Consider the following 288358-nt stretch of genomic DNA (forward strand, 5'->3'; position numbering starts at 1 on the left):
TAATTCTATAATTAAAAAACAAACTTACAACCAGAATTCCTACAATCCATATCCTCCTTAAAGGGAAACTGAACCCAATTTTTTTTCGTTCATGATTCAGATAGAGCATGAAATTTTAGGCAGCTTTCTAATTTACTCCTATTATCAATTTTTATTCGTTCTCTTGCTATCTTTATTTTAAAAGCATGAATGTAAATCTTAGCAGTCAGCCCATTTTAGCTTCAACACCATGAATAGCGCTTGCTTATTGGAGGCTTACATTTACCCACCAATAAGCAAGCATAACCCAGGTTCTCAACCAAAAATGCCCTGGCTCCTGTGCATCGCATTCCTGCTTTTTAAATAAAGATACCAAAAAAGCAAAGAAAAATTGATAATAGGAGTAAATTAGAAAGTTGCTTAAAATTGCATGCTCTATCTGAATCATGAAAGAAAAAAATTGGGTTTGTGTCCCTTTAATGATCCCATCTGTCATTTATCTTCCCTGATAGAACCTCAATGTTCTTTCTCATCATCTGTTCTTTTACACTATAAGCATTGGGCTTAGTTCAGATTCTTTCTACCCTTAATAGAATCTATTATCCCAGTGATATTAACAGGTTTGTCACCCATAGCACTTTGTTTTTCTATGCTTTATTCATAAATAGATTGAAGACTTAAATCAGAAGATTTTTGATCTCCGGGGCAAGTTTAAACGTCCACCACTCCGTAGAGTGCGCTTGTCTGCAGATGCCATGATGCGTGCGTTGTTGGGCACCAAACACAAAGTCTCCATGGATCTACGTGCCAATCTCAAACAAGTCAAACAAGCCAAGAAAGATGATGCAGATAAGGTAAGTTGTGAAACGGATCTCTTATGTCTCTTTGTACCTTATCTCCCAAAAATATTAAGGGCTAGATTAGAAGTGGAATGCTAATATATAACGTGCACCGTTTATAGGCGCATGTTAAATAACCGGCCATTACAAGTGGCTGGTTAATACTACCGCAAGCTTGTGGTTGCACTTTGCGCTCAGTGAAATTAACCAGTGGTCAGAAAAAAAGTCCCCCCAAAATAAAGAGTATAGTTCCTTTTAAAAATAAAATATATGAGCATCTTTTAAAATATATATATATATATATATATATATATATATATATATATATATATATATATAACTGCACAAACGCCTTTACATTGTGGTCTATGGGGACTGTGTTATCACTTGAAATGCATATATATATGCTTATATACATATTTTATTTGTGTTAATAAACGCATAAAAAATATATGTATATATTCATATACATTATATTTTAAATATGCTGCCCATCACTGCGCCACTTACCCCCTGTGCTGCGCTAGGTTCTGTGCCATGTCTATCGGCATCAGAACAAGGCTCCCATTGGAGCCTAAGGAAGCGCGCTCTAGTGAGCGCAAAGCTTCCATGCAATGCGCATTGCGCTCAACTTTTAATACCAGCGCACATTTAGTATTGGAATTTTGCGCTCCACTCATAATCTAGGCCTAATTGCCTGTAATCTGTTTGTATCTATTCACACTTTTATTCACTAAAGCAGTGGTGGGCTCTTAGATGCCAAGGCACAAAACCTTCCCCTGTGGTTCCCAGTTTAATCACTGGAGCAGAAAAAAAAGATTGTATGTTATCCTCGAAACATAGTTTGCCTCATAAAATACAGAGAATTTATTCAGTCTACTCCCAGCAGACACTTTTTCTATGACTGATATAAGAACTAAAATTGATGAGTGGCCCTTTGAAGGATTAAGGACCAGATTATATCATATTCAGCCCTTGAGTTATATTATTTGTTTATCACAACAGTAAAGCTGGAGAGATTTATCTATATTTAACCTCTTAAGGACATATGACGGAATTTTTCTGTCATAAAACAATTGAGCAAACTGAAAGCTGTGTCCTTAAAGGGTTAAACACAGTGGACCTTCAGCAAAAACAGATTTGAACAGTATTTTCTGTCTGCAGAGACAAAAGCTGAATTGTTGCCTATGCAAGTCCACTAATTTTAGCCAATGAGTTGGAAATTTATAGGCTACAGTTAGTGGCTTGTGTGCGCAAAATGTAGCCACAGGTGTTTTTTATGAGTGATTTTACCAAATAAATCTTATTATACTCAATAAAGGATGATTCAGTAGATAAACGCTTTCAGTTAATGTTGTAAAATAGCCATATACTTCCACTTCTTAACAATTGGTTTATATTCTTCATGTTCTTTTCCCCCTAGGCATTGTTGAAATCTTTGTTTAACTTAGGGGACATATTCCTTGATATTTTGTAAATAAGGAACCTTTTTGTGCACTATTATAGGACATTCGTGAAGTAGGGGACTGGAGAAAGAACGTTGATGCCCTCAGTGGAATGGAAGGCAGGAAAAAGAAGTTTGAATCAACTGGTGCTGTCCAAGTTTAGGTGAGTTTTTGTTTTGTTGTTGCTTTATTTATAATAAAGACAAATTACATCAGCCAAGCAACCTTAAAGGGACAGTGAAGTCAAAATAAATCTTAAATGGATTGGAGAGAGAGACAAATTTTAAACAACTTTCCAATCTACTTCGATTATCAATTTTTTCTTAGTTCTCAGGGTATCCTTTGTTAAAGAGTAATCCTAGGTGAGCTTAGGAGCATGCATGTGTCTTTAGCTATCTGGCAGCAGTGTTTGCAACAATGTTTATCACAATGTTATACATAGTAGCAAACACTGCTGCCTAAGCTCCTATTAGCCTACCTATGTTTATTCTTCAACAAAGGATACAAAAAAACTAAGCAAATTTGATAATATAAGTTAATTTGAAAGTTGTTAACAATTGCATGCGCTAACTAAATCATGAAAGTCTATTTTTGACTTTTCTGTCCCTTTAAAGATACGTTCTGCTCAAAAATATGTCAGCCACATTAAAAAGTAGCATTTAAACATGTTGACATTTTTATTCCCTGATATAAAATCTGTTTTAAACTTAGATTTAAATTAATATACCAAATCAGTTGTTCACTTCCTATTAATGCTCACTCACCTAAGGGTATTTCCTACCAATGTTCAACAAGCAGGAAGCGCCTATCAATTAATAAGCATTAGTAGGAAGTGACTGTCAGCCAATGAGCAATTAGTATGAAATGGATTTGCAAAAATGCTTCTATTAAAAGTTAATACTTTAGCGGCATATGCACATATGCTGTGAGAGCCTGTGCACTAGTATTTAAATGACACATCTTCTCAGAGAGCCAGCAGTGGCTTGTATGACACAAATTAAGTCTTCACAGGAATAAAATACACCACTGCCATCTCCCTGACCTTGATTACGGGTACATGGGCCTTCACAGCACTTGTGTGTATGTTGTTAAAAAACAGTAATTACTTTTACTAGCAGCATTTCTGCTCAGGGAAGTGTATTGCAAAAATGCTTCTATTTAACATTGAAACACTCCCATGCACATTTCAATTTTTATCTTTCTATCTCTTTAAAGGAACATAGTACTGATATGCTAAATCACTTGAAAGTGATGCAGCATAACAGTAAAGATGACAAAAATATAATCTGAACCCCTGTAGCTAAAAAAGGAAGATATTTTACCTCAAAATTTCTTCAGCTCACAATAGTAAGTGCTCTGTGAAACGTTATCCTTCAGCTACTGTCCAGCTACAAGTTCGAAAAAAACAGTAGCCAGTCAGCATCAGCAGTATCATGCTTTGCTTTACTGTGATCTCATAAGATTTTACTGAAATCTTGTGAGATTTCAACATAAACTTCCTTAAACTAAGGAGGGAAATAACATGACTGTGCCTGCACATACCAGACTCACACTCCCCTGCAAGTCCTGGGACTAGCATCCTGATTGGCTGCTAAGGTTCCTTTACAATGGCATGTGGCTACTGAGGAAACTTTGAGGTAATATATCTCCCTTTTTTTACAGAGAGATATTCAGGTGATATTTTGTAGTCAGCTTTTTACAGCTATGCTGCATTAGTTTCAAGTGCTTCAACATTTGGGTATCATGTCCCTTTAAGTACGCTGTTGTATTTGTTTCAATTTTCATAAAAAATAAAGAAATAAATGCTACTCTTTCATATGGATGAATGGAATTTTTTTTGAGTTCATTGCCCCTTTAAGGCATTTCAATTGTAATCACATAAAGCAACACCCTTCCCAAACCTTGTAATTCTATTTAATATTACTAAATATTTCCAATAAAACAGATGCTTCTTTAGTTTCTAACTAATTTCTACGCTAAACAAACATGAATTACAGTAAAAGTGCATAAAGCCAAAGGGCATATAAGGAACCTTTGTCTGTTTTCAGCTTACAATTATTATCCACCAGACAATATCCCCACTGGATATGTATTCTGTGTCAATGTTTCACACACCAACCTTTCAGTCTTTGTTATTTCAGCTGTATTCCTTTACCATTGGGAAAAACACTGTTTTCACATAGGGTTTCAAGCTCTGAGACAGTTTGTTCTTATGTTTTAGAAGCAACATTTGATGGGAAGGAATTACTATGTTTATACAGTGTTAAGCTGTACGAAGGAAGTAGATGTATAGAAATATTAAGGGCAAGATTTATCAAAGTGAGAATAAGAAAATTCTCACATTTGTCGTCAAAAAAACCTCACAAATTATATCACCATATTTATGAAAGGTTATGCGCCAATAAAGTCTCAACTTTTCATATGTGCGAACAAATTGACTCATAACATTCGCAAGTCTTAAGTATATGCGAATAAATTGTCTGGAAATGCCTAATTCTTGAATTATTCTCTATTGGCATTTTAAAATGCCTGTATATATTCGCAGTTCTCATATATTTATGAAAAGTGGTGCATGTAATATTCACTGCTTTTAATCTCGCCAATTTGTAGGTTGCGAGGAGTGAAAAATAAAGAGCAATATTGTTGTTTGTCTGGAGGGAAAATGGAAATATTTCTTTTACTTGCTTTATCTAGGGTTAGAAATTGCCCACAACAAGGCGCAGATCCTGAATAATAATAAATATATTATAAAAAAGTAAAATAATTTAAGTGCAATTGAAATAAGTGTATTAAAAAGAACGAAGATGAGCTCCAAAAAACGGGCAACCTTCCTTAATGAAAGAGAGCCAAAGAAGGGGCAAAATAAAACTAACTTTAATATATAAGAAATAGCATTCTTTTAAACAATCACTTGATTAAAACAATAAACCATTTATTGGTGTCTAAAATTAAGATTGATAAATAAAGTGAAAATGACATTTTCGCAAGAAAACTAGGATCAGCCATTCGCTTGACATCGCAAAAAAGTTTTGCCCCAAAAATGTCTCTAGAATTTTGATAAATACTGGCGACATTTTTGAATTCACACATTGCGAACTATAGCGAAAATAATCGCGACTTTTTCGGCGCATTTTTTCGGGGCTTGATAAATTTTGCCCTAAATAGATGTACAGCAGAGTATTGAGTGAAATTCCAGGGTTTGAAAGTAGCTGTGTCTTTTGTCATTGTAAATGTCCAGTGTCACAAAGATAACAATGTAACTGAAGAAGAATCACTCTGTGTTATTCCCAATGACAGAACAAGCAGTTCCAGCCTATTGCCATATAGTAGCTTACTAGATGAGAGTGACCAATAGGCACTGACTTTACTTTTTATAAAATTATTTTTGATTTGTCTTTAGACTTTCCCCTTAATAACTGGTATCTTTGTTTGGTTCTGTGTGATATATACAGTTTATTAGTCTGATCTGTTAATAACTTGTTATAATGTATGTAGTTTAAATGAGTATTCCCTAGTCTGCCACACTTTTACAAACATGGATGCCATAGCAAATTCACAGTGACATACACACTCTTGGAGCCCATATTCGGTGAACCTTGAAAATCACCCTCAGCTTTAAAGGGGCATAAAACAACTCTTTTGTTTGTGTAAAAATTGTGCTTTGTCCCACAGTCCCTAGAGAAACAGAAAAGCAAAATCTCTATCCAAGGTTTCCAAAATGCTGCAAATTGCCTAAACCTGTTAATTGATTTGCAGTATTTGCAGGTTACTGGATTTGCTTTTTGGCCTTTCTAGGAAGTGTAGAACAAGCACAATTTACACAAAAGTAAGAGTTGTTTAATGCCTTAAGGTGCTAATAGGCTAGGTTATATCATCATTGGGTTATGTACTCATAATTGTATTTTTTGTGGAGACCGGCATCAATCAAATTCTCCAGAATTATTGCAACAACCCCATTACACGTTTGCTAGACATTTTTTTGATGCAAATGAAAATGCAATATTTAAACTTTTTTTTTTAGTTAAAAAAAGATAAAACAAGTGTTTATTTTTATTCTGAAGCTAACAGGAAGTGCAACTGTTCCTTAAAGGGCCAGTCAAGTCAAGTCAAAATTTAACTTTCATGATTCAGATAGGACATGCCATTTTAAGTAACTTTCCAATTTACTTTTGTCACTAAATTTGCTTTGTTCTATTGGTATTCATTGTTGAAAGCTAAACCTAGATAGGCTTATATACAGATTTCTAAGTTATTAAAGGTTGGCTCTTATCTCAGTCCATTTTGACAGTTTTTCACAGTTAGACAGTGCTAGCTCATGTGCGCCATATAAATACCATTGTGATCACTCCTGTGGAGTTATTTATGAGTTAGCACTGATTGGCTAAACTGCATGTCTGTCAAAAGAACTGAGATAAGGGAGTAGTCTGCAGAGGCTTAGATGCAAGGTTATCACAGAGGTAAAAAATATATTCATATAAAAGTGTTGGTTATGTAAAACTGGGGAATGGGTAACAAAGGGATTATCTATCTTTTTAAATACTAAAATTGTACAAGTAGACTGTTCCTTTAAAGGGCCATTAAACTGCTGGGCAAAATGACAACAGCATGGTTACTACTCAACTTCTCAACTGTATCTTTAGCATTATATGGCTATAAAATTGAACAAAGGATACTAAAGACAGAGGTAAAATTGATATTAAAGGGAAATTGGAAACCTTCTATAAACTTTACCCTGTGTCTGAATCATGAAAGTTTATTTTTGACTATCATGCCCCTTTAAGTGAAAGATGAAGAGATTCCCAGGGTGTATTTTTAGTCTGAGAAGTGAATGAAGTTAGGTATTTTAAGAGAACCCAGCATGGCATGATATAAACAGGGATAGGGAGTTGTTCACATGATGATGAGAAAAAATAGTTACCAAAGTAAATACTTAAAAAATATAAAAAGGGAAACAGTATTTCAGTTCAACCACCTTTCCAAACTAGCAGCAGCTAAACAGCCTGCCCTGCAGTAATGCAACTACAGTATGTCATGTCATACACATTCATGAGTGAGAGAGGGGATATATTGTACTATTAAAATATACAGAATCACAGTGATCAACAATTGTTGTTTTATATACAGTATTGCACCTCCTATTAACACAATTTTATGATTAGCAATAATCTTAACGGTAATCTCTGTTGTGTAAAACATTGTTCTCTAGAATTCCCATTGGCTAATCAGATAATAAACATTCGAAATGCAATAAAAAGCACAGCTAGAGGTGCAAAAGACATATTATAATCTTATCAAGAGACATGCAATATAGAAATTGTACCATTAAAAACACACACACAGTTAAGATCTTTTGAAAACTAAAGAGGAGTGGCGTATTTAGGTTTTGTGCTGCCCTAGGCACACAAAATTCTGCTGCCCCCCTCATACCCCTCAAGGTTTTAGGCCTTTTTTAGCCATAATATTTTTTGGTCAGGGAGTAACGTAAATTATTTGTTTTCATGGCATTTCTAAAGTAAATGTTCAAAAGGGCTTTCAAGACATTTGCGGAAACACAGACACACACAAACACAGACACATACACAGTCACAGGAACATACACACACAGAGTTATACACATACACATGTGCACATACACAGACATACGCATACACACACACAAACACACAGTCACAGACACATACACACAGTCACGGAAACATACACACACAGAGTTATACACACGTGCACACATACACACAAATACACACGCGTACAAACACACACAGTCACAGACACATACACACAGTCACAGAAACATACACACACAGAGTTATACACATACATTACACATGTGCACACACGCACACACAAACAAAGACACAAAAAGTTATACACATACACACGCGTCCACACACATATACACTCACAAACACACACATAGTCACAGACGCATACACACACAGAGTTATACACATTCACACATGCACACACAGACATACACAGACACGTACACACATAGATATACACATACACACGCGTACACATATACACACACAAACATACACACGGTCACAGACACATACACACACAGTCACTCACAGAAACATATACACACAGAGTTATACACATACAAACGTGCACACACACGCATACACAGACATACGCACACACATACACACGCGTACACACACATACATATACACAAAACACACACACAGTCACAGAAACATACACACATAGAGTTATACACATACACACGTGAACACACACACGTACACAGACATACACAAAAAGTTATACACACACGCGTCCACACACACTCACAAACACACACACAGTCACAGACACATACACACACAGAGTTATACACATACACACTTGCAAACACACACGTACACATACATATACTCACAGACATATACAGACACACACACACATATATCTATATTTTTCTGCAATATATATATATATATTATATATATCAGACTTGAAATCCATTCATCCATATATATATGAAACAAACAAACACAGATTTCTTGAAACAATACTTCCCCAAACAAAATACTAAGTGCCGAAAGCCAACAGAACTATAGCCAACAGCTAGCTAAATAAACAAAATGTTCAGAATTACCTCTAAACCATAAGCTCCATAGGCGATCTCTTATTATATACAAGCAAACGGAAGGATGAGGACTCACAGGAACTAATAACCAACGTGGTTTATTCAGGCAGCAAAGGTGAAGCACTGTTCAGTGTACAAGACAGTCTCTTATTATACCTACTAGAATGAAAGCTCCTTGGGGAAAATATCCCACTATATACCTATATAATACTTCTAAAATAACTTTTAGCTTCTTACAAATATAGCCACAAAAAGAGTGCTGCCCCTTTAAATCTGCCACCCTTGGCAAGTGCCTTGTTTGCCTAGGCCAAAATACACCCTGCTAAAGAGAAAGAGATCAGTTCCCCAATTTTGCAATACTAAAGTATAGGTGTGTGTATAAAACTTTGACAAATACACTTGCAAATGTACAGTACCACAGCAGATGTGGTGGCATCAGGGTAGTTTGAGGCTATAAAAAACAGGGATGCAAATAGATGACCAGGAGTGTAAATAAGTAATAGCTATCAGTTTTATACTCTACATGTACTTCTGACCCTGAAAAATTTATATATTTTAAATTTACACACATTTATACAAACCCTTTTGTATACATGTTCCTTAAAGGGACAGTGAACATCAGAATTTTTGTTGTTTAAAAAGATAGATAATCCCTTAATTACCAATTCCCCAGTTTTGCATAACCAACACAGTTATAATTATACGTTTTACCTCTGTAATTACCTTGTATCTCAGCAGACTGCCCCCTTATTTCAGTTCTTTTGACAGACCCTATGGGTGATGGGGGAAACCAGACGTGGACTCCTTGACCAGTGTGCTTAGAGGAATGTGGCTGCACCTCACTGACGAGGCCCATAGGAGGCCGAAACGATTGTCTGGGGTTGTCATGTTCCTTGTTCAGAGGAGAATTGCCTGGTATTTCGGGGCTGGACTGACCTTATTTGGCGGGATCAGACTGATATACTTCAGGAAAGTTTTCTTCTGTGAAAAGCACACTGGTCTAAAAGAGGCTGCCTCCGGGTGGTAAATCGCCATAGAACAAGCCACTGAGCTGTTGTTCGTTCCTGGTAGAGCGCTTCTCTCTTTGTATGCAAATTATTATGACCCTGGGGAAGTCTCCCTATGGGTGATGGGGGAAACCAGACGTGGACTCCTTGACCAGTGTGCTTAGAGGAATGTGGCTGCACCTCACTGACGAGGCCCATAGGAGGCCGAAACGATCATCTGGGGTTGTCATGTTCCTTGTTCAGAGGAGAATTGCCTGGTATTTCGGGGCTGGACTGACCTTGTTTGGCGGGATCAGACTGATATACTTCAGGAAAGTTTTCTTCTGTGAAAAGCACACTGGTCTAAAAGAGGCTGCCTCCGGGTGGTAAATCGCCATAGAACAAGCCACTGAGCTGTTGTTCGTTCCTGGTAGAGCGCTTCTCTCTTTGTATGCAGACTTGCATTTTAGCCAATCAGAGCTGTCTCCATGATAAATTCAAGTGCATGAGCTCAATGTTATCTATATGAAACACATGAACTAATGCCCTCTAGTGGTGAAAAACTATCAAAATGCATTTAGATTAGAGGCGGCCTTCAAGGTCTAAGAAATTAACATATGAACCTCCTAGGTTTAGCTTTCAACTAAGAATACCAAGAGAACAAAGCAAAATTGGTGATAAAAGTAAAATGGAAAGTTGTTTAAAATTACATGCCCTATCTGAATCATGAAAGTTTTTTTTGGACTTTACTGTCCCTTTAAGTTTTGTAATTGTAGTTATTATTTTTATGTCTTACTGGCGAGTTTGATGTGCGGGATGTCATATATTGGGCAGGCACCTCAGATAACTAAAGATGTAAATGTAGGGAGAAATAAGACACCTGAGAACCAGGAACTAGAAAATATAGGTGAAGTGATACTCAGAAAACATGATAACACATCTGCAACGAGGCCCTTCATAATCCTCATAAGGTCTATGACCATTAACTCATTGCTGGTTGTTTTATACCATCATTTACCATCCTTATTATTCCAGGGTAATGTTTCTCAAAAGTTTGAATAATATCATGATATAATGTTGAAAGGATTAATTTTACATAAAAAAGGAGAATATGGTACATTTTTTGCTGACCCTGTATTTTTTTTTTTTTCACTTTTTTTTTTTAGGTAAAATAAGAAGACTATGACCCTTCTTTTCAGTTGAGGAAGAAATCTTGAAAGGCCCGAAGCTTCAATATTTTTTGCACTTAAAATATTTCAGTTGTGTTTGTCAACACCTTATGGAACAATAAAGGTGGCATATTGGTCCTATGCGCTTGCTACTTGTATAAAGTTTTTATCATTAATAAAACAGGCGTTTGTAACTCATATGTATTAACTGTCATGATGGAGAAATTGAAAACAACTCAATGCATACATAGCTGTTTCTTCATGGGTCTTTTTCTGAATATCTCAAGAAGAAACAATAGGTTGTACCATTTCTGTATGTCCTCTGTGAGAAATCTTCTGTATTGTCACTAAATTACTTCCACATTGAATGATACAGAATTTAGAACAATAAATGTCATACAAATATGTTTAATTTTTTTGCTCTTCTTCAATAATTACACAGCGTATGCCCACTGCTTCCTTTTCAATACATAATCTAGGACAGTGGAACTATTTAAACATTCAAAAAATACTTTTTGCATGAAAAAAAAGGTTAAGTTAAAGCTCTTTAAATTAATTTTATCCACACACACAAAAAGATAGGTATAGGCAAACAATATTGCAATAAGAAAATGCTCTCTTTCAAATGGCTGCACAATTTATTTTTCAGTCCTAGCTTTTGTATGCTCTGAGTTAATATGTTAATAAATATAAGTTAGAAACATAGCTAAATTCATACTTTTATACTATTTAACATATATATAACCATGCTAATATTCATTTATAATTGCAAACAAGTGTTTGGAAGCTAAACAAATATATATATACAAATTATTCTGAAGTATGAGATCTTAAAGGGACATTAAACACTTTGAGATGGTAATATAAAATAATACACTGTATATATTACTTATTTTGTCCTCTTTTCCTGTAATACCATTATGAAATTGTGAGCTTTTCAGTTCCTGTTAGGAATGGAAGCACAGAACACTTTTATATTCCACACAGCCATTGGCTGCACACTCTAGTGACACTCTAGTGACCTATTTATAACTATTCCTAATTGGCCATAGCAGAGAAGGTAACCTAAGTTACAACATGGTAGCTCCCATTGTTTTATAGACACTAAAACTTTACACTTATTTTGTCAATATTAAACAGCTCATTAAACTTTAAAGAATACATCTACATGTTATTATCAGACTAATCTTTTCTTTGAATTCATCATTCTATCTAGCATTTATTTAGTGTTTAATGTCCCTTTAAATGGATGCATGCCAAAAATTCCTAATATAATAACAAGTGAAAAAATCTGTATTCAAACACATTCATCAGTTATTATCCATTAGCAACTATGTTTCACATTGCCAAGCTATATTTTGATTTATATGGAAAACCTTAGGACAAGCCCTGGAACAACCTGAGGGGAAAAACACTTTTTCTTTTAGTTTTTGTGTGACTTCCCAATCCAAGAGTAAGAAAAACAGATATACAGGTTATATTTAAAATAATTTGGACAGGTTAAAAAAAACTTAATGTTGACTATTCAAATGGATTGAATGGCATTGAGATCAAAGACAAAAAATCAGATGAGCTGTATATGAAGGTTTCTCATTGCAAAGTATTGGATTTGAATTGTGGCAAATATTCTTTAGAATTTAAATCTGAATTATCTTTTTTTCTAACCTGTTTCACACCCTCTTATTTTTTACTCTTTTTCTATATACTCCCTCTTTCTCTGCTTCTCCCAGACTCTCATGACAAATGCCATGCATGATGTAGACCAATAGCAATAAAGAGTGTGGTTGTTTTTATTGATTGACTGATTGATAGTTGGTATTATGGAAACAGAGAGATTAAAGGGAGAGTGTACTGTAACTTTGGTTTCCCCTTAACATATTTCCATTGACTTGTTATGACGTCCCCTAGAGCCTTACATAGAGCCTTAGGGAGCTCTTGTCTTTTTAACTTTCAGTAAATTAGCATTGTTTAACGTCTCACTGCAGTATGCCTGATTATCGCACTTTTATTGCTACAGAGTATTTAGGATTTAGATTAGCCTATAACATGGTGGTGTCTGGGTTGTGCCAGACTTAGTCTAATCTAGTATTTCTACCTCAGCTACGAACTGTCCCATATTGCAACACTTGCCGTTGCGGGCATAACATACGTTACAGCACGATTTCACACAGGATTTGGGGACAGTCCATTAGCTGGTATTAGACTGAATATGTTGGTAGAATGCTCAGACAGTTTGTTTGCTCATATCCGAGCATTGCCTATCACTGACGACTCCAGCGCTGACAGACATTACCAGTTTTACATATTGTGCACTAATTTGTTGCAGAAACTGATACATTGTGTTAGGCAATTGATGCTTAACCAGGTATTAATCACCACAGCAGACAGCAACTTTATATACAGATTCTATATGCCCTAGCAATTATTGTAACTTACAGTCGGCTAGATTACGAGTTTTGCAGTAAGGTAAAAAAGCAGCGTTAACAGTTCCTAACGCTGCTATTACGAGTCTTGCAGGTATAGGTGTACCGCACACTTTTTTGGCCTTACTGCAAACCTACTTATGTAAATTTCGTAAAGCCTTTTTTCTATGGGACTTCCATAGCACTGGTATTACAAATTTGTCCTGGGAGGCCAAAAAGTGAGCGGTACACCCTATACCGACAAGACTCCTAACGCATTTTAAAGTCAGTAGTTATGAGTTTTACACTACAACGCTGTAACATAAAACTCATAACTAAAGTGTTAAAAAGTACACTAACACCCATAAATTACTTATTAACCCCTAAACCGAGGCCCTCCCACATCGCAAACACTAAAATAATGATATTAACTCCTAACCTGCCGCTCCCGACATCGCCGCCACTATAATAAACATATTAACCACTAAATCGCCACACTCCCACCTTGCAAACACTAGTTAAATATTATCTACCCTAATCTGCACAACATCACCACCACCTATATATTTATGAACCCCTAATCTGCTGCCCCCAACATCGCCATCACCTACCTACATTTGTCAACCCCTAATTTGTTTGTGATTGGATCAGCCAATCCGATTGAACTTGAATCTGATTGGCTGATTCAATCAGCCAATCAGATTTTTCCTACCTTAATTCTGATTGGCTGATAGAATCAGCCAATCGGAATTCGAGGGACGCCATCTTGGATGACATCATTTAAAGGAACCTTCATTTGACGAGTAGGCGTTGTGGAAGAGGGATGGATCCGCGTCGGCTGGAAGAAGATGGCTCCGCTCCGCTCCGGATGTATGAAGATAGAAGATGCCGCTTGGATGAAGATGTCTACCGGTCTGGATGTCCTCTTCTGCCCGGATAGGATGAAGACTTCTGCCGCTCTGGATGTCCTCTTTTGGTCCATCGGTGCCCGGCTAGGTGAACATGACTCAAGGTAGGGAGATCTTCAGGGGGGGGTAGTGTTAGGTTTATTTAAGGGGGGTTTGGGTTAGAGTAGGGGTATGTGGGTTGGGGGTTGTAATGTTGGGGGGTGGTATTGTGTTTTTTTTACAGGCAAAAGAGCTGATTTCTTTGGGGCATGCCCCGCAAAAAAAAACCTTTTAAGGGCTGGTAATAGAGCTGTTAACTTTTTTAATTTAGATTAGGGTAGGGATATTTTTTTATTTTGGGGGGGCTTTGTTATTTTATTAGGGGGCTTAGAGTAGGTGTAATTAGCTTAAAATTCTTGTAATCTTTTTTTATTTTTTGTAATTTAGTGTTTGTTTTTTTGTAATTTAGTTTAGTTTATTTAATTGTAGGTAATTGTAGGTACTTGTAGTTAATTGATTTAATTTATTTATTGATAGTGTAGTGTTAGGTTTAATTGTAACTTAGGTTAGGATTTATTTTACAGGTAATTTTGTCATTATTTTAACTAGGTAGCTATTAAATAGTAAATAACTATTTAATAGCTATTGTACCTAGTTTAAATAAATACAAAGTTGACTGTAAAATAAATATAAATCCTAAAATAGCTACAATATAATTATTCGTTATATTGTAGCTATATTAGGGTTTATTTTACAGGTAAGTATTTAGCTTTAAATAGGAATACATTAGTTAATAATATTTAATTTATTTCGTTAGATTAAAATTATATTTAACTTAGGGGGGTGTTAGGGTTAGGGTTAGACTTAGCTTTAGGGGTTAATACATTTATTAGAGTAGCGGCGAGGTCCGGTCGGCAGATTAGGGGTTAATAAGTGTAGGTAAGGTAGCGGCGACATTGGGGGGGCAGATTAGGGGTTAATAAATATTATGTAGGTGTCGGCGATGTTAGGGGCAGCAGATTAGGGGTTCATAGGGATAATGTAGGTGGCGGTGGTGTGCAGTCGGCAGATTAGGGGTTAAAAATATTTATTATAGTGGCGGCGATGTGGGGGGGCCTCGGTTTAGGGGTACATAGGTAGTTTATGGGTGTTAGTGTACTTTATAGCACAGTAGTTAAGAGCTTTATAAACCGGCGTTAGCCCATAAAGCTCTTAACTACTGACTTTTTTCTGTGGCTGGAGTCGTGTCGGTAGAGGCTCTACCGCTCACTTCAGCCAAGACTCTAAATACCAGCGTTAGGCAGATCCCATTGGCGTAAGGGGATCTGCGGTATGGAAAGTCGCGGCTTGAAAGTGAGCGTTAGACCCTTTCCTGCCTGACTCTAAATACCAGCGGCCGGCCAAAACCAGTGTTAAGACCCCTTAACGCTGCTTTTGACGGCTAACGCAGAACTCTAAATCTAGCTGTTAGGGTTTATTTTTATTTTACAGGCAAGTTTGTATTTATTTTAACTAGTTAATAAATAGTTATTAACTATTTACTAACTACCTAGCTAAAATAAATACAAATTGACCTGTAAAATAAAACCTAACCTAAGTTACAATAACACCTAACACTACACTACAATTAAATAAATTCCCTACATTAAATACAATTAAATAAATTAAATAAAATTAGCTAAATTACCAAAGAAAACAAACACTAAATTACAGAAAATAAAAAACAAATTACAAGATCTTTAAACTAATTACACCTAATCTAATAGCCCTATCAAAATAAAAAAAGCCCACCAAAAAAAAAAAAACCCTAGCCTAAACTAAACTACCAATAGCCCTTAAAAGGGCCTTTTGCCCCAAAGAAATCAGCTCTTTTACCTGTAAAAAAAAAATACAAACAACCCCCCCAACAGTAAAACCCACCACCCACACAACCAACCCCCCAAATAAAAGCCTAACTAAAAAAAACCTAAGCTCCCCATTGCCCTGAAAAGGGCATTTGGATGGGCATTGCCCTTAAAAGGGCCTTTAGCTCTATTGCTGCCAAAAGCCCTAACCTAAAAAATAAACCCACCCAATACACCCTTAAAAAATCCTAACACTAACCCCCGAAGATTCACTTATCGGGAAAAGTCTTCATCCAAGCGGCAAGATGTCCTCAACGAAGCTGGCAGAAGTCATCCTCCAGACGGGCAGAAGTGGTCCTCCAGATGGGCAGAAGTGGTCCTCCAGACGGGCAGAAGTCTTCACCCAGGTGGCATCTTCAATGTTCATCCATCCGATGCAGAGCGCTCCATCTTCAAGACATCCGGCACGGAGCATCCTCTTCAATCGACGGCTTCTTCAGAATGAATGTACCTTTAAGTGACGTCATCCAAGATGGCGTCCCTTAGATTCCAATTGGCTGATAGAATTCTATCAGCCAATCGGAATTAAGGTAGAAAAAATCCTATTGGCTGATGCAATCAGCCAATAGGATTGAACTTCAATCCTATTGGCTAATCCAATCAGCCAAAGGATTGAGCTCGCATTCTATTGGCTGATTGGAACAGCCAATAGAATGCCAGCTCAATCCTATTGGGTGCTTGCATCAGCCAATAGGATTTTTGCTACACTAATTCCGATTGGCTGATAGAATTCTATCAGCCAATCAGAATCTAAGGGATGCCATCTTGGATGACGTCACTTAAAGAAACATTCATTCCGAAGAAGCCGTCGATTGAAGAGGATGCTCCGCGCCGGATGTCTTGAAGATGGAGCCGCTCCGCATCGGAAGGATGAAGATAGAAGATGCCGTGTGGATGAAGACTTCTGCCCGTCTGGAGGACCACTTCTGCCGGCTTCGTTGAGGACATCTTGGCGCTTGGATTAAGACTTCTTGTAACTATTAGTTATATTGTAGCTAGTTTAGGGTTTTATTTTATAGGTAAGTGTTTAGTTTTAAATAGGAATAATTTAGTTAATGATAATAATTTGTATTTAGATTTATTTTAATTATATTTACAGGGAGTGCAGAATTATTAGGCAAATGAGTATTTTGACCACATCATCCTCTTTATGCATGTTGTCTTACTCCAAGCTGTATAGGCTTGAAAGCCTACTACCAATTAAGCATATTAGGTGATGTGCATCTCTGTAATGAGAAGGGGTGTGGTCTAATGACATCAACACCCTATATCAGGTGTGCATAATTATTAGGCAACTTCCTTTCCTTTGGCAAAATGGGTCAAAAGAAGGACTTGACAGGCTCAGAAAAGTCAAAAATAGTGAGATATCTTGCAGAGGGATGCAGCACTCTTAAAATTGCAAAGCTTCTGAAGCGTGATCATCGAACAATCAAGCGTTTCATTCAAAATAGTCAACAGGGTCGCAAGAAGCGTGTGGAAAAACCAAGGCGCAAAATAACTGCCCATGAACTGAGAAAAGTCAAGCGTGCAGCTGCCAAGATGCCACTTGCCACCAGTTTGGCCATATTTCAGAGCTGCAACATCACTGGAGTGCCCAAAAGCACAAGGTGTGCAATACTCAGAGACATGGCCAAGGTAAGAAAGGCTGAAAGACGACCACCACTGAACAAGACACACAAGCTGAAACGTCAAGACTGGGCCAAGAAATATCTCAAGACTGATTTTTCTAAGGTTTTATGGACTGATGAAATGAGAGTGAGTCTTGATGGGCCAGATGGATGGGCCCGTGGTTGGATTGGTAAAGGGCAGAGAGCTCCAGTCCGACTCAGACGCCAGCAAGATGGAGGTGGAGTACTGGTTTGGGCTGGTATCATCAAAGATGAGCTTGTGGGGCCTTTTCGGGTTGAGGATGGAGTCAAGCTCAACTCCCAGTCCTACTGCCAGTTTCTGGAAGACACCTTCTTCAAGCAGTGGTACAGGAAGAAGTCTGCATCCTTCAAGAAAAACATGATTTTCATGCAGGACAATGCTCCATCACACGCGTCCAAGTACTCCACAGCGTGGCTGGCAAGAAAGGGTATAAAAGAAGAAAATCTAATGACATGGCCTCCTTGTTCACCTGATCTGAACCCCATTGAGAACCTGTGGTCCATCATCAAATGTGAGATTTACAAGGAGGGAAAACAGTACACCTCTCTGAACAGTGTCTGGGAGGCTGTGGTTGCTGCTGCACGCAATGTTGATGGTTAACAGATCAAAACACTGACAGAATCCATGGATGGCAGGCTTTTGAGTGTCCTTGCAAAGAAAGGTGGCTATATTGGTCACTGATTTGTTTTTGTTTTGTTTTTGAATGTCAGAAATGTATATTTGTGAATGTTGAGATGTTATATTGGTTTCACTGGTAAAAATAAATAATTGAAATGGGTATATATTTGTTTTTTGTTAAGTTGCCTAATAATTATGCACAGTAATAGTCACCTGCACACACAGATATCCCCCTAAAATAGCTATAACTAAAAACAAACTAAAAACTACTTCCAAAACTATTCAGCTTTGATATTAATGAGTTTTTTGGGTTCATTGAGAACATGGTTGTTGTTCAATAATAAAATTAGTCCTCAAAAATACAACTTGCCTAATAATTCTGCACTCCCTGTAAGTTAGGGGGTGTTAGGGTTAGGGTTAGACTTAGGTTTAGGGGTTAATCAATTTAGAATAGTGGCAGTGACATTGGGGACGGCAGATTAGGGGTTAATAAATGTAGGTAGGTTGCGGCGACATTGGGGGAGGGAGATTAAGGGTTAATAAATATAATGTAGGTGTCGGCGATGTTAGGGGCAGCAGATTAGGGGTTAATAAGTATAATGTAGGTGGTGGTGATGTCCGGAGCGGCAGATTAGGGGTTAAAAAGTATAATGCAGGTGTCAGTGATATCGGGGGTGGCAGATTAGGGGTTAATAAGTGTAAGATGTGTAAGTGTAGGGGTGTTTAGACTCGGGGTTCATGTTTATGTAAACATAAAATGGGTTTCCCCATAGGAATCAATGGGGCTGCGTTACTGAGCTTTACGCTGCTTTTTTGCAGGTGTTAGACTTTTTCTCAGCCGGCTCTCCCCATTGATGTCTATGGGGAAATCGTGCACAAGCACGTATAACCAGCCCACCGTTCACTTAAGCAGTGTTGGTATTAGAGTGTGATATGGAGCACAAGTTTGCTCTACGCTCACTTCTTGCCTGCTAACGCCGGGTTTAGAAAATCATGAGCGGTGAGAATAAACTGCACGTTAGCACTGCACAGCTCATAACGCACAACTCGTAATCTAGCCGAGTGTTTGTTAGAAAACGCTTAATTGTCCACATGACAGAGTGCATAATACTTAGGCCTAGATTTGGAGTTTGGCGGTAAAAGGGCTGTTAACGCTCCGCGGGCTTTTTTCTGGCCGCACCATAAAATTAACTCTGGTATCGAGAGTTCAAACAAATGCTGCGTTAGGCTCCAAAAAAGGAGCGTAGAGCATTTTTACCGCAAATGCAACTCTCGATACCAGAGTTGCTTACGGACGCGGCCGGCCTCAAAAACGTGCTCGTGCACGATTCCCCCATAGGAAACAATGGGGCTGTTTGAGCTGGAAAAAAACCTAACACCTGCAAAAAAGCAGCGTTCAGCTCCTAACGCAGCACTATTGTTTCCTATGGGGAAACACTTCCTACGTCTGCACCTAACACCCTAACATGTACCCCGAGTCTAAACACCCCTACCCTTACACGTATTAACCCCTAATCTGCCGCCCCCGCTATCTCTGACCCCTGCATATTTTTTTTAACCCCTAATCTGCCGCTCCGTAAACCGCCGCAACCTACGTTATCCCTATGTACCCCTAATCTGCTGCCCTAACATCGCCGACCCCTATATTATATTTATTAACCCCTAATCTGCCCCCCTCAACGTCGCCGACACCTGCCTACACTTATTAACCCCTAATCTGCCGAGCGGACCGCACCGCTACTATAATAAAGTTATTAACCCCTAATCCGCCTCACTAACCCTATCATAAATAGTATTAACCCCTAATCTGCCCTCCCTAACATCGCCGACACCTACCTTCAATTATTAACCCCTAATCTTCCGAGCGGAGCTCACCGCTATTCTAATAAATGTATTAACCCCTAACGCTAAGTCTAACCCTAACACTAACACCCCCCTAACTTAAATATAATTTACATCTAACGAAATAAATTAACTCTTATTAAATAACTTATTCCTATTTAAAACTAAATACTTACCTGTAAAATAAATCCTAATATAGCTACAATATAAATTATAATTACATTGTAGCTATTTTAGGATTAATATTTATTTTACAGGCAACTTTGTAATTATTTTAACCAGGTACAATAGCTATTAAATAGTTAAGAACTATTTAATAGTTACCTAGTTAAAATAATAACAAATTTACCTGTAAAATAAATCCTAACCTAAGTTATAATTAAACCTAACACTACCCTATCAATAAAATAATTAAATAAACTACCTACAATTACCTACAATTAACCTAACACTACACTATCAATAAATTAATTAAACACAATTCCTACAAATAAATGCAATTAAATAAACTAGCTAAAGTACAAAAAATAAAAAAGAACTAAGTTACAGAAAATAAAAAAATATTTACAAACATAAGAAAAATATTACAACAATTTTAAACTAATTACACCTACTCTAAGCCCCCTAATAAAATAACAAAGCCCCCCAAAATAAAAAATTCCCTACCCTATTCTAAATTAAAAAAGTTACAAGCTCTTTTACCTTACCAGCCCTGAACAGGGCCCTTTGCGGGGCATGCCCCAAGAATTTCAGCTCTTTTGCCTGTAAAAGAATAAATACAATACCCCCCCCAACATTACAACCCACCACCCACATACCCCTAATCTAACCCAAACCCCCCTTAAATAAACCTAACACTAAGCCCCTGAAGATCTTCCTACCTTGTCTTCACCATCCAGGTTCACCGATCCGTCCTGAAGAGCTCCTCCGATGTCCTGATCCAAGCCCAAGCGGGGGCTGAAGAGGTCCATGATCCGGTCAAAGTCTTCATCCAAGCGCGGCAGAAGAGGATCTTCCATCCGATTGAAGTCATCATCCAGGCGGCATCTTCTATGGTCTTCCATCCGGAGCGAAGCGGCAGGATCCTGAAGACCTCCAGCGCGGAACATCCATCCGGACCGACGACTGAACGACGAATGACTGTTCCTTTAAGGGACGTCATCCAAGATGGCGTCCCTCGAATTCCGATTGGCTGATAGGATTCTATTAGCCAATCGGAATTAAGGTAGGAATTTTCTGATTGGCTGATGGAATCAGCCAATCAGAATCAAGTTCAATCCGATTGGCTGATCCAATCAGCCAATCAGATTGAGCTCGCATTCTATTGGCTGTTCCGATCAGCCAATAGAATGCGAGCTCAATCTGATTGGCTGATTGGATCGGCCAATCAGATTGAACTTGATTCTGATTGGCTGATTCCATCAGCCAATCAGAAAATTCCTACCTTAATTCCGATTGGCTGATAGAATCCTATCAGCCAATCGGAATTCGAGGGACGCCATCTTGGATGACGTCCCTTAAAGGAACAGTCATTCGTCGTTCAGTCGTCGGTCCGGATGGATGTTCCGCGCTGGAGGTCTTCAGGATCCTGCCGCTTCGCTTCGGATGGAAGACCATAGAAGATGCCGCCTGGATGATGACTTCAATCGGATGGAAGATCCTCTTCTGCCGCGCTTGGATGAAGACTTTGACCGGATCATGGACCTCTTCAGCCCCCGCTTGGGCTTGGATCAGGACATCGGAGGAGCTCTTCAGGACGGATCGGTGAACCTGGATGGTGAAGACAAGGTAGGAAGATCTTCAGGGGCTTAGTGTTAGGTTTATTTAAGGGGGGTTTGGGTTAGATTAGGGGTATGTGGGTGGTGGGTTGTAATGTTGGGGGGGGGGTATTGTATTTATTCTTTTACAGGCAAAAGAGCTGAAATTCTTGGGGCATGCCCCGCAAAGGGCCCTGTTCAGGGCTGGTAAGGTAAAAGAGCTTGTAACTTTTTTAATTTAGAATAGGGTAGGGAATTTTTTATTTTGGGGGGCTTTGTTATTTTATTAGGGGGCTTAGAGTAGGTGTAATTAGTTTAAAATTGTTGTAATATTTTTCTTATGTTTGTAAATATTTTTTTATTTTCTGTAACTTAGTTCTTTTTTATTTTTTGTACTTTAGCTAGTTTATTTAATTGTATTTATTTGTAGGAATTGTATTTAATTTATTTATTGATAGTGTAGTGTTAGGTTAATTGTAGGTAATTGTAGGTAGTTTATTTAATTATTTTATTGATAGGGTAGTGTTAGGTTTAATTATAACTTAGGTTAGGATTTATTTTACAGGTAAATTTGTTATTATTTTAACTAGGTAACTATTAAATAGTTCTTAACTATTTAATAGCTATTGTACCTGGTTAAAATAATTACAAAGTTGCCTGTAAAATAAATATTAATCCTAAAATAGCTACAATATAATTATAATTTATATTGTAGCTATATTAGGGTTTATTTTACAGGTAAGTATTTAGTTTTAAATAGGAATAATTTATTTAATAAGAGTTAATTTATTTCGTTAGATGTAAATTATATTTAAGTTAGGGGGGTGTTAGTGTTAGGGTTAGACTTAGCGTTAGGGGTTAATCAAATTATTAGAATAGCGGTGAGCTCCGCTCGGCAGATTAGGGGTTAATAATTGAAGTTAGGTGTCGGCGATGTTAGGGAGGGCAGATTAGGGGTTAATACTATTTATGATAGGGTTAGTGAGGCGGATTAGGGGTTAATAACTTTATTATAGTAGCGCTCAGGTCCGCTCGGCAGATTAGGGGTTAATAAATGTAGGCAGGTGTCGGCGACATTGAGGGGGGCAGATTAGGGGTTAATAAATATAATATAGGGGTCGGCGATGTTAGGGCAGCAGATTAGGGGTACATAGGGATAACGTAGGTGGCGGCGATTTGCGGTCGGAAGATTAGGGGTTAATTATTTTAAGTAGCTGGCGGCGACGTTGTGGGGGGCAGGTTAGGGGTTAATAAATGTAATACAGGGGTCGGCGGGGTTAGGGGCAGCAGATTAGGGGTACATAAGTATAACGTAGGTGGCGGTCGGCAGATTAGGGGTTAAAAATTTTAATCGAGTGGCGGCGATGTGGGGGGAGCTCGGTTTAGGGGTACATAGGTAGTTTATGGGTGTTAGTGTACTTTAGGGTACAGTAGTTAAGAGCTTTATAAACCGGCGTTAGCCAGAAAGCTCTTAACTCCTGCTATTTTCAGGCGGCTGGAATTTTGTCGTTAGAGCTCTAACGCTCACTTCAGAAACGACTCTAAATACCGGCGTTAGAAAGATCCCATTGAAAAGATAGGCTACGCAAATGGCGTAGGGGGATCTGCGGTATGGAAAAGTCGCGGCTGAAAAGTGAGCGTTAGACCCTTTAATCACTGACTCCAAATACCAGCGGGCGGCCAAAACCAGCGTTAGGAGCCTCTAACGCTGGTTTTGACGGCTACCGCCGAACTCCAAATCTAGGCCTTTGTAATTTTAAAGAGCTTCACGCTATTTAAGGAAAATGTACGCAATACCGTATAACAAATAAGAGAATTGAGACATGACAACAGTATCTTTAGCTTAGCATATAAGGTACAGATATTACCCCAAACAATTTGTCAACCAATGATTATTCACCAGCAGCCAAAGCATTAAACTCTGTGTGTTGAGTAGGAGATTATTCCACCAGACACAATTTTATAATTCAGAATGTGGGTACATGTAAGCTCTTTTACTCTATACATGTGTTGAAGCATAACATACACACACATTTACAACCATATTAGCACTCTGAAAGTTGGAACATGCTGATGGTATCATCTCATACATGTGTGGAAGCATAACATTCACAGCCTGGCCACAATTTTCCATCTGCCTCCTGGTCTTCCGTGTGTTACCAGTAACACCAAATACATTTCACCTATAGGTGGGCTAGTGGGCAGTATTATTCCAACCATATGATTATATATAACACCCTGTTATTGGGTGCTAATGCTGTGGGGGATGTAAGCCATAGCTCCACACAAGACTGAAGACTTATAGTCTAAACTATACACCTAACTGTCTGATAATCTCACATATTCATCTGGCAGGTGGAGAACATTTGTACTTATACATACAGTCATTATTATTTTATGTTTAGCCATACCCTTTGACACCACGGATGTAGCCACAAGTGAAGACACTCGTTGACCACCTGTGTACCACATTTTATTTATAATACTGCAGAATTACTTTAGCTAGCAAGAGGGAGACAGCTTCCCATCTGCTTCCACTCAGTGGTATTTCTATAACTGTCTTAGAGTGCTATATATATGCATACTAGTTTGTGGCAATTTCTTCGTTTGTCCACTTTTTCCCTGAATTTGATGCATAAGCACCACCCCCTTTAAAATATTGATTATTGGGTATATCATACCTTCATTTAATGTAACAGCAGATAGGGGGACAGCCTTTAATAGTGACATTGTTAATTGTTTTTGGTTCATGCTTCATTATCTTACCTCTGTCTGTATACCAAAGACTAATACTTAAAGGGACATGAAACCCAATTTTTTTCTTTTATGATTCAGATAGAGCATGCAATTTTAAGCAACTTTCTAATTTACTCCACCAATCAGCAAGCACTACCCAGGGTTCTCAACCAAAAACGGGCCTGCTCTTAAACTTATATTCCTGTTCATTCAAATAAAGAGAGAGAATAAAGAAACATTCAGCTAGATTTAAAGTTTTGTCGGTAAAGACCCGTGTAGCTAACGCTGCTTTTTTTTCCAGCGCACCCTTAAGACAACGCTGGTATTTAGAGTTCTCTGAGGGGCTGCGTTAGGCTCCAAAAAGGGAGCATAGAGCATAATTTACCGCCACTTCAACTCTCAATACCAGCGTTGCTTACGGTAGCGGCTAGCTGGAAAAACGTGCTCGTGCACGATTCCCCCATAGGAAACAATTGGGCAGTTTGGGCTGAAAAAAACCTAACAGCTGCAAAAAAGCAGCGTTAAGCTCCTAACGCAGCCCCATTGTTTCCTCTGGGGAAACACTTTCTAAGTCTGCACCTAACACCCTAACATGTACCCCGAGTCTAAACACCCCTAACCTTACACTTATTAACCCCTAATCTGCCGCCCCCGCTATCGCTGACCCCTGTGTTACACTATTAACCCCTAATCTGCAGCTCCGGACACCGATGCAACCTACATTATACCTATGTACCCCTAATCTGCTGCCCCTAACATCGCCGACAACTACATAATATTTATTAACCCCTAATCTGCCCCCCCCCCCCAACGTCGCCGCTACCTTACCTACACTTATTAACCCCTAATCTGCCGACCGGACCTCGCCGCTACTATAATAAATGTATTAACCCCTAAACCGCCGCACTGCCGCCTCGCAAACCCTATAATAAACAGTATTAACCCCTAATCTGCCCTCCCTAACATCGCCGCCACCTAACTTCAAGTATTAACCCCTAATCTGCCGACCGGACCTCGCCGCTACTATAATAAATGTATTAACCCCTAAAGCTAAGTCTAACCCTTGTGTGATATTGAGATTATCAGTTGGTATGAACCATATCAACCTGTTGTTATGTGCACAATGGTAGAGTCAGGAAGTGCCTCTTGCATAGTGTGTGTGTGTGTATAGCATTCTTAATAAAGTTTACAGTTATGAAGACCTGTGCTTGATCTCCTTATATAAACTAAGATAAAACATGGTGTCAGAATAAGGAGTTCCCTGCTTCCATCTGAACTGACAAGCAAGGACTCTGAGGAATCCATTAGAAATCTTTGCAGCAAATTGAAAGTGTGAGAGTCAAGGCTCTGGCAGAGTGACTACAGCTTCTTCTCATGAACTGAGTAAGTGCATCATTGTAACTTGTACAATTGACTGATTCTAACAGCACTACAGACTTTTATATTAATACTGCATAATTCAGAACATTAAGATGGAAAAGTTAAATCCTCCACCAGAATTGAAAATGACTGGTAATATGGAAGATGCATGGCAGAGGTTTAAGCAAAGATTCCAGCTATATGTTAGAGCTATAGGAGCTCAGGAGCAAGATGATGAACAAAAGATTGCACTTTTTCTGACTGTAGCAGGATCAGCAGCAATAGATGTATACAACACCTTCACATTTACAGATGAAGAAAGGGATGTTTATCAGGTTGTTCTAGACAAATTTGAACAGTACTGTGTACCTAGAGGCAATGAAACCTATGAAAGGTATCTTTTCAGATGTAGAATGCAGAATGAAACAGAGACTATGGAGGAGTATGTAACAGACTTAAAACTAAAGAGTAGATCATGTAATTATGGAGCAATGTGTAACTCATTAATCAGAGACCAGCTAGTCATGGGCTGCAGAAATATAAGGGTTAAAGAACGCTTGCTCAGAGAGAAAGATTTAACACTGGAAAAGGCAGTAGAAATTTGTCAAAGTTCAGAGGCAGCACAGGAACAAGTGCGCACACTCTGCCACAGTACAGCAGCAACACCAGTAATGTCAGTTACAGTGGGGAAAAACAAAGTGCATCCACATTATGAAAATAAAATGAAAGGAAAAAGTTTTATCACACAAACAGCAAATTCTCAGCCTGAATCAGACTGGCTATGTACCAGATGTGGAAAGCAGCATGGCATAAGACAATGTCAGGCTTATGGGCAAATCTGCAGAAAATGTGGAAAAAGGAATCACTTTCAAAAGAAGTGTAAAGCTAAAAAAACGGTTCACATTGTTGACCAGTCAGAAAGTGAGGAATCAGAAGAATTCTTTATTGGAATACTTGACTTAACCAAAGCTACAGATAAGGAGTGGGTCATTGAAGCTATTACAAATGGCACTAATATTGCTTACAAAGTAGATACAGGTGCACAAGCTAATTTGATGCCTGAGAGCAAGTATCACCAATTGAAGAACAAACCAGAACTTCTGAAAAGCTCAGTTAAACTAAAGACATATAATGGGGTTTTTATCCCAGTGCTTGGCAAGTGCAGTGTGTTCCTGGAATATGGAAATCAAACTCATAAAATGAACATTCTGGTAGTTCCAGGAAACAAACCAGCTCTACTGGGTCTTCAAATGTGTGAAACTTTAGGACTGATTAAAAGGGTAAATGCCATTGATGGAACTAATAAAGAAGAGGACATAGAACATTTATTAACAGACTATGCTGCAGTATTTGAAGGAATAGGATGTCTTCCAATGCAACATAAAATACAACTATAAGAAGGTTCTCGTCCAGTAGTGCATGCCATGCAAAATGTTCCAGTTGCTCTAAGGGATCGTCTTAAACGGGAACTTGCCAGGATGGAGGATAAAGGTATTATAAAGAAAATCAAGACACCTACTGAATGGGTTCATTCTATGGTGTTGGTGGAAAAACCGGATGGGGGTCTCAGAATCTGTATTGATCCCAAGGAACTGAATAAAAGCATCTTAAGAGAACACTTCCATTTACCAACAAAACCAGAATTGCTTGGGGAGCTAAGTGGAGCAACTGTATTCAGTAAACTGGATGCATCCTCAGGATTTTGGCAAATTCCACTGGAGGAGGAAAGCATGAAACTCTGCACTTTTAATACTCCTTATGGGAGGTACTGTTACAAACGATTGCCCTTCGGCTTGTGTTCAGCACCAGAAGTGTTTCATAGTACCATGCAGCAACTTCTTGAACGAATACCAGGCACAACCGTATTCATTGATGATATTCTGATCTGGGGTAAAACCAAGCAAGAACATGATGAAAGGCTAAAGATGGTCTTAGATGTTGCTAAGGAAAATAATTTGAAGTTCAATAAGACAAAGTGTCAATTCAGAAAAACTTCAATTCAATATTTGGGAGAACAACTCACGGGAGGTGGTGTTTTACCAGACATGAAAAAGATTAAGGCAATTACAGAAATGCCACAGCCAGAAATAAGCAAGATATACAACGCTTACTAGGAATGGTGAATTACCTTGGCAAGTTCATACCTAATTTACCAGACAAAACTGTACTAATGCGACAACTACTCAGAAAAAACTATGCCTGAGAATGGTCAGAGAATCACCAGAAAGAATGGAAGTTTTTGAAGGACATGCTTACTACTGCACCAACTCTGCAATTCTTTGATCCAACAGCAAAAACAAAGTTGTCAACTGATGCTTCACAAAATGGATTGGGAGCAGTTCTATTTCAAAATCAAGGCTCGGGATGGATGCCTGTGGCTTATGCATCTAGGGCATTGACGGATACTGAGAAATCATATGCTCAAATTGAAAAGGAAACACTGGGACTAGTTTACGGATGTGAAAAATTTCATGTTTATTTGTATGGAAGAGTATTTTCAGCAGAAACTGATCACAAACCTTTGATTCACATCTACCAAAAGGGCTTGATAGATGCACCTCCAAGAATTCAACGTTTGTTGCTGAGACTTCAAAGGTATGACTTCACCTTGGATTTTATACCTGGCAAGGAGTTGGTGGTAGCGGATGCTCTGTCACGAGCTTACTTACCATTTAACAATGAGGACTTACAGTTGCAGAAAGAGGTGACTGTTCACGTCAATCTGATCTTGAAGACAGCCCCGTTTAGTCATGCAATGTGGGCAGCAATAGAACAGGCTACAGAAACAGATGCTCTTTTAAGTCAAGTGAAGAAAGCAGTTTCTAGTGGCAAATCTAAGACACTAATGCCATCACTGTATAGACCATACATTTCTGAAATTTCTTTGATAAAAGGGGTACTTTTGAAAGGACAAAAGATAATTGTACCAGCGAGTTTGCAAAGTCAAATACTGAAAAGACTACATGAAGGTCATTCAGGTATAGAAAAGACAAAAAGACGAGCTAGAGACATTTTGTACTGGCCAAATATGAATGAAAACATTGAGACAATGATCACTCAATGCCGGATTTGCCAAAAATTCAGACCTCAGTTACCTAAAGAGCCTATACTGGATACGGACTTCCCGTTGGCACCCTGGGAAAAGTTAGGAATGGATTTGTTTGTTTTCAAAAATCAGCATTATATCTTAGTAATGGATTACTTCTCTAATTACCCAGAGATAGCATTATTGGAAGATGAGTCAGCATGTACAGTGATCAAAAAAGTAAAAGCAATTTTGGCGAGACATGGCATTCCAAGAGTAATAATATCAGACAATGGTCCTCAATTCAATTGTAGAGAGTTTAGGGTTTTTGCCAGTACCTATGAATTTGAACATCGAACATCCAGCCTGGGATATCCACAAGCAAATGGATTAGCAGAAGCTGGAGTAAAAATAGTGAAAAACATACTTCGTAAAGCAACAGATGCAGACGAGGATCCATGTCTGGCTCTTCTTAGCTATAGAGCTACTCCTTTAAAATGTGGGAAGTCACCGGCAGAATTATTGTTTGGCAGACAGCTGGTCACACGAGTACCAGTTGTGAAACCTTGAAAAAGGTTCCCACAAAAACATGTAATAGAAACCAAATTGAAACTCAGAGAAAAAAGGAATGAATACTATGACAGAGCTGCAAAGCCTTTGGAGAATCTTCAGGTACAAACTCCTGTGCGAGTACAAGGTTCAAACAGCTGGAATACTGAAGGGACAGTTATCCAGCAATATTCTCCAAGATCGTATGTAGTTCAAACCAATGATGGGCAATGTTTACGTAGGAATCGTAGACATTTGATGGCTATTCCATCAGTTCACAACAATTCGGCAGTGAAGGAAACCTGTGAGGATACATTGAACACTCCATTGCAGCTGAAGAATGAAGATGCCAGAGAAACTTTGCAAAGCTCGACTGACTTGCCTGCCACTGATGCAATGCAAACAAGGTCAGGTCGATATATCAAAAAACCTAATCGTCTAATTGAACAATGTTAAAAGGGACTGAAGTTTTTTCACATAGACTACAGTTAAAAAAATGTATATACTTTAAGTTTTCTGTTGTTTAAAAAGAAAAGAAAAAGGGAAATGTGTGATATTGAGATTATCAGTTGGTATGAACCATATCAACCTGTTGTTATGTGCACAATGGTAGAGTCAGGAAGTGCCTCTTGCATAGTGTGTGTGTGTGTATAGCATTCTTAATAAAGTTTACAGTTATGAAGACCTGTGCTTGATCTCCTTATATAAACTAAGATAAAACAACCCTAACCCTAACACCCCCCTAAGTTAAAAATAATTTTATTCTAACGAAATAAATTAACTCTTATTAAATAAAGTATTCCTATTTAAAGCTAAATACTTACCTGTAAAATAAACCCTAATATAGCTACAATATAACGAATAATTATATTGTAGCTATTTTAGGATTTATATTTATTTTACAGGCAACTTTGTATTTATTTTAACTAGGTACAATAGCTATTAAATAGTTATTTACTATTTAATAGCTACCTAGTTAAAATAATGACAAAATTACCTGTAAAATAAATCCTAACCTAAGATACAATTAAACCTAACACTACACTATCAATAAATAAATTAAATCAAAGTAACTACAAGTACCTACAATTACCTACAATTAAATAAACTAAACTAAGTTACAAAAAAACCCACACTAAATTACAAAAAACAAAAAAAAGATTACAAGAATTTTTAGCTAATTACACCTACTCTAAGCCCCCTAATAAAATAACAAAGCCCCCCAAAATAAAAAAATTCCCTACCCTAATCTAAATTAAAAAAGTTAACAGCTCTATTACCTTACCAGCCCTTAAAAGGGCTTTTTGCGGGGCATGCCCCAAAGAAATCAGCTCTTTTGCCTGTAAAAAAAAACACAATACCACCCCCCAACATTACAACCCACCACCCACATACCCCTACTCTAACCAAAAAAAACCTTAAATAAACCTAACACTACCCCCCTGAAGATCTCCCTACCTTGAGTCGTCTTCACCCAATCGGGCCGAAGTCTTCATCCGATGGACCAAAAGAGGGCATCCGGAGTGGCAGAAGTCTTCATCCTATCCGGGCAGAAGAGGACATCCGGACCGGTAGACATCTTCATCCAAGAGGCATCTTCTATCTTCATCCATCCGGAGCGGAGCAGAGCCATCTTCTTCCAGCCGACGCGGATCCATCCTTCTGCCACGACGCCTACTCGCCGAATGAAGGTTCCTTTAAATGATGTCATCAAAGATGGCGTCCCTCGAATTCCGATTGGCTGATAGGATTCTATCAGCCAATCGGAATTAAGGTAGGAAAAATCTGATTGGCTAATTGAATCAGCCAATCAGATTCAAGTTCAATCGGATTGGCTGAGCCAATCAGCCAATCAGATTGATCTTGCATTCTATTGGCTGATCGAACAGATTAGATTAGATTACACTAGCAGACTGATGTTTCACAGTCAAAAAAGTTTTTTTTTTTTAATTTTTACACTACTGTTACAACAAATATGATTGGTGGCACTAGTTGGCAAGTGGGCCTGGCACACACGCTGGCAGGCAGTCAACTGCAATTAGATTACACTAGCAGACTGATGTTGCACAGTCGAAAAAGTTTTTTTTTTAATATTTACACTACTGTTACATCAAATATGAGTGGTGGAAGTAGTTGGCAAGTGGGCCTGGCACACACGCTGGCAGGCAGGCAACTGCAATTAGATTACACTAGCAGACTGATGTTTCACAGTCAAAAAAGTTTTTTTTTTAAATATTTACACTACTGTTACAACAAATTTGAGTGGTGGCACTAGTTGGCAAGTGGGCCTGACACACACGTTGGCAGGCAGGCAACTGCAATTAGATTACACTAGCAGACTGATGTTTCACAGTCAAAAAAGTTTTTTTAAAAATATTTACACTACTGTTACAACAGATATGAGTGGTGGCACTTAGCAAGTGGGCCTGGCACACACCCTGGCAGGCAGGCAACTGCAATTAGATTTCACTAGCAGACTGATGTTTCACAGTCAAAAAAGTTTTTTTTAAAATATTTACACTACTGTTACAACAGATATGAGTGGTGGCACTAGTTGGCAAGTGGGCCTGGCACACACGCTGGCAGGCAGGCAACTGCTATTAGATTACACTAGCAGACTGATGTTTCACAGTCAAAAAAGTTTTTTTAAAAATATTTACACTACTGTTACAACAGATATGAGTGGTGGCACTTAGCAAGTGGGCCTGGCACACACCCTGGCAGGCAGGCAACTGCAATTAGATTTCACTAGCAGACTGATGTTTCACAGTCAAAAAAGTTTTTTTTAAAATATTTACACTACTGTTACAACAGATATGAGTGGTGGCACTTAGCAAGTGGGCCTGGCACACACCCTGGCAGGCAGGCAACTGCAATTAGATTTCACTAGCAGGCTGATGTTTCACAGTCAAAAGAGTTTTTTTTTTTAAATTTAGACTACTGTTACAACAGATATGAGTGGTGGCACTGCAGGCAGGCAACTGCAATTAGATTACACTAGCAGACTGATATTTCACAGTCAAAATTACACAGGCAAAAAAATAAAATGACTGATGTTCTAGCCCTAAAAAGGGCTTTTTGGGGTGTTGTCCAAACAGCAGAGATCAGATGAGTCCTTCAGGACTGTAGTGGACACTGAATACACTAGCCTAGCTATCAATTTCCCTAAAAAAATCAGCAGCAGCTACACTGTCCCTCCTCTCACTAACAATGCAGGATCAGAATGAATCTAAAATGGCTGCTGCCCAGGAGCTGGGAGGGTCTGGGAGGGAGTGTCTGCTGCTGATTGGCTGTAATGTGTCTGCAGACTGTGAGATACAGGGTCAAAGTTTACTCAATGATGATGAATAAGGGGCGGATCAAACATCGCATATGTTCACCCGCCGCTGCGAACGTGAACAAGCAATGTTCGCCGGGAACTATTCGCCGGTGAACAATTCGCGACATCACTACTTGTAAGTGAGTGCTGGACTTTCTCTGTGTGTTGTATTGTTTGTTTTGTAATTTTCCCTATATACCTTGTACCCAGGCTAATTTGGGGATAACTGCCTGTGACTCTAGAAATAGCACAGCTTCTTGAGAGTGCTATAGCACCAAAAACTGAGCATGTTGTAGGGTCATGGGATGTGTACCCAGTCCGGTCTGAGAGTGCTGTCCCCTTCCATGTTTTGTATATATCTAGGCTGATTACATAAGTCTGTGAACCATGACTTGTTCCCAGTTTGTTTGATTAAGAGCTTGCTTTTGTGTGGCTGTATTAGGGACCCAGGTTTTGGAAGAAACCTTGACATGGTGCTTGGGCTTGTCCCATTTGGCCAAATGCGGTGACTAAAGGAAGGGAGGGGGAGGGGGGGGAGGGAAGGAGAGGAGAAGAGGTGACCAATTACATATTAAATAGGCTTATACAGTCAGCATCATACATCAAAGTAACAGAGCTCGGTTCTCCAAGATGTGAAGGAGAGGTGGTCTTTAGATTTGATGAAGAGGAGGAGACACCCGGTCCGCCCCTTGTGGAATATGGCAAGGCTCTCTGTGCATAGGGAGCTCTGAGTGTGGAAGGGTAAAGGGGGGGGGGAAGGAAGGGGGGGTTGAACGCTGGTGTTAGGTAGCACCCAAGTCTCCCACAGGCCAATTCCCCTTCAGTCTTTCTGTCAGGAGGTACGTACTGTTAGTGAAGGGTGACAATATCTGCGTGCAGATATTGGTGGTCAGGGACAATAAATAAGGCTCCCATTTTGTACAAAAAGCTTTGATTCTCCTCTCTAGATCTCCTTTAACATCAGCCTGCTCGATCAGTAGTTGTTATCGTGCAGTAGGCTAGTGAATTGTGTTATGTGTGGTGGCTTGTTCGCAATCCATTGTTTTAAGATCAGTTTTCTAGCTATTAAGATGGCGGTGTTCAAAAAGCGGTCATGAGGGGTGCTCTGTGCATGTCCCTTAAGGAAGAAGGCATCCTGGACTGTTAGAACTAATGTGGTGCCACAGATCTTTGTCAGCCAGAATTGAATCTTACCCCAGTACTGGGCTATTTTGGGACAGCTCCAGAACAGGTGCACAACGTTTGGGCTAGGTGAAGAGCATTTAAGGCAGGTGTCTAGTGTGTCTGAAGCCCACTTGGATCGCAGGTCAGGGGTAATGTAGCTTAAGTGCATGAATCTAAGGTGCATCTCTCTGTGTGACATTGCAAGGGTGCCACTAGCTGCTAGTTTAAAACTGTTCAAGATAGTGCTCACACTGACATCAATGTCGGTATGACGCTTCCATTTAGTGCTCAGGTTCTGTAGGATTTCAGCTGATTTGGCCTCCATGATTGTACCATAATTATACGAGATAGAGTGCAACCCTTGTTTAGACAGAGAACAGATAGTGTCTATCGGTGTAGTGTTCCTACCGCTAAGTCCTTCAGACAGCAACTTGTTGGCGTAGTGAGTGGCTTGGAGGTAAGCAAATGTGCTATGTCTGGGGAGGTCAAATTTATACTGTGTGTAATGTGCTAACGGAAATGGCTTGTTAGTAAGGGGATCTATTAGTTGCGAGATTGCAGTTAAGCCCCTCTCCTCCCACATGGCGAACATTCGTGTGGTCATGCCCGGGAGAAAAGTAGGGTTACCCTGTAACGGGAGATATTTAGTGATTTTACTGGAGAGGTTCCACCACCTGCACAGCCTTTTCCAGGCTCTAAGCGGGTCTTTAAATAGGATGTTGTCCTTAATTTGGGCGGTGATAGTGTTTATGGGGGTGTGAGGGAGGAATGCTAAGTGAAGTGGATGAGCTAGTGATTTCTCAAGGTTTTCATTGTTAAAGGCGGATGTGCGTGCCAGCCAGTCAAAGATTATCTTTTCCAGCGTCGCCCAGTTATACCACTCAACATTCGGGAGTTTCAATCCCCTTCTGTCAGCTGGTAGGGCTAGTTTCATTCTGCTGATTCTATGCTTCCTGGAGTTCCACACGAAGGTACCGAATGCACTAATAATATTCCCTAAGTCTTTCCTTGTTAGCAGAAAGGGGAGTAGTTGCAGAGGATACAACAGTTTGGGCATTTGCTATCATTTTAATTAGGCTCACTCGGCCCGACAGAGAGATTGGTAATTTAGCCCAGCTCTTCAGCAATGAGCAGATCTGAGCTATCACTGGTGGGATATTTAATTTATAGATTAGATTTGGGTTAACGTGTAGGCGAAGGCCTAGGTATTTAAAAGAGCCATCTGTGACCTTAAGCTTGGTAAGCAATGGTGTGGAGGATTGTGTTTTAGTGACGTATGTCAGTTCCGATTTTTCCAAGTTCACTTTGTAACCCGAGATAATTCTGAACTTTTGGAATATGGAAACTAGCTTTGGTATGGTGGTACTTGGATTTGTGACGTATAGGAGCAAATCATCGGCGTATAATGATAAGTGCACTGAGTGGGACCCTATTTTTGTTGCCGGTATCGTGTTTCTAATGTATATGGCTAGGGGTTCTATGGCCAGGTTAAATAAGAGGGGGGACAGGGGGCATCCCTGTCTAGTTCCCTGTTTAAGGGAGAGAGGCTGGGACACTTCACCATTCACTATTATTGAGGTACGTGGATTGTGGTATAGTTTTTGTATGAGACTATAGAAGTTCCCAGTGATGCCAAATTTTTCCAGGGTGGTTAAGAGATGGTCCTATTCTACTCTGTCGAACGCTTTTTCCGCATTGACAGAGAGAAGGCATGCCCCTTGAGGTGTCTCAGTGTTGTTTTGATTTTTATGTCTACCATTATTTCCCTCCTGCCAGTAGTAGTCTATAACTGCCAGTGTCTTGCGTATGTTAGCAACCGAAGAGCGGTGTTTCATGAAACCTGTCTGGTCCTTATGGATGACCGTGCCTAGCACAGCCGCTAGTCTACCTGCCAGTACAGCAGTGAAGAGCTTATACTCACTGTTCAAGAGTGCTATTGGTCTGTAGGAAGCCGGGGTCGTTGGGTCCCTATCTGGTTTCAGGATTAGGCACATGAGTGCGTCAGCAAAGTCAGCTGGGGGTGTTGCCAAGACCTGCAAGTAGGCCGTGAATGTTTGTGCCAGTAAGGGGCTGAGTTCAGTTTGCAACAATTTGTAGTATTTGATTGGCAACCTGTCAGGGCCCGGGGCTTTACCTAGTTTGGCCACTTTGATGGCTTTTAGTACTTCCAACACTTGGATTGGGGCATTAAGATGTTCCAAGTTCTCTATAATAAGGGCGGGTGGATCAACCCTTTCCCAAAAGCGGTCTTTGTCGTTTTGTGTGCATGGGTGAGCTGTGTAGAGTGCGGAGTAAAAGTTTAGAAATTCAGCTGTAATTGATTTGGTGTCTGAAAGATATACCCCTTGTGCCTGAATGGAGGGAATGACGGATTTGGGATTAGTCAGTTTGACCATTTTAGCTAATAGTTTCCCTGTCTTGTCCCCAAATCTGTAGAACTTGCCTTTTCTATGTGTTTGGAAGAGGTGATCCTGTTGAGCCAGGGCATCCTCCTTTAATTTCTTCTTCTCATAGTAAATGCATCTATGTCGGGGCGAAGGGTGGGCCAAATATTGGTTGTATGCAGTTGTGACTTCTGCGGTGGTGATGGTTTCTACCTTTTTCCGTTTGGCATTATAATGGGCGGTGAAGCTAGTAATCTGACCTCTCATAACTGCCTTAGATGCCCCCCAGTATACACCCGGGTCGTTAAAGTGCTGGATGTTGAAGTTGCGATATTCCTCCCAGTGGGTTTTTAGGTGTTGTCTGAACTCAATGTTATGATACAAGTAGGTAGGGAATCTCCAGTTCCCCTCTGTAGGAGTGCTGGGTCGAGGGCCAAGTTGCAGCCATACGGGCGCATGGTCCGATATTATTATGTCCGAGATGTCCGTTTGTGGGATCTGTGCAAGTAATTGTTTAGAGCACAAGAAGTAGTCAACGCGTGATAGTGTCCTGTGCGTTTTAGAAATGCACAAGAAGTCTCTCCTGGTCGGAGAGTTTTTCTTGTCTTTTTGTGTGCTTGTCAACCCTACAGTCCAGTGGCATTTCTTGTTTTAAGTTGAAGTCACCTCCAATCAGTAGTGACTTGTCAGCGTGCAGGGCTAGGGTGGTCTGAAGACTATGCCAGAATTGTGGTTTTAATTGGTTGGGGCGGTAGATATTGCATATAATGTATGATTGGTTTTCAAGGTGCAGGCTGGCTATAATGTATCTGCCTCCTGGGTCTACTGTGATGGGGTTAATTCGGGCTTACAGCCCCTTTCTGACCATACGGGCGCATGGTCCGATATTATTATGTCCGAGATGTCCGTTTGTGGGATCTGTGCAAGTAATTGTTTAGAGCACAAGAAGTAGTCAATGCGTGATAGTGTCCAGTGCATTTTAGAAATGCACGTGAAGTCTCTCCTGGTCGGGTGGCGTGAGCGCCATGGGTCAATGAGGTCTAGTGAAGTTTTAAAAGCAGCAAGAGTGGCTGTTTCCTTTTTTCGTTTTTTGGCATAGAGTTTTTCTTGTCAGTAGTGGCTTGTCAGCGTGCACGGCTAGGGTGGTCTGAAGACTATGCCAGAATTGTGGTTTTAATTGGTTGGGGCCGTAGATATTGCATATAATGTATGATTGGTTTTCTAGGTGCAGGCTGGCTATAATGTATCTGCCTCCCGGGTCTACTGTGATGGGGTTAATTCGGGCTGACAGCCCCTTTCTGACTAGTATTGCCACCCCTCTTTTATGACCCCAGTGGGAGTATAGTAGGCACTACCCACACATCTGCATTGTAATTTCTCATGCTCCGCTTCCGTGAGATGTGACTCTTGCAAGAGAGCAATGTCTGTGTGAAGACTCCTCAGGTGTTGCAGTATAATACTGCGTTTGGCCGGGGAGGTGATACCACCCACGTTCCAAGATACTATCTTAAGTGGGTGTGTCATAGTGTTGCGAGGCAAGAGATGAGTATAGTTGATGTCCTATGGTGGGTGCCTAGATTTTGGGTCCATGTTGTCTCAAGTCCCTAGAGTAAGAGATGGTAGGTTTGTCATAAGGCACAGTCAGTGATAAACAGGTAGGTTTGGTGGGGTAGTGAGTATGTGACTGGGGCATGCGTAGTCGAGGTGGCAGTGACTTACATTCCATGATATCCACAGTCAGGTAACTGGGCGGAATCCGGGTGCTCCTCCTGTAGGCTACTGAGATAAAAGAACACAATTGTGAGAATCTGGCAACATTACATATGACACGGGGAAAGGGGAGGGGAGCAAAAGGGGAACACCAAGAAGACAGACTCAAGGGTGGGGAGGTTAGGTAAGGCACATAGAATTGACCAAAACTTAACATCAGACCCCAGTGGGGCCCAAGTGCAAACACTCTCAAAACTGCAACAGCAGCATAAGCAAAAACTGAAACAAGTATGAACCAATACTTATACTTAGACTCAGAATCAGACAATAGTAGAGGTCCATGTGTCCCTGCATCCATTTCACCGAATGGATAGAGTAAGGAGGTGGATAGTAGCTGCATGCTTCCCTCAACCCTCGCCATTGCGAGTTTCAGCGTTGAGGTACTCCTGCAGCTGTTGCGGGTTCATGAAGAACTTAGTGCCTCCAGGCGACGTCAGTCTCAATTTAGCAGGATAGAGAAGTGAGGCTTGTCGACCCATGGAATGTAGCCTGGAGTAGAGAGGTGCAAATTATTTCCTTTTTCTAGCCACTTCGGAGGAGACGTCTTGGAAGATTAAGAGTTTGTGGCATTCGAAGAGCAGGTCATGTTGGGATCTGTACGCCTTTAAGACCGCCATCTTCTCTTAGTATCTGAGCAGTTTGAAGATAACTTGTCTAGGCCTCTGATTAGATTTGGGCCTTCTGGGTTCTGTCTTGGTTCATCTTTAGCAGTTTAGGTAGTGTATAAGCTGTGAATTCTATGAGGTCTTTGTTTTTGATCAACTCCGGGACCCCTACAATCCTCAAATTGTTACGTCGGGATCGATTCTCGAGGTCATCAAGTTTGTCCTGCAGAGTCCTCCACATCAGATATCCTTTGCTCCGCATGTTGCAGTCTAGTGGAGTATTGACGTATGAGAGATATTGGTGTTATCTTACAGCGCTATGGATGGAAAACCTATAGCTCCTGTATAAAGTGGGTCCCCAACTACCCACAGAATGGAATAATAGTTATGAAATGACTAGATAGCAGCGCCAGAAGAGGCAAGGTCTATTATGGGTTAAAGTAATATGGAAGAATATGTATAATGCTAGACCACAAGTGGAAATAACACTGTGTTAATTGTTCATATAGCACTAATACTGGATCACAAATGTGGTGATGGCACTATGTCAATGTGTGGACAAGATTCGAGATAGATGTATAGCAAAAAAACTCTTGGATTGTTTTCACAAAGGTATCACAAAAAATGTAATACATATTACATAGGTAGACATGGATCCATGTTAACATTAAAACTTATGTTATATTAAAACAATTACAGATAGAGCTGGTTAAAACAAATCATAAAATATATTGCATTATATATTAGCCTCACATATGGAATGAGTGCTACAGTGGAGGCGTATAGGCGCTAACAGATATGTACTGTTACAAATATAGAATACATACTGTGGCAAATATACAAGGAAAAAAGTACAATTGACGTTTAGTCCATGGAGTGAGTGATCTAGTTTCTGGTTCAAAAATGTTGGTGAATATTTGAAGTGATAAAAACATCTAAACATCACTTCTACATCATTTTCCATTTTTTCTGTTGTTTTTATCACTTTAAATATTCACCAACATTTTTGAACCAGAAACTAGATCACTCACTCCATGGACTAAACGTCAAATGTACTTTTTTCCTTGTATATTTGCCACAGTATGTATTCTATATTTGTAACAGTACATATCTGTTAGCGCCCATACGCCTCCACTGTAGCACACATTCCATATGTGAGGCTAATATATAATGCAATATATGTTATGATTTGTTTTAACCAGCTCTATCTGTAATTTTTTTAATATAACATAATTTTTAATGTTAACATGGATCCATGTCTACCTATGTAATATGTATTAAATTTTTTGTGATACCTCGAATCTTGTCCACACATTGACATAGTGCCATCACCACATTTGTGGTCCAGTATTAGTGCTATACGAACAATTAACACAGTGTTATTTCCACTTGTGGTCTAGCATTATACATATTCTTCCATATTACTTTAACCCATAATAGACCTTGCCTCTTCTGGCGCTCCTATCTAGTCATTTCATAAGGAGTATCTCAGTAGTAAGAGTGTCCATTCTCGCCTGCAGTGTCTCCATTTTGGGTAGGAAGAAGGCCTTTAGGTCTTGAAGTAAGTCTGGAGGCGGTTCTAAGCTAATGTCCCTTTGGACAGGGGAAGCAGGTTCTGGGTGTATTTCTGCAGCCTGCTTCTTGTTCCTATCTGATGCCTTTTGTTTGCCAGCCATGAAGGGTATGGCTTGCGATGCTGACACCTTGAAGTATTTGTCAACTTTCATTGGGGATGATGGTTTGCACAATCTCTCCGTATATAGTTGTAATTCACACTCTACAGCAGGTGTAGCAGATGCAGTCGCAATTGTGTGGAGGCTTCCTTTGTTGCTGTCCCCTATAATGGTATATAAGTGAAGTTCTTATCTCTCCTCACTCCCAGTAAAATACTTTCACAAGTGACTGACAATCAGGATCTCAGTAGTGGTGTGAGAGGGCACTGGCGTGGTCCTATGTTGTTGTTGTTTTTTTTTGCTAATTATGGCAGCAATAGTAAAGTGGCTGATGTGGTATGATGCAGCCCAAGTAACAAAACATCAGATTTTGCAAATATGAAAGGGGGGCACAATAGCGTGCAAAAAGCTGAATATGTTTGTGCTGTCCTAAAAGAGTGATTTCGGCTTTGCAGTGGTATTATGCTAGCCTAGAAAAGGTTGCACATTAGAGCATTCAGTTGTCAGAGATGGTAAGGTTACACTAAACGTTGTTTTACAATGTTACCAAACTTGTTCAAAGTTTTCCTCTCTCTCCACTCCTCTCACAGAGGTCTCTCAAGTCCCACAACTGCTTAAAACTTAGGTGTGTAGGCCCCTGGTCTGCAAAGTCTCTGATCAGCCGTGAGGATGAAGTGGCCGTTTGTTAGGGCGCTCAAAAAAGAGGAGCCACGTGTGCCCAGTATGATTTACAGTCTCAGTATGATTTACAGTCTCAGTAGCTAGGGTTACAAATTGTGGCCAATCCACACCTGCCTCCTGTTCTTTTCCCGTTACAGGGATTTTAAGTGTGGTATGTCTCTTATGAGGCAGGGAGACGCGGTCTCTAAAAAGTAAAAGTAGCTGTGTATGGGGCAAAATGGCGGCCGCAATGCAGGCCGCAGTTTAACTCGTGAGCTCAGGTGTAGTGTCTGAGGTTTGTCCCCAGCAGTAGTGTGCAGGTTCTCCTTACCGGGTGCTGCGCAGATCAGGGCTAGGGTGGGAAAAACTGGGGATGGTGCTACAATTGGGTATGTCCTTGTCCCCTATTAGCAATCTCCTCTGAGGCGCTCTCAGCCGCCAAATGCCTTACCGGTGGGGGAGTAGGTGTCGGAACTCCTCGCCTGTCAGTATCGGGCAGGTCCTGATGACACCCTACCAAGAATGGTGGCTTCTAGGGCAATTTGTGGCAGCGTTTAATGCCAATATCTGAGGCTGAGATGCGGAGCTCTTCACAATGCGTCCGCTCTCAGTGCCCGCCCACCGGAAGTCACATTACGTATATTTTACATTCCAATGTTCTTCACATAGAAGGAAATTATCTTTTTCTTTTGAAATATATATTTCTGTATATATCTGATAAAATTAATATCTATACCTATATATCTATAAGCATGTACTGTAAATACAGGTGTGTATATACTGTATATATATATATATACAGTATATATATATATATATATATATATATATATACACACACACACATATCTATTTAAAAATACAAAGAACATTTCCCCCTATATAAAGAACATTGAAATCTTAAAGAGACAGTCAACTCCAAAATGTTTCATTTTTAAAATAGATAACGTCTTTACTACCCATTCCCCAGCTTTGCACAACCAGCATTGTTATATTAATATACTTTATAAACATTCACATTTCTGCCTGTCTCTAAGCCACTACTGACAGCCTCTTATCTATATGCATTTGTATAGCTTTTCACAGCAGTTCATGTGTGCCCTATAGATTACATTGTTTACTCTCCTGTGGAGTTATTCATGAGTCAGCACTAATTCGCTAAAATGTCTGTAAATAGAACTGAGATAAGGGATCAGTCTGCAGAGGCTTAGATACAAGGTAATCACAGAGGTAAAAAGTGTATTAAAGGGACATTATACACTAGATTTTTATTTGCATAAATGTTTTGTAGAATATCCATTTATATAGCATATACAGTTTTTTGTTTTTGTTTTAAATGTATAGTTTTGCTTATTTTTAAATAACATTGGGGGGATTTTCAAACTTCTAACCAAGCCCCAAAGTTTTAGAAGTATACTGAAGTTTACCAACTCCAGCTTGCTCCTGTTTGTGTAAAGAGTCTTTTCATATACAGAAGAAGGGGGGGAGTGTCTGTTGTCTTTACTATAGAACCACTTTCAGTGGGTGTTCCAGTAACCTTTTCAACAGTATCTGTGCATATTATTCTTTTATAGTAGTGTCTATTACATGCAGATATATGAAAATTGGTGTATATTGTCCCTTTAATCTAACCATGTTGGTTATGCAAAACTGGGGAATGGGTAATAAAAGGATTGTCTATTTTTCTAAACAATAAAAATTCTGGAGTAGGCTGTCCCTTTAAATAATTACAGTAAATACACAGTAAAATATATTATTTAATATAATTATTAAATTACTATTTAGACACATATATATTAGCCCTATGCAGTAATATACATGGCCATATATGTCCCAGGACACACTTGAAAACGAGAGAAATCTCAATGTATCCTTCCTGGTAAAATATTTTATAAATAAATAAATATACTATAAACCTTTTAACCCTTATAAATAATGTTTATTAATATTTTTATGACTAATTGTTATCAGATAGTGTACATATAAGTGCAACTGTTTATTTTAATGTATATATGTTGTGTTTGGTGCAACTTTTATTTTAGCCCTAACCCTTTATGCAAGGTCTTCTGTCAAGTTAAAGGGACAGTCAACACCAGAAATGTTGTTGTTTAAAAAGTAGATAATCCCTTTATTACCCATTCCCTAGTTTTGCATAACCAACACAGTTATAATGATACACTTTTTACTTCTGTGACAACCTTGTATCTAAGCCTCTGCAAAATTCCCCCTTTTTTCAGTTCTTTTGACAGACTTGCATTTTAGACAATCAGTGCTGACTCCTAGGTAACTCCACATGCATCAGCTCAATGTTATCTATATGAAACACATGAACTAACGCCCTCTAGTGGTGAAAAACTGTCAAAATGCATTTAGATTAGAGGCGGCCTTTAAGGTAAAAGAAATTAGCATATGAAACCTTCTAGGTTTAGCTTTCAACTAAGAATACCAAGAGAACAAAAACTAAGAATACCAAGAGAACAAAGCAAAATTGGTGATAAAGTAAATTGGAAAATTGTTTAGAATTGCATGCCCTATTTGAATCATGAAAGTTTTTTTTGGACTTGACTGTCCCTTTAACTTGACGAGGGTTACATTTGTTTGCGCTCGAGCGAATGCGATTACTTTCAACATTTAATATGAACGGAAATTGATGAGAACCATATTGCTATATTGTACGCATGATAAATTTAACGCTCCACTTGTAATCTAGCCCAAAGTGTTTTATACACCACTACATATAAATGTTTTCCTCATTCTCCTGCTTATATTGTGGCAAGTACTTTTATGTTAATAATTCTTAATGACAGGTAAGTAATATGTACATAGGCCCTACCTTAAATACATAAAGAAATAGGAATGATGGATAAATGAAGACTAATGAGTACAAAGAAAAATTGAATGAGTAACTTATTTTTCTCCCATTTATATTCTTGTCAGCAGTACATATTCTGCCAAGATCTTAACTGCTGAAAGTGTAAACTAACAGGTAGGTTATTGGAAACATCTTTGCATTCTGCTTCGTTATGGGCATATTGTAACTCAACTTTTGTCGTATAAATTTTGGTTTCCATGGGATACAATAAACTAATGAACTCTCATTCTACAACTATAACAGCTACACCAGGAACATAAATATCACAAGGAAAGTGTGAATCTCAGAACTAACTCTTATGGCTTTTGAAATGCATGGAGTAGGCCCTTATTTATTAAGTAGCAGATGTACAAGGTTCCCAGCTAAGGAAACCTGTCCATCCGCCTTCAAGGCTAGTGAGATTGTAACCACTGATGTCACGCCCCTGCCTGGGATTGAACCTTAGGCTCCTGATTTGCAACCATTTACTTTGTCTTTGAGCCACTGGAGAGTTCTTGCTTCACTAACCATCTTTGAGACTAGTCTGCACTGGCCTTGCTCATTACCTCCTCCTGTCTGCCAACTGCAGGACGTTCACTCATTAGTCAGATTATAAAAGGCTGCTTCATTGTCTCCTCCCTGCCCTGACATTGTAGTTCACTTCATTTGTGCCTCTAACCTGTATCCTACAACCTGCTGTGTTGTTGATTTTCTGGCTCCTGGACCTGGCAAGTCTTCTGACCATTTTTCTGGATTTTCCCTGTGCTTTTCATAAGATCTTACTGCTTCCTGGTTTCCTGACCCCTGGCTTAAACTTGGACTTTGCTTTTGTCTTTTGCTATATAACAACGGCATTATCCTGTTTTAGTCCCCTGTGAGGGCATTCCTTCTGTCCTCTGGCCCAGTGTGGGCAGGGTCTGTACCTTGGCATGTGAGCGTACACTGGAACAGGGTCTGTACCTTGACAGGTGAGCACACACTGAAAAAGGGTCTGAGCATTGACAGGTGAGCATACACTGGAACAGGGTCTGAGCATTGACAGGTGAGTGTACACTGGAACAGGGTGTATTCCAGTGTACGCTCATCTGTCCAAGGCCCCGGTGTGAGCACTCCTGCTACACAACATCCAAGTCCTGTGGCACAGCATCCAAGTAATGTGTCTCCTGCTGTACAGCATCCAAGTCATGTGACTCCTGCTGCACAGCATCCAAGTCCCACATCCCCTGCTGCACAGCATCCATGTCCTGTGTCCAACTCCTCAGCACCGAAGTCCTTGGTACAGCTATACAGCATCCTGAGTCCAGTATTTCCAGTTCCTGTTCCTGTACTATAAACGTGTTTTCCTTGGTGTTATCATTATGCCTAAAAGGGGAACTAGCTCTATGAAACACATCCCAATGGCCTCTTTTAACTCACATGGCAAACTTAAACCAGACACCTATACCTCAGAGCTCCTAACCCCTCAATCATCCCAGATAAATCATTCCAGGATGATTTAATTCCAACAGGTTCTAAAGACATCAGCTTCTTAACTTGTGGTTGCAAGCTCACATTAGAGAGTCTGCATTACAAGGACCCCAAATCAGCTTCTGCAGCTTCATAAATGCAGCCCATAGTGTTAGAAGAGCTGTTTGGCATTAGTCAGTCTTCAGAACAAGAGCACAACTGAGCTTTACAAAGGGAGGTGCTATAATATTTTACCACTGTATCACAATGAAATCTTTTTTTTAATTTAGTGACAATGTTCTACTTGCATGATAGAGAATAACTGTGGCTCCTTTTGAATTGGTGCTATGACTAGCTAGGTAAGGCTAGGTAAGGAGATCCCAGCCACTATAACCGTAGTACTTATGACATATATTTGTTGTTTATGTTAGTATACTATTTGTTATTTGTTTGCATAAACAACATATACATTGATATTTTTATAGCAAAATTTGCAGAGTTTTGATGTTGCAGAACAATCCAGGCATATCTGACCAGCATGGTGCAATTAGTGTTCCTGAGTTTGCTATAACCTGAAATGTGACTGCACAAAGCCTCTGAATAACTGCAAAATACACATTACGGGGCCGATTTATGAAAGTGCGGACGGACATGATCCACTGTAGCGATTATGTCCGCCGTGCATCGATAAATGACGACAGCATACGCTTGTGCAATGCCATCCCCTGCAGATTTGCACTAGCAGGGGGTGTCAATCACCCCGATCGTATAGGATCAGGCGGATTGCTGTCCACTACCTCAGAGGCAGCAGACTAGTTAAGGAGCAGCAGTCTTAAGACCGCTGCTTCATAACTGCTGTTTCCGACGAGCCTGAAGGCTCGCGCGGAAACAGCTGCATCAAGCTCCATTCAGAGCTTGATGAATCGGCCCCCATGTCTCTAGTTCCACTGGACACCAACTGCTATAAACTCTATACCTTCTGGACCTCCCCCCCCCCCCGCCCTTTACTGTTAATCTTTACTTTGACTGTCCTACAGCAATAAACTTAACAATGACACCTGATTAATTAACTGTTACCATAACTCCCATATAAAATAAATAACACTAAATGCTCCTCCATGCATTAACCACTTATTGGCTGGGAAATATGATCATTTTTAATAATTATATTTAAAAAAATATTAATGAAAAGTCTGAATTTAGGAATAAATCTGTATTTTAGAATTCTGGATTTGGGAATTTGTTCCTGTATAAATATATCCTATATTTGGGGTGTCAATTTTTTAAATGTATTGGGGACTACAAGCCTAACTTTAGGTGCACATAGTTAACCTTTATTATTGTTCTCAAGTTCTCATAGTTCCATGCTTATTTTTATAATGAGCTTTATTCAGCTTTTTACTGTAAATAGCAATCCACAGAAAAAAAAGTTCTTCCACAAAAAGCTTCATGAATTATATCATCAGCTAAGAACAACACCATCATTCCTTAGATGTGAAGGTCATGAGATCATTTTAGCTGTTTATTCATTCCCCAATCATGAAAAAGCCATCCACCAGGTGCTGAAAGGTCCTTCTGTGCCATGTACATACCAGTCATTGTCCTGCAGTTGTGTGAAACACAAGACTTCACCGTCTACAAATGCCTACTGATTCTGCAAAAAAAGAAACGCTAACAAAATAACACAATATGTAGACATTAATACTGCAAATTATATCACTTCACAGCAAGGATCTGCTTTTATGTCTCAGGGTGCTAGTGTGGTCCAAATGACATTAATTAAATAACTCTTTCTTTGTTGTGATATACAGTAAGATGCCAAGTGTTGTCCCAATGTAAAGTAACCCCAGAGTTCTTATAAAAAGCTTCTGATTTCATATGTATTTAGTTTGTAACTAATGTGGTTTTGTTGTAGTCAGTGGTAACAATGGTTTGAAGATATGCCCCGTTTTCCCTTCCAAATCTTCCCCTTCAAGATCAATGTCTCTGTATTCCACGGCAACCCAAGACTCAAGTTATATTCTTAATTCAGACATTCTTACACCTAGATTTAGAGTTTTGCGTTAGAAGGGGTGCGTTAGCTACGCGTGTTTTTTTTCCCCCGCACCTTCTAAACAACGCTGGTATTCAGAGTTCTCTGAAGGGCTGCGTTAGGCTCCAAAAAGGGAGCGTACAGGCATATTTACCGCCACTTCAACTCTCAATACCAGCGTTGCTTACGGACGCGGCCAGCTTCAAAAACGTGCTCGTGCACGATTCCCCCATAGGAAACAATGGGGCAGTTTGAGCTGGAAAAAAAACTAACACCTGCAAAAAAAGCAGCGTTTAGCTCCTAACGTAGCCCCATTGTTTCCTATGTGGAAACACTTCCTAAGTCTGCACCTAACACCCTAACATGTACCCCGAGTCTAAACACCCCTAACCTTACACTTATTAACCCCTAATCTGCCGCCCCTGCTATCGCTGACCCCTGCATATTATTTTGAACCCCTAATCTGCCGCTCCGTACACCGCCGCAACCTACATTATAGCTATGTACCCCTAATCTGCTGCCCCTAACATCGCCGACCCCTATATTATATTTATTAACCCCTAATCTGCCCCCCCACGTCGCCGCTACCTACCTACACTTATTAACCCCTAATCTGCCGACCGGACCTCGCCGCCACTATAATAAATGTATTAACCCCTAAACCGCCTCACTCCCGCCGCAAAAACCCTATAATAAATTTTATTAACCCCTAATCTGCCCTCCCTAACATCTGCGACACCTAACTTCAAGTATTAACCCCTAATCTGCCGACCGGACCTCACCGCTACTCTAATAAATGTATTAACCCCTAAAGCTAAGTCTAACCCTAACCCTAACACCCCCCTAAATTAAATATAATTTTAATCTAACTAAATAAATTAACTCTTATTAACTAAAGTATTCCTATGTAAAGCTAAATACTTACCTGTAAAATAAACCCTAATATAGCTACAATATAACGAATAATTATATTGTAGCTATTTTAGGATTTATATTTATTTTACAGGCAAATTTGTATTTATTTTAACTAGGTAAATAGCTATTAAATAGTTAATAACTATTTAATAGCTACCTAATTAAAATAATGTAAAATAAATCCTAACCTAAGTAACAATTAAACCTAACACTACACTATCAATAAATTAATTAAATAAATTAACTACAATTACCTACAATTGTACAATCAGATTGATCTTGCATTCTATTGGCTGTTCCGATCAGCCAATAGAATGCAAGCTCAATCTGTTTGGCTGATTGGATCAGCCAATCGGATTGAACTTAAATCTGATTGGCTGATCCAATCAGCCAATCAGATTTTTCCTACCTTAATTCCGATTGGCTGATAGAATCCTATCAGCCAATCGGAATTCGAGGGACGCCATCTTGGATGACGTCACTTAAAGGAACCTTCATTCGTCGGGAGCCGCCGGAAAAAGAGGATGGATCCGCGTCGGCTGCTTCAAGATGGTCCCGCTTCGCGCTGAATGGATGAAGATAGAAGACGCTGCCTGGATGAACATGTCTACCGGTCCGGATGTCCTCTTCTTGCCGATAGGATGAAGACTTCGGACCCTCTTCTGGACCTCTTCTTGCTGGATAGGATGAAGACTTCGGACCCTCTTCTGGACGGATCGGTGATACCCGGCGTAGTGAAGATAAGGTAGGGAGATCTTCAGGGGCTTAGTGTTAGGTTTTTTAAGGGGGGTTTGGGTTAGATTAGGGGTATGTGTGTGGTGGGTTGTAATGTTGGGGGGGCATTGTATGTTTTTTTTAAATGCAAAAGAGCCGTTTTCTTTGGGGCATGCCCCGCAAAAGGCCCTTTTAAGGGCTGATAAGGTAAAAGAGCTGTTAACTTTTTATTTTAGAATAGGGTAGGGCATTTTTTTATTTTGGGGGGCTTTGTTATTTTTTTAGGGGGCTTAGAGTAGGTGTAATGTAGTGTTAGGTTTAATTGTAACTTAGGTTAGGATTTATTTTACAGGTAATTTTGTAATTATTTTAACTAGGTAGCTATTAAAAGTTGCCTGTAAAATAAATATAAATCCTAAAATAGCTACAATATAATTATTCGTTATATTGTAGCTATATTAGGGTTTATTTTACAGGTAAGTATTTAGCTTTAAATAGGAATACTTTAGTTAATAAGAGTTAATTTATTTCGTTAGATTTAAATTATATTTAACTTAGGGGGGCGTTAGGGTTAGGGTTAGACTTAGCTTTAGGGGTTAATACATTTATTATAGTAGCGATGAGGTCCGGTCGGCAGATTAGGGGTTAATACTTGAAGTTAGGTGTCGCAGATGTTAGGGAGGGCAGATTAGGGGTTAATAAAATTTATTATAGGGTTTTTGAGGCGGGAGTGAGGCGTTTTAGGGGTTAATACATTTATTATAGTGGCGGTGAGGTCCGGTCTGCAGATTAGGGGTTAATAAGTGTAGGTAGGTAGCGGCAACATTGGGGGGGCAGATTAGGGGTTAATAAATATTATGTAGGTGTCGGCGATGTTAGGGGCAGCAGATTAGGGGTACATAGGGATAATGTAGGTTGCGGCAGTGTGTGGTCGGCAGATTAGGGGTTAAAAAATTTAATTATAGTGGCAGCGATGTGGGGGGACCTCGGTTTAGGGGTGCATAGGTAGTTTATGGGTGTTAGTGTACTTTAGAGCACAGTAGTTAAGAGCTTTATAAACCGGCGTTAGCCCATAAAGCTCTTAACTCCTGACTTTTTTCTGTGGCTGGAGTTTTGTCGTTAGAGTTCTAACGCTCACTTCAGCCAAGACTCTAAATACCAGTGTTAGAAAGATCCCATTAAAAAGATAGGATACGCAATTGACGTAAGGGGATCTGCGGTATGGAAAAGTCGTGGCTGGAAAGTGAGCATTAGACCCTTTCCTGACTGACTCTAAATACCAGCGGGCGGCCAAAACCAGCGCTAGGACCCCTTAACGCTGGTTTGGACGGATAATGCAGAACTCTAAATCTAGGCGTTAGACTCCTATTATTTAAGTATTGAAGATATTGCGTTTTATGACCAATTGTGAGCAAAGGTATGGCTGCCTTATTACATTTGTATTTCTAAAAATTCTACTAAAAATTTCTTAAAGTTTGTTTAAAAAAACCTTAGCTAGGGTTCAAAAGACTATGAGCAAGTCAGGCAGTGGGCAAAATTTACTAAAAGTATTTTCCTGTCTCACCAGTATCTCTAGCTATTACAAGCTATTCAGCTTTGTCAGTGTCTATTTTATTTAAGGCAGCTGATTCACTAAAGATTAGGAAATCATTGAGCTTTAGTAAATTAAAGGGCCAGTTGAAGTAACCGATTGACTAAAAATTAGAAGATCATTGAGCTTTAGTAAATTAAAGGGCCAGTAGAAGTAACTCTCGGGACACACAGAGCACTGATCCAATCAGCACCACTAGTTGCTGTATAACTAACACTGCTGACTGGATCAGCAGCAGCTTTCTGTATTTTATTTGTATTATTATTATGGCCCTTTAATAACATAGAAGCTGGTGACAATACAGAAGGCTATTAGCATATATTGCCTAGTGTGTGGCCAGTGAAGAGTCTTTTTAGGGAACAGTGGGACAGAGGTCAGTATTATCTCTATATTACCCAGAAAAAGTCTGCAATGGATACTACAGTATGAGCTGTTATTGCAACACTTTTGTTGTATTGACTATTTTGCAATGATAACTTACTAAAATATCAGGCTACCTTGTCCTATACCAAATTCAAAGTCTATGTTTCAGCAATTGTGGGAAGAGTGAGACAGACAGACAGACAGACAGACAGACATATATATTATGTATATTTTAATCCCAATTAAACTAAAAGAGGTAAAACTGACGTAATGAGAATGAATTGCATGGTAAAAAGTAAAGAACAATTATTAACTCTCAAAGAATATGATTTTTGTATATTCATTGTTGTGACTAATACATAGAAAAAAACACTGAACAAAGAAAGGGGAGCAGATCTCCTTAATGATCCAAAAATATTCTGTGATATCCTGAGCTGTATATCATTTTAAGATATTTAGGGCAACAAAGATTCTATTATATTTATTTGTAGAAGCAATCCCTCTATTAGTCTCTCTCATGTTGAACAGAATAGTATTTTACCTATAAAAAAATCTCCTGCAGCATTTTAACGGGATCCTGAACCCAAATTTTTTCATTCATGATTCAGATAGAGCATGCAATTTTAAGCAACTTTCTAATTTACTCCCATTATCAATTTTTCTTTGTTCTCTTAGTATCTTTATTTGAAAAAAGCAGGAATGTAGCTTACGAACAGACCCACCTTTGTTTCAGCACCTGGGTAGTGCTTGCTGATTGGTGGCTAAATGCAGCCACCAATCAGCAAGCACTAACCAGGGTACTGAACCAAAAATGGGCCGTCTCGTAAGCTTACATTTCTGAGTTTTCAAATAAAGATACCAAGAGAACAAAGAAAAATTGATAATAGGAGTATATTAGAAAGTTGCTTAAAATGACATGCTCTATCTGAATCACAAAAGAAAACATTTGGGTTCAGTATCCCTTTAAAGAAGAATATGTAAAAGTAATGAGTGTAAAATACAGAGGTAAACATTGTAATATCAACACAAATAAAATAGCTCTGTACCCCCTGATTATTTGTAGTAATAGACCTAGATAAGAGCAGACATAGGGAAAAGATTTGTACTCTGCTGCAACCCAAAATATTCCTTTTATGATTCAGACACAATTTTAAATAATTTTCCAGTTTACTTTTTTGAAATCTAATTCTCTTCTTTTGGTAACCATTGGGAGCAGCAATGCCCTACTGGGAGCTAGCTGCTGATTAGTGACATCTTGTCATTGACTCACCCAATGTGTTCAGCTAGCTCCCTCCCAGTAGGGCATTGCTGCTCCTTTCGACAAAGGATACTAAGAGAATGAAGCACAATTTATAAAACAAGTAAATCGGAACGTTTTTAAAATGGTAAGCTCTATCTGAATCATGAAAGAAACATTTGGGGTTCATTTCCCTTTAAACCCCCATGTTTGTTTGTTTTTGTGATTCAGATAGAGTGATCAGTTTTGAAAGACAAAATCCAATTGATTTCTGTTATCAAATTGACTTCATTCTCTCTGTTAAAGAGCTAAGCTAGGTAGGTAGTATGCTCATGAAGAGAGCACTGTTTGGCAGCAGTTTTGTAAACATGTTATACATTGTGCAGACATTGATGCTATCTAGTGATCTAGTAGTGTGACACATTTTAAAAGCATTTTCTTTTCAAAACTGTTGCCATATAGTATTTCAGAAATTGGGCACGCTACATACCTAGATATGCTCTACAACAGAGAACTGAGTAAATCTGATAACAGAAGTGAATTGGAAAAGTTTAAATTGTATAAAATATTTTGGGCTTCATATCCGTTTAATACAAGTTTATGTTTCACCCTCCTGACAAAAATATCCCTTTAATACAAGTTTATGTTTCGCCCCACTGGCAAACTTTGGCGCCATCGGTTACAAAACACTTTATGACTCAGAGGTTTTGTATAAAGAATGAAACTGGTTAAATTGGTGAGAGACTTATTAAGCAAATAACATCTTGTGCCAGGGTAATGTTTGCAAACATAAGTGAAAAAAAGCAGGATAATGGCATAGCAGATATATGAGAGAAGTTAGAAGGTCATGAACAAATACAACAGATGATTGATTAATTTATTTATCAAAGGGAGTGAAAAATTCAACTTTTTACATTTTTTACAGTATCTGTTTATCATTCAAAATGTCTAAGCTTTATGTAGCTTCTCAAAATAACATACAAAGCAGCATTAAAGGGACAGTAAAGTCAAAATTAAACTTTCATGATTTAGATAGAGCCTTCAATTTTAAACAACTTTCCAATTTACTCCTATTATTTATTTTTCTTCATTCTTTTGGTATAATCAAGTAATGTTAAGTCTCTCACAGTCCATATCCTGCATAATCTAATGGTTGCAATATAAACCAACATCGTAAAGCAGGGTTCTTCAAACCACAGGTCGTAACCCATTACTGGGTCGCAACACCCTGTTTACTGGCTCGCGAGCACCGTTCCCTCTAAAAAGATAAAAGCTAATCCCTTTGTGTGCTGTAGGAGGTGCTGTTCCAGAGCTCCATTGTTTGTGAGCGTGACATATCTCTAGAGTAAATACCTATTTCTATATACAGTATATCTGTATATACCGATACCTACATATCTATTCCTATTAGGGTTGCACCGATACCATTTTTTTTAGACCGAGTACAAGTACCGATACTTTTTTTCAGGTACTCGCCGATACCAATTACCGATACTTTTTTGTCATGTGACAGTTTCCCAAGAGCAATACAGAGACACACACTCTCACACACACTCTCACACACAGACACACACTCTCACACACAGACACACACTCTCACACACAGACACACACTCTCACCTTTTTATTTTAGCTACAGTCTCCTTTTTTAGCTTGTGCCATATTTTGACATGTATGAAAAACGTATGTAACGTTTTGTAGATAACTTGCTGCCAAAAATCTTATATCACTGACACTGATATAAATATGCAATTGCATTGAATATGAAACAAGCATACGTTCGTTTAAATTAGACTGGGACTACAATTATGCCCAATTTGTGCTGTTACACAAGGTTATGCATATACTGATCATCATTATAGATCAGCTTACCTCAAACCTCCACGCGCCGTCGCTCTATCGTGCTCTCTCACTGGGTCCGCCCACCCCTGTAGCGTGTTCTCCTGAAACAATTTGTGTTAGCGTGGCAGCGTGTCTACACTAAGGGCAGAAGTAAAGGCAAAAGCTCCCTTGCGTCACATCCCTCCTTCCCTCAAAGCAGCTCCAAAAGTATCGGTAGAGGTATCGGAGCATTTTGCACGAGTACAAGTACTTGTGCAAATGCTAAGTATCGGCACCGATACCGATACTAGTATCGGTATCGGTGCATCCCTAATTCCTATATATATATATTTATAGTTATCGATATATATTTTACATGAACAGTATCATATATATAGAAAAATATATGTAATAATAAAAAATTTAAAAAAATTCTTTGTGAAGAACATAGGAATGTAAAATATGCGTTTCGCGCATTATGTTTCCTGATTTCAGTTTTAACATGGTCAGATTAGCGCATATGAAAACTAATTATTAAACATACTGTAAAAAATATAGATATATTTTATGGATTATTTAGAATATTTTACAGTATGTTCAATAAGGTTTAATAATTTCATTAATTATTTTTACTATTTTATAAAAAAAACACTGCATCTTTTTTGTTATTTGAACTGTTATCATTTTCTGCAAATAAGTTCTCTAAATGATAATGTTTTTATTTGAAATTTGAGAGAAATGTCAGTAGTCTATAGAATAAAACAAAAATGTTAATTTTACTCAAACACATACTGTACATATAAATAGTAAAACCAGTAAAATTGATCATTTTGCAATGAATCCTTAATTTTTCCCCAAGAGCTGTATATGCACTGATCTTCAAAAATCGGAGTTCCTTCTTCATCAGAAATGGGTTCCTGAATAATCTCTTTAAAGATCATAATGTAAATGGAATCCAATTTCTAATGAACCTCAAAATAAAGGAACCAATAATATTGGAATGCAGTTGAATCTAGAAAGAGCACTAAATAGAATGTCTCACAGGTGAAGTTAAAAATTGCAGCTTTTATTGAAGAATCACGACACATGTATAATGCAAGGTTTTACTTGAAATCAATAAAAAAAGACAAAATAAATATATATATAAAAAAAGCTATTTTATTCAGAGGTTCATCTGAGGTTAGACACTGTTGCAATTTTAATCTTTGAAGAAATTATTCGGGAACCAGTTTGAGATTTACTTCTTGTGAAGATCAGAACCATAATTGCCACACACCCAGGCCAACAGCACTTCAAATGTGTTGTTTGTTTTAATCATATATATATATATATATATATATATATATATATATATATATATATATATATATATATATATATATATATATATACAAAACACGGAAGGGAACTGCACTCTCATACCGGACCGGGTACACATCTCATGACCCTGCAACATGCTCAGCCCTGGGTGCCACTGGCACTCACAGGAAGCTGTGCTGTCCCCAGAGCCACAAGCAGTTAACCCCAGACAGGTCTGGGTGCAAGAACCATAGGGAAAATTACAAAACAAATACAATACACAGAGAAAACCCAGCACTCACTTACAAGCTCTCAGCTAAGAGTTAAAAGCAAAAAAGGAAAGGTTAGTCACCGCATCTGGCCAAATGGGACAAGCTCAGGTACCACGTCAAGGTCCTTTCCAATACCTGAGACCCTAAAACAGCCACACAATGCAAGCTTTCAAATCCAAACAAACTGAAAACAAGGGAAGGGTGCACAGGAATATGTAACCACCCTAGACATATACAAAACACGGAAGGGGACTGCACTCTCATACCGGACCGGGTACACATCCCATGACCCTGCAACATGCTCAGCCCTGGGTGCCACTGGCACTCACAGGAAGCTGTGCTGTCCCCAGAGCCACAAGCAGTTAACCCCAGATGTGTACCCGGTCCGGTATGAGAGTGCAGTTCCCTTCCGTGTTTTGTATATGTCTAGGGTGGTTACATATTCCTGTGCACCCTTCCCTTGTTTTCAGTTTGTTTGGATTTGAAAGCTTGCATTGTGTGGCTGTTTTAGGGTCTCAGGTATTAGAAAGGACCTTGACGTGGTACCTGAGCTTGTCCCATTTGGCCAGATGCGGTGACTAACCTTTCCATTTTTGCTTTTAAATCTTAGCTGAGAGCTTGTAAGTGAGTGCTGGGTTTTCTCTGTGTGTTATATATATATATATATATATATATATATATATATATATATATATATGTGTGTGTGTGTCGGTTTGTGTGTATATAGATAGATAGATAGATAGATAGATAGATAGATAGATAGATAGATAGATAGATAGATAGATGGATAGATAGACATTCACTAAATGTTTCTTGACTCTGGTTTTATATACTACAGCTAAATAAATAAAATAAGAACTGGGCTCAATAATATCTTAAATAATTTTGTTCTAAAAATGTTTCCAAAATTATTTTAAATAAATCCTTTGGAATGATGTTAGATCAAGAAGAAAATGATAAAACCAAAGCAGATGACAGTTACTAGGTGGTCTAGGGAATATTAAGGTAAGGGGTGGAAGGACTTCAGGGGCAGTGGTCTGAGATATGATGTGGTTAGGAGGGTGATAGAGGGGCTGCAGGTCCAGGTGCCTCACCCGAGGTCTGATGTGAATATAGACAAACAAATGACGTCAGGGCCAGATCTAAGGTTTGATGTGATAGAGGGGCTGCAGGGCCAGGTGCCTCACCTGAGGTCTGATGTGAATATAGACAAACAAATGACGTCAGGGCCAGATCTAAGGTTTGATGTGATAGAGGGGCTGCAGGTCCAGGTGCCTCACCTGAGGTCTGATGTGAATATAGACAAACAAATGACGTCAGGGCCAGATCTAAGGTTTGATGTGATAGAGGGGCTGCAGGGCCAGGTGCCTCACCTGAGGTCTGATGTGAATATAGACAAACAAATGACGTCAGGGCCAGATCTAAGGTTTGATGTGATAGAGGGGCTGCAGGTCCAGGTGCCTCACCCGAGGTCTGATGTGAATATAGACAAACAAATGACATCAGGGCCAGATCTAAGGTTTGATGTGATAGAGGGGCAGCAGGGCCAGGTGCCTCACCTGAGGTCTGATGTGAATATAGACAAACAAATGACGTCAGGGACAGATCTAAGGTTTGATGTGATAGAGGGGCAGCAGGGCTAGGTGCCTCACCTGAGGTCTGATGTGAATATAGACAAACAAATTACGTCAGGGACAGATCTAAGGTTTGATGTGATAGAGGGGCTGCAGGGCCAGGTGCCTCACCTGAGGTCTGATGTGAATATAGAAAAATGATGGCAGGGCCAGATCTAAAGTTTGATGTGATAGAGGGGCAGCAGGGCCAGGTGCCTCACCTGAGGTCTGATGTGAATATAGACAAATGATGGCAGGGCCAGATCTAAGGTTTGATGTTATAGAGGGGCAGCAGGGCCTGGGCTCTGATTTGAAGTAGATACATGGCTGACAGAAGTGTCACATGACCATGAATCTGATCTGATGGGAGAATGGAGCAGAGGGGTTGTAAGACCAGGGGATTTATCTGATGTTTTTTTTTTATTATGGTGATGATGATAGTGATTGTGGTTATAATTAAAACATATGTGTTCTCTATTATCAAACCTGTGGGCGTGGCTAGTATGCCAGATCACTTAATAGTATTACTTTGGCTCTGCACCTACAACAGGTTACGCTATCTGTACTAGATCTTCCACTAAATACACAAAATACTCTGTGTAATCCTGTTGTTTCAATTTCTTTGCAATGTCAGATTTATTAGTAATCAAATCTCTGATAATGATAGATAAGGTTAAAAACAATGCACTGATTCTTAAAAAAAAACACAGCACAGAATAATTCCGCACAGCCTACTACCCCATACTTGTAGAGCACAGACTGACAACTATCCCCATATTACCATGTTTGGTTTCACGTACAATATTACAGTTGATATATGATTACATTAGAAAGATTTGTGGGTTTGGCTGGGAGTGCGTAAATGTGGCTGTTCATGGTGGATTTACCTAATCCGTTAATATTAACAGAATCTGCTGTTGAAGCTAAATTTATCCCATCACCAACAGCTGCAGAGATTCTTGTTACAGCCTCATCCCAGAGGTTTCCAAACAATGGTATCTGGCAGAGACGTTCTGCCTTCCCTTTTTGTAACAATGCAACATACAGAACACAGACATGATTAGTACATTCTTATCAATTTTCCGTGCAGCCTCTTGGAAATGTTTATATTTTACTGGAGACCTTACAGTTCAAATAGTAGTAAAGATCAATAACATATCATGGAAAATAATTTTCTGTCAAATAAATACATGTTTAATTAATTATGTTTTAAAAGGACAGTATAGCAAAAATTAAACTTTCATTATTCAGATAGAACATGCAATTTTCAACAACCTTCCAATTTACGTCTATTATCAAACTTGTTTAGTTCCCGTAGTATCCTTTGTTAAAGAGTAAACCTAGGTAGGCTCCTAGGAGTTTAGGAGGGGCAGGTGTCTTTAGCACTCTATAGAAGCAGTAATTGCAACAATACACTGTGCTGTTATATAGTGCTAAAGACACCTGCATGCTCCTGAGCTCCTATGACCCTACCGAGGTTTTCTAAATCAGTGTTTACAATATTCTGTGTGTATATGTACATTTGTAGTGCCTTTCTTACCAGCATATTGTTTATTTTAAATTTATTTACTGGCATCGTAAATGAATGAACCCCAACATTTAAATGGGTTGAGCTTTATCTGGGCTTACCCTTGAAAGCAGTAGGTTAAATAAAAAACTGCCATATGTTTAATGTTTTAGAATTCCTGATATATATATTTTTTCTGGGGGATAATAAAACCTGTATAACCTGTTCTGAAATGTTTTCCTTAAAGGGCTGGGAAACTATGTATTTTGACTCACTGCCTATCAAAGTTATTTTATTAGGTATGGTGAATATAAAGTATACAAATGATAAAAAATATATTTTATTTATATGATAAATTTACCTGAATATCATGAAATATCTTTGTCAGCTGCACTCAACACAGCATCCTAAACTTTGTGTTGAGTCCAATTGTATTTCTCAAACGAATGAGTCATTTTGCATATTAATAACGTTGAGTGCTTGCTCCTGACTGCGCACTAGGCCGATAGTTGAGCGCATGCACAGAGCAATCCGAACACACTAAACATAACACATTACCATTTCCCTCTATATGGCAAATAATTCAGTTATATTTATTGCAGGGCAAACTGCGCAGAATCAGACTAGCAAACGTGTATACTCCCACTGACATTGGCTATGTATAATCAACCACATAGAAGAGAGTAAAGCCACAAATATTTAAATCAAAAGTTCTCATGGATCAAAGTAAAATTAATGTAAAATTAATAATATACTTCTAAAGGGAGTCCTCCTGTGATTTTTATTTTATTTTTTTGGGTTGCTTGACCCTTTAAACCTGCTCTTCTAAATATACAGAGCTTACTTGCCTATTAATGATATTGAGTTTGCCACATCAGCCAATACAGCCTCATCATAAGACAGTGGTGTCTGATTTCTGACAGTAAAGCCTGTGACCAGCTGGCCAGCCCAATTACAAAACTCATATGAAGCAGTGCTCTATCTGTCATTCCATCACTTTCTCTCACTCTGAATAACTGCACCAGGTAAGTGTTGGGGTCTTATTTGCTCACAACAATCAGACATAAAGCTTGGGCAGATGGGTCACAATTAAGCACATTGGAAGCAAACCTCAGAACATTAATGTGACATAGAGACTTATGCAAATAAATCTAAGCATCATGTTGCTTGGCAATAAGATATTTATGTGTATAATGAGGATTTTTTTATATTTTAAATGTTGATTTATTTATGTATTTATTTGAAACTGCAAAGGTTGATTTTTGTCAATCATTAAGAGGGAAATAAAAAAAGAAATTGTGTTATTATAATAAATATGATGATTTTATTTATTAAAGAATATAATTATGATAACATAATAACATAGCAATTGAGGTTGAAAAAAGACAGAAGTCTTTTGAGTTGAACCGATACAAATGTAATATACTTTCTAAAAAGCTCCAGTTGAGCTTAAATTAATTCCATTAAAAAGGTGACCCGTTTAACACAAGCAATCATATCCCTGAATTATATTTCTAGCCATAAATGTATCCAAACCATTTTTAAATGCATCTAAGGTTTTGGCATTTACTACCTCCTTTGGTACATTTCCATTTCTGAAAAGGACAGTCTAAATTAAACTTTTATGATTCAGATAGGGCATGCAATTTTAAACAACTTTCTAGTTTACTTTTATCATCAATTTTGCTTTGTTCTCTTGGTATTCTTTGTTGAAAGCTAAACCTAGGTAGGCTCATAAATTGATTTTTAAGCTGTTGAAGGCCACCTCTTTTCTCTGTACATTTTGACAGTTTTTCACAGTTACACAGTGCTTGTTCATGTGTGTCATATAGATACCATTGTGCGCACTCCCGTGGAGTTATTTATGAATCAGCACTGATTGGATAAAATGCAAGTCTGTGAAAGGAACTGAGATAAAGGGGCAGTCTGCAGAGGCTTAGATACAAGTCAATCGCAGAAGTGAAAAGTTTATTAATATAACTGTGTTGTTTATGCAAAACTGTGGAATGGGTAATAAAGGGATTATCTATATTTTTAAACAATAAACAATTTCAGGAAGACTGTCCCTGTAATATATCAAAGTAAAAACGTATGTTACAGAAGAGGAATTATTTTCGTTATAGAATTGTGAAACTGCATAGAGGGGAAATTGTTGATTTAAAGCGATAAAGCATTTTCTTGTTGTGCTAATGCTTGCATACAAATGTGTTTCAAGGGGTGTGAAAGTGAAACTTTTACTTTTCAGAAAGCGCGTACAGCTTTTAAAAAAAGCTCTATTTTTTTTTCTTAGCAAATTTACTTCATTTTCTTGGTTTCTTTGTTGCAGAGCATACCTAAGTAGGCTGAGGAGTGTGCATGTGTCTTGAGCACTATACAGCAGCAGTGTTTGCAACTTTATATACCATATACTGCTCAAGACACAAGCTCCTGTGCCTACCCCTAGCTATGCTCTTTCACATGGTATAGCAAGAAAAAGAACTGATAATAGAAATGAATTAGAACATTGAATGCTGTGTCTGAATAGTGAACGTTTATGTTTGGCTTTCATATTCTTTAGCCCCTGCCAAGGAATTGAATACACCCAGTGGTTGGCAGTTATGCACATACTGTATGTAGTTTGTGATTACATCACTGTATACGGTCATTGCCTCTCCGGTGCTGAATTTAACATTCACATAAATTACGAGTTTTGAGCGCTATAGGGAAAGTAAAGAACGCAACAAAAGTGGCGTTATTTAACCCCCTATAGCGCTGCCATTACAAGATTTAAAAAACCCAGCTTGCACGTGCGATATGAAGATTTTAAGCTGCCACTATACTAAAGTTATTAACCCCGATTCTGCCGCACCCCAACATCGCTGCAACTATATTTAAGTTATTAACCCATATTCCGGCGCTCCCCAACATCGCAGCAACTAAATACATTTATTAACCCCTAAACCTCTGGCCTCCCACATCACTACAACTAAATAAACCTATTAACCCCTAAACCGCCAGCCCCCCACATCGCAACCACCTAAATTAAACTATTAACCCCTAATCCTAACCCTAACCCTAACACCCCCTAACTTTAACATAATTAAATTAGATCTAAATTAATTTACAATTATTAACTAAATAATACCTATTTAAAACTAAATACTTACTTACCTATAAAAAAAAACTAAGCTACCTACAATATAACTAATATTTATATTGTAGCTAGCCTAGGTTTTATTTTTATTTCACAGGTAAGTTTTTATTTATTTTAACTAGGTAGACTAGTTAGTAAATAGTTATTAACTATTTACTAACTACCTAGTTAAAATAAATACAATCTTACCTGTGAAATAAAACCAAACCTGCCTTACGCTAAAACCTAACATTACAAAAAAATAAAAAAACTACCATTACAAAAAATAAAAAAACTGACCATTACAAAAAAAAAATGTATCCAAAAAAATAAAGATTATTCCTATTCTATACCATTTTAAAATAAAAAAAACACCCCCCAAAAAAAAACTAATCTAGAAAAAAGTACCAAGGGCCCTTAAAAGGGCCTTTTGTAGGGCATTGCCCTGAGTTAAACAGCGCTTTTCCTCCAAAAAATTACAATCACCCCCTAACACTATACAAACCCCCACCCCCCCCAAACTACCGAGGGCCCTTAAAAGGGCCTTTTGGGGGGGCCATTAAAAGGGCCTTTTGTAGGGCATTGCCCTAAGTTAAACAGTTCTTTTGCTTAAAAAAAACACCCCCTGAAAATATACATTACACAAAATAACAAACAAATTATCAAAAATAAAAAAAATATTCCCATTCTAATACCCATAAAAAAACACCCCAAAATAAAAAACCTAATCTAGAATAAACTACAAATGTCCCTTAAAATTGGCCTTTTGTAGGGCATTGCCCTAAAGATAGAAGCTCTTTAAGTTAAAAAAAATGACAAAGACCCACTAACATTACAAACCCCCACCCCTCCAACCCACAAAATAAAAAAAACTATTTAAAAAACCTAAGCTACCCATTGCCCTAAAAAAGGGCATTTGTTTGGGCATTGCCCTTAAAAGGGCATTTAGCTCTTTTACTGCCCAGACCCTAAACTAAAAAATAAAACTCACCCAATAAACCCTTAAAAAAGCTTAACACTAACCCCCTGACGATCCACTTACAGTTTTTGTAGTCCGACTTGAACGATCTTCATCCCGGAGTTGAAGTCTTAATCCAGGTGGCGAGAAGTCTTCATACAGGCAGCCTCTTCAATCTTCATCCCGGCGGCAAAGTCCTGATCCAAGCAGCGAGAAGTCTTCATCCAGGCGGCCTCTTCAATCTTCATCTAGGTGGCATCTTCTATCTTGATCCTGGAGGCGCGGTGCGGGTCCATCCTGAAGACATCCGGCGCGGAGCAGCCTCTTCATAAGGTCGCCGCCGTACACTGAATCTTCAATGCAAGGGACGAGATTCAATATGGCGTCCTTTGCATTCCTATTGGCTGAAAAATTTGAATCAGCCAATAGGAATTAGGGCTCCTAAAATCCTATTGGCTGGGGGGTGGAGCCTACAGCTGCTGAGGCAAGACGTGTCTTGTGGGAGCTCCTGGTTCTAGAACAGAGTTTTATGCAATATTTTATTGTTTTCCTTTATAATATTTCTCATCCTGTGGATAGGGGCCAGAAGATTGCTACAAGATTCAAGAAATTGACAATTCTGGGGGAAACTCTCTGGATTGACTTCTCTGTCTAAGTTCTGCAGCTAGGCCTCAAGGCTGTCGCATTCATAAAGTGTCTGGCAGTTTCTGGAGCCAGGGCTTTTGCATATTCCCCCCCCCCCCCACCCCTGGGAGACTGGGGTTACGAGTAGTACTATTTACTACACATCATCAATACAACTATCTGTTAATATGAGGGAGCCTGAAAATGCCATTACTAAGCAAGATATGCAACGTATCCTTCATGAACATTCTTTGAGCCTTACTAAGATTATAAATGAAGCCTGGAACAACACGGCTGCACATCAGGTGTCAGACACAGCTTTCCCTAACAGGGGTGGGGTAGCGTCGTATGCTGCAGAGAGCACTGTGAGGAACGAACCGGAAAAGGCTCTGACTACTGCAGTATATACAGCACCTGAGCGCCCGCAAGAGTCTAAGTGGACAGTTGCAACGCTGGAGCTAACTGACTGCTTCCCAGATGTCTCCATCAGCAATAGTATATTTCCCTCATCTCTTAAACATGCACTAATCACACCTATCCTCAAAAAAATGTATCTTGATCCAGCCACCCCATCCAACTACCACCTTATTTCCTTGCTCTTCCCGGAACTTCTGGAAAGGCTAGTATATATTACATTTCCCTATGTCAAACTCCCTTCTTCATTCATTGGAATCAAGATTTGTCTCTAAGACTGCAATCAATAAGGTTACTAAATGACCTACTTACAGAAAAATGTAAAGTCCATTTCTCTGTTAATCCTTCTTGATCTGTCTGCATGCTTTGATACTGTTGACCACCCTTTCTTGCTCCAAACCCTTTAGTCCCTTGGCATTTGTGCCACCAACCTTTTGTGCTTCTACTCCTACGTCTCTGACCATACCTTTAGTGTACACTTATCTGGCACATCCTCTTCCACTTTACCACTTTCTGTTGGGGTATCTCAAGGCTCTGTTCTTGGTCCCATTCTCTTTTCAGTCTGCACATAATCCTTAGTTTCCATTAAAATGTCTCATGGGTTTCAGTATCATTTGTATGCTGAGGACACCTAAATCTACTTCTCTGTACCAGACCTATCCTCCTCCATGCTAACGTGTCGCTTACTGTCTTGCAAATATTTAATCCTGGATGTCCTCCTAAATTCCATTTAGACCATTTATTCAGAGTTGACAACTATAAAAACTCATGCAATATATTGGGGTTATATGGCTTTGACTTGTTACAAAATAAGGATTTCAGTAGCTCTCATCCTATTTTTCTGATTTGAATTTGAAGAATCAAATCAGCCAATAGGAATGCAAGGGACGCCATATTTAAACGCGTACCTTTAATTCACTATTCAGTGTACAGCGGCGATTGTACAAAGAGGATCTTCAGCGCTCCATGGCTACCCGGTCACCGGTCCTGCTCCTCGCTCATCTCCGCTCCACGCCGGCTTGATCCTGGATGAAGAAGGAATAGGTCCCCAATTGGAAGAAGATGTCGGCCGCTTAGAAGAAGACTCCACCACCTGGAACAGGACCTTCTCCGCTGGACTTAAGGAACGGTGAGTACCTATTTGGGGGTTAGACTTAGGCTTTTGTTTTTTTAGATTAGGGATTTATTAGGCACTCTTAAAAGAGATGAATACCCTTTTAAGGGCAGTAAAAGAGCTGAATTCCCTTTTAAGGGCAATGCCCATACAAATGCCCCTTTAGGGGCAATGGGTAGTTTAGGATTTTTTAGTGTTAGGGTTTTTTATTTTGGGGGATTTGGTGGGTGGGGGGGTTAGTTTGTTTTTTTTTAGCCAAGAAAGTTTTTTATTTTTATTGAGGACAGCACAAGGAGTCATTATAACAGCATGATTATCATACGCAACAATTATTTACATCATACTTGGCGATATATAGCTGACGTAATGATAGTCCTCTCTTTTTTTTTTTTTTCCATCCCTTCTAGTCTGATAGGTCACTCTTGGACCTGCGGTGTTATAAATGTCCATGACAGGGGAATATTGATAACCTTAGTAAACATAACAATAACATAACATAACTACGAACAACAATATTATAGAGAACAGAGCTTGTACAGTCCCATCATTCAATTAATCTTATGTGGTTTCTAGTTGGGAGCATATAGCATAACAAGGATATAGATGACCTGAAGGTAGCCTTTTAATGAGGGGGGATAGCTATACTGCATTGGGGATGTGTGGGGGTTAACCTTGGAGGGAGGGGAGAGGGGGCCAAGGGGTTATATTTTCTAGATGGCTTTGGTTTCAGGCAAAAGCTGGACTCATTTAAAGATTTTTATCGCTCGCACAATCCATACCTCACAGTTATTACTAGCGAGTTAACAGCGGTCTTAGGGAGATATGGATACGCGAGCATACTAGCTCAAGGACAAGGAAAGATACAAACATCTAGACCCAAGGATAGAATATTACATCTGATCTAATGAGATAAGAGTTATGTTGGTATGCTCCAGAAGCTTATAGCAGCGTAACTGTTAGGGGGGTGCTATTAAGTAATCTGATTCTAAGGAGTGATTGCTTCAATGCCACCCTCAGTGTGTACAAAACCTGTTCTGCCCTTCTGTAACCCCGGCCGTGGGTCGCCCGACAGAGAATATATGTGAATTAGCTCTCTATCTCCTATTTGCTTCCTGAGGTGCAGCGAGCCAGAAATGTAGTGTTTATAAAGGATGTTAATCCCCTCAGTGACCCGTGTCCCAGTGAGATATTATAGGTATGACAAAAGGATAATGTAACAGAGGTGGTAATGTCACACATGCCCTGCTGAACATATACACTAATTTATATTAGCTAATTGAGCATGTGAGCCATAGAAGGCTGCGTACATCGTGAAACACAAGTGAACATTAAGATATCCAGCCCACAAATATATACCGCACAGCCTTAGTGGAGAGTCCAGCCTTATTCAGTCCCCAGGTATTCCCCTGTCGGCAAAGTCTGATAAGAGGGGTTTGTCCAAACCACCCATTATTTAAACAGTAAAGTACAGATCAGATCATTAAAACATGTTAGAAACATTATTATAAACAGCATAAACATTACCCCTACTGCGGAGCGCTTGGTGTTATTAGCAGAGTCCTGTCAATCAGCGCTACAGCAGTGTGTTACCGGGGAAGGATGCATTCTATTACCCCTCTCCTGTCTTCGGGATAAGTTCCTCGTTTTGAAGGTACAGGGTATCTTGCCATGAGGTAACTGAAATTGTAGATGGTGTGCCGCCCTGTTTGCCTTCACTGTTAGCTTTGCAGGTAGGAGGCTTGTCCGGTACTCGGTGTTGCTTTTTCAGGCATGGGTGAGCTCTCCCGGACCTTTGCTTTAAGACATCCTGTGCCGGTGTTGTCTGTTGATTGGCCCGGTTTTCTGATTTACGGTTCCTTGTGTTTGCGCCCCTTATGATAGGTTTTCCTTGGGTCAGTGTGTTCATATCCAGCAGCTCCATGTCTTTCCCCACCACCGATATCCAGATCTTTTGTGACCGCGGTTGCAGCTCTTTGCTGTGAGAGCTTTTGTGTGGTTTGGAGGATAAGTGGGTAACCATTGAGCTTAACGGCTCCTTCGGTGTATGTACATAGCTACTAGCATCAATATGCTCGTTGCAGGGTTTTGCCTCTAGAGAGTCTGTCTTGGGAGCTGTGTTCTCCTCTATATTCAGACGCTTCAGTAAGTAATCAAACGGAGCTCTCTCAATTAACCTGTGCATGAGGGTATCAAATTTTGTGAAAAAATCCTCAAATTGCGGCAGGCAGCTCTCTTCCGCCATGCTTGTCAAGTTGTCTATTCCTCGCTGCCAGAGTCTTAATGCTATTTGGTAGTGGAGAACGGCAGATTAGCTCGGGGACTTCTTAGTGATGTGTTTTGAAGAGGTTCAGTAAGTCAGTTTTCCTGACGGCACTGATAACCCGGCTCTACCCGGGGGGGAGGTGGATACCTATTAGTAGGCCGCCGCCTTAGGCCTTATTGTTCCAATCTGGGACCCCAGTATCTTTCAACAGCTAGAAAGATGACAAACGGGATCACAGTTAGCAGAGCTGCGACTCCCTTATAAAATATTTGCTAAGTATTGCTGCTGAGTGTTAATAATCGGCGGATTATCAAAGATTTTGCTGGAGCACTCAGAATGTGCGTCCTATCCAGTACGCTGCATGGACACGCCCCCAGGGGGGGTTAGTATTTTTTAAGGTAAAAGAGCTGTTTAATTTAGGGCAATGGCCTACAAAAGGCCCTTTTAAGGGCTATTGGTAGTTTAGTATTAGATTAGGGGTGTTTTTATTTTGTGGGGCTTTTTATTTTCATAGGGATTAGGTTTATTTTTTATATTTTTGAGCATTTGGTTTATTATTTTATGTAATGTTAGACTTTTTTATTTTATGTAATCTTAGATTAATTTAATTTTAGTTTTTTTTAGTTTTAAGTAATGTTAGCTTTTTTATTTTAATTGTAATTTAGTATTTTTAATTTAGGTAATGGGGTTAATTTAGGGGGTGATAGGTTAGGGGGCTTAGTAATTTAATTAGTTATTTGCGTTGTGGGGGTTTGGTGGATTAGGGGTTAATAGATTTTTTAGGATTATTGCGATGTGTGGGTTTGGCAGATTAGGGGTTAATAGTTTTATTAGGTTTATTGGTTTGTGGGCTAATGGCGGATTAGGGGTTAAAAGTTTTATTAGGTTTATTGTGATGTGGGTTAACGGCAGATTAGGGGTTAATACATTTATAAGGTTTATTGTGATGTGGGTTAATGGCAGATTAGGGATTAATACATTTATAAACTTTCTTGCAATGTGGGTTAAATTGCGGATAAGGGGTTAATATATGTTATTAGTTATTGCGGTGGGGGTTGGCGGTTGACAGGTAGATAGATATTGCGCATGCGTTAGGTGTTAGTTAATATTTTCAGGCAGTTACGGGAGTTACGGTGCTCACATTTTCAGCGTAAAACTTGCTGTGCCTGCCTATGTGTGGCGAGGTGAAAATGGAGTTTAATTTCTCCATTTTCACCGCGTAAGTCCTTGCGCTAAATATGTGATACCGATTTGCAACGCTGCATATGTAATCTTGCCCCTAGAGCCCAATGATCTTAAGATCTCTGGGCTGGTGAGATTTTTCAAGAATCCTCGCTAGTACTTCTATTTCTCTAGAGAGATCTAAAGCCACTTTTTACCCTTAAAACAGGATGTCTCGCTATGGGGCCTATACTGCATCTTCATATGGGGAGGAGATGCGTACATTACAAAAGTGCACAATGAAATTTCTATTTAAAAATCTTACAAAACCAATAATTGAACCATTCAAAGAAAAATATGCAGGGAAAAAATTGTATTGTTAAGGTGCCTCAAAAATAGTGACACAATTCTTCACCAATAATTGTATTTTATAAAAAAAAAGAAAAAGAAAATTGTATGTAAATTACACAGGAATAAATCATATTAAATAAACACAATGTAAATCATAATTTAAGTACACTGTATGTACAAAAATCACTTAGAAATTCGTACTTATATAAGTACTAAATACAAAACGTAATTCTTGTTTATTCGTAAAATGGGCTGAACATGGGCGTTCCATGGGTGTATTTAAAATGGTCTCTCTAATCCCAGCGTAGTTCTGTAAAGATTTCACACTACAGATCTCACAGTTTTTTTCTTGCAAGCTAAAAACAGTGTAAGAACAGAATATAGCCTGCTTAAACCAGAATAACAATCTAGAGTAATAGTATGATCCTGTCTTGGTTGCCATTTATGCTATCTAGTTTGTTTTCTTGTATGCAGTACTACAAATCTATACCTATTTTTTTTTTTACGATAAATCTTTTTATTGAAATCGCAAATATTACAGTTACATAATCAGTCAGCAAAAGGAAATTTCTTTTACAAGTATAACTCAACAACTAACACAAATAAGAACATTAGTACAAATAGAAAACAGGAGCATATGATCACAGTACATTCTGGCACAATCAATTAACACAACCAGCACCTTAGTACGGCTCAGCTTAGTGTAATTAGCATAGATCTTGTTCCCAAAGAAATATCACATCTGCAATGAAGTCCTTTTTACCAACATAAGTGTAATGGATTTTCTCCAATTCTAAAATATGATTAACTTCTCTCATCCACATCTCATATGATGGAACTATATCTTTTTTCCAAAACCTGGGTATCAGACGTCTAGCACAGTTAAGCATAATCTGCAAAAGTTTCTTCCTATATAGACATGGGATTTTTGGTATATCACCCAAAAGGACCATAGTAATTGTAAGTTTGATAGTGTTTCCTATAGTTTTCGCGAGTTTATCGTCAACAGCCTTCCAGTATGTCTGTAAGAGTGGACAGGACCACCAAGTATGGGAAAGAGTGCCAATCTCGCCGCAATGCCTCCAGCAATAGGGGGATGAGTTAGGGTAAATGCTGTGAAGACAGCGAGGTGTTAAATACCATCTTGACATTAGCTTGAAGTTCATTTCTATTAAAGTCAGTGAAAGGGAAGCCTTTTTATTTTCCCTGAAAATACGACTCCAATGAGTATCAGGTAGGTTTATGCCAAGCTCTCTTTCCCATTTACCAATAAATGCAGGTTTTTTAGAGGGAAAAGATCCCCTAAGTAATTTGTAAATTATTGAGATATGGGAGCTTTTAATAGAAGGGGACGTACACAGTGACTCAAAGGGGGTTAGGGGTCTGGTAAGGGTTGTTTTGTGTGGGCTATTGAATATGGCATGTCTGACTTGGAAATAGGGGAACCACATATGGAACGGTGGGCCTAACAATTGACCTATCTCTGCTTGTGTACGTATCAACCCGCCATGAAGGAGAATATGTGCTGGTATATTAGAAGGGGAACCTGCAATCAAAGGTGTTTGGATAGTCTGGGATTTTAAGAAAAGGGAGTTATTTAGTAGAGGGGTGAGGGGGGATATCTGCGTAGATATCAGGCTATCTCTAGTCAGTAGTTTATCCCATGTGCGAATAGTGGTTGCTATAAAATAGTTATTCCAAATCTCTAAGGGTCTCAACTTTGGTGGAGTCCAACACTGATCACCCAGGTTAATTCTACCTGCCAGGTAGGTTTCCATTTGTACCCAGGGTTTTTCAGAGGGAGAGTGTTTCCAGGCTACAATGCGTGCTAGGTGTGTCGCTCTATAATAGTTTATCAAGTTAGGTGCTCCCAGTCCACCATCTTCTCTATCTAGGAATAGCGTTTCTCTGGCCACTCTAGATCTTTTGTGCGACCAGATAAACTGGTCAAATTTTTTTTGCTGTCGTGTAAGAAATTGTGTAGGGATGTCTATTGGGAGTACTTGAAAAAGGTATAAAAATTTAGGGATAACACTCATTTTTATTGCATTTATACGTCCCATCCAAGAAAGCCGACCCTGTTTGTGCCAGGATTCCAACAATTTATTGGTTTCGTCTTGTAAAGGGGTATAATTAAGGGAGAATAGTTCTGTTTGTGTTGCTGATATGTCGATGCCTAGATACCTTATTTTCTTGGCTAGCTGGAAAGAGGTGTATGTTGTGATAAAGTGTGTTTCTTCATCATTGAGATATAGTGATAGGATCATTGACTTGTTCATATTGACTGAGAAATTAGAAACCGATCCATACTCCTCCAGCTCTCCCAATAGGGCCGGGACTGAGGTGAGGGGTGAGCGCAGGGTAAATATAACATCTATACCTATTTTTATATATACAGTATATATATATATATATTTATATAAATCAGATTAAAGAATATGCGGCTCTGCTTGAGTAAAAGTCCAACTTTTATTTGGTCAAATTAAAATATACAGCAACATCAACATCATTAGCAAGCGTCTAACAGGTTTCGGCCATGGGCCTTACTCATAGACATAAGCTTGATAGAAATACCGCCATATTTAAAAGCAACAACTGACATTCTATTGGATGCTTCCTAATTACATTAGCATATCAGCTGTAGTTGAATAGCAATATTGCAATGAAATATGTTACATATAGGGAGAGAAAGTAGAACAACATAAAGGCACTCTTCAATTTGAGCTTAAAAATACACCAGCCGAAAAAGAAGAGGAAAAATATGAGAAAAATCAATATTTGAAAAGTTTTTATTTTCTCTAAAGATACAAATGTATTACAAAGTTGAAAAAGTACAAATAGCAATTGGTCATAATGATACAAAGAAACCTACTTAACAGTCGGGTTCTTATGAATGAACCTAGGCAAGTACCGAGAAGTATCTAAAAATTAGAGAAGTTTATTCAGATGAACACACAAACCTATTGGCAAGCTGTGATATTGATTTCTGGTTAGTCAAATATGAATATATATAGCATTGTATCACAATGTATGTAAACAAAGAAAATAACAACATTACTATGCGAATAAATAAACAATCAAAGTAGAATAAAGGTAAATATGTTAGAATAGTTTAATAAAAAAGGCATTATAATAAACCAGCCAATTGTGTAAATCCACATGTAATGTGTTGAAGTTATACTATTCAGGAGTCCAAAGTTGCAATCATATTATTCCCAAAAATTATTCCCAAAAATTCATAACATTGTACAGTGAATTATAACCTTTAGGGGTACATGACTCAAGAGTAAAAATCCAATAAGCTTCCCACTTCAAGAGGATTTTATTCACGTCCCCTCCACGTGTGGGTACTCTCACCTTTTCTATGACCATCCATTTAAAGGTGGTATTAGCACTGTCATGTTGTTGAATAAAATGTTTGGCCATTTCAAACAGGGATCAGACCTTTTGATGTCAGACAAATCTTGTCTTATCCTTTCTCTGACTTCTCTAGAGGTACACCCTACATATTGCTTATTTGTGCAAGTACACCATATGACATATATAGCATTTTTAGTTCTACAATTTACACATGATTTCACATTGTATTGTTTGTCTGTGGAGAGGGATTGAAAAATATCTCCTTTCTGTATGAATGAACAAAGAATACAAGCCACATCTAAGCATACCTTTTGAATCTAGCCAGGAGTTTGTAGTTTTTTTTAGTGGGTAGAACGCTGGGTAAAATCTGGTTACCTATGGTAACCCCTCTCCTATAGGAGAATCTGCATCCTTGCTCTATTATCCTCACTAGACCATCATCAGCCCGAAGCATGGGCAAATGTTTCCGGATAATTTTACATATATCATCGTAGTCAGATGAATATTGCATAACAAAAGTTACATGTTCCGAATGATTTTGTTCATGCTCGGTTTGTTTAGATCTTGGTTTGTCCAATAATAGAGTCTTTCTCTCTAGACTGTCAACTTCTAGTTTGGCTTTACTTATTACTCCTTTTGTATATCCTCTTTGTTCCAGCCTCTTTATTAGATCATGGCTTTGAGTAGTATAGTCTGAGTTATTGGAACAATTCCTTTTTGTCCTGACAAAATTACCCTTATCAATGGAATAAGGGACTCTTTAGGGATGGTTACTTTTTCTGTGGAGTAAGGTATTCCCAGATATGGGTTTTCTAAAAATTGTAGATGCAACTCTATTACACTTAACATCACAACTAAGTCTTAAATCAAGAAAATTTATGGTAGATTTATGAGTCTCAAAGGTGAACCTCAAGCCCCATTAATTATCATTAAGATACTGGACAAACCTTTCTATAGAACGTAAATCTCCTGTCCACACCATGATCAAATCATCAATAGTGATGTCGCAAATTGTTCGCTGGCGAATAGTTCCCGGCAAACATAGCTTGTTCGCGTTCGCAGCGGCAGGCAAACATATGCGATGTTCGATCCGCCCCTATTCGTCATCATTGAGTAAACTTTGACCCTGTATCTCACAGTCTGCATACACATTTCAGCCAATCAGCAGCAGACACTCCCTCCCAGACCCTCCCAGCTCCTGGACAGCAGCCATTTTAGATTCATTCGGAAGCTGCATTGTTAGTGAGAGGAGGGACAGTGTAGCTGCTGCTGATTTCATAGGGAAATTGATAGCTAGGCTAGTGTATTCAGTGTCCACCACAGTCCTGAAGGACTCATCTGATCTCTGCTGTAAGGAAAGCACCCCAAAAAGCCCTTTTTAGGGCTAGAACATCAGTCTTTTTTTCTTTTTTCTTTTTTTTGCCTGTGTAATTTTGACTGTGAAACATCAGTCTGCTAGTATAATCTAATTGCAGTTGCCTGCCTGCAGTGCCACCACTCATATATGTTGTAACAGTAGTGTAAATTTAAAAAAAAAAAACTTTTTTGACTGTGAAACATCAGTCTGCTAGTGTAATCTAATAGCAGTTGCCTGCCTGCCAGTGTGTGTGCCAGGCCCACTTGCCAACTAGTGCCACCACTCATATCTTTTGTAACAGTAGTGTAAATTTTAAAAAAAAACTTTTTTGACTGTGAAACATCAGTCTGCTAGTGTAATCTAATTGCAGTTGCCTGCCTTCCAGCGTGTGTGCCAGGCCCACTTGCTAAGTGCCACCACTCATATCTGTTGTAACAGTAGTGTAAAAAAATTTTAAAAAAACTTTTTTGACTGTGAAACATCAGTCTGCTAGTGTAATCTAATTGCAGTTGCCTGCCTGCCAGCGTGTGTGCCAGGCCCACTTGCTAAGTGCCACCACTCATATCTGGTGTAACAGTAGTGTAAATTTTTGGGAAAAAAACTTTTTTGACTGTGAAACATCAGTCTGCTAGTGTAATCTAATTGCAGTTGCCTGCCTGCCAGCGTGTGTGCCAGGCCCACTTGCCAACTAGTGCCACCACTCATATCTGTTGTAACAGTAATGTAAAAATTTTTAAAAAAAACTTTTTTGACTGTGAAACATCAGAGGGTGTTAGTTCACGTATTTCACATAGATAACACTGTGCTCGTGCACGAGAAGTTATCTGGGAGCAGGCATTGATTGGCTAGACTGCAAGTCTGTCAAAAGAACTGAAAAAAGGGGCAGTTTGCAGAGGCTTAGATACAAGATAATCATGCAAAACTGGGAAATGGGTAATAAAAGGATTATCTATCTTTTAAAACAATAAAAATTCTGGTGTAGACTGTCCCTTTAAACGGGGAGTTTGGTCTGTCACTGTGAAGCGGACGTAACCCTTACACTACCTGATCGATACAACATCATACCTGATGTTTTAAAGCACGTTATTCCAAACTATTTAGGAATGTTAGGTGATTTATGCCCTTTATGGATTAAAACCAGACTCTGCATCAACTATGTAATTTTCCATGGGAGTTTTGCCATGGATCCCCCTCCGGCATGCCACAGTCCAGGTGTTAGTCCCCTTGAAACAACTTTTCCATCACTATTGTGGACAGAAAGAGTACCTGTTGGTTTTAAATTTCGCCTGCCTATTGAAGTCAATGGCGGTCCGCCCAGTTCGCCCGTTCGCGAACAGTTGCAAAAATTTTTAGGTTTGCGACATCACTAATCATCAATGTATAGATAGTAGCTCCTGATAAATGGAGCGCAGGGCTTATTCTCACCATAGATCATAGTTAGTTCCCACCAACCCATTACAAGGTTAGCATATGACGGGGCAAATTTTGCCCCCATGGCAGTCCCTTGCAGTTGTATATAGTATGTGCCTTTAAATTTAAAATAATTATGCGTTAGTAGGAATTGTAACACATCTAGTATGACTTGTGAGAATTCTGGACTATAATTGGTACTTGTTTCCAAAAAATATTTAATTGCCAATTTGCCCATGGTGTGTGGGATAGAGGAGTATAAAGATACAACATCAATGGTGAGCCATTGATATTCCTCTTTCCAGATAAAATTGTCAAATATCTGTAAGACATGTTTTGTATCTCTTAGGTAACTTGACAACCCATATACTAAGGGTTGTAAAATACCGTCCAGCCATTCAGACAATGGTTCACAAAGCGAGCTGATACCTGACACAATCGGTCTGCCCTTGACATGTTGAATGCTTTTGTGTACCTTAGGCAAAACATGTATTATGGGAGTGACTGGATTATCCACCAAAAGAAAATCAAAGGTTCTCTGATCTATGTAGCCTTCACTAACTCCATCATTAAGAATGGATATTAAGTCTTTTCTGAATTTGTGTACAGGGTTGTACATAAGAATTTTATATTCATTGTTGACACTTAGTTGTCTGTGAAATTCACCAGTATAGGACTTAAGGTCCCAGACAACAACACTGCCTCCTTTGTCAGCATCCTTGATCACCAAGTTGGTATTAATTTCAGTGATTTCAATGCTAATTTTTCTGATTTAGTGAGATTTTGTGTTCCATTTTGTGGTTCTTTAGAAAGTTCAATCAAATCACACTCAATACACGTTTGAAAATTTACCAAGATGTCACCCCGTGATTGTAACGGGTAGAAAAATGATCTCGGTTTAAAGCCTACGTGTGAATTAATGTCACCAACCTCCCAAGTACTCTCTCTACCCAACGCGGTTAAAGTATAGACATCTCTGATTTCAAAAAAATCAGTAAGTAAAGGTTCGTCAGTATCTTGAGCATGTGTTGTGCTATGTGTTTCAGTTTTAGTCCTACTTTCTGTTGCTGCTTGATAATGTTTTTTGGGTGTAAAAGTCTGAATGAGTCTGTTTACGTCAACCAACATCTGAAAAAGTTTGAACCTACTCTTGGTACAAATCCAAGTCCATAGCTGAGTAGTGTTAGTTCTGACCTACTTAACTGATAATTTGTTAAGTTAATAACGTTGCTGTTAAAATCACAGCCGTTATCCTTATTATTTTCTAAGGGATCTATTACAGCTATTTCATCTACTGTGGCTTGTATTTGTTCTGTCCCCTTCCTCTCCTCAGAGTATACCTTTGTTGTTGTGGTCTTATACTTTGTCCTCCTCTTTTTGTTTCCCCTCCCCCTCGTGTCACGGGGATCCTTGAGGGGAGAAGAAAAGCCTGTTCTAATAATGTGGCTTCCTCTTGATTATTGGGGGGATTAGCAGGTCCAATGACTATTTGTTGGTATTTGTTAACTTGTTCAACAGGATAGTTGTTAACTTCTCCATTAAAGCTTACTGCTTTCTGTAAATTGTCTTTGGGAGTTTTCAAAATCGATTTAGGTATTGCACCTTGTGCCTTAACCTGTTCTGTCTCTGAATTTCCCTGGTCCGAGTGTGTGGTCTTTCCTGAGTCATTGCAACTCCAAGTATCAGTATCTTTTTGCCTATTATCTTTATGCTGTTTCCATCTACGTCTAGGGTCACGTGGCCTGTTCCTTGTCTGTCTTTGCCAGACATATAAACTGTCTTGGTTGTAGTCAGTTTGGTCTCGTATGAATTTTTCATGTTTTGACTGAATAAGTTCCTTTTTTAACTGTGCTATGCTGTTTGTCAATATAATATTAAAATCCTTGTAGACGAGAAGTGCAAAAAAAATCACACCTTTATTAATAACAAAAAAAAATAATAAAAAGTCCACAAGTCAAAAAACAAGCCAGGAGTCAAAACCAGAGCTGGTAGTCAGACGAGCCGAGTCATGAGCCAAAGCGAATAGTCAGATGAGCCGGAATCAGGAACAAGAAAAACAGCAAAGTCAGGAACAAGCCGGGGATCAGGGACTAGGAAGGACGTCAGACAGCCTGGCAATACACAGGAACTCTCACAAACAGGTCTGAGACAACGCAAAGGCAAAGCATACTGAACAGAGGCCCTTTAAATAATAAGTGATGACATCACAATTCTGAGACTGCATCCTGTCTCACACAGATGATACACACCAGTCTGGCCATAAAAGGAAGTGCAGGAAATGAGCAGCATCCCCCACAATGCACCATAGTCAGCAAGAGAGGTGAGTAAAATGGCTGCCAGCAGCACATGGCAAACAAAACAGGGGAAAAACCCTGACAACCACTTCGCCCAGCTTGGATGAAGACTTCTCCCGGCTTCGTTGAGGACTTCGGCCCGGTTGGATGAAGACTTCTCCCGGTAAGGTGATCTTCAAGGGGTTCGTGTTAGGTTTTTTAAGAGGGTATTGGGTGGGTTTTAGAGTAGGGTTGGTTGTGTGGGTGGTGGGTTTTAATGTTGGGGGGATTTGTAATTTTTTTTACAGGTAAAAGAGCTGATTACTTTGGGGCAATGCCCCGCAAAAGGCCTTTTTAAGGGCTATTTGTAATTTAGTGTAGGGTAGGGCTTTTTTATTTTGGGGGGGCTTTTTTATTTTGTTAGGGGGATTAGATTAGGTGTAATTAGTTTAAAAATCTTGTAATTTGTTTATTATTTTCTGTAATTTAGTGTTTGTTTGTTTTTGTACTTTAGATAATTTTATTTAATTGTATTTAATTGTATTTAATTTAGAGAAATAATTTAATTATAGTGTAGTGTTAGGTGTAATTGTAACTTAGGTTAGGTTTTATTTTACAGGTAACTTTGTATTTATTTTAGCTAGGTAGTTATTAAATAGTTAATAACTATTTAATAACTATTCTACCTAGTTAAAATAAATACAAACTTGCCTGTAAAATAAAAATAAATCCTAAGCTAGCTACAATGTAACTATTAGTTATATTGTAGCTAGCTTAGGGTTTATTTTATAGGTAAGTATTTAGTTTTAAATAGGAATTATTTAGTTAATGATAGGAATTTTTATTTAGATTTCTTTTAATTATATTTAAGTTAGGGAGTGTTAGGGTTAGACTTAGGTTTAGGGGTTAATACATTAAGTATAGTGGCGGCGACGTTGGAGGCGGCAGATTAGGGGTTAATAAATGTAGGTAGGTGGCGGCGACATTGGGGGCGGCAGAGTAGGGGTTAATAAATATAATGTAGGGTTCGGCGAGGTTGGGGGCAGCAGATTAGGGGTTCATAAGTATATTGTAGGTGGCGGCAGTGTCCGGAGCGGCAGATTAGGGGTTAATAATTATAATATAGGTGTCGGCGATGTCAGGGGTGGCAGATTAGGGGTTAATAAGTGTAAGATTAGGGGTGTTTAGACTCGGGGTTCATGTTAGGGTGTTAGGTGTAGACATAAAATGTATTTCCCCATAGGAATCAATGGGGCTGCGTTAAGGAGCTTTACCCTGTTTTTTTGCAGGTGTTAGACTTTTTTTCAGCCAGCTCTCCCCGTTGATTCCTATGGGGAAATCGTGCACGAGCACGTTACACCAGCTCACCGCTAACGTAAGCAGCGCTGGTATTGGAGTGCGGTAATGAGCAAAATTTTGCTCAATGCTCACTTCTTGTCTGGTTTGTAAAAACCCGTAATACCAGGGCTGTCTGTAAGTGAGCGGTGAGAATAAACTGCTCGTTAGCACCGCATAGCCTCTAACGCAAGAATTGTAATCTAGGTGTTATAATGCACCACTAAATTCAGCAGAAATACTATTTTAGATCTCTTAGACCATCCATTATCTTGCAATGATCAGATTAAATGCGCTTTCCACTCACTTAGAGCAAGCTACTGATATCAGTAAATTTATATCAGCAAACTGACTATTAACTAGTCTCTGTTAGTCATGTGTTGCAAAAATGCTGTAAGGAGTGGAGGCGTAGCCCTAAAGAATAAACTCAAAGTGAAAACCCCATAATATTAATAGTTAAATGTTCAAAACAATGTATAGAAAAATTTCTACAATCGATTGCTGATGGTAAAATCTCATCTATCATGAAAGATAGTACATCTACACCTCGAGTATAGGCAGAAATGTTATTTTAGATATCTTTAGCCATCCGTTATCAAAGCATTTAGCTATTATAGTAACATGTGCAGTGCTTTAAAACTTATTGCACCATTCGTCACTAAACTGCTTGACTTAAAGTGAATGTCAATTTTTATACTAAAGTGCCCGGTTTTCAAAAATTTGATTAAAAACAGGGGCACTTTAATTCATAAAAATGTACATTTCACTACTGTTGTGAAAAAAAACTTACCTTTTAATCTTCACAGCAGCTCCAGCGTCCTCCGGTCGTTGCAAGCCATTTCTGACGACATAAATGATGGATAGGTCATCCTCCAATCAGGGCTTCTCCCCTCGGGGGAATCAGTGTCTGATTCAACCCTGTGATTGGAGGAAGCCGGATTCCTCATTTTAGACCCAGGAAGAGGCTTTGCGACGGGCGGAGGAAGGTGGAACTGCTGTGAAGATTAAAAGGTAAGTTTTTTTTCTCAACAGGAGTTTTTAATCGAATTTTAAAAAAACGGGCACTTTAGCATCAAAATTTACATTCACTTTAATAGAAGCATAGGCTTACAAGAAGTATAATGTATAGCTATGCCTAATACAAAGGTCCCCCTTAGTACTGATATACAGATCTCATGTGAACATTTAAACATAATTAATCCAGTAAACCTCAGAGAAAAGATAACCTATAAAGCATTCTTTCATATATGGCAGTGCAAATTAAGATATACGTATATGGCTATACTATGTATAGCAACAAAAGGGTAAACTGCAACAAACAGAAAATAAAAAATAATAATATCAACAGTTAGTAAACAAAAAATTCAAAATGAGTCTGCGTAGATAGGAGCATATATATATATGTGTGTGTGTGTGTATATATGTATATACAGATATATATACTGTATATATAGGAATATCTATCTAAAAATACATAGATGATTTTTCCCTATGTGAAGAACATTGAAATGTAAAATATTTACAGTACATACACAGCAAAACACATTATTAAAGGGATATGAAACACAAAAATCTTCTTTTGTGATTCAGACAGATTTAAAAAAAATTATATTATCAAATTTGCTTCGTTTCCATGACATTCTGTGTTGAGGAGATACCTAGGTAGGCACCTGGAGAACTACATGGCAGGAAATAGTGCTGCCATCTAGTATTCTTGCAAATGGATAACATTCTTGCAAAACTGCTGCGATATAGTGCTACTGAAATGTAAGCTTACGTCCCTGCTTTTCAACAAAAGATACCATAAATAAAATTTGGGTTTCAGTTGAGGGTTTGATGGACCTTTAAGAATACAACACCATTGCTTAGAGTTTGTGCCTGTCTGATTTTATTTTGTTTGAGGTTTTAATAAAGATCGAGAGCCCAATGATCTAAAGATCTCTGCTGGTGAGATTTTTTAAGAATCCTCGCTAGTACTTCTATTTCTCTGGTGGAATGATCTAAAGCCACTACATGAAAACAGGGTGTCTCGCTATGGGGCGTATACTGCATTTCCATATGGGGAGGAGATGCGTATATTACAAAAGTGCACAATAAAATTTGTATTTTAAAAATCTTACAAAGCGAATAATTGAACCATTCACACACAAAATATGCAGGAAAAGTTGTATTGTTAAGGTGCCTCAAAAATGGTAACAAAATTCTTCCCCAAAAATTGTATTTTAAAAAAAACAAAACAAAATTTGTATGTAAATTACACAGGAATAAATTGTATCATGAAAGAAAAAATTGGGGTTTCATATCCCTTTAAAGGGACAGTCAACCCAAAAAATATTTTAACTTATTTAAGTAATTAACGAGGTTTACTTTTCCTCCTCTGGCCGTTTGAAATGGCTGCCTGATCCTTCCTTCCCTGACGACACCCAAACAATTTCCAACTTCATCTGAGGGATTTGTCGATCCTGCCCGTCATCTTGTGTCACGCATGTACAGTTTTTGTCAAAGGGGGCTTTATTTGCGGCAGTCCCGTGTGCCTGATTGGTAGGAGAAGAGCTAACTACCTATTGGGAATTTGCATGCACATCGTAGAAACGCTTCCTGTATACTCCTAATTGCTTGTCCCCAATTATACACTCTCAAATTGTGCATAATTAAAGTGTACCAGCTCTAATCACATTAGCATCTTCTGTAACGGAGAGATAAGAAAGGGAATAGCTAAAGTGTATACTTGCATGTTGTATATTTGTGTATATAGCGAGCATTAGAAAGCGAGCTTCATACTCCGATGGTATCATCCGATCCTATTGCAAGCGTTGATGTCTTTTACTGGACAAACCAACTAATACAACTCTGTAGGTATTTTCTTCCTAATTTATTAGTAAGCCACAGCTCTGGCGATCTCCTTCAGTTACCGTTACACTTTAGCTGTTTCCTTTGTTATCTCTCTGTTACAGAAGATGCTTCCCAACTGTTTCTTGACTTTTCACTTCCTCGTATTCCATCACATTATTAGTTTATTCACCCATTATTAGTAAGTCTGATTGCCCTTCTGTAACAGAGAGATATCAAAGGACACAGCTAAAGTGTAACGGTAACTGAAGGAGATCGCCAGAGCTGGTACACTTTAATTATGCACAATTTGAGCGTGTATAAGTGGGGACAAGCAATTATGAGTATACAGAAGGCGTTTCTACGATGTGCATGCAAATTCCCAATAGGTAGTTAGCTCTTCTCCGACCAATCAGGCACACAGGTCCGCCACAAATAATGCCCCCTTTGACAAAAACTGCGCATGCGCGACACAAGAGGACACGCAGGATCGACAAATCCCTCAGATGAAGCTGGAAATTGTTTGGGTGACGTCAGGGAAGGAAGAATCAGGCAGCCATTTCAAACGGCCAGAGGAGAAAAAGTAAGTCTTTTTACTACCAATGTATATTTAGATCAAAATTGGGCTGTGGTTTGCTGTAAACCTCGTTTATTACTTAATTTGAATAAGTTAAAATAAATTTTGGGTTGACTGTCCCTTTAAGCATTACAATAGAATAAAAAATATTTTCTTGTTTTCAGGTATTTTTGAAAAAAGGGCTCCAAAATATATATACCTATGTATACAGTATATGTGTATACATGTGTAAATAGTCATGTGATAAGGGGGCTGTCAGAAGAGGCTTAGATTCAAGCTAATCACAGAGGTAAAAAGTATATTAATATAACAGTGTTGGTTGTGCAAAACTGGGGAATAGGTAATAAAGGGGTTATCTATCTTTTTGAACAATAAACATTTTGGAGTAGACTGTCCCTTTATGTAGTATGCAGTTTTTAAACCCTTAAAGGGACACTGAACCCAATTTTTTTCTTTTGTGATTAAGATAGAGCATGCAATTTTAAGCAACTTTCTAATTTACTCCTATTATCAATTGTTCTTCGTTCTCTTGCTATCTTTATATGAAAAAGAAGGCATCTAAGCTTTTTTCTTGGTTCAGTACTCTGGACAGCAGTTTTTGATTGGTGGATGGATTTATCCACCAATCAGCAAGGACAAGCTAGGTTGTTCACCAAAAATGGGCCGGCATCTAAACTTACATTCTTGCATTTCAAATAAAGATACCAAGAGAATAGAGAACATTTGATAATAGGAGTAAATTAGAAAGTTGCTTAAAATTTCATGCTCTTTCTGAATCACAAAAGAAAAAATTTGGGTTCAGTGTTCCTTTAAGGACCAAGGACGTATAGGGTACGTCCTACAAAAAATGTTAGTTAGTGACCAAGGACGTACCCTGTACGTTCTCAGGGGTTTCAAGCGGTGGAAGCAATCGTGATTGCTTCCAACCGCTTTCAAGGTGTTGCAGTGATGCCTCGGTATTGAGGCATCACTGTAATACCTTATTTTTTTACACCGATGCAGAGAGAGCCACTCTGTGGCCCTCTCTGCATCGGGCATTGATGTCGCCGATCGTTGGTGGGTGGGAGCAGCAGCTGGGAGGCGGGTGGGCAGCCCATCGATATTAGTGCTTCCAGATTCCGTTAGTCTACAGTTGTGCCACAGACAGTGAAAGCGGTGGGGGGGCACTTGTGCGCACGCCGAATCTTGTTTTTTGCAGCTTAAAAAATTGGTCTGACAGTGGGGATATCTGGGACATTGGGCAAGGGATCTGGGAGGGAGGTAGGATATTGAGGGGGGGTAGGTACACTACAGAAAATATGTTATTGTAATAATATTACACATTTGTTTTGGGCAAACTGGGTACTGCAGACAGCTGCCAGTACCTAAGATGGCGGCAAATAGGTAGAGGGGGGAGGGTTAGAGAGCTGTATGGGGGGATCAGGGAAATTGGGGGCTAAGAGGGGATCCAACACTGCAGAATCAATGGGGGGGGGGTTAAAAAAAAATGTAAATGTTTTTTTTTTAGTACTGGCAGACTTTCGGGCAGTACTTTATTATTATTATCGGTTATTTGTAGAGCGCCAACAGATTCCGCAGCGCACTTAAGATGGCGGTGACAATTGTGAGGTGTGGGAGGGAAGAGAGCTGTTTGAGGGGGTCAGGGAGGGTTCAGGGGGTGGGATGTGTCAGGTGGGAGGCTGATCTCTACACTAAAGCTAAAATTAACTCTACAAGCTACCTAATTAACCCCTTCAATGCTAGGCATAATACAAGTGTGGTGCGCAGCGGCATTTAGCGGCCTTCTAATTACCAAAAAGCAACTCCAAAGCCATATGTCTGCTACTTCTGAACAAAGGGGATCACAGATAAGCTGTAACTAACAACCATTCCTGCCATAATTGCACAATCTGTTTGTAAATAATTTCAGTGAGAAACCTAAAATTGTGAAAAATGTAACGATTTTTTTTATTTGATCGCATTTGGCGGGGAAATGGTGGCATGAAATATACCAAAATAGGCCTATATCAATACTTTAGGTTGTCTACCACACTACACTAAAGCTAAAATTAACCCTACAAGCTCCCTAATTAACCCCTTTACTGCTGGGCATAATACACGTGTGTGGTGCGCAGCGGCATTTAGCGGCCTTCTAATTACCAAAAAGCAATGCCAAAGCCATATAAGTCTGCTACTTCTAAACAAAGGGGATCACAGAAAAGCATTTACAAACATTTGTGCCATAATTGCACAAGCTGTTTATAAATAATTTCAGTGAGAAACCTAAAGTTTGTGAAAAAGCTTGTGAAAAAGTGAACGATTTTTTTTATTTGAGCGCATTTGGCGGTGAAATGGTGGCATGAAATATACCAAAATGGGCCTAGATCAATACTTTGGGTTGTCTACTAAAAAAATATATATACATGTCAAGGGATATTCAGGGATTCCTGACATATATCAGTGTTACAACGTAACTTTTGCTAATTTTGAAAAAAAAATGGTTTGGAAATAGCAAAGTGCTACTTGCATTTATTGCCCTATAACGTGCAAAAAAAAAGCAAAGAACATGTAAACATTGGGTATTTCTAAACTCAGGACAAAATTTAGAAACTATTTATTTTGGTTGTTTTTTGGTGGTTGTAGATGTGTAACAGATTTTGGGGGTTAAATTTAGAAAAAGTGTGTTTTTTCCATTTTTTCCATCATATTTTATCATTTTTTTATAGTAAATTATAAGATATGATGAAAATAATGGTATCTTTAGAAAGTCCATTTAATGGAGAGAAAAACGGTATATAATATGTGTGGGTACAGTAAATGAGTAAGAGGAAAATTATAGCTAAACACAAACATCGCAAAAATGTAAAAATAGCCCTGGTCCCAAACGGTCAGAAAATGGAAAAGTGATGTGGTCCTTAAGGGGTTAATACACTTTTAAATTCACTTCTGTTACCAAATGACTTTCATTTTTTGTTATCCTTTGTTGAAGAGAACACCTAGTTAGGCTCACCATCATTACTGAACAGATACAGATAATGATTTAACCATAGATTATTTTCCCCTCTTACAAGCCCATGACGAATATTAATATTAATATTTATTAATGTTTGGCATCATTGTTGCTCAAATGTGAATAGCATGCGCTGCATTTGGAGATGCCAAATAGCAAACACAGGTTATGCAGTATGTGACAATAGCAAAAGTTGGAAATCATATACTGTATATATCAAAATAAACTTGACATTTACTGCAGCTGTCAGACTCTGCAGGGGACAACACCAATGGTAACTTGAGATGTTAGGATTTTTTTTAAGGCCAAAATTCAGATTCCTCCCAAAATGATCTTTAGACAATAAATAACTGAGCTTCTGGAACCTATTGGGAATTGTTAAATATGGAAATCATGCTGTTTTTGTTGGAGCTGAGCTAAATCCATAGAGATGTAACCAGTGATCAAGGATATTCCAGTTGTGTTTTTACAATAAACTTTCCCAGTTGCTATGTGCTACATCTGGATTTCATGACTTAGAGTTTTAGAGATATACTACTATACATCAGCTATATAACGTTAAGTAAGACTGCTCACTTCCCCCCAACTTGTACATTCTATCAGTACTATTTCACCACTGTACACACACACACATTTTATATATTTATATATATATATATATATATATATATATATATATATATATATATATACACACACAACAACATTTAAAATTAGGGGTAGGTAAAATGTAAGTTTAAAATCCTCCACTACGCACAAATTATAGAGAAAATAACTTATTGTGTAGTTCATTAACAAATCTAGACAGGCCAGAAGGCTTGTTTTCCCACAGAAAACCTCTGAATTACATTGTTTCCAAGGCAGCAAAGGATTCTGGGTAAGATATGCAAATTAGGTTCACAATGACACACCTTTTTACTTCAAGTCTGCTTTTCAGCAGATTCCCCTTACACCAAAGCATCCCTGTTCACACAGTTTATAAGCTTAGCTAGGGTTAGTGAATCAGTGCACCATAAATTACCCAAGCGGGCTTTGCCCCACCTTGAACCGCCAAGGCTGAGGCAAAAAAGATAGTGAAGATGTGTGAAGTGCATCATATATATATTTGATGCAGTGACTCGATGCACTCTGAGAAGATTTATCATGTAACATTGGGCTTTACCAACAGCCACTTGGGTAATGTCAGGTTTACCCGGGTAATGCTAGGATTATCCAATTTCTAACTTTATCCGCCACATATAGATATATATATATATATATATACACATAGATAGATAGATAGATAGATAGATAGATAGAGAAACAGACAGTAGATAGATAGATAGATAGATAGATAGACATACTTACAGAGACAGACAGACAGTAGATAGATAGATAGATAGATAGATAGATAGATAGATAGATAGATAGATGGATAGATAGATAGACAGACAGATATAGACAGACAGTAGATAGATAGATAGATAGATAGATAGATACCCCAATCAGGCAAATTAGTTAAATGCCTTAATAAGATTTTACAAGATTATACACCAGTGGTTTGTATAATATACACAGCCTTGATACTAAATCCAATAGAAAGAACAAATGATTTGAAACCTCATTCTTATCAGGCCATCAGTTAATCCAACTACTGTCCTGTAGTTATTTCTTTGTCCATCTGTTCTATATTTAATGCCAAGATATTTAGCACTTTATAAAAATAGACTAGGACAAAGCCTCTGTTTAGCACAATGATGGGGGCTGCTTGATTTTACTATCAGCGTTTTGTGACCTAAAGAGGAGATATAGCTGCTCAGACGTTATTCCTGAAACAAATTTGTTGTATTATAATGATTTATTTAAAAAAACATTTAATCAAGCACAAAGGCACAGAAAGCTTAAAGGGACACTAAAAGGGACATTTAACACTAAGGGCTAGATTACAAGTGGAGCGCTAATTACAGCTTTCGCTAGAGTGGGAACTGTAAAAAAGTAAAACCTTTTCCACTCATCAGGTTGCGCTGGTATAACGTGTTGAAAGTAAAAAGTTATTGCTCCAGCACTAACGCGACAAGCACAAAAAAGACGAACTTACACGATAAACTATTCCCCCCTTGAAGTCAATGGAGAAAAAAAAAGTGGAAAATAAACACTCTGCTTGCTAGCTAACCCGATCGCCATAAGCCCCTACTCTGATAACCCCTAAACTGCCACAGTTCAAAGTGCAAAGTTCCCACTACACTATCAACCCCTAAACTGCCAGCCCCCCAATGTAAAGTAAAATACTACACTATTAACCCCTAAACCACCAGCCCCCCAAAGTAAAGTAAAACACTACACTATTAACCCCTAAACCACCAGCCCCCCAAAGTAAAGTAAAACACTACACTATTAACAACTAAACCACCAGCCCCCCAAAGTAAAGTAAAACACTACACTATTAACCCCTAAACCGCTAGCCCCTCAACACAAAATAAAACACTAGACTATTAACCCCTAAACTGCCAGCCCCAACACAAAATAACCCATTAACATCTAACTCCCCTAACCTAACACCTTTTAAGTTAACAGAAAATAGACTAACCCTACCTTTACCAAAAACAAAACTAACTACCTTTAAAATAATAAAAACTTACCTAAGAGAGTAAAAAACAACTACTCTTACCTTTAAAAAAAACATTACTAAATTAAAAAACATTACAAAAAAAAATAACAAAAGCTTAAAATTCCAAAAAAAACAACATATATTACATAATTAAATTTTTTTTTAAAAAAACACTAAACCCCGAGGTGGTACTTCTTCATTCCGTCGGCAGTTCATCTTTTTATCTTCATCCCAGCCGCGCTGGTGGCTGTCTTCATCTTCAGAGGGTCAACAAGAAGGTCCTCTTTATGCAGTCACCAGCGACACATTGAATTTTTAATGCAAGGTACCCCTTTTATATAGGGGTACCCTTGCATTCCTATTGGCTGATTTGAATTGTTCAAATTCGAATCAGCCAATAAAATGAAAGCTTTTTTTTCTTGTTTTTAAGCAATGTAATTTTTTTTTTATGGTATTTTTTTTATTTAAATAGTAAGGTTATATTAGGTTTTTAAATTTAATAGTAATGGTAGGTTTTCATTTTTATAAAAGGTAAGAGTAGATTTGTTTTTACTTTCATAGGTAAGTTTTTATTTTTTTGTGATGTGGGGGGCTGGCGGTTTAAAGGTTAATAGTGTAGAAGCTTACTTTGCGGTGGGGTGTGTGGTGGTTTAGGGGTTAATAGTGTAAAGAGATAGTTTGTGATCTGGGGGTGGTGGTTTAGGAGTTCATAGTGTAGTTTAGTGCAACTGTTTCCTATGGACAAACTCGTTACGCGACCTTTCCAGTTGCATAAAAAATTTGAGCGGTAAATGCGATTGTGTTCACGCAATCGCATTTACTTTCAACTTGTAATACGAGTACATTTTACAGATCAAAGCTACCCATAGAATATATGGGGAGCATAAATTACCGGGAGTTAGCACAAACAAATTTGCTGTAAATTTAACAGCATGCCACTTGTAATATGGATTTGTGTGTAAAGAACACTGCAATCTCGCAATCGCTTTTACCCTTCTCAGGCTGATAAAACTCCATTCGTAATCTAAGTAAATGCAAGTTTTATTAGCTGTTTAAATATTGACAAAATAAGTGTAAAGTTTTAGTGTCTATAAAACAATGGGAGCTGCCATGTTGTAACTTAGGTTTCCTTCCCTGCTGTGGCCAATTAAAGGGACACTGAACCCAATTTTTTTCTTTTATGATTCAGATAGAGCATGCAATTTTAAGCCACTTTCTAATTTATTCATATTATCAATTTTTCTTCGTTCTCTTGCTATCTTTATTTTAAAAAGAAGACACCTAAGCGTTTTTTTTTATTCAGAACTCTGGACAGCAGTTTTTTATTGGTGGATGAGTCTATCCACCAATCAGCAAGAACAACCCAGGTTGATCACCAAAAATGGGCCGGCATCTAAACTTACTTTCTTGCATTTCAAATAAAGATACCAAGAGAATGAAGAAAATTTGATAATAGGAGTAAATTAGAAAGTTGCTTAAAATGCCATGCTCTATCTAAATCACGAAAGAAAAAATATGGGTACAGTGTCCCTTTAAGGAGAGTTATAAATAGGTCATTAGATAGTGCAGCCAATAGCTGTGTGGAATATAACAGTGTCCTGCACTTCCATTTCTTACAGGAACTGAAAAGCTTACACTTTCAGAATGGAATTACAGGAAAAGGGGACAAAATAAATATTGCAAAGACAGAGGATGTAGTTTTTGAAAAACTTTCCAATTTACTTCCATTAGTAAAATATGCATTGAATGCTCTGTCGGAATCAGAAAAAAAAATTGGTTTCATGTCTCTTTGCAAATGAAGTAGGAAATGAGTTACTGTTAGTGAATTTGATGTAACTATACATGCAACCCATATTTACAAAATGTAGTACAAATACGTTTACTTAAAGGACCATTATAGTCATAAATTACATCCATTAGAGAATGTAATGTTAAGACTATTGACCCTAGACTACTGTGGGGATCAGCTGCGTTTTCCACTCAGGACCAGCAGTGCTCTGCGAGTCATGAGCCGTGTTTCTACTGTGTGTTAAAGTCAATATTAAACATTCATGATTTAGATTGAGCATGCAGCTTTAAACAACTTTCCAATTTACTAATATTATCAAACTTGCTCGCTCTCTCTTGGTATCTTTCATTGAAGAGTAAATCTATGTATTCTGATAGGATCTTAGGAGCATGCATATGTCTTAAAGGGACAGTCAACACCAGAATTTTTGTTGTTTTAAAAAAGAAAGATAATCCCTTTATTACCCATTCACCAGTTTTGCATAATCAACACTGTTATAGAAATACACTTTTTACCTCTGTGATTACCTTGTATCTAAGCCTCTGCAGACTGCCCCCTAGTTTCAGTTGTTTTGACAGACTTGCATTTTAGCCAATCAGTGCTCACTCCAGGGTAACTTTATGTGCATGAGCTCAATGTTATCTATATGAAACACATGAACTAATACCCTCTAGTGGTCAAAATGCATTCAGATTAGAGGCAGTCTTCAAGGTCTAAGAAATTAGCATATGAACTTCTTAGAATTAGCTTTCAACTAAGAATACCAAGAGAACAAAGCAAAATTGGTGATAAAAGTAAATTGGAAAGTTGTTTAAAATTACATTCCCTATTTAAATCATGAAAGTTTTTTTTTTATTTGACTGTCCCTTTAAGCATTCTATAACAACAGTATCTGCAGCTATGTATAAGGTTGCTATACACATTGTTGCAAACACTTCTGTCAGATGCCTAAAGACACGTGTATGCTCCTGAGTTCACCTCAGCAAATACATTAGAAAGTTGTTTCAAATTTCCTGCTCTATCAAATCCATTTTAAATTTAATTTTAGTTTTACTGTCCCTTTATACCCTCATATCTCTTTGCCTCTTTAAAGGGGCGTCCCAGCCAAATCTGAAATCCACATCAGTGCGTAGATAGATATTTGTGCATTTTTTTGTAACATAATTCTGATTGCATAAATGCTTTTAATAACAACTGTCACTGTTTAGATATGCCCCACCTATCAGTATTTTAAATACTGTGCCTGCCTTTTATTGTATAGATGTTGATACATGAAGCCTATTTATATATGCATCACATCATGTTCGTGCCTTTAAAAGACTCACGGAAAATAGTCAAAGTTTTTACTAAAATAATTTTTGCCAACACAAAATACTTCTATTCAAAATATAAATGCACTGATGTACATTTCAATTTTGGCTGGAATGTCCCTTTAATTGTCCTTTGATATTTCTGAATTTTAATTATATATTAAGTAGACTATAGGGGTTTCACTGCCAAGTGCTCTGAGCTGGCACTTTATAAATGAAAAACAATACAATAGCAGAGAATTAAAGTCTATTATTCCATATTAGTGGCGCAATAAATATTCCTTGTTGGTAGAGTGCACCTGCAGGGAAAAGAAGATTATTAATTTATACTGAATTAATCTAAGTGTATCTTTTTTTTATAGGTGAGATCGATACCTGACACCATGTCTGACACAGAGGAAGTGGATTATGAGTACGTTTTATGTTATAGATCTGATATTTATTTACATGTACAATTATCCAAAATAAAAATCCCTCCAGCTTTGCATTTTTGAACATTTTATTATTGTTTGTTCTTGGCAGCGTGGTTAAACACATAGCTCAATTCATTTTCTGGAGTCATTATGCATTTAATGGCTTGGCAGAGAGCCTGCTGAGAGACATTTTAACTATGTAAACAAAAGGAAAGACCAATGGCACTACTTAAGAGTTAACGTTAAACCTCAGTAGAAACCTTTTACTATGCCACAGAGATTCTGTATTTTAAATTAATATCGGGTAAGGGTGCTAGTGTATTTGAACATTTAATATTTTTAAAAGAACAAGGAGAGGCTTATTCTTTATAAGAATACACAAAATAGCGCTCAAGGTTTGTAGCTTTCAGATCCAGTGTAATAGAACAGCATGTGATAAATATACTTGTGATACTAAATTAAGACATAACTTTTATTCAATAACATAAAAATAAGGAAATAATTTAAAAAATAATTTGGAATAATTTGACCTAAGTGTGGTTTTAAATTATTTCTTAATTTTATAAGTTACTGATAAAAAGTTATGTCTTACTTTAGTATCACAAGTATATTTATCACATGCTGTCCTATTACACTTGATCTGCAAGCTACTAACCTCGAGTGATATTTTGTGTATTCTTATAAAGAATTAGCCTCTCCTTGTTCTTTTAAAAATATTTTAACTATGTATTTAACTAGGGCTGCACCAACTAATCGGTAAGATTAATTAATTGATCATAAAAATAGTTGCCAACAAATCTCATTATAGATTACGTGGTCTGGCAACTATTTTTAGGATCAATCTTACTGATTAGTTGTTGCAGCCTTATATTTAACCTCTTTGCAGGAGTTAAACACAATTGTTACCAATGAAAATTAGTGTTTTTCGACTGCTCTATTTAAAGGGATAGTCAAGTCAAAATTAAACTTTCATTATTCAGATAGCGCAGCCAATTTTAGAGGGACACTGAACCCAAATTTTTTCTTTTGTGATTCTGATACATCATGAAATTTTAAGCATCTTTCTAATTTATTCCTATTATCAAATTTTCTTAATTCTCTTGGCATCTTTATTTGAAAAGCAAGAATGTAAGTTTAGATGCCGGCCCATTTTTGGTGAACAACCTGGGTTGTTCTTGCTGATTGGTGGATAAATTCATCCACCCATAAAAAAGTGCTGTCCAGAGTTCTGAACTAATACAAAAGCTTAGATGCCTTCTTTTTCAAATAAATATAGCAAGAGAATGAAGAAAAATTGATAATAGGAGTAAATTAGAAAGTTGTTTAAAATTGCTGTTCTATCTGAATCACGAAAGAAAAAATTTGGGTTCAGTGTCCCTTTAAACAACTTTCCAAATTACTTTTATCATCAAATTTCCTTTGTTCTCTTGGTATTCTTTGTTGAAAGCTAAACCTAGGTAGGCTGCTATTTTCTAAGACCTTGAAGTAGGGTTGCCACCTCAGCCATGTTCTCCTTGACACTTATGAGTTATACATGCTGCAGGGTGTGTAGAGAGGGATATGAATAGTGCTGTTCAGTGTCACTATTTGTTTGCTGTCCAGAGTTTAAATTCATGTTCCTACCAGCACACCCTGCAGCATTTATAACTCATAAGTGTCCAGGACATGTGGACCATATAAATAACATTGTGCTCACTTCCATGGAGTTACTTATGAGTCAGCACATATTGACTAAAATGCAAGTCTGTCAAAAGAACTGAAAAAAGGGGCAGTTTGCAGAGGCTTAGATACAAGGTAATCACAGAGGTAAAAAGTATATTATTATAACTGTGTTGGTTATGCAAAACTGGGGAATAGGTAATAAAGGGATTATCTATCTTTTGAAACAATACAAATTCTGGAGTAGACTGTCCCTTTAATGCTAGCTTTGTATAATAGCATTAACACATCCCTAAATGTAAGTTAACAGCAGCAATAAGAAAAGGCTCTAATGCATTAGTACATGTATCATTGCACAATTGTGTGCCTATACCTAAGAGTTTAACCCTTCCAAATGATTAAACACATAAGTAAAATCAGCAATGGATCTGCAATAAACTACTGACCCAGAACAGAACATGCATGAACCAATCAGGGGTAGCACATGTGTGTGTGACCTTTAAGGAATCTGAGCATTACAGCATTTCCTTTATGTCCCTTTAATTGACCCTGCTGAAAAAGTCCTTTGTGACTAAATTATTATAAAACAATAACAGGCTTTATTACGTCTCTCTGAATTAGCAACACATTCATAACAGGGATTACAGCTGCCAAAGCCTTGATTACTCCAAATGTAATTAGGCTCAGTTTTGGCTTCCTCATTGTTATCGTACCCAGGATCTGCCCATTTGTTTCCTAGAGAGTTACTAAAGAAGCAACACTGCATTAACTCATAATTATAAATAAGAGGATTGTTTCTCTAAATCTTCCAGCAATACAAGTGGAAGAGAAAGGTGCTGAAAGTGTGCATCAGTGTAACAAACATTAAAGGGTCACTGAACCCAAATTTCTTTTCTTTCGTGATTCAGATAGAGCAGGCAATTTTAAGAAACGTCCTAATTTACTCCTATTATCAATTTTTCTTCGTTCTCTTGTTATCTTTATTTGAAAAATAAGGCATCTAAGCTAAGGAGCCAGACAAATTTTGGTTCAGCACACTGGACAACACTTGTTTATTGGTGGGTGAATTTATCCAACAATCAGCAAGAACAACCCAGGTTGTTCACCAAAAATGGGCTGGGATCTAAACTTACATTCTTGCTTTTCAAATAAAGTTACCAAGAGAATGAAGAAAATTTGATAATAGGAGTAAATTAGAAAGTTGCTTAAAATTGTATGCTCTCTGAATCACGAAAGAAAGAAAAAAATTGGGTTCAGTGTCCCTTTAATATACTGTACACAAATTCCCAACAAAATATGGCAGAAAAACAAACACAATCTTTATTCATTAATACAGAGCGGAATATTCAATCAGCAAATTGTTATCCTGTACGGTACAATCATATAGAGAAGCTTTATAAGTGAGACGGAAATACCTAAAGTACTGGTAATAAATAGGGGGAACCGGTCACCCACTTACAGTCCAGAAGAATTCAGTACAGGCACCACATTTAAAGGGACTTTACTACAACTAAACACGCACACATGCACGCACGTGCACACGGTGTTGTAAACGTTAAAGGAGCAGTAAGCTTTGCAAAGTACAGTAATGAATTAAAAGTGTTGGAGTCATGAAGTAATGTTACTTAAAGGGGCATGCAACTTTCTAATTTACTTCTATTATCAAGTTTTCTTCACTCTCTTGGTATCTTTTGTTTAAAAATAGAGACGTAAGCTCAGGAGAGGGCACTTGTCTGGAGCACTATATGGCAGCAGTTTTGCAGGAATGTTATTCATTTGCAAGAGCGCTAGAAGGTAGCACTGTTTCCTGCCATTTAGTGCTCCAGACACCTACCTAGGTATCTCTTAAACAAAGAACACCATGGGAGCCAAGCAAATTTTGTATTAGAAGTAAATTTAAAACTGTTTTTTAAATTGCATGTTCTGTCTGAATCGCAAAAGTGTTTCATATCCCTTTAAAGGCTTTTCAGCCATCAAGCAAGCCTGTAATAATGAGGATAAGCAGCAAATATATACAAACAATGTATATATTAGCATTTGCTGAACACTGGGCAAGGCAGATTTATGGGGCCCAGCTCCCTGATTCCCCTCCCTATGTGCGCCCTGCCCCCTGTATGGCCCACCTGTCCTGGCAGTCAGTGTTACATATATAATAACTATATATTACACCTCCTGACACCATTAACACATCTTCATAAACTAAATACATTGGGGCATATTTATCAAGCTTCGTACGGAGCTTGATGCCCCCTGTTTTCGGCGAAAAATCTAAAGATTGTTGCTCCATAATTTGTCCGCCTGCTCTTAGGCCGCGGACAGAAATCAACCCAATCGAATACGATCTGGTTGATTGCCAACCCCTGCTAGCGGCCGATTGGCTGCAAATCTGCAGGGGGCGGCATTGTACCAGCAATTCACAAGAACTACTGGTGCAATGATAAATGCCAACAGTGCCCCTGTCGCCCTGACCTAAGCCCAGTCTTCCTTTAAACTGAAATTTATTCAGAAGCCACCAAAGAAAGCATAGCATACCATGATAATAATATTATACATCACATAGAAAAGTGCTGCAATAAAGTTGTACATTGTATTTTTCTTTCTATTTTCTTACAACTTTGTTTATGCTTTAATCTTTTCTTTCTCTTTTTTTCTTCTCTTTTCTTCTGTCTGAATTCTGCATTTGTTTCCACTCACCAGGGAGCAGCAGGAGGGTAAGTCTTCAGACATTTCATATTTTTACAGTAAAATGTACAGAAAATGGATTTTAAAATAACAAATTTATTATTATTGTTGTTGAAAGTAGGTTTTGGTCCAGCTGCAGATTTTACATGTATCTAATAATTTCAAAGCATTTTTTTGTTGAACATAGCTGGACTAATTTAATCAGTTTTATAAATTATTTAACTCATAACAATAAGACACAGCAATGACATAACTCCTAACACCTAGCAGAAGAGAATTAACCTCTTGTTTGCCAGAAACAATTTATTGCTGCAGTAATTTGACCCCATTATCTTCAGAAACAAATGTAGCAGTGATTTATCAATTTGATAGTCTCCTTATCTGTTCCCGTTCACCCATATGTGGTAAACTGCCTCCTTGTAACAATGTCACAAAGGGGTAGGAGAATGCTGAACCTGGCTATTATCAATGTACAGTCAGAAATGCAAAGCGGCTGTGCCAACTCATGCCACAAACTGGAGCACAATAGAGTTGCTTGTCCGACTCTTGCTGGACCACTACTGTATATTTGCACATACCAAAAGAGAGAAGCGCTTAACCTGAAAACAAACAATAGCATAATAGCTTGCTCTATGGCGTTTTGCCACCCTAGGAGCAGCCTCTATTTGCCCAACATGTGCCTTTGACAGAGAATTTTCCTGTAGCATATCAGTCTAACCCTGACTAAACAGTGCAGTCCCGTCCGCCGTCCCAAAAAAACAGGCAATCCCTACCTGAACGAGAGAAACAGCAAAACCCCAGACGTACGTTTCGGCCTAGTGTGGGCCTCGTCAGTGAGGTGCAGTCATATCTTTCTATGCACACTGAGCAATGGGTCCACGTCTGGTTTCCCGCATCACCCTTAGAAAGACTTCCTTCGGGGTCATAATTTGCATATACAAAAAGAGAGAAGCACTCAACCTGGGAACAAACATTAGCATAAGAACTTGTTCTATGGCTAGTTACCACCCTAGGAGCAGACTCTTTTTGCTCAACATGTGCCTTTCACAGAGAAGAACTTTCGTGCAGTTTATCAGTCTGACCCTGACTAAACCGTGCAGTCCAGTCCAGAAATACCAGGCAATCCCTCTGAATGAGAGAAACAGCAAAACCCCAAATATATTTTCGGCCTAGTGTGGGCCTTATCAGTGAGGTGCAGCCATATCCTTCTAGGCACATTGAGCGACGGGTCCACGACTATATATTGTGTGTGTTTGTGTGCCTAGAACTAGATATTATAAGGCCTTCATTACGTTTTAGAGGTTTTTTGTGCCTGGGAAGAACATTTTTTAAATACACTATGTATATATATAGAGAGAGAGATGGCGCTGATCCAGTAGAGATAGAGATTCCAACTTCAAGGTTACAGAAAAAAATGCACATGAGGGACCACAATAGTGCAGTAGGCAGAGTACAAAAGTGCACTATTTGAAGTATACTTACTGGGAGCCAAATGCCATGGTATAGAAGTTTTATTCCATGAGAATAACAGCAATAAAATAGCTTTTGTTGAAGATTTATTCCACAAAAAATGTTATTAAGCTCCAAGGTTAAAATACATTTCTCAACGCGTTTCAGGATCTCAGTTGCCTTTTTCAAGAGCAAATAAACATAAAACCAGAACTTCTATTGTTCATATTGTTTTTATATTTCTGTATACAGTTTTTATTGTGTATATATACAGGTTAAATAAGGACATTAAACTGCTGGGCACAACTAAAAGAGCTACTCTCAATACTATTGTTTTTTTATCTTGTGTCAGTGGCTATCTTCAAAGCCATTCTGTTATTTTAACCTTTTACTGGTGCTTGGTGGTCAAACTCCACATCTTCATACTGTGCTCTGCCATCCTGGAGCTTAAGTTTTTTTCAGCGGCTGCATAGCTTTATTACGGAGTCCCGCCGGTGTCATAATCTAAAAAAAAAGTAAATGTGTTACCACACTCTAGTACACTGTGCTACACAATGTGTAGATTACAATTGGAGCGCAAAATATAGTTTTAGTGAAATTGATATTTGCGCTCCACTGAGTAATACCAGCGCATGTAAATGTGCACTGGTATTACAAGTTAGCCACAATGCGAATGCAAGCTCGCTTTCACATTGCTGGGAAGCATTGGGCTTACAAGAGAGCGCTTCCGTAGGCTCCAATGGGAGCCTTGTTGTCATAACGTGAGACACGGCATGAGAACTAGTGCGGCAAAGGGGGTAATTCAAGCAGCGATGGCAGCAAATTGTAAATATATATGTATATGAATATATACATATATATTTATGTGTTAATATATGTATACACACATATTAACACATAAATGTATAACATATACATACATATTTACTGGGAACACTTTTCAGTGCCGTTTATTTTATAAAAAATTTTTATAAGCATTAATTGCTACCGCAAGCTCACGGTAGCATTAAACAGCCACTTGTAATGGCTGGTTATTTATTGTGCGCCTTCAAATGGGCAAATTTGCCTATTTGTGTGCGCGCTCTAAATTAGCGCTTGACTTGTAATCTAGGCCTAAATATTCATACTTTATTTAGAATCTTCAGATATTACAACGGCATTTCTGCAAATGTAGAGAAATGTATCTGGATTAAAAGCGCCACTGTTGGATAAGATTTCATTACGGGTGCATCATCTTGAGTGAATGCTAAGAACTTGATGACTCTGTTTATTGTTTGATAAGTATTTCTGTGGGCTATAAGGGTGTAAACGTTTTCAGAAACTGCGGTTGGGAAGACGACAAGTAGAAGTGGTTTCTTATGAGCTCTAAAGTCTATAAATTTGACCTCAGACCTGGACTTTATTTTGCAGGGTGATATATTGTGTGAACAATATAATACACAGTGCTTGCTCACAATGTATTAGATCGTGAGCACGGTGTAAAAATAAACTGGGAGCGTTGGTTATTTATTTATTTTTTACACTGACAACTTTTTTTTCACAGTGACACTAGTGGGGCTCAGTACTTTATGTTGTTTATGTGACACTTTTTTATTTCTATTATGTAAATTCTAAACAATGTATAAAACAAAAAAAATGTAAAACTCATGATCTATGAATGTTCGTTACTTCTGTCAAAGGGTGCATGAATACGTGAGCTCAAAGATGGCAGCACCTAGTATGAAAATACAGACTTTCACCAACTGACATCTATAAAGATTTACAAAAACAGATCTCAAGGGAGTCGCTGATAGAGCGGATAAATAATAACATTGGGAGAAGTAACTTTTCTGTGGAAGTTGATAATAGGTGCAAAATGGAATGTTGATTAAAAATGTATGCTCTATCTGAATCATAAAAGAAAAAATGTGGGGTTTATGTCCCTTTAACGCAGTGCATGTTGTTTGTCTATCCACAAAATCATTATACTGAGCGGCATGTATATCATTACTTACTACAGCGTTACCTTTGGGGGCCCAAAAAAAAGATCTGCAACAGGGCCCTCTGTCGAGTAGGTTTGTAACTCCATAGAAATGGACAGTGAATTAGAGAAGTATTTCAAAAGTATCAAAGTATATGTTGATTATACTATTGATAATATTAAAATAATTAGATAGATGTGCATAATAAATTTATATTACAATTACAGTGCAACACTCAATCTATTCCGTGCTTTTACACCAAGTAAACAGAGAATCACGTGAATCACTGTTTACTTAAAGTGAAGGTAAACTTTGATGAATGAAAGCCCGTTTTTTAAAAATACTATTAAAAACAGGGGCACTTTCATTCATCAAAGTTTACAAAGCAGCCGTTTTGATTAAAAACTTACCTCTCTTATTTGCACAGCCAGAGCAGCTTCCCCCACCCGGAGATCCTCTCTTCACACGTCATCAATGACTAATCCAGCTTCCTCCAATCACGGCATGGCCTCAGGCAATGACTACCCTTGGGGGAAAGCTGTGATTGGAGGAAGCTGGATAAGTCATTGATGACGTTTGAAGAGAGAATCTCCATGTGAGGGAAGCTGCTCTGGCTGTGCAAAGAAGAGAGGTAAGTTTTTAATCAAAACGGTTGCTTTGTAAACTTTGATGAATGAAAGTGCCCCTGTTTTTAATAGTATTTTTAAAAAACGTGCTTTAATTCATCAAAGTTTACCTTCACTTTAAGAGCATGCGCTTTGTAACAAGTACACGGTAGGGTGCATCGAGTGATGTATGTGAATGTGCTGTCAATAACTCCGCTTAGTACAGCCAAATTATGTGACGTGTCAATAGATCAACCCACAAGTACGTCACAGAAAGGAACAATGGAGTTTCTAAGTGGGAGGACGGAAGTTATTGACAGACAGGTAATGAAATGTTTTATTTAGAAGAAAAATAAATAATTTTTACAAAAAAATATTGAGAATAGCATCTTAACAGTTATTAGAATACATACATATAAGATATATTAGTGATAGTTTACCATCACATGCAATATGCTTTAAAATGTTATCTATTAAATGCAAAGAAAAATAATGTAATGCATCCATATGGTGATTAGATTAATAAAGTTGAGGAAAAAAGCTTAAAGGGACGCTCAAGTCAAAATTAAACTTTTATGATTCAGATAGAGCAAGCAATTTTAAACAACTTTCCAATTTACTTCCATTAACAAAATGTGCTCAGTCTATTTACACTTTTTGAGTTACCAGCTCCTACTAATCATATGCAAAAATTCACAGAATATAATATATGCATTTGTGATTGGCTGATGGCTGTCACATGATACAGGGGGAGGGGAAATAGATATAACTTTGAAATTTGTTAGAAAAAAAATACTACTCATTTGAAGTTCAGTCCTAAGGGGCTGATTTACCATTGTGCGGGCAGACATGTTCCGCTGTAGCGGATCATGTCCGCAGCACATTGATAAATGCCGACAGCATACGCTGGCAGTATTTATCATTGCACAAGCATTTCTAGTGAAATGCTTGTGCAATGCTGCCCCCTGCAGATTCACAGCCAATCGGCCGCTAGCAGGAAGTGTCAATCAACCCGATCATATCCGATCGGGCTGATTGCTGTCCGCCGCCTCAGAGGTGGCGGACGAGTTAAGGAGCATCAGTCTTAAGATGGCTGATTCTTAACTCCTGTTTCCGGCGAGCCTGAAGGCTCGCACTGAAACAGCTACATATGGCTCAATACGGGGCTTGATAAATGAGCCCCTAAGTGCTATTGCATTGTCTTTTTAGTATGCATTTGCTGATTATGCAAATCTTCTATATTTACTGAGCCACACCAAAACAAGGGTTCATGATCTGAAGGTGGAGGCTATTAGGTTCAGTCACAGTAGTAATTTGCTTACACACCTCTTCGCAGAAAGGATTGTTTCATGGAATAGACTTTTAATACTGGTAGTAGGGACAAAAACTGTAAGAATGCTAGGAATTTACATAGGGCTATCCTGAAAATGAATTATGGTTACCCTTCAGTAGGAATTAAGGACAGGCACACACGCTTCTGGCTGTTATCTGCCTTCAAAATTCATTTTTTATATAAGTCTACATTGAACAAGCGTCATAAGATAAAGAAGAAATTGGAAAAATGTATTTTGCACTATAGAATTCTTTGAATTCTTGACAACTGTTTCACACTGATAACACAAATCAATGTTTGTTAAAGTCTTTAATGTTTCTTAGCTTATATCACTTACTAATTTATCAGAGTGTCTATCAAGCTGTGGCAAATTTGTGTAACAAAGCTATTGCTTGTCTTTGCTATGGAAGAAGAGAAAAACGCTAAAAGTATGCAACTAGGTAGTCTCCAAAAGTCTCCTTGTAGACCATGCATGGTTCATTCTCATTAGATCTACTGTTAGGTTCTGTGTATGCTACCAGGGATTGCACTGAAATTTGAAATGTAGATTTCAGAATGACATTCTTTCCATCTGATCTCTTATTGACAATATAACGTTCACCATTTTTTAAATTTCCTGATATTCCATTAACTTTTGTTTTGTTTTCTTTATCCCTGTAGCACAGTTTTCTTTTTTTTCCATTAATTTCTCTATTTAATAACCTGTATTTTTTTTTCCTTTTCTGACTATAAAAGATGAAGAACAGGAAGAGGAAGGTGAGATAACCCTTAATAAACATTTCATTCCTACATTCAGCCCCTTTGGAGAGAACAATATCTTCGTGGAACATGAAAACTGTGATCATATTGCTAACAATTTCTAATTTAGGTAGCGTTATCTTTCTGCCTGTATGGACACACACACCTGGATAATGTGGTTAGAAGACCATGACTTATCTTGTGTCAGTGAAAAAACAGCTCATTGCAATTATTTTTATTCTTTCATGTATTTCATTTGCGGGTTTTGTTATTTTATTTGTCCTAACAGTTTAAGTTCAGCACTTTTTATATTTTATCTTTATTTATTTTCTATAAAGTTTATCAACTACACCAGCTGCCATTTTTATATAGTGGGTCCTACAAAATAATGATCTAAAAGCTCTCTGGTCTGGTGAGTCTATCTAGGTAGCCTCATCAGCACTGTGAAGCCCCTCAAAGAATTTTAGAAAGACAAATTGTAGCTTGAGAGCTGTTTATCTAGGTATATAGGGTTATGGAAGTAAAGAAGGGACACAGACATTACAATATAAGTCTCAAAATTAAACAACAAAGATTTTGTTAGATTTCCCTCCATCCCCAATGAGTTTTTGATCATCACCAGTGATGTTTACTCTACAGGGTCTATTTTAACCCCTTAACGACCGCTACGTACCATGTACCTCACTGGTCGTTAAGGGCTTGTCTTCTAATAATAGTGTGGATTTATTCACGAGCGGCAAAACCGCACTTTTAGACCCTCCCTTCCTCCTGCAGGCTTCCAAAAATAATGCGGTCTCACCACTGGCAGATATTTAGAAAACAATGGCCCATAGAAAGGAGTTAAAGGAATATTATCTCTAAAGCAACATAAAAGTTACAAATGATGCTCCTCGGGCTGTACAATGCAGTGTAAGATGAGATATAAATATATATAAAAAAAACTGCTTTAACATTTTCTTTAATACTTAAAGGAACAGTAAAGTCAAAATTAAAGTTTCATGATTTGAATAGAGCATCCATTTTACTTCTATTTTTAACTTTGCTTTGTTCTCTTGGTATCCTTTAAACTTAGCATTTCAACAATGCATAAAATGTTTTATTATTGAAAATGAAACATTTTTGCATTATACTTGATTATTTATTTTGCTTCCTTTTGCTGTAAAATACATTTGAAAATTATAATTCCACTTTCTTCCAGGGGAGGATTGGGTTAATACTTTTAGCTGTTTTATCTGTGAGGTTTTGTTTACTCCCCTCCTACCTCATATTCTTTATACTCGCCTGCTTTTTTAAGATTGATTATTAGTTTTGCATCAACAATCATGATAGGAAAAACATTCTTTGCAATAGCAGTGGGCATACAAAGTAGTTTAGGTGTTAATATTATTGTGTATATGTAGATGTATATTTATATTTAGCTATTAGATAAATATTAAACATCAATATATGTATGTAATATACAAAAGGAATATGTGTCTGTTAATTTAAATGCAGTTTAAATACATTTTTACTGATTAAAAGGGACATGAAACAACATTTTTCTTTCATGATTCAGACAGAGCATACAGTATTAACTTCATCAAATTTGCTATGTTCTCTGCTTATTCCTTGTTGAAGAGATATCTAGATAGGTAGTGTGCACATGTTTGGAACACTGAATAACAGGAAAGAGTGCTGCCATCTAGTGCTCTTGTTAATGTATAACACTGTTGCAAAACTGTTTCCATATAGTGGTACAGACACGTTCACACTCCTGAACGTACTTTCCTGCTTTTCAACAAAGCATAACAAGAGAATGAATACCATTTTGAAATTAAAATAGAAATTGTAAATTCTATTTGAATCATGAAAGAAAAATTGTGGGGTTTATGTCCCTTTAGTTAAGCTGAATCAGTGCTAAACAAACTTAAAGGGACACTGAACCCAAATGTTTTCTTTCGTGATTCAGATAGAGCATGAAATTTTAAGCAACTTTCTAATTTACTCCTATTATCAAATTTTCTTTATTCTCTTGGTATCTTTATTTGAAATGCAAGAATGTAAGTTTAGATGCCGGTCCATTTTTTGTGAACAACCTGGGTTGTCCTTTCTGATTGGTGGATAAATTCATCCACCAAAAAAAAGTGCTGTCCAGAGGTCTGAACCAAAAAAAAAAAAGCTTAGATGCCTTCTTTTTCAAATAAAGATAGCAAGAGAACGAAGAAAAATTGAAAATAGGAGTAAATTAGAAAGTTGCTTAAAATTGAATGCTCTATCTGAATCACGAAAGTAAAAATTTTGGTTCAGTGTCACTTTAAGGTAAGAGAAGAGGGGAGGCTATATCTGTGTATTAGTTTATCATTGGTTAGCATGGGTTGTTTTGTTCTGGGGGCAGGAAAATCAGTCAAAAGAAAAAACATAAAATAATATGCTCAGTTAATAAAATAAAGCTGTGTTATTCATTGCAAAATTCTTCACAGATATGAAGGTTCATTGTTATGCAGCTTACTATTTGTGTTTAATGTCCAAGAGTAAAGGCTGTTAGGAGCATGCACGTGTTTTTGGCATTCGGTGGCAGCAGTGTTTGCAACTATGTATAACATTGTTATAAACGTTGTTGCAAACACTGCTACCAGATGGCTAAAGACACATGCATGCTCCTGAGCTCCCATAGGATACGCAAAGGAAACCAATAGAACTAACCAAAATGATAATAGAAGTGCATTGGAAAGCTGTTAAAAGCACATGCCCTTACCAATCCATTTAAGTTTAATTTTGAATTTACTGATCCTTTTTTTAATTGGAGCTAAATGCTTTGTGGCAGTTGTGTACTGTAGTATGGCGGGGCTGTACGTGTCCCTTTAATGCAATAAAGTGGTTCTAACTATAATAATTTACTGGTTTAAAGGGCCATGAAACCCAAATGTTTTCTTTCATGATTTAGAAAGAACATGCATATTTAAACAACTTTACAATTTACTTCTATTATCTAATTGGCTATAATTTGTTGAAAAGTATATCTAGATAGGCTCAGTAGCTGCTGATTGGTGGCTGCACGTAGATGCCTTTTGTGATTTGCTCACCCTTGTTCATTGCTATTTCTTCAACAAAGGATATCTAAAGAATGTAGCAAACTAAATAATAGAAGTAAATTGGAATGTTGTTTAATATTGTATTCTCCATCTGAATCATGAAATAAATATTTTGGGTTTTATGTCCCTTTAATGTTTGAATTATTAATTTTCAACAATATTCTAACAAGTATTCTGTTCAAATGCTTTAAATAAATAAGAAACGTTGAAAATGCTTTTCAAAATGCGTTTTTGGGGTTCTTATAGCCATGACAACAGGAATTCAGTGCTCAGGAAGTGAAGTAACCATATCTGTACTTAAAGGTAAATCAATACTAGCCCTTCTAATATCAGAGGCACCCATTCCAATCCATTGGAATTCCAGTCAGAAGTGCCTTGCACAGTGTTTTTTTTTCAGGGTTTTCAAATCTGATACCATCCAAGTTCATCTGGAGACTTTATCACAGGTTATACAACTGTTTTTGTGGAGCAGTAACTTGCAGGTGGACAATGGTATTTGAAAACACTTTTCTAGGAAGGGAAGATTGTAGATTGTTATTAAAGAACACTGTACAGTAAAAATGTGTTCCCGATTAAAGAGATAGCAAAGTTAAAATTAAACATGCATGATTCAGATAGAGCATGCCATTATAAGATACTTTTATATTCACTTCTATTGTCAAATTTACATTGTATCCTTTGTTGAAAAGCACATGCACATACCATCAGCAGCACCAGTTAGCTGGTAATTGGTGACTTCGCACATTTGTCTTTTGTCAATGGCTCACCTAATGTGTTAAGCTAGCTCTTAGTAGTGCATTACTACTCTGGAGATGACTATTACTATGTGCTTAATTCCTGTCTTAAGAACATGCCTATTCAAATGAGCTAAAAGTACAGAAAGAACATACATCCTTACCTTATCTCTGTTTACACAAAGGCCAATACTGAGGTACTCAAATTTTTGTTATGGGTTGTGATTTCAGTGAACAAAGCCTATTTTAAAGGGACAGTAAATTCAAAAACAAACTTCATGATTCAGAAAGCACATGCAATTTTAAACAACTTTTCAATTTACTTATTTTATCTAATTTGTTTTCTTGGTATCCTTTGTTGAAAAAAATATGTACATATCCTCAGCAGCAGCAGTAGTGCACTAATGGGAGCTAGCTGGTGATTGGTGGCTGCACATATATACCTCCTGCCATTGGCACACGCAATGTGTTCTGCTAGCTTGCTGCTCCTTTTTTATTAGCTTTTCACAACAGGAGACTGCTAGTTCATGTGAGCCGTATAGATAACATTGTGCTCACTCCCTTGGAGTTGTGCACAACACAGCACTAATTGGCTAAAATGCAAGTCAATAGATAATAAATAAATAACTATGTGATAAGGGGGCTGTCAGAAGATGCTTAGATACAAGCTAATCACAGAGGTAAAAAGTATATTAATATAACTGTGTTGGTTTTGCAGAACTGAGGAATGGGTAATAAAGGGATTATCTATCTTTTTAAACAATAACAATTTTGGAGTAGACTTTCCCTTTAACAAACAGTCTGTATCTTCACCCTGTGACATGATAATGCTCTAACTGCTTTCCATTTCTCTCTTCAACGTGTCCCATTGTTTTCACTGCTACGTGTTTTCCATTTGCTGTGTGCAGTGGCAGATGAGTCTGATCCACAGGAGGTGACAGGTATTAATGCTTTGCTTTTCTAATTATTACCATTGTGTGGGAGTCTCTGTTCCCTGGGATGAAGTAAAGCTTTACTTATGTGTCTAACATCTATGTATTTCTATACAGAACTAGTATATACAGCATCATTTACTGTATCTCATAAAGGTCAAACCTTTAGCAGAATTGTCTTTGTTCGGACGTTAAAGCCCACTTAACCCGCAACTGCTGTCTGTTTTTAATAGTAATAGAAAGGAAGTGTGTGTTTTCCCATGACATCATGCGGATCAAACTCCCTTTATTTAAAGGAACATTAAATTCAAACATTAAAGGGACATGAAACCCAAAATATTTATTTAATGATTCAGATAGAGAATAAAAATTTAAATAACATTCCAATTTACTTCTATTATCTAATTTGTTTCATTCTTTAGATATAATTTAAATATGCTGTTCAACAAAAGGATAGCGAAAGAATAAAGCAGAGTAGGTAACAGAAGGAAATTAGATAATGTAAGTAAATTGGAGAGTTGTTTAAAATTGAATGCTCTTTCTAAATCATAAAATAAATAATTTGGGTTTGAAGTCCTTTTAATGTGTTAAATTTTTGTTAATTATGTATAAAAAAAAATGTCCAATGAACTTTCAATGTTTCTTTTACATCATGTTACTGTAATTGTATGTAATCTCCTGACAGGCTGTGTAAATCCTGCAGAATACAGAACACTGACCCTACAACATTCTTGATATCTTTTAATACATTGTAGAGAATTAAAGGGACATGAAAGTTAAAATTAAACTTTTATGGTTTAGATAGAGCATGCCATTTTAAGAGACTTTTCAATTTACTTCTGTTTTTATATGTATTTTTTTATCTCTTTCCATCATTTGTTGAAAGCAAACCTAGATAAGCTCAGGAGCAACAATGCACTACTGGAACCTAGCTGGTGACTGGTGGCTACCCACATATGCCTCTTGTCATTGGCTCGCCATTAGTGCATTGCTGCTCTGGAGATGACTTAAAGGGACACTGAATCCAAATGTTTTCTTTTGTGCTTCAGATAGACCATGAAATTTTAAGCAACTTTCTAATATTCTCCTATTATCAAATTTTCTTCATTCTCTTGGTATCTTTATTTGAAATGCAAGAATGTAAGTTTAGATGCCGGCCCATTTTTGGTGAGCAACCTGGGTTGTCCTTGCTGATTGGTGGATACATTCATCCACCTATAAAAAAGTGCTGTCCAGAGTTCTTAACCAAGAAAAAAGCTTAGATGCCTTCTTTTTTAAATTAAGATAGCAAGCGAACAAAGAAAAATTGATAATAGGAGTAAATTAGAAAGTTGCTTAAAATTGCATGCTCTATCTAAATCATGAAAGAAAAAAAATTGGGTTCAGTGTCCCTTTAAGTGTGTTTAAACACTTTGCAGGGGTTAAACACACAGTTGCAAGAAAATTCTTAAAATGCTCTAACACATAGCACCATTTTCTTTTTACACTTTTGAGACCTCTTAATGTTTGTGTACCATCAATTTATATACTTGTTATGCAGTATTATGTAACTATATCCCTTGTCATTCATTAAGGCACTTGCACCTCCTGTTATAAATATTACAGTCTAATATTTTACAGAATCGGGCCAAGAATATTACAGGAAATGCCTGGAATCACAAAGAGCTGTTATACGAACTAATCCAGATTGTCATTCAGAACAGTACCACTCCTTGTTTATTATTGTTGTGAAATGCAGACCAGTATGTGCTATAACATGGAGCAAAGCAATATAAAACAGTATGATAGTGCTATGATATTCTATATTAAAGGGACATAATACTCATATGCTAAACCACTTGAAAGAGATGCAGCATAACTGTAAAAAGATGACAAGAAAATATCACCTGAGAATCTCTATGTAAACAGAAGATATTTTACCTCAAAATGTCTTCAACTCACCAGAGTAAGTGTTCTGTAAACATTTATACATCAGCTGCTGTAAAGTTGCAAGTTGGAAGCAACACAGCCAATCAGCTTTAGCAGTAATGAGATAATGCCTTGCCTTTGCTATGATCTCATTAGATTTCACTGAAATCTCATGTTATTTCATAGAACTTACTTAAACTGAATAGGAAAATAACATGACTGTGCTTGCCATGACAGATGAACAATCCCTAACTTGTCCTGGGACAAGCATCCTGACTGGCTGCTTAAAGTCTCTTTACAGTGGGGTGTGAATACTGAATGTTCTTGTGATGTTTTCTAGTCAGCTTTTTACAGCTATGCTGCATCACTTTCATGTGCTTCAACATTTGAGTAGCATGTCCCTTTATGTTATATTGTTCAAATGACTGATACACAACCTCAGAAGTGTATGTTTAGTAAGAGATATTTCATATAGTTGCTAATGATTAGTTACACATGGAAGTCATTAGCTTAACTGCATAGAATTACTTTACATGTACAACAAAGTATACTAAATCAGCTGCTCTAATAATCAGACATAGGATGTTATTACTTGCATAGGCCACAAGACGGCAATACAAATATATTTTGACACTTCCAGATGAATGAATCACTATGAGGTGACAAATATGAAAATAATGAACAAAGAAAAGAGGTTGCCGTAAAAATAGAAGACTCAGCGATACAGTAAAATAAACATAATATCAACATGTCATAGGACTGTGGGAGTTGTCTGTATTAAAGGGATATGAAAGTCAGTAATCAACTTTCATGATACAGATAGAAATTTAAGAGGCTTTTTAGTTTAATTATTTTACAAAATTTATTTTGATATCCTTTATTGAAAAACATACCTAGGTAGGCTCAGGACCAACAATGTATTAGAGGGAGCTAGCTGGTGATTGGTTGCTATACATATGCCTCTGGCTCACCAGATGTGTTCAGCAAGGCCCCAGTAGTGCATTGTTACTATGAAGCTGACTTTAACTATGTGTTTAATCCCTTTGCAGGGGTTAAGCATAGTCATAGTGCAATAACAAAATGTGCTAACACATAGAGCATTTACTTATTGTACGTTTATGTCTCCTAAAAAATGTCAGACATCAAAAGACGCACTTTGTATCAAGACTTCTTTACATTTTAGTATTAAAGATGTTTAAGCATTGCGCTGGTTAAAGAAAGGATACCACACAACTTACAAAGGAGAAAAGATCCTTCGGTCTTTTCAAATGTAATAAAGTTAAAAGGTGATAGTAAGTGCGCTAAAAAAAGCTGAAGGTATCCTTGATTGAAAAACTTGGGTATATGCAATATATGTGTTAAAAAATATCTATAGTGCAAAAATTAATCAAAATGTGATAAAAGGTTCTGCAAACCTATTTAGAAAGTGAAGAATAATATATCTTGGAGAATGTATCTATCTAGGTTATCGGTGGCAACCCTAATGGTGGCATGAGAGCATGAGGCAGCATTGCACAAGCAGCCAGTAGTGCAATGATACCTTCTCATTGATACATGGAGCCCTATGTGTGTACTGGTTATGTGTAAGAATAGGGTAATGCAGTATACATGCAGGTTCTGTGTATGAGCAGGATGAGTTAAGGCTTTGTGTGTACAACCACTCTGTAGAATGAAAAAAAAACACAATTTCCAGATTGAATTAACTAATGAAAGTACATTACATTTTAATTTACTTTGCATGAATTACTATTTAATGTCCCTTTAATGAGAGAGCTACAGCAGCTTGTCCCAAGAGAAAGTACTCAGAGGCACTACATAATTACTTGTCATGTGGGGTTGGAGCTCTCTCAGCCACTGCACTACACAGTTGGATATGGACTTTTATATGAGTCACATGTCCCTCTAAGATGCAGGTGATCACTGTAAAATGCCAATCACCTGCAACACAGGGAAAAAAAATATTTTTAGCGGGGGGCGGGGAGCCTCTATCTCTCCCCTTGTCTGTCCTAAAGGGACCTTTATCTGCCCCATTGGATACAAGGGCATTTTTATGGAGGGGATGGGGTTATTATTCCAGAGAAGAAGCTTGAGCCCCCTCATTTAAAAGAAAAAAAATTACATTTTCTTGAATAGTGTCACATTCCCCCCTAATTTCCAGATAATCATTGTAGTAATAGGAATTACTTGCCCCTTTTGTCCCCAATAAGTAACACAGTAGGCCACAAAACCACAATTTGGAAAGAGGGGAGGCATCTCTTTCCGATGACCATCTCATATCCCTGTCATTAGTTGTTGAATAGTATGTGTGATAATGTGTGAATGGAACGCACTGGATTGATGATAGATGGAGAGGAGGATGTGACTTTAATAAATTAAGATGAGAAAAAATAGGTGAAGGTTTAAGGGAGATTCTAAAACAAATATTAAATGCAGAGCATGCGATTATTTTGTTTGTGTCACCTCATATGTTTTTATCACAAGAAAAGGTTTTAAACACAGCCAATCACACTGCAGCATCTGGGCAGGATACAACCTGTGTGCCAATTAGAAGCTGCATATGCACATAGCACCTCACGTGTCTTGCTCAACAGCTGCAGTGTGTTTCAGCTCTCAAGCAGGGCTTTAGCTATGTGTTTAACCATTTTGTTGTTAGAAGGGATCTTTAATACAACAATGACATTGTCTAATAAATGAGAGCATTAAATGTTTGCATTAGGCTGTGCCAGGGAGACAGATTACTTTTATTATCCATTACACTTGTGTTTTTTTGGTTTCCAAGATCACAAAAGAAGTGAGGATGAGAGTTTCTCTGTTCTGCATGATAGGTTTATAAAGAAAGATGCATGGGTGTGTCTGCTCTGCACTATATGTGTATATAATCTGTGTACAGTGTAAAACTACTTAACCTGTTTCTTATTGCATAATTTTCTGTGTAACATAAAGAAAGGGATCGGTATATATAAGTGACATAATACTCATATGCTAAATCACTTGAAAGTGATGCAGCATAACAAAATAGCTGACATGAAAATATCACCTGAACATCTCTATGTAAAAAATGAAGATATTTTACCTTAAAATGTCTTCAGCTCACCAGAGTAAGTGCTCCGTGAACAGTTATACTTCAGCTGCTGCCCAGCTGCAAGATGAAAAAATAAAAAAACATAGCCTATCAGCAGTGCTGAGGTCATGCATTGCTTTGCTGTGATCTCATGAGATTTAAATCTTGTTTGATTTCATAGTAAATGTCCTTAAACTGAATAGGAAAATAACATGACTGTGCCTGCACATGTCAGATGCACACTCCCTTGCAAGTACTGGGGACTAGCATCCTGATTGGCTGCTTAAATTCTCTTTACAGTGGGTGTGAATACTTAGGACATTTTGAGGTAAAATATATTCCTTTTTTACAAAGAAATGTTCAGGTGATATGCACATACGAGGGCCCTGTTCACTAGTATTCAAACACAACAAAATAAATCTTAATGACATAATACACCAGCTTGGGACCAGCACATTTACTATGTGGTGTTAAGCACATAAACTTGCAGGGTCAGTAGTGCTAAAATTGCATGTTCTAACAAATTATAGTGCATAATTAAAATTGGACTAAAAGTAATGCATTTAAAATGAATGCTTTAGTTACATGGCCCTTTAAAGAACCAGTAAACACCTTGAGAATGAATATAAAATGTTTAGTTTTACATAGTAAAACAACATTGCAATATGCTTTCTTTTATTTTGAACCCGTTTCTTGTAATTTAGCTCTGGAAATTGTGGATTTTCTCATTTTCTGAACTGAAAAAGCACACTGCAGACTTTTCAAGACTAACCTTACTACATATATTTCTCTCGTTGGCTTGGAACAGATAAACTGCATATTTTATACTAATAGAATGACGGTGGCTAGCCTTGTCAGCTGCAGACTTAAAAAGCCAAGATTGGCTTCTCCAAAGATAAGTGGTGGGTGTAGTTTGGCTATTGAAAAAAATTGTAGCAAGCAAGATTGTAATTTGTTTTAAAAATGATTTAGACTTGGCTGATATGTTATTCTATAGCAATAGCTTTTAAACCTGTCCTCAGCCCTCTCAACAGACCAGGTTTTCAGGATTATCTTGGGTGAGAGCAGGTAAAATAACCATGTTTACTAATCAGCTGATTATTTCATCTGTACTCCAGTTCAGATATCCTCACAAGCTGGCCTGTTAGGGAGGGCTAAGGGCAGGTTTGAGAACCAGTGATCTATAGCAAAAATATGGAAAGGTCCTGTAATTACAAGGTATATATGACTCTGTAAAACCAGTGTACAAACAATGTTTTCTTGTTTTAATTATAGGTAAGTTATAGGTAATTTTGTATTCCTCTGTTTGCTTTATATATTAACTCAAGTTTCACAGAAACTACTCTAATGTGATTGTCATGTGTAAATGATGTATAAAATTAGTATTAATTAATGCAAATCTGCAGGCTCTGCCTATGTTTTTATTTCTTACATGAAAATGACCTGCCAATCACTTCCACCTAGCTTAAAATTGATGGTTGTTAAAGGAAATAGCATATGTCTATCAGAGGAATGTTAAACAATAAGTTTATAAATAAAGCTGTTTGTATTTGTTAAATACAGTTCTTAAACAAATTACAAAGGAATGAAGCCAAGATATATTTTTTTAATCATACTTTATTCCTCAACAGGTTATAATGTAATTTGTCTATAGTATTTTGAGAAATATATCTACATATTACATTAATCAGTGGCACTGGCTAGTAAATACATTTACTAATATTAAAGGGATGCCCAACCAAAGCTGCTTTTTTCAGCAATGTACTTGTGATACTGCACTATATATATTTAGAGAAGGATTCATCAAACTTCATTCACAGCTTCTGAGACATTGCAGTACAGGTTTGCTTGAGTATCCTGCAAACACAAATGTAAGAAACAGCATCTTCTGCTTATCCTCTCCAACACCTCTGAGTGGCAAAGATAAATCACCTCAACTCGCTCTTTTTTGGGGATTAACAAGTTTAGCTCTTGTGCGAATGGTTGCTCGAGCGCAGGAGTCAGGATTGCACAAGAGAGCTCTTTTGCAATCTTAAATTTTGTCGAGCAATTCTTCATCGCTAGTGGTAATTGCAGGCAGGTTATCGGTTTGAGAATTTGTCCTCCTACAGCTTGATGAATTTTCCCATTAGTCAGGGGTTAAACACATTGAGTTCCACAATGAGTAGAGCAAATTAATGAATTAGAGCATGTAATTTAGTCCCTGCAACTTCCCTTTAGATCCATTGTTTGGATAGATAGATAGATAGATAGATAGATAGATAATATCAGTAATTAAGCCCAGCAAAATATCTATATAAAAAATATGATTTTAAGTGTTTACATTCTCATTTGTTAGCAATTTGTGCAGTTTTATAGTCTAGGGTTAATATACTTGGAAAGCCTCTTGTGTATGTTTATCTTATCACCTTTTCTCTGGACATTTAGGGACATATATAAATGAGCTCTTGCACTGACCAAACAGTTACTGTGTAGATTGTTGCAGGGTCAAGGCTTTTTATTCTGCATGATTCTCACCAGCCTATATGGGCAAATACAAAATAAAAAAGTTTAAATTACTGGAAAAAAATGGCAAAATAAAAGTTCAAAGTTGTTTTACTACACAAAATTTAACAGTTTATGGGGAACTAAATGCTCTTTTAAAAATGTAAAGCAGAAGTTTATTATCTATTTTTGAACTCAGCTTTCATCATAATACAAGACAGTATTTTGCATCCCTAGGGTCGTTTGGTATATTAAAGAATAAAGGGGTTTATGTCTAAGGCAAAGACAGAATCCTGTGCTAATAACTGGAGATCATCTGCACATACCAGCGTTAGCTCCGTGGGAAATGAAAGTAGTCTCTTATACTTCCTAGCAAAGGGCTTGACTTCCTGTTTGCTAATATTAGATGCTAGCATGTTGCCTCTGCCTGTTATCTTTTAGTCCATGTGTTTGTGGTTACTTGTGAGTATTTTCCTTTATACTCATGGGTTCAAATATGTGTGATGAAGCTTTATTAAAAAACAAAAAACAATTATTATCAATTAAATTTTAAAGTAAATCAATTAAATCTCTACACACAGGGAAAATATATCAATTGAGCCGGTTCTGCTAGGAGATTGTGGTTTAAACAAATATTTTGCTAAAAAGTATTCAATGAGAGGCGTTATTTTATACCATGAAAGGGTCATAATAGTAGAAAATGATATCCTTCAAGTTGTTAGAGCACTACTCTGTGTTTAACATCCCAACAGTACTGCTCAGTACACTGACTGCTGGCTCCAAATGGAAACTGCTGCTGATCCAATCAGCATCAGCAATGCTAGTTGCACGACTCAGCTGTTTAACTAGCGGGGGTTAAACACATAGTAGTGCAGGGTCACTAGTCTTGTTTTGAATTGGAGTATGTAATTTTTCGACTATTTTGACCCTTTAAGAAAGCTATACTGAGGGCCCTGGCCTGCTGATAATGTCTAAAACATCTTGTCAGTATTGCAAACTACCTCAAATAATTTAATAAATGCAAATTGTAGAGATGTTTATCTAGCTATGCAGTTAGGGTTGCCACCTCAGCCATGTTTTCCTGGACACTTATACATTACACATGCTACAGGGTGTGCAGAGGGGAATATGCCTTATGCTGCTGGACAGCACAAATATTGTGACCCTGTACAGCACTATTCATGTTCCTCCCTGCACACCCTGCAGCATGTGTAACTCATAAGTGTCCAGGAAAACCTGGCCGAGGTGGCATCCCTATATGCAGTACTCTGCATGTGAAAGAGAGACACACAAATTACAATAAAAATAAACCCTAAAGGTTTTGTGCGATTTCTCTCCATGCCAGCGAGTTTTTGATCATCTAACTCTGAATGTTTGGAGGTGGTAGCATTTGGAGCAATGCAGTGATCTGTCAGTGATAAACAAACTATTCTAGCAATATACAACAGTATATACAATATATATATACAACAGTATAAATGTTTATATTTAAATTCCTTCAAAGGGACATTATACTCAAAATCCCCATAAAGGGCTAGATTACCAGTGGACTGATATTTAGCACTATAAACAAGTAAAAATGTCAGATGCACCTATATAAATTGTGATAACAATAAAACAATAGTGTTGGCAGTAATATGCCAAAATGCCTAATAGGTTAAAAGATGCATATTAATGTGCAAATAATAAGTGACATCACACAACCAGAGTAAAAATGTGATATAACCCACAAAGCTGGTACAAATAAAAATGTAACAATCGAACCAATAGTACTAATGAGTAAAACTAAAAGTCCAAAGTTGTAATGAAGTTCATATGGCTGCAAAATACTTCTTCCAAAAGTTGAAGGCAATTCAAACGAAATAAATCTGTAAAAAGGACAAAAAAGAAGAAGGCGCCAACATAGTGTGATTCAGTATTGAAAGGTGTTCACTCCCCACGCATTCATTAATCGTACTTACAAGAAGTAAGGCACTTGAGAAGTGCTACAACGGCTTTCTGGAACATTAACAGCTGTCCAGGTAGCTGCTCACTCGTAGTACAGGTGAATCCCTTGATGCAGTGGCTCTCCTGCTCGTATAAGATGTGCAAGGTCCCTGCAGCTTTTTTCTCTTGCTGTGCTTTTATCACTCGTATTGGCTGCCCTCAGGAGAAATACCCAACCAGGTGGGCTAGCAGCGGGACACCGTATAGTGTAAAAATATATATATTTGTCAGGCATAAAATATCACTCAAGCCGTGATAGAGATATAGTCTAAAAACAAATGTTTATTTAAAACATGTAAAATCACAACGCGTTTCCCGGTCTATCTCGACCGCTTCCTCAGGTTTTAAATAAACATTTGTTTTTAGACTATATCTCTATCACGGCTTGAGTGATATTTTATGCCTGACAAATATATATATTTTTACACTATACGGTGTCCCGCTGCTAGCCCACCTGGTTGGGTATTTCTCCTGAGGGCAGCCAATACGAGTGATAAAAGCACCGCAAGAGAAAAAAGCTGCAGGGACCTTGCACATCTTATACGAGCAGGAGAGCCACTGCATCAAGGGATTCACCTGTACTACGAGTGAGCAGCTACCTGGACAGCTGTTAATGTTCCAGAAAGCCGTTGTAGAACTTCTCAAGTGCCTTACTTCTTGTAAGTACGATTAATGAATGCGTGGGGAGTGAACACCTTTCAATACTGAATCACACTATGTTGGCGCCTTCTTCTTTTTTGTCCTTTTTACTGATATTTAGCACTAGACAGATGCTTTTTTGCGCGTGACAGGTAGTGCGCGCATTACAAGTTGAAAGTAGAACGTTTGCTCAAAAGACCAATGCAGGTTAACCAAAAATAATTATTTTCCCTTTTGACAACAATAGAGAGTGCAAACAGAAAAAACTAACACCAATGCCTTTTATCAAATTGTTTTAGTTAGCAGGCAAAAATACGGATTTAAACATAATCAATGCAAGAGGAGGGCACTGTTTAGTTTTTGTGTTGCCCTGGGAATCCCCAATTTCCACTCATATTTACCTCATATAGTTTTTCAAAACCAAAGACATAAAAGGGTTCTACTCCTCCATTAGACAATCAGGGATTACTGATTTGTAATAAGAGTAATAAATAAAACAAATGAGGTGCATAGAAGTGGGTAAGATATAGGGATGCCACCTTCCGGGAATGATCTGGATACTTTGGGTTTCCATTTGTGTGCCTGGGTTTGAAACTCAGTCAGACACAGACATGGACATGCAAAAAGGTGACGTACATTTGCAACACACTGCAGATGCCTACAGTTATTTCTCTCTTGCGTGTGTGTCTTTGTGTGGGAGTGTGTATGTATGTGTGTGTGAGTGTGTGTCTGTGTTTGTCAATGTCTGCGTGTGTGAGTCTGTGTGAAAGAGTAAGTACATATGAATGTGTGTGAGAGAGAATGTGTGTGCGAGTGTGTCTTTGTGTTTGGCAATGTCTTTCTGTGTGTGAAATAGTAACTATATAAGTATGTGTATGAGAGAACGAATGTGTGTGTGTGTTATGTAAGTGTGTGTTTTTATGTTTGTCATAGTCTTTCTGTGTGTGAAAGAGTAAGTGTATTTGTGTGAGAGAGTGTGTGTGAGAGCGTTAGTGTCTTTGGGGCATATTTATCAAGCTCCGTATGGAGCTTGAAGCTCTGTGTTTCTGACGAGCCTAAAGACCGCTGCTCCATAACCTGTCCGCCTGCTCTGAGGAGACAGACAGCGATCGCCAGAAATCAACCCGATCTAATACAATCGGGTTGATTGACACCCCCTGCTAGCGGCCGATTGGCCACGAATCTGCAGGGGGTGGCGTTGCACCAGTAGTTCACAAGAACTGCTGGTGCAATGCTGATTGCGGAGAGCGTAATGCTGTCCGCATTCAGCGATATCTGTCAGACATGATCCGCTGATTGGATCTTGTCGAACAGACATTTGCTAAATAGGCCCTTTTGTGTGTGTGAAAGTGTGTTAGTGACAGTGTGTGAGAGAGTGTGAGATAGAGACTGAGAGTGTCAATATCTTTATGGCAATAGTTATTTTTTATAAACAATTTTTTTAGCTATATAATCATTAATACACATACATTTGCTTATTTCAAATACAGTGTTTGCTTACAACATTAGTTCACATGACAAATTAATATTTTATATGTTTGTGCCACAGGAATTGCACAACACAATGATATAAAAATGACAATCGGTAAACTAGGAAGCTATATTAAAAGATTTTTGTCAGTAAAACCTTTTTGATGATTGAATTATATGATCAGTGAAACAGAATGTGAGCAATATAAGTTTATTTACAATTATGATGTCAAAGCATTTTCAGATGCATTGGTGGATTTTATTATGGGGAGGGCAAACCTTTTTCCCTGCAGAACTGTGCAGATGCCTGGAAACTGGGGACTTTTTCAGGGAGGTCTGTGGACTTAGTTAAAAGTGCTCTGTGGGTGGAGGGAGAGTCATAGATGCTCCAGTCGTCTAACTTGGTGGTTCATGGGTGTGGATAAGCAAAATGGGACAGGGATAGACAATTGTCATCCTTCTTTTCAGCCCAACTGCAGTGCAAAATAAAATATTGGGGTGCTTTTGCTCACACATAGGGCCACGACTGATTAAATGCAACGTATGAGTCATACTGCAAGCTTTACGGCAAAGTGATATAACAATGTACTATAAATGCTATGTAAATATGCTTAGGATGTGTACCAGACAGCATGAGCTTCTGTTAAACTGCAGCTTTTTTCCCTCTCTCTGTTCCACCTGCCTATATCATGCTATTCTGCTGTTGCTGCTACTGCTGCTACTGCTGCTGCTGCTGTAGATACCTTTGCAGAGAATCCAGCGGAGGAGGCTGAAGGTAAAAAGTTTTTCTAACAGTAACTAATCTGGATATGATTTGCAAAGAGAACATTGTTGTGATTTGCATAAGGTCAAAAGTAATACAAATGATGTTTAATAATATTGTATTTACTTCAATAAAGAATACTTTTAAATGGTGTTTGATGTACAAGAGCTGCAATCATTTGTTGTCCAGCACAGAGCACTAAAATCATTACAGGAACACAAGTCAAAATGAAACTCTTGATTTAGATAGAGCACACAATTTTAAACAACTTTCCAATTTACTTCCATTATCTAAATGTGCACACTCGTTTTTATATGAACACTTTCTGAGGCACCAGCTCCTACTGAGCATGTGCAAGAATTCACAGAATGTACATATAAGCATTTTGTAATTGGCTGATGCAGCGGTAAATAAAATGGAACTAACTTTGAAATGTGTCAGAAAGAAATCTACTACTCATTTCAAATTCAAACAAAGTACTTTTGCATTGTATTTTTACTATGCATTTGTTGATTGGTCATTTAAATAGATCTAGGAAATAAATAACTTTATATATACTTGATGATCTATCCTTTAATTTCATATTGCTGCCCATGACAGTGAAACCTTAAAACTAGTACTTAGATCCTGAAGACAAAAATGTCATATATTATCCATATCCTCTCCATGCTTAATATGCAGATCTATACACTGTGCTGAAAAGCATACTTAGGTAGGCTCAGGAGCAGAAATACACTGTTGAGATCTAGCTGCTGATTGTTGGCTGCACATGTATGCCTTTTATCATTGGCTTATCAATGATGTATTCAGCTAACTTCCAATAGTACATTGTTGTTCCTAGGTCTACTCTTCCACAAAGGATACTAAGAGAATGGAGCAAATTTGATAATATAAGCAAGTCGGAAAGATGTTTAAAAAAAAATTCTGACTGAATCATCGAAGTTTACACAGTAAACTACTGTGAATTTTCACAGTATTTTATTTTCCCTTTAAAGGGATACTAAATCCAAATTTTTTTTTACTGATTCACATAGAGCATTCAATTTTAAGCAACTTTCTAATTTACTCCTATTATGAATTTTTCTTCATTCTCTTGCTATCTTTATTTAAGAAACAGAAATGTAGCCACCAATAAGCAAGCACTATCCAGGGTGCTGAACCTAAAATGGGCCGGCTCCTAAGTTTTACATTCCTGCTTTTTAAATAAAGATAACAAGATAACAAAGAAAATGTAATAAAAGGAGTAAATTAGAAAGTTGCTTAAAATTGCATGCTCTATCTCAGACATCCTCAATCGAGGTTTTGGGACTACATTTCCCATGATGCTCAGCCAGCATATCAGATGGCTGAGCATCATGGGAAATGTAGTTCCAAAACCTCTGAAGGACCATGTTTGAGGATGTTTGCTATCTGAATCATTAAAGAAAAAAATTGGGTTTATTATCGCTTTAACCACCACAATGGTGGAATCATTTGTGGCATTTACTTAATAATGTAATTACAATAGATTAAATGGATTGCCTGTTTTTAATGCTCTTTCTTTAACAACTCATTTTGTTCATAGTTGAATAATGATCCGATGGCACTTTACTGTTTAAGTTCCATTCATTTGCAGCTTGAGCATATGTTTTCTTTATTCCATGCTTGCTATGTGCCTACCTGTCTTCCGCTCTCCCTCTGACCCTGCATTCCTGCTTCACCCTACAGAAGAATATGGCGATCACGTAGAAGAAGGTAAAGATAATATTTATTGTATCAACAGTTCAGTATTTTGTCTCAGGAGACCCACTAAAGTATATACAGTATAATATAGAAATAGCAAAGAGAACACACCATGAAAACTCAGTGTAGTATTTAAATGTCCTATGCATTGGCAGTGTCATACACACAACTGTAATCCGGTGTCCCTTAGGTAAAATAATTTAATACATTAATATGATAGTTATTTTTTACAAAACATGATGAAAGTGTGAGAATGTAGCCTTAAAAAAAATTAGTTTTCTAATTAACATTTTTAAAGGGACACTGAACACAATTTTTTTTCGTTTGTGATTCAGATAAAGCATGCAATTTTAAGCAACTTTTTAATTGGCTCCTATTATCAAATTGTCTTCATTCTCTTGGTATCTTTATTTGAAATGCAAGAATGTAAGTTTAGATGCCGGCCCATTTTTGGTGAACAAACTGGGTTGTTCTTGCTGATTGGTGGATAAATTCACCCACCAATAAACAAATGTTTTCCATGGTTCTGAACCAAAAAATAGCTTAGATGCCTTCTTTTTCAAATAAAGAAAGCAAGAGAACAAAGAAAAATTGATAATAGGTGTAAATTAGAAAGTTTCTTTAAATTGCATGCTCTATCTAAATCACAAAAGAAAAAAAAATTGGGTTCAGTGTCCCTTTAAACTTCCAAACACTTTATTGCAATCATAAGTGAACTTTTACATTTTTAACGTTTAATATGTTGAGTTGCTGTGGCATAAAGGGAGTCTCCCTAAAAGCAGACTGAAGTAAAAAAAAGTGAGTCATTGGGAACCTCATTTGCATGCCTTACCCAGAACCCTTTGCTGCATTGGAAAAAATATATCCAGAGGTTTTCAGTGGGCAAAGTAAGCCTTCTGTCTTGTCTAGATTTGTTAATGGGCTACAGCACAATTAGTTATTCTCTCTACATTTTGTGCATAGTGTGTATATATATATATATATATATATATATATATATATATATATATATATATATTGGAATATATATATTGGAAATTTAACAGTGACAAGTGAAAGTTAGTGAGTGCATATCTACAAAAACTATCTATTATATATCCATGAAAGGGCAAGGATATGTTATTCCTCTAGGGCTATAGGGACCCCAATAGTGCTTAGACTGTTACTTCTGAGAGGGTAAACGGGGTCAAATAGAGATTGGAGGGGAAAGTGAAAGTGGAGAAAAGGATAGTGTTAAGAAAGAGTGGAGAAAAAAAGAGTGTAGAGAGAAAAAGAGTGTAAAGAGAAGATATGGCCTGAGAGAGAAGGTAGGGGGTAAAAAGAGAGATTGGAGAGAGGAGGGAATGGAGAAAGATAGAGGAGAGCTGATAATTATAAAAAAATGTTCCAGGTCTGCTATGACCGCACATTAATGTCAACACTCTCTGCTTTCTCTCATTTCAACAACTTCCTTTTTATGTCCAGCTGTTGTCTTCCCCAGAACCCTTGTTGATGTTTCAAACTGCTATGCACTTATTATTTGTTAATTTATTTCTGTATGCAGAATTATTTAATTAATGGTTAAACCAAAACAGTATTAAAAAATTACTACAAATAAGGTGTTTCACATTGGCTAAACATATGAGGGGGGGGTAGTGGGTGTGGTGTGGGCAAGTAGTGGGTGGGATAAAAAGTGGCAAGTAACATTTCGGGGTGCTAGTAGCTTAGGGCTTGAAATGTGGGCCCTGTGTATATATATAGATAGATAGATAGATAGATAGATAGATAGATAGATAGATAGATAGATACAGGGACACGGCACACTCCAACAGTTCAATCACCTGGTGCTCTGCAGGAAATATGTATACATACATGATCAATGGATGTTACCCACGGCTGGCAGCCATAAATCCTGGGATATCCAAAAAAGCAGGCAGACACAGGATTTCCTCAATCGCTTTTATTCAGCAAGGAAAGGCTAATTTCCAAATGTTTCGGCTCTCGCAGGAGCCTTTCTCAATGGAAGCCAAACAGACATACAGTGAACACCCAAGACCCTCCCCTATATACCAGCATGACCTAGTATGTAAAAATCAGAAAGCAGCAACTACTCATCTTAATAATATAGGTAACACCTGTGCACTATGCTTTCAGTATGGGTGATTGCGGATGACATCATCAAACCGCATCAGCCTGAGCACGGCCAGAGAGTGGACACAAGAGACACTTACAACCAGGAAAACACCTGAACAAACGTCACATTGGTTAAACTTTCTGACCTCCTACACCCCAGTATCAAAATCTGTGGCGAATACTATTAAGAAAAATTGTATGGTGATCTCGAAGGATACAAGCCTTCCTTTCATGGACTCTCCGGCCCCACGACTGGTATACAAGAGGGCTAGCAACTTGAGGGATCTTTTGGACTTAAACGACCCCACGCACTGCTATGAGAAGCAAATGTGGCTGCCTAAGGGCAAACCTGGATGCTTTCGCTGTGGAAATTGTGTGACTTGCAATAGCCTTATTACTGGCAATACTTTTCGCCACCCACACACTAACAGGAGATTCTCTATTAAACACAGATTAACCTGCACTTCAGACTTTGTTGTGTATGCTATAATTTGCCCGTGCTCCCTGTATTATATAGGTAAGACTGTGACTACTATGGGCATCAAGGGAGTTGAGCATGTTTTGCGTAAAGAGTCTGATTTTGATTCTATTGGGATTGAGCATATATGTGAGGTTCTTAAATTTTTATTGTCACATAATTATTTTATGTTTGACAATCAATATTACATTCAAGTTTGTGGCACCACCATGGGTGCAAAATTTGCACCATCTTTTGCAAATATCTATGTAGCGTGGTGGGAGCAGCTCTATATTATTTATACACCGACAAATCCCTGGCACAATGACATTGAGCTATTTGTGCGTTATATAGATGATCTGCTCCTCATTGTTAAAAAGCCAGTTGAAGAAACTGTCTTTTTGGAATTTATGACGTTTTGTAACAAAAATGATATGGGACTAAGATTTACTGGTGAATATAATGGGGAGCAGATCAACTATTTGGACCTTACACTACAGATACTGGATAATCTTATCAGATTGTGACTAAAACATTTAGGAAACCAACGACGGGAAATACCATCTTACATGCCACTTCACAGCATCCAAGACACCTAGTAGATTCCATACCAAAATCCCAATTTCTCAGATTGAGACGTAATACTAAGTCTAATAGCATTTATGATCAACAGTCATTAGAACTTAGAGATTGGTTAGTGAGAAGGGGTTACAATTTTCACAAATTGGAAAAATGTAGAAATCAGTTTAAAGAGGTTAGAACATGTACGCAGACCAAAGTGAGGGATCACTTCAGTGATGCAATTGTGTTCACTACAGAGTTTAGCCCACAATATAATGACATTGTCAAAATTTAAAAAAAACATCTGCCTGTTTTAACTAGTGATGATGTTTTAAAAACATATGTTCAAAAATGCAAATTTGTGCCAAAAAAATCAAGAACGTTAGCACAAATGCTGTCCCCTAGTCTAGTTAAAAATAAGACAAATAATGAAATAACATGTCCAGAAATTGGTTGTCCAAAAAAGGAACGTTCAAATGTGGTGTAAGGTCATGTCATGCATGTCCTAATATTAGACAAGGCAATACATTTGCCTGTACAGTTGATAAGATGACATACAATATACATTTTTATGCCAATTGTGGTACTCGGTATGCTGTATACCTTCTTACCTGTAATCTATGTTTTTGTCAATATGTAGGTAAAACTACCCGTCATGTCAGAATGAGATTTAAAGGGACAGTAAACCTTAAAATTAATGTTATATAATTCTGCACATAGTGCAGAATTATATAACATTATATTAGCCAACCATTATTTAACATAATATTGCCTTTTTATTTTTAGCAAAAAACGCTGTTTTACAGACAGCTCTCTGGGCTCTGCTGAGCGGGTCTGTTTTTTTTCCTCAGCGCATCGGGCCAGCTGTATAGTCACAGCCCGGCCCGACCGCGCCATAAGACTAAGTGCAGCTCGCACCTGCTGTCAGACAGAGCGGGAGCGAGCTGCACTTAGTCTTATGGCACGGTCGGGCCGGGCTGTGACTATACAGCTGGCCCGATGCGCTGAGGAAAAAAAACAGACCCGCTCAGCAGAGCCCAGAGAGCGGGTCTGTAAAACAGCGTTTTTTGCTAAAAATAAAAAGGCAATATTATGTTAAATAATGGTTGGCTAATATAATGTTATATAATTCTGCACTATGTGCAGAATTATATAACATTAATTTTAAAGTTTACTGACCCTTTAATGAACATGTTAGGGATGTGAAAGATTATAACCCAGATTCTACAGTTGCCAATCATTTTAACTATCAACACTTTACAAATAAAGCAAATTTGTCACTGCAAATAATAGATGTTGCTACGACTCCTATTAGAGGTGGCAATAAAAACAAAATACTAGATAAGAAAGAGTTATACTGGATTCTAAAGCTAAATACAAGAGACCCACTAGGCATGAACAAAGAATGTGACATTAATTATTTTATAGATCAATGAAGTGCTCTACAGTTTGTTTATGATTTTTCTGCTTTTTTTGTTGTACATAGATTTTTTTGATATATAGTGCATTGTCATATAGCATATTTATATATCTATGTATTCATTATGTGTTTATTCCATAAGATTTTATAGGTATATTTGCACTTTCCATTGGCTATTGGTTATATCTTATTAATATTCAAATACTAGCAAGTTTTGTCAATTGTTATCTGCAGGGTCTTATGAAACTTTTTGTAATTATCTGTTTTAGTCTGTTCCGTGTCACTAGGGGCACATTATGTTTTTAATCCTTTTACTTCCTATTTGTCAGCAGTGAAGCAGTTAATGTGTTTGACTGTGCTGCCTATAAAAGGATATGGTTTAGACATAGACATCAGTCTATGAGTAAGCGCCACCAGAGGGTGCAAAACATGTCAGACTGTCTGTATCCCTTGTCTTGCCAGGTCTGCTAATGGACTTTTAACTTACATTAATAAACCTTTTTGAATTTTAATTTAAGGGCTTTATGTGTAGTGCCTGCCTCCAGTTTTGTGCTTGATCCTTTGTGGCCTCATCCATCGCCAATAGCTACGGCACTCCAGGTGTTTCAAACACATTTACTTCTATATGCTCCCAAAGGGGTTTATAGTTCTGGCATCAGTGGATGCGCGCTCAAGTGCTGTGGTCTTTCTTACCTAAGACTGTGACTACATTCAGGGAATGGCTGGCCAATCACAAGACAGCCATACGTCAGGCTTTGGATAAAGGACATTCAGAACAGCCGGTAGCCCGTCACTTTCTGACTGCAAGCCACCCTATCTCCTCTTTGCAAACCATGCTTATAGATCATGTACCTCATCCAAGACGTGGAGGCAATAGGGCACTGACGTTATTGCGAATGGAAGTTTGGTGGATATTCAATCTGGACACGGTTACCCCCGTGGTCTAAACACTAACATAGACTTTAGCTGCTGTTATAGGGCCTAACCTGACATGTTTGGGAGTCATCTTTTTCATTTTATTCATTCTATTTGGCATGACCCTGGGGCGCTCTGCACCCTTCCTCCTGATAAATGTGTATAGGTTAACTTACATATGAATGCTTTCACTACATGTTTCTCTGGAGTTACTCTGATGCCGTGTGGGTATAGCGGGTAACCCAGATTCTGTCGTTTTATTTACTACTAAGTGTTGTGCGATGTTGTGCTTCTGATATTCTTTTTAGGTTTCTGATAGTGTATATTTATATATGTTTAGTCACTTAATTTGGGTGATTTTTTTTGCATTTATGGTATAATATCACTCTGACAGCGGCTCTATGTTTACATGCTCCTTCTGCTGTTAGTGTAACAGCTGTGCGTATGTTTGCTGTGTCTGTCTCTATGACAACCGGCAGTGTCTATGTATGCTCAGGCTGATGCGGTTTGATGATGTCATCCGCAATCGCCCATACTGAAAGGATGGTGCACAGGTGTTACCTATAAGATTGAGATGCGTAGTTGCTGCTTTCTGATTGGTACATACTAGGTCATGCTGGTATTTAGGGGAGGGTCTTGGGTGTTCACTGTATGTCTGTTTGGCTTCCATTGAGAAAGGCTCCTGCGGGAGGCAAAACGTCTGGAAATTAGCCTTTCCTTTCTGAATAAAGGCGATTGAGTAAAACCTGTGTCTGTCTGCTTTTTTGGATATCCCAGGATTTACGGCTGCCGTGGGTAACATCCAGTGATCGTGTGTGTGTGTGTATATATATATATATATATATATATATAATGGGTAACAGATACCACACAATGTGTACAATGAGACCAATTTACATAAGATTACAACTTGCAACAGTATCTAGATACCTGTAAGTTTACAAAATAAAATTGTCTTTTTACTTGTCATGTAACAATGGGTCAGCAATGTCCTCCTTTATATTATATTATATTCAGTAAAAATAATAAAACCTGAACAAAAAAGACAGTTAATCTTTGTATAGATGAGGATTGGATCCACTTTTCTTGCAGCCTTTTTCCAAAAATATATAACCGAGTGTCCCCTGGGAGATCTCAGTGTACCTGGGTGCAGTATGTTATGGCTTCATAGACAGACAGAATATATACATTTAAATGGCCACTCACTTGGTGTTACCTCAATCGATATGAGGTAAGTGTATGACGTGGGGGCTATAAATAGCCTTCTCCTGAACCAATATCCAGCGTTGTTTCTCACTCCTCTGGAGTATCCAGTGTAAAGGTATTTCACCCCTCCGGTACAGCTCTTTATTCCTTGTTCCAGACCGAGTATTTTCCTTCCTCTATTTTCCCTTTTGTTTGTGACAGGGAGGAAGGGATAGGGGAAATATCTAGCTTGATAAAGCAGAACTGATCGATTTATAGAAAATCCAAGTTTATTACAATCCCCATTGTGAGGGGCAAATACCACACTGGTGTTTCACTAAAATACTACTGAAATCTTGTTTAAAAACACTTCACAACACACTTAAAAACGAACACGCTAAAATCAGCGTAATCTGATCTGTATAGAAAATACTGCTGCTGCAATGTGTGCTCTAGGCTTTGGGCTTGTCAGCAGAAGATAAACCGCAACTCGCCTCTATGCCTATAGTGCTACACAAGCAGAGCATGTAAATGTCGGGGGGCGGAGCCTGATGCATTTCTCGACGCTATTGGTCGCTTCTTCAGAGGATTTTAATTTCAGTTTTTTATCCCCCCCCCCCATAATTTTAATGAATTTTGGTTTAACCTTGAAAGTAGCTTTACCAATGCAGCAACCAGAAATCTATCTCCTACTGATGAGTTCCAAAAAGAACAAAACACGCTGTCTAGTGAGTGATTTCTGGTTTGCTGCAATAATCCTGTTAATAGGATCGCTGTGTTAAAACAGTATTTTGAAGCAAAAAACTGAGAATTTGCATATCTAATTTGCATATCTTACCCAGAGTTCTCTTGTGCATTGGTAACATTGTATATGAAGTATTTCTGGGAAAAAGCAAGCGGGGAATCTTGCCTAGATGTGCTAATTTCCTATGCAAATATTTACATTGATTATATATATATATATATATATATATATATATATATATACACACACACACACACAGTACAGAGCTCAAAATTTCCCCTCGCCCACTGGTGATGGGCTAGTAGAAATTGAACAGTGGCAAGTAGTGAAAGACAGTGAGTGAACGTTGAATCAATTTGCTTTCCAATACCCTAGTCAGGTTGAAAAGTAGGGGGATGTTCCTAAATATTAATTTAAAAGAATATTGTGGTGAAATAAGAAATGCTCTATTCGGCTCCTAAGATTACATTCCTGCTTTTTCAAATAAAGATTAGATACCAATAGAACAAAGACAAATTGATAATAGCAGTAAGTTAGAAAGTTGTTTAAATTTGCATGATCTATCTAAATCATAAAATAAAAAAGATGGGTTTCATATCCCTTTAAAGGGATGAACTACTCAGGGAAGAAGCTGATCATTTTTTTGTATTTATGTAACTGCAGATGCATGTTTTTTAAATTGGGCTGTGCTCTTCTACACCCACTCCCACAACCTCTGGATCATATAGCTTTTCTATAGCAAATACTGCACAAGTGACAAGATCAGTTACACTGGCAATAACAGCTATTTCAAATGACTGTCCACTTTATCAAGCTAAAGGCCACCTATGATTAGCTGTACAAGTTACTACCCATGCAAAATAAAAAAGGCAAATTGGATACTAAACAGTTTTGTTTCATGTCCCTGCCCTGATTTACACCACTTTACATCACATGAGAGGGAGATCAATGCTGTCTATATTAATGTGCCAAAGGCCAGAAAATGTATATATTTGTAATAAATGAAAGGACTTAATTTGTTATGGTTTAAAATAGAAAAATATTAATAATTACTGCAATAAAATGTTTCACAATGGCTAAACATATGGAAAGAGGGGATGGGGCAGTCTCTGTGGAGTGGGCAGGTGATTGGTGGGATCAGAAGTGGCAAGTAACTTGGTTAGTCGCTTAGGATTTTAACTTTTAAGATATATAAATATAAATATATATATATATATATATATATATATATATATATAATGATACCTTCTATAATATGTGCATCTAAAAGGGGCTTATAAAAGAAAGTTAAATACAAATATACTGTAGATTTATGCATGTTTGGTCATTTCTTTTCTGGTGAAGCCCACTAAGACAGTTGTTTACATGTCACTGTATATCAATGCACTAATTTAAATACTTAACTATCAGTATTCATGGTGCGTTCAACTACTTTGTCTAGAAAATTATCCTTTATATTTATTTTTTGTCTTTGCTAATGAATCAAATTAGTTCCAGTAAGATTATGAGTAATGACTACATACTGTATATACAGAAGCTATATCTTTCTCTCTTTCATGCTTCATGTAAACTGCCTTTCTGCTTTACAGGATCATTCAGTTTATGGCATCTCGTTGATATCTTTCTCTAGCATTTTAATGAAAGTGTTATGAAATCAAGTCAAATGCCCCTTTATTGGTGCTTCTTTGCTATTAACTCACATAAAGTGTGCTAATAATACTTTTTCTATGATGTCAGCATGTAAAAATACTGACATTAAAGATGACTGACAACCTTTATGAGTGGCACTATTTGAGTAGCGCAAAATGTGTAACGTTTCTTTTTAATGTGAACATTTAAATTACATTAAAGGGACATTACACACCTCAAGATATAAATATAAATTGTTTAATTGCATGTAATAAAATAACTTTTCAATATAAATTTATTATTTATTTTGTCCACCTTTCCTGTAATTTAATTCTGAATATTGTGGGCTTTCCAATCTATGTTTAACAGGGAAGTTCAGACACAGCTATATTCTACACAGTCATTGGTTACACAGTCTAGTAAGCCATTTATAACCATTTCTAATTGTCCTCAGCAGAAAAGTTACAATATAAGGGTGCCTACTGGTTTATGGACATTAACTTTACCCTTATTTTATCAATATTTAAATAACTAATATAATTTTTAAAAATACATCATTCAATTAATGATTTATTTAGTGTTTAATGTCCTTTTAAGATCATTCAGCTTAGTAGACCTGGTTGAATAGTTTTCAAACATATACTCAGGGCCTCTCATTGGATTTCAGGACTTCTCCTGTCAGTTATTATACTTAGTTTTTCAGGTTAGTTTATTGTGCATACTCACATCATTATGAATACACCCCCCAGGCACCCAATGTTAATTCTTGCTTCCCTTGAAAGGATATGTGCTGATGATGTGGAGAATAAGCAAAAGATGTGGAGAATCAGCCAATGAGCTGCTGCAGATTATCACTCCTTAGCCACTAATTGGCTAATATTTCCATATGCTCTTTTGGGGTTGGCACAATAGCTCGTCAGGTGACTGAGTTTGCCTATTAGCTTGACTTACATAGGGTTTAAACACATAAGTACAAGGGTTACATTTTTTATCATTATGTCCTTAAGTTAATTGAAAATATGCATTTTAATCAACCACAGTTCTATATACTCTTTACAGTGTATAACATTTTGAATCTTTGAGTGAATTAATGTGCTTAACACTTTTCCTAGAAGCAAATAAAAATGTTGAGATATTGTTCTAAATTTACCACTAAATCTATCTATTTTCATGCAACTGTTTATGATCTTTTTTTCTTTCTTTTCTTTTTTTTTTTGTTGATTTTGCTCTAATTTTAATCATTTTCTTTAATCCAGCAATACTTTATCAGTTCTAAAATCCATTATGTTTGCAAGATAAACTTACTAAAATAATACTGTATTTTATTTGTTTAAATGTTTCATTACGCTCATCTGCACATTTTTAGAATTCACCTTAATTTAGTTATTTCTGCACTTTGCGGATTTAATTTACAGCTTGTGAACTCTGTTTTGATCCCTTGGTTACTATAAATGTTTTCTGTTTTACTGTCTCGAAGAAACCTTTGATGAATTTTCATCAGCATTTATCATATGAACCAGCTCTCAAAAATAACTTGTTTTATATTTCGCTCCTTAATAACCTTTTTTTCTAGCCAAATGATGTCTTTATTATATCTGATTTCTTAATACAAAAATCTTCAGGATACACTCATGACACTTAGTACTCCAGACCAGAGCTTTTCTTTAGAAATATGGTAGGATACAACAGGCAGCAGAGAATCAGAACCAAATGTTAGGTATACAAGTGCTTAGAATTCAAATATAACCTCATTAGTCATGTGATGGAAGACAGATCTCAAAAGGTTTTCAAATTTATTTGTGTTTGGGAATGTAAAACCACCACTACATCCTATTCTTACACAACTTTAAAACTAACAGGAACATAAATTGTTTCAAAGAAGGATGTCAAACCCTTGAAAGTGAAAAATTAATCTAATTAATGATTATGGAGGGCTCATGGATTTGGTACACATCTTCTAAGAAGACCAGGACAGAGGTCTTGTATGTACAATCAGACCTGACGATCCAGAGTTCTAAAGACCACTCTGGCCTTTTAAAACTTTTCCTGAACCAACCTCATTTCCTGAATGATGTTGAAAATTTGCCAATTTTAAGGCACTCTTAGAAATGTAGCTAGTGTATTAGCTGGGTATTGCTAATTTTGGTGTGCTCCTAGCACTTCAAGTTCCTAAATGGTCTGACTTGCTGCACTGTTGCTGACTTCTGCTTACTTTTTAACCGGATCCTTTGCTGCCTGATCTGACGTTGCTGCATCTGTATTCATTTTGGGCTATGGGGGGTAGTTATCAAGCCATCAACCTCAAATACGCTGGAATTCCGCAGCGTATTTGTGGCGAGGCTGATTCGCCTTAGTTATCAAAGGCTAGAGACCGGCAAAAGTAGAATTTTGTGACGTAAGCTTTGATCCGCCGGACTCAGTCCGACACAGATCGATTCTTACGTCACTCCAGATGTTCCGCACACAAGTGTGGCACAATCTGACTACTTTTGCTAGTTATCAAAAAACTAGCAGGTACGCTCGGCACTTTTCCGGCCCAGCGTACCTGGTTTTCAACCCGCCGCCCTGGAGGCGGCGGATCCCATAGGAATCAATGGGAGTCTGACCATAGCGAAAGTTCATGTTTGCTGCTGCCAGACATCCCATTGATTCCTATGGGAAATGTCTGCACCTAACACCCTAACATGTACCCCGAGTCTAAACACCCCTAAGCTGTCCCCCCCTACACCGCCGCAACTAAATAAATTTATTACCCCCTAAACTGCCGCTCCCGGAGCCCACCGCAAGCTACTCTATACATATTAACCCCTAAACCGCCGCTCCCTGACCCCGCCGCAACTATAATAAATGTATTAACCCCTAAACCGCCGCTCCCGGACACCGCCGCAACCTACATTATACCTAGTAACCCCTATCCTGCCCCCCCTATACCGCCGCCCTCTATAATAAAGTTATTAACCCCTATCCTGCCAATCCCGCACCTCGCCGCAACTAAATAAATAGTTTAACCCCTAAACCGCCACTCCCGGACCCCGCCGCAACCTATATTAAATTTATTAACCCCTAATCTGCCCCCCCCTACACCGTCGCCACCTATAATAAATTTATTAACCCCTATCCTGCCCCCCCACACCGCCGCCACTGTAATAAATTTATTAACCCCTAAACCTAAGTCTAACACTAACCCTAACACCCCCCTAACTTAAATATTAATTAAATAAATCTAAATAATATTTCTATTATTAACTAAATTAATCCTATTTAAAACTAAATACTTACCTTTAAAATAAACCCTAATATAGCTAGAATATAAATAATAATTATATTGTAGCTATCTTAGGATTTATTTTTATTTTACAGGTAACTTTCAATTTATTTTAACTAGGTACAATAGCTATTAAATAGTTATTAACTATTTAATAGCTACCTAGCTAAAATAAAGAGAAATTTACCTGTAAAATAAAAACTAACCTAAGTTACAATTACACCTAACACTACACTATAATTAAATAAATTATTCCTATTTAAAACTAAATACTTACCTGTAAAATAAACCCTAAGATAGCTACAATGTAATTAATAATTACATTGTAGCTATTTTAGGATTTAGATTTATTTTACAGGTAACTTTGTATTTATTTTAGCTAGTTAGAATAGTTATTAAATAGTTATTAACTATTTAATAACTACCTAGCTAAAAGAAATACAAAATTACCTGTAAAATAAATCCTAACCTAAGTTACAATTAAACCTAACACTACATTATCATTAAATTAATTAAATAAATTAAATACAAATAACTACAATTAAATACAATTACATAAACTAACTAAAGTACAAAAAATAAAAAAAGCTAAGTTACAAAAAATAAAACAATAGGTTACAAACATTTAAAAAATATTACAACAATTTTAAGCTAATTACACCTAATCTAAGCCCCCTAATAAAATAACAAAGCCCCCCAAAATAAAAAAAATCCCTACCCTATTCTACATTAAAAAAGTTCAAAGCTCTTTTACCTTACCAGCCCTGAAAAGGGCCTTTTGTGGGGCATGCCCCAAAGAAAACTGCTCTTTTGCCTGTAAAAGAAAAATACAACCCCCCCAACATTAAAACCCACCACCCACATACCCCTAATCTAACCCAAACCCCCTTAAAATAACCTAACACTAATCCCCTGAAGATCATCCTACCTTGAGTCATCTTCACTCAGCCGAGCCACCGATGGAACTGAAGAGCAGATCCGGAGCGGCAGAAGTGATCCTCCAAGGGGCGCTGAAGAAGTCTTCCATCCGATGAAGTGATCCTCCAGGCGGCACTGAAGAAGTCTTACATCCGGGCGATGTCATCTTCTTTCCCGACGGACTACCGACGAATGAAGGCTCCTTTAAGGGACGTCATCCAAGATGGCGTCCCTTCAATTCCGATTGGCTGAATTAAGGTAGGAAAAATCTGATTGGCTGATTGAATCAGCCAATCAGATTGAGATTGCATTCTATTGGCTGATCGGAACAGCCAATAGAATGCGAGCTCAATCTGATTGGCTGATTCAATCAGCCAATCAGATTTTTCCTACCTTAATTCCGATTGGCTGATAGAATCCTATCAGCCAATCGGAATTGAAGGGACGCCATCTTGGATGACGTCCCTTAAAGGAGCCTTCATTCGTCGGTAGTCTGTCGGGAAAGAAGGATGTTCCGCGTCGGCGGGATGATGATGGATCCTGAAGAAAGAAGATTGAAGACCCCGCTTGGAAGATGACATCGCCCGGATAGAAGACTTCTTCAGCGCCGCTTGGAAGATGACATCGCCCGGATGGAAGACTTCTTCAGCGCCGCCTGGAGGATCACTTCATCGGATGGAAGACTTCTTCAGCACCCCTTGGAGGATCACTTCTGCCGCTCCAGATCTCCTCTTCAGTTCCATCGGTGGCTCGGCTGAGTGAAGATGACTCAAGGTAGGATGATCTTCAGGGGATTAGTGTTAGGTTATTTTAAGGGGGGTTTGGGTTAGATTAGGGGTATGTGGGTGGTGGGTTTTAATGTTGGGGGGTTGTATTTTTCTTTTACAGGCAAAAGAGCAGTTTTCTTTGGGGCATGCCCCACAAAAGGCCCTTTTAAGGGCTGGTAAGGTAAAAGAGCTTTGAACTTTTTTAATGTAGAATAGGGTAGGGAATTTTTTTATTTTGGGGGGCTTTGTTATTTTATTAGGGGGCTTAGATTAGGTGTAATTAGCTTAAAATTGTTGTAATATTTTTTAAATGTTTGTAACCTATTTTTTTATTTTTTGTAACTTAGCTTTTTTTATTTGTTGTACTTTAGTTAGTTTATGTAATTGTATTTAATTGTAGTTATTTGTATTTAATTTATTTAATTAATTTAATGATAGTGTAGTGTTAGGTTTAATTGTAACTTAGGTTAGGATTTATTTTACAGGTAATTTTGTATTTCTTTTAGCTAGGTAGTTATTAAATAGTTAATAACTATTTAATAACTATTCTAACTAGCTAAAATAAATACAAAGTTACCTGTAAAATAAATCTAAATCCTAAAATAGCTACAATGTAATTATTAATTACATTGTAGCTATCTTAGGGTTTATTTTACAGGTAAGTATTTAGTTTTAAATAGGAATAATTTATTTAATGATAGTGTAGTGTTAGGTGTAATTGTAACTTAGGTTAGTTTTTATTTTACAGGTAAATTTCTCTTTATTTTAGCTAGGTAGCTATTAAATAGTTAATAACTATTTAATAGCTATTGTACCTAGTTAAAGTAAATTGAAAGTTACCTGTAAAATAAAAATAAATCCTAATATAGCTACAATATAATTATTATTTCTATTGTAGCTATATTAGGGTTTATTTTAAAGGTAAGTATTTAGTTTTAAATAGGATTAATTTAGTTAATAATAGAAATATTATTTAGATGTATTTAATTAATATTTAAAATAGGGGGGTGTTAGGGTTAGTGTTAGACTTAGGTTTAGGGGTTAATACATTTATTACAGTGGCGGCAGTGTAGTGGGGGGCAGGATAGGGGTTAATAAATGTATTACAGGTGGCGACGATGTAGGGGGGGCAGATTAGGGGTTAATAAATTTAATATAGGTTGCGGCAGGGTCCGGGAGCGGCGGTTTAGGGGTTAAACTATTTATTTAGTTGCGGCGAGGTGCGGGATCAGCAGGATAGGGGTTAATAACTTTATTATAGAGGGCGGCGGTATAGGGGGGGCAGGATAGGGGTTACTAGGTATAATGTAGGTTGCGGCGGTGTCCGGGAGCGGCGGTTTAGGGGTTAATACATTTATAAGAGTTGCGGCGGGGTCTAGGAGCGGCGGTTTAGGGGTTAATACATTTATAAGAGTTGCGGCGGGGTCTAGGAGCGGCGGTTTAGTGGTTAGTAACTTTATTTAGTCGCGGGGGGCTCCGGGGGCGCCGGTATAGGGGGTAGAGCAGTGTAGTTTAGTGTGGGTGCTTAGGGACAGGCTAGCAATAAAGCTGTAAAAAAGCCGAAGAGCAGCGAGATCGGATGAGTGATAACTATCACAGTCCGCTGCTCATCGCCCCGTACTTGGTGCGTGGCTTTTTGACAGATTTATTGATAACTTAGGCAAATTTTTTCAGGTCCGCGGCGGCGATGGTAGGCGAGCTTAAGCGGGCGTATTGGGCCGGCGAAGGCAGGAAAGTTGACACGTTGATAACTATCCCCCTATGTATCTGATTAAGTGATATCAGCATATACAATTCCTGAAACTAAGCTTGAAAAGCCCTGATTTGCTGAACTCATGTTTCATAAGGAGAGATTGAAATGAGTATCTGCATTTGGAAAAGTACCATTACCTATTCTTTGGGGACATAATAATTACAGTTTAATATATCAGAATTGTAGCTTTGAAACAAAGATTTCTGAACTTAATTTATATCATTGCTTGGTCATCATAACATATTATGTTCTACACATGATTTGAACAGATTTTACACATAAAAGATAGTTATTACTGCTTCTATTCAGCACTCTCTGCTAAACTGGCTGCTACCATCTTTATTTCCTCCTATTTGTCATTTATAAAGTGATCTGAGTCAGGTTTTAGAGAATATTATACAACTTCAAAGCAAATATGTTGAGTGTGTCAAGGTGTTTATTGCCATGAAATATTTTATGGTTCCTAACTCTTTTTTTATCTGTTCATGCAGTGCTGTGATAGCACACCATGGTATGTAATCTGCTTACGTAATGCCAGGCCATTTATGGGAATCAGTGCAAAATTATAGTTCACTTAGTTCATTAGTCAATTTCTGGAACGGCATCAAAGTGGGCGCACCAAAAATGTATTAAAAAAACCATAAGAGCTATTACTAATGTATCTTATCTCATTATGCTGTTCATAAATCTTTTTTTTTTGTGGTGATAAAAGTAAAACTATAATATATAACAGGCCATAATCAGTTGTAACCAGGAACAGCACTAAGGCTTAGATTATACATTATTTTACTTGTAAATTGTATTCTTGCTGCATCTGAAATCCCAAAGCTTATTTTTATTTTATTTATTTATTAATTTTAAGTGATCTGAATTTAGTGCATTGCTAACAATAGTCTGGGGAAGAAAATTGTTAATTGTCTTCTTGCTGCATAAATGTATTTCCAGTTATTAAGCAAATACAGTTTCACTCTTTCATTAACACATCTTATGGTGTTGATTCAATTTATTTTTGATAAAGCCCTTGTTAGTAAAATTCAAGAAGGCAATTTAGCCTATATAGATGCATTAATTAGCATTTATTAAAGAAGAATACTGAAATGTTTTGTTAACTAAATTAACATCCCAAAGATTATATATATATTTTGTATATACAGTATGTGTATATATGTATATAATTATATATATATATATATATATATATATATATATATATATATATATATATATATACTTTATATGAAATTATTATTTTTATATACCTATGGATGCTATGGTTCCAGTGCAGAGCAAAATTAGTAAAGAAAGTGGATAGTCACTGCAATACCCATTTGTAACAATTATCATCGTTATCAATGATTTTGTATACATTTTGAATTGTCTCTTTTTTTCCATTTTAAATAATCAAATATAAGTACTTTTTATGCTTTCATATACTAAATATTTGAATGCTATACTGTATATACTGTCCAGTCTGTCAACGGGTGAAAATAGATTTGAATTTATTAAAGAAAAAAAAATCCTTTTGATTTTTGGGGAAAAAAAATTCCTAAAAACAAAAACATGCAAAAGTACATTCAGGAGGTATGTGTTTATTTACAAGAGTCATAATGATGCCTAAATGTAAACCAGTATAAACATGATAAACAATGAGAACATTTAAATCTAGTGACTTTTATTTATTTTTTTTATTATTGTTGGCCAATTTGTTTCCAGTAACATAGAATTATTAAATAGACATGTGCGCAGCGGAAAAATTAGTTTCAGACCGATGCGGATTTTTTCTAATTTCGTTTCGGATACATTCGAATGTATTCGTTTCGGCTTTATTCGGATTCGAATATATTCGGTTGTATTAATTACGTATTCGATTCGAAAGTTCGGTATTTTTTATGTTGATTCAGATGGTTCCAAGTTATACAAATGGAATTATTTCACTGTTCTATCTCACTAAATCTAACTAAATTTAATTTTTATACTGAATTGTGATTATAAAGGTATTTTTTATACTGAATTGTGATTAGTCCATGGCCATTCGAATGTAACAAATAAATCCGAACTAATTTGGATTTATTTGTTTCAAATGCATTTGGATTAGTTTAGTTTCATTGCTAGGGTAATTCGGAAATTCGATTTGAATCTCCGAATTTGTCGAGTTTGTCCGAATTTCGATTCGGAACGAAACGCATATGTCTTTTATCAAATAATTCACTTATAATAAAGACAAACATATAATATCTGTCCTACATATTAGTTAAACATTATTAATCATTGTAACCAATCATGTCTGCTGTATTTTTTCTTTCTTTCTTGCTAGGCTAATTGACAAAATATTATGATCAAACTTGAATCATTGATGTTGCATGGTACAAGCTGGCTCATTATGTACTTTAACCTTGCCTGAGGCTTGTGGTGGGGTAATTGGAGCGAATTAGGTGATGACTACTTATAAATAGGCCACACAAAAACTGGTTGGTTAGACATTGAGTATTTACATACCTATGCTGAAGTAATAATCTGACATTTTCTAGCTCAGATAATCACCTTCTTTATCTACCTTTTTTACAGAGGAAGAACGTCCAAGGCCAAAGTAAGTCATTTCTCAGCAATGTTTTCTTTCAAGCAGACATGACCCTATCTTAGCAGTGAGTCACACTCATATATTCATATTACTGTTAAGCTTTGTACTGAATATTTCAGCAATTGTTTTGGATGAGTTACCCCATATTTTGCTATAGATAATATCAGCAAATATATAAAGGTCTCTAACACAACTTCCAGAATTATATAGCAAAAGGAAAAAATAGAACCATAAAAATTATTTGCACTTAATGGAACATTAAATTCATATTTTATATATGCATTGTACATATCAGCAATTAAAGGAATATTGCAACATACCTCCCTACATCTGCTGGGGGATTTTGTAGGATGTGAGAGGTTAAAAGTTTGTGGCCACTGGTAATTAGAGGGTGGGGCTGAGCCGAAGATCTGGCGGGAATACTGGTGGCCTATGGGGATACCTCGGAATTCAATGGGTGTGTCTGGGTTTGTGAGTGTGTCTGGGTAGGGCCTGGTCGAGGCTTGTCAGTCCCTTAAAACAAGAATATAGAGGGGCTGAGCTGAAGGTGGGACATATTTCCCAAAATCTCAGGGTGGTTGCATTGTCTAATTATAACAACAAGTATCTCCATTAAAGACATTTGATGTTTTATGTTACTACCAGTTTACACAGTAATAGGTAATAATTACATTACCTGAGTTCAGAGCTGGAACCAGTTGCACAGGAAAGGAGCAGCTTTCTGTAATCAGGAACTCAGAAGGGTTATCCGGAGACAAGAAAAGGTCAAAGACAGAGATATAGTCTGAAACCAAGTTTATAAACCAAGGGATGAGATAGATGCATAAGTCAGGAAACAGTTCCAGAGTTCAGTAGTCTGTCCTATAAATGTGTATGTTAATGAAGGGGTTAAACAATAAACGTAATCCAGGAACTTTGACAAGGTCAGGGTCCAACTAACAGATCATGAACGGGAATGCTTTGTTCTTCATGGAACAATAACCAAGCACTGAATGGGAGTCTAAAAGAGCCTTTTAACACCTCCCATTCAGTCTTGGCGCAATGACAAGGCCAGAGGTCAAGTCCACAAAAAGCATATAAAGGAGCGCTAATTAGCACACAGTACCTTGATAAGAAACAAGGAGGGAGCACAGACACATCCATGGAGCTGGCCGCGCTAACCTGAAACTACTTAGCATGGCCCATGGCTCCTACAGCAGAGGATACCCCTTTTGCATCACTTCTGATCTTCCTATGCCTCTGAATAGCACAGACCCTTAGCGCCAAGGTATCCAGCAGCTCCCATTCGCAGTGGGGCTCCAATTGTACTGAGAAGCCAAGTTAAGTGCAGTGTGGCTTCATCACCTTACATAGCCCCCTCCTCAAGCGCAACCTCAGGACACAAACAGGACAAGGACAAGAACAATTTGATTGATGAAATGGTCTAACAAGCCTTAAAGCATGAACATTGGTCACCGGCTCCCATGAATTGGACCACTTGAGATGGATTAACCCCTCAAAGAAATTCCTAATAAAACGTCTATTTTTTGCAAAACCAATAAATCTCTGTACAGCCTTCTTATTTGCAAGTACTGGTCAGGATATTCTAATATCGCACACACACAAACATTAACATGCCACTTGTAATCGAACCCAAAGAGTTCCACATCAGCAGTGCAAAAATGACATGCTCCAATAATTTATCACGTCTATTTAAGTACTGAATTGCAGAAGATCTGCATAAAAATTAAACTTTTTAAAGAATTTAAAAATCACTATTTTAGTGATTTGTAAAACTGTAATGTGCTGAAAAACGACTTATAGTGCATAAGACAAGACATGCTTGTAGAAACCAATCAAAAACTGTACAGACAAGTGAACCTGCACAGAAATTCTTTTAAAGTAATGGTAAACTCCCCCCTTTGTACTAACAGATCCGGAATGTTAGCAATATTTTGTTTGGAGTTTAATTCTGTTATAATAAAAATACACTTTAACTTACTTTTTAATGTAGCACTGAAATTTAAATACCCCGTGATCCAGTCACCGACTTCAAAAGTGTTTTTTTTGTGAGGTATGGGTTTTAATTGTTCTCCAGTCAGCGCTCTAGCTATACGGGGCTCACACTATTTTATCTTTGTATCTAGAGCGCTGATTGAAGAATAGTTCAAACCGTTGGCTAACAAAAAATAATTACTTTTAAAGTGGGCAGCTGGGGTATTTAAATTTCAGTTCTAAATTAAAAAGAGATTCCTAGTTTATCTTCATTACAACTGAAAAATTAGACGCCATCTAAAATAATGTTAACATTCTGGATTTGTTTATACAAAGGGGAAAGTTTACCATCACTTTAAGAATCACAATAAAATCAAAATTTGCACTCAATCTGGGTAATGATTTACTCAGACTGACCACTCCATATGAAAACACAAAATTAAAATTCCTAGAGATAAAGTGCTATTTAATCTTTACAGAAGTTATGTGTGATTTTTTTTGTTTTGTGTGCTTAGAATTTTCCAGTATATATACATGCATCCTGATAGGGTACAATAATTAAAATTTTATATTTTCTGTACATTTGCATATTTGATATCCCCTGAATGTATACAGTATGTTTGTACAAACTTACATAATTTAGTTACAGTCACGTGTGAACCACCACAGTGTGTATTTCCCATCAGTTCTTTTTATGTTTGTTTTACACTGGATAGTCTCAAATCTCCTGCATATATGATATTTCCCTTCCAAACCCACCTACAATTTTACAGCACTCCTTCCCTTTAACTGTAATTATAGCTCTATATCACTTTGTGACTTTTAATCCTTTCCTCACATTGATAAGTATTGTTTCAGACCTGAAATAGAGAAGCTCTGAAATGGTTGTCCTTTAATAAAAAATTATTACTGCTTACTGTAATACGCTGTTATCTGAGCATCTGTATGAAACAGCCACTTACTGAGAAGTTCTATTGCATACTAAATGGCACAAGTGGTTCTCTCTGATGCTGCATAACTGTCCAGTGCATTGCCACCTACAGAACTGCACTGGCATTAAAATGAGTTTAGATATTGCTTTTCTCCTATATTTGCGCCTAAAAATGTGCACACAAATAAATGCCCCTATTTATCATTCATAAATGCGCCTAACATTAGGCAACAGGTGTGCCAAAAAAGGGTTAAATCAGATTGTTTTTGTCGTATTTCCTATAGTACATCTCATTACTTTGACTTGTTACAAATGTATCATTTATTTTCTCCTATAGTGGATTATCAATTCTCCTACAATTGCGTGCATTAAAGTTCTCCATAACTACTGCGTAGAATAGCTTTAGATATCTATTGTCTACCAGTTAGTTGTAGTAGCAATGTTAGAAAAATTAAGGGCTCAACAACATGCAAAAATAATATATAACGAAGCGCAATAACAATGTATATTGGAGTACAAAAAATATATATTGGAGTTATATTGGAGTACAAAAAATATATATTGGAGTACAAAAAAATAAATATATATTAAAGCGCAAAAATAATATCTATTGGGGCTCAAAAATAATATATAAAAAGAAGAGAAAAAATAGAATTGCAAAATAATGAAAACAGATGTATTTCCTTCTATGACTGTTTTTCAAAATGGGGCATAACCAAATCTACTAGGGGCTGTATAAATATTGCTATTGGTTCATATACCACTTACATGGCGAATAGTTGCTTATTTTCTTTGATAAATAAGGCGCAAATACTAATCCGACTGAATAAATAAATCTCCTCAGCTCACCCAAGAAGAAGCGCAAAAAAAACCAACATATTTTTATTTTTATAAATTTGAGCGCAAAGATGCGTTTTTCTAAAGGCAAGCTGCGGAGAACCCATAGGAGAATTACCCAGATAATTCACCTTGAGCTCTAAATGGGTGACCACAAATGTTTCTTTCTGGTGCTGCATATCCGTCCAGGGCATCGGCACCTACAGAACTGCACTGGCATTAAAATGGGTTTAGACACAAAAAATAAAGCTTTGTGAATTTAATTTAAATGCTTGAACCCAGAATCCCTTGCTGTGTGATGTTTTACTTTTTTTTTGAGGGGGAGGGGCGAGATAATTCTTCTGTTTGTCTAGATACATACAAATGCTGTTAGGCTATTCATTTTACTCAACCATTTCTATTTTTAAGATTGTATTGCTCAGTTTTAAACTACTATGTTGTGGCTAACAATCAACAAACTTTGTTAATTACCAGACCAATGATGCCGCAGCTTGCTCCTCCTAAAATTCCAGAGGGTGAGAGGGTCGATTTTGATGTAAGTATAGTTGCATTAATAATTTTATACATTATGGGATAGATTTATCAAGCAGCGGATGCTGCAATCTACCCCCCCGTAGTTTAAGGTTCCCCTGAAACTGAAGTTAAGAAGCAGCGGTCTTAAGACCGCTGCTCCTTAACTCGTCCGCCACCTCTGAGGTGGCAGACAGCAATCATCCCGATCAGATAGCGATTGGCCGCGAATGTGCAGGGGGCGGCATTGTGCAAGCATTTCACGAGAAATGCTTGTGCAATGATAAATGCCGACAGCGTATGCTGTCTGCATTTATCGATGTCCGCCCGCACAATGATAAATCGTCCCCTAAGGATACAAAATACCTTGTAAAGACATCATCCAAGTGTAAACATTTTATAGCAAATTAACACATTGTTTGCTGCAAATGTTTTTCAATAGCCTAACTCCACCCATCACTTGTCTTACTGTGAGGAGCCAATCCACACTTGTTGCTGAAGTAGACAAGGCTGGCTGATGTCATTACGCATTGTTTTACAGTTCATTATCTGATAACCTTTGCTGAGGACAGTTAGAGACACATATGTAGCAGGGTTGTCCTTGAGAAGTCTGCAGTTTGAATTTCCATTTATGAGACTAAGAAAACCCTTAATTTTTAGAATTAAATTACATGAAATGAGGGCGCAATAAATAAAAAATATACTGCAAAATTGTTTCACTGTGCAAAACTACACATTTTGTATTGCAATCTCAAGGTGTTTACTATCCCTTTAATACAATAAGTGAACAGTCTTACTAATTTCTAAGCAGCTACTCTGTAGAATACATCATAAAAGTGTGAAAGTGTTAAAAAGCTAAAGTACTTACAAAGGGGTTAAATTCCTAGCTAAAGTCCTGATCAGGAGTTCCATAGCATTTCTGCTCCTGAGCAGGACAAGTACAGTGAGCCTATCAGAAGCAGCATACACATGTAGCCACCAATCACTGGCAATTTTCTGCTCATTATCAGCTTGGGAGAGCTATTGACGTGGAAGCTTAAAGGGACATGAAACCAGAATTGTTTCTTCCATGATTCAGATAGATCACACAATTTTTAAACGACATTCCAATTTACTTCTATTATTGCATTCGCTTAATTTGCTTGGTATGATTTGTTGGATGAACAGCAATGCACAACTGGGAGCTAGATGATTAAATTACATAAGCCAATGACAAGAGGCATATATGGGTGGCCACCAATCAGCAGCTAGCTCCCAGTAGTGCATTGTTGCTCCTGAGCCTACCTAGGTATGTTTTCTAATTAAGGATATCCAGAGAAGGAAGCATATTAAATAATAGCAGTAAATTAGAAAGTTGTTTAAAATAGATTGCTCTATTTAAATCATGAATATTTAATTTTGATTTACTGTTCCTTTAACTATGAGTTTTACTTCTTTGCAAGAGATAAATAAGTAATTACTAAGGGACATTCAAATTATAATAACATGATCTAATAAATTAGAGTGTTTATTATCTAACTAAAATGTTCCTGTAAATTGTATTAGAACAGAAATCACTATGAGTTATTTATGTGAGTCATAAGCAACATACATCATTAGCAGCTTAGATTGCTCATTTATATGAAGAATAGTAACAAACAGCAATGGCTTGAGAAAAAAATCACAAAGCAGACATTACTTAGTTTGTTTAAAGGGACAGTCTAGTCAAAATTAAACGTTCATGATTCAGATAGGGCATGCAATTTTAAACAACTTTTCAATTTACTTTTATCATCAAATTTGCTTTGTTCTCTTGATATTCTTTTTTGAAAGCTAAACCTAGGTAGGCTCAAACTGATTTCTAAACTGTTGAAAACCGCCTCTTATCTCATTTTGACCAAGTAGACTGTCCCTTTAAGAGAGATCATTCTAATCTTTAGAACATTATACTAAGCTTTGACTATACTGCTTTATGCATAATTGTGTTTTTAAATAATGTTTGTAATGTCATAAAATAACAATAATTTTTTTACATCAATTCAATAATTCATTAACCTTTTATTAAAGGGATATTAAATACTAATGACATTTTATAAGCATAGTATTGAGGTTATTCTCCACCTCCCTCTAGGCATGAGTGCCACCATGTTGAAATTTGTCTTTCACTACATTCCAGTGCTGATGAGTTTGCACATGTGCAGCAACTCTCCATTAGATACCTGCAGTGTAACCTAGGTCCCAAAATGGCAGCCCCCATAATTAGAGTGAGGTACATGAAATGTATTTAGTGTTTAGTGTCCCTTTAAAGAAAATACCACAATAGCAGCCTTCTCTGAAAAATACTTTCACCTAGATTTAGAATTTGGCGTTAGCTGTCAAAAGCAGCGTTAAGGGGTCCTAACACTGCTTTTTACCGCCCGCTGGTATTTAGAGTCAGCCAGGAAAGGGTCTAACGCTCACTTCCCTAACGCGACTCCAGGCTACCGCAGATCCCCTTATGCCAATTGCGTATCCTATCTTTTCAATGGGATCTGCCTAACGCCAGTATTTGGAGTCTTGGGAGAAGTGAGCGGTAGACCCTCTACCGACAAGACTCCTACCGCCAAAAAAAGTCAGTAGTTAAGAGCTTTATGGGCTAACGCCAGAATATAAAGCTCTTAACTACTGTGCTACAACGTACACTAACACCCATAAACTACCTATGTACCCCTAAACCGAGGCCCCCCACATCGCCGCCACTATTTTAAAAAAAATTAACCCCTACTCCGCCGTCCGGACCTCGCCGCCACTATAATAAATGTATTAACCCCTAAACTGCCACACTCCCACCTTGCAAACACTAGAATAAATAGTATTAACCCCTAATCTGCCCTCCCTAACATCGCCGCCACCTACCTACAATTATTAACTCCTAATCTGCCACCCACACCGTCGCCGCTATTATAATAAAATTATTAACCCCTAAACCTAACTCTAACATTAACCCTAACACCCCTCTAACATAAATATAATTTAAATGAAACTAAATAATATTCCTAAAATTAACTAAATTATTCCTATTTAAAACTAAATACTTACCTATAAAATAAACCCTAATATAGCTACAATATAACTAATAATTACATTGTAGCTATTTTAGGATTTATATTTATTTTACAGGCAACTTTGTATTTATTTTAACTAGGTACAATAGCTATTAAATAGTTAATAACTATTTAATAGCTACCTAGTTAAAATAAGTACAAAATTACCTGTAAAATAAATCCTAACCTAAGTTACAAATACACTTAACACTATCATTAAACTAATTAAATAAGGCCTAGATTTGGAGTTCGGCGGTAAAAGGGCTGTTAACGCTCCGCGGGTTTTTTTCTGGCCGCACCATAAATTTAACTCTGGTATCGAGAGTTCAAACAAATGCTGCGTTAGGCTCCAAAAAAGGAGCGTAGAGCATATTTACCGCAAATGCAACTCTCGATACCAGAGTTGCTTACGGACGCGGCCGGCATCAAAAACGTGCTCGTGCACGATTCTCCCATAGGAAACAATGGGGCAGTTTGAGCTGAAAAAAAACCTAACACCTGCAAAAAAGCAGCGTTCAGCTCTTAACGCAGCCCCATTGTTTCCTATGGGGAAACACTTCCTACGTCTGCACCTAACACTCTAACATGTACCCCGAGTCTAAACACCCCTAACCTTACACTTATTAACCCCTAATCTGCCGCCCCCGCTATCGCTGACCCCTGCATTACACTTTTAACCCCTAATCTGCCGCTCCGTAAACCGCCGCCACCTACGTTATCCCTATGTACCCCTAATCTGCTGCCCTAACATCGCCGACCCCTATGTTATATTTATTAACCCCTAATCTGCCCCCCACAACGTCGCCGACACCTGCCTACACTTATTAACCCCTAATCTGCCGAGCGGACCTGAGCGCTACTATAATAAAGTTATTAACCCCTAATCCGCCTCACTAACCCTATCATAAATAGTATTAACCCCTAATCTGCCCTCCCTAACATCGCCGACACCTACCTTCAATTATTAACCCCTAATCTGCCGACCGGAGCTCACCGCTATTCTAATAAATGTATTAACCCCTAAAGCTAAGTCTAACCCTAACACTAACACCCCCCTAAGTTAAATATAATTTTTATCTAACGAAATAAATTAACTCTTATTAAATAAATGATTCCTATTTAAAGCTAAATACTTACCTGTAAAATAAATCCTAATATAGCTACAATATAAATTATAATTATATTATAGCTATTTTAGGATTAATATTTATTTTACAGGCAACTTTGTAATTATTTTAACCAGGTACAATAGCTATTAAATAGTTAAGAACTATTTAATAGTTACCTAGTTAAAATAATAACAAATTTACCTGTAAAATAAATCCTAACCTAAGATATAATTAAACCTAACACTACCCTATCAATAAAATAATTAAATAAACTACCTACAATTACCTACAATTAACCTAACACTACACTATCAATAAATTAATTAAACACAATTGCTACAAATAAATACAATTAAATAAACTATCTAAAGTACAAAAAATAAAAAAGAACTAAGTTACAGAAAATAATAAAATATTTACAAACATAAGAAAAATATTACAACAATTTTAAACTAATTACACCTACTCTAAGCCCCCTAATAAAATAACAAAGCCCCCCAAAATAAAAAATTCCCTACCCTATTCTAAAATACAAATATTACAAGCTCTTTTACCTTACCAGCCCTGAACAGGGCCCTTTGCGGGGCATGCCCCAAGAATTTCAGCTCTTTTGCCTGTAAAAAAAAACATACAATACCCCCCCCCCCAACATTACAACCCACCACCCACATACCCCTAATCTAACCCAAACCCCCCTTAAATAAACCTAACACTAATCCCCTGAAGATCTTCCTACCTTGTCTTCACCATACCAGGTTCACCGATCCGTCCTGGCTCCAAGATCTTCATCCAACCCAAGCGGGGGTTGGCGATCCATAATCCGGTGCTCCAAAGTCTTCCTCCTATCCGGCAAGAAGAGGACATCCGGACCGGCAAACATCTTCTCCAAGCGGCATCTTCTATCTTCTTCCATCCGATGACGACCGGCTCCATCTTGAAGACCTCCAGCGCGGATCCATCCTCTTCTTCCGACGACTAGACGACGAATGACGGTTCCTTTAAGGGACGTCATCCAAGATGGCGTCCCTCGAATTCCGATTGGCTGATAGGATTCTATCAGCCAATCGGAATTAAGGTAGGAATTTTCTGATTGGCTGATGGAATCAGCCAATCAGAATATAGTTCAATCCGATTGGCTGATCCAATCAGCCAATCAGATTGAGCTCGCATTCTATTGGCTGATCGGAACAGCCAATAGAATGCGAGCTCAATCTGATTGGCTGATTGGATCAGCCAATCGGATTGAACTATATTCTGATTGGCTGATTCCATCAGCCAATCAGAAAATTCCTACCTTAATTCCGATTGGCTGATAGAATCCTATCAGCCAATCGGAATTCGAGGGACGCCATCTTGGATGACGTCCCTTAAAGGAACCGTCATTCGTCGTCTAGTCGTCGGAAGAAGAGGATGGATCCGCGCTGGAGGTCTTCAAGATGGAGCCGGTCGTCATCGGATGGAAGAAGATAGAAGATGCCGCTTGGAGAAGATGTTTGCCGGTCCGGATGTCCTCTTCTTGCCGGATAGGAGGAAGACTTTGGAGCACCGGATTATGGATCGCCAACCCCCGCTTGGGTTGGATGAAGATCTTGGAGCCAGGACGGATCGGTGAACCTGGTATGGTGAAGACAAGGTAGGAAGATCTTCAGGGGATTAGTGTTAGGTTTATTTAAGGGGGGTTTGGGTTAGATTAGGGGTATGTGGGTGGTGGGTTGTAATGTTGGGGGGGGGGTATTGTATGTTTTTTTTTACAGGCAAAAGAGCTGAAATTCTTGGGGCATGCCCCGCAAAGGGCCCTGTTCAGGGCTGGTAAGGTAAAAGAGCTTGTAATATTTGTATTTTAGAATAGGGTAGGGAATTTTTTATTTTGGGGGGCTTTGTTATTTTATTAGGGGGCTTAGAGTAGGTGTAATTAGTTTAAAATTGTTGTAATATTTTTCTTATGTTTGTAAATATTTTATTATTTTCTGTAACTTAGTTCTTTTTTATTTTTTGTACTTTAGATAGTTTATTTAATTGTATTTATTTGTAGCAATTGTGTTTAATTAATTTATTGATAGTGTAGTGTTAGGTTAATTGTAGGTAATTGTAGGTAGTTTATTTAATTATTTTATTGATAGGGTAGTGTTAGGTTTAATTATATCTTAGGTTAGGATTTATTTTACAGGTAAATTTGTTATTATTTTAACTAGGTAACTATTAAATAGTTCTTAACTATTTAATAGCTATTGTACCTGGTTAAAATAATTACAAAGTTGCCTGTAAAATAAATATTAATCCTAAAATAGCTATAATATAATTATAATTTATATTGTAGCTATATTAGGATGTATTTTACAGGTAAGTATTTAGCTTTAAATAGGAATTATTTATTTAATAAGAGTTAATTTATTTCGTTAGATAAAAATTATATTTAACTTAGGGGGGTGTTAGTGTTAGGGTTAGACTTAGCTTTAGGGGTTAATACATTTATTAGAATAGCGGTGAGCTCCGGTCGGCAGATTAGGGGTTAATAATTGAAGGTAGGTGTCGGCGATGTTAGGGAGGGCAGATTAGGGGTTAATACTATTTATGATAGGGTTAGTGAGGCGGATTAGGGGTTAATAACTTTATTATAGTAGCGCTCAGGTCCGCTCGGCAGATTAGGGGTTAATAAGTGTAGGTAGGTGTCGGCGACGTTGAGGGGGGCAGATTAGGGGTTAATAAATATAACATAGGGGTCGGCGATGTTAGGGGTAGCAGATTAGGGGTACATAGGGATAACGTAGGTGGCGGCGATTTGCGGTCAGAAGATTAGGGGTTAATTATTTTAAGTAGCTTGCGGCGACGTTGTGGGGGGCAAGTTAGGGGTTAATAGATATAATACAGGGGTCGGCGGTGTTAGGGGCAGCAGATTAGGGGTACATAAGTATAACGTAGGTGGCGGTCGGCAGATTAGGGGTTAAAAATTTTAATCGAGTGGCGGCGATGTGGGGGGACCTCGGTTTAGGGGTACATAGGTAGTTTATGGGTGTTAGTGTACTTTAGGGTACAGTAGTTAAGAGCTTTATAAACCGGCGTTAGCCAGAAAGCTCTTAACTCCTGCTATTTTCAGGCGGCTGGAATCTTGTCGTTAGAGCTCTAACGCTCACTGCAGAAACGACTCTAAATACCGGCGTTAGGAAGATCCCATTGAAAAGATAGGCTACGCAAATGGCGTAGGGGGATCTGCGGTATGGAAAAGTCGCGGCTGAAAAGTGAGCGTTAGACCCTTTAATCACTGACTCCAAATACCAGCGGGCGGCCAAAACCAGCGTTAGGAGCCTCTAACGCTGGTTTTGACGGCTACCGCCGAACTCTAAATCTAGGCCTAAATTACCTACAATTAGCTAAACTAAAATACAATTAAATAAACTATTCTATAATACAAAAAAAAGCACTAAATTACAAAAAAATAAAAAAGAATTACAAGAAGTTTAAACTAATTACACCTAATCTAAGCCCCCTAATAAAATAAAAAAGCCCCCCAAAATAAAAAATGCCCTACCCTATTCTAAACTACCAAAGTAATCAGCTCTTTTACCAGCCCTTAAAAGAGCTTTTTGCAGGGCATTGCCCCAAAGTAATCAGCTCTTTTACCTGAAAATAAAAATACAATACCCCCCCAACATTACAACCCACCAACCACATATCCCTACTCTAACCCACCAAAACCCCCTTAAAAAAACGACTCGGCTGGGTGAAGACGACTCAAGGTAGGGAGATCTTCAGGGGGATAGCGATTGTTTTTTTAAGGGGGGTTTGGGTGGGTTAGAGTAGGGATATGTGGGTTGTAATGTTGGGGGGGGTATTGTATTTTTATTTTCAGGTAAAAGAGCTGATTACTTTGGGGCAATGCCCTGCAAAAAGCTCTTTTAAGGGCTGGTAAAAGAGCTGATTACTTTGGTAGTTTAGAATAGGGTAGTGAATTTTTTATTTTGGGGGGCTTTTTTATTTTATTAGGGGGCTTAGATTAGGTGTAATTAGTTTAAACTTCTTGTAATTCTTTTTTATTTTTTGTTATTTAGTGGGGGTTTTTGTATTATAGAATAGTTTATTTAATTGTATTTTAGTTTAGCTAATTGTAGGTAATTTATTTAATTAGTTTAATGATAGTGTAGTGTTAGGTGTATTTGTAACTTAGGTTAGGATTTATTTTTCAGGTAATTTTGTACTTATTTTAACTAGGTAGCTATTAAATGGTTATTAACTATTTAATAGCTATTGTACCTAGTTAAAATAAATACAAAGTTGCCTGTAAAATAAATATAACTCCTAAAATAGATAGAATGTAATTATTAGTTATACTGTAGCTATATTAGGGTTTATTTTATAGGTAAGTATTTAGTTTTAAATAGGAATAATTTAGTTAATTTTAGGAATATTATTTAGTTTCATTTAAATTATATTTATGTTAGGGGGGTGTTAGGGTTAGGGTTAGAGTTAGGTTTAGGGGTTAATAATTTTACTATAGTAGTGGTGACGGTGCGGGCGGCAGATTAGGGGTTAATAATTGTAGATAGGTGGCGGCGATGTTAGGGAGGGCAGATTAGGGGTTAATACTTTTTTCCTAGTGTTTGCGAGGCGGGAGTGCAGCGGTTTAGGGGTTAACAAATTTATTATAGTGGCGGCGAGGTCCGGTCGGCAGATTAGGGGTTAATAAGTGTAGGTAGGTTGCGACGACGTGGGGGGGGGGCAGATTAGGGGTTAATAAATATAATATAGGGGTCGGCAGTGTTAGGGGCAGCAGATTAGGGGTTCATAGGGATAATGTAGGTTGCGGCGGTGTCCGGAGCGGCAGATTAGGGGTTAATAATATAATGCAGGTGTCAGCGATAGCGGGGGTGGCAGATTAGGGGTTAATAAGTGTAAGATTAGGGGTGTTTAGACTCGGGGTTCATGTTAGGGTGTTAGGTGCAGACTTAGAGAGTGTTTCCCCATAGGAAACAATGGGGCTGCGTTAGGAGCTGAACGCTGCTTTTTTGCAGGTGTTAGGTTTTTTTCAGCCCAAACTGCCCCATTGTTTCCTTAGGGGATATCGTGCACGAGCACGTTTTCCCAGCTTACCGCTACTGTAAGCAACGCTGGTATTGAGGGTTGAAGTGGAGATAAATTATGCTCAACGCACCCTTTTTTGAGCCTAACGCAGCCCCTTAGACAACTTTAAATACCAGCGTTGTTTGAAGGGTGCGTTGGGAAAAAAACAGTCTTTACCGACAAAACTCTAAATCTAGGCCTTTATTTCTTATCATATTTTTACAATTCTAGGACATCCACAGAAAACGTATGGAGAAGGATCTTCTTGAACTCCAGACTTTAATTGATGTCCACTTTGAACAACGCAAGAAGGAAGAAGAGGAGTTAATTGGCTTAAAAGACAGAATTGTATGTATGCTTGTTGGTTGTATAATACAGTGTATAAAATGTTCTATCCTGCGATTAAATAGCATCAACTGAACATGGTAAAAAAAACAACATTATTTGCATGAAATGTTAAAAAGAAAATGATCTGTGTTTTGCACTATTGTTTTCAATGCACTACTGCACTCAGCTGAACACATCTACACATCTGGTGAGCCAATAACAAAACAGAAGCATATGTGTGTAGCCACAAATCACAAGCTAGCTCCTAGTAGTGCATTGCTGCTCCGACCTAGGTATGCTTTTCAACAAATTATACCAAAAGAATGAATTACAGGACCATAATAGTTTAATCCTTAAAAGACTCAGACTGTCACGATTGTTGTGACTCCATTGTTTCAATGGCGCAAAACTCATAAAATCATGTTTTCATCATTTATAGCGTTTGGAAAGCTCTAATTTCATTATAGAAGACGGTGCATTTTGTGGCTGTTTTGTTGTTTTTAAAACTAAATATTCATTTTTCACAATGTTCTTCTAGTAATAGACCAACATTTTGTAAAACTGAAAAACTCAATAAACTAGTATTAAAAAATGTGAAACCACCACAGTATTATCATTACAAATTAGCCATCTACAGTATCTCACAAAAGTAAGTACACCCCTCACATTTTTGTAAATATTTTATTATATCTTTTCATGTGACAACACTGAAGAAATGACACTTTGCTACAATGTAAAGTAGTGAGTGTACAGCCTGTATAACAGTGTAAATTTGCTGCCCCCTCAAAATAACTCAACACACAGCCATTAATGTCTAAACCATTGGCAACAAAAGTCAGTACACCCCTAAGTGGAAATGTCCAAATTGGGCCCAAAGTGTCAATATTTTGTTTGGCCACCATTATTTTCCAGCACTGCCTGAACCCTCTTGGGCATGAAGTTCACCAGAGCTTCACAGTTTGCCACTGGAGTCCTCTTCCGCTTCTCCATGACAACATCACCTTTACCTTCAGCTTCTTTAGCAAGGCAGTGGTCGTCTTGGAGGGGTGTTTGGGGCTGTTGGAATACTACTGCCCTGCGGCCCAGTCTCTGAAGGGAGGGGATCATTCTCTGCTTCAGTATGTCACAGTACATGTTGGCATTCATGGTTCTCTCAATGAACTGTAGCTCCCCAGTCACGACAGCACTCATGCAGGCCCAGACCATGATACCCCCACCACTATGCTTGACTGTAGGCAAGACACACTTGTCTTTGTACACCTCACCTGGTTGCCACCACATAAGCTTGACACCATCTGAACCAAATAAGTTTATCTTGGTCTTATCGGACCACAGGACATGGTTCCAGTAATCCATGTCCTTAGTCTGCTTGTCTTCAGCAAACTGTTTGCAGGCTTTCTTGTGCATCATCTTTAGAAGAGGCTTCCTTCTGGGACGACAGCCATGCAGACCAATTTGATGCAGTGTGCAGCGTATGGTCTGAGCACTGACAGACTGACCCCCACCACTTAAACCTCTGCAGCAATGCTGGCAGCACACATACATATTTCCCAAAGACAACCTCTGGATATGACGCTTAGCATGTGCACTCAACTTCTTTGGTCGACCATGGCAATGCCTGTTCTGAGTGGAACCTGTCCTGTGAAACCGCTGTATGGTCTTGCCCACCGTGCTGCAGCTCTGTTTCAGGGTCTTGGCAATCTTCTTATAGCCTAGGCCATCTTTATGTAGAGCAACACTTCTTTTTTTTCAGATTTTCAGAGAGTTCATTGCCATGAGGTGCCATGTTGAACTTAGTGACCAGTATGAGAGAGTGTGAGAGCGATAATATCAAATGTAACGCACCTGCCCCCCATTCACACCTGAGACCTTGTAACACTAACAAGTCACATGACAACGGGGAGGGAAAATGGCTAATTGGGCCAAATTTGGACATTTTCACTTAGGGGTGTGTGTTGAGTTATTTTGAGGTGACAGCAAATTTACACTGTTATACAGGCTGTACACTGACTACAATACATTGTACCAAAGTGTCATTTCTTCAGTGTTGTCACATGAAAAGATATAATAAAATATTAACAAAAATGTGAGGGGTGTACTCACTCTTGTGCAACTGTTGAAATGGTTTTTGTTATATAACTATGGTTTAGGAACACAAGAGGTTAATTTTAACATGCCAAATATTATTTTCCTTAAAACACTGTACAAAGGGGTCAATCCAAAAAACTGTAACCTAGAGCTGCCTATTGGCCATTTAACTTAAAGGGAAAGTATACATCTAAGTTATCTTAAAGTCTTACTTTATATTAAGTTGCAAATAGCCTCCTGCATTTTTTTATATCATGCAGCGAGAACAGTAAAAAAGTTATTTTGAAATGACTATTGTTTCTGCTCACTTTAAAATTGCTGCAAAGCTCTGACCACTGATGACATCACGATCTGGGCTGCATTAAAGGGACAGTCTGCACTAAAATTGTTATTGTTTAAAAAGATAGATAAAGCCTTTACTACCCATTCCCCAGCTTTGCACAACCAACATTGTTAGATTAATATACTTTATAACATTTAAACCTCTAAATTTATGCCTGTTTCTATGCCACTATAGACAGTCTCTTATCACATGCTTTTGTATTTGCTTTTCACAACAGGAGACTGCTAGTTCATGTGGGCCATATAGATAACGTGTTCACGCCCAAGGAGTTATTTAAGATTTAGCACAACACAGTACTAAATGCAAGTCAATAGATAATAAATTAAAACTCATGTGATCAGGGGGCTGTCAGAAGATACTCAGATACAAGGTAATCACAGAGGTAAAAAGTGTATTAATATAGCTGTGTTGGTTATGCAAAACTGGGGAATGGATAATAAAGGGATTATCTATCTTTCAAAACAATAAAAATTCTATTGTAGACTGTCCACTCCCTTTATTTAAATGCTTCACTATTTACAAAAGACTGGATTAAACAGACTGTGAATGCTATTCAGCAGAATGCATAGATGCAGCCCAGATTGTGATGTTATCAGTGGACAGAGCGTGGTAGCCATGGAAAAGAGAAAATAGTGATGTCGCGAATTGTTCGCCAGCGAAAAGTTCCCGGCGAACATAGCATGTTCGCGTTCGCCGCGGCGGGCGAACATATGCGATGTTCGATCCGCCCCCTATTCGTCATCATTGAGTAATACTTTGACCCTGTACCTCACAGTCAGCAGGCATATTTCAGCCAATCAGCAGCAGACCCTCCCTCCCAGACCCTCCTACCTCCTGGACAGCATCCATTTTAGATTCATTCGGAAGCTGCATTGTTAGTGAGAGGAGGGACAGTGTAGTTGCTGCTGATTTAGTAGGGAAATCTATAGCTAGGCTAGTGTATTCAGTGTCCACTACAGTCCTGAAGGACTCATCTGATCTCTTTTTTTTTTTTCCCGTGTAATCTAATTGCAGTTGCCTGCCTGCCAGCGTGTGTGTCAGGTTCACAGCGTATACTGTGCCCACTTGCCCAGTGCCACCATTCATATCTGGTGTAACAGTAGTGTAGATTTAAAAAAACAACACTTTTTTGACTGTGTTAAATAATAGCAGTCAGTTTCCTTCACACATGTGCGTTTAAGTGCCTGCCTGCCAGGGCACAGTGTCACCCCAGTGCAACTCATATCTGGTGTAATAGTAGTGTAGATTTAAAAAAAAAACAACACTTGTTTGACTGTGTTAAATAATAGCTGTCAGTTTCCTTCACACGTGTGCGTTTAAGTGCCTGCCTGCCAGGGCACAGTGTCACCCCAGTGCAACTCATATCTGGTGTAACAGTAGATTAGATTTAAAAAAAACAACACTTTTTTGACTGTGTTAAATAATAGCAGTCAGTTTCCTTCACACGTGTGCGTTTAAGTGCCTGCCTGCCAAGGCACAGTGTCACCCCAGTGCAACTCATATCTGGTGTAACAGTAGTGTAGATTTAAAAAAAAAAAAAAAAACTTTTTTGACTGTGTTAAATAATAGCAGTCAGTTTCCTTCACACGTGTGCGTTTCAGTGCCTGCCTGCCAGGGCACAGTGTCACCCCAGTGCAACTCATATCTGGTGTAACAGTAGTGTACATACCTGATGTTTTAAAGCATGTTATTCCAAACAATTTAGGAATGTTAGGTGAGTTATGCCCTTTATGGATTAAAACCAGATTCTGCATCAACTATGTAATTTTCCATGGGAGTTTTGCCATGGATCCCCCTCCGGCATGCCACAGTCCAGGTGTTAGTACCCTTGAAACAACTTTTCCATCACTATTGTGGCCAGAAAGAGTCCCTGTGGGTTTTAAAATTCGCCTGCCTATTGAAGTCTATGGCGGTTCGCCCGGTTCACCCGTTCGCGAACAGTTGTGGAAGTTCGCGTCCGCGGTTCGCAAACGCAATATTTTAGGTTCGCGACATCACTAAACATAAACAATAATAAAAAAAACAAAAAAACTTTTTTACTGTTACTGCTACATGATATAGAAAGGGGGGCAGGAGGATATGGAATCTTAACCCCCTTGAGTGCTAACGACGGCTCTGAGTCGTCGTAAAGTTTCCCTCTCGGGTGCTAACAACAGCTGAGAGCAGTCACTAGCACTCCACCACCTTCGTGGAGTTCTGGGGACCTCCACCCACTTTCACCCGGCAATCTGGCCTGTATAGTGACAGGCATCATCAGGGTTTCACGTTTTGCTCAGTGACATCACGCACAGGGGCGAAACTACAGGGGGTCCAGAGGTCGCAGGTGCAACTGGGCCCCTGATGGTGGGGGCCCAGCTTTAAAAAAAAAAAAATTATAATTTTTTTTTTTTAAATAAAAAACGTTAAAGGGCCATAATACCCAAATGTTTAAACACTTGAAAGTGATGCAGTATAACTGTAAAAAGCTGACTAGAAAATATCACCTGAACATCTCTATGTAAAAAAGAAAGATATTTTACCTCAAAAGTTCCTCAGTAGCCACCTCCCATTGTAAAGGATTTCTAAGCAGCATTTTAGTGTGTCTGTCCTGGGACATCTTAGGGGATGAGCCTTGTGAACTCTCATATTATTTCACCAATCAGGTAAAGGAAGCTTACTATGAAATCTCATGAGAGTTAAGTCAAATCTCATGAGATCACAGTAAGAGTTCATGACCTCAGCACTGCTGATGCTGATTGGCTGCTGTTCATTTCTTCATTTTTTTATTTTTTTTTACCTGCAGCTGGGAGCAGGTGAAGTATAACTTTTTACACAGAACTTGCTCTGCTGAGCTGAGGATATTGTGAGGTAAAATATCTTCCTTTTTTACATAGAGATGCTCAGGTGATATTTTCCTGTCAGCTTTTTACAGTTATACTGCATCAGTTTCAAGTGATTTAGCATATGAGTATTATGTCCCTTTAACCTACCACTGCCTGCACTGATATAATGTGAGTGTGACATGACTACAAGGGTTAGTGTTTCTGTTTTACCCATTGGTGTTTATGTGTGTGTGTGTATGGTGTGTGTGTATGTATGTGACTGTGTGTGTATTTATGCATGTATGTGTGTTTGTGTATGTTTGTGGAACCAGCAAATTACAGACCTTGTTACTACAGCATGGGGGGGGCAGGGTGTAAACAGTGTCACTATACAGTACCACTATATACAGTATGGGGGGGGTGGACCATGTCACTGACTACTGTGGTCACTTTATAAAGTACTGGGCGGGTAGGGTCAGGCCAGCAATCTCACCGGCAGATTACAGACTGTGTCACTAACTTACTATATACAGTACTGGGGGGTTAAATAGTGTCACTATATATATATATATATATATATATATATATATACAGTAATAGGGGGTCAGACCATCTCACAGACTGTGGGGACAGGGTACCTCCTTTTGCAGACATGTAATCTGATTCACATTTTGTTCTGTGTTAAATGTAAAAAAAAAAAAATGTATTAAATTCACCTTTTTTTGGAGGGGGAGGGGTGGTGGGGGGGCCCTTCTTAGATTCTTGCACCTGGGCCCTGTGGTTTCTAGTTGCACCTCTGGTCACGCACAATGACGCGATGATGTCACTGCGCAACTTTATTTAAAACAATTGTCAGTTATAAGTAGATGGGGGCATGCTGCTTAGATTCCTTTCCAATTATATAAATGGTCATGGGGGTAGAGTAAAAAATAAAAAAGTTAAAAAAAAAAATATTAAAAAAAGTGAAAACAAAAATACATGTTCTAAAAATAAACTTGTTTGTTTTTGAAAAATAAATATTGGTTTAAGTATTATAGCTAAATGATCACCGTGTTACCGCAGTGATCACCTAGCTGAGAAATGTAGCATTCCCTTTTACAATACGGACCAATATTATATTTCTAATCCCATGATCACCTGGATAATGTGGTTACAAATTAATAAATGGTAGAGGAATGCTATTTAAAAATAAAAAATAAATAATATATTTATAATCAGTCTTTAAGCGTGCGTGGAAGATGAGTAAAACACCCTCTTTACGCAGCTCTCTCCATCTTTCAAAACTTTTGTATTTTTTTGCAAAAAAAGCTTATTTTTTTGCAATGAAAATTAAATATTTTCTAGCGACAATTACTTTAAAAATATCTATTTATTTTGTAAAGAGAAATAAATAAAAATAATCAATAAATAAAATAAAAAAATCTTTCAACTTTACCGGTTTATGTCTGCAATCAGACAGCTGTAGCCACCTGGGAAATTAAGATACATTAAATAAAGTACACATTTTTGGAAAGTAAACCCTTTGGCGCATCAAATGAAGGGGGTACATGTATTGCTAGCACAAAAATAGACAATGTAATAATAAGTAGAATAAGGCTCTTTGCTAAAAAATAAAATATTTTTTATGCAAAGCACCATATTCCATTAATTTTTGCGCACCTCAATTATGTGCTAGAGAAACATGTAGCCCCTCATTTGATGCGCCAAAGGATGTACTTTCTACAAATGTGTGCTTTGTGTACCATATTTTAGTTTTCCAAGTGGCTAGAACTGTTTAACTGCCGACATGGATATCTTGAAATCGTCTAAATAAAATAACCTTTCAACTTTTATGGGTTATGAATCAGACAGCTGTAGAAACCTGGGAAACTAAGATAAATTAAATAAAGTACACATTTTTGGAAATAAACACCCCTCGCATCAGATGAGGGGCTATATTTTTTGCTAGCACAAAAATAGTCAATGTAATAATAAATGGAATATGGCTCTTTGCTTAGAATTTTTTTTTAAAGTAATGCATCTTATTCCATTAATTGCTGCGCACCCCAAATTCATGCTAGAAATACTAGAATAACTTTCTGCAAATGTACGCTTTGTGTACCATTTTAATTTCTCAGATGTCTAGAACTGTTTAATTGCTGAAAACAGTACAGTAAATAAAAATTCTAAAATGCTGTTTTTGATAATTTATCAAATTGACATGCCTGCAATAAAACAGTGGAAAAAAACAGTGAAATGTTCTTAATTTCTGCTTATTTCAGACAGGTTACCGACAAATATTTATCCACACATCTTTTGATGATAGAGATTAGAAAAATAAAATTACATACTATTATTTATTGAGTCAGGAGTAACAAAATATACTTTTTTCACATTTTACATGCTTTTGAATCTGCTGGGTCTGCTGAAAAAAAGAATATATAGTTTGTATAGTTTATTTGCACAAACTTTACTTCTAAAAGTGTTTAAATGTGAACTGCAACAAAAAGCTCAAAACCAGCTTAGCACACAGGTGGGAAATGTCTTAGCAGTCAAAGGGGATACTAAACCCATTTTTTCTTTTTCTTTCATGATTCAGGTAGAGCATGCAATTTTAAGCCACTTTCTAATTTACTCCTATTATCAATTTTTCTTTGCTCTTTTTCTAGCTATATTTGAAAAAGCAGAACTCTAAGGTTAGGAGCCAGCCCATTTTTGGTTCATCACCTGGGTAGCGCTTGCTGATTTTTGGCTACATTTAGCCACCTATCAGCAAGCGCTACTCAGGGTGCTGAACGAAAATGGGCCAGCTCCTAAGCTTACATTCCTGCTTTTCAAATAAATATACCAAGAGAACGAAGAAAAATTTATAATAGGAGTAAATTATAAAGTTACTTAAATTGCATGCTCTATCTGAATCATTAAATTAAAAAAATGTGGGTTTTTTAATATCCCTTTTAAAAAAACTTGTTTTCTATGGAAAAGTATATTGTAGCGAAAACCATTTACCAGTAAAAGCCATTGGGATTGGGATTACTTGTAAAACACATTCGGCTAGATTACAAGTCTTGCGGTATGAGTAAAAAAGCAGCTCATAACGCTGCTTTTTCACTACCGCTGGTATTACCAGCCTTGAAGGTTTAGGGGCACCGCACACTTTTTTGGCCGTATCGCAAATTAACTTACGCAATTTGCATAAAGTCTTTTTTCAATGGGACTTCCATGGTGCCGGTATTACAAGCTTTTTCTGGGAGGCCAAAAAGTGAGCGGTACAGCCAATCCCGCAAGATTCGTAACGCATTCTAAAGTCAGTAGTTATGAGTTTTACACTACAAAGCTGTAGCATAAAACTCATAAGTAAAGTGTTAAAAAGTATACTAACACCCAAAAACTACCTATTAACCCCTAAACCGAGGCCCTCCCGCATCGCAAACACTAAAATAAAATTATTAACCCCTAATCTGCCCCTCCCGACATCGCCGCCACTATAATAAACATATTAACCCCTAAACCGCCGCACTACTGCATCGCAAACACTAGTTAAATATTATTAACCCCTAATCTGCTGTCCCTAACATCGCCGCAACCTACATTAGTTATTAACCCCTAATCTGCCGCCCCTAATGTCGCCGCCACTATACTAAATTTATTAACCCCTAAACCTAAGTCTAACCCTAACCCTAACCCTAACACCCACTAACTTAAATATAATTAAAATAAATCTAAATAAAAATTACTATCATTACCTAAATTATTCCTATTTAAAACTAAATACTTACCTATAAAATAAACCCTACGCTAGCTACAATATAACTAATAGTTACATTGTATCTAGCTTAGGGTTTATTTTTATTTTACAGGCAAGTTTTGTATTTATTTTAACTAGGTAGACTAGTTAGTAAATAGTTATTAACTATTTACTAACTACCTAGCTAAAATAAATTCAAATTTACCTGTAAAATAAAACCTAACCTGAGTTACACTAACACCTAACCTTACACTACAATTAAATAAATTACCTAAATTAAATACAATTACCTAAATTACAAAAAAACAAAACACTAAATTACACAAAATAAAAAAGACATTATCAGATATTTAAACTAATTACACCTAATCTAATAGCCCTATCAAAATAAAAAAAGTCCCCCCAAAATAAAAAAAAACCTAGCCTAAACTAAACTACCAATAGCCCTTAAAAAGGCCTTTTGCGGGGCATTGACCCAAAGAAATCAGCTCTTTTACCTGTAAAAAAAAAATACAAACAATCCCCCAACAGTAAAACCCACCACCCACACAACCCCCCCCAAATAAAATCCTAACTAAAAAAACCTAAGCTCCCCATTGCCCTGAAAAGGGCATTTGGATGGGCATTGCCCTTTAAAAGAGCATTTAGCTATTTTTCTATTGCCCAAAAGCCCTAATTTAAAACTAAAACCCAACCAATAAACCCTTAAAAAAACCTAACACTAACCCCCGAAGATCCACTTACAGTTTTGAAGACCGGACATCCATCCTCAACGAAGCCGGGAGACGTCCTCAGCGAAGCGGCAAGAAGTCCTCAATGAAGCTGGGAGAGGTCTTCATCCAAGCCAGCAGAAGTAGTCCTACAGATGGGCAGAAGTCTTCATCCAGACGGCATCTTCTATCTTCATCCATCCGGTGTGGAGCAGGTCCATCTTCAAGACATCCGGCGCGGAGCATGCTCTTCAAACGAAGTCTTCTTCTCGAATGAATGTTTCTTTAAGTGACGTTATCCAAGAGGTCTTCATCCAAGCCAGCAGAAGTAGTCCTACAGATGGGCAGAAGTCTTCATCCAGACGGCATCTTCTATCTTCATCCATCCGGTGTGGAGCAGGTCCATCTTCAAGACATCCGGCGCGGAACATGCTCTTCAAACGAAGTCTTCTTCTCGAATGAATGTTTCTTTAAGTGACGTTATCCAAGATGGCATCTCTTGAATGCCGATTGGCTGATAGAATTCTATCAGACAATCGTAATTAAAGGTGAAAAAATCCTATTGGCTGATGCAATCAGCCAGTAGGATTGAGCTTCAATCCTATTGGCTGGTCCAATCCCTTAAAAAAAAATGGGCAGAAGTCTTCATCAAGACGGCATCTTCTATCTTCATCCATCTGGCACAGAGCGGGTCCATCTTCAAGACATCTGGCGCGGTTGTTTGTATTTTTTCTTACAGGTAAAAGAGCTGATTTCTTTGGGGCAATGCCCTGCAAAAGGCCCTTTTAAGGGCTATTGGTAGTTTAGTTTAGGCTAGGGTTTTTTTTTATCTTGGGGGGGCTTTTTTTATTTTGATAGGGCTATTAGATTAGGTGTAATTGGTTTTCATATCTGATCATTTCTTTTTTTATTTTATGTAATTTAGTGTTTGTTTGTTTTTGTAATTTAGTTAATTGTATTTAATTTAGGTAATTTATTTAATTGTAGTGTAAGGTTAGGTGTTAGTGTAACTCAGGTTAGGTTTTATTTTACAGGTAAATTTGTATTTATTTTAGCTAGGTAGTTAGTAAATAGTTAATAACTATTTAGTAACTATTCTACCTAGTTAAAATAAATACAAACTTGCCTGTAAAATAAAAATAAACCCTAAGCTAGATACAATGTAACTATTAGTTATATTGTAGCTATTTTAGAATTTATTTTATAGGTAAGTATTTAGTTTTAAATAGGAATTATTTAGGTAATGGTAGTAGGTTTTATTTAGATTTATTTTAATTATATTTAAGTTAGGGGGTGTTAGGGTTAGGGTTAGACTTAGGTTTAGGGGTTAATAACTTTAGTATAGTGGCGGCAACGTTGGGGGCGGCAGATTAGGGGTTAATAACTGTAATGTAGGTTGCGGCGATGTTAGGGACAGCAGATTAGGGGTTAATAATATTTAACTAGTGTTTGTGAGGCGGAAGTGCGGTGGTTTAGGGGTTAATATGTTTATTATAGTGGTGGCGATGTCCGGAGCGGCAGATTAGGGGTTAATAAATATTAATGTAGGTGTCAGCGATGTTGGGGGCAGCAGATTAGGGGTTAATAAGTGTAAGATTAGGGGTGTTTAGACTCGGGGTTCATGTTAGGGTGTTAGGTGTAAACATAAAATTTGTTTCCCCATAGGAATCAATGGGGCTGCGTTACGGAGCTTTACGCTGCTTTATTGCAGGTGTTAGACTTTTTTTCAGCCGGTTCTCCCCATTGATGTCTATGGGGAAATCGTGCACGAGCACGTATAACCAGCTCACCGCTGACTTAAGCAGCGCTGGTATTGGAGTGCGGTATGGAGCTCAATTTTGCTCTATGCTCACTTCTTGCCTGTTAACACCGGATATATGAAAACCTGTAATACCAGCGCTGTAGGTAAGTGAGCGGTTACAATAACGTGCAAGTTAGTACCTACCGCACCCCATATAACGCAAAACTCATAATCTAGCCGATTGACAATAGTGGCTTAAACCTCAATATCGAGAGCCGATATTGGGTAGATTGTGAATGAGGCCATAGTTAGGGTTAATAATACAAAAAATACATGCAGATTAGATCCTGACATTCTTGCGTTAGATATATTTAAAAAAAGAAAAGAAAATTATATATATATACACACAGATATGAATCATGTTATTATTTTACATGTAACACAATTAAAATATGTTAATATAATCAATATTCAGCAAAGGATATCTTTAAAGTATAATTTTAGTATCACTTACAGATGGTTTCACTCATCATCCTCAGTTCTAATTCTGTGTTACACCCTCAGGCAAGGGCTGTGTGCATGACTTAATTAAAATATGCAAAAAGAACATGGAGAATTTTAACAGGCAGTAATGCGTAAGTAATGATTTATTTGTATGCAGTTTGTGTGTTATATGATATATATCTTTTTAAATGATATATATTTATGTGTATATATAAATTTTTATATATATATATATATATATATATATATATATATATATATATATATATATAACACCCCTGTTAAAATGTCAGGTTTCTGTAATGTAAAAAAATGAGACAAAGATAAATAATTTTAGAACTTTGTCCACCTTTAATGTGACCTATAAACTCAATTGAAAAACAAACTGAAATCTTTTAGGAGGATGGAAGTAAAAAACTAAAATAATATGGATGCATAAGTGTGAACACCCTTTTATAACTGGGGATGTAGCTGTGCTCAGAATTAAGCAATCACATTTAAAATCATGTTAAATAGGAGTCAGTACACGACTGCCAGCATTTAAAGTGCCTCTGATTAACCCCAAATAAAGTTCAGCTGCTCTAGTAGGTCTTTCCTGACATTTTCTTAGTCACATCCTACAGCAAAAGCCATGGTCCACATAGAGCTTCCAAAGCATCAGAGGGATCTCATTGTTAAAAGGTATCAGTCAGTAGAAGGGTACAAAAGAATGTCCAAGGCATTAGATATACCATGGAACACAGTGAAGACAGTCATCATAAAGTGGATAAAATATGGTGCAACCAGGAACTGGACGTCCCTCCAAAATTCATGAAAAGATGAGAAGAAAACTGGTCTGGGAGGCTGCCAAGAGGCCTACAGCAACATAAAAGGATCTGCAAGAATATCTGGCAAGTACTGGCTGTGTGGTATATGTGACAACAATCTCCCGTATTCTTCATATGTCTGGGCTATGGGGTAGAGTGGCAAGACTAAGCCTTTTCTTACGAAGAAAAACATCCAAGGCTAAATTTTGCAAAAACACATCTGAAGTCTCCCAAAAGCATGTGGGAAAGGTGTTATGGTCTGATGAAACCAAGGTTGAACTTTTTTGCCATAATTCCAAAAGATATGTTTGGCACAAAAACAACACTGCACATCACCAAAAGAACACCATACCCACAGTGACGTATGGTGGTGGCAGCATTATGCTTTGGAGCAGTTTTTCTTCAGCTGGAACTGTGGCCTTAGTCAAGGTAGAGGGAATTATGAACAGTTCCAAATATTAGTCAATATTGGCACAAAACCTGCTAGAAAGCTGAACATGAAGAGGAACTTCATCTTTCAGCATGACAACGACCCAAAGCATACATCCAAATCAACAAAGAAATGGCTTCACCAGAAGAAGATTAAAGTTTTGGAATGGCCCAGTCAGACCCCAGACCTGAATCTGATTGAAAATCTGTGGGGTTATCTGACGAGGGCTGTGCACAGGAAATGCCCTCGCAATCTGACAGATTTGGAGTGTTTTTGTAAAGAAGAGTGGGCAAATTTTGTCAAGTCAAGATGTGCCATGCTGATAGACTCATACCCAAAAAGACTGAGTACTGTAATAAAATCAAAAGGTGCTTCAACAAAGTATTAGTTTAATAGTTTATGCAACTATATTATTTTATTATTTTATTTTTACTTCCCTCCACCTAAAAGATTTCAGTTTGTTTTTCAATTGAGTTGTACCGTTTATAGGTCACATTAAAGGTGGAAAAAGTTCTGAAATGAGTTATCTTTGTCTCATTTTTTTACATCACAGAAACCTGACATTTTAACAGGGGTGTGTAGACTTTTTATATCCACTATATACTGTATATACACTTAGAGAGAAGCGCACTCTCGGTAATGAACAACCAGCTCAATAGCTTGTTAGCCTGTTCTATGGCGATTTACCACCTGGGTGCAGCCTATTTTTAGCCCGCTAATGCTTTTCACAGACAAGAACTTTCCTGTAGTATATCAGTCTGACCCTGAATATTAAAGTCAGTCCAGCACCAAAATACCAGGCAATTCCCTTCTGAACAAGGAACACGGTTTCGTCAGTGAGGTATAGCCAGACATGGACGCCTTGCTCAGTGTAATTAGAGGAATATTGCCACATCTCACTGATGAGGTTGTGTTCCTTGTTCAGAGAGGATCATCTGGGGTTATCGTGTTCCTTGCTCTGGGGGGGCATCAGCTGGTATTTTGGTGCTGGACTGACCTTCATAGGCGGGATCAGACTGATATACTACAGGAAAATTCTTCTCTGTGAAAACATCACTGGGCTAAAAAAGGCTGCACCCAGGTGGTAAATCGCCATAGAACAAGTAATTGAGCTGGTTGTTCTTTCCTGAGAGTGTGCTTCTCTGTGTGTGTGTGTGTGTGTGTGTGTATGTGTGTGTATATATATATATATATATATATATATATATATATATATATATATATATTTATATCTTAAAAGTTATATAAAATGGAGCATGTCAAAGTATATTAAAGTCCTTTTTTAATAGATACTCTTGTGCAGAATAAACCAACATTTTTCTGCAGGAGTTACCTCTGTCAGCCAGTGAACAATAGAGCAATAGTACTCTGCTATACCCAATTATGCCCCATGACTCCACTATACACAATCATGCACTTTTCTTCAGATTTAAACAGCTTTACTTAAACTTTTTATGCAAAATAAAAAAATCACTTTAACATTTTTTAAATATATTTTTAGTGCAATTTCACTTTAAGTCTAGAAAGTTAAGTGGTATAAACATTTTGCTGAACATTTAATCTCAGAGTGTTGATACATTTAAAGCTTGCCATTTTAACAATTATGGTGTACTAACACATCTTTTAAAATAAGTTACCATACATAATGATAGATTACATTTTAATCTAAACCCCGACCAGTGCAATTAACTCATTCTGTTTATATAATGAATTTTAAATAAAGAAAAGTTAATTAAAATTTAAACCCTATTGCTTAAGCTTTCACTTGTATTTTGTTTAAAGGTGTGACTTCATGATTTTTGTGATATGATTATTTAAAGGGACATTCCAGCCAAAATTTGAATCCACATGGATGCATTTCAGTTTTGAAAAGAAGCATTTTTGTAATATACATGTATCAGCAAAAATACTTCTAATAAAAGCTATAGCTGTTCCAAAAGGGTATCTTAGTATGCACCGGGAACCAGCATTTTAAAGACAGAACTTGTTTAGAAAGCCTAAGGTGCTTGTACCATCTGGTAATGACTCAATTTGTTAATTGCTGACATGATACAAGAGCCACTGGCGATCTGAACAGCTTCAGTATTTAAAATGCTGGTGCACTGAGAATATCTAGCTATGCTTCACATGCACGTGCAGAGAAAATTTTAACACTAAAACGGTGATAACTTTTACTAGAAGCATTTTTGCCAATAGATGTACATAGCAAATATGTTACTATTCAAAGATGTAATTTATGTACGTGTATTTAAATTTTGACCGGAATTTCCCTTTAACTGTATATTTCATGTACTCACAGTAGTGAAAGCAACTCATGGGGATCTGCTAAGCTGAGGACTTTTAAATTCAGTAGAATTTCATAATCAGCAAATGCAAAATAAAAAGACAATACAATAACACTTAGGACACAATTCTCTAAATTTTCATCCATACTGTGAGGTCCCTTAAATAATTTTATAAAGGCAGCTTGAGAGCTGTTTATCTTGCAATGCAGATTCTGGATAGGGATGGGCAAATGTTGGTGAAAGTGCAATTAGTTTGGTAGAACAAATAGTCCAGTGGACATTTGTTTTAGACATTCAAATATTGATAAGAATTGGAAATCCATTAAAGTTCGGTAATCGAATGGTTTTTCTGGTTTTCAAATGTTACTTTTGTTTTCGAATGTTCATAATTAGATCGAATATCCACATTCGTTGAAATTTTGAATTTAACATTTGATTTAACAAATACTATTCAGGAGTTCAATAGTTCATGTGGTAGGTAATTTAGTAAGTTGATACATAATAGATACAAACATATTAATACAAATTTTTCTTTATATTGCATAATTTGAATATTACATTTAAAGAGAGCATAAGAAATACTATTATAAATATATTGATTCAAATGTTTCTAATTTGTAGTTTGCATAATTCAATTCAAATTATACAATATTCAAATTAAAAACATTTTAATTGAATATTACATTTAAAGATAGCATTACAGGTGAAACACGAAAAATTAGAATATCGCGCAAAAGTTCATTTATTTCCCTAATGCAACTTAAAAGGTGAAACTAATATATGAGATAGACTCATTACATGCAAAGCAAGATAGTTCAAGCCGTGATTTGCCATAATTGTGATGATTATGGTTCACAGCTCATGAAAACCCCAAATCCACAATCTCAGAAAATTAGAATATTGTGAAAAGGTGCAATATTCTAGGTTCAAAGTGTCTCACTCTAATCAGCTAATTAAGCCATAACACCTGCAAAGGGTTCCTGAGCCTTTACATTGTCTCTCAGTCTGGTTCAGTAGGAATCACAATCATGGGAAAGACTGCTGACCTGATAGTTGTTCAGAAAACCATCATTGACACCCTCCATAAGGAGGGAAAGCCTCAAAAGGTAATTGCAAAAGAAGTTGGATGTTCCCAAAGTGCTGTATCAAAGCACTTTAATAGAAAGTTATGTGGAAGGGGAAAGTGTGGAAGAAAAAGGTGCACAAGCAGCAGGGATGACTGCAGCCTGAAGACGATTGTCAGGAAAAGGCCATTCAAAAGTGTTGGATACTTTCACAAGTGCCACCTCACACAGACGGATCCTGGACATGGGCTTCAAATGTCGTATTTATCTTGTCAAGCCACTCCTGAACAACAAACAACTTCAGAAGCGTCTTACCTGGGCTAAAGAAAAACAGACCTGGTCTGTTGCTCAGTGGTCCAAAGTCCTCTTTTCTGATGAGAGCAAATTTTGCATCTCATTTGGAAACCAAGGACCCAGAGTATGGAGGAAGAATGGAGAGGCACACAATGCAAGATGCTTGAAGTCCAGTGTGAAGTTTCTACAGTCTGTGTTGATTTGGGGAGCCATGTCATCTGCTGGTGTTGGTCCACTGTGCTTTATTAAGTCCAGGGTCAACGCAGCCATTTACCAGGAGATTTTGGAGCACTTCATGCTTCCTTTCACAGACGAGCTCTATGGGGATGCTGACTTCATTTTCCATCAGGACTTGGCACCTGCCCACACTGCCAAAACCACCAAAACCTGGTTCAATGACCGTGGGATAACTGTGCTTGATTGGCCAGCAAACTCGCCTGACCTGAACCCCATAGAGAATCTATGGGGCATTGCCAAGAGAAAGATGAGAGACATGAGAACAAACAATGCAGAAGAGCTGAAGGCAGCTATTGAAGCATCCTGGTCTTCCATAACACCTCAGCAGTGCCACAGGCTGATAGCTTCCATGCCACACCGCATTGAGGCAGTAATTGCTGCAAAAGGGGCCCAAACAAAGTACTGAGTACATACAGTATGCATGCTTATACTTTTCAGAGGTCCGATATTGTTCTACAGGTATGTACAATCCTTGTTTTATTGATTGCATGTAATATTCTAATTTTCTGAGTGTGGATTTGGGGTTTTCATGAGTTGTAAGCTATAATCATCACAATTATGACAAATCACGGCTTGAACTATCTTGCTTTGCATGTAATGAGTCTATCTCATATATTAGTTTCACCTTTTAAGTTGCATTAGTGAAATAAATTAACTTTTGCACGATATTCTAATTTTTCGAGTTTCACCTGTATAATGTTAGAACGTTGTACAAATATATGAAATTCAAAATTAACAAACAAATGTGTTAAAATTTGTTTCATTTTTCGATTGTTAGTTCTGGGTGTGAAGAGGAGACACATGCTTTACAATATAATGCTAAAAAAAACTTAATGTTTTTTTGTGATTTCTCTCTCCTCTGGTGAGTTTTTCATAATCAGGCCCCCAATTTGAAAATGTTTTTATTTTTTTCTACCAAAGTTACTTAAATTTCACTACACCATGTATCATGTGACAGCCATAAATCAATCTCAAAATGCATATATGTGTAATACTGTGAACTCTTGCACATTCTCAGTGGGAGCTCGTGCTTCAGAAAGTGTGAATATAACAAGAATGTGCATATTATCATAACAGAAGTAATTTTCACTTTAGTGTCCCTTTTAGTAGGAGTAGAACTGGAAGCTCATACTAAGGTTGATGTAAAATGATTGTCAGGACCAAGCTCATGATCAAAGTAAACTCTTAATTAAAAACAACCTGAGAAAAGGCTTAATAATCTCATAGTCAGGAATGGACCTGATTGATAATAGAAGCAAGGACTTGGTAATGCTCATATTCATAAACATATCAAGAGATCTACCTGAGAGCTACAGGACAGAATTTTGGATACTTGTAGTCAGGAACTAGCAAGTGTAAGATCATCAGAACTGCAGAACAAGTTCTGGATTGGATAGTTAAAAGGGATATTAAACAATATGACATTGTAATACAAATGTTTAAGTGTCCATAGTTAAAAATATTTTCAATATACTTTAATTATATTTTGTTCCCTTTCCTTTTAACTTAAAGGGACAGTCTACTTGATTTTTGTTTATTGTTTAAAAAGATAGATAACACCTTTACTACCAATTTCCCTGCTTTGCATTATCATTTTGTTATATTAAAGGGATTTGAAACCCAAAATTTTTCATTCATAATTCAGATACAGCTAACAATTTTGAAAATGTTTCCAATTTAGTTCTATTATCAAATTTGCTTTGTTCTCACGTTATTCCTTGTTGAAGAAATATCTAGATAGATAGCATGCACATGACTGGAGCACTACACGACAGGAAATAGCCTAACCTTAAACGTTCCCTTGGTAGTTACACTCCTGGACCTGCCAAGAGAGCAGTTCTATCTCCCTTGCCACTGAAATATTCCTTTAACCAATTTATTATTTAAGCTCAACATACTTTCCTTGGTAGCATGGCTGGCAGTTTTTGATATCAAGCTGTTAGTGTTTGTGAAGGCATGGCGGACACTGGTGAACTTATCTTCACTGCACTAAAGTGTCTCACCTACCTATCTGGAGAAATTTGGCAACCTTATTGATCATCTTACCTTGGCTGAGGCTGGAAAATTATCCAGCAAAGCTGCATGTTGTGCAAGGAGCAAGCTACTACCTACCCTGATCCTTGAAGTGTTTGAGGTTATATCTACTGGAGCAATGGAAGATGAAGGTGTTGCTGAGATCTGTAAACCTACCCTTCCCACAGTATTAACCAGATCTTCTATTGCCATACCTGCCGGCATACAGGAGAAACCCCACTTGAAGGAGAGCTCTCCTGGGAAAGGACAGAGGGAGGGTTGGGCCTTCAACGAATATAGCTGCTGAAGAACTTTTTTTCCTTTAGTCCAACCAGTGTGGAGATTAGGAGTGCTGAGATCGCTACTTCTGCCATCGGAGCCACAGCAGACTGGCTCGAAGACCACATACCTGAAATAACCAGCAGAAAGAAGCCATTCTGTTTTCTTCCTGTATATATGAAGGCAAAGGCCCGTAAATTGGTAGTGAGGCAGAAGGTCAAACACTTCACATGGTGACTGAGGGCAAGCGGATTAGGAAAACCCACAAGCAAGCATGACAACATCAAATTATTTACTTGGATCTGCAGTATTGGGTGTTGAGGAATTATGAGAAGTGAATTAGCTAAGTAATTTTGCCATGGTGGTAGAAACATTTCCGTTACTTCCTAGATCCCCTTCCATAGCCTATATATCCTACCTTAATGCTGTCTTTTCGGTCACTGTAGACATTATTTTCACCTTGATGTAATCTATAAACTAATGGACACTAACAATATAAGATATAGTGAACATGCAAAATGTTTTTTGTTGTTGTTTTTGTGCTGCCTTACATGTAGGACACGTATACATTCTGGCTTCTATCTATTACTATACTCATCTCTCCTGAGTTGAAGTAAATGTTTTTACAAACAAAATTCACCAGGTAAGGGTATCATGTATACAGCAGCTTTTCATGTCGCAGCCAATAAACATATGTTAAACGCTTAAACCCTGGAGCTGTGTTCTATCCCCTTTACCCTCAGCAGAAAACAGGGAGCAAATGGCCAACAGACAATAGTATGCTTTACCTCTGTCTGCGACGTCTTTGGCGTTATTCACAATATGCATGCCTTGGTTCAGTCACCATTCGCTGACTTCACGTTGAAGATGACAGAAGGAGACCTACAGGAACAGAACCCTTACCCGGACTCTCCAAGAAGGGATGACAAATGATCCAACTCTAAGTCTGGTAACTTAAATCCATACACGAAAAGGAGGTAGAGTCTGATCAAATAAAATGAGCTTTTATTGTGCAGTTTAAAACAGGGAATACACACACAAACAGGAGCAAACAGAACTGGCGCAGCACCAACTGGCTTACGCGTTTCAGCTGTTTGCCGCAATCGAAACGCGTAAGATGGTTGGTGCTGCACCAGTTCTGTTTGGTCCTGTTTGTGTGTGCATTCCCTGTTTTAAACTGCACAATAAAAGCTCATTTTTATTCGATCAGACTCTACCTCCTTTTCGTGTATGGGTTTGCAGCTTACAGAACATAAGAAGACTATTACCTTAGGTGCATTCCGCCACCTTTTACATAAATATATACCTTTGCTTTGTGAGCTGAGAGGCTACCTATATATAGGCCCCAATTTATCAAAGTCTGGCGGACCTGATCCGACAGTGCGGATTAGGTCCGCCAGACCTCGCTGGATATGGCGAGCAATACGCTCGCCGTATTCAGCATTGCACCAGCAACGCCACCCCCTGCAGACTCGCGGCCAATGGGCCGCCAGCAGGGGGTGTCAATCAACCCGATCGTACTCAATAGGGTTGATTTCCGGTGATGTCTGTCCGCCTGCTCTGAGCAGGCGGGCAGGTTATGGAGCAGCAGTCTTTGTGACCGCTGCTTCATAACTGCTGTTTCTAGCGAGCCTGCAGGCTCGCCAGAAACACGGGGCATCAAGCCCCGTTCGGAGCTTGATAGATAGGCCCCATTTTGTTAAGCTTTATGTAAATTTCTCAGGCCGAATACAATCTAGCCTTGTACAGAAACTAAAGAGCTTCTTAAGCCTTAGTTTACCCTAGTTAAATGAATTCTAATTTTTCTAAATGTTGCTGGCACTCTCAATGTAATATACCTGTTAATGGTTATTATTATGTATATATAAATTAGTTACTTGGAAAATCCTCTTTAAAGGGACAGTCTAGTCAAAATTAAATTTTCATAATTCAGATAGAGCATGCAATTTTAAGCAATTTTTCCATTTACATTTATCATCAAATTTGCTTTGTTCTCTTGGTATTCTAATTTCTAAGCCGTTGGAGGCCGCCTCTTATCTCAGTGCATTTTGACTGTTTTTCACAGTTAGACACTGCTAGTTCATGTGTGCAATATAGATAACATTGTGTTAACTCCTTTGGAGTTATTTATGATTCAGCACTGATTGGCTAAAATGCATAACTGTCAAAAGAACTGAGATAAGGGGGCAGTCTGCAGAGGCTTAGATACAAGGTAATCACAGAGGTAAAAAGGGAATTAATATAACAGTGTGGGTTAAGAAAATGGGGAATGGGCAATAAAGGGATTATCTATCTTTTTAAACAATAACAATTTTGGAGTAGACTGTTCATATTGTTTATTTAGTCAACTTCTGTGTCTTCTCACTCTATGGAGCTGTCTGGGCATACCTTCTCTAAGAACTTATTGAGCAAAAGTTACACTTTAAGTTTGGAGCCACCCACCTGACTTTTTTTTGTTAGGTCTACTTTAAAGGGATATGAAACCCAATATTTTTCTTTCATGACTCAGATAGAGTATGCAATTTTAAACAACTTTCTAATATACTTCTATTATCAATTGTTCTTCCTTCTCTTGGTATCTTTTGTTGAAAAGCAGGGACATTTGCTTAGGAGCCAGCCCATTTCTGGAGCACTATATGGCAGCAGTTTTGCAAGAATCTTATCCATTTGCAAGAGCACTAGATGGCAGCATTATTTCCTGCTATGTAGTGCCCCAGATGCCTACCTAGATATCTCTTCAACACAGAATATCATGGGAATTAAGCAAATTTGATAATAGAAGTAAATTGTAAAAAATAAAAATTGTATGCTCTGCCTGAATCACAAAAGAAAAGGTTTGGGTTTCATATCTCTTTAATTTAATAGGACATTTAGGCGTTCCCATTAGAGTTCAACAACAGTGATTATGTACTGTATATAGGTTATATTTGATCACAATGATATAATGCACATTGCATACAGAAAGAGAAGCAATCTGCCAGGAATGAACAACAGCACAATATCTTGTTCTACGGCCTGGTTACCACCTGGGAGTAGCTTCTTTTAGCCCATTTGTGCTTTTCCCAAAGCAAAACTTTCCTGAAGTATATCTGTCTGCTCCCGCCTAACAAGATCAGTCCAACCCCGAAATATCAGGCAATTCTCCTCTGAATCAGGAAAATGGCAACTCCAGACAATAGTTTTGGCTCATAGGGCAAGGAGTCCATGGGGCCGAAACTATCAGGGTCGCCGGAAACAGCAGTTATGAAGCAGCGGTCTAAAGACCGCTGCTCCATAACTTGTCTGCCTGCTCTGAGGCTACAGACATCAATCCACCCAATCCTATACGATTGGGCTGATTGACACCCCCTGGCCGCGAATCTGCAGGGGGCGGCATTGCACAAGAACTGCTTGTGCAATGATAAATGCCGACAGCGTATGCTGTCTGCATTTATCGATGTACGGCGGATATGATACACTACATCGTATCATGTCCACTCGCACTTTAATAAATAGGCCCCCATGTCTGGTTCCCCCATCACCCTTAGGGTGACCTCTTAGCCTGTCTTACCATAGACCTGTAACCAATTCTTGCTTGCTTTTGTACATTTAGTTTGTGCACTTTTACTATCATAAGGTATGTTATTGTAACCTCAATAAAAAGAAAAATTAAAACAAAATTGCTCTAAAAATGTATGTATAGTTGATATATGATTTAAGATAATTCTTGTTTTTTTATGTTACCATAAATTGACTGCAAAAGTTGTAGCACTGGTAATGCTGTGCACTGAACTCACAGGTAGGATTTAAAATTTGCATAAGGACCCTACAATGTTTCGATCAAACAGGTGTGACTAGTTGTTTGGGTTGTCAGTTTGGGTATTAAAAAGGACCCCCTCAATGTATTAGAAATGTATTATGTGTATATTGTAACAACTTGTTAACTTATATATCCAACAACAGTTCTCTCTATTGCCCACAGGAACATCGAAGATCTGAACGAGCAGAGCAGCAGAGATACAGGACAGAAAAGGAGCGGGAGAGACAGGCCAGAATGGCTGTGAGTTACTGTACTGTTAAAGGGACCTTAAAGGGACATTCCAGCCAAATTAGAATCTCCATGGATGTATTTCAGTTTTGAATAGAAGCATTTTTGTAATATACACGTAGCAAAAGTGCTTCTAAAAAAAGCTATAGCTGTTTCAAAAGTGTATTTAAGTATGCACCGTGCACTAGCATTTTAAACACAGCACTTGCTCAGCGAGCCTAAGGTGCTTGTACTATCTGGCAATGACTCCATTTGTTAATTGCTGACATGATGCAAGCCCCACTAGCACTCTGAGCAGCTGCAATATTTAAAAAGCTGGTGTATTGAGAATATCTAGCTATGCATAATTTAAATGCACAGAAAAAAATCTAAATCATAACTTTTACTAGAAGCAGTTTTGCTAATACATGTACAACAATGCAGGGCCCTCTACCCATTTGTCTCCTATAAACACTACCATTGAATATTATAGCTATGTTTAAAGGGCTGCAAAATCTGTTGGCGCTCTACAAATAACTATTAATAATATTAATAATAATAATGTTATTTATTTATTTAATCTGCTTTTGTTGTAAAATACCTTGGAAAAGTAAGCTAATTCTACGCCCTCCAGACATGCTGGAGTTCCCCCTAACATATATGGTGACATTCACCTGAACCTGCAAAATTCTACATAGTGATTGGTTAGTTCAGAGCACAAGCTCACATCTCTCCATAATTAGCCACAGCAAAGGAGACTAGAAACATTCGGCTAGATTACAAGTTTTGCGTTATGAGCGTCTCGGTGCTAACTTGCAAGTTATTGTCACCGCTCACCTCCCTATAGCGCTGCTATTACAGGTTTTCATAAACCCGGCGTTAGCAGGCAATAAGTGAGCGTTGAGCAAAAATGAGCTCCATACCGCACTCAAATACCAGCGCTGCTGTGAGCTGGTTCTACGTGCTCGTGCACAATTTCCCCATAGACATCAATGGAAAGAGCCGGCTGAAAAAAAGCCTAACACCTGCAATAAAGCAGCGTAAAGCTCCGTAACGCAGCCCCATTGATAGTGTGCGGGAGGGCCTCGGTTTAGGGGTTAATAGGTAGTTTATGGGTGTTAGTGTACTTTGTAACACTTTAGTTATGAGTTTTATGTTACAGCTTTGTAGCGTAAAACTCATAACTACTGACTTTCAGTTTACAGTACGGATCTTGACGGTATGGGCTGTACAGCTCACTTTTTGGCCGGACAGGCAAACTTGTAATACCGGCGCTATGGAAGTCCCATTGAAAAAGGACTTTTTGAAAGCTGCGGTAGTTACATTGCGTTACGGCCAAAAAAGTGTGCGGTACAGCTGTACCTGCAAAACTCGTAATACCAGCAGTAGTGAAAAAGAGACATAACGCGGCTTTTTCACCCATAACACAAAACTCATTATCTAGCCGATTGTTTCTACCAGGCTTTTCAAGAGCATATCTTGTAATTTTTTTGCAATGCAATGCTTAATTGTTAAAGGGACACTGAACCCACATTTTTTTCTTTTGTGATTCAGATAGAGCATTAAATTGTAAGCATCTTTCTAATTTACTCCTATTATCAAATTTTCTTCATTCTCTTGGAATCTTTATTTGAAATGCAAGAATGTAAGTTTAGGTGCCGGCCCATTTTTGGTGAACAACCTGGGTTGTCCTTGCTGATTGGTGGATAAATTCATCCACCAATAAAAAAATGCTGTCCAGAGACTGAACCTAAAAAAAAGCTTAGATGCCTTATTTTTCAAATAAAGATAGCAAGAGAACGAAGTAAATTAGAAAGTTGATTAAAATTGCCTGCTCTATCTGAATCACGAAAGAAAAAAAATTTGGTTCAGTGCCCCTTTAATAAAAGATATTAGTTTAGTGTCCCTTTAAATTCCAGATTTCTAAATGTAAATGCATCTCTCCATATAAGCACCACCTACTACATATAATACACATGTTCAGTGTTTGTGTTTTACATAAAATTGATATAATTTTAGAGGAACAATACTAAACAACTAGTAATCTTCACTCTTCTGGATATTATAAGGAAGAAAAAATGAGGAAAGAGGAAGAAGAGGCGAAAAAACGTGCTGACGATGATGCCAAAAAAAAGAAAGTCTTGTCCAACATGGGGGCCCATTTTGGGGGCTACCTTGCAAAGGTAATCTATTTTCTTACTTATATTAATTATGTACTTTAAACAATAATGTAATTCCTAGATTCCAATTTTTCTGTTATTTCCTTCCTGTATTTGTTTCCCCCCCCTTGCAAAAATCACGTTTTTTTTTAATCCAGTATTTCAGTCCTGCCGTGACTCATATCACAAATTCATTACAACCTTAGATCGAAGCAAATGATAAGTATTGCAATATATTCTTATATCCAGCAAGTACAAAGAACAATATTATGCATAATATGTGGATGTATACAGCATGTGCATAACAAGCTAAGATGTTAACCCATCAATTATCAACTGAATATGCTAAAACTGTTATATATATACTGTATATAACAATCATATATCAACAGAAAAGAATATGATCTCAAGTCTTAGAGATACATTTTAAAGACAGGGAATAAAACACTCTTTTATTTTATTCAAAACCTCCTATTTATTCATACAGAGTGCTGTATTCCCTGTCCTATTCTTTTCTGTTGATATATGCTTGATTGATTTGTATATGGGTATGAACCAATAAGAAGCTATCTTGCTATATCTTTCTTCTATATAAAAAGCTTCTATATAAAAATCTATATATAAAATTTTAAACTAACACTTCATATATATATATATATATATATATATATATATATATATATATATATATAAAGTGTTAGTTTAAAATTTTATTGTATATAATAATAATAGCAATAATATTAATAGTATAGTTCATAAGTTTCCTATGGCAATTTTTATTATTTTAAGGGGCATGAAAATGCAAAAAGAAAATACTCAAATGTGTTAGAGCATTTTATTATTATACTGTTCAACATAATAAAAGTTAGCTCAAGAGCAGCAACTTAAAGGGGCGCTAAAGTCAAAATTAAAATTTAATCATTCAGATAGAGCACGCAGTTTTAAGAGACTTTTCAATGTGCTTCCATTATCAGATTGTGCACAATCGATTTATATGCCCAGTTTCTGCGGCACCAGCTCTTACTGAGCATGTGCAAGAGTTCACAGTGTATACTGTACATATATGAATCTGTGATTGGCTGATGACTGTCACATCATACAGGGGGCCAGCAAATTGAAATACATTTTGAAATAGGTCAGAATTTTTTTTACTGCTTATTTAAATTTCAGACTAAAGGGATATGAAACCCAATTGTTTTTTTTTTCTTTCGTGATTCAGATAGAGCATGCCATTTTAAACAACTTTACAATTTACTTCTATTAGCAATTTTTCTTTGTTCTCTTGGTATCTTCTGTTGAAAAGCAGGGACATAAGCTTAGGAGCCAGCCCATTTCTGGAGCACTATATGGCAGCCATTTTGCAAGAATGTTGTACATTTTCAAGAGCACTAGATGGCAGCACTATTTCCTGCCATGTAGCTAAATACATCTGGGGATAGATTACAAGTGGTGCGCTAACTGTTGCGCTCAAGCGATATTGTCTTTTTGCACGCAACGGAAAGATCGCTTTAGTTTACAAGTTGAAAGTAAACATGATCAAGAGAGCGCAATCACATTTATGTTCGGCGGGTTAGCGTGACTGAAAATTTAAGTTTAGTGGTAAGTTTTTCATCTGCACTCTATATTAAAGTCTATAGGGGAGAATAAGTTAACGCGATTGCGATATTCAAAGTCGTTTGACTAGCGTGTGTTGGTTTTCACTCATGGAAACTTTTGACTTTAACCCTTTGAGTGCTAAGCACTTTCCCACCTGGGTGCTAAGATTTTTTAATTTTTTTTTTATTTGTTTCAGACCCCCAAGACTTACACTGTTGGAAAGGTTAGGCGATTACCTTTCTAGCGGTGGGTCTTGGGGTTCTGTAGCTGCTTAGATGCCTGAGATACAGGCTTCTAAGCAGCATGCCCCCTGCTCCTATACTTAACATTGTTAAGTATAAATAAAGTTGCGCAGTGACATCCTCACGTTATTGCGCGTGACGTCACCACGCAAAACGGGAAGCCCCGGCGATGCCTGTCACTCTACAGGCACGATCGCCAGGGTAGGAGCGGGTGGGAGCCCCCAGATCTCCCTCAAGGTGGGAGAGTGCTAGTGACGGCTGTGAGCCATCATTAGCACCAGAGTGGAAAACTCTGTGACAGCTCAGAGCCGCCATTAGCACTCAAAGGGTTAAACTTGTAATATGCTCTCTACCAAACGCACGCAAAAAGCTTATTTCTAGCAAAGTTTACAGTCAAGAGAAATCACGATAATAGCGCACCACTTGTAATGTAGCTCCTGATGAGCAAGTGACAAGAGGCATATGCAAGTAACCAGCAGTCGCACTTGCTACCTACCAGTAGTGCATTACCCCTGCTCTTCAGCCTACCGAATATGCTTTTAACAAAGGATACAAAGATAACAAAGTACATTTGATAATAGAAGTCCATTTAAAAAGACTTTTAAAATTGCATGCTCTGTCATTTTAATTTTTTTTGTGTGTGTAAGGACTTTGTGTAACTATTATGTTTTTATGGTTCAAAATCAACCACAAACTAATGAAAATGACACAATGTACTGATTATGATAACTTTAAATAGATAAAAAAAATACCATTGGACTCTAAATAATTAACAATCCTTTTTTTGGTAGGCAGAGCAAAAGAGGGGAAAGAGACAGACTGGGCGTGAGATGAAACGGAAGATTCTGGCTGAGAGACACAAAACTTTAAATTTTGAGCATATGAATGAAAATCAGCTGAGGTTAGCTGTGCATGCCTATAAAACAAAATAATATTATAAATGTGGCCAGCCAATATATGAACATTGCATGATGTGTGATATAACAGAAATACTTGATAGAAACCTGGAGAAGATAGTGGTTGTAAAAAGTATAAAAGAGTATTTCAGCCAGGTAGTAGATTAGAATCAGAGAGTTCCTGTTTCTATTCCATACAGAAATGTACCTGAGACATGTAAATACAGGAAAGTGAAGTCTATGGGGTTTATTTATCATAGTGTGAGTGGACATGATACTACATATGCTGTAGGCATTTATCATTGCAAGAACTGCTGGTGCAATGCCGCCCCCTGCAGATTTGCGGCCAATCGGCCGCTAGCAGGGGGTGTCAATCAACCTGATCGTATTCAATCCGGTTGATTTCTGTCTCCGGCCTCAGAGGCAGCAGACAAGTTATGGAGCAGCAGTCTTCCTCTGCCCGCATCTCCTTCAATATTGAGCAGATCGATGACGAATCCGGATTCCTCCAGTCATTGTGTGCCTTACAAGCTGGGCGCCAAAAGGGGGCACACAATGATTGGAGGAAGTCGGATTTGTCATCGATCTGCTCAATACTGAAGGAGAGGCGGGCGGAGGATCGGCGGTAAGTTTACAGTAACAAAAAGGTATGTATTTTACAAAATAAGCGTAATTGTAAAGTTTAATGACTTAAAGTGCCCATGTTTTTAGGAGTATTTTTAAATACTGGGCTTTAAATCATTCAACTTTACAATCACTTTAAACTGAATAACATGACTGTGCCTGCACATGCCAGATGCACATTCCCTTGCAAGTCCTGGGACAAGCATCCTGACTGGCTGGATGCTTAAAGGGACAGTAAAGTCATAATGAGACAGTCACGATTTAGATAGAGGGGGGTAGTTATCAAGCCGTCTACTTTTCTGGCTTCGCTGGCCCAATACGCCCGCCTAAGCTCGCCTACCTTCGCCGCCGCGGACCTGAAAAAATACGCCTAAGTTATCAAATAAAGCTGTCAAAAAGCCGCGGGGCGATGAGCAGCGGACTGTGACAGTTATCACTCATCCAATCTCGCTGCCCTTCGGCTTTTTCCCAGCTTTATTGCTAGCCTGTCACTAAGCACTCACACTAAACTGCACTGTTCTAACCCCTATACCGGCGCCCCCGGAGCCCCCCGCAACTAAATAAAGTTACTAACCCCTAAACCGCCGCTCCTAGACCCTGCCGCAACTCTTATAAATGTATTAACCCCTAAACCGCCGCTCCTAGACCCCGCCGCAACTCTTATAAATGTATTAACCCCTAAACCGCCGCTCCCGGACACCGCTGCCACCTACATTATACCTAGTAACCCCTATCCTGCCCCCCCTATACTGTCGCCCTCTATTATAAAATTATTAACCCCTATCCTGCTGATCCCGCACCTCTCCGCAACTAAATAAATAGTTTAACCCCTAAACCGCCGCTCCATGAACCCGCCACAACCTATATTAAACCTATTAACCCCTATCCTGCCCCCCCTACACCGTCGCCACCTATAATAAATTTATTAACCCCTAATCTGCCCCCCCATACACCGTCGCCACCTATAATAAATTTATTAACCCCTATCCTGCCCCCCACTACGCCGCCGCCACTGTAATAAAATGATTAACCCCTAAACCTAAGTCTAACCCTAACCCTAACGCCCCCCTAACTTAAATATTAATTAAATAAATCTAAATAAATTAACTCTTATTAACTAAATGAATCCTATTTAAAAATAAATACTTACCTGTAAAATAAACCCTAAGATAGCTACAATGTAATTAATAATTATATTATAGCTATCTTAGGATTTATATTTATTTTACAGGTAACTTTGTATTTATTTTAGCTAGTTAGAATAGTTATTAAATAGTTATTAACTATTTAATAACTACCTAGCTAAAAGAAATACAAAATTACCTGTAAAATAAATCCTAACTTAAGTTACAATTAAACCTAATACTACACTATCATTAAATTAACTAAATAAACTACCTACAAATAACTACAATTAAATACAATTACATAAACTAACTAAAGTACAAAAAATAAAAAAAGCTAAGTTACAAAAAATAAAAAAGTAAGTTACAAACATGTTAAAAATATTACAACAATTTTAAGCTACTTACACCTAATCTAAGCCCCCTAATAAAATAACAAACCCCCCCAAAATAAAAAAAAATCCCTACCCTATTCTAAATTAAATAAATTTCAAAGCTCTTTTACCTTACCAGCCCTTAAAAGGGCCATTTGTGGGGGCATGCCCCAAAAAGTTCAGCTCTTTTGCCTGTAAAAGAAAAATACAACCCCCCCCCCAACATTAAAACCCACCACCCACATACCCCTAATCTAACCCAAACCCCCCTTACAAAAACCTAACACTAATCCCCTGAAGATCATCCTACCTTGAGTCGTCTTCACTCATCCGAGCCACCGATGGAACTGAAGAGGACATCCGGAGCGGAAGAAGTTAATCCTCCAAGCGGCGCTGAAGAAATCTTCCATCCGATGAAGTCATCATCCAGGCGGCGCTGAAGAAGTCTTCGATCCGGCCGATGTCATCTTCAAAGAGGCGCTGAAGAGGTCTTCTATCCGGGCGAAGTCATCTTCCAAGCCGGGTCTTGAATCTTCCTTCCGCCGACGCGGAACCACCTTCTTCACCGACGGACTACGACGAATGACGGCTCCTTTAAGGGACGTCATCCAAGATGGCGTCCCCTCAATTCCGATTGGCTGATAGGGTTCTATCAGCCAATCGGAATTAAGGTAGGAAAATCTGATTGGCTGATGGAATCAGCCAATCAGATTCAAGTTCAATCCGATTGGCTGATCCAATCAGCCAATCAGATTGAGCTCGCATTCTATTGGCTGATCGGATGAGTGAAGACGACTCAAGGTAGGATGATCTTCAGGGGATTAGTGTTAGGTTTTTGTAAGGGGGGTTTGGGTTAGATTAGGGGTATGTGGGTGGTGGGTTTTAATGTTGGGGGGGGTTGTATTTTTCTTTTACAGGCAAAAGAGCTGAACTTTTTGGGGCATGCCCCCACAAATGGCCCTTTTAAGGGCTGGTAAGGTAAAAGAGCTTTGAAATTTATTTAATTTAGAATAGGGTAGGGATTTTTTTTATTTTGGGGGGGTTTGTTATTTTATTAGGGGGCTTAGATTAGGTGTAAGTAGCTTAAAATTGTTGTAATATTTTTAACATGTTTGTAACTTACTTTTTTATTTTTTGTAACTTAGCTTTTTTTATTTTTTGTACTTTAGTTAGTTTATGTAATTGTATTTAATTGTAGTTATTTGTAGGTAGTTTATTTAGTTAATTTAATGATAGTGTAGTATTAGGTTTAATTGTAACTTAAGTTAGGATTTATTTTACAGGTAATTTTGTATTTCTTTTAGCTAGGTAGTTATTAAATAGTTAATAACTATTTAATAACTATTCTAACTAGCTAAAATAAATACAAAGTTACCTGTAAAATAAATATAAATCCTAAGATAGCTATAATATAATTATTAATTACATTGTAGCTATCTTAGGGTTTATTTTACAGGTAAGTATTTATTTTTAAATAGGAATAATTTATTAAAGTATAGTGTAGTGTTAGGTGTAATTGTAACTTAGGTTAGGATTTATTTCACAGGTACATTTCTCTTTATTTTAGCTAGGTAAGCTATTAAATAGTTAATAACTATTTAATAGTTATTGTACATGGTTAAAATAAATTGAAAGTTACCTGTAAAATAAATATAAATCCTAAGATAGCTATAATATAATTATTATTTATATTGTAGCTATATTAGGGTTTATTTTAAAGGTAAGTATTTAGTTTTAAATAGGATTCATTTAGTTAATAAGAGTTAATTTATTTAGATTTATTTAATTAATATTTAAGTTAGGGGGGCGTTAGGGTTAGGGTTAGACTTAGGTTTAGGGGTTAATCATTTTATTACAGTGGAGGCGGCGTAGTGGGGGGCAGGATAGGGGTTAATAAATTTATTATAGGTGGCGACGGTGTAGGGGGGGCAGATTAGGGGTTAATACATTTATTATAGGTGGCGACGGTGTAGGGGGGGCAGGATAGGGGTTAATACATTTAATATAGGCTGCGGCGGGTTCAGGGAGCGGCGGTTTAGGGGTTAATACATTTATTATAGTTGCGGTGGGCTCCGGGAGCGGCGGTTTAGGGGTTAATATGTATAGAGTAGCTTGCGGTGGGCTCCGGGAGCGGCGGTTTAGTGGGTAATAACTTTATTTAGTTGCGGCGGTGTAGGGGGGGTCAGATTAGCGGTGTTTAGACTCGGGGTACATGTTAGGGTGTTAGGTGTAGACAGCTCCCATAGGAATCAATGGGATGTCTGTCAGCAGCGAACTTGTACTTTCGCTATGGTCAGACTCCCATTGATTCCTATGGGATCCGCCACCTCCAGGGGTGGCGGTTTGAAAACCAGGTACGCTGGGCCGTAAAAGTGCCGAGCGTACCTGCTAGTTTTTTGATAACTAGCAAAAGTAGTGAGAATGTGCCGCACTTGTGTGCGGAACATCTGGAGTGACGTAAGAATCGATCTGTGTCGGACTGAGTCCGGCGGATCGAAGTTTACGTCACAAAATTCTACTTTTGCCGGTCTCGAGCCTTTGATAACTAAGGCGAATCAGCCTCGCCACAAATACGCTGCGGAATTCCAGCGTATTTGAGGTTGACGGCTTGATAACTAGGCCCCAGAGCATACAATTTTAAACAACTTTCAAATTTACTTTTATTATTTAATTTGCTTCCTTTTCTTGTTATCCTTTGCTGAAAGATTTATCTAGGAAAGCTCAGGAGCAGCAAAGAACCTAGGTTCTAGCAACCAGTAGTGCATTGCTGTTTCGAGAGATACCAAGAGAATAAAGCAAATTTGATATTACAAGTAAACTGTAAAGTTGTTTAAATTGTATGTTCTACCTAAATCATGAAAGAAACATTTTGGGTTTCCTGTCCCTTTAAAGTCTCTTTACAGTGAGCTGTGAATACTTAGGAAATTGGAGGTAAAAAATCTTTCGTTTTTCCATAGAGATGTTTAGGTGATATTTTCCAGTCAGTTTTTTACAGCTATGCTGCATCACTTTCATGTGCTTCAACATTTGTGTATCATGTCCCTTTAGTGGTCATAACTGCAGATTTGTGTTTTGTGTTGATGTTCACAGAGAGACAGCTAAAGAACTTACTGATTGGATGTATCAGCTTGAGTCTGAAAAGTTTGACCAAATGGAGAAACTGAAAACCCAGAGATATGAGGTATTTTATTACCCATCACACATTATCCATTGCAGTGAGAGCAGTACTATTGCCCTAATGCTATGTTTTTGCCTTTGCAGATCAATGTCCTTTACAACCGCATTAGTCATGCACAGAAATTGTAAGTGATATACGTTTTTCTAATCCCAATTATTTTATAATTAGTTTGTAAGCTTTGTTCTTTCAATGGGGGCCAACTAAAACACGGAAGCCAAGATCAATGTTTTAAAGGTTTTAGGGGACGCATATTTATTTGTGGATATTAAACACATGAGTAATGTACCTCCCAAAAATTTCCTGTGCTACAGGGCCAAATTTAGGTAATGTTGCAGGGTACTCTTTATTGGCTGATATCCACTTATGAGGGCTCATTTGAGTTTTTCGATCCAAAGCACACTTTTTAGTTTTGCTTTTCCCTGGACCTCAAAAACCATGGCACAAATTCATGGTTGTACTTTTTCCATTGGGTCACAAAAATGAGCAAAAAAGGCTGCATAAGGTTCATGGTCCACCATTTGGTAATCCCTGCTTTACAGATTACTCAAAAAATTGCAAGCAAGCTGACTTCGATTACCAAAATAATTGTGTCTGTGTTTTTTAATTTTAAGCATAGAGGGACCTACCTCTCGATCTTGCAAATGTCTGCACATATTACAACTCTTGTCCCATCATACATAAACTTTTATCACAAAACTTTTACTGATAACTCACGCAAATGATCCGCTAGTATTGCAGCCAACGTGATGTCACAGTCAAATGCAATGAGGCAACGATATCTCTTACCCTCCAAATAACTATGCTCATATAGAGAAACATTTGACAACAGCTGTCCAATTAAAGGTAAGGGCATCTACTTATCAAGCCGTGAACCGCAAATACGCTGGAATTTCGCAGCGTATTTGTGGCGAGCCTGATTCCCCTTAGTTATCAAACCCTACAGACCGGCAAAAGTAGAATTTTGTGACGTAACATACGATCCGCCGGACTCAGTCTGACACAGATCGATGCTTACGTCATTATAGATGTTCAGAATGCAAATTCGGCACTATCTGACTACTTTTGCTAGTTATCAAATTTCTACCAGGTACGCTCGGCACTATTCCGGCGTAGTGTACCTGGTTTTCAATCCACCGCCCTGGAGGCGGCGGATGCCATAGGAATCAATGGGAGTCTGAAAGCAGAGAAAGCTTATGTTCGCTGCTGCCCGATATCCCATTGATTCCTATGGTAATGTTTACACCTAACACCCTAACATGTACCCCGAGTCTAAACACCCCTAATCTGCCCTCCTACACCGCCGTCACCTACATTATACTTATTAACCCCTAATCTGCCGCCCCGACCCCGCCGCCACCTACATAAAGTTATTAACCCCTAATCTGCCCCCCTACACCGCCGCCCCCTACATTATACTTATTAACCCCTATTCTGCCGCCCCGACAACGCCGCCACCTACATTATACTTATTAACCCCTAATCTGCCCCCCCTACACCGCCGCCACCTACAGTATACTTATTAACCCTTATTCTGCCGCCCTGACACCCCCGCCAACTACATTATACTTATTAACCCCTAATCTGCCACCCCCTACACCGCCACTACCTACATTATATTTATTAACCCCTAATCTGCCCCCCCCACACCGCCGCCACTATCTTAAATTTATTAACCCCTAACCCTAACACCCCCTAACCTAAATATAATTTAAATAATTCTTAATAAATATTCCTATCATTAAATAAATTATTCCTATTTAAAACTAAATACTTACCTATAAAATAAACCCTAAGCTAGCTACAATATAACTAATAGTTACATTGTAGCTAGCTTAGGGTTTATTTTTATTTTACAGGCAAGTTTGTATTTATTTTAACTAGGTACAATAGTTATTAAATAGTTATTAACTATTTAATAACTTCCTAGTTAAAATAAATACAAATATAACTGTAAAATAAAACCTAAGTTACAATTACACCTAACACTACACTATAATTAAATTCCCTAAACTAAATACAATTAAAATAATTAAATAAAATTATCTAAAGTACAAAAAAACCCCACTAAATTTCAGAAAATAATAAACAAATTACAAGATTTTTAAACTAATTACATCTAATCTAATCCCCCTAACAAAATAAAAAAGCCCCTCCCAAAATAAAAAAGCCCTACCCTACACTAAATTACAAATAGCCCTTAAAAGGGCCTTTTGCGGGGCATTGCCCCAAAGTAATCAGCTCTTTTACCTGTAAAAAAAAATTACAAACCCCCCCAACATTAAAACCCACCACCCACACAACCAACCCTACTCTAAAACCCACCCAATCCCCCCTTAAAAAAACCTAACACTAACCCCTTGAAGATCACCTTACCGGGAGAAGTCTTCACCCAACCGGGCCGAAGTCCTCAACGAAGCCAGCAGAAGTGGTCCTCCAGACGGGCAGAAGTCTTCATCCAGACGGCATCTTCTATCTTCATCCATCCGGCGCGGAGCAGCTCCATCTTCTAGACATCCGACGCGGAGCATCCTCTTCATCCGACGTCTTCTTGAACAATGACGGTTCCTTAAAGTTACGTCATCCAAGATGGCGTCCCTTCAATTCCGATTGGCTGATAGAAATCAGCCAATCGGAATTAAGGTAGGAAAAATCCTATTGGCTGATGCAATCATCCAATAGGATTGAAGTTCAATCCTATTGGCTGATCGAATCAGCCAATAGGATTGAGCTTGCATTCTATTGGCTGTTCCAATCAGCCAATAGAATGCGAGCTCAATCCTATTGACTGATTGGATCAGCCAATAGGATTGAAGTTCAATCCTATTGGCTGACTGATAGAATTCTATCAGCCAATCGGAATTAAGGTAGGAAAAATCCTATTGGCTGATGCAATCAGCCAATAGGATTGAAGTTCAATCTTATTGGCTGATCCAATCAGCCAATAGGATTGAGCTCGCATTCTATTGGCTGTTCCAATCAGCCAATAGAATGCAAGCTCAATCCTATTGACTGATTTGATCAGCCAATAGGATTGAACTTCAATCCTTTTGGCTGATTGCATCAGCCAATAGGATTTTTCCTACCTTAATTCTGATTGGCTGATAGAATTCTATCAGCCAATCGGAATTGAAGGGACGCCATCTTGGATGACATAACTTAAAGGAACCGTCATTGTTCAAGAAGACGTCGGATAAAGAGGATGCTCCGCGTCGGATGTCTAGAAGATGGAGCTGCTCCGCGCCGGAAGGATGAAGATAGAAGATGCCGTCTGGATGAAGACTTCTGCCCGTCTGGAGGACCACTTCTGCCCATCTGGAGGACCACTTCTGCCGGCTTCGTTGAGGACTTCGGCCTGGTTGGGTGAAGACTTCTCACGTTTAGGTGATCTTCAAGAGGTTAGTGTTAGGTTTTTTTAAGGTGGGATTGGGTGGGTTTTAGAGTAGGGTTGGTTGTGTGGGTGGTGGGTTTTAATGTTGGGGAGCATTTGTACTTTTTTTATAGGTAAAAGAGCTGATTACTTTGGGGCAATGCCCCTCAAAAGGCCCTTTTAAGGGCTATTTGTAATTTAGTGTAGGGTAGGGCTTTTTTATGTTGGGGGGGCTTTTTTATTTTTTTAGGGGGATTAGATTAGGTGTAATTAGTTTAAAAATCTTGTAATTTGTTTATTATTTTCTGTAATTAAGTGTTTGTTTGTTTTTGTACTTCAGATAATTTTATTTAATTTTATTTAATTGTATTTAATTTTGGGAATTAATTTAATTATAGTGCAGTGTTAGGTGTAATTGTAACTTAGGTTAGGTTTTATTTTACAGGTCAATTTGTATTTATTTTAACTATGTAGTTATTAAATAGTTAATAACTATTTAATAACTATTCTAACTAGTTAAAATAAATACAAAGTTGCCTGTAAAATAATTATATTTGTTATATTGTAGCTAGTTTAGGGTTTATTTTACAGGTAAGTATTTAGTTTTAAATAGGAATAATTTATTTAATGATAGGAATATTTATTTAGATTTATTTAAATTATATTTAAGTTAGGGGGTGTTAGGGTTAGGGTTAGACTTAGGTTTAGGGGTTAATAAATTTAATATAGTGGCGGCAACGTTGGGGGCGGCAGATTAGGGGTTAATAAGTATAATGTAGATGGCGGCGGTGTAGGGGGGGCAGATTAGGGGTTAATAAGTATAATGTATGTGGCGGCAGTGTAGGGGGGGCAGATTAGGGGTTAATAAGTATAATGTAGGTGGCGGTGGGCTCCGGGAGCGGCTGTTTAGGGGTTAAACACTTTATTTAGTTGCGGTGGGGTCCGTGAGCGGCAGTTTAGGGGTTAATACATTTATTAGAGTTGCGGTGGGCTCCGGGAGCGGCGGTATAGGGGGTAAAACAGTATAGTATAGTGTGGGTGTTTAGTGACAGGGTACCAATAAAGCTGGGAAAAAGCAGAAGAGCAGCGAGATCGATGACTGTTAGTTAACAACAGTCCGCTGCTCCTCACCCCGTACTTGGTGCGCAGCTTTTTGACAGCTTTTTTGGTAACTTTGAGGAACGTATTCAGGTCCGCGGCAGCGATGTTAGGCGTATTCAGGTCTGCAGCAGCGATGTTAGGCGATCTTAGGCAAGCGTATTGGTGCTGTCGAATGCAAGTAAGTTGACGGCTTGATAAGTAGATGTCAAGGTCTGTTTACTCCAGCTGTGCTAGCTGCCATTGAACTCCTTCATGAACATTAAAGGGACACTGACCCAATTTTTTTTTTTGTGTGATTCAGATAGACTAGAGCATGCAATTTTTATTTTTAATTGCTTTATTTATAAACCAAAACATATTTCAAAAACAGAGATAATACATTATATATTTGTTATTTTGAACAGAAAATTGAAAAAACTAAAGAAACAATAAAGCACAGTACGGCCTAATGGCCGTGGATAATTTATACAATGTTATGCTAATTCTGCTTAACATACATATTTAGGAATTATGCTTAATATTATTCAAAATGTTGAAATAACTAATTCATTTGTCTCTGAAAATGCCCTGGGTTTTTTTTTTCCCCTCCCTATATCATTTCTGTTTTTTGACCAGCATTGTGTACAACATAACAGAAAAAAAAAAAAAAACACAAGACAAAACAAAACAAGACAAAAAAAACATATTTTGCACCACGCAAGGCTGATTATCTTTCCATATTACACAAGACAACCAATAGTAAATATTTATAATTTACAAAATTATATCAATATATTTCAGCCAGACTAGTTCTAAAAGGAAGAGAAAGGAGAAAGAAATGGGGAAAAAAAAGAAAAAACAAGGAGGGGGAGACAAAACAAATTATAAACTCTGCTGGATTTTTCTCTTTCTCTCCTCCCTCCCCCCCCCCTCCTCTCCACTATCTTAGATCAGTTTCTCTAACCACCGAAGTGATCAGAAGATTATAATATACTATCAATCCAACAAAACCAGTGACAATCGGCCAGAAAAAAAAAAAAAAAAAAAAAAGAAAAAGAATAAAGGAAAACCATATTAACTAATCTCTTCCCCTCTCCGCAATTTCTACATCTACCAGATCCCCAGGAGAACAATTTCTGAGTTTTTAAAAGGGAAAATTAAATAATCAATTTCGGTTTCCTGGAGTGATTTTATAAATGTTGCCCATTTACTAAAGAACTTCCTTATATCCGGTTCCTTGTCGATATCTATGTCCTTTTGTTCTAGCATACACTGTTTTTTTAAATGATTCCTGATTTCAGAAATTGTCGGGAGTGCTCTTGTTTTCCATTTTTTACAAATCAGGTATCTAGTAGTTAAGATAGAGAGGGTTATTATTTTATCATTGTCCTGATGACTATTTTCCATCTTTAGGCAGAATATGATTTGATATAATGATAGAGGAGTTATGTTAACTTTTAATGTAGTTTTTAGCCAAAATTCTAATCTATTCCAAAATCTTCTGATCTTTGGGCAAGACCAGAACATATGAATCAGGTCTGCCGCCTGAAGGGAGCATTTAGGACACTTATTAAATTGCTGGTTATGTATTCTGAGGCCTTTCTCCGGAGTGAAGAATGTCCTATGAAGAAGCCTAATATGGGCCTTCCGCCAGGTGGCAGATATCGTGGAGGCAGCTACTTTGCTTATTGATAATTGAATAGTTTTCGAATCAATATTGATCTGGGGTATTAATGAGCTCCACTTTAAAGCCATATTGTCTAATAAGGGAGTACCTTTACTTATATTAAGTATATTGTAGCATGGGGTAATCGACATATGTTCATTTTTTGTCAGAGTTAGCCAGCTTTCCAATTGACCTAGTGTCCAACAGAAACCTTGCTGTTTAATTAATTCCGCAGCAAAATGCCTTATTTGCAAATAAGCAAAAAAGTCTCTATTGGGGAGATTAAATTCTGTTTTAAGTTCCTCGAAGGACTTGATACATTTTCTATCTTTATCTAGTAAACAGATTATTTTATCAAGACCAGAGTTATGCCACCTACTAAAAATACTTGAGTCTATACCTGCTTGGAATTGTGGATTCCCTATTATGGGAAGATGTTTCGAGACACTTCTGGATATTGAGAGAGATTTAGTTAATTTACCCCATGCCTTAATCGGGATATATATAGTGCTAAGTCTTTTAATATTCGCAGGCAGCTCCCATGATAAAGAATGAACCATAGCCACTGGGATATAAGGCTTACAAATATTTGATTCTAACTCGTTGTTTAAAACATAGTTTTTTGCGTAGATCCAGTCAGCTACTATACGTGCCAGAAAGCTGAGATTGTAGAATTTGATATTCGGTAATGCTAGGCCTCCGAGATCTTTGGATATAGTAAGTTTAGTAAGAGATATCTTAGGTCTCTTACCCTGCCATATAAATTGACTAAGTGCAGCATTGATAAAGCGGATATCTTTTTCTAGTAAGAGCAGTGGAACATTCTGCAGGATATATAGGAGTTTAGGGAGGAGAATCATTTTAAATAATTCTACTCGACCAGAGATTGACAAAGGCAAATTCTGCCAGGATTTGAGTTTTTCCTTAATAGAGATTAATATGGGTGATATGTTAAGTTTGTATAAGTCCCCTAGGTTAAGTGGAATATGAATTCCTAGATACTTAAAAGAATCTGTAACCACTCTAAATGGGATATTTAAAATGGAGCTATTATTTTTCCTCAACCATAGTATTTCAGATTTTAATTTATTTACCTTATATCCCGAGAAGGAGCCAAAATGGTCGGTTATTTGAAGGAGTTTTGGTATGTTTAATTTTGTATTAGATATGTAAATTAGCAGATCATCAGCATATAAGCCGATTTTTACCTGATAATCTCGGATCCTTATGCCCTCTAGAGATTCCCTTATCATAATGGCCAGTGGTTCGATAGCTACATCGAAAAGAAGCGGGGAGAGAGGGCAGCCCTGACGTGTGCCTCTGTCTATCACAACTGGAGAGGAAACAATATCATTTACTATCAACCTTGTTTGGGAATAAGTATGCAAATTTCCCACAAATTTAGGAAAATTTTGTTAAAGCTGTCAATGTATGATTGAAAACTACAGAATCAAAGGCTTTCTCTGCATCTATTGATAAGACTGCCAGGTCAGGGAGGCCCTCTCTCCCCATGGCGGAGCGGGGATGGTTCTGAATATAATCCATTGTAACAAGAAGCTCTCTAATTTTTGCTGCCGAGTTACGCCCATTTAGAAAACCAGCTTGATCTGTGTGTATTATTTTTCCTAAGATGGGCTGTAACCTAGCTGCAAGTATGGAAGATAGAATTTTGTAATCTGAGTTGAGCAGGGCTATTGGTCTATATGACTCTTTTTGCAAGGGATCCTTCCCCTCCTTTAGGATCAGGGTTGTAAATGATGAGGAAAAGGAGGCCGAGACTGGGTCACTATCAACATAGATCTTATTATAGAGATTACTCAGGTAAGGTGTTATTTCTGCTGACAAGATTTTGTAAAATTCATTTGGGAGCCCATCAGGGCCTGGGGCTTTATTGGAGGAGAGTTTGAGAATTTCTCTCTCTATCTCTTCCCTTAAAATAGGGGAGTTAAGATTAAGAATTTCCTCAGCTGTTACTGTAGGGAATGTGATTTTACTCCAAAACTCAGCAGCCCCCTCCTCATCATAGCCTTTACAGGCGTAAAGATCCTGATAGTATTCTAAGAATATGTCGGAAATTTCCTTAGGGTCTAAAATTTGCTTCCCCTTATTTTTAAGTTCTTCAATAGTTGGTTTCTTTCCCTCATTTTTAACCAGTCTGGCTAGCATTTTTCCAGATTTGTTGCCAAATTTATATAGTTTAGCTTGAAATCTAAGTTTAGAGCATGCAATTTTAAGCAACTTTCTAATTTACTCCTATTATCAAATTTTCTTCGTTTTCTTGCTATCTTTATTTGAAAAAAAAAAAAAAGGCATCTAAGCTCTTTTTGGGTTCAGAACTCTGGAAAGCACTTTTTTATTGGTGGATGAATTTATCCACCAATCAGCAAGGACAACCCAGGTTGTTCACCAAAAATGGGCTGGCATCCAAACTTGCATTCTTGCATTTCAAATAAGGATACCAAGAGAATGAAGAAAATGTGATAATAGGAGTAAATTAGAAAGTTGCTTAAAATTTCATGCTCTATCTGAATCACGAAAGAAAAAATTTGGGTCAGTATCCCTTTAATTTCTGAAGTGGTGAGTGTCATGTCACTCCCAGTCAGTGAAGCGTTCCTTGCTCTGTAACAGTCCCTTCATCTGTGGTGCTATGTAGCCCAGATAATGCTGTTCTGTTTGTAAAGTATTTGATGTAGCAACAAAAACTAATATCAATGGGCTGTTAAAATTACAACTTTATTGGTACATCATATAGTTTAATTTATCATATGATTAAATTATATCGTAATTACATTGGAATTTGGCTTGTAAATGGAGACATGATTTCAGATCAGTTTATTTTATTTAATTTAATTAATGTCAAATTGTATCATATTATATAATTATATAATTTAAATCCATATACATTGTTTTAAACAGGATGACTGTTACAACAGGTTAAAATTATTTAAATGTGTAACTTTAAGGGGGAATACAGTGAGGGGAAAAACTATTTGATCCCCTGCTGATTTTGTACGTTTGAGCACTGACAAAGTAATGATCAGTCTATAATTTTAATGATAGGTTTATTTGAACAGTTAGAGACAAAAAAAAATCTTGAAAAACGCATTTAAAAAAAGTTTTAAGTTGATTTGCATTTTAATGAGTGAAAAAAGTTTTTGACCCCTTTGCAAAACATGTATTAGTACTGGCAAAACCCTTGTTGGCAATCACAAAGGTCAGACGTTTCTTGCAGTTGGCCACCAGGTTTGCACACATCTCAGGAGAGATTTTGTCCCACTCCTCTTTGCAGATCCTCTCCAAGTCATTAAGGTGTAAAGGCTGATGTTTGGCAACCTTTAGCTTTCTCCACAGATTTTTTATGGGATTAAGATCTGGAGAATGGCAAGGCCACTCCAGGACCTTAATTTGCTTCTTCTTGAGCCACTCCTTTGTTGCCTTGGCCGTGTGTTTTGGGTCATTGTCATGCTGGAATACCAATCCACGACACATTTTCAATGCCCTGGCTGAGGGAAGGAGGTTCTCACCCAAGATTTGACAGTTCATGGCCCCGTCCATCGTCCCTTTGATGCATGGAAGTTGTCCTGTCCCCTTAGCAGAAAAACACCCCTAAAGCATAATGTTTCAACTTCCATGTTTGATGGTGGGGATGGTGTTCTTAAGGTCATAGGCAGCATTCCTCCTCCTCCAAACACGGCGAGTTGAGTTGATGCCAAAGAGCTTAATTTTGGTCTGACCACAATACTTTCACCCAGTTTTCCTCTGAATCATTCAGATGTTCATTGGCAAGCTTCAGGCGGGCCTGAACATGTGCTTTCTTGAGCAGGGGAACCTTGCGGGTGCTGCAGGATTTCAGGATTTTTCTGCGTAGTGTGTTACCAATTGTTTCTTGGTGACTATGGTCCCAGCTGCCTTGAGATCATTGACAAGATCCTCCTGTGTAGTTCTGGACTGATTCCTCACCGTTCTCATGATCATTGAAACTCCACGAGGTGAGATCTTGCATGGAGCCCCAGACAGAGGGAGATTGACAGTTATTTTGTGTTACTTCCATTTGCGAATAATCACACCAATTGTTGTCACCTTCTCACCAAGCTACTTGGCAATGCTCTTGTAGCCCATTCCAGCCTTGTGTAGGTCTACAATCTTGTCCCTGACATCCTTGGACAGCTCTTTGGTCTTGGCCATGGTGGAGAGTTTAGAATCTGATTGATTGCTTCTGTGGACAGGTGTCTTTTATACAGGTAACAAGCTGAGATTAGGAGAACTCCATTTAGAAGAGTACTCCTAATCTCAGCTCGTTACCTGTATAAAAGACACCTGGAAGACAGAAATCATGCTGATTGATAGGGGATCAAATACTTATTTCACTCAATAAAATGCAAATCAATTTATAACTTTTTTGAAATGCGTTTTTCTGGATTATTTTTTTTGTTATTCTGTCTCTCACTGTTCAAATAAACTTACCATTAAAATGATAGACTGATTTCTTTGTCAGTGGGCAAACGTAGAAAATCAGCAGGGGATCAAATATTTTTTCCCCTCACTGTAACATAGGCCATATGAGTCTCTTAATAGAGGGGCATGACACTCCGTGGCTCAGCATATGATTACAGGGACATAAATGCAGAAACACATCATCTGTGATCTGAGACTGCCAACCATTTGTTTTTATACATTTTTTTACTACAGTATTCTATTTATATAATGTACCAATAAAGTTGTGATTCTAACTGAATAAAATGTCAACATTTGTTAATAGGCATCCTCTGATTCAGCTAAGACCAAACATATATATTTTTTATTATTTTTGATCATTTTAAGGTCTTTATCTGCATCTATATCTAAAATGATGCAATGAGGTAATTTTCATTTGGTATAGTAGAACTGGCCAAATCTTCAAAATTGACCCCCAAAACTATATATATATATATATATATATATATATATATATATATATATATATATATATATATATATATATATATATATATATAATTTTTATTTTTTTATTTTTTTTAAGATAGACAACCAAAGGTATTTTTTTTTTTTTTTTTTTGGCTGCCAAATAGGATCATATAAAAAAATATTTTTGCAAACCTTTTTTTCTTACTGAAATTATTTGCACACAACTATTGAAGTCATAAGACTAATGGTTGTAAAAGCTTCTCTGGGATCCCCTTTGTTCATAAATTGCAGCCATGCATGTCTTTGCCACAGGTTTTTGATAATTAGAACGCCACTAATTGCAGCTTCACACCACACTTCTAAAATTCTCATCACCCTCCTTCCCTCCCTCACCTCCCACCAGCACCAACAGAAGATCATTACAGACAGTGACACAGACAGTGTTACTGTCTGTATCGATCGAAAATCTTTCTTACAATATAAAGGCAGATGTCACTGCCCAGAAACAGCAGGTCTTGGTTCCCATAAGTAAGAACTGGGACTATAAGGGCTGCAGACAGGATCGCTGTAGTTCGACGTGGCACTTGCACCCCATTATGTAGAACTATGGCCATATGGGTTAAGAGATTATGTCGTTTTCTAAAACTGAAAATGCCAGAAATATAGTCTTTCTATATGTTTACTATATATAGAAAGAGGGTAGTGCTGGCACTAGGACCCAGTATATAAGTAAAAAAAAGGGCTAATAGTGATATACAGCCCGGTGCTACCCCTAATTACTGTACAATGATAACAAAAAAAAAGAAAAAAGGATTGGGGTTATACTAGCACTCTTTCCTAATAAAGAGTAATGACATTTAAAGAATATAACTTTAATGAATATATATTTAAACAAGGAGGACGTATCCCCTAAAAAAATTAAGTGAAAAACCAACCAAATAATACTTAAAACAAAATCATGCAATCACCCCCCTGTTTCCTGTCCAATATCAGGAATCGTCGGCTTCAGGTGCCAGGGATGAGAGACATGAAAATAGTTTAAAAAGTACACAAACGTGTTTTGGCCCTGTCCTGGCCTTTATCAATGTGAGTATGAACAAGCTGAAGCCCGGGTGCCACCCCTTTAAATACTCTTTCACTATAATAGGAATCTCCAATCACCTATCAGTGTTGGGCAACACCCACCACATAACCAATCAGTACTGCTTTGGTATGTTTTAATGGACGTGTAATAGTCATCTTAGTGCCTATTGGTCCTTATCGTTATCGACACTATGTATTCGGTAGTATCATATTGTGACTTTATATGTCCTATGTATACCCATCTAATGTCATTGCTATCATCGTAAGCTCAATATATAGAGACAATGATTTGTCAATGTGAGATTGTTCAGTATATAGAAAATGCTGACTTGCTCAATATCGAATCATAAACATTTCAATGACTCTTAAAATATATTTATGTTAGTCTCTAATCTCATCCGCTCAGCTAATGAGTATAGGGAAAGTCATGGTAGCATGATTAGAACTTTGTCTGCGACTGATAGACACTACGGGATTACTACGTCAGAAAATGGGTGTGTGTTGTTTATCTCAATACCTATTGGTCAAAATGATTGTGAACACCCGTACGCAACAGAAAAGAGAACCTAAACATAAAATCCTGGGTGATTTCCTGCTTCATCACAATTTTATTGATGGGTGGAGGACCCTAAACAAAGGTGTGAGAGAGTACACATATTACTCACCAGTTCACGACTCTCATTCGAGAATCGACTACATTTTATTGAGCCAGATTCTGGTTCCATTACTCATGCAGGCGAAAATGCATAATTGCACATGGTCAGATCACTCTATAGTTGAGATCACACTACAGGGGATAACAAATCATAATAGAACCAAAGCATGGGCATTTAACCCTAAAATAATAGGGGACCCACTTGTTAAACAAAAATTATTAGATGAACTTACCCACTTTATAGCAGCAAATAATGGATCTACACTTAACCCATTACACCAATGGGGAGCACTCAAGGCTTTCGTTAGAGGTTACCTGATGACTGAATCAGCAAGGCAGCATAGACTCCACCAATCACATATAGGAAAACTGAGAACAGACATTTCAAACCTGAAAAGGGAAGTGATAGCACACCCAAGCAATGCTAATAACAAACAACTGAAACAGAAAAACAAAGAACTAGACAATCTCCTCTCAGATGAAGCTAACAAATCCATAAAACTACTAGATACACACTATTTTATCCACTCCAACAAACCGGATAGAATGTTAGCAAACAAATTAAAGGAAATCACTAGAGCTACAGCGGTACCACAGATACATACACCGACAGGAAAGGTAACAAATGACCCCCTAGAAATTGCAAACTCCTTTGCTGACTATTATAATGCACTCTATAATCTCCCAACTCCCAAAGTGAATCAAGAAGCGGCTGAAACACTAAATAAGTTCCTAGCAGACAGTACAATGCCTCAATTGTCTCAATCTGACGTTACAATGCTAAACAACCCCATTTCAGTAACAGAGGTTTTGCTTGCCATAAAAGATCTTAAGCCAAACAAAGCTCCAGGACCTGATGGTTATTCCGGAATATTTTATAAAACCTTCAAAAATATATTAGCCCCACAATTAGTCACTATCTTTAATTCTATAATGAAAGGAAGTGAAATCCCAAAAGAAATGCTCCTGGCCAGAATATCAGTTATCCCTAAACTATATGGCCCATCTCCCTTATAAACCAAGACATAAAACTGTTCACGAAAATCCTGGCAAATAGACTAAACAATCCCCTAACTAAATTGATACATTCAGATCAAGTCGGTTTCATTAAATCCAGGGAAGCGCCAGACAATATCCATAAAGTCATCAATTTAATAAATTATGCTGCGGTACATGGAGTGCCTTCTCTGCTCCTTTCGTTGGATGCAGAGAAGGCATTCGATAGAGTAAACTGGAGCTACATAACCGCCTTATTGACTAAAGTAGGAATACGAGGAGAATTCTTAAACGCTATCTCATTACTGTACTCAACTCCTGAAGCATATATTAGACTAGCAGGATATAACTCTAAATCAATACCAATCCGAAATGGAACAAGACAAGGATGCCCCCTCTCCCCACTGTTGTTCGCCTTGTGCATAGAACCCCTAGCACTTAAAATTAGGGAATGTACAGATATCTCAGGAATTAAAGTAACTAATACAATATATAAACTTGCATTATTTGCAGATGATGTCATTTTAACCCTTACAAAACCCACACTTTCTTTACCACCCTTATATAATATCCTACAACAGTTTGGAGCGGTGTCAGGATATAAAATAAATGAAGATAAATGCGAAGCCATAGGAATCCATCTACCATCGCATACTAAAAAATTGTTAGAGGCTAATTTCTCCTTTAAATGGGCAAGCAAAACTATAAAATACTTGGGAATTCACATCACGACTGATGTCTATGCACTTTTTAAATATAATTACAAACCCCTATTCGCACAAATACGGCAACTTATGTCCAAATGGACGAAATACAAAATATCATTCCTGGGAAGGATTATAGTATCTAAAATGACAATCCTACCAAAACTTCTTTACCTGTTCAGATCTTTACCTATATCCATCCCAATAAGGGAATTACATAGTTTACAAAACTATATTCTCTCTTTTATTTGGCAAAATAAAAAAGCGAGGATTAACAAGCATATTATGACCAGACATTGAGACGGGGGAGGAATGGGTATACCCCATCTGATATCATATTACAACGCTGCCAGAATGGCACAAACAGCTTTTTGGTGTACAAGAGATAAAAACATACAATGGGTGCAATTACAAGCTAACATAATAGGAGTTAATAATATAGCTAAACTTCTATGGTCCACAAAACAAAGCAGGCCTCAGCAGGGGAAGCAATTCATATCCATTACACACACATTATATATCTGGGACAAATTAACACATTATCAAATCACAAACACCAAATCCCCGATAACCCCTCTAACTGATCTCAACTCCTCCATAGATAAGATAGTACAGGATAAATGGGCTAACAGAGGACTGTACAGGATAGCAGACACCCTCATTAATGGGACATTCATGACACATAACCAATACAATGAACTAGACCCTTTAGACACACATACGTGGTACCACTACTTCCAGTTACGCTCTAGAGTACATGAAATTATGGGTACATCAACCACACGCGTTACCACCCCCTTTGAATCCATATGTCTTTCTAAAACTATGCCAAAAAGCTCCATAACTAAATTATACCTAATATTCAATATAAATAATAACACAAACAAAACATCAACAATGGACAAATGGGAAGCTGATTTAGGAAAGGAATGGGCAATTACAGACTGGATTCAGACACTCAGACAGGGTACAAAGTTCACGATTAACTCCGCATTACAGGAAAATTACCTAAAATCAGCCTATAGATGGTATTTATACCCCACTAGACTACATAAGATAGGAAACCAAAATAGTAATTTATGTTTCAGAGGATGCGGAGAGATTGGCACCTATATGCATATGTGGTGGCACTGTGAAAAAATACAACACTTATGGCAAGAAACAAACAAATTATTGCAAGACATATATGACAGAGAAGTAACATTATTACCGGAACATGCTTTGCTACACCTCCCAATGAGAGGATTCCTACCAAAACAAAATAAATTAATTGCTCAATTATGTACAGCCACGAGATTATGCCTTGCTAGATACTGGAAAAATGAACCACCAGGGTTCTTCATAATTCAACAAAAAATAGAGTATTTATACAAACAGGCCCATTTATCAAGCTCCGTATGGAAGACTCTCCAGAAACACAACTTATGAAGCAGCGGTCAAAAGACCGCTGCTCCATAACCCTGTCCGCCTGCTCTGAACAGGCGGACAGGAATCGCCAGACATCAACCCGATCGAATACGATCGGGTTGATTGACAGCTCCCTGCTGGCGGCTGATTGGCCGCGAGTCAGCAGGGGGCGGCGTTGCACCAGCAGCTCTTGTGATCTGCTGGTGCAATGTTAAATGCGGAGAGCGTATTGCTCTCCGCATTTAGCGAGGTCTTGCGGACCTGATCCGCAGTGTCGGATCAGGTCCGCAAGACCTTTGATAAATGGGCCTGTAAATGTCTAGTTCAGTAGCGGATTTAATGGCAACTAAAGACACATTCATAGAAATATGGGAACCTTGGATAATGTACACAGAAGCAAAACACAGAGAGCAAGCCAACACCATCACAACTGTCAGGCCCCATATCAATCCTGGTGTACAAGCTAAATAGCCAAAGACAAGCTAATAGTATACCAACACAGACCATATCAGGAGAGTTACTGATTTAGGAGAGATGTTGAAGTTTTGAATGTACAAGTCAACTATTCTTAGTTTATATCTATTTGTTGTCCTTTTATATCTGATAATAATTCATACAAAGTTTTCAGGAAAACAAGAATGGACCACAGACTTTACTGTTTACATTTATTATTTTTAGTTTTAGTTTTTTTTTTGCATTGTATAATTTATCTTTCTGTTATGATGTGCAAAATATGCAAGCACAATATGTTATATGTTACATATGATAATAAAAGCAATTTCTGAAAAAAAAAAATGATTGTGAACATCATGTGTAAGGCATGTTAGTATAGAGACAGTTCACAGCCCAATCTTAACTGACCGTAATACCAAAAAGCATACTAACATAACATGCTTAAACATAATAGGATAGCTCACATATCATTGAGATTTCGGGATTATTATCATAGGATTCGCAATGTCATCATGATTGAATGTGAGTATGTGGGCGTATACAAGCCATATGATAAATGGCGGGTCCAAATAGTGATGTCAAAGTGGGCAGCAATAATAGTGGATTGTTCAATTGTTCATACTCACATTGATAAAGGCCAAGACAAGGCCGAAACGCATTTGTGTACTTTTTTAACTATATATATATATATGTCTCTCACCCCTGGCACCTGAAACCGACGATTCCTGATATCGGCCAGGAAACAGGGGGGTGATTGCATGATTTTTTTTAAGCATTATTTGGTTGGTTTTTGACTTAATTTTCTTAGGGAATACGTCCTCCTTGTTTTAATATATATTCATTAAAGTTATATTATTTTCATTTAATTACTCTTTATTAGGAAAGAGTGCTAGTATAACCCCAATCCTTTTTTCTTTTTTTTGTTATCTTTCTTTATGTTTGTAAGAAAACGTTTGTTATGTCTACAACCAAAAGATTAGTAACACACTTTAAAGGGGCATTTAAGGGCAAAAAGAAAATGCTATAATGTGTTAGAGCATTTTGTTATTGCACTGTTGTTTGCAAATAAGAATGTGTTTAAACTATGCAGCTCCAAAGCAGCAATGAACTACTGGGAGCTACTTGAATACATCTGATGAGCCAATGAGAAGATGGGTGTGTAGCCACCAATAACTATCTTCAAGTAGTGCTGATACTGGGCCTACCTCTGTGTGCTTTTCAACAAAAGATACAAAGAGAATGAAGTACATTTTACAATAGTGTGAATTTAAAAAAATAATTATATATATATATATAAATCAGTAAGAACAGCTTGTAAATGGAAAATAAAAACATAAACCTTAGTTTAAAGCTACATTGTACCATGGGATCACACAGCCAAATGGGACATTTCAGGTCTCACACAAAAAGTAATCCAGAAAATGTAGTTATCTTTGTCTGAACGAGTCCTGTAATATCACATTTAGCTGTGTAATCAATAAATATATTTTAATTTCCATTTGGAGTGTTCCAATTAATGTTTTTTTCTGCCCTTTTCTAGTGTAGAATCAAAGTCTATAATAAAGATTATGGCCTCTAGTTATGAAAGTCTGGGGGACCTGATCCGCCAGTGCGGATCAGGTCCGCCAGACCTCGCTGAATACGGCGAGCAATACGCTCGCCGTATTCATCATTGCACCAGCAGCTCACAAGAGCTGCTGGTGCAACGCCGCCCCCTGCAGACTCGTGGCCAATAGGCCGCCAGCAGGAGGGTGTATTGTTGCGTTGTGTGTCCGCCTGCTCAGAGCAGGCGGACAGGTTATGGAGCAGCGGACTTTGTGACCGCTGCTTCATAACTTGTGTTTCTGGCGAGTCTAATGACTCGCCAGAAACACGGGGCATCAAGCTCCTTTCGGAGCTTGATACATATGCCCCTTTGCAAATACTGAGGTTATATACCTTGTGGAAATGTATTTCTGCACAATATATATAATGTTATTCAATTCAAAACTATGATATTAATACAATGCTGAACACTATAGTAGGATATTAGGAAACTGCTAAAGGATAATAATGTGCACTCAGGGGCAAGCTCCTAATGACAGTCACTACCTATATAATACTTTCAATATAACATCTATCCTGCATTGCTATTTAAATTTTAGTTTGATTTCTTTCTTTCTTTTCTTTTTTTTTGAATGGAAAAGGGTTAAATTAAATCTGATTAAATTAATCTTGTGCATTAGTTATCCCTGAGGGAAGATTGCTTACTGGAAGATAAGGACAATTTCTTTTGGTGGATAGTGACATGCCCCACAAGTATAAAAACATCAGTGCAAGGAAAAGTGTTCTTAAGAACAAAAAACTGCATTACAATTTAAAATGCCCTTGTTTTGATGCAACAGATAATGAAGACTTTGCTATCTCTTTGAAATATAACATAACCTCACAATAAGATATATTTCAAGTAATTAAATGGAGGGACACTCAAGTCAAAATAAACTTCCGAAAGAACATGTAGTTTTAAGACACTTTCAAATTTACTTCCATTATCAAATTTTGCACAGTCTTTTTATATACACACTTTCAGGGGAACAAAATCCTACGGAGCATGTGAATAAGCTCACAGGGTATACGTATACTAGTCTGTGATTGGCTGATGTCTGTCACATGGTACAGGGGGCCGGAAAATGGGAGGAAAAAATAAATTTTTCAGAAAAAAATCTACTGCTTATTGGAAATATAGAGTAGGTGTTAAATCACTGTCTTTTTATTATGCACATGCTAATTATGCAACTCTACTGCATTGAGTGGTCCTAAATACTAGATAGAATTATGCATTAAAATAAAAGATTAGGCTGAGAATAACATGTAGATATATTTTTGAAAGTTTCATTAGCTGCTATAAATATTGACAAAAAAATTGTAAAGTTTTAGGGGCCGAATTATCAAGCTCCGAATGGAGTTTGATGCCCCTTGTTTCCGGTGAGCCACAGAAGTTATGAAGCAGTGGTCTAAAGACCGCTGCTCCATAACTTGTCCGCCTGCTCTGAGGCGGCGGACAGAAATGAACCCGATCGAATACGATCGGGTTGATTGACACCCCCTGCTAGCGGCCGATTGGGCGCGAATCTGCAGGGGGCGGTATTGCACAAGCAGTTCTGGTGAACTGCTTGTGTAATTGTCGGCATTTATCGATGTGCAGCGGTCATGATACGCTACATCGTATCTTGTCCGCTCGCACTTGGTTAAATATGCCCCATAGTGTCTATAAAACAATGGGAGCTGTCATGTTGTACCGTAAGTTACCTTCTCTGCTGTGGCCAATTAGGGACAGTTATAAATAGGTCACTAGAGTGTGCAGCCAATGGCTGTGTGGAATATAACAGTGTTCTGCACTTCCATTTCTAACAGGAACTGAAACGCTCACAATTTCAGAATGAAATTACAGGAAAAGGTGACAAAATAAATAATGAAAGTATATTGCAGACTTTTTTTATTTATATGATTTATCATTTTATATTACCATTTCAAAGTGTTTAATGTCCATTTAAATGTTCATGAAACATTTTTTTTTTATTTTCACAGCAAAAAGGGAGCTGGGAAAGGACGTGTTGGAGGACGCTGGAAATGAGAAGACTGTAGGTGCAATTAGAAAACCCCAAACACATCTAGATTTCCAAACTGAAAGAGAACAATAATCCTGTCATAAATTGGCTTCTACTTTAAGAACATAAACTGTCTCTTATGTATTGAGTCCTTGCTAAATAAAAATAATTCATCAAAAGTATTATTGTGTGGTGATTTATATTGCATGAGCTTTTGCTCTGTAAGTGCTTTAAATCATATTAAATATAATATTTCCCACAAGATGCTTGAAGCTATTTGAACACATAAAGCTATTTAAATTCTCTATGAAAAAAATATAAATGTAAGAAAACTGCTGCACATGACTTACAACATGACTTTCTCCTGGCAACTTGCATTTTGGGTTATTCTACATAATGCCTAAAAAGAATTTCCTCCCATGGCTCCTAACAATGTTCTGGCTGGCTCCTCCATGTATTAGATGGCTCCTCCATGTATTAGATGGTATTAGATGGCTCCTCCATGTATTAGATGGCTCCTCCATGTATTAGATGGCTCCTCCATGTATTAGATGACTCCTCCATGTATTAGATAGCTCCTCCATGTATTAGATGACTCCTCCATGTATTAGATGGCTCCTTCATGTATTAGATGGCTCCTCCATGTATTAGATGGCTCCTCCATGTTTTAGATGGCTCCTCCATGTATTAGATGGCTCCACCATGTTCTGGCTGGCTCCTCAATGTATTAGATGGCTCCTCCATGTTCTGGCTGGCTCCTACATGTTTTAGATGGATCCTCCATGTTCTGGCTGACTCCTCCATGTATTAGATGGCTCTTCCATGTTCTGGCTAGCTCATCCATGTATTAGATGGCTCCTCCATCTTCTGGCTGGCTCCTCCATGTATTAGAAGGCTCCTCCATCTTCTGGCTGGCTCCTAGGTTTAACAAAAATGTGTCAACTCAAGAGTTTTCTGATCGCTTTTCCTTTTTGTTGAAGAGATATCTAGATAGGTAGCGTGCACCTGTCTGGAGCTCTGCTATCTAGAGCTCTTGCTAATGTATAACATTGTTGCAAAACTGCTGCCATCTAGTGCTGCAGACATGTGCACACTCCTGAGCTAACCTTTCTGTTTTTCAACAAAGGATAACAAGAAAATCAAGAAAAATTGATAATAGAAGTAAATTGGAAAATTGGTAAAAATTGTATGCTCTATCTGAATCATAAAACAAAATGTTTTGGGTTTTATGTCCCTTTAAGCAATATGAGGGATGCTAGGTGAGAAGAAACAGTGGCAAGAAGGGGCTATTTTCTTCCCATTCTTTATTTTTAATGGATATGATGCCAAAACATTTGCAATCCCTAAAAGTTATGTCATTAAAAAAATAGAGTGGAGGACTTCCGGTGGGCGGGCATAGAGAGCGGTCGCCGGGACTAGGAGCTCCGATACTAAGGCTCCAAAACCCCCAAAAAACTGCTCTTAATTTAGCCCCAGAAGCGACAATACCTTGACAGGAGACCATACTACCCTGTCCGGACACCAATACGCAGGGAGTCAGAGACATCTACTCCCCCACCGGGACACACCGATACTCTTGGCAGCAGGGCTGCGCCGCGATTGTGACAGAGACAGATCTTTTAACCTGCACTGCTGTAAAATCAGCACGAACACTCACCTAAGAGAGATACAGGATCCACCGCTCATGAGAAGCTGCAACACTCTTGGATGCTACTGGGCGGGAGGCCGCCATTTTGCCGCTGCTTGCTACGCAGGTACAATAAGTGCATAACCTCATAAACGCAAGGGATATAAACAAGTGGGGACGACATAGCTCTCGATTGTGCCATAACTATATAGTAGGAAGTAGAAATACCCTCTAACAGATGTTGTAGAGCAGTGACTTTGTTAAATCGCCTTAAAAACTAACCTGGCGACATATAAAGCCTTAATTAACTACTCGCTAAAAGCGCCCTAAAGTGCAGTGCCAGCGACAACTGACCCTTCTAAGGTGCCCTCAGATTTTTGGGACCAGTCTAACACTACGCCACGTTCATCTACAAGTCGTAGGAGGCACTTTTATAACCTGTTATAAACCATTTATTAGTCTTGCCTGCTGAACAGCACTGATCCCCCTGTTTTACTCAAGGTGATGTGCATTTGCGGAGCTTATGTGGGCGCTGACACACCGACAACCACCCAGATATAAGCATACACAGCCTGAGTTATATTCTAACCTAAAAATACCCACCTTTGCCAGCCAATACTTCATAAAGATAAGGAGGAAAGAGGATAAGGTGTATCTTACATTTTCTTGCTGGGCCCATCAAGCAATTAGTAGGCCTGAATCTGAAGAGAGTCACTCATTTATTTCTCCTGCTGATGCTTCACTGCTGAAGGGACTTGGACACAATTGCCCTGAACTTGGGCTTTGCACTGCTACATGCAAACTGTCTTAAATTTTCATTTGAGCAATTAAATTTTCATTTGAGCAATTTATTAGTGCTGTGTGCAATTTGTGAAGTTGTATGGACAAATACTTAACTACTTTAAAAATGTCTAACAGAAGCAAGGCCCATCAAGACAAAAAAGCCAAACCACCTCCTGACCCTGTTTCAGCTGCCTCGCCTGTAAAGCTAACACCTCCTCATACAGACAGAGGATCTGCAGTTGGAGAACAACAACTCAATTCTTTACTCTTGTCTAAACTGGATAATCTACAGAAGGGTATGGATACTCTGACAACTGAGGTGAAACAATTCAACTCTAGGCTGGCAGGTGCGGAACAGCGAATTTCTGACCTAGAGGATAGTCACAACTCCTCAGCAACCCAGATTAAAGATTTGATTCAGCAGAACATATATCTCCATCAAAAAGTTGATGATCTGGAAAACCGTTCCTGTAGGAACAATGTCAGATTGGTGGGGTTACCGGAATCTGTTCTCCCCTCACAGCTGCTCTATTTTGCCGAGCATTCACTTCTCAGCTTACTGAAAGTTCTGGCGGAGCACCTACCACTGAAAGCAGAGAGAGCCCACCGTATTGGAGGCGACAGACCAGCTGGGACTGGTAAAAACACACCTCCCAGAGGAGTGATGATAAAATATTTAAACTTCCAATCAAAAATCCATCTTCTCAGAGCTTACAGGAAGACTCAGATGCTGCTTTATGATGATAAAAGACTTTATATCTTTCAAGATTACTCCTCAGAAGTCGCAAAGAAAAGGAAAGAGTTTGCCCCTTTGTGCAGCTCACTGCATAAAGAAAAACGCCAAGCCATCTTGATGTTCCCAGCACGTCTAAAACTACGCACTACAAAAGGATTCAAGTTCTTTGACTCGCCAGGAGAAGCGCAAGATTTTCTGGATCAGGAAACTGACCCACCTGCTCCTTCCTCTCCATCTAGGAATGATTCTCCTAGCTCAATTTGTCAGGTGACTGGTCCTCTTCAAACTGCAAGTTAGGACTTACACTCTTGACCAAAAGGCCCTAAATGATGGCGCAAGAAGAATGTGCCATGGACTGGTATTGTATTATGTTGAGTTGTACTGTTTATACACTGTTCACTGTTTTTATAATGTTATTTCACTGGTTATTGTATTTATTGCTGCATTTGGCTTCATGCCATGACTCTGACAATAGTGAGAGATAGCAATATAGTCATCTCCCCGCATTTTTCTCTAAAAAGGTATGTAAGGGTTGCTCACCTTACTCTCAGATTTCATGTCTAACAGGTCTTAGATGGCAGTAAAAATTATTTCCTGGAATGTGGGGGGAATTAATTCTCCCATTAAAAGGAAAACTATTTTGACGTATCTTAAAAAAAAATTCAGGCCCATATCATGTTTCTCCAAGAGACTCACCTTAATGCCCTAGAACATAATAAATTAAAAGCTAGATGGATTTCAGAAGTCCTTAGTGCCCCTTATAATAGCTCTAGCAGAGGGGTGGCTATACTTATCCGTAAAGGCCTGGAGTACCAGAAGGATGAATTAATAATAGATCCCGAGGGGAGATTCATCATTATTAAACTAAAATGGGAAGGTGATTGGTATACTCTGTGCAATGTTTATGGCCCTAATCAAAGAGCACCCACATTTTGGCGCACACTCACTACCTCTCTAGCTAAATTTCTAGACACCAAAATTATCATTGCCAGGACTTCAACCTGACACCTAACCCAGCTTTGGATAGGTTTAGAGACCCGACTAGCCCTGCCCCCACCACTACTAAAAGAGACATGACAGTATTTCCCCTTAGAGTGTTTGACACCTTTTACACTGCATTGGGTGTGCAAGACATTTGGAGAAGACGTAACCCCACAGGCAGGGACTATACATGTGCTTCTAGATTGCATAATACTCTGTCCCAAATTGATCTCTTCCTCACCTCTGAATCTCTGGAACTACTGGTCACAGACGCCAAAATTACTGATATCACCATATCTGACCATGCCCCTATTTTTTTTACTCTTTTACAGTCCCCCCAACCAACCAACAAGAGAGTTTTTCGCTTCCCGAATCATCTTATAAAATCTCCTGACTTTACCATGTACCTCACGAGACAATGGGGCGACTTTGTGACCAATAACAGATTACACATAGACACACCTACTGTTTTTTGGGAGACAGCCAAGGCGGTCCTTAGAGGTGACATAATTGCATACCTTACTAAACAGAAACGCCTTCACAACAGTAGAGAGGAACACGTCACCGAACAACTGACGACAACTTATGCCCGCTATTGCCAACACCCCACCCCAACTAATAGACTTTCTTATTTTGCTGCAAAGCGGGAGAGAGACACATTTTTGTTGCAAAATACAATACATCAAGGAAAAAGAAATCAGGGCTACTTTTTGAGACATGGTAACAGATCTGGGAGGTTTTTAGCCTCTTTAGTCAAAATCAAACAAGCAAATAGAGGGGTCCCAACCATCAAAAGCCAAGGCCAACTAACGAACAATCCAGCTGACATAGTAGCAGAATTTGCAAACTATTACACTGAATTGTACCAATCCCAACCGACTCAATAAGGCGCGCAGAAAAATTTTTGGGATAAAATTACTATTCCCAAAATAACAGCGGATCAGATGGATAATTTAAACGCCCCAATCCTCCAGGAAGAGGTACTCCAAACAATTAAATCACTGGCTCTGGGGAAGGCCCCTGGTCCTGATGGACTCCCTACTGAATTTTATAGGCTCTTATCTGACCAGATCTCCCCAACGCTAACTACGCTTTTTGGCCACTATTTTATAGGGCAGGGCGCCCCCTCTGTTAATTTTTCTGCTGCAAACATTACAGTAATACATAAATCGGGAAGGGATCCCACACTACCTGACTCGTATAGACCCATATCCCTTCTGAATGTCGATTATAAGCTTCTGACCAAACTACTAGCCAATCGACTGAAACATCTCCTCCCTCATGTACTGCACTCGGACCAAACTGGGTTCACTGCTAACCGATCCTCGGTGGCTAACATTCGGAGAGTTATTCATGCGATAACCCATTACTGGTTAGCAAAACGAAACAGAGAGACTCAGTCTCTCCCGGAGGCCTTCCTGCTGTCCCTGGATGCAGAGAAGGCCTTCGATAGGGTGGAGTGGGCACACCTTTTTTACTCCATGGAAAGCTTCGGAATATCAGGTCATTTCACTGCCTTTCTTAAAAACATTTACTCCAATCCAGTAGCTTATTTACTAATTAATAACCTTTACTCCTCACCAGTATACCTTCAGAGGGGAACCCGACAAGGTTGCCCACTTTCTCCGCTCCTATTCAATCTGGCCCTAGAGCCGTTGGCGATTTACCTGCGTGAAATTTTTCCCGGTATCAATCTGAACTCTCATAAACTCCAAATTGCTCTCTATGCGGATGACATGCTGCTTTTTGTCGCAGACCCACAAACTTATGTTCCACTAATATTGGACTCGATTCGTTTATTCGGTGAATTCTTAGGCTATAAAATAAACATTTCAAAATCAGATATTTTATGGTTAAATCGAAAATCAAAGGATGCAGTGATGTCTTATCCCTTTCCAACGGCAGTTACCCCCTCAACCTACTTGGGCATTCACATTTCTGCTAACCCACAGCAATGGTATCAACAGAACATCACCCCTATTATCCAACAAATTAAAACCGACCTGATTGCTTGGCAAAATTTACCGCTCTCCTTAACAGGTAGAGTTCACATTGTTAAAATGATGATTTTGCCCAAGCTCCTTTACCCGATGCAGATGCTGCCCCTCTTATTGCGACGGAAAGATATCTAATTTCTCAATGGCATTTTTCGGACCTTTTTATGGAAAGGGGGCAAACCCAGAATAGGCACTCACAAGCTATGTCTTCCATATTTGAAGGGCGGACTGGGCCTACCTAATCTCCTCTATTATAACTGGGCATCTTTGGCAAAGTTTATATTGGACTGGGACCTGAATACTCAGCACTTTTCCAGTATTCACTTGGAAGAGGCTTCACTTGCACAGGTGTCCCCCCTCTTCCTATCGCACGCTGCGTTGTCTGAGCTACCAACAGCTATCCAATACCATCCGATGTTTCGGGACATACTTTTGGGTTGGAGAGCAATCAATAAGACCTTGGCTTGGAACCCTAGACACACTAAAAATTTACCTATTGTGGGAAATCCTAGATTTTTGCCTGGCTCAATGTACCCTGTTTTTACCACCTGGAAATCCTTGGGCATAGATACCATAGGCAAATTACTAGACGATAATACTAAAACAGTGCTACCTTTTGATGCCTTATGTAGAAAATATTTAATTCCATACACTAATAGATTTGCTTACTTTCAGATCTGACATTACATTAATGGTATTTTACAGAATTGTGAGTCGTTTTAGGACAGACTGCCCCTAACTCGGACAATTGTAGAGTTTTCTATTTACAGTACCTTAATACAAACTAAAGTCCCTACAACACAATCTAACCTCTTAGCTATATGGAGTAGAAAATTCCCTGATATGTCCTCCACGAAGCCGCTTTACGATAGCCTAAGCCTTACTTGGTCCGCAACCCTGGTGGCAGACCTTAGAGAGTCTCAAATACGCGTGCTATACCAAGACTACCTTACCCCGAGTAGACTGAGTAAATGGAGGAAAGATTTTTCTAATGTCTGTGGCAAATGTTCTTATCCAAACCCAGATTTTTTACACTACACCTGGTATTGCCCCAAGATCCGCAGATACTGGAGCCAAGTATCTTTCTGGCTCTCCAGAATAGCATCTAGACCTATCACCCTCACCCCTAGGCAGATTCTATTTTTGGACCAATTGACAGTTACAGGACAGGATAAGAAATTTTTTATTAACAGCATACTGATAGCTAGAAAATGTGTATTCCACAAATGGCTCCATAAAGAAGCGCCGTCCATCATATTTCTTAAACAAATGATCTTGACGAACCTGATACGTGAACAATGTGATACTCTCTTTGATGTTAATGCACGTGTGGCACGCTTTATTTGTAAATGGAGACTGTTTTTACGGTTTCTAGATGTCCCGACCCAGAGACAAATCCTGTACCCCCTTAAGAACACTGTATATATGCTAGAAGCGAATCTTAGGAGTGAATGGAACATTTGGATAGATGAGGCAAATGCCTAGGAGATGGAAAAAAGGGATATGTGCGATGAGTGTCAGATGAGTATGAATGCCTAGTGATCAGCTCACTGTATGTTTTAACGGTTCAGCTACAAAATGCAGCAATGGTTAGCTATGTATGTTAATGTGATTTATGCTTTTCGCTTTCTCTCTACTTTCCTTTGTCGTCCATCCCGAAGCTGAAAGATGACTACGGGATGTTGTAGATACCAAAGGTTTGATTAAAAGTAAAAAAAAAACAAAAAAAAAACTTTTCAATAGGCAATAGGAAGACATGTGAGGGGTGAAAACTCAGGAACTATTTACCAACTGAAGATCACGATTCAGAGACTTTTCTCTTACTGTCTCCTTACCGAGTATACTTTTGATCTTTTTGTTGAGTAGTAACTCATTGTGGAAATATATGTTGGTTATGACGCTTGTATGCCTATTGATAATAAAAATAAAGATTTAAAAAAAAAAAAATAGAGTGAGATATTCTGAGACAGCCCTGTACCAACAAATATGAATACCGTGAGAAATAAAGCTTGAAACATTCAGGCTTAGTTTCCATTGCTGCTATATGTTGTATAAAATGGTGCTATAACCAGTATCTCCATTAAAGTCTATGGATATGTTTTATGTTATCACCAATTTACAAAGTTTACAACAGCAGTGGAAACTAGGCCTTAATGTACTGGGTGTTTCCTCAGAACCATGAAATGTAATAATGCAGACTGCAAAGCTACGCTCCAATGGTACTGGTTCTATAAAAGTTGAGGGTGTTGGGGGCGAAGCCAACTTCCGAAGCGGCAGGACGTGTCTAAATGAAGCTCCTGATCTCAAATTTGTATTATTATATGTTTTAATACAATTATTCAGCTATTTACACCTATGTAGAAGAATACATCTATAGATTCATCCCAGCAAGGTTCCAGAGCTGATTTCCGACAGTAATCCTGACCTATGCTCTTTGGAAAGACACGCGGCCCTGCAATTATCTAACGCCTAGAGATTTGAACCACATTAAGTTTACTGCGTGTCTGGGGCTCCTCCATATATCCCCCCCCCCATATTGTGGGTTACAAGGTAGTTTGCAACTACCACATCTGAGACTTTTTAAATTTAAAAAAGGGGGAACTATCTATTCTGAACCTGAGTGCCGACACTTTCGAACAGATTAACAACTGCTCAGGAAATGGAGGCCCTGGACAGGTGGGAAGGCAAGATGACGCAGTTACTTGATCACCACTATGAAAGCCTAAAACATGAGATGTGCAGATTACTACTAACTCCGAGATCTATCCATATCGTCTGATCAGCTACAAAGAGGAACTCACTGCAGGACCATCATAATAGCTCTCTGCCAACGGAGACGGTGCATCAAAGAACAGACCTCACACCATCAAGAGCCCAGGCGCATAAACAAAAATCTGATGACGATTGAGAACTTCTCATACATCACAACGACATCACATTGAAGCCTTTACCTGTCAACTGGGATGAGAAGGTTCTCAAGCGTAGCTCCAGTCCTAGTGTGACCCACAACGTCAGGGGGCAGAGGGGGGGTCCTGGTCTTACCCTATCTGAAGGGTGTGGACAGCCCTGCTCGCCAGAATCTCCCCCTTCTGAGCACCAACAAGGCGGATGACAGGGGGTACTACTACATGTCTGGGACTCACAGACATATCACAAGGGGAGTCCTCCAGGGTATACGGACAGGGATTGGGTTCTAGCGGGGTGTCCTACAAAACCCCATGATTTTTAACAGTGTGCAACTTCCATTACGGTCTCTATATTATCACCAACACGGACAAAGACCGAAGTAGGGTAAACTATAATTCCTAACTTGGCTGTAGCCAATCTACCTTCAGAACATGTATCAACAGGCATTTAAAACCATATTAGCAGTCTTATTAGTATTACTGGCTGCTTCTTGGTTTCTTCAGTTGTCCTTATGCATACATAGATATGTATAAAATAAAGGTAGTCACCTGTGCTCCATTCTCATACTATTGTACAGCCTATCTCATGGGAACTTTTAATGAGGACTTTGTCTGATTACCTAAGCATCCCATAGCCAATACAAACCTATAATAGATACTATTTCGCATATACAATGGCACTTAAAGTTTGTGTGTTTCCGTTATGATAGTTGAAGTGGGCTGATATGCCCAATTGTTCTAACACAGCAAATAAGTATTGGTGTAAGACAGTGTCAACACTACCAGCTTGGAGTTTGTTTTTTCCTCATACGTTTATTTTTTTTCCCCTTTATGTCAAGCACTGTAGTTTCCTGGTACGCTCTCTTATGTTATGTGAGTTTTTAGTTCCTCATCATAAGTGTAATATATAGTGTGATGAGAGTGGGAAGTGACGTCAGCGGATGGGGGCGGGGTTTAGGTCCGTTATTGTCTATGTCGCAGTTACTAAGTTAGATGTGTTGTACAAGCTGTATACTTCTATGCTCTGCAATAAAATAGCTGTGTCCTGCATCTCATGACATGGTGTCAGATGTACTTGCCTGCGCTTCTGTTTCCTGATTAATGACAATGTCGAAGTTTACCCCACCTGAACCTTTTGATTTCTCTCAGCCTGCAGCTTGGCCCACATGGCGTTAGCGGTTTCAATGCTTCAGGATGGATTCCAAACTGGACAAGGAGAGTGTGAAGTACAAATTAATTCTCTTTTATATTCTATGGGGAAAGATGTGGAGCCAGTGTTCAATGCCTTTACTTTCCAAGAAGGGGAAGAATTTGACTTTGAAATAGTTATGAATAAACTCAGTGCCCACTTTGTGCCCAAAAGAAATGTGATTCATGAGAGGGCTTGTTTTCACTAACGTACTCAGCGTGTGAGAGAATCTGTGGAGTCATTTGTGCGCAGCCTGTATAAACTAGCTGAATTCTGTGAGTTTGGTGTTGCTAAAGAGGAACAAATCAGAGACAGGATAGTCATAGGAATTGCAGATGCTGAAGTCTCACTGAAGCTACAGTTCGAGGCTGAATTAACGTTAGATGGGGCTATTAGGATGGACCGCCAGAGTGAACTGGTGAAAAGCAAAGTGCTGATCTGAGGTCTGAGAGTATTGTGGATGAAGTGCAGCAGTTCGGGAGAGCTGCTAGTGAAAGGCACAGTGTGATTGGTAGACCAAGGGCAACAGATAGGCCCAGAAGCGGATGGGCGCAGCATGTTCGCTGCACGCGGTTTAACTGTACCCATGATCAGAGTGTCGTGTCGTATGCCCTGCTAAAGACAAAAGATGTAGAAAATGTAACCGAATGGGCCATTTTGAAGTGGTGTGTAAAACTGAATACATTAAGGAGATGCAGGTGGATAGTGACCAGGAGGGTCAAGAAGTGTCCTTTGTGGGGTCCGTTGTTGAACGGCCTGGTTGAGATGAAGATTGGCGGGTTACCCTTACTGTAATGGGAGCCAAAGTTGCCTTTAAGATTGACACAGGAGCTGATATCACTGTTATGTCCCTTGCAGCGTTCAAAAAACTGCCTCGACAGCCTCAGCTGGCGAAAGTTACAACTAAAGTTCATAGTCCTGGTGGCCGCATCGATTGTGCAGGGAAATTTCTTGCCAACTGCGAGTACAAGCAGAGGAAATTCACCATGTGGGTACATGTGATTAGAGGTCAGTGTGTTAACAACCTATTGAGCAGAAAAGCAGCCTGTGGTTTGGGCCTGGTCGCCAGAGTGAATGAGATTTCAGAAAACATGTTTGGTGATTTGGGCCTACTGAATTGCAACCCAGTCCAAATATCACTTAAAGGTGATGCAGTCCCATACAGCATTACCACTCCTCGTAGAATTCTGTTCCCGCTCATGTCTCAAGTGGAGAAGGAACTTCTGCGTATGAAGAATATGGGAGTTATTGAAGAGGTTGTTGAAGCAACTGACTGGTGTGAACCCATTGTGTCTGTTGCAAAGAAAAACGGGAAGGTACGCATCTGCGTAGACTTGAGAAGGCTGAATGAGGCGGTAAAGAGAGAGAGATATGTGCTGCCGACACTTGAAGACATAACTCCGAAATTGGCTGGGGCGAAGTTCTTCTCTACACTGGATGCTTCCAGTGGCTTCTGGCAGATACCTCTAGATCCAAAGTGCCGCAAACTGACTACCTTCATTACACCGGTAGGTCGGTTTTGCTTCTGCAGAGTCCCCTCTGCTCCTGAAATCTTTCAAAAAGAGATGAGTTCTCTCCTAAGGGACCAAGAGGGCACGGCAGTCGTCATGGATGACATTTTGGTGTATGGGTCTACATTAGAAGAACATGATCAGCGATTGAGCTGTGTGCTGCGGACCATTAGAGAGTCCGGGCTGAAATTAAATAAGGAGAAATGCCATTTTAGGAAGGCTGAGTTATGTTACTTTGGGTATATTATCAATGGGGATGGCATCAAGCGGGACCCTGATAAAATCCTTGCTATTGAACAGATGAAAAGTCCTTCTGATGTACATGAGTTGAGACAAATATTGGGCCTTGTGAATTATGTGGGCAGGTTCCTTCCAGATTTATCCACAATATTACACCCTATCACATAGTTGTTAAAGAAAGATGTTGCCTGGGTCTGGGGACCTTCATAGGAAGAATCTTTTGTGCAGGTCATGTCCCTGCTGGGGTCTGCCCCAGTGTTGGGGTTCTACAACCATTCTAAAAAGACTGTGGTTAGTGCTGATGCAAGCAGTTATGGGTTAGGGGCCGCCCTCCTGCAGTTGAATGAGAAAAAACTACAGGCCATCGCCTACTGTTCCCGTACACTGACGGCTGCTGAGTCGAAATACGCCCAAATTGAGAAAGAGTGCCTGGCTGCAGTTTGGGCCTGTGGGCGCTTCCAGCGTTACCTAGTGGGTTTAGAGAAATTTACGCCTAGATTTAGAGTTTTGTCGGTAACGACCCGCGTAGCTAACGCTGGCTTTTTTCTGGCCGCACCTTTTAAATAACTCTGGTATTGAGAGTTCACAGAATGGCTGCGTTAGGCTCCAAAAAGGGAGCGTATAGGCATATTTAACGCCACTGCAACTCTCGATACCAGAGTTGCTTACGGACGCGGCCAGCTTCAAAAACGTGCTCGTGCACGATTCCCCCATAGAAAACAATGGGGCAGTTTGAGCTGAAAAAAAACCTAACACCTGCAAAAAAGCTGCGTTCAGTTCCTAACGCAGCCCCATTGTTTCCTATGAGCAAACACTTCCTACGTCTGCACCTAACACTCTAACATGTACCCCGAGTCTAAACACCCCTAACCTTACACTTATTTACCCCTATTCTGCCGCCCCCGCTATCGCTGACCCCTGCATATCATTATTAACCCCTAATCTGCCGCTCCGTAAACCGCCGCTACTTACATTATCCCTATGTACCCCTAATCTGCTGCCCCTAACACCGCCGACCCCTATATTATATTTATTAACCCCTAATCTGCTCCCCACAACGTCGCCTCCACCTGCCTACACTTATTAACCCCTAATCTGCCGAGCGGACCGCACCGCTATTATAATAAAGTTATTAACCCCTAATCCGCCTCACTAACCCTATAATAAATAGTATTAACCCCTAATCTGCCCTCCCTAACATCGCCGACACCTAACTTGAAACATTAACCCCTAATCTGCCAACTGGAGCTCACCGCTATTCTAATAAATGTATTAACCCCTAAAGCTAAGTCTAACCCTAACACTAACACCCCCCTAAATTAAATATAATTTAAATCTAACGAAATTAATTAACTCTTATTAAATAAATTATTCCTATTTAAAGCTAAATACTTACCTGTAAAATAAATCCTAATATAGCTACAATATAAATTATATTTATATTATAGCTATTTTAGGATTTATATTTATTTTACAGGTAACTTTGTATTTATTTTAAGCAGGTACAATAGCTATTAAATAGTTAAGAACTATTTAATAGCTAAAATAGTTAAAATAATTACAAAATTACCTGTAAAATAAATCCTAACCTAAGTTACAATTAAACCTAACACTACACTATCAATAAATAAATTAAATAAACTACCTACAATTATCTACAATTAAACCTAACACTACACTATCAATAAATTAATTAAATACAATATCTACAAATAACTACAATGAAATAAACTAACTAAAGTACAAAAAATAAAAAAGAACTAAGTTACAAAAAATAAAAAAATATTTACAAACATCAGAAAAATATTACAACAATTTTAAACTAATTACACCTACTCTAAGCCCCCTAATAAAATAACAAAGCCCCCCAAAATAAAAAAAATGCCCTACCCTATTCTAAATTACTAAAGTTCAAAGCTCTTTTACCTTACCAGCCCTGAACAGGGCCCTTTGCGGGGCATGCCCCAAAGAATTCAGCTCTTTTGCCTGTAAAAAAAAACACATACAATACCCCCCCCCCCAACATTACAACCCACCACCCACATACCCCTAATCTAACCCAAACCCCCCTTAAATAAACCTAACACTAAGCCCCTGAAGATCTTCCTACCTTATCTTCACCATACCAGGTTCACCGATCGATCCAGAAGAGCTCCTCCGATGTCTTGATCCAAGCCCAAGCGGGGGGCTGAAGATGTCCATGATCCGGCTGAAGTCTTCATCCAAGCGGGAGCTGAAGAGGTCCATGATCCGGCTGAAGTCTTCATCCAAGCGGGAGCTGAAGAGGTCCATGATCCGGCTGAAGTCTTCTATCAACGGCATCTTCAATCTTCTTTCTTCCGGATCTATCTTGCAGACCTCCGACGCGGAACATCCTGCTGGCCCGACGGACTACCGACGAATGAAGGCTCCTTTAAGGGACGTCATCCAAGATGGCGTCCCTCGAATTCCGATTGGCTGATAGGATTCTATCAGCCAATCGGAATTAAGGTAGGAATATTCTGATTGGCTGATGGAATCAGCCAATCAGAATCAAGTTCAATCCGATTGGCTGATCCGATCAGCCAATCAGATTGAGCTCGCATTCTATTGGCTGTTCAGAACTTGATTCTGATTGGCTGATTCCATCAGCCAATCAGAATATTCCTACCTTAATTCCGATTGGCTGATAGAATCCTATCAGCCAATCGGAATTCGAGGGACGCCATCTTGGATGACATCCCTTAAAGGAGCCTACATTCGTCGGTAGTCCGTCGGGCCAGCAGGATGTTCCGCGTCGGAGGTCTGCAAGATGGATCCGGAAGAAAGAAGATTGAAGATGCCGTTGATAGAAGACTTCAGCCGGATCATGGACCTCTTCAGCTCCCGCTTGGATGAAGACTTCAGCCGGATCATGGACCTCTTCAGCTCCTGCTTGGATGAAGACTTCAGCCGGATCATGGACATCTTCAGCCCCCCGCTTGGGCTTGGATCAAGACATCGGAGGAGCTCTTCTGGATCGATCGGTGAACCTGGTATGGTGAAGATAAGGTAGGAAGATCTTCAGGGGCTTAGTGTTAGGTTTATTTAAGGGGGGTTTGGGTTAGATTAGGGGTATGTGGGTGGTGGGTTGTAATGTTGGGGGGGGGTATTGTATGTGGTTTTTTTACAGGCAAAAGAGCTGAATTCTTTGGGGCATGCCCCGCAAAGGGCCCTGTTCAGGGCTGGTAAGGTAAAAGAGCTTTGAACTTTAGTAATTTAGAATAGGGTAGGGCATTTTTTTATTTTGGGGGGCTTTGTTATTTTATTAGGGGGCTTAGAGTAGGTGTAATTAGTTTAAAATTGTTGTAATATTTTTCTGATGTTTGTAAATATTTTTTTATTTTTTGTAACTTAGTTCTTTTTTATTTTTTGTACTTTAGTTAGTTTATTTCATTGTAGTTATTTGTAGATATTGTATTTAATTAATTTATTGATAGTGTAGTGTTAGGTTTAATTGTAGATAATTGTAGGTAGTTTATTTAATTTATTTATTGATAGTGTAGTGTTAGGTTTAATTGTAACTTAGGTTAGGATTTATTTTACAGGTAATTTTGTAATTATTTTAACTATTTTAGCTATTAAATAGTTCTTAACTATTTAATAGCTATTGTACCTGGTTAAAATAAATACAAAGTTACCTGTAAAATAAATATAAATCCTAAAATAGCTATAATATAAATATAATTTATATTGTAGCTATATTAGGATTTATTTTACAGGTAAGTATTTAGCTTTAAATAGGAATAATTTATTTAATAAGAGTTAATTAATTTTGTTAGATTTAAATTATATTTAATTTAGGGGGGTGTTAGTGTTAGGGTTAGACTTAGCTTTAGGGGTATTCCAAAACAATGGTACTGTTTAAGATAAAAGTTCTCTTTATTAGGACAAGTTAAAACAAAGTTGCTCACGTGCAGTAATATTAAAAATCAAAAACACTACTTAAAGGCCAGTCTGACATGTTTCGGCTGTCCGCCTTATTCATAGACTCACTAACTATTGGTCGCCTGTGGAGCTTTATACGCTCCCTCGCAACCTCATTGGTTGCTAATAAGTGTGCTTGTTAACCCTTTCTATACTGGACGGTTAGAGGTGATATTGTTTGTAATGAAGGTTACGTTTTCTCTCAAATATATGTATAATAACCTCACACATACAGTTCTGCTTGGATTAGTACTATGCTTTTGGGTCCACTTCCAATCTATGTATTAGTTTATCAACAAGTGTCATCTACTCATAGGATTAATAAAGTTTATCCATTTGCGTGCAATTGTCATTGTTTACAATGCGTTTATGACACTTATATATGAACTATTTGGAAGTGTTACATTTACCCAATAATAGTTACCATCTCACAACCAAAATGTAACAATTTGGATACTTACAATAATAACAATAATTCTATTCAAAAATTCAACCATACTTTATCAATGGCCAGATTCGTATTTGTCCCTTAATGGTTACAATTGGTGCAATACCATTATTTAATACTGTCATATAATTACAACACTCTATCTATAGCTATATCATTGTATCCAAAGTGTTACACTAAAATGTCCTCGGCTCATGATTGATTTAATTTCTAATATTAATATATTATTATTTTATTTATCTTGATTTTAAGTGTACAGTGGGATATGGTTATTATGTTTGTATGACCAGGTTATCTTAGTGTTTGTTTCTCTCCCAAAAATTAATGATATCGTTCTCTATATTCATTCCTATTGGTCTTCGTGTGTTAAGAGTAAAGATCCAATAAGCCTCTCTATGGAACAGCTCCTTGACTCTATCACCTCCTCTTGGTTTCTTATTTATAACATCTATAATCATCCATCTGAATGATTCAACTTTACCTTGATGTTCAAATAAGAAATGTTTAGCCACACCAGTGGTGGTCTTCTCCTTATCAATATCATTCAAGTGCTCACGGATTCTGCTCCTAGCCTCCCGTGAGGTACAACCCACGTACTAGACCCTGCAAATTGAACACTCTACCATATATATGACAAATTCTGTTCTACAATTTGTACATTGTTTACAATCATAGACCTTTGTCGTATGTGCTGACTGAAACACCTTTCTGCACATAGTGAAACTGCACGCCGTGCAGCTTCTTGTGCCACATCTGTAGTGACCTTTACAATTTAGCCAACTACTTTGCTTGGCTGGTCTTCTAAGGGCACTAGGCGAGATAATATTCCCAATAGTGACATTTCTTCTAGACGTGAATCTACAGCCCTTATCTATTACTTTATTCAATACATCATCTCCTCGTAAAATAGGGAGATTCTTCTTTATTATGTTACAAATTTCTTTGTATTGACTAGTATAGGTTGTTACAAATGTGACTTCTCCCTTGGTATCAGTGTTAGCTCTCTTTGGTTGTAACAATGTTTCTCTTGATATGTACCCTACTTCTTTATACGCTTTATTTATGGGTCCTTCCGGATAACCCCTTTCTCTCAATTTCTCCAACAATGCTGCACTTTCCACCTGGTAATCTGATTCACTAGAGCAGTTACGTTTCGCCCTAATAAATTGTCCTTTTGCCACGCCGTAATGCATGTGGCGAGGGTGACAACTCTTTGCATGTATCAGCGAATTTGCTGATATTGGCTTAGTGTACAATTTAGTTGTGACCTTCTTTTTCTCACGGTCACCCATTAGTGTAACATCTAGATAATCAATTTTAATGGAGTTAAACACAGATGTAAACTCCAAGCCAACCTTGTTGTCATTAAGGTATGCAACAAATTTGTCACTTTCTGTCATATTACCTGACCATATGAATAGCAAATCGTCTATGTAACGTTTAGCTTTAGGGGTTAATACATTTATTAGAATAGCGGTGAGCTCCAGTCGGCAGATTAGGGGTTAATGTTTGAAGTTAGGTGTCGGCGATGTTAGGGAGGGCAGATTAGGGGTTAATACTATTTATTATAGGGTTAGTGAGGCGGATTAGGGGTTAATAACTTTATTATAAAAGCGGTGCGGTCCGCTCGGCAGATTAGGGGTTAATAAGTGTAGGCAGGTGGAGGCGACGTTGTGGGGGGCAGATTTGGGGTTAATAAATATAATATAGGGGTCGGCGGTGTTAGGGGCAGCAGATTAGGGGTACATAAGGATAACGTAAATAGCGGCGCTTTGCGGTCGGCAGATTAGGGGTTAATTATTGTAGGTAGCTGGCGGCGACGTTGTGGGGGGCAGGTTAGGGGTTAATAAATATAATACAGGGGTCGGCGGTGTTAGGGGCAGCAGATTAGGGGTACATAAGGATAACGTAGGTGGCGGTCGGCAGATTAGGGGTTAAAAAAATTTAATCGAGTGGCGGCGATGTGGGGGGACCTCGGTTTAGGGGTACATAGGTAGTTTATGGGTGTTAGTGTACTTTAGAGCACAGTAGTTAAGAGCTTTATAAACCGGCGTTAGCCCAGAAAGCTCTTAACTACTGACTTTTTTCTGCGGCTGGAGTTTTGTCGTTAGAATTCTAACGCTCACTTCAGCCACGACTCTAAATACCGGAGTTAGAAAGATCCCATTGAAAAGATAGGATACGCAATTGACGTAAGGGGATCTGCGGTATGGAAAAGTTGCGGCTGAAAAGTGAGCGTTAGACCCTTTCCTGACTGACTCCAAATACCGGCGGTAGCCTAAAACCAGCATTAGGAGCCTCTAACGCTGGTTTTCACGGCTACCGCCCAACTCTAAATCTAGCCCTTAGTCTGGAGACTGACCATAAACCGCAGTCCCTCTAATCAACTCCTATGATATTGACAAAACACCCCTAAGATGCCAGAGACTTCTGATGAGGCTGCTCAGGTTCAACGTTCAGGCAGTGCATGTGCCGGGGAAACAACTGGTAGTGGCAGATACACTTTCCAGGCTCCCGCTGACTGCTGCTGAAGAATCTTCAACAGAATCAGATGTGAAAGTGTATGTAGATTCAGTTCTGGCATCCAAATCCATTTCGTCAGGGAAGCTAGAGCAAATAAGAAAGGAGACATATTTAGATACTGACCTTCAAGAAGTTAAGTACATAAAAGAAGGTTGGCCCGAGAGCCGGGCAGCCTGGATGTCTTTAAGTTCTTACCAGTCAGGAAGGTCGCAGCTCACGGAGCTGGATGGGTTGGTGCTGTTCCAGGACCGCATTGTTATTCCTTTTACCATGCGGCAGGAGATGTTAAACAGGATTCATGATGGCCACTTGGGCATTACAAAGTGCAGAGAAAGGGCAGCTACAGCAGTATGGTGGCCTCGGATCAGTTCCGACATCGCAAGCCATGTGTCAAAATGGGCCTTTTGCCGGGAACGCCGGCCTACTCAGAGAAGGGAGCCCTTGATTTCTACTCCGCTGCCTGCAGGCCCGTGGCAGAAAATAGCTGCTGATTTGTGCGAACTGCACGGGAAAAAGTACCTAGTTGTGATTGACTACAATTCCAGGTATTTGGAGATTGCACCCTTGAATGAGATCACAAGTCAAGCCGTTATCACTCGTCTCAAGAGCTTCTGGGGCATACCAATGGAGTTAGTGAGTGATAACGGAATGCAGTTTGCTTCCACAGAGTTCAGTTCTTTCAGCAGTGAATATGATTTTGTTCATTCTACGTTGAGTCCACATTACCCGCAGGCCAATGGAATGGCTGAAAGGGCAGTTCAAACAACAAAGTTCATTTTGAAGCAATCTGAGCCGTACCTAGACCTTTTGGCCTATAGGGCTACTCTCATTCAAGCCATGGGTTTTAGCCCGGCACAGCTGATGCTAGGACGTCAGATTCATACCACTTTACCCTCTGTGGGTGTCTTCCAGCCAACTAGCTTTGTTCCTCGGGACGAGGTCCTTAGGAGGGATGAAGAGGCTAAATGGGGCTATTGATTCTTCTGCAACAGGAAACACTCTGTGAGGCCCCTACAGGAGCTGAATGTGGGGCAAAGTGTCAGAGTTAAACTGGATGATGAGAAGAAATGGAAGACGCCTGCTACGGTAATTGGATGCTCTCCAGAACCAAGGTCTTATGTAGTCCTTACTGGTGGAGAGACAGTCACATGTCGAAATCGAAAACATCTTCAGCCAGTACCTGAAAGTTTGGGACTGGATGCCTCAGTACCACTGCCGGTGGGATCCCCTGTTTTAAGAGGGTTGCCTTCCCCTCAGCAAGATCACAGCGGAGATACTTCTTTGCTTCCAGCAGACTCTCAATCACCTTCTTCTGTATCAGAGGACAGTTCATGTAAAATGACATCAAGTGGAAGGGTGGTGAAACTTCTAGCCCAATATCGGGATTAGCACTAGTTAGAGCAGTGACCGGAAGTATGGGCAGAATAATCCCATGGTCACTGTGGACTAGGGTAGTCTACCCCGATGTTCAAGTCAGGATTGTATTTCATGTTGTTTATATATATATATATTCTCTTTAACTTGTTATTTGTTGTATACTAAACAAAACTATTTCTGTATGCTTCTTGTATACCTTGTTATTTTATGTATTAAAAAAAAAAAAAATGTATGCTTTGTCCTTTGAAAAGGGGGAAGATGTGATGAGAATGGGAAGTAACGTCACCGGATGGGGGGTGCTTTAGGGCCGTTATTGTGTATGGCGCAGTTACCAAGTTAGATGTGTTGTACAAGCTGTATACTTCTATGCTCTGCAATAAAATAGCATTGTACCTTCTATGCTGTGTCCTGCATCTCATGACACTAATATCGGTCATATCTTGTAATTAGTATTAAGCTAATGACATATAAGCAACTGAGGTATGAAGGGCACTTCCACTATATATTTTAAAACCTAAGCTCACACTAATGTGTAATTATATTATATTATCTCTTGTGGTTGCTTTTTGTACCACATCATCAGGTGCTTATCTAGGTATCATACAATCTAATCAAACCTAACAGATGAGTGCCTGCTATAAATCCTCATACAGCAGTGTTTTAGATACCTTAAGTTTTGGCCTTTATCTCTATTAGCACATGAGTAATGGTGGTACCCTTGAAAGTATAAGTTCTCATGATCCAGGCATTTAATCTGTTCCCCATATCCTCCATGGTGTGGTTAAAAAGTATCTTATTCATTTTACTATTATATATAAGCATACTACATTTTAAGCTCCTCCATAATTAAATATTCTTTTATTGTTGATATCATTTAAAATATCAGTTGCTAATTTATATTAAATTTATAGGTCTAAAAGTGACCATTCCAATTGCTAATTTTCCTCTTCTAGAATTTGTTAGCAGTTTTAATAGGTACAAGAGTTGCCTCCAGTGTCAAGTGAGGAAACACATTAAGATTATATAAAAAAAAGGGTTCCAGTCGTCTGTGTATTATTATATATAGAGGCCTATGTATCAACGGTCTTGCGGACCTGATCCGACAGTGCGGATCAGGTTCGCAAGACCTCACTGAATGCGGAGAGCAATACGCTCTCCGTATTCAGCATTGCCAATAACACAGGCCCACAAGCTCCATAATGTGAATTTGTGAATTTCACTTGTATCCATGGCTGTTATCGAATTGAAATGTACCATTTCTGTTAATGTTATATGGTAATTCATATAAGTTGTATTTTTTTGGCACAACCTCAATACATTTTTTTTTATTGAAATAGAAAAGTTGAGGGTGTTAATAAAAAAATATAAAAAAATATGAATGTGAAGAGATTTCCTTTCATACAATAGACAATTTGTCAACATAATTATTTTACTGCACACTTGTTTCTTGTCAAGATCAAAGCGATGGGAAAGTAGACCTGTCAGTCAGACTGACACAAGGTTGGGGCGACATTCTTTTCTGCACAATTTGTTTTTACAGGAGATTAGTTTTATTCTTGTCACACCAGCGATTAGACAACAAAACAGAATCCTGAAGATCCATGACCTCTTTCCTTTCACTGCCTTAATTTGTATTCTTTACTGCAGAGAATATGAAAGCAGAAGCTCTGCCTTTAACCATATCTCTCTAAAGCTAGGTAAAAAGAATTTCCAGATAAGATCAACTTGAAGAGCAGACAAATATGCAGAGATCCTCTATAGTGATAGCAGAGATGTAAGTTTGAAAGTGTACAAAGTCATACAGATAAAAGATTCTTTACCCAGAGGGGCCTATTTATCAAGCCGTCAACTGTGCTGCATTCGACGGCACCAATACGCTCGCCTAACATTGCCTAACATCGCAACCGCGGACCTGAATACGCTCTCCTTATTTATAAAAAAAAGTCGTGCACCAAGTACGGGGCGATGAGCAGCGGACTGTTGTTAACTAACAGTCATCGATCTTGCTGCTATTCGGCTTTTTCCCAACTTTATTTATACCCTGTCACTAAACACTGCCACTATACTAAAATGTTTAACCCCTATTCCGCCACTCCCGGAGCCCACCGCAACTCTGATAAATGTATTAACCCCTATCCCGCCGCTCCCGCCCCCCCCCCCGGCAACTAAATAAAGTTATTAACCCCTATCCCGCCGCTCCCGGAGCCCTCCGCAACTAAATAAATGTATTAACCCCTAAACCCCTGGCCTCCCATATCACTACCACTTACTATACTTATTAACCCCTAAACCGCCAGCCCCCCACATCGCCATAAACTAAATTAAGCTATTAAGCCCTAAACCTAACAACCCGCTAACTTTACCTTAAATATTAACTCATCCCTATCTTATAATAAATTTACACTTACCTTTAGACTTAAAATAAAATATATTAAACTATTCATCAATCTACCCTATTATACTAAAATTACATTAAATTACATTAAACTATATTAAACTACTAATTAACCTACCCTATTATACTAAAATTACATTAAACTAACAATTAAATTAACTATATTACATATTTAAATACCTAACCCTACTCAAATTATTTAAAAATACTATTAAAAATTACTAAGTTACAAAAAAATAACAACTATGTTACACAAAATAAAAAATACTACCCTGTAAATTACAAAAAAAAATAAACACTGTTACACAAAATAAAAAATAAATTATCAAATATTTAAACTAATTACATCTAATCTAATAGCCCTATCAAAATAAAAAGCCCCCCCAAAATAAAAAAAACCCTTGCCTACAATAAACTACCAATGGCCCTTAAAAGGGCCTTTTGCGGGGCATTTCCCCAAAGAAATCAGCTCTTTTCCCTGTAAAATAAAATACAAACACCCCCCCAACAGTAAAACCCACCACTCACACAACCAAACCCCCCAAATAAAAACCTAATCTAAAAAACTTAAGTTCCTCATTGCCCTGAAAAGGGCATTTGTATGGGCATTGCCCTTAAAAGGGCATTTAGCTCTTTTTCAGCCAAAACCCCTAAGCTAAAAATAAAACCCACCCAATAAACCCTTAAAAAAACTAACACTAACCCCGAAGATCCACTTACAGTTTTTCAAGACCCGACATCCATCCTCAACGAAGCGGCAGAAGTCCTCAGCGAAACCGGCAGAAGTCTTCATCCAAGCGGGCCAAAGTCTTCATCCAAGCCGGCAGAAGTTTTCATCCAGACGGCATCTTCTATCTTCATCCATCCGGTGCGGAGCGGCTCCATCTTCAAGACATCCAGTGAGGAGCATCCTCTTCTTCCGATGTCTTCTGAACAATGAAGTTTCCCTTTAAATGACGTCATCCAAGATGGCGTCCCTTACATTCCGATTGGCTGATAGAATTCTATCAGCCAATAGGAATTAAGGTGGAAAAATCCTATTGGCTGTTGCAATCAGCCAATAGGATTGAGCTCACATTCTATTGGCTGATTGGAATAGCCAATAGAATACGAGCTCAATCCTATTGGCTGATTGCAACAGCCAATAGGACGAAAGCTCAATCCTATTGGCTGATTTTATCGGTAATGATAGTAATTTTTATTTAGATTTATTTTAATTATATTAAAGTTAGGGGTGTTAGGGTTAGACTTATGGTTAGGTTTAGGGGTTAATAACTTTAGTATAGTGGTGGCGGTGACATTGGGGGTGGCAGATTAGGGGTTAATAATATTTAACTAGTGTTTGCGATGCGGGAGTGCGGCGGTTTAGGGGTTAATATGTTTATTATAGTGGTGGCGATGTCCGGAGCGGCAGATTTGGGGTTAATCGTTTTATTATAGTGTTTGCAATGCGGGAGGGCCTCGGTTTAGGGGTTAATAGGTAGTTTATGGGTGTTAGTGTACTTTTAACACTTTAGTTATGAGTTTTATGCTATTTGTAACGTAAAACCCATAACTACTGACTTTAGATGGCGGTACGAATCTTGACGGTATAGGCTATACCGCTCACTTTTTGGCCTCCCAGGCAAAACTCGTAATACCGGCCCTATGGAAGTCCCATTGAAAAAGGACTATTTGAAAGGTGCGGTAGTTACGTTGCGTTACGGCCAAAAAAGTGTGCGGTACAGCTATACCTGCAAGACTCGCAATACCAGCGGTAGTGAAAAAGCAGCGTTATGAGCCATAACGCAAAACTCGTAATCTAGCCGTATATTTTTAACAGGATTACTTTAATATAAATATATATTTCACTGGAATTGTGATCTTCAAGCACAGGAAAGATCTATGTAATGTCTAGATAAATGTACCTAGTTAATCTGTATATCTGTATCTGTATTTGTTATGAACACAAAAAATCTATCTATCTATATATCTATTTATATCTATCTATCTATCTATCTATCTATATCTATTTATCATCTATCTATCTATCTTTTTATCTATCTATCTCTATATATTTATCATCTATCTATATTTTTTATTTATATATTTTTTCTCATGTAGATAGAAATAGCAATGTTAGTATGATAGCACAATGATTCAGATGCCAAACAGATGGATCAAATGTGGCATTTAAAAGACCCGTTTTTGCGAGTTTTCTTTCTTCATCCTATTTGATGTATTGCTTCAGACCTAAGAAAGCGGAAACTCTTCAAAGCTTCTCTTTTAAATGTAGTTAGTCTGCTAAGATATTCTTAATGCAATACTGTCATTTTAGCTCTTGAATACACTGTAATGTATACTATCTAGTCAAATCTTAGTCATATTGCTTCAAGTGACAAAGAAAGCTAAAATATGAGTGCAGGGAAGAAATAGCATACTAGTGAGAATATTTGTTTAAAAAGAAAATAGTTGCTTTTTTGACAGATTACACTGCTCAACCATGAAAATATTTCTGACTTGGAAATACTTCTAATTGATTTCAGCGTGCGAAAAATTAAAATTACATTTAAATCTCTGAGGCCTAGATTTGGAGTTTGGCGGTAGATGGGCTGTTAACGCTCCGCGGGCTTTTTTCTGGCCGCACCATAAATTTAACTCTGGTATCGAGAGTTCAAACAAATGCTGCGTTAGGCTCCAAAAAAGGAGCGTAGAGCATTTTTACCGCAAATGCAACTCTCGATACCAGAGTTGCTTACGGACGCGGCCAGCCTCAAAAACGTGCTTGTGCACGATTCCCCCATAGAAAACAATGGGGCTGTTTGAGCTGAAAAAAAACCTAACACCTGCAAAAAAGCAGCGTTCAGCTCCTAACGCAGCCCCATTGTTTCCTATGGGGAAACACTTCCTACGTCTGCACCTAACACTCTAACATGTACCCCGAGTCTAAACACCCCTAACCTTACACTTATTAACCCCTATTCTGCCGCCCCCGCTATCGCTGACACCTGCATTATATTATTAACCCCTAATCTTCCGCTCCGTAAACCGCCGCTACCTACGTTATCCCTATGTACCCCTGATCTGCTGCTCCTAACACCGCCGACCCCTATATTATATTTATTAACCCCTAATCTGCCCCCCACAACGTCGCCTCCACCTGCCTACACTTATTAACCCCTAATCTGCCGAGCGGACCTGAGCGCTACTATAATAAAGTTATTAACCCCTAATCCGCCTCACTAACCCTATCATAAATAGTATTAACCCCTAATCTGCCCTCCCTAACATCGCCGACACCTAACTTCAATTATTAACCCCTAATCTGACGACCGGAGCTCACCGCTACTATAATAAATGTATTAACCCCTAAAGCTAAGTCTAACCCTAACACTAACACCCCCCTAAGTTAAATATAATTTAAATCTAACGAAATAAATTAACTCTTATTAAATAAATTATTCCTATTTAAAGCTAAATACTTACCTGTAAAATACATCCTAATATAGCTACAATATAAATTATAATTATATTATAGCTATTTTAGGATTTATATTTATTTTACAGGCAACTTGGTAATTATTTTAACCAGGTACAAAAGCTATTTAATAGTTACCTAGTTAAAATAATAACAAATTTACCTGTAAAATAAATCCTAACCTAAGATATAATTAAACCTAACACTACCCTATCAATAAATTAATTAAATAAACTACCTACAATTACCTACAATTAACCTAACACTACACTATCAATAAATTAATTAAATAAACTACCTACAATTACCTACAATTAACCTAACACTACACTATCAATAAATTAATTAAACACAATTCCTACAAATAAATACAATTAAATAAACTAGCTAAAGTACAAAAAATAAAAAAGAACTAAGTTACAAAAAATAAAAAAATATTTACAAACATAAGAAAAATATTACAACAATTTTAAACTAATTACACCTACTCTAAGCCCCCTAATAAAATAACAAAGCCCCCCAAAATAAAAAATTCCCTACCCTATTCTAAATTAAAAAAGGTAAAAGCTCTTTTACCTTACCAGCCCTGAACAGGGCCCTTTGCGGGGCATGCCCCAAGAATTTCAGCTCTTTTGCCTGTAAAAAAAAACATACAATACCCAAGCCCCCCAACATTACAACCCACCACCCACATACCCCTAATCTAACCCAAACCCCCCTTAAATAAACCTAACACTAAGCCCCTGAAGATCTTCCTACCTTGTCTTCACCATCCAGGTTCACCGATCCGTCCTGAAGAGCTCCTCCGATGTCCTGATCCAAGCCCAAGCGGGGGGCTGAAGAGGTCCATGATCCGGTCAAAGTCTTCATCCAAGCGGGGCAGAAGAGGATCTTCCATCCGATTGAAGTCTTCATCCAAGCAGCATCCATCCGGAGCGAAGCGGCAGGATCCTGAAGACCTCCAGCGCGGAACATCCATCCGGCCCGACGACTGAACGACGAATGACTGTTCCTTTAAGGGACGTCATCCAAGATGGCGTCCCTCGAATTCCGATTGGCTGATAGGATTCTATCAGCCAATCGGAATTAAGGTAGGAATTTTCTGATTGGCTGATGGAATCAGCCAATCAGAATCAAGTTCAATCCGATTGGCTGATCCAATCAGCCAATCAGATTGAGCTCGCATTCTATTGGCTGTTCCGATCGCATTCTATTGGCTGTTCTCGCATTCTATTGGCTGTTCCGCATTCTATTGGCTGCTCCGGTCGGCAGATTAGGGGTTAATAATTGAAGTTAGGTGTCGGCGATGTTAGGGAGGGCAGATTAGGGGTTAATACTATTTATTATAGGGTTAGTGAGGCGGGTTAGGGGTTAATAACTTTATTATAGTAGCGCTCAGGTCCGCTCGGCAGATTAGGGGTTAATAAGTGTAGGCAGGTGGAGGCGACGTTGAGGGGGGCAGATTAGGGGTTAATAAATATAATATAGGGGTCGGCGGTGTTAGGGGCAGCAGATTAGGGGTACATAAGTATAACGTAGGTGGCGGTCGGCAGATTAGGGGTTAAAAAATTTTAATCGAGTGGCGGCGATGTGGGGGGAGCTCGGTTTAGGGGTACATAGGTAGTTTATGGGTGTTAGTGTACTTTAGGGTACAGTAGTTAAGAGCTTTATGAACCGGCGTTAGCCCAGAAAGCTCTTAACTACTGCTATTTTCCTGCGGCTGGAGTTTTGTCGTTAGAGCTCTAACGCTCACTTCAGAAACGACTCTAAATACCGGCGTTAGGAAGATCCCATTGAAATGATAGGATACGCAATTGACGTAAGGGGATCTGCGGTATGGAAAAGTCGCGGCTGAAAAGTGAGCGTTAGACCCTTTAATCACTGACTCCAAATACCAGCGGGCGGCCAAAACCAGCGTTAGGAGCCTCTAACGCTGGTTTTCACGGCTAACGCCAAACTCCAAATCTAGGCCTGAGTTAGCTCTCGGTTCCGAGATATAGCCCATTTATGATGCTGTAGGGTATGGGTCTAGATAGGGTGACCATATTGCCGCTTTAAAAAGGGACACATATGAAAAACACATATGTGAGGGTTCATATACAAAAAATTTCTTTAAACAGCTCTGAAAACAGCCCTGACATATGTATTTTTCATATGTGTCCCTTTTTAAAGCGGCAATATGGTCACCCTAGGTCTAGAGCAAAGGGCTGCAGCAGCCTAGTAAGGAACGTGGCAAACCTGAGTAGCAGTCTAGTAAGGAACGTGGCAAACCTGAGTACAGAAATGATGACTCACTGTAGGCCTAGTTTTGTTTATTGTCTGTGTATAGCCTGCATGAAGTGAAGGCTAGAGTGTTGTTCCTTTCATTGTTTTTAGTTTTGTGGTTATGCTTTACATTAAAAGCCAGGATGCCACGTAAATGTGTTCATGAAGAACTTTTTAAAAGGGATGAACAAGAATGGAGAAGCTTTCAAGTACCTTAGAGGAAAAGTTCCACTGCTGAGTGAGGCTAGAGTTAAGGAAGGAATCTTTGTTGATCCGCAAAATTCTGAACTTATTACGGATGAAAACAATAGTCTCTCTGCGCAGAGAAAGTATACAAGGATATTCTCAGCTTGCTCTTTACAGATTCCTTACTACCATCAACGCGTTTCGCCTCCTCTCAAGGCTTTTTCAAGCACCCGTGCGGGTGTATTGCAGAAGCCGTTTTTTGAAAGTGGTGATTGGCAGCTTCAGAACATGTGACGCGGAAGTGTTTGTCATCCCGCCATCAAATGTTTTCTAAGCATCACGCCCGACAACTTTGAAAAGAGGTTCCTTTGGTAAAGACTGTATGTCAGGTTTTTTTTCTCTGCTTTGTTTGCCATGTGCTGCTGGCAGCCATTTTACTCACCTTTCTTGCTGAATCTGGTTTAGAGTGTGTGATGCTGCTCATTTCCTGCACGCCCTCTTATGGCCAGACTGTTGTACATCATCCGTGTGAGACAGGTTACAGTCTCAGAATTATGATGTCATCACTTATTATTTAAAGGGCCTCTGTTCAGTATGCTTTGCCCTTGCGTTGTCTCAGACCTATTTGTAAGTTCCTGTGTATTACCTGGCTAGTCTGACGTCTCTTCTGGTTCCTGATCCCTGGCTTGTTCCTGACTTTGTTGTTCTCCTTGTTCCTGATTCCGGCTTGTCTAACTACACGCTTTGGCTCCTGACTCGGCTCTGGTTTTGACTCTTGGCTTGTTATTTGACTTGTGGACTTTTTACTATTTTTGTTATTAATAAAGGTGTGATTATTTTTGCACTTCTTGTCTCAGTCTGATTCCTGGCACCCTGACATTACGCAAGGGACATGAATCCTCATGGTGCTAATAATCCACCTTTACCTACAATAATTTCCAGGATTGATGAACAGGATCACCTCTTGGATCAATTTGCACTAGCCCTGCAAACCCTGCTGACTCGCACTGCACATTTGGACCAGAGTGTCCCACAAGTTATGGCTGCTCCTGTTTCCGCTACTGCACCTAGTCCTACCAGGATCATGTCCGGTTCTGCACCTCTACCTCAGCATTATGAAGGCGATCCTAATCAGTGCAGAGGGTTTTTGAACCAGGTGGGCATTTACTTTAAGATGTTACCTCAGGCGTTTCCCTCTGACAGAGCTAAGGTGGAATATCTCATCTCTTTACTCTCTGACACGGCCCTTGCCTGGGCTAATCCCTTGTGGGAGACTAATAAACCTGTGATTTCTAAATACCCTGAATTTGTGGCCTCCTTTCAAAGGGTATTTGATGTTCCGGCTCGCTCCTCCTTTGCTGCCAAATGACTCACATCCATTCAGCAAGGTACGAGATCTGTTGCTCAGTATGCCATTGAGTTCTGTACGTTTGCCACTGAGGTTGGTAGGAACAATGAAGCCCTTGTTGCTGCTTTCTTTCATGGGCTTTCTGATGTGATTAAAGACAAAGTTGCTTCCAGAGATTTACCAGAGAATCTCGAGGCTTTGGTGTCTTTTTTAATCCTAATTGACATCAGACTCAGAGAGAGGCCCTCTTTCAAGGAGCGCTTGCGGAAGCCTCCTGTACCGTTGTCTCCTATGTTGTCATTCCCACCCATGCCTCCCTCTCCTCCCATGTCTCCTGGTCCCGAGTCACCAGGTACTGCTCTACCGATGCAGTTGGGATTTACGCATCTCTCCGCGGCAGAGAGTGCCTTTAGGGGGAGGGACGGGCTCTGTCTCTATTGCGGGTTACAGGGTCACCTTTTAAAGTTTTGTCCTACACGGCCGGTTAAAAGCTTGCACCTAGGGTCCTGTCGGGGGGCAGACCTTGGGTGGTTTATACTTGTCCCCGGAACAGCTAAAGGAAAAACTTTTGGTCATGGTTGTCCTTTCCTGGTTGGACTCCTCCATAGTCACCCAGGCTCTTGTTGACTCTGGTGCTGTGGGCTATTTCATTGACAGTGCTTTTGTATCACAGCACTCCATTCCTGTATTGACTCGGTCCGTTCCGCTTGCTATTGAGGACATTGATGGCAGGCCTCTTCAGCCTGCACTCGTTACTCATGAAACCACTCCGTTATCCATGGCTGTTGGGGCTCTCCATTTTGAAACCCTCCAGTTCCAGGTGATTAACTGCATTTTCTAGTTGTTCTGGGTTATCCCTGGCTCCAAAAGCACAATCCCAGTCTTGACTGGCGTAGGTCCGAAATTTTGACGTGGTCTCTGCAATGTATTTCCACTTCAGAAACCAGTCAAAGTCCTGTGCACTTCTTCGGTATCTCAATTGCCTGAGGAGTACCGAGAGTTCCAACATGTTTTTTACAAGGTGCATGCCATTACGTTGCCTCCTCACCGGTCTTACGATTGTGCCATAGACCTGCAACCCGGAGCCATTCCTCCTCAGGGCCGGGTTTACCCTCTCTCGGTTGCAGAGAATTGTGCTATGGAGGAGTATGTTGCCGATGCTCTGTCACGGGGGATCATCCGCAAATCCTGCTCTCCTGCAGGGGCTGGATTCTTCTTCATGAAGAAAAAGGGTGACGAGTTAAGATCATGCATTGATTATAGGGGTCTTAATCATCTTACCATTAAGAATGCTTTACCCTATTCCGCTCATTACAGAACTCTTTGACCACCTCAAGGGAGCTACCGTCTTTTCTAAACTTGATTTGAGAGGAGCATGGAATGAAAAACATCATTTAACACCAGGAGCGGGTATTTTGAGTATCTTGTAATGCCCTTTGGCCTATGTAATGCTCCAGCTGTTTTCCAGAAATTTATTAATGATGTTCTACGAGGTATGTTGCAACAGTGTGTTGTGGTGTACTTAGATGATATCCTCATACACTCACCCACTCTTGAGGCTCATCGTTCTGATGTTACACGGGTACTTCAGAGACTACGTGAAAATGGTCTGTTTTATAAACTTGAGAAATTTGAGTTCCATCAGACTCAAGTAACCTTTCTGGGTTATGTAATCTCCATTGCAGGGTTCTCCATGGATCCTGACTTGTCTGCAGTACTGCAGTGGCCTTGCCCAGTTGGTCTTCGCTCTATTCAACGTTTTTTGGGCTTTGCCAATTACTATAGGAAGTTTATTAAAAACTTTTCTTCCTTGGTCAAACCTATCACTGGCATGACCCGTAAGGAGAATGATCCACTCCATTGGTCACCTACTTCCAATAAGTCTTTTGAGAGTCTTAAGACTGCCTTTGCTGCCGCTCCAGTTCTGGCTCATCCTAACCCTGTCCTGCCTTTTGTTCTTGAGGTCGATGCGTCTGAGACTGGAGTAGGTGCCCTCTTGTCTCAACGTCCTACGCCTGACGGTTCCTTGCATTTGTGCGGTTTCTTCTCTAAGAAATTGTCTCCGGCCGAGTGCAATTATGAAATTGGTTACAGGGAATTACTGGCCATAATTTTGGCACTCAAGGAATGGAGGCACCTTCTCTAGGGTTCTAGTGTACCAGTGCTTATTCTTACTGACCACAAGAATTTGACTTATCTATCCGAAGCAAAACGTTTGTTGCCCCGACAGGCCAGATGGGCGCTATTTTTGTCTCGGTTTTATTATGTGGTCTCCTACCTGCCTGGTAGTAAGAATGTTAGGGCTGATGCCCTCTCTCGTCAATTTTCACCTCTGTCCAAGGAGGAGTCTGTACCTATTCCAGTTATACCTCCTGACCATATTTTGGCCACCATACGTACTAATTTGACTTCTCCCTTAGGGGAGGTGATCCTGGCTGCACAAACCAATGCACCTCCTGAGAAACCTAGTGATAAGTGCTTTGTACCTGTGAATCTTCAAACTAAACTATTGCACACTTACCACTATCCTAAAGCCGCAGGTCACCCGGGCAAGAACCAAATGATTTGGTCTGTCACTCGACAATTCTTGTGGCCAGGTCTTCTGTGATTATTTTTGCACTTCTTGTCTCAGTCTGATTCCTGGCACCCTGACATTGTGTTTGTAATGGACACACTATCTGATTCACAGTATCTGGAATAATAAGTTTAGATACCAAAACTTTTAATTTAAAGGTGACTTTTCTCTTTGAAGGTGGCATCTACTTTGATAGGTGTTTTTATATATTTCAATGTGTTTTTTTGCATATATTCATATGCGGGCATTGAACATTATACCTTTTTATATATTCTATAAACTGCAGTTTTTATGTGTGACCGGTCAAATTTTAGCTTAAATTTTTTAATAACAATATCAATTTTAGTGTGTGCGATTTTTATGTTTGCTTTTTTTAGCGCTGTTCTAGTTCCTTTTTTATGCCCAAAATTAGTAAAGTATGACTATTTTTAGTAAGAAAACATATTAAAAATATTTTTTGTCGAACAGTGTTATTTCACAACTCGTATGCAGTTGAACAATGTAATATATTGTGTAGGTGAAAAATAAAAATTGTAAAGTAATACCCTATGGCACAGTTAATAAACCACATTTCATAACCAAAAGAAATGTATGTACTGAGTCCCAGACTAGAGAATGTGCTATATTCAAGGCCGGATTGGCCTACCAGGATTCCAGGAGATTTCCCAGTGGGCTGCAGCAGCTGGGACTGGAAAGCTACAATTTAAAGGGAAGATTAATGGATGCAATTGAGCTGTAGGGTGCCTATATAACAATAATCTGGCACTTTTATTTAATACAAAGTAATAACATTTAATTCTGAAGAAAATATTGGAGGAAGGGGTATCCCAGTAACCCCCTTTGAGAAAAAATGGGATATGTGCATTCTACTGACTCAACAGAAAATAGGGCTGGTCTTCATGTTTTTACAGGGCTGCTTTTTATTTCCAGTCCAGCCCTGGCAATATTAACTGCCCCTACAGAATTCAGCAGCAAGTAAGAAGGGTGACATTATACACGGTGGTTAAATGTGCTATTTTTGTTGCATATGCAAACTAGGCCTGTAGCTAGGACAGAAGGATTTATTTGGGGCAGCAGATTTTGAGATGTAGTTCTATGGTGTGATGCTTTACCAACCCCATATTCTCTGCATGTTTTATCTATTAATTTTATTACAAATCAATTATCCCTGGTTGTATAGTTGTGGTGTACAAGGCTGGATTGGCCCACAAGGACACCAGGAGATTACCTAGTGGGTTGAAGCTGGCCAGCTACAATTTAAGGAGTGGCTCTGCTGGTGAGACGATGCATCTATATCGCCTGACTTTTTTTTCTCCTCTGAGCTATACATATTAAAGGGATGTTAAACAGTCTGTTTCATTAATGTAATAAAAAAGCACTAAGCAGTTGCTTATATTTAATAGATATCATTGCAATATGTATTGTTTACCTATTTAAATGGATTTTACCTTTGCAGGAAGTGTTAAATTAGCCTGATGTCATAAATCTTCTAGGCTAGTGAATAGAGTCATATTTGCTCATGCCCAGAACTGACAGAATAAAAACTAACGCCTAGATTTAGAGTTCTGCGTTAGCCGTCCAAACCAGCGTTAGGGGATCCTAACACTGATTTTGGCCGCCCGCTGGTATTTAGAGTCAGTCAGGAAAGGGTCTAACGCTCAATTTCCAGCCGCGACTTTTCCATACTGCAGATCCCCCTACGCCAATTGCGTATCCTATCTTTTCAATGGGATCTTTCTAACGCTGGTATTTAGAGTCTTGGCCGAAGTGAGCATTAGACCCTCTACCGACAAGACTCCAGCCACAGAAAAAAGTCAGGAGTTAAGAGCTTTATGGGCTAACGCCGGTTCATAAAGCTCTTAACTACTGTGCTCTAAAGTACACTAACACCCATAAACTACCTATGTACCACTAAACCGAGGTCGACCCACATCGCCGACACTATAATTACATTTTTTAACCCCTAATCTGCCGACCGCACACCGCCGCAACCTACATTATCCCTATGTAGCCCTAATCTGCTACCCCTAACATCGCCGACACCTACATAATATTTATTAACCCCTAATCTGCGCCCCCCAACGTCGCCGCTACCTACCTACACTTATTAACCCCTAATCTGCCAACCGGACCTCACCGCTACTATAATAAATGTATTAACCCCTAAAGCTAAGTCTAACCCTAACACCCCCTAAATTAAATATAAATTAAATCTAACGAAAAAAAATAAATCTTATTAAATAAATTAATCCTATTTAAAGCTAAATACTTACCTGTAAAATAAACCCTAATATAGCTACAATATAACGAATAATTATATTGTAGCTATTTTAAGATTTATATTTATTTTACAGGCAACTTTGTATTTATTTTAACCAGGTACAATAGCTATTAAATAGTTAATAACTATTTAATAGCGACCTAGTCAAAATAATTACAAAATTACCTGTAAAATAAATCCTAACCTAAGTTACAATTAAACCTAACACTACACTATCAATAAATTAATTAAATAAACTACCTACAATTATCTACAATTAAATCAACTAAACTAAATTACAAAAAAAACCACTAAATTACAAAAAAAACACTAAATTACAAAAAAATAAAAAAAGATTAAAAGAATTTTAAACTAATTACACCTACTCTAAGCCCCCTAAAAAAATAACAGCCCCCCAAAATAAAAAAATGCCCTACCCTATTCTAAAATAAAAAGTTTACAGCTCTTTTACCTTACCAGCCCTTAAAAGAGCCTTTTGCGGGGCATGCCCCAAAGAATTCAGCTCTTTTGCATTTAAAAAAACATACAATACCCCCCACAACATTACAACCCACCACCCACATACCCCTAATCTAACCCAAACCCCCCTTAAAAAACCTAACACTAAGCCCCTGAAGATCTCCCTACCTTGTCTTCACCACGCCGGGTATCACCAATCCGTCCAGAAGAGGCTCCGAAGTCTTCATCCTATCCGGCAAGAAGAGGTCCAGAAGAGGCTCCGAAGTCTTCATCCTATCCGGCAAGAAGAGGACATCCGGACCGGCAAACATCTTCATCCAAGCGGCATCTTCTATCTTCATCCATCCGACGAGGAGCGGCTCCATCTTCAAGACCTCCGGCGCAGAACATCCTCTTCTCCAGACGACTAGACGACGAATGAAGGTTCCTTTAAGGGACGTCATCCAAGATGGCGTCCCTCGAATTCCGATTGGCTGATAGGATTCTATCAGCCAATCGGAATTAAGGTAGGAAAAATCTGATTGGCTGATTGAATCAGCCAATCAGATTCAAGTTCAATCCGATTGGCTGATTCAATCAGACAATCAGATTGAGCTCGCATTCTATTGGCTGATCGGAACAGCCAATAGAATGTGAGCCCAATCTGATTGGCTGATTGGATCAGCCAATCGGATTGAACTTGAAAAAAAATATTGGGGGAAGGAGTATGCCAGTAATCCGCTTGAAAAAATGGTGTGTGCTTTCTACGGACTCAATGAAAAATGTTTTGGCCTCTGGGTGTGATAAATAAATGTATATATATATATATTTATATGCATATAAATGTACAACTGAGAAAGAAGTGATCCTATAGTGGTAAATATACAAAAACAAACTATTAAAGGGACACTAAAGTCAAAATAAAACTTTCATGATACAGACAGAGTATGCAGTTTTAAACAACTTTTGAATTTACTTCCATTCACCTAGATAAAGAGTTATTCCTGCTATAGGGAAATTAACGAACACAACAAAAGTTGCGTTATTTAACCCCCTATAGCGCAGCCATTACAAATTTTCAAACATCCGGCTTGTGCGAGCAATATGGTTGCATTGAGCTCCATAGCTCACACGATCCAAGCGCTTTTTTGACGTGCTCCTGCGCGCTTTCCCCATAAACATCAATGGGGAGAGCGGGCTAAAAAAAAGTCTAACACCTGCGATCGCGGAATGAAAAGCTCCGTAACACAGCCCCATTGATGTCTATGGGGAAAAATAAAGTTATGTTTAAACCTAACACCCCAACATAAACCCAGAGTCTAAACACTCCTAATCTGCTGCCCCCAACATCGCCGCCACCTACATAATGTTATTAACCCCTAATCTGCCGCTCCCGATATCACTGCCACCTAAATAAAGCTATTAACCCCTAATCTGCCGCTCCCGATATCGCTGCCACCTAAAGTTATTAACCCCTATTCCCCTGCACCCCAACATTGCCCACACTATAATAAATCTATTAACCACTATTCCGCTGCTCCCCGACATCACCGCCACTAAATAAATTTATTAACCCCTAAACTGCCAGTCCCCCACATCTCAACAACCTAAATTAAACTATATATTAACCCCTTAACGTAACCCTAACAACCCTAAACCTAACCCTAACACCCCCTAACTTTAACATAATTAAAATGGAGCTAAATTAAACTTACAATTATTAACTAAATAATACCTATTTAAAACTAAAGACTTACCTGTGAAATAAAACCTAAGCTAGCTACAATATAACTAATAGTTATATTGTAGCTAGCTTAAGTTTTAGTTTTATTTAACAGGTAAGTTTGTATGTATTTTAACTAGGTAGACTAGTTAGTAAATAGCTATTAAATATTTACTAACTACCTAGTTAAAATAAATACAAACTTACCTGTGAAATAAAACCTAACCTGCCTTACACTAAAACCTACCATTACAAAAAATAACAAACACTAAAATGACTAAAAAAAAAAAACTACCATTACAAATAATAAGAAACGAAATTATCCAAAATAAAAAAAATTATTCCTATTCTAATACCCTTTAAAAAAAAAAAAAAAACACCCCAAAATAAAAAAAACAACCTAATCTTGAATAAACTACCAAGGGTCCTTAAAAGGGCCTTTTGTGGACCTTTAAAAGGGCCTTTTGTAGGGCATTGCCCTAAAGTTAACAGCTCTTTTGCAACAAAACAAAACAAACACCCCCTAACAGTATACAACCCCACATCCCCCAAACCCACAAAATAAAGTAAAACCTAATCTACCCATTGCCCTGAAAAGGGCATTTGCATGGGCATTGCCCTTAAAATGGCATTTAGCTCTTTTTCCTGCCCTTAAAAGGGCATTCAGCTTTTTTTGTGAAATGCCCAAGCCCTAATCTAAAAATAAAAACCCACCCCAAAAGAAAAAATACATTACATAAAATAACAAACAAATTCTCAAAACTAATAAACATTATTCCTATTCTAATACCCATTTAAAAAAAAAAAAAAAAAACACCCCAAAATAAAAAACCTAATCTAGAATAAACTACCAAGGACCCTTAAAAGGGCCTTTTGTTGGGCATTGCCCTAAGCTAACAAGCTCTTTTACCTGAAAAAAAAATACAAAGACCCACTAACATTAACCCCCCCACCAAACCCACAAAATAAAAAAAAAATCTAAAAAAACACCTAAGCTAACCATTGCCCTGAAAAGGGCATTTGTATGGACATTGCCCTTAAAAGGGCATTTAGCTCTTTTGCTTTGCCCTGAAAAGGGCATTTAGCTTTTTTACGAAATCACAAACCCTAAACTAAAAAAAAAACCTACCCCCAAAAAAACCTTAAAAAATCTAAAACTAACCCCCGAAGATCGACTTACAGTTCCGCTTGAACGATCTTCATCCAGACAGCAAAGTCCTCATCCAGGCGGCGAGAAGTCTTCATCCAGGTGGCCTCTTCTATCTTCATCCAGGCGGCATCTTCTAACTTCATCCCGGCAGTGTGTAGCGGGTCCATCCTGAAGACATCCGGCACAGAGCATCCTCTTCATACGGTCGCCGCCGTATACTGAATCTTCAATGCAAGGTACGTGATTGAAGATGTCGTCCCTTGCATTCCTATTGGCTGATTTGATTTTGGAAATTCAAATCAGCCAATAGGATGAGAGCTACTGAAATCCTATTGGCTGTTCAAAACATAATCATAATAAATTAGTTTATTGCTATGTGAGGGGCTTTGAGTTTAGGGGTTAATAGTTTAATTTAGTATATTTCGTTGTGGGGGGTTTGCAGTTTAGGGGTTAATAGGTTTATTATAGTGGTGGTGGTGTAGGGCTTAATAACTTTAGTACAGTGGGGACGATGTGGGCGGACGGCAGATTAGGGGTTAATTATATTTAAATAGTGTTTGCGATGCGGGAGGGCGACGGTTTAGGGGTTAATAACTTTATTATAGTGGTGACGATGTCGGGGAGCAGCGGAATAGGGGTTAATAAATTGTATTAGTGGTGGCGATGTCGGGAACAGCAGATTAGGGGTTAATTACTTTATTATAGTGTTTGCAATCTCGGTTTAGGGGTTAATAGGTAGTTTATGGTTGTTTAGTGTACTTTGTAGCAGTTTAGTTATGTGTTTTATGTAACAGTTTTGTAGTGTAAAACTCATAACTACTGCTCTCAGATTGTGAAACGGATCTTGTAGTTATAGGCTGCAACGCAAGCTTTTTAGCCTCACCACAAGACTCGTAATGGCAGCGCTATGGAAGTCCCATGAAAAAACTTAATTTTTACGTGTGCAGGACTGATTTTGCGTAACGTTACAGGCTAAAAGGCTTGCGTTACAGCTATACCTACAAGACTTGTAATGGCTGCGGTGCTGTTTTAACGCTGAAATGGCCATTTTTTCAGCGTTAAAAAACAAATGCACAACTCGTAATCTAGCTGATTATTAGTCTGTTCTCAGTATTGTTATATGCACACTTTCTAAGGCACCAGCTCTTTCTGAGCATGTGCAAGAGTTCACAGCGAATGCGTATATCAGTCTGTAATTGGCTGAAGGCTGTCACATGATATATTAGGCAGGGAAATGTAAGCCACTTTAAATTTTTCAGAAAAAAAAATCTACTGATAATTTGAAATTCAAAGTAAGTGTTATTGTATAGTCTTTTAATGTGAGTTTGTGGATTATGCAATTCTACTGTATTTAATGGTAATTTAACCCATTAGGAAGATCTCAGTATATAAAAGGAAAAATTGTGCATTCTATAAGTCACTATTATGTGTCAATATGTTTATGAATACGTAAATATGTAAGAGAATGGAAGTATAATTTTTTTCTCTCTGGCTATTTGTATATAAGTTTTTTGTTTTTTTTAGAGTTCAGAAGTTTATTGAAAACCAAAATATTACAAGGAAAAGGGGGAAAAGAAAACAAAAATGTGAAAATATACATTGGTTTCAAGATACATCAAGGTTTTTTTTACATTTTGTTAAACAGATTAGGGAGGGAAGGGGAAAAGGGGGGATAGAGGAGGTACAAAATGTAAATACAAGTAAAATGAAGTAACATTAGTGTCTGCATGGAATTAACGAGTCTCATATATTACAAATAAATCAGAGAAAATGTAGTCAGATTAGGGGACCGAGTTGGACTAAGTTTGTGCTATAATAGAGAGACTATTTTGAATATATGTTTCCCACATAGAGAGCATTTGAGCATATATATCAATGTTTTTATTTTTCATGTAATAGAATTCTTCCGGAGAAATTGTGCGGTTACACTCTAGGTACCATTGATTAAGGGAGGGGATTTTATCGGGCTTCCAGTTTCTTGCAATAATAATTTTAAAACTATTACTTAGGATGTGGAACAATTTTTTTAGAGGGTGTGGGGAATTTTTTTGGAACTTTATTAAATAACCATAGACATGGGACTAAGGGGGTGGGGGTTTCCAGAATTTTGCTTGTCTCTTGTGAGATCTCATTCCAAACAGATATTAATGTGGTGCATTGCAACCAAATATGGGCCATATGACTGTCAGTGGAACCGCATCTCCAGCATTGGGCCGATTTGAGTTTATTTATTTTTTTACATCTCTCAGGGGGTAGATACCATCTTTATAGGATTTTTAGATTGAGTTCAACAAATTTGCACGAAACATGTTTTTTTAATATTAGAAAATATATATAATGCGTCTGCATGGGTAATGTCTGTACCTAGTTCAGAATTCCATCTGTCTATATAGTATGGCAGAGAACCATGGGGTTGTTGTAAAAGGATAGAGTATGTAAGGGATAAGGCATGTCTAGTTGGAGAGGATTTGTTGCAGAGGGATTCAAAAGGTGTCATTGATCTAGTCATGTTTTTGTTTTGAGGATGGGATAGATAAGATGTAGGCATAGCATTGTCTGTAAAATAGCCAGTTTTTGAAAACGTAGAAGCCCATTGAGATAAGCTCTTCTATAGTAAGAGTGTTGATCGTTGCCAAGATGATGCATTTGTAATGATCTGAATGAGGGGTCTAGTGATTTAGTGGTGATTTGTAGACCTGGTTTAAACTTGTTGTTATATGTTAAAGATGTCAAGGGTGAGAATTTTGATGATATATTTGGATGTTCTATTAGGATTCTATCCCAGACTTTGAAAGTTTCTGTCACAATTTGTAAAGAAAATGTTAGAAATGTATCCCTATCTCTAAGAGACCAACATAGTTGGCCCAAGTGTGGAGTTTGGGTGGTATCATGTTCTAGTTGAACCCATATTTTGCTATGAAAGTTTGAAAACCAGTCAATTATGAGTTGGAGGTATGTAGCCTGTTTATATCGGTGGCGGTCAGGAACTTCAAGGCCTCCCATGCTGATTGGAAGTAACATTATTTTTTTTACTGATTCTCACTCTAGAGTTTGGCCAGATAAAGTATAAGATATTTGACTGTAGTGTGCTTAAGTATGAACTGGGAAGAGGAATAGGTAGAGTTTGAAAGAGGTAGAGGAGTCTGAGGAGAATGTTCATTTTAAGAAGGTTAATTCTGCCTAGCCAAGGGATGCACTTTCTTTTCCATGAGGATAAGTCTGCAGTTATATTTGTTAGGAGGGGTTTGTAGTTGTAGTTAAAAAGGTCATCTGGTTTTGGAGTTAACTGAATTCCTAAGTACTTAAGTGATTTATGTTGCCATCTAAACGGGCATATCTGTTTAATTGAGTTTTCCTCTACTTGGGGCAGATTGATGTTCAAAATTTCGGATTTATTTTTATTGATTAGGAAGTTGGATACTTGTCTGAATTCATCTAATTGATGAAGAATGTGGGGAATGGTAGTTAATGGGTTAGTTATACAAAATAATACATCGTCGGCATATAGCATTAGTTTATGGTGTGTATTTTGGGTTTGAATTCTTGGGATATGTGGATGAATACAAATTTTTTGAGCTAGGGACTCTATAGCACAAGAAAATAGAAGGGGGGACAGAGGGCACCTTGCCTAGTACCATTTGTAATGTTAAAGGGGGATGAAAGGTAACCATTGACATGAACTCGAACGGACGGGGATGAATACATGGCGAATACCCTGTCAATAAAGTCTTGTCCAATATTCATTTTTTGGAATACGGCTTTCAGAAACTGCCAACTGACGTGGTCGAACGTTTCTCCACGTCAGTCGACAGGATTAAGAAGGGGATTTTTCTGTGTATTGCGTATTTGATTAGTTGGGTCACCCTAACTGTGTTATCTTTGGCCTCACTTGGAGGAACGAATCCTACTTGATCTTCTTTAATTAAATTTGGGAGAATGGTGTTTAGTCAAATTGTGAGTATTTTGGCAAAACTTTTAAATTCTGTATTCAGTAGGGAGATCGGTCTGTAATTTTCTACGTAGTGGGGGTCTTTACCAGGTTTAGGGATAATAGATATGTGGGCTTCTAAGGTCTGTTTAGGGAAAGGGGTCATAGGAGAAATAGAATTGAAGAGGGTAAGGAGAATTGAAGAGGGTAAGGAGATTTGGGGAGAGGATATCTATATATTTTTTATAATAATAATTTGTAAATCCATCAGGTCCTGGAGCTTTGTCTGTGGGAAGGTCTTTAATGGTTTTGCATATCTCGGTAAGGGTAAAAGGGTTGTTAAGAAGGGACATCTGTTCTTTAGTAATTTTAGGGAAGTCTATGTCTGCTAGAAACTGATTTATAAAGGATGACTTATCTTCTGTGGACAGTGAGTTGTTCAAAGGGGATAATGTTGTTAGGTTGTATAATTTTTCATAATATGGACCGAAAGACTCGGCAATAGCTGAGGTGTCATTGTAAGTTTTGTTTGAGGATTTAATAGTAAGGATATATGATCTACTGGATCTGCGCATTAATTTGCGAGCAAAGACCTTACTACACTTATTATTTCCCTCATAGTAAGATTTTCAGAGTTTGAAAACTAATTTTTTGCATTCTTTGTCTAAGAGTTGGGAAGTAACCTTTGTAGGATTTTTAGATTGAGTTCAACAAATTTGCTCGAAACTGATGTTTTTTTTTAATATTAGAAAATATATATAATGCATCTGCATGGGTAATGTCTGTACCTAGTTCAGAATTACATCTGTCTATATAGTATGGCAGAGAACCATGGGGTTGTTGTAAAAGTGGAGTATGTAAAGGATAAGGCATGTCTAGTTGGAGAGGATTTGTTGCAGAGGGATTCAAAAGGTGTCATTGATCTAGTCATGTTTTTGTTTTGAGGATGGGATGAGATGTAGGCATAGCATTCTCTGTAAAATAGCCAGCTTTTGAAAATGTAGAAGCCCATTGAGATAAGCTCTTCTATAGTAAGAGAGTGCTGATCGTTGCCAAGATGATGCATTTGTAATGATCTGAATGAGGGGTCTAGTGATTTAGTGGTGATTTGTAGACCTGGTTTAAACTTGTTGTTGTATGTTAAAGGTGTCAAGGGTGAGAAGTGTGATGATATATTTGTATGTTCTATTAGGATTCTATCCCAGACTTTGAAAGTTTCAGTCACAATTTGAGATGAAAATTTTAGAAATGTATCCCTATCTCTAGGAAACCAACATAGTTGGCCCAAGTGTGAAGTTTGGGTGGTATCATGTTCTAGTTGGACCCATAATTTGCTAGGAAGGTTTGAAAAACAGTCAATTATGTGTTGGAGGTATGTAGCCTGTCTATATCGGTGGTGGTCAGGAACTTCAAGGCCTCCCACGCTGATTGGAAGTAACATTATTTTTTTTACTGATTCTCACTCTAGACTTTTGCTAGATAAAGTCTAAGATATTTGACTGTAGTGTGCTTAAGTAAGTATGAAGTGAGAAGAGGAATAGGTAGCGTTTGAAAGAGGTAGAGGGAGAATGTTCATTTTAATAAGGTTAATTCTGCCTAGCCAAGGGATGCACTTTCTTTTCCATGAGGATAAGTCTGCAGTTCAGTTATATTTGCTAGGAGGGGTTTGCAGTTGTAGTTAAAAAGGTAATCTGGTTTTGGGGTTAAATGAATTCCTAAGTACTTATGTGATTTCTGTTGCCATCTAAACGGGCATATCTGTTTAATTGAGTATTCCTCTACTTGGGGCAGATTGATGTTCAAAATTTTGGATTTATTTTTATTGATTAAGAAGTTGGATACTTGTCTGAATTCATCTAATTGATGAAGAATGTGGGGAAAGGTAGTTAATGGGTTAGTTATACAAAAGAATACATTGTCAGCGTATAGCATTAGTTTATGGTGTGTATTTTGGGTTTGAATTCCTGTGATATGTGGATGAATACAAATTTTTTGAGCTAGGGACTCTATAGCGCAAGAAAATAGAAGGGGGGAAGGTGGGCAGCCTTGCCTAGTACCGTTTGTAATGTTAAAGGGGAATGAAAGGTAACCATTGACATGAACTCGAGCGGACGGGGATGAATACATGGCGAATACCTTGTCAATAAAGTCTTGGCCAATATTCATTTTTTGGAGTACGGCTTTCAGAAACTGCCAACTGACGCGGTCGAACGCTTTCTCCGCATCAGTCGACAGGATTAAGAAGGGGATTTTTCTGTGTATTGCATATTCGATTAGTTGGGTCGCCCTAACTGTGTTATCTTTAACCTCTCTTGCAGAAACGAATCCTACTTGATCTTCTTTAATTAAATTTGGGAGAATGGTGTTAGTAGAATGGTGTTTAGTATTTTAGCAAAACTTTTTAATTCTGTATTCAGTAGGGAGATCAGTCTGTAATTTTCTACATAGTGGGGGTCTTTACCAGCTTTAGGGATAATAGATATGTGGGCTTCTAAGGTCTGTTTAGAGAAAGGGTTCATAGGAGAAATAGAATTGAAGAGGGTAAGGAGATTTGGGGAGAGGATATCTATATATTTTTTATAATAATAATTTGTAAATCCATCAGGTCCTGGAGCTTTGTCTGTGGGGAGGTCTTTAATGGTTTTGCGTATCTCGGTAAGGGTAAAAGGGTTTTTAAGAAGGGACATCTGTTCTTTAGTAATTTTATCTTCTGTGGACGGTGAGTTGTTCAAAAGGGATAATGTTGTTAGGTTGTATAATTTTTCATAATATGTGCGGAAAGACTCGGCGATAGCTGAGGTGTTATTGTAAGTTTTGTTTGAGGATTTAATAGTAAGGATATATGATCTATTGGATCTGCACTTTAATTTGCGAGCAAAGACCTTAATACACTTATTATTTCCCTCATAGTAAGATTTTCGGAGTTTGAAAACTAATATTTTGCATTCTTTTTCTAAGAAGTGGGATGTAACCTGTTTTGTACTTTGTAGTTCTTGACTTAAATTTTTATTGGTAGGGTCTTTTTTTAATTGGTTTTCAATTTCATTTAGTTTATATAAGGAATTGTGTAGGAACAGTCTTTGTTGTTTAATAAGTTGGGATTGCATACTCATTAGTTCACCTCTTATGGTTATTTTATGTGCTTCCCAGACATTATGGGAGATGGGGACGGAATTGATATCAATATCAAAATATTCTTTTAGGGCCTTTTCTATTCGGTCATTGTATTGTGGGAGATTTAGCAGTTCTTCATTAAGTCTCCAAGTATAAGTAGTTGGAGAGATTGAGGGCCATTTCATTGTACAAGAGACCAAGGAGTGATCCGACCATGATGAGGGAATAATGGAGGACCGAGTTATTAAAGATAGGCAAGTGACATCAGCTAAAATGTAGTCAATTAAGGAAAAACTTGAAGGCGGGTTTGAAAAGAAGGTATAATCTCTCGTTTCAGGATGGAAGGTCCTCCAAACATCATGGACTGCTAAGTCTCGTGAACGGTATTTAATACGGTTAGTTGCCCTATGAGGTGTGGAGGAGGTATGGCTGGAATTATCTAGGTGAGGGTCTAGAGATACATTGAGGTCCCCCCTATAATGAGCAAACCTCTTGTAACTGCTAAGATTTTTTTGGAAAGGGAGGAGATGAATTTATCTTGGTTGACATTAGGGGCATATGCACAAACTAGTGTGGTAACTGTATTATATAATTTTCCGACTAGGATTAAGAATCTGCCCTCTTTATCTTTATATGAGTCAAACAAATAAAAGGGGATTCCCTTCTTTACAAGGATACTGACTCCATTGGTTTTAGTGATATTTGAGGCATAATAGGAGGCAGGGTCCAAATTTATAGAGAAAAGTTTTAGGTTCTTTGCTTTCAAGGAAGTGGGATTCCTGCAGGAAAATCAGGTAACCCCCTTTATGTTTAAAGTCCCTTACTGCAATGTTCCTTTAATGTGGGTTGTTTAATCCCTTTGAGTTGATCGAAAGAAAAGTAAGGTTTCTTTTAGTGGGTTTAGACATGGGTATTGTTCTGTATGAGGTTGTAGCGAGTTAGACGTTGTAGTGAAGGATGTGGGAGATGTAAGCTAGTGAAGCGTAAGATAGAAATTGTGTTAGTAGTATATGAGTGAGAGTTATAAGAATAAGCTGTAGATGGGGAGTACCATGCAGAGACATTAAAAAGGAGTACATTACAGGAACAATAACAATTACAATAAAAAACTGGGTTAGTGGAATGGTTGTTAACCATATCTTGGATTGAAATGTTATTCATTTCAATAAGAAGTCTGACAACAGGAGGGACCACAAATATATTTGAGATAGTAACAGTGAAAAAAATCTTAACAGATTGCTTGAATGTAAAACAATTAACATTTTAACTTGAACCCTGGGGGGCTCGGCATACCAACAGCAGGAAGCTGTAGAACATCGTTTTTTTTTTTTGTTTGCTTTTTTTTTTAAAGTAAAACGAGTGTAAAAGCAGTATACTATTAGGCAGTCTGTAGTCTAGGATTTGCAATATTAAACAGTGTATAGGTAGTAAAAGTAAATATACTCATGAGATCAGATTATCAAGTTATAATTTTCTCACCAAATGTAGACATTGAAGAATCTTCTAAGTCAAGTTCGAACAGAAGGTGAGGTGGGCGAAGTGGTAGCTCTTTCTTTTCTTTTTTTGAAAGGTTGAACCTTGTTCCCAGATGATTTCAGCATGGCTGAAGTTTGAGCGTTAGGGTGCCAAGGTTATAATCCGTCTGATGAAGAAGGAGGTCCCAGAGGTTTCAAGGGGATTCCTAGGCCTTTAGAAAGTTTTTCCAGATTCTGTATGCTCTTGTAGATGTGTGTGTTACCTTCATGAAACACAATGAGACTAAATGGGAAGCCCCAACAATATTTGATTTGCTTGTCTTGTAGCGTTAAAGTGATGAAACGGTTTTTTTTGCGTTTTTGAATAGTGCTGGGGCATAGATCTGTGTATAATTGTAGGTCATGGTCCAAGTAGGAAATTGAGCGCGACGATCTAGCCTTCATCCAGATATTCTCTCTGTCGGTAAATTGGAGGAACTTTAGAATTATGTCTCGGGGAGGAGCAGAGGCAGGAGGTGGAAGTCTTAAGGTTCTGTGAGCCCTTTCTATTGCTATCAGAGGGGCCCGAGGGTTTCCTTTTATGTGTTTAAAATGTCCTTGTAGGTAATCCATCAAGTCTGTAGATTTTATAGCTTCAGGGACCCCTCTGATATGAAGGTTACTTCTCCTACTCCTGTTTTCAAGGTCCTCTATTTTTTCTTGTAGGACATCTATTTTAGAATCTTGTATATTGGAATGTGTGTATAGAGATCCCATTAAGTCGTTTGTGGAGTCTTGCGTTTCTTTGATTTCTACTATTCTCTCTCCCCTTTCAGAAATATCTTTGCGCATGTTTGTTAGCTCCCTGGTGATGAGAGATTTGAGAGAATCAAAGTCCTCCTTAGACGGGAGATTAGCTATGTCTTGTTTGATCTGAGCAATATAACCTGGAGATGGCTGAGAGTAGGTAGGTACAGAAGTATCAGCAATGTGAGGATCTGGGATGTCAGCTGCAGTGGAGTGAAAAAGGGAACTGACCAAGGCGGCTGAGTTAGGCTGACTTTTAGAATTTGTATCCCCTTGCAGTATTATACCCATGTTATATTAAAGGGACATAATACTCATATGCTAAATCACTTGAAACTGATGCAGTATAACTGTAAAAAGCTGACAGGAAAATATCACCTGAGCATCTCTATGTAAAAAAGGAAGATATTTTACCTCACAATCTCCTCAGCTCAGCAGAGTTAAGTTCTGTGTAAAAAGTTATACTCAGCTGCTCCCAGCTGCAGGTAAAAAAATAAAAAAATGAAGAAATGAACTGCAGCCAATCAGCATCAGCAGTGCTGAGGTCATGAACCCTTACTGTGATCTCATGAGATTTGACTTAACTCTCATGAGATTTCATAGTAAGCTTCCTTTACCTGATTGGTGAAATAATATGAGAGTGCACGATGCTCATCCTTTCAGCTGTCCCAGGACAGACACACTAATATGCTGCTTAGAAATCCTTTACAATGGGAGGTGGCTACTGAGGAACTTTTGAGGTAAAATATCTTTATTTTTTACATAGAGATGTTCAGGTGATATTTTCTAATCAGCTTTTTACAGCTATGCTGCATCACTTTCAAGTGTTTAAACATTTGGGTATTATGGCCCTTTAAAGCTCAGATTGGTGTGGAACAATTTGTATAAATCGTCCTCACAATTGTGTGCTCTAGGTTCTAAGGTGTGAGAAACAGTTACGCGGCCATTAGCCTGCTTGGCCAAGCCCCGCCTCCCATAAGTTGTTTTTTTTATTGTCTTTTGTCTGCTTTGCTTTTTTTTTTATAGAAACCTATGTTATGATATATTGTTAATGTTATATATTTTTTCTGTGTTATGATTGGGGTAAACTCAATAAAAAGAAAAAAAGACGAAAAAGAAAAAAAAAACAATCCATATAAGCTGTACCGCGGAAAACAAGATATTCAAAAGTAAAATTTTACTTCCACACTTATAAACACTAAACTGTCTTTAGTTCTGGGCTACATAATTTATATAAATATTCTTCATATAAAATATTTTATTAATAACTTTTGGTTAAAACTACAGGGAAATGTATGGTATGTTTTTTTCTACATTTTATTTTAATCTTTAAAATGGCTTTTACAGTTTGTGATTACAATCACCCAGAGAGACTATATGTTATGTTATGTGTGACTGTAAATTTTTGCATAAACACAAATAATCTGCTCTACATTGCATACCTCCCAACAATTTAGAATTCTAAAGAGGGACATACACCCCCACCCCCCCCACCACGGCAAAAGTGTGATATGTGGTGGGCAGGAGCAGGGATGGGGCTTAAAAAAATCATAAGACCAAAGTAATATAAAAAAAAAATCTAAATAAAGTAATATCTTTTAATACTCTTAGGCAGCAAATTAAACACAAGCTCAAACTACTGGTATAGCTATGTGAGCTCTGTATTTAAAGGGATATGAAACCCAAACATTTTCTTTCATGATTTTGGTAGAACATACAATTTTAATCAACTTTTCAGTTTACTTCTATTATCAAATTTTCTTCGTTCTCTTGCTATCATTTGTTAAAGGAGTAGCAATGCACTACTGGTTTCTCACTGAACACATAGGGGAGCCAATGACAATTGGTATATATATGCAGCCACCAATCAGCAGCTAGAACCTAGGTTCTTTGCTGCTCCTGAGCTTACATAGATAAACCTTTCAGCAATGGATCACAAGAAAAGGAAGCAAATTAAATAATAGAAGTAAATTGGAGAAATGTTTAAAATTGTATGCTCTGTCTAAATCATGAAATAAAAAATGTGGGTTTCATGTCTCTTTAATTAGAGACAGTGCTAAATATATTTAGCTTAATTGGACATTTAATAATAGATTCGTTAAAACTGCTCTCTGCATTCCCCATTAATATTCTAGATTCTGGCCTTTAAAGTCAGCAAAAATGCACAGTAACACAAGCTACACATATACATGTACACACACTCAAATACACAGAAACACACTACATAGCATACACTTACACATCAGATACACACACTACAAAGCTTATACTTATACATACAGATACACACACTACATAGCTTACATTTATACATGCAGATACACACACAAACACTACATATCATACACTTATACATACAGATACACACACTACATAGCTTACAATTATACATGCAGATACACACACACACACACACACAGTACATAGCTTATACTTATACATACAGATACACACACTACATAGCTTACATTTATACATGCAGAAACACACACACACACTACATAGCTTACACTTACACATGCAGATACATACACTACATAGCATACACTTATACATGCAGATACACACACACACACACTACATAGCTTACACTTATATATGCAGATACACACACTACATAGCTTACACTTATACATGCAGATACACACACACTACACAGCATACACTTATACATGCAGATACACACACACACTATATAGCATACACTTATACATGAAGATACATACACAAACTTATACATACAGATACACACACAGTATATAGCTTACACTTAGACATGCAGAAACACACACACACACTACATAGCTTACACTTACACATGCAGATACACACACTACATAGCATACACTTATACATGCAGATACACACACTACATAGCTTACACTTACACATGCAGATACACACACTACATAGCATACACTTATACATGCAGACACACACACACACACTACATAGCTTACACTTATACATGCAGATACACACACACTTATACAAACAGATACACACACTTACTACATCATATATGGGTATCTGTAATTCATTGTATGGGGTCCTGGGATTGGCTAGCACATTAGCTGGCAGTCTGAGGCTGCCAATGTTCGTTACCCTGGTGTAAGCACTGCTCATTGTATAAAACTGAAGGCATGCTAATATTATCACCAGGAGTTAGACGTCATCACTACCAGAGGTTAGAGGTCAACATTACCTGAGGTCAGAGGGTATACAGCCTTCTTACTTCTGCTTAACCCACACACCATTCCTTTTCCACAGGGAATCTAACAGGTATCTAACCCTGGGAGAGAAAAGCCAGCTGCTTCTGAGTATGGGCCCAATAGAATATTTTTTTTTTTTTTTTTAATGCATAGGGCATTGCGGGAAGGATGGCAAGCTACTCGGGACAGTGGGACAGACCCCTAAAATTGTGACTGTCCCGCGAAAATTGGGCCAGTGGGGGTTATGCATTGTGATTCTGAAGTATTAAAGGGACATCAAACACCTCAAGATATTAATATAACTTGTTTAATTACGTGTAGTAAAACAACTTTGCAGTATTTTTCAATATTTATTTTGTTCTCCTTTGCTGTAATTTCCAATTAATGTTAAACACGGAAGTGCAGACACAGCTATATTCCACACAATCATTGGTTGCACACTCTAGTAAACCCTTTATAACCATTCCTAATTGGCCTCAGCAGAAAAGTTAACCTAAGTTACAATATGGCGGCGCCCTCTGCTTTATGGACATTAATGTCACTCTTATTATTTTTTTCAATATTTAAACAACTAATATAATTTTTAAAAATACATGCGCAAACTATTCTCAGATAAATCTTTGCTCTGAATACATAATTCAAGGAATTATTTATTTAGTATTTAATGTTCCTTTAACTCTAGACTGAATGTGTTGTCCAGGAATTGTAAACCGTGACTAAGCAGTCATGGAAGGGACATTTTTGGGTACGATTTTGAGAGTCCCAGGTTTCACTGAAAAAAAAGGCCATTAAAGATGGAGGGACAGTGTCCCAGAGCACCAAAATCAGATCACCTCACAAATTGTGAGATGACTAAGATGATTGTAAGTTATGCTATTTAAGAAAAAAAAAAAGTCTACTAAAGCAAGTGTGATCTTGTCCATATTTTTTACAACCACAAAAGATTTAAACATCTTGACATCTTATTATATTAAGTGCTCATTTACATGTTAAAACCAGAAGTTGTGTTGTCTGTACTTCATGAAACTTTATTACATACATGTGAACAGGTTTGTCAAGGGTGCAGACCTGTCAACTTTGAAAAACATTTACTAGTATCTCTAATTTAGTTATTCATTGAAGTCACAGGATGGGCCATCCTACATTTATTTTTGTATTGCTTGTTTGGCAGTTTTCTACTTTTAAACCAAACTGACATTTTTACATCACATTATTGGATAAGCAATGACAAATATGTTTTTGCTCACTGATTGTTAGATAATTAACCCCTTAGTGACCAGACCACTTTTCCATTTGTTGACCGTTTGGGATCAAGGCTATTTTTACATTTCTGCAGTGTTTGTGTTTAGCTGTAATTTTCCTCTTACTCATTTACTGTACCCACACATATTATATAAGGTTTTTTTTTGCCAGTAAATGGACTTTCTAAAGATACCATTATTTTCATCATCCTATATAATAAATGGCCAAGTATGTTTGTCAGATGCAGTCATGCGCAGTAGAGTCTGCACGGGACAAACATACCTGGCCGTTTGGATCCTGACACTCAGCACTCAGCACAGAACAAGGCTGAAGCGGAGTGTCAGGGAGCGTGGCAGACGGGAGCGTCGATGGGGGCGTGACCGGGCATCGCAAGGGGCGTGGCCGGGCGCTGCTAGGGCGTGGTCGGGCGCTGTGATGGACGTGGCCGGGCGGGTGTCGCCACGGTGGGGCGTGGCCGGGCGGGGTGCCGCGATGGGGGCGTGGCCAGAGAGGCAAAGGCTTTCAATTAAGACAGAGCCCGAGAGGGAGTAGGAGAGGGGGGGAGAAGGGCCAAAGGGGGGGGGGAGAGAGCCAAAGGGGGGGGAAGAGAGCCAAAGGGGGGGGAGAGAGCCAAAGGGGGGGGGGAGAGCAAAAGGGGGGGGGAGAGAGCCAAAGGGGGGGGGAAGAGAGCCAAAGGGGGGGGGGGGAGAGCCAATGGGGGGGAAGAGAGCCAAAGGGGGGGGAAGAGAGCCAAAGGGGGGGGAGAGAGCCAAAGGGGGGGGAGCGAGCCAATGGGGGGGAGAGAGCCAAAGGGGGGGAGAGAGCCAAAGGGGGAGGAGAGAGCCGAAGGGGGGGGGGAAGAGCCAAAGGGGGGGAGAGAGCCAAAGAGAGCTGAAGGGGGGGGAGAGAGCCAAAGGGGGGGAGAGAGCCAAAGGGGGGGAGAGAGAGCCAAAGGGGGGGAGAGAGCCGAAGGGGGGGAGAGAGCCAAAGGGGGGGAGAGAGCCAAAGGGGGGGGAGAGAGAGCCAAAGGGGGGGGGGGAGAGCCAAAGGGGGTGGAGAGAGAGCCAAAGGGGGGGGAGAGCCAAAGGGTGGGGAGCCAAAGGGGGGGAGAGAGCCAAAGGGGGGGGAGAGAGCCAAAGGGGGGAAAGAGCCAAAGGGGGGGGGAGAGAGCCAAAGGGGGGGGAGAGAGAGCCAAAGGGGGGGAGAGAGCCGAAGGGGGGGGAGAGAGCCAAAGGGGGGAGAGAGCCAAAGGGGGGGGGGGAGAGAGAGCCAAAGGGGGGGGAGAGCCAAAGGGGGGGGGAGAGAGAGCCAAAGGGGGGGAGAGCCAAAGGGTGGGGAGAGAGCCAAAGGGGGGGATAGAGCCGAAGGGGGGGGAAGAGAGCCAAAGGGGGGGGGATAGAGCCGAAGGGGGGGGAGAGAGCTGAAGGGGGGGAGAGAGCCAAAGAGAGCCGAAGGGGGGGGGGAGACAGTGTTTGTGTTTAGCTGTAATTTTCCTCTTACTCATTTACTGTACCCACACATATTATATAAGGTTTTTTTTTGCCAGTAAATGGACTTTCTAAAGATACCATTATTTTCATCATCCTATATAATAAATGGCCAAGTATGTTTGTCAGATGCAGTCATGCGCAGTAGAGTCTGCACGGGACAAACATACCTGGCCGTTTGGATCCTGACACTCAGCACTCAGCACAGAGCAAGGCTGAAGCGGAGTGTCAGGGAGCGTGGCCGACGGGAGCGTCGATGGGGGCGTGCCCGGGCGTCGCAAGGGGCGTGGCCGGGTGCTGCTAGGGCGTGGTCGGGCGCTGTGATGGACGTGGCCGGGCGGGTGTCGCCGCGGTGGGGCGTGGCCGGGCGGGGTGCCGCGATGGGGGCGTGGCCAGAGAGGCAAAGGCTTTCAATTAAGACAGAGCCCGAGAGGGAGTAGGAGAGGGGGGGAGAAGGGCCAAAGGGGGGGGGGAGAGAGCCAAAGGGGGGGAAGAGAGCCAAAGGGGGGGGAGAGAGCCAAAGGTGGGGGGAGAGCAAAAGGGGGGGAGAGAGCCAAAGGGGGGGGAAGAGAGCCAAAGGGGGGGGGGGGAGAGAGCCAATGGGGGGGGAAGAGAGCCAAAGGGGGGGGAAGAGAGCCAAAGGGGGGGGGAGAGAGCCAAAGGGGGGGAGCGAACCAATGGGGGGGAGAGAGCCAAAGGGGGGGGAGAGAGCCAAAGGGGGAGGAGAGAGCCGAAGGGGGGGAAGAGCCAAAGGGGGGGAGAGAGCCAAAGAGAGCTGAAGGGGGGGGAGAGAGCCAAAGGGGGGGGAGAGAGCCAAAGGGGGGGAGAGAGAGCCAAAGGGGGGGGAGAGAGCCGAAGGGGGGGAGAGAGCCAAAGGGGGGAGAGAGCCAAAGGGGGGAGAGAGCCAAAGGGGGGGGGAGAGCCAAAGGGGGGGGGGGGAGAGAGCCAAAGGGGGGGAGAGCCAAAGGGTGGGGAGCCAAAGGGGGGGAGAGAGCCAAAGGGGGGGGAGAGAACCAAAGGGGGGGAGAGAGCCAAAGGGGGAGGAGAGAACCAAAGGGGGGGAGAGAGAGCCAAAGGGGGGGAGAGAGCCGAAGGGGGGGAAAGAGCCAAAGGGGGGAGAGAGCCAAAGGGGGGGGAGAGAGAGCCAAAGGGGGGGGAGAGCCAAAGGGGGGGAGAGAGAGCCAAAGGGGGGGGAGAGCCAAAGGGTGGGGAGAGAGCCAAAGGGGGGGGAGAGAGCCGAAGGGGGGGAAGAGAGCCAAAGGGGGGGGGGATAGAGCCGAAGGGGGGGAGAGAGCTGAAGGGGGGGAGAGAGCCAAAGAGAGCCGAAGGGGGGGGGAGAGAGCCAAAGGGGGGGAGAGAGCCAAAGGGGGGGGAGAGAGCCAAAGGGGGGGGGAGATAGCCAAAGGGGGGGAGATAGCCAAAGGGGGGGGAGATAGCCAAAGGGGGGGGAGATAGCCAAAGAGGGGGGAGAGAGAGAGCCAAAGAGGAGAGAGAGCCAAAGAGGAGAGAGAGCAAAAGAGGGGAGAGAGATAAAGAGGGGGGAGAGAGAGCCAAAGAGGGGGTAGAGAGAGCCAAAGAGGGGGGGGGAGAGAGCCAAAGAGGGGGGAGCCAAAGAGGGGGGGAGAGAACAAAAGAGGGGGGAGAGAACAAAAGAGGGGGGAGAGAGAGCAAAAGAAAGGGGGGAGAGAGCCAAAGAGGGGAGAGAGAGAGCAAAAGAGAGGAGAGAGAGCGTAAAGGAGAGGGGGGAGAGAAAGCAAAAGAGAGGGGGGAGAGAAAGCAAAAGAGAGGGGGGAAGAGAGAGCAAAAGAGAGGGGGGAGAGAGCAAGGAGTTGGACCGCTGTACTGCAAAACAATGGCCGTGTACACGTGCTTTAGTACTAGTATCTTATAATTTACTATAATTTTTTTATAAAATATGATGAAACAATTGAAACACAATTTTTCTAACTTTGACCCCCAAAATCTGTTACACTTCTACAACTACCATAAAACACCCATGCTAAATAGTTTCTAAATTTGGTCCTGAGTTTAGAAATACCCAATGTTTACATGTTCTTTGCTTTTTTTGCAAGTTATAGGGCAATAAGTACAAGTAGCACTTTGCTATTTCAAAACCATTTGTTTTCAAAATTAGTAATAGTTACATTGGAACAACCTAAGGTATTAAACTTGGGGTATTTTGACTCTTTTTATGCAATCATTTTACCACCAATCTATGCCAAAGTTTGAAAGATTTTTTTTTTTTTTAACAAAATAGCAATTTAAGAATACATTTACTGAGAATGTTAAGGGATACTGCCAAAGAACACCACAATATGTGTTCAGCAACATCTCCTGAGTACAGTGATTCTACCCATATATAGTTGTGTTGGGTTCTCAGGGGGCTAAAAGGCCTTATTTTTAGGGGCACATTCCAGTTTTCCAATTTGGAATTTTCACATCTGTCATCATGTACCCATGTCCTATTTGGGACATTTCTGAAGCAAGCCAATGTAATTTACCCCCATCAAACCATATCTTTTTGAAAAGTAGACAACTTAGGGTATTTGAAATGCTGGAATTTTAACACTTTCCATGAACTAATCCAACCACCAGTATTTGTCAAACTTTTGGGTAGTCATTATTTTGTGTTATTTTTCACACACATTATATTTTAGGGATGGATTCTTAGTTCCTGTTATTTGTTACTGCAAAAAAACACCTCAATATGTATTCAACAACATCTCCTGAGTACAGTGATTACCACCCATGAATAGGTTTGTTGGGTTCTCAGGGGGCTAAAAGGCCTTATTTTTAGGGGGCGCATTCCTGTTTTCCAACTTGGAATTTTCACATCTGTCATCATGCACCCAAGTCCTATTTGGGTAATTTCTGAAGTCGGACAATGTAATTTACCTTCATCAAACCATATATTTTTGAAAAGAAGACACCCTTGGGTATTTGAAATGCTGGTATTTGAACACTTTCCATGCATTAATTCAACCACCAGTCTTTGTCAAACTTTTGGGTAGTCATTATTTTGTGTTATGTTTCATACACATTATACTTTAGGCATGGATTCTTAGCTCCTGTTATTTGTTACTGCAAAAAACACCTCAATATGTGTTCAACAACATCTCCTGAGTACCACCCATGAATAGGTTTGTTGGGTTCTCAGTTGGCTAAAAGGCCTTATTTTTAGGGGGCACATTCCAGTTTTCCAACTTGGAATTTTCACATCTGTCATCATGTACCCATGTCCTATTTGGGACATTTCTGAAGCCAGCCAATGTAATTTACCCCCATCAAACTATATATTTTTGAAAAGTAGACATCCTAAGGTATTTGAAATGCTGGTATTTTAACACTTTCCATGCACTAATTCAACCACCAGTCTTTGTCAAACTTTTGGGTAGACATTGTTTTGTGTTATTTTTCACACACATTATACTTTATACTTTAGGCATGGATTCTTAGTTCCTGTTATTTGTTACTGCAAAAACAACACCTCAATATGTGTTCAACAACATCTCCTGGGTACAGTTATACCACCCATGAATAGTTTTGTTGGGTTCTCAGGGGGCAAAAAGGCCTTCATTTTAGGGGGTACATTCCAGTTTTCCAACTTGGAATTTTCACATCTGTCATCATGCACCCATGTCCTATTTGGGACATTTTCTGAAGCTGGCCAAAGTAAATTTCCCCCCTCAAAACATATATTTTTGAAAAGAAGACACCCTAGGCTATTTGAAATGCTGGTATTTTAACACTTTCCATGCACCAGTCTTTGTCAAACTTTTGGGTAGTAATCTTTTTGTTTTATTTTTTACACACATTGTACTTTAGGCATAGATTCTCAGTTCCTGTTAGGTGTTACTGCCAAAGAACACCCCAATATTTGTTCAGCAAGATCTCCTGAGTACAGTAATACCACCTATGCATGGGTTTGTTGGGTTGTTTGGGGTTTGAAATTCCAAACTTCTGACATGTGTTTGTGATTTGTTCAAATTCAACATATCTTCTTTGACCATCTTCTTTTGGGGGGCTTTTTTACATACTCCAATGTATTTGCTCTCCATGAATGTGCATATATTTCAGAAGTTGAGACCCAAAGGTATTGTATATGGGGTGTTTTGATGCCTTTAATGCAACTGTTTTAGCCAAACAAATTGGAGAAAATGTGTGGTGGTATTTTCTAATTTTTTCACACACATTGCTTTTTGGCTATGATTTTAGAGAGCCTATTGTAAGTTATTGCAAAAAAAAAAACACTCCAGGCTGTTTTCTGCAAGACCTCCTGAGTACACATATGCCCCCCATGCATAGGCTTGCCAGGATTTTGGGAAGGTTCTGTTACAATTTTATGACTTGTAAATTGAGTTAAAAGTGAGAGTATTTCTTCTAATAAGCCTATCTTTAGTTTGGAGCCTATCGCATACCCCATATTTATTGTCATGAAAGTGTATATTTTTGAAATGTTGACACCCCAAGGTATTTTATATGGTGTGCTTTGATGTCTTTGATGCAACCGTTTTAGCCAAAAAAATTGGAGAAAGTGTATGGTGGTCATTTTTCGATTTTCATTTTTACACACACATTGATTTTTTACTATGATTTAGGAGAGACTGTTGTAAGTTATTGGAAAAAAACACTCCATATTGTTTTCTGAAAGGCCCCATGAGTACACTTATGCCCCCCATGCATAGGTTTGACAGGGGTTTTGATTAAAAAAAAACAGCCCCAATTTTAGAAGAGTAGTGAAATGTAAAAATCTGGCACAGTAAAAGTAAAAAAACAAGAAAAAAAAAAAACCTCTAACAGTGAACATAACCAAAAAAAGAACAGCAAATACATTTTTTTTTTTTTTAAATTGACCATTATATGATACCGCTTGAAGCAGTCCCCAATGCAGAGTCCAGGCTGTCCAGGGCAATCGGGACAGTAATATATGGTGTCCCTTCTCTGCCCCCTTTTGGTACAGACATTTTTTTATGGTTTCTGTTTTGCGGCAGAAGGGGGGATTTTAAAAACAAAATGGGTAGCCCCAACTCTGCTCTCTCCCATCACCGCAAGGGGAGCAGGTGCATCTTGGTACAAAACCCCGAAATGATCTGGAGCTGAAACTGTAAAAAAGTCTGTTTCATTCCGGGGTTTGCTTTTTTGAACAACAAAAAAGTGTTGTGGGTTGCAATCTGCATTAAGTAAATTAAATCCTTTTTGTACCAGGCCCTTGTCCTCCGCATAATTAGGTAGGGCTGCAGCAGCTGATCTGCTGGCAACCTTGAGGCTATCCTTTCCCTCATACACCCAGAAGGCCTGAGTATACCCAGCCTCGCTCTCACAGTGCTTATACACCTTTACCACATACCTGGAGCACTTGGAAGGAATATACTGCTTGAATTCCAGCCTTCCCTTATACTTCATCAGGGATTCATCCACACATATATTCCTTCTAGGTGTATAAGCCTCTGCAAACCTGGCAGCAAAGTAAGTAATCAGTGGGCATATTTTATATAGCCTGTCAAATTGGGGATGCTCCCAAGGGGGGCAAAGCTGTTGTCGCTGAAGTGCATGAAATGTAGAATAATTTCATACCTCTTCCTCTACATACTTTTGGAGAAAATGGGGGTAGAGCAGATGGGGCTACTACTCCAGTAGGAGCGAATGGAGGGTTTCTATATGATGCCCATCAGCATAGTCAATGCCCAGATTTTTGCGATCAGCCAAGAGAATGTGAGCTCAATCTGATTTTTCCTACTTTAATTCCGATTGGCTGATAGAATCCTATCAGCCAATCGGAATTGAAGGGACGCCATCTTGGATGACGTCACTTAAAGGTACCGTCATTCGTCGTTAGTCGTCGGGACGAAGAGGATGGCTCCGCGTCGGCTCGTCTGAAGATGGTTCCGCTCCGTTCCAGATGGATGAAGATTGAAGACGCCGCTTGGATGAAGACTTCAATCGGATGGAAGACTTCTTCAGCGCCCCTTGGATGATGACTTCTGCCGCTCCGGATCTCCTCTTCGGTTCCATCGGTGGTCGGCTGGCTGAAGACGACAAAAGGTAGGATGATCTTCAGGGGGTAGTGTTAGGTTTATTTAAGGGGGGTTTGGGTTAGAGTAGGGGTATGTGGGTGGTGGGTTTTAATGTTGGGGGGGTTGTATTTTTATTTTACAGGCAAAAGAGCTGAATTCTTTGGGGCATGCCCCGCAAAAGGCCCTTTTAAGGGCTGGTAAGGTAATAGAGCTGGTAACTTTTTAATGTAGAATAGGGTAGGGCATTTTTTATTTTGGGGGGCTTTGTTATTTTATTAGGGGGCTTAGATTAGGTTTAAGTAGCTTAAAATTGTTGTAATATTTTTGAAATGTTTGTAAATTATTTTTTTTATTTTTTGTAACAGTTTTTTTTATTTTTTGTACTTTAGTTAGTTTATTTAATTGAATTGAATTGTAGTTATTTGTAGGTAATTTATTTAATTAATTTAATGATAGTGTAGTGTTAGGCTTAATTGTAACTTAGGTTAGGATTTATTTTACAGGTAATTTTGTATTTCTTTTAGCTAGGTAGTTATTAAATAGTTAATAACTATTTAATAACTATTCTAACTAGCTAAAATAAATACAAAGTTACCTGTAAAATAAATATAAATCCTAAAATAGCTACAATGTAATTATTAATTACATTGTAGCTATCTTAGGGTTTATTTTACAGGTAAGTATTTAGTTTTAAATAGGAATAATTTATTTAATTATAGTGTAGTGTTAGGTGTAATTGTAACTTAGGTAAATTTTTATTTTACAGGTAAATTTCTCTTTATTTTAACTAGATAGCTATTAAATAGTTAATAACTATTTAATAGCTATTGTACCTAGTTAAAATAAATTGAAATTTGCCTGTAAAATAAAAATAAATCCTAAGATAGCTACAATATAATTATTATTTATATTGTAGCTATATTGGGGTTTATTTTAAAGGTAAGTATTTAGTTTTAAATAGGATTAATTTAGTTAATAAGAGAAATATTATTTAGATTTATTTAATTAATATTTAAGTTAGGGGGGTGTTAGGGTTAGTGTTAGACTTAGGTTTAGGGGTTAATAATTTTATTATAGTGGTGGCGGTGTAGGGGGGGCAGGATAGGGGTTAATAAATTTATTATAGGTGGCGACGGTGTAGGGAGGGCAGATTAGGGGTTAATAAGTTTAATATAGGTTGCGGCGGGGTCCGGGAGCGGCGGTTTAGGGGTTAAACTATTTATTTAGTTGCGGCGAGGTCCGGGATCCACAGGATAGGGGTTAATAACTTTATTATAGGTGGCGGCGGTATAGGGGGGGCAGGATAGGGGTTACTAGGTATAATGTAGGTGGCGGTGGGCTCCGGGAGCGGCGGTTTAGGGGTTAATACATTTATTATAGTTGCGGCGGGGTCTAGGAGCGGCGGTTTAGGGGTTAATAACTTTATTTAGTTGCGGGGGGCTCCGGGGGCGCCGGTATAGGGGGTAGAACAGTGTAGTTTAGTGTGAGTGCTTAGTGACAACTTGTCAATAAAGCTGTAAAAAAGCAGCGAGATCGGATGAGTGATAACTATCACAGTCCGCTGCTCATCGCCCCGTACTTGGTGCGCGGCTTTTTGACAGATTTACTGATAACTTTGGCGAGATTTTTCAGGTCTGCTGCGGCGATGGTAGGCGAGCTTAGGCGGGCGTATTGGGCCGGCGAAGGCAGGTAAGTAGACGCGTTGATAACTAGAGGCCTATGTATCACACCTACAGTGTGACCACAGCTCTGAGGAGTAGGGTTGCCAGCTGTTCTTCCACAGAATACTGGCTGTTCAGTAGGTGATCCTGGGAAAGTGGTAGATATGTTTATGATCAGATGGCATGAGCAGGCTTTAGCAATATGGCCACAAGCCACTTTAAGTAAGACCTCATTTCCTGTAGACCCTATAAGTAAAAAGATTAGAAACTCAAACATTTTCTTTTGTGATTCAGACAGACAATACAATTTAAAATAAATAAATAAAAATTCCAATCTACTTCTATTATCAAATTTGCTTCAATGCCATGGTATTCTTTGTTGAAGAGATACCTAGGTAGGTATCTGGAGAACTACATGCCATCTAGTGGTCTTGCAAATGTATAACATTATAGAACAACTGCTGCCATATAGTGCTCCAGACATGTGCATTCCCCTGGCTTATGCCCATGCTTTCAACCAAAGATACCAAGAGTACAAAGAAAATTTGATAATAGAAGTAAATTAGAAAGTTGTTTAAAATTGCTTGCTCTGTCTGAATCATGAAAGAAAATGTTGGGTTTCATGTCCCTTTAAATGCTCACCTAGGACTTCTACTTAAATCCCTGTAATCTCTATCAACCAAATGCCCACATGAGAGCTTAGATAAGACCTCATTGTTTGCAGCCCTTTTCAGTTATATACCCATAGTGGGCCCCAGATCAGACGCAATTATTTTAGTGTTTATTAACATTCATTTTATTGGGCAGGCAGTTAAAATACTGGATCATCTGGTAAAATAATGGACATCTGCCAACCCAACTGAAAATGCTGTCAGACAAATACATAACATTTTTACAACTTGTAATTTATTAGAAAGGAACCAACATTTATACAAAACACTTTTTAGATATCAAATTCTTACTGCTGACTGGGCCCAGATATTGCACATAAAGGCGTAGATACTGAGTGGAGCGCAAAATTGCGCTTTTGCTAACGCTCAATATTTGCCCTCCACTCGTAATACCAGCACACGAGAGCGTGTTTACATAAGCTCCAATGGGAGCGTCGTTCTCATGCCGATAGTCACGGCAGGGAACCTAGCACAGCAAAGTGGGTAAGTCGCGCAGTGATGGGCAGCAAAGTTTAAACATATATATATATAAGCATATACATATATATTTAGAGCAGAGCTTTCCAAACTTTTCATGTTGGCGACACTTTTTAAACCTACATAATTTTGCGACACAGTAATTCAGTTGTACTAGCAAACAGGAGGTTAAACTAACTTGTTTTGAGAGATAGGGACACATACATAAATTATATAATAACAAAATGTATTTACAAGTAACAGTATGTAAGAATGTGCAAGAATTAAAAAAAGTTTAATATCACCAATAGCTACTTACTATTTTAATGGGATGTATGACGTTGATGGGATGAACACAGTTTCTGAATATTTACTGGAATATTAGATAAAGACACTCGCATTTCATCATCAAGCATTTTTAAGCTTCCACTTCCTATCCATATATCAAGAGCAGGAGCAGCACTGTACTACTGGGAGCTAGCTGCAAAAAAAAACAAAAAACATTTTGACTTCTGACTTCAGCTCAGCGTTTAAGCTGCCACCCTCAGAGCTCTGTGAGTTGCACTGACTACTGCCCGTGCTGCAAACACACTGCTATCCCACTCACTGACTACACATGCAGTCACGAGCCGATTGAGGAGACTACACGTACAGTCATGAGCCAATGTGCTGCCAAAGCCACCAATGGGAATAGTTTCAATTCCCACTGAGCTGCGCCAATAGGTTTAGATGATCTGTGAATCACTAGGTATCAATCATGAGTCATGAAATCCAAGGCATGTGACAGCAAAACAATTTATTTAGACCATCAGCACAGTGACAAGTAGCAGCTGCTACTTGTCACTGTGCTGATGGTCTAAATACATTGGGGCCCATTTAACAAGCTCCGTAGGAAGCTTGTGGGCCTGTGTTTCTGGCCAGCCTTCAGACTCGCCAGAAACACCAGTTATGAAGCAGCGGTCTAAAGACCGCTGCTCCATAACCCTGTCTGCCTGCTCTGAGCAGGCGGACAGACATCGCCACAATTCAACCCGATCGAGTACGATCAGGTTGATTGACAGCTCCCTGCTGGCGGCCGATTGGCCACGAGTCAGCAGGGGGCGGCGTTGCACCAGCAGCTCTTGTGAGCTGCTGGTGCAATGCTGAATATGGAGAGCGTATTGCTCTCCGTATTCAGAGTGCGTATCAGGTCCGCCAGACCTTGTTAAATATAGGCCATTGTTTTGCTGTCACTTGCCTTGGATTTCATTATATTGTCTTGGAGGCAGGAGTGGGCCTCCTGAGTGACGTGCAGTAGACCGCTGAGTGCTGGGCTGAACTGTTTGTTTTGATCAATCATGAGTCAACCATGTAATATGCGTAGCAAGCAGGTGGAAAGTCTGAAAACAGAAAAAAAAATTAAATAAAAAACAATTGTGCTGAAGCAAGGACACACCTACACACTGCTGCCGACTCACTAATGTGTCACGACACACAGTTTGGAAAGCACTGATTTAGAGTAATAACACAGTCCCCATAGACCGCAAAGGAAAGGCACTTTTCAGTGCGGTTTTGTTTCCTAATATCCTACATCCGCACACTTTAACCCCTTATAACTGCTTAAATAAAGATGCTACATTTTTTTATTCAAATAAAAGAATGTAACACTTTATTTTAGGGGCATTTTTTTAATTAAACAGAGGTCTGACCTCTGGTTAATTCACTGAGCACAAAGTGCTACCGTGAGCTTGCGATAGCATTAACTAGCCACGTGTAATGGCTGGTTATTTATTGTGCACCTGTAAACAGGCAAATTAGCGGTTCCCTTGTAATCTAGCCCAAAATATGTATTTATTTTGCTAATTTATCTAAATAGAAAAATGTAGAATGCTCTGATACTGCTTTACTGTGCTTGAGAAATTTAAAGGGATAGAAAGGTCAAAATTGAAAAGGGCATTTGCAACTCGTGACTAGATGATAATGATTCAAACACCATGGGGGGTAGTTATCAAGCCGTCAACCTCAAATATGCTGGAATTCCGCAGCGTATTTGTGGCGAGGCTGATACGCCTTAGTTATCAAAGGCTCGAGACCGGCAAAAGTAGAATTTTGTGACGTAAGCTTCGATCCGCCGGACTCAGTCTGACACAGATCGATTCTTACGTCACTCCAGATGTTCCTCACACAAGTGCGGCACATTCTCACTACTTTTGCTAGTTATCAAATGACTAGCAGGTACGCTCGGCACTTTTACGGCCCTGTTTCGATCAGCCAATAGAATGCGAGCTCAATCTGATTGGCTGATTGGATCAGCCAATCGGATTGAACTTGAATCTGATTGGCTGATTCCATCAGCCAATCAGATTTTTCCTACCTTAATTCCGATTGGCTGATAGAATCCTATCAGCCAATCGGAATTGAAGGGACACCATCTTGGATGACGTCCCTTAAAGGAGCCTTCATTCGTCGGTAGTTCGTCGGGAAAGGAGGATGTTCCGCGTCGGCGGGATGAACATTCAAGACCCGGCTTCGACGATGACCTCGCCCGGATAGAAGACTTCTTCAGCGCCTCTTGGAAGATGACCTCGCCCGGATGGAAGATTTCTTCAGCGCCGCTTGGAGAATCACTTCATCGGATGGAAGATTTCTTCAGCGCCCCTTGGAGGATAACTTCTGCCGGTCCGGATGTCCTCTTCAGTTCCATCGGTGGCTCGGCTGAGTGAAGACAACTAAAGGTAGGATGATCTTCAGGGGATTAGTGTTAGGTTTTTGTAAGGGGGGTTTGGGTTAGATTAGGGGTATGTGGGTGGTGGGTTTTAATGTTGGGGGGGTTGTATTTTTCTTTTACAGGCAAAAGAGCTGAACTTTGGGGCATGCCCCCACAAAAGGCCCTTTTAAGGGCTGGTAAGGTAAAAGAGCTTTGAACTTTATTTAATTTAGAATAGGGTAGGGCATTTTTTTATTTTGGGGGGTTTGTTATTTTATTAGGGGGCTTAGATTAGGTGTAAGTAGCTTAAAATTGTTGTAATATCTGTAAAATGTTTGTAACTTATTTTTTTATTTTTTGTAACTTAGCTTTTTTTATTTTTTGTACTTTAGTTAGTTTATGTAATTGTATTTAATTGTAGTTATTTGTAGGTAGTTTATTTAATTAATTTAATGATAGTGTAGTATTAGGTTTAATTGTAACTTAGGTTAGGATTTATTTTACAGGTAATTTTGTATTTCTTTTAGCTAGGTAGTTATTAAATAGTTAATAACTATTTAATAACTATTCTAACTAGCTAAAATAAATACAAAGTTACCTGTAAAATAAATATAAATCCTAAGATAGCTACAATATAATTATTATTTATATTGTAGCTATATTAGGGTTTATTTTACAGGTAAGTATTTAGTTTTAAATAGAAATAATTTATTAAAGTATAGTGTAGTGTTAGGTGTAATTGTAACTTGGGTTAGTTTTTATTTTACAGGTAAATTTCTCTTTATTTTAGCTAGGTAAGCTATTAAATAGTTAATAACTATTTAATAGCTATTGTACCTAGTTAAAATAAATTGAAAGGTGCCTGTAAAATAAAAATAAATCCTAAGATAGCTACAATATAATTATTATTTATATTGTAGCTATATTAGGGTTTATTTTATAGGTAAGTATTTAGTTTTAAATAGGATTAACTTAGTTAATAATAGAAATATTATTTAGATTTATTTAATTAATATTTTAGTTAGGGGGGTGTTAGGGTTAGGGTTAGACTTAGGTTTAGGGGTTAATAATTTTATTACAGTGGCGACGATGTAGTGGGGGGCAGGATAGGGGTTAATAAATTTATTATATGTTGCGGGGGTCCGGGAGCGGCGGTTTAGGGGTTAAAGTATTTATTTAGTTGCGGCGAGGTGCGGGATCAGCAGGATAGGGGTTAATAACTTTATTATAGAGGGCGGCGGTATAGGGGGGGCAGGATAGGGGTTACTAGGTATAATGTAGGTGGCGGCGGTGTCCGGGAGCGGCGGTTTAGGGGTTAATACATTTATTATAGTTGCGGCAGGGTCTAGGAGCGGCGGTTTAGGGGTTAGTAACTTTATTTAGTTGCGGGGGGCGCCGGTATAGAGGGTAGAACAGTGTAGTTTAGTGTGAGTGCTTAGTGACAGGCTAGCAAGAAAGCTGTCAAACAGCCGAAGAGCAGCGAGATCGGATGAGTGATAACTATCACAGTCCGCTGCTCATCGCCCCGCAGCTTTTTGACAGATTTTTTTGATAACTTAGGCGTATTTTTTCAGGTCCGCGGCGGCGAAGGTAGGCGAGCTTAGGCGGGCGTATTGGGCCGGTGAAGGCAGGAAAGTAGACACGTTGATAACTACCCCCCCATGCCTGCTCAGTGATGGTGTGTATTGTGTCAGTGAACACTTAAAGAGACAGTAAACGCCTTGTAATTACACGACTTTTCTGTTGAGCTGTTATAGAATAACATATCAGCCAAGTCTTACTGTTTTTTAAACAAATAACAACTTTTTTACTGCAATTATTTTTCAATAGCCAAATTCCACCCACCATTTGTCTTATTTAGAGAAGCCAATCTGAGTTTTAGTCCACAGACAAAAAGGCTAGCCACTGTCATAAATTTAGTATAAAATGAATTGTTTCCCAGTTGTAAACAGATAAAAACAGATATGTAGCATAGCTAGCCTTGAGATAATAGCAGGATGAATTTCATTTTTTGAGAATTATAAATTGCTCATTTTTCATTGTTAATTTACAAGAAAAGAAGTCAAAATAAGTTATTTCATTACATGTAATCATTTGATATAAAAATCAAATTTGCGTCATACATACAAACCACTGCTATCTCTCTGAGGTGGTATTTGAATACTGGTGAACAGAGCACTCACAGCATATGTGGGTATGCCGTTGAAAAACAGAAATAACTTTAAGGGACATAAAACAGGTTGAGATCTGTGCATATGCTAAAATGGCTAATTAATATAAAATAATTTGCATAAAAAAATTGTTTAAAAATTGCTGGCAAGTATTTTAAAATAATTTTCAAAAATAATCAAAATTAATTACATAGCTAAGCTGCCTGGAGCAGCCAACTCTTATCAGTGTTTAGACACAGGCATTGTATTTCAACTGAGTTCACAGCTTCTAGGCATGCTCCAGCAGATAACCCCTATGCATTTTTGCATTCTACCAAAAGAACAATAGATATAGATACAGCCATAGAAGGAAATATGTAGGGGCCTGGGGTGTTAGAGCTTTATAATTCAGAAACTAAAAAGAAAGGAGTATACATTTGCAGGTAAAGTAATTAAAGTACATATTATATTTTGTCTCTATCTCAACATGTTTTATGTCCCTTTAACTTGAAACATTTTTGCAAATGGAAATATATTGAAAACATTTTTCTATTTAAAATTGAAATGCAACTGTACATTTCAATTTTGACCTTTCTATCCCTTTAACATTACGAGGATTTTCCTCTAGTAGAGTTATTAAATGACACAAATTATTAAATGCCACGGTCTGAAAACGAAACAAAAACATACCAGCAGAATTACTCTGCTGAATGGAATGTCATTGAAATGAACGAGTTATTTTGGTCCAGCATGGACTACACTTCCCATCGTCCCTGCAGCCGCAGTACTCTCGTCATTACGCAAAACAGAAGGCGGCTAACAGGAATCTAGACGTAAAGGGCGGCGGAGGAGAAGGAGAGGGGGGTCGGGTTAGGTGGCGGTATTAGGGAGATAAACAGAACATGGCGGAAGGGGCTGCTGCCGCTGCGCAAGCTAAGGAAAGGCGAAAAGAGCAGCTTCGACAATGGGCCCGTTCGTGCACCAATCAGGAGGCGGCGGAGCCTCGTTGGCAACGGAGAAAGAGGCGTACTGGGGACGGAAAGCAGGAAGATGAAGGGGAACCGGGATCTAAGAGTGAGGGGGACGGGCGTACGGTCCGTTTTGAGCGAGCTGCGGAGTTCCTGGCGGCCTGCGCCAGCGGGGACCTTTTGGAGGCGGAGGAGATGCTGCGAGGGTACTCGGGGGTGATTGACAGCACTAACACGGATGGCATCAGTGCCTTGCACCAGGTAGGCACGGGCAGGTGATGGGTCGGGTCTCCTAGCAACAGTAATTGTTAGCGCAAGCGGTGGGCAACTTTATCATCAATGTGATGTTATAGGTGAAGTTGGTGGCTGTCACTTCACGTCATGTGGGTAACTGTCACTGGCTGAGTGACAGCTGTGCATGGTATGTGACAGGCTCTGGGTGGTATCACTTAACAATTATGATGTGCAATTGAGCAGTGTATTAATCTGTAATGCGTTATTTTAGTAACATAATATGCAGGAGACTATAAACATATTTTATCATTCATTTCGCCAGGCAGTAATACAGGAGTAGCATAAGGGCTTGTAGATCGTATTATCTCATTAGGTATCTATGCTAATGATGTTGGCAAGTTTTGCTAACATTAATTTGTGCTGACAACAATATTCATATGTTTATTTATGGACACTGTCAAACAGCCTCGTTAAACTAATCATTAGGACTAGATCAAGCACTGTCTTGCAGAGCATGTGGGGATGATAGGGCCTTTAATATTTTGTTTCACAGCTAATGTGTTAAAGTATATTACCACCCCCATTTTTTTTGCATGGATTTATAGTACTGGGGACAAAGTTAGCTTCTGTAGACCATTTCTATTTTTCTACATGAAAATCCACATAGATAAGAATGTTTTATAGTAAGATTTTAGAAGAAAAACAAAGGAGACAATTACTATAGAACTGTGGCTTGATATTAACAGAGTATACCAAGTTCTGTGTATATCTTGGTAGAAGACAAAACAATTGAACTCTGGTATACATCCACAGATACAAATATAAAAAAATCTGTTGCTAGCTCTCATTTTCAGGTTTGATTAATTTTTGTGTATATGACTGAGCAAATTGCTCAAGATAAAGCAGCAGTAATACAATAGCATACTCACATGGGTTAAACACATTCAACTTATCAAGCAGTTGTAGCAGCTTCTACCCCTTGCGTTCACTGTCACCTGCAGACTAATAAATCTCATCCTCTCCGCTACCTCAGAAGTAGTAGAGTTAAATCATACCGGGTTGATTCTCCTGAGATGGTTAAAACACCATACTCTTGAGCAATTAGTTGTGTGAGAGCAGGAGGTGGTTTTGTATCCAGCATGTGCTTGTGTGATGATACATTTTTGTGGGAGGACAGGTTCCCTAGCTTGGAACATCAGCCACCCAGAATCTTATCAATATCTCCCAGTAGATGCAGCTCCAGACCAGCAATGCACTATTTTTCTGGAGCTGAACATGGCTTTGAACCAATCGGGTTTGCAATCACTAATCCCTGTTCTTGTTCAGCTCAGGATTAGCAGTATTTTGTATATTCAACTGTTAATTTTCGTTTCCAGGGGTTAAACACACAGACATAGGTAATAGTGCAGTAACAAAATGCTCTAATGCATCAAAGCATTGCCTTATTGCAGCTTAGTTCAGAGCTCGACAAACCCATAAGCCCGGAAGCCACTGGCGCCTAGAATTTTACCCACAGGTACTATCTTTTTGGGTTATTCTCATATAGCTATATACAAATACCACTGTGTGGCTCCTCAAAGTATGGCTCCTAAATATTCTTACTGGCTTATACATTTTAAACAGATTTGTTGACCTCCAGCGCCAGTGGCTTCCTGGCTTATGGGTTTGTCGATCTCTGAACTAAGCTGCAATAAGGCAATGCTTTGATGCATTAGAGCATTTTGTTACTGCACTATTACCTATGTCTGTGTGTTAGCAAACATGCAAAATATAGTGCTGCAACAAGTTATGCTTTTTGTCCAGTGCTGTCATAGGGCACGAGATACATAACAGAAGTATTAGGCTGATAATGTTGACAGAGATAAGTTATTTGCTGAATATACATGAATGATTCTCAAAGAATCTTGCATGCAAATAACATTAAATAACTGTTTTATAAAGATGTTGCATGTGCAACATTGATAGCTACAATTAAAGGGACAGTAAACACCTTGAGAATTGTATATAAATTATTTGTGTAATAAAACAACTTTTCAGTATATTTTCATTATTTATTTTGCTCCCTTTTAATGTAAGTTAGCTCTGAAAATTGATCAATTGCTAATACTCAGAACTTGAAATGTACCCTGCTGAATCTTCAAGGCTAACTCTGCTAGATAACTGTCCCCAATTGTCTTTAACCCCTTAATGACCAGCACTGTAGATCGCTGTTTCTATGGGTGTGTTTTTCAATAACAGTCTTGTCTGCAGGAGGGAGGGTCTAATAGCGGCAAGACTGCGCTATTACACCCAGACAATCCCTTAAAGACCAGTGACGTACAGGGTATGTTGTGGTCGTTAAGGGGTTAACTGATAACTGCAAATAAATTTATTTTGTTACTTTATGACCGTGGCTACTCCGTTCACTCTCCTCTGCCAGCCCACTGTAAACTACTATTTTCTTTCAGTGTTGATATTTTCACAGCTCGTCCTATTCCACGTGTATTGCATACACGGATTAGCCAATCGGTGAACTCAAAACTGATAAAAAAAAAAAATAGTAGTTTACAGGGGACCGTCAGAGGTGAGTGAGTCTAGTAATATTAGCGGAATGGAATTGAACCCTTTTTACAACGGAAATAAAATTAAAAGTATGTATTCACTTGTACAGTCACAAGGATTAAATAATGATTTAACGTATCTTAAAGGGACATGAAACCCAAAAATGTTCTTTCATGATACAGATAGAGAATACAATTTTAAACAACTTTCCAATTTACTTCTATTTAATTTGCTTCCTTCTCTTATTTGCTGAAAGGTTTATCTAGGCAAGTTCATGAGCAGCAGAGAAACTAGGTTCTAGCTGTTGATTGGTGGCTGCATATATATTCAATGTGATTGGCTCACCCATGTGTTCAGTTAGAAACTAGTAGTCCATTGCTGCTCCTTCAACAAATGATACCAAGAGAATGAAACAGATTAGATAATAGAAGTAAATTAGAAAGTTGTTTAAAATTGTATTCTGAATCATGACTGAAAAAATTTGGGTTTCCTGTACCTTTAAGTTTACTATCACTTTAAGGATGAAATTATTAGGCTTTGTATTGTACCTACTAATGATCACATATTGTAGCTCATATATACTGTTTGCAAAACCTTGTTTGACTTTATCACACCTATTACACCATTTGGCTAAGCAGTAACAGCATTTTGTTTCTCTCAAAAATATTTTAAGAATGTTTTTCATTACTGTACGGTCATCTTCATTAAATTAATGATATGATTACTTTTCATAGCTATCAGATGATGCAAAGCTCTGACTGTGCCATGAGACATTTAGCACAGGTCAATATTCAAGCTCTCCCCACCCACATATTTCAGTTCATCTTGCTGGTTATATGGGAAGTAACCTTACATTGTCATAAATTATTTTACTCTTAGAGCAAATGCTGATTGTGTTGCCTACAGCAGCAGCATTACACACTCTTTCTTGTAAATGCAAAAACAAGCGTATTGCAGCACTTGGTCCTAATTTGTAAATGATTATCAGATATTTGATATGCTAAAAATACATTGTGTAGATCTTTTCTATTAAAATGCAATCACCTGATAGATACTGTTCTTGTAATGCCAGTTAATCATGTATTGCAATTTGTTATTTGTAATTGACAAGTCAGACCTAATGCATCATCTTAAGAGCATATTATGAGTCGGTGTTGCACTGTATTTTCTACACAACCAACAGGATGTAAACAGTGGGTAGTTTGCAGACTTTGGGCCATGGGAAATGTGTTTCCCCCCCCCATGTTTTTAACACTGTTCCTACTAGAAAAGTGCTCAGAATTTTGTCTGTCTTTTGATTAATTTATGGGTGAAAATAGGAACCTTTATGTTCATTAAAGGGGCCTTAAACTCAAAATGATTAGCATTATCTTTATTTGTAATGTGCAACCGGTTCTCTCCACTCTGTATGGGGTACGACTAAAAGCAGACCAGACTGAGAAGGCAAGCTGGGACTGAATGATTACAGGGCCCCCTTCCTGTAGAGAGGGCAATATGATGTAATTCCCCTAAAAAAACTGTTTAGTTATTTTGTCTGCTTTCCTTTTTAATTTAAAACCTGCAAATTTATAGGTTTTCATTTGCCCCAAAGAGGCTGTCCATTCAGTGAAATTCAGACCCCTTAATCTAATACATGCTACACAGTGATTACTTGGTTTGTGCAGGAGCTCATTTATATACAGTATGTCCCTAATTGGCCACAGCAAAAGTGATAATACGCAAGAGGCTTTTTCCCTGGAAAACGCACAATTTATATGCAAAATGGTTTAAATGCTTTTAAAACTTAATTTTGAATGCAGATCTTTTGCACTGTAATGGTTAAATAAACATATTGCTTTAATATCCCTTTTTATGTGCTCAAGGGTATGAAAGCCTCATATTACTGATCTATGATTTCTACTCAAAAAAAAACAATACCCTGCCTATATCAGTTTCCATCCTTGAATTTACATTTGATCTATGTAATCGGTTAGAGCATGTTCTTTTAAGATTATCGGCACTACGCGTTAATTCCCTATAAAGGTGTTAAACACTTAGTAGAAGTACCACTCGGGACTTGCAGAGCACTACTAGTTCAGAGTGGCAAAGGCTGCTAATCCAGTCAGCAGTAGTGGCACATGCGACTAGTGCTGCTGATTGTATCGGCTTTGTTTTTCCGTTAAGGACCAGCAGTGCGCTCTGCGCCCAAAGTGGTATTTCTGTTTAACCCCTTTGCGGGGTTATGTTCTGTCCCTTTTTGAATTGCCTTGATTATAGTAATCTTTTTTTTACTTTAGTTTGCAATTAAAAGGAGTTGTGCATCTATATTATACACACATGGATACATATATGTGTACACATTCGCACTCTTCAATTCTTTGGGCGATTTAACAATGTTGCCCACTGCACATTTGCGGGCCAATCGGTCGCTAGCAGGGGTGTCAATCAACCCAATAGTATCTTTTTAACTCTTGTTTCCGGTAAAAGCTCGCGTGGAAATGGGTGCATTCGGGGCATAATAAATCGGCCCCATCATCTCAGCTGACTGAATGGATAATTTTGGAATAAGTGCGGATGTTGGGGATAAAAGGGCTTTTTTTTTTTTTACATTTTGAGCAGGGGTAGCCTATTCTAACCTATAGTAAAAACTGCCTCACCAGTCTTTAGAACATTTGACCAATTTGTTGTTTTGTTTTTTTCTTCTTCTCTAGCAGGGGCTCTTCCAGTAGTATTTGCTTGGTTATGAAGCCTTAAAGGCACAGGAAAGTCTAAATAAGTTTCATATTCAGCATGGGTATGAGGTTTTAAAACAAACTTTCCAATTTCCTTACATTATCACATTGACTTTGTTCTGGAGGTACCCTTTGAATACCTAAAGTAAGCTGGGAATGAGCACATTTACTACATGGCAGCAGTTTTCCTAACTATGTTTTAAAGGGATATGAAAACAATTTTTTTTTTTCCTTTCATGATTCAGATAGAGAATCCTATTATCAATTTTTCTTCTCATAGTATCTTTATTTGAAAAGCAGGAAGTTGCTTAAAATTGCAGGCTCTATCTGAATCGTGAAATGAAAAAAATGCGGGTTTCATATCCCTTTAATGTCTGTAAAAGGGGTTAAATCACTGCTGCTACACATGTAGCAGTTATTTAACTTGTCTGAAACAATAACATTTTAATTTCCCAACACATGGGCAAATGTTTAAAGGGGACATGAACGTTTTCTTTCATGAGTCCTGTGCATACAATTGTAAAGGACCAGTCAATAGTAGCAAAAAGCTAACCCAAAATCAGAGTACAGTGCATAGTAAAGTTAAAATACAACGTATCTGAAGCATGACATCATCATTGTAAATGTAAACTTTTATGAAAACTTACACATAATTTCCAGTGTTTTTAATTATGGAGCCGCATCACAACCGCCCCATGCCCTGAGGAGGATGTGCCTCATTTGATGGACAAGATTTATCAGCGTATCAGAGCGCTAATTAGCTCTTTGTCTTCTCTAGCACGCAGGTGCTCTTCTGCTTATGTGGGCAGTGCACAATTTTTTATGTGCACTGCTCCACCAAAGAAGCGCGGTCCCGTTGTGCCAGTTATGGCACGTGTGACATTACCACTTCCGGTTGCGCATGCGTAGAGGCAGAAAACTGCATATACGTATATGCAGTATTTATTTGGCAGCCTCACCCACGTGACACAGCAGGACCGGAAAAGCTAAGCAATATTCAAAACTGTCGTTTTTAAAGATTAAAAGATGCAACTTACACAGGTACAGCTCTACATACATATTTTTATATTGTGGATGTATTCATAATAGTATCCTGGAGTGTTGACTGGTCCTTTAAGCAACTTCTATTATCAAATTTGCTGCATTCTTTGGTATGTTTGAAAGAGCAGCAATGCACTACTGAAGTTAAATGCAGTCACCAAACAGCTAGCTCCCAATAGTGCATTGCTCCTCTTGAGCCTACCTGGGTATGTTGTTTACCAAGAGTACAATGCATATTTATATAAGAGGTTAACTGGGAATTTGTTTTAAAATTTCATGCTCTTTCTGAATCATGACATTTTTAGTTTTGACTTTACTGTCCCTTTTATATTAAGCCTTTCAGAAGAAACAAGAATTTGGGATAGCTGTAAATGAGTTTGTTCACTGTTAATGGCAATCCCTGTGTAGTATGTAGCTGGTTCAGGCTATTTGCTGTATTTTGCTGAATGTTTACTTTCAGACCCTCTGAAACAGATTTCGACAAAGCCAGAAGCCTGGGAGCCACTGGCTCCTAGAATTTTACCCCTTGCTCCTAACTTTTTTGGGTTATACAACTGTCTGACTCCTAAAAATATGCCTGGCTCCTAAATATTCTTACTGGCTCTTAATTTTGAAACAGATATGTCACACTGCTCTAAAGAGTTTAGGATCGGTACAATTTTTTTTCTCAAAATTAAGGTATTTTATAGCACTAGCAAGCAAAATACATAATGTAAATTAGGAATTGAAAATCTAGAAGCCAGATGAAAAGCTTGTCGCCAGCAATTTTTGGTCAGTGTTCAGCTGGTTTTACTGACCCCCCGGCTAACATTTTAGCTACAATTAGCTTATCATTTTTTCTTCAAAGTTTGTTGCACAAATGATCAGTAAATCAAATTCTGTTAAAGGGATATGAAACCCCAACATTTTCTTTTGTGATTCAGAGCATACCATTTTATAAAAGTTTCCAATTTACTTCTATTATAACATTTTGCTTTATTCTCATGATATTCTGTGTTGAAGAGATACCTAGGTAGGCATCTGGAGCACTACATGGCAGGAAATAGATAAAATTTATTTCAGAACCGCTGCCATTAAATGCTCCTGAAGCTTACGTCTCAGCTTTTCAACCAGATACCAACAGAACAAAGACAAATTGATAATAGAAGTAAATTAGAAAGTTGTTTAAAATTGCATGTTCTGTCTGAGTCATGAAAAACATTTTTGGGTTTCATGTCCCTTTTAAACTATCCGAAGTAAAAATGAATTGCATAATTTAACTTTTATAAATAACAGAAAATGATAAATTATTGTAAAGTAGTAGTCTGTACCAACCCGACTACTTGAGAAAACTGTGACTTTAAAATGTTTTACTTTTTATTACACACAAATGTAACCACAAACTCATTTGTCAATAACGGACAACAGGAATGCAACCCAATAATACTGAGTAGGCATCTTATAGAATCCTGCCAGACCAGAGAGCTTTAGAGAATTGGGCCTATATGCAGGTAGTGCAGCAAATTAGGCAGCTGCTTGTGGCAACCACTTATTGGACAGCTCAAGACCCTGAAATTTAAGCGTCCGTGCCCGGGATAATCAAAGACTGATGCATTTAGCTATATTTTATAAAAAAATATGGAGGTTTATATTTTAAGGTTAGTGTGTTTTTGTGTTCCTTTTAAGTAGCTTTGCAGAAGTATGTAGTTCTTTAGAAACTGCTGCAGTATACCTTCATGGTTCATAGCATTAAACAATGTGGGAATTTAGGTCCACACAATTGAGTGTCACTTTGCATTCCCCTTGCCTTGAATTTTGAAGGTTGAAATTTCATTTATTATGTCTACTGGCACTGTCATTACTACCCTTATGAATAATCTTATAATGCAAAAAAAAAATGCTTTCTTACTCATTGAGGAAGTATTTGTATAGTTCTTGTTTAACTTCTGTCACTTATAGTTAGTATGCGCAGTATCATGTCGCTCCTAAGGAAATGGATTTTCTGCTCCATCATATGTTAGTCAGACTAGCAAGAATAAAAACAAGCTAAAGGCAAACACGTTTTTATTGTATTTACTAATTATGTAATTGTGCTACATATTAAAAGTTAGCTTCATGCTACAGGGAAGTTGTAAATGCTGTCACATGAAGGTGAAATAAGACTCCAGTGACTATTAGTCTGTAAAAAGGATAGGTGACAATGCCTAATTTCACCGATCTGTTCAGACAAGAACTGAAATCCCTGCTCTAGTTTATTTTCCATTCCTTTCAGGCACAGGTGGACAGATGATGCCTTTTCTTAGAATATATATGGGAATAGATGGTAATTTAGTTGCAATCCATAAATTCTCCACAAAGGGTGTGTGTGTGTGTATATATATATATATATATATATATATATATTATATATATATATATAATATATATATATATATATCTCCCCCCTTCTAATATTGTAGTATGTTTACTATAATGCTATATTTAGTGCATGTTTTAGATTTTTAGAATGTGCTGTGTGTGGTTTTTTTTTTTAAATTTTTAATTTGTTTTGGGGAAAAGAACATTTACACTTCCAAGTAGGGGCAGTCTGGCTACCCCTGCCAATCACTGTCTGCATCTTCTTTTCTATATCATGCAGCAGGAACAGTAAAAGTTATTTTAAAATTAATATTGTTTCTGGCCAGTTTGAAATGGCTGCTAAGCTCAGCCCACTGATGACATCACTATCTGGGCTGCATCTAGGTACTCTGCTGAAAAGCATTGACAGTCTGTTGAATCCAACTAGTGAGCCTTTTATGATTTGATGCCATATGCAGCCTAGAACATGTCATCAGTGGGTGGAGCTCGGCAGCCATTTCAAAGTGGCCAGAAACAGTATAAATTTTAAAATTATTTTTTTTTACCATTCCTGCTGCATGATATAGAAAAGGTGCAGGAGGCTATTTGCAGCTTAATCTAAGGTAAGACTTTAAGATGACCAAGGTGTAGACGGTCCCTTTTAGGAACTACAGCTCATGAGTGGGAGTTTTCTTTCATGATTCAGATAAGAGCATGCAATTTTTTTTTTTAATTTTCTAATTTAACGTCTATTATCAAATTTCCTCCGCTTTCTTTATCTTTTGTTGAGAAGTAGGGTTGTAGGCTTATGAGCCGGCCCATTTCTGTAGCATTATATGGTAGCAGTTTTGCAAGAATGTTATCCATTTTCAAGAGCACTAGATGGCAGCACTATTTCCTGCCGTTTAGTGCACTAGATGCCTACCTAGGTATCTCCAATACAGAATATCATGAGAACGAATCAAATTTGATAATAGAAGTAAATTGGAATTTCTTTCATGTAATTAGCAAGAGTCCATGAGCTAGTGACGTATGGGATATACATTCCTACCAGGAGGGGCAAAGTTTCCCAAACCTCAAAATGCCTATAAATACACCCCTCACCACACCCACAAATCAGTTTTACAAACTTTGCCTCCTATGGAGGTGGTGAAGTAAGTTTGTGCTAGATTCTACGTTGATATGCGCTCCGCAGCAGGTTGGAGCCCGGTTTTCCTCTCAGCGTGCAGTGAATGTCAGAGGGATGTGAGGAGAGTATTGCCTATTTGAATTCAATGATCTCCTTCTACGGGGTCTATTTCATAGGTTCTCTGTTATCGGTCGTAGAGATTCATCTCTTACCTCCCTTTTCAGATCGACGATATACTCTTATATTACCATTACCTCTACTGATTCTAGTTTCAGTACTGGTTTTGGCTTTCTACTACATGTAGATGAGTGTCCTGGGGTAAGTAAGTCTTATTTTCTGTGACACTCTAAGCTATGGTTGGGCACTTTTTTTTATAAAGTTCTAAATATATGTATTCAAACATTTATTTGCCTTGACTCAGGATGTTCAACGTTCCTTATTTCAGACAGTCAGTTTCATATTTGGGATAATGCATATGAATAAATCAATTTTTTTCTTACCTTAAAATTTGACTTTTTTCCCTGTGGGCTGTTAGGCTCGCGGGGGCTGAAAATGCTTCATTTTATTGCGTCATTCTTGGCGCTGACTTTTTTGGTGCAAATTTTTTTTTTCTGTTTCCAGCGTCATACGTGTCGCCGGAAGTTGCGTAATTTTTGACGTTTTTTTTGCGCCAAAAGTGTTGGCGTTCCGGATGTGGCGTCATTTTTGGCGCCAAAAGCATTTAGGCGCCAAATAATGTGGGCGTCTTTTTTTTGGCGGTAAAAAATATGGGCGTCATTTTTGTCTCCACATTATTTAAGTCTCATTATTTATTGCTTCTGGTTGCTAGAAGCTTGTTCACTGGCATTTTTTCCCATTCCTGAAACTGTCATTTAAGGAATTTGATCAATTTTGCTTTATATGTTGTTTTTTCTATTACATATTGCAAGATGTCCCAGATTGACACTGAGTCAGAAGATACTTCTGGAAAAACGCTGCATGGTGCTGGATCTACCAAAGTTAAGTGTATCTGCTGTAAACTTGTGGTATCTGTTCCTCCAGCTGTTGTTTGTAATGAATGTCATGACAAACTTGTTAATGCAGATAATATTTCCTTTAGTAATGTTACATTACCTGTTGTTGTTCCATCAACATCTAATACTCAGCGTGTTCCTGTTAACATAAGAGATTTTGTTTCTAAATCCATTAAGAAGGCTATGTCTGTTATTCCTCCTTCTAGTAAACGTAAAAGGTCTTTTAAAACTTCTCATTTTTCAGATGAATTTTTAAATGAACATCATGATTCTGATAATGGTTCCTCTGGTTCAGAGGATTCTGTCTCAGAGGTTGATGCTGATAAATCTTCATATTTATTCAAAATGGAATTTATTCGTTCTTTACTTAAAGAAGTCTTAATTGCATTAGAAATAGAGGATTCTGGTCCTCTTGATACTAAAATCTAAACGTTTAAATAAGGTTTTTAAATCTCCTGTAGTTATTCCAGAAGTTTTTTCCTGTCCCTGGTGCTATTTCTGAAGTAATCTCCAGGGAATGGAATAATTTGGGTAATTCATTTACTCCTTCTAAACGTTTTAAGCAATTATATCCTGTGCCATCTGACAGATTAGAATTTTGGGACAAAATCCCTAAAGTTGATGGGGCTGTCTCTACTCTTGCTAAACGTACTACTATTCCTACGGCAGATAGTACTTCCTTTAAGGATCCTTTAGATAGGAAGATTGAATCCTTTCTAAGAAAAGCCTTACTTATGTTCAGGTAATCTTCTTAGACCTGCTATATCTTTAGCGGATGTTGCTGCAGCTTCAACTTTTTGGTTAGAAGCTTTAGCGCAACAAGTAACAGATCATAATTCTCATAGCATTGTTAATCTTCTTCAACATGCTAATAATTTTATTTGTGATGCCATCTTTGATATCATTAGGGTTGATGTAAGGTATATGTCTCTAGCTATTTTAGCTAGAAGAGCTTTATGGATTAAATCTTGGAATGCTGATATGTCTTCTAAGTCAACTTTGCTTTCCCTTTCTTTCCAGGGTAATAAATTATTTGGTTCTCAGTTGGATTCTATTATCTCAACTGTTACTGGAGGGAAAGGAACTTTTTTACCACAGGATAAAAAATCTAAAGGTAAATTTAGGTCTAATAATCGTTTTCGTTCCTTTCGTCACAATAAGGAACAAAATCCTGATCCTTCAGCCACAGGAGCGGTATCAGTTTGGAAACCATCTCCAGTCTGGAATAAATCCAAGCCTTTTAGAAAACCAAAGCCAGCTCCTAAGTCCACATGAAGGTGCGGCCCTCATTCCAGCCCAGCTGGTAGGGGGCAGATTACGATTATTCAAAGAAATTTGGATCAATTCAGTTCACAATCTTTGGATTCAAAACATTGTTTCAGAAGGGTACAGAATTGGCTTCAAGATAAGGCCTCCTGCAAAGAGATTTTTTCATTCCCGTGTCCCAGTAAATCCAGTGAAGGCTCAAGCATTTCTGAAATGTGTTTCAGATCTAGAGTTGGCTGGAGTAATTATGCCAGTTCCAGTTCTGGAACGGGGGGCTGGGGTTTTTATTCAAATCTCTTCATTGTACCAAAGAAGGAGAATTCCTTCAGACCAGTTCTGGATCTAAAAATATTGAATCGTTATGTAAGGATACCAACATTCAAAATGGTAACTGTAAGGACTATCCTGCCTTTTGTTCAGCAAGGGCATTATATGTCCACAATAGATTTACAGGATGCATATCTGCGTATCTCTTTCCTAGACAAGCATTACCAGTTTGTGGCTCTGCCGTTTGGCCTAGCAACAGCTCCAAGAATTTTTACAAAGGTTCTCGGTGCCCTTCTGTCTGTAATCAGAGAACAGGGGTATTGTGGTATTTCCTTATTTGGGACGATATCTTGGTACTTGCTCAGTCTTCACATTTAGCAGAATCTCATACGAATCGACTTGTGTTGTTTCTTCAAGATCATGGTTGGAGGATCAATTTACCGAAAAGTTCATTGATTCCTCAGACAAGGGTAACCATTTTAGGTTTCCAGATAGATTCAGCGTCCATGACTCTATCTTTGACAGACAAGAGACGTCTAAAATTGATCTCAGCTTGTCGAAACCTTCAATCATTCCCTTCGGTAGCCTTATGCATGGAAATTCTAGGTCTTATGACTGCTGCATTGGACGCGATCCCCTTTGCTCGTTTTCACATGCGACCTCTTGAGCTCTGTATGCTGAACCAGTGGTGCAGGGATTACACAAAGATATCTCAATTAATATCTTTAAAACCGATTGTACGACACTCTCTGACGTGGTGGACAGATCACCATCGTTTAGTTCAGGGGGCTTCTTTGGTTCTTCCAACCTGGACTGTAATTTCAACAGATGCAAGTCTCACAGGTTGGGGAGCTGTTTGGGGGTCTCTGACAGCACAAGGGGTTTGGGAATCTCAGGAGGTGAGATTACCGATCAATATTTTGGAACTCCGTGCAATTTTCAGAGCTCTTCAGTCATGGCCTCTTCTAAAAAGAGTTGTTCATTTGTTTTCAGACAGACAATGTCACAACTGTGGCATACATCAATCATCAAGGAGGGACTCACAGTCCTCTGGCTATGAAAGAAGTATCTCGGATACTGGTTTGGGCGGAATCCAGCTCCTGTCTAGTTTCTGCGGTTCATATCCCAGGTATAGACAATTGGGAAGCGGATTATCTCAGTCGCCAAACATTACATCCGGGCGAATGGTCTCTTCACCCAGAGGTATTTCTTCAGATTGTTCAAATGTGGGGACTTCCAGAAATAGATCTGATGGCTTCTCATCTAAACAAAAAACTTCCCAGGTATCTGTCCAGATCCAGGGATCCTCAAGCGGAAGCAGTGGATGCATTGTCACTTCCTTGGAAGTATCATCCTGCCTATATCTTTCCGCCTCTAGTTCTTCTTCCAAGAGTAATCTCCAAGATTCTGAAGGAATGCTCGTTTGTTCTGCTGGTGGCTCCAGCATGGCCTCACAGGTTTTGGTATGCGGATCTTGTCCGGATGGCCTCTTGCCAACCGTGGACTCTTCCGTTAAGACCAGACCTTCTGTCGCAAGGTCCTTTTTTTCCATCCAGGATCTCAAATCCTTAAATTTAAGGTATGGAGATTGAACGCTTGATTCTTAGTCAAATAGGTTTCTCTGACTCTGTGATTAATACTATGTTACAGGCTCGTAAATCTGTATCTAGGGAGATATATTATAGAGTCTGGAAGACTTACATTTCTTTGTGTCTTTCTCATTTTTCCTGGCATTCTTTTAGAATTCCGAGAATTTTACAGTTTCTTCAGGATGGTTTGGATAAAGGTTTGTCTGCAAGTTCCTTGAAAGGACAAATCTCTGCTCTTTCTGTTCTTTTTCACAGAAAGATTGCTATTCTTCCTGATATTCATTGTTTTGTACAAGCTTTGGTTCGTATAAAACCTGTCATTAAGTCAATTTCTCCTCCTTGGAGTTTGAATTTGGTTCTGGGGGCTCTTCAAGCTCCT

General features: G+C 38.4%; 3 protein-coding genes across 4 annotated transcripts in view; all 3 read left to right on the top strand.

The window, feature by feature from the left end:
* Positions 1 to 2428, top strand: part of TNNI3 (troponin I3, cardiac type) — a 15139-nt gene extending 12711 nt beyond the window's left edge. The window contains exons 5-6 of the mRNA XM_053690706.1: positions 648 to 833; positions 2325 to 2428. Coding sequence (XP_053546681.1) covers positions 648 to 833; positions 2325 to 2426 — 288 coding nt within the window. The 3' untranslated portion in view covers positions 2427 to 2428. The remainder of the gene's footprint in view (positions 1 to 647; positions 834 to 2324) is intronic.
* A 97324-nt stretch (positions 2429 to 99752) lies between these two features.
* TNNT1 (troponin T1, slow skeletal type) lies at positions 99753 to 206123 on the top strand. The gene is made up of 14 exons (XM_053691043.1): positions 99753 to 99828; positions 101635 to 101655; positions 106351 to 106383; positions 118662 to 118697; positions 120393 to 120419; positions 138700 to 138721; positions 142929 to 142989; positions 152422 to 152538; positions 175801 to 175878; positions 177915 to 178028; positions 180634 to 180743; positions 185951 to 186041; positions 186122 to 186162; positions 205922 to 206123. The coding sequence occupies exons 1-14, from the start codon at positions 99753 to 99755 to the stop codon at positions 205965 to 205967; spliced, it is 873 nt and encodes a 290-aa protein (XP_053547018.1). The 3' UTR covers positions 205968 to 206123.
* A 67606-nt stretch (positions 206124 to 273729) lies between these two features.
* Positions 273730 to 288358, top strand: part of PPP1R12C (protein phosphatase 1 regulatory subunit 12C) — a 666212-nt gene continuing 651583 nt past the window's right edge. Inside the window, exon 1 of one of the 2 annotated variants that reach the window (XM_053690707.1) lies at positions 273730 to 274133. In XM_053690707.1, coding sequence (XP_053546682.1) covers positions 273807 to 274133 — 327 coding nt within the window. In that variant the 5' untranslated portion in view covers positions 273730 to 273806. The remainder of the gene's footprint in view (positions 274134 to 288358) is intronic. The other variant, XM_053690708.1, reaches the window with a different exon arrangement.

The sequence above is a fragment of the Bombina bombina genome, chromosome 8, assembly GCF_027579735.1.
Source record: "Bombina bombina isolate aBomBom1 chromosome 8, aBomBom1.pri, whole genome shotgun sequence".
NCBI lineage: Eukaryota > Metazoa > Chordata > Amphibia > Anura > Bombinatoridae > Bombina > Bombina bombina.

Excerpts from the sequence above, each read along its gene's own strand:
- TNNT1 (XM_053691043.1), top strand. The coding sequence starts at position 99,753 with ATGTATGTGAATGTGCTGTCAATAACTCCGCTTAGTACAGCCAAATTA. Across the intron at positions 101,656-106,350 it reads TGAAGAACAGGAAGAGGAAG|TGGCAGATGAGTCTGATCCA; the intron begins GTGAGATAACCC and ends TGCTGTGTGCAG. Across the intron at positions 138,722-142,928 it reads GAAGAACGTCCAAGGCCAAA|ACCAATGATGCCGCAGCTTG; the intron begins GTAAGTCATTTC and ends GTTAATTACCAG.